The following is a 288,358-nucleotide window of genomic DNA, read 5'->3' on the forward strand; positions in this document are numbered from 1 at the left end:
GGGATTACAGGCATGAGCCACCATGCCCAGCCTCAGCTTTCTCAAAGAGCAGTTTATACATACGATTTTAAAGTCTTGAAACTGTAGTTAGCCTTTAACCTAGCAATTACATTTCAAGCAATTAGCATTAAAGAATTCATCACAAAAAATTGTCTCCAATGAATTAGGAGCTTATCCAACAATGGAGAGGCAATTAAGTTGTACATACACATGTATATAGCAATTTATAATATAGAATAATAATTTTTAAAAGCATGTCATTCCAACAGGGGAGACCTCAAAAAGGAAAGGTAGATCAAGTATTTGAGAGATCCAGTCTCACTTCATCCTTGTTTTAATTACAGTACCTTCACATTTTTGTTTGTACATTGGAAGAAAAGTATAAGGTTTTATTTGAAAAATAGGTTTTACTACTTAAAAAAATGTTAACTCTTGCAATAAAAGAATATTTGATGTCATGAATGGTTCTTTAAGACCATTGGTGTAAAAATTAAGACTATATAACCTGGGTATAATCCTGTTTTTGCATATAACTAACAGGATTAAAACATCAGGATATCACTACAGATACTGCAGACATTAAAATGATGAAAGATTATGGACAACCTTAGGCCAATATATTTGAAAACTATATAAAATGAACGAATCACTAGAAAAGACAACTTACTAAAACGGAAAAGAAATTTGAATAGTTCTATATCAGCTAAAATGAATTTTATAATTAGAAACCTTTTTCCAAAGAAAACTCTGAGCTTAGATAACATCTCGATGGGTTCTATCCAACATTTAAGAACAAATAGTTTTACCAAACATTTAAGAAATAAAAAATAAATCCTGATAAATCAAGAATGCAAGGTTCTTATCAATAAAATAAAGGGGAATTAATCACATGATCATCTCAATTGATGCAGAAAATTGTTAAACTTCAACATCTATTCATGATTTAAAGAACAACTCTTAGCAACATGAAAAAAAGGGAAATTTATGAAAAAAGAATATTTAAACATTTATCAGCAAACCTGACACTTAATGCTGAAATATTGACACCTTTCTCTTTGAGACCTGGAACAAGACAAATATGTCCATTATCACCACTTCTATTCAGTATTGTACTGAAGGACATATGCAGGGAAAATTATAAGAATTTGAGAAAATAAATAAAACAGCTGTTATCCACAGATAATATGATTGTGTATGTAGAAAGCTGAAACAAATCTACAGGTAAAAGGTTGTTAGAAATAAGGTTAACATACAAAAATCAATTTTTGTATATAACAATTTGAATATGAAATTTTGATAGCATCAAAAAAATTGATGATCAGAAATACATTTAAAATAGTATGTGCAAAACCTCTGCTATAAAATATTAAGAATAAAGTCAAAATAGAGGAATAAAAAGGAGTACATGATGTGCATGGGTGGGGTAACTCAATGCTGTGAAGATATCAGTTTTCCCCAAAGTTGATCTTTAAGTTCAATGCAATCTCATTCAAAATCCCAGGTTTTTGTTTTTGTTTTGTTTTTGTTTTAAATGAACGTGAGAAGCTGATTCTTAAGTGTCTATGGAAGTGCAAAAGACCAAGAATAGCCAAAATATTCTTGAAAAATAACAATGTGGAAGAAGTACTCTACAAGATTTACAAGTTATTATAAAGATGTAGCAAGTAATATTGGTACCAGGATGAAAAAGTATGCCAAAGGAACTCAAAAGAGAACACAGAAACAGAACCACGTATATATGGACACTGATTTATGACATAGTAGCTGCAGAGCAGTGGAAAACAATGTGGACCACATGGATATCCATATAAATAAAAGAAGAAAATTGACCTGTGACTCACATTATAAGCAAGTATCAATTCCTAGTGAACTGTAGATATAATTGTGAAGGGCAAAACAATAACAAAGCTTATACAGGATAATTTTATCATGATTCAAAAAAAAAGAAGGTTTCTTAAAGAGGACCAGAAAGGAATTAACCAAAAAATAAAAGATTGACAAATTGGATTATATCAAAGTTAAGAACATCTACTCACCAACAGATACTGTTACAATAACCAAAAGCAAAACACACAGTGGGAAAATTAACAAAGGATTCATAAACTGATTATATTTAGAACTCCTATAGATCAGTAAGAAAAATGCAGTAACTCAAAAAGGGGCGGGAGACAAGAGAATGCAAACAAAACCCACGTTATACTACTGCACATTCATTCAAATGATTAAAAAGACTGCCAATACCAAGCATGGCCAAGAATGTGTAAGTTAATCTCATGCAGTGCTAGTAGGGGTCAAATTAATACAACCACTTTGAAAGACTGTCATTATTTACAAAATTTACAAAATATTTACAAAGTTAAGACATATGAATACCTTATGGCCTAAACATCATACTACCGAGTTAGACCCGACTGAAATGCATGCACATGTGTAAAGACTGTCATTATTTACAAAATTTACAAAATATTTACAAAATTAAGACATATGAATACCTTATGGCCTAAACATCATACTACCGAGTTAGACCCGACTGAAATGCATGCACATGTGTAAAGACTGTCATTATTTACAAAATTTACAAAATATTTACAAAGTTAAGACATGAATACCTTATGGCCTAAAAATCATACTACCGAGTTAGACCCGACTGAAATGCATGCACATGTGTAGCAAGAGACAGACATAAGAATGTTCATGGGAGTATTATTTACAAAAACAAAATGAGCAAAATAACCCAAATGCCCATCAACAGTAGAAAGGATAAGTGAATTATGTTTTATTTCAATAATTCAGATATTTAAATGAATAAACTACAGCCACTCATAAGCATATAGATGAATTTCTCAAACACAAGATTGACTAAAAGAAGCTAGATACAAAACAACACTTAACATATGATTTTACGCACATAAAGTGCAAAAACAGTGCAAAAACCAAACCATGGTGTTTAATGCATGCTTAGGTGGCAAAACTATAAAGGAAGTAAGGAGTTAATTTCCTAAAATCGAGGATAGTAATTACACTGGATGGGAAGGACAGGTAAAAAGTTGGAAGGGGTGCGTGTGGTTTTTGGAGTGCTGGCAATGTTCTATGTATTCACTTGGGTGGTGGTTGCCTAGGTATGTTCACTTTGTAATAATTCATCATGCTGCATATTTTTGTTTTGTGAACTCTGTGTGTGTTTTATTTCATAACGAAAAGATTAAAAATAAACTATTGCCAAAAATGTTTGACCTGAATCTAACATCCAGAAGACAGAGGGACAATTTAATTGACACCACCAGGAAACAATCAGACAAAATATAGAACATTCCATGTAAGACAACTTGCCCGGTCTCTACAAAAAGATGAAGTCATTTTTTTTTTAAGTGAGGGAATGCTCCAGAACAAAAGAGACAAAAGCATAGCAACCACAATACTTCATGGGGGAAGAAAGTGATTTAAGACATTTTAGGCACAAATAGCACATTTAAAATATGAACAAGATAATAAATGGTATTAAAGAATTACTCATAGTTTTTCTGGTGTAATAATATGACAATGTAGTTGAATGTCCTTCATTATATAGATGGCTGCTGAATTATTTAGGGTTAAAACATCTGAAAATAATACGGAAAAAAATGCACACACATATACATATATGTACAGAGATAAACAGACCAAAATAATTGGCATGTGCCTGCAGTCCCATCTACTTGGGAGGCTGAGATGGAAGGATTGCTTGAGCTCAGAAGTTTGAGACCAGCCTGGGCAACAAAGTGAGACTCTGTCTCTTAAAAAAATAAGATATAAGTTAAAATCAAAATATTAATAATTATTCCATCAAGGTGGTAAATGTTTATTGTACTATTCTTTCAAATTTTCTATTGAAGAGTTTTATAGTAGAAAGTTGAAAAGTAGTTGAACAATTCAATTATCTTTCTTATACCTGGAAAAAATGAGAGGAAGAGAAAAAAAAGGAAGGGAGGAAGGCAGGCAAGAAGCCAGGCATTCAGCAAGGAAGAAAGGAAGGAAAGAATACACATATAATACATGGGAAAATCCTTGGATTCATTAGAAGAATAAGCAAACAAAATAAGCCATTAGTATGAATTGGCAATGATTTTAAAAAATTGATTTGAATAATATCTCTATATGTTGCATATGTTCTCCACATCCCTTTTCTCAATTTCACATGTTAATCTAAATAACATCACAGAATAATTTAATAAGGTATTATTTCTTTCTATACAATGTTTTTTAATAAATAATACAATCATAGGGTTCAAAACATAAAAAGCATAAAATAGTTTACAGAAAGAAGTCCCCCTCTCTCCTATGCCCATGTTATATGTCCTTCCAGAGATATGCTGTACACTTATAAGCAAACTCATATATACTAGTTCATATGTATTAAGGGACTTTTAAATTTAGGTTCTCCTTGACCTTACTTTGGTTTTTTCTCCTAAGATTATACATGCACATTGCCAGCAGTGATGAACAAGTTGTTATTTGGTGGACAGCACCCTCTTGTGCATGAACTGAATTTTCAAGGGAACTCTGACAAAAAAGTAGAATAAATTACATGAATATTCTCTCATGGAATTACAATTGTAAAAGCTCCTTGAAGCCATATGGTGTGCCCCCTTGCCTTCAATGAGTCAGTTATGACCAGCCCTAAAGTATTAGTCATTTTCTTTTAAATCTTCAGAAGAAGGTGTCCCCACACTTGCCTTACCAATTTCACATATATTTTGTGCTTTTTGGTCTCCAAAACATTCTCACATCCATAATATTTTGTTTGATTGCAACCTGAGTTATCGTCCTCCTTTTCCACTGAAATATATTAATAATTCACATACCACATAACTCACCCAATTAAACTATACAGCTGATTTTTAGTGTATCTGCAGCCTTGTACCACCATCACCACAATTAATTTAGAGCATTTTCATCAGCCCGAAAAGAAATTCCATACCCATTGGCAATCACTACCAATTACCCCAATCCTGCCTCAGCCCTAGGCTATCATGAACCTATTTTCTGGTTCTATAGATTTCCCTTTTCTAGACATTTAATAAAAATAGAACCCATACAATATGTGGCATGGCCGTTTACGACTAGCTTCTTTCCTTTAGCATACTGTACACAAGGTTCATGTATACTGTAGCATGTATCAGTACTGCTTTCCTTTTTATTGCTGAATAATATTCCATTTTATGGCTATGCTACATTTTAATTATCCATTCATCAGTTGATGGACATTTGGATTGTTTCCACTTTCAAGGTAGTATGAATAAATGCTGCTATAGACATTTGGCCTCCTTTTTATTTTCTTTTATTTTTTAAAGATATTTTAGGCAGAAATAGCACATTTAAAATATGAACTCCATCTCACTCTGTCACCCAGGCTGGAGTACAATGGCACGATCTCGGCTCACTGCAACCTCCACCTCCCAAGTTCAAGCCATTCTCCTGCATCAGCCTCCCGAGTAGCTGGGATTACAGGCATGCGCCACCACGCTCGGCTAATTTTGTATTTTTAGTTAAGAGATGGGGTTTCACCATGTTGGTCAGGCTGGTCGTGAACTCCTGACCTCAGATGATCCACCCGCCTTGGCCTCCCAAAGTACTGGGATTACAGGCATGAGCCACCATGCCCGGCCTCTTTTTTTTTTTTTTTTTTTTTGAGACGGAGTCTTGCTCTGTCGCCCAGGCTGGGGTACAGTGGCACAATCTCGGCTCACTGCAGCCTCCACTTCCAGGTTCAAGTAATTCTCCTGCCCCAGCCTCTCAAGTAGCTGGGACTACAGGCAAGAGCCACCACGCCTAGCTAATTTTTGTATTTGTAGCAGAGACAGGGTTTCGCCATGTTGGCTAAGCTAGTCTCGAACTCCTGGCCTCAGGTGATCCACCCACCCCAACCTCCCAAAGTGTTGGAATTACAAGCATGAGCCACCACACCCGGCTGCCCTCCTTTTTCAATTGCAAAGATGGAAGTCTCCTGAGCTAAGATGATCAGAGGCTCATAAAAGGAGGATTTGACTTTGCCCATAGCCACCACCATTACCAAAAGCACTCCAACTACAGTGGCATCCCCCACAACTCCAATTCACCTAAGTCCTGTCATCTATCATCTCTAATTCTTCACCCCGACAGCCTCCCACGTCTTCCTAACCCTTAAGCCTTTCCTCTGGTTCTCTAAAGGAAGAGCTTTATCTCAATTTTATTCCCAAACTGACTTCACTAAACATGAGCTCTCCTGAGGATACCACTTCCCATCTCTTTCAAGTGAAAGTATTTTCCTGTCATTCCCTAGACCCTAAGAGCAGGACATGAGTTCCCTTCTTCCAACACTACTTCAAACAAGTTCTCAATTCTCATCCCAAAACTGTAACTAAAGGAGCTTAAGACACCACCATCCTCGTCGCTATTTTCTAGTGACTTCTGTTCACTCCCTCTCATTCAGAGGTCACTCTCTCTCATCCCCCATGCCTCAATGCATTCCCTTCTTCTATATCTCTTCCAATTTTCTGGGTAACTTTAATATCCTTCAGGGCAATGCATACAGCACGCCAGCCTCTCCATCTTCCTTGAACTCCAATGACCTTTTCCTCCTCCTACTTTCTACCCTAGAACTTGTGGAATCAGGCCAATTCACTAAATGAACAATTGGCAGAATATACTTTAATATTTGTTACTATTAATAAAGTTTACAACTGTACTCCACATTGAACGGAATAGATTTAACAGCTTTTGATAATTTCCTGTGACATTTTAGTTGAATAGTGTTACTTCATCTTCACAACAGCTTTTAAGGAATGTGCAATTCGTTTTTGATCTGCCTCTGTTCTTGTACCTGAAAAACGCTGGACCAGAGAAAAGATGGAGAAAAGTTGGAAAGGAGGCCAGGCAGCACACAGCAAGCCTGGCGCCTGATCCCAGAGGGAAGTAAGACCGATGGGCAGGGAGGTGGTGAAGATGGAAATGTATTCAAGAATAGAACTATATTAATGGCACATTCATACTTATCAGTGCATGTTTTCTTATTAATAAATTTTTATGACCCTCAGTCTTTGCTTTCTGATCAGATAATGAATATTCTCATTCTCTTCTCTCTTTTCTTCTGCCACTGCCTTAGTTTGCTCCTACCTCTTTTCTCACATAGATCACTGCTGGTAACTCCTGGCTGCCATAATCTCTGATTAGTTCCACACCCAGTGTCTCCTGTGCCTTCTGAATCCACCATCTCTATTCGCCATCATGATTGCCAAATGAATCTTTTTCCATCACAAATCTGATCTTGTAACTCACTTGCCTAGTATCCTTCAGATGCTCCCACAGCCTTCAAAATAAAATCCAATTCATTCATTACCTTTTTCCTCACACCCTACACTTAGAGCTGCTACCACCCATTGGCACCTCTGGGTAACAATAAATTTTAAGTCAATATGTTATTTAGTTCTCAACAATAACAATGATAAAACATGTCATATGTAAAGTCAATATAGCATCTGAATAAATTACATATATCAGATGCAAACATGAAATTGTAGAAAGTTTAAAATTATCAAAATCATTGAGGACTCAAAGTTATCATAAACTAATAAAAACAAATTATAATGAGCAAGAACTCAAAGTCACTATGAAGGAATCAATTTTAAAAATAAAACTTTGTTAAAATTATAAAACTAAGTTCTTTAGGATCATTTCAGTGCTTATTCTAATATCTTGTTTTCTTCAGAAATAATCACCAGATTTGCCAGTCTTTCTTGTGATACTGTAGACTTTAAGTGGTTCTAAAAAATTTTTAATTTTGAGAGGCTACCTTTTCACTGGCAAAATGATACTAGAAAAGAAAAAATATCTTTGAGAATTTCAAAGTATTTTGGAATGTGTTCAGTAAATTATCTCCATAAATATATTGTAATAATTAAATAGAATTAATACTAGACTTTGGAAAATAAGGCTTCCAGATACTCATACATGAACAAACCATAGCTATCACATATATAGAATCAGAACCTACTTCCTATTATAATATGACCCCCCCGATGACTCATGTGTACATTGACGTTTGAGAAGCACTGACACAGAAAAGTCATGATACCTCAGTGCAGTTTTTTCTTATTTTGAAAAAATAAAACAGCTTTATTGAGATATAATTCATGAATATAAAACTGCATGTATTTAAAGCTTATAAATTGTGAGTTTCAATGTATGTACACATCTAGGAAATCACCATCACAATCTTCTTTTTAAAGATAATACTGTTTCAGCTAATGTAGAAACAAAGAAAAGAGCAGTTATTTGATGCTGGATCAAAGAGGGCTTGATTTTGACATGTGCAGCCAAACTGAGACTTCTTAGTCTTCTAGATTGTCTTTGCTGTATCACTATCAAGGGACTTTGTTTAGAATTTGTAACATAAGTTTTTTAAAGTGGTAAGAGACATATAAAATTAACCATCTTAACCATTTTAAAATGTGTAGTTCAATATTAAGTATATTCCCATTGTTGTGAAACAGATCTCCAGAACTTTTTCATCTTGCGACTGTATACACATTAAACAACATCTCTGTCATTCCTATTTTAGTATATGTGCTGCCAAAGCAAGCACAATAACATATGCTTTTGTAAGTATTATCACTTTATTTATCTTTATAGAATTTCTTAGTTTCTTTGATGCTTTCAAGGCCATTATTTACATTGAACTTAGTCCTGCATCATGTTCATTATACCTGTATTTTGACTTAAAATATGCCAAGTTAGTCCTAAGAAAGTAAGTTTAAAGTGGATATTTTCAATTTATGCCTATATCTTGAGTTCTAGACTCTACATCTTTATTAATATTATCAATAATTTCCACAAAAGGATTTTAGACTATGTACAATTCAGTTCTTAGTGGCCTGATGGCATCATCTCAATTTTCCCGTAGATATTGACAATAGTTTCAATAAATGATTTCTCTGACACATTTCAACATGTTGAAACCAAAATGTATTGTTTATTACAATAATTGCATAGTTATTGGGTAAAATAAAGAAATCTAGTGTGTCAAAACAGATTCTTCTGCTGCTTCATCCATTACCAAGTTTAAAGAGTGAATAGAACAAAGAATATAGAATCTCTAGAGTGTTTTTTGGAGGATCCTGCTTTGAACTCTGTTGTGTTTGATAGGGAGGAAGAGCAAGATGGCAGAATAGAAAGCTCCACAGATCACTCCCCCAACAAGGACTCCAAACTAACAATCATCTACACAGAAAAAAACTCCTTCATGAGAACCAAAAATCAGGTGAGCACTGATAGCACCTGGTTTTAATTTCCTATCACCGAAAGAGGCACCAAAGAGACAGAAAAAACAATCCTAAGTTGCCAACACCACCCTTCCGCCACCCCCGAGCAGCAGCAAATCTGGATGCCGGAGGAGGGACAACACAGCAATTGTGAGGCATTAAATTCAGTGCTATCCTGTTAGAACAGAAAGGAAAACCAGACCAAACTCAGCTGACAGGGAGTGAGCATTTAAACCAGGCCCTAGCCAGAGGGAAATCACCAATCCCATCCCAGTGGTCTGAACTTGAGTTCCTGCAAACCACACCGCCATGGGCTACAGCACTCTGTGTCTCCAAGTAAATTTGAAAGGCAGTCTAGGCCATAAGGACTGCAACCCTGAGCAAGTCCTAGTGCTGAACTAGGCCCAGAAACAGTGGACTGTGAGGGGAGCACATGACATACTGAGACACCAGCTACGGCAGCCAAGGGAGTGCTGGCTTCACCCATCCCCTAAGTCCAGGCTGCACAGCTCATGACTTCAAAAGAGACCCCTTCCTTTCACTTGAGGAGAGGAGTGGGAAAAGTGGAGAGCACTTTGTCTTGCATCTTGGATACCAGCTCAGTCAACCACAGCAGGAAAGGGCACCAGACAAAGTCTTGAGGCCACTGTTCCAGGCCCTAGCTCTCAGACAACGTTTCTAGACACACCCTGGGCCACAAGGGAATCTGCTGCCTTGAAGAAAAGGATCCAGTCCTGGTGGCATTCATCACCCACTAACTGAAGAGACCTCGGGCCCTGAATAATCAGTAGCAATAAACAGATACTACACTGAGGGCCTTGGGTGATCCTCTGAGACATCCTGGTTTCAGGTGAGATTCAGAACACTCCCAGCCTTTGTGGCTATGGGACAGAACTTCTGCCTCAAAAAGCAGAGGGAAATGTAGGGGACTTTGTCTTGCACTTTAGGTACCAGCTTGGCCACAGGTGGGTAGAGCACCAAGCAGACTCTTGGGGTCCCCATTTCTAGGACACAACTCTTGGACAGCATTTCTGAACCTGCCCTGGGCTACAGGGGAGCTCGCTGCCCTGAAGAGTGCATCTCAGGCCAGGCAGCATTCACAACAAGCTGACTTAAGAGCCCTTGGGCCTTAAGGGAACCTGGGTGGTAGTCTGGCAGTACTCCTCATGGCCAGGGTAGCAGTGGCTATGAGGTGAGGCTCCTCTGTCTTTGGAAAGGGGAAAAAAGAGTGGGAAGAACTTCATCTTGTGGTTTGAGTGCCTGTTCAGTTGTAATACAATAGAACACCTGGTAGACTTCTGAGGTTTTTTAATCTAGTCCCTGACTCCTGGACAGCAGTTCTGGACCCACCCAGCACTTGAGAGACCTTGCTGTCCTGGAGAAAAGAACATAGGCCTGGTTGGCTTTGCCATCTGCTGATTGTAAAGCCCCAGGGCCTTAAGCAAACATAGGCCATGTCCAGGAGCAGGTCTTGGGCAAGATCCAGTGCTATGCTGCCTTCAGGTCTGACCCAACACAGTCATAGTGGTTGGTCACAGGGGTGCTTGTGTCACTCCACCCCCAGCTTCATGTGGCTCAGAACAGAGAGAGATTGACTCTGTATGCTTGGGAGAAAGTAATAGAAGAGAACAAGAGTCACTGCCTGATAATCCAGAAAATTCTGCTGGATCTTATCCAAAACCATCAAGGCGGTACCATTGTAAGTCTGCAAGAACCACAGAGTTACTGGGCTTGGGATGACCCAAAGAGCAGATACAGCTTAGATCACAACAACCAAGTCTTTTCAATATCTGGAAAGACTTCCCAAGAAAGATGGCTACAAATAAGCCCAGACAGTGAAGACTACAATATATACCTAACTCTTTAATGCCAACACACCAAAGAACATCTACTAACATCAGTGCCATCCAGGAAAACATTACCTCACCAAATGAACTAAATAAATCACCAGGAACCAATTCTGGAGAAACAGAGCTATGTGACCTTTCAGACAGTGAATTCAAAATAGCTGTGTTGAGGAAACTCAAAGAAATTCAAGATAATGCAGAGAGAGAATTCAGAATTGTATCAGATAAATTTAACAAAGAGATTGAAATAAAAGAGTCAAATCAAAATTTTGGAGGTGAAAAATGCAATTGGCATGCAGATAAATGTATCAGAGTCCTTTAATAGCAAAACTGGTCAAGGAGAAGAAAGAATAAGTGAGCTTGAAGGCAGGGTATTTGAAAATACAGGTCAGAAGAGAGAAAGGAAAAAAGAATAAAAAACAATGAAGCACACCTACAGGATCTAGAAAATAGCCTCTAAAAGGCAAACATAAGAGTTATTGGCTTTAGTCTGGGCATGGTGCCTCACACCTGTAATCCTAGCACTTCGGGAGGCCGATGTGGGTGGATCACAAGGTCAGGAGATCAAGACCATCCCGGCCAACGTGGTGAAACCCCATCTCTACTAAAGATACAAAAATTAGCTGGATGTGATGGCGCATGCCTGTAGTCCCAGCTTCTCAGGAGGCTGAGGCAGGAGAATTGCTTGAGCCCAGGAGGTGAAGGTTGCAGTAAGCTGGCATCATGCTACTGCACTTCAGCTTGGGTGACAGAGCAACACTCTGTCTCAAAAAAAATAAATAAATAAAAAATTATAGGTACACAGTAAAACACAGACTGTTATAACACTGTAACTGTAGTGTGTAAACTACACTTAACCTAAGTAGAAAGACTAAACAACGAACTGATCAAAAATAATAACTGAAACAACTTGTCAAGACATAGTCAATACCATAAGATATAAATAGAAATAAGAAAAAGTTAAAAAGCAGGGGTACAAAGTTAAGGCATAGAGTTTTTATTAGTTTTCTTTTTGCTTGTTTGTTTATGCAAATAGTGTTAAGTTGTTAAGTTGTTATCAGGTTAAAATCACAGGTTGTAAGATAATATTTGCAAGACTCATGGTAACCCCAAACTAAAAAACATACAATGGGTACAAAAAAATAAAAAGCAAGAAACTAAATCATATCACCAGACAAAATTACCTTCACTAGAAGAAAACAGAAAGAAAAGAAAGAAGAGAAGACCACAAAACAACCAGAAAACAAATAACAAAATGGCAGGAAAAGTCCTTAATTATCAATAATAACATTAAATGTAGATGGACTAAACTCTCCAGTGAAAAGACGCAGACTGGCTGAATGAATAAAAAAAACAAGACCCACTGATCTGCCGCCTACAAGAAACATGCTTCGCCTATAAAGACACACACAGACCAAATATAAAGAGATGAAAAAAAGATATGCCATGTAAATGGAAACCAAAAAAGAGCAGGAGTCTCTATATTTATATCAGACAAAATAGGTTTCAAGACAAAAACTATAAGAAGAGACAAAGAAGGTCACCATACAATGATAAAAGGGTCAATTCAGCAAGAAGATATAACAATTATAAATATATATATGCACCCAACACTGGAGAACCCAGATATATAAAGGAAATATTATTAGAGCTAAAGAGAGAGATAGGCCCCAATACAAAAATAGCTGGAGACTTCAACATCCTACTTTCAGCATTGGACAGATATTCCAGACAGAAAATCAACAAAGAAACATCAGACTCAATCTGCACTGTAGACCAAATGGCTGTAATAGATATTTACAGAACATTTCATCCAAGAGCTGTAGAATACACATTCTTTTATTCAGCACTTGGATTAGTCTCAACAATACACCACATGTTAGGTCACACCAAAGCATTCAAAAAAATTGAGATTATATCAGGCATCTTCTCTTACCACAATGGAATAAAACTAGAAATTAATAACAAGAGAAATTTTGGAAACTATGCAAATACATGGAAGTTAAACAATATGTTCCTAAATAAACCAGTGGGTCAATGAAGAAATTTAAGAAGAAAATGGAAACGTTTCTTGAAACAAATGATAATGAAAACACAATGTACCAAAACTGATGGAATACAGCAAAAGCAGTACTAAGAGCCAATTTTATAGCTATAAGAGCCTACATCAAAACAGAGGGAAAACTTCAAATAAACAATCTAACAACGCATCTTAAAGACCTAGAAAGGCAAGAGCAAATCAAACCCCAAATCAGAAGAAAATAAATAATAAAAATCACAGCAGAAATAAATGAAATTGAAATAAAAATCAATACAAAAGATCAATGAAAAAAACAAATTGGTTTTTTGAAAAGTTAAACCACAATTGACAAGCCTTTAGCCAACTAAGAAAAAAAGAGAGAGGATCCAAATAAATAAAATCAGAAATGAAAAAGGAGACATTACAACTAATACCACAGAAATTCAAAATATCATTAGTGGCTACTACGAACAACTATCTGTTAATAAGCTGGAAAATCTAGAAGAAATGACAAATTCCTAGATACATACAATCTACCAAGATCAAAGTAGGAAAAAGTCCAAAACCTGAACAGACCAATAACAAGTAACAAGATCAAGGCTGTAATAAAAAGTCTCCCATTAAAAAAAAGCCCAGGACCTCATGGCTTCACTGCTGACTTTGACCCAACATTTAAAGAAGAACAAATATCAATCCTACTCAAACTATGCTGAAAAATAGAGGAGAGAATACCTCCAAACTCATTCTACAAAGCTAGTATTACCCAATACCAAAACCAGACAAAGGCACATCAAAAAAAGAAAACTACAAGCCAATATATCTGATGAATATTGATGCAAAAATCCTCAACAAAATACTAGCAAAACTAATTCAACAATACATAGAAAAGTCACTCATAATGATCAAGTGGGATTTATCCCTGGAACACCAGGATAGTACAACATACACAAATCAATCAATGTGAAACATCATATCAACAGAATGAGAGATAAAAGCCATAAGATAATTTCAATTGGGCTGAAAAAGCATTTGATGAAATTCAACATCCCTTTATGATTAAAACCCTAAAAAAACTGGGGATAGAAGGAACATGCTTCAACATAATAAAAGCCATGTACAACAGACCCACAGCTAGAAGGCTTAGAGGAAAGAAAATCTTTCCTCCAAAATCTGGAACATGACAAGGATGCCCACTGTCATCACTTTTATTCAACATAGTATAAGAGAACAAGACAAGAGAATGATGTAAATCAGATAAGAGAAAGATATAAAGGGCAACCAAATTGGAAAGAAAGAAGTCAAATTATCCTTGTTTGCAGATGATACGATATTACATTTGGAAAAAGCTAAAGACTCCACAAGAAACAGAACTGATAAATTCAGTAAAGCTGCAGAATACAAAATCAACATATAAAAATTAGTAGCAATTATAGTACTGTTCTATATGCCAACAGTAAACAATGTGAAAAAAGTAATACTATTTACAATATCCACATATAAATACCTAGGAATTAACTTAACCAAAGAAGTGAAAAATCCCTGTAATGAAAACTATAAAACACTGATGAAAGAAATTGAAGAGGACACCAAAAACTGTACAAATATTCCATGTTCATGGATTAGAAGAATAAATGTTGTTAAATGTCCATACTACCCAAAGTAATCTACAGATTCAATGCAATCCCTATCTAAACACCAATGACACTCTTCACAGAAATAAAAAAAAAATTCTGAAATTTATATGGAACCACAAAAGACCCAAAATAGCCCAAGCTGTCCCAGCAAAAATAACAAAACTGGAGGAATCACATTCTCTTACTTCAAATTATACTACAGAGATATAGTAACCAAAACAGCATGGTACTGGCATAAAAACAGACACATAGATCAATGGAACAGCATAGAGAATCCAGAAGCAAATCCACAGACCTACAGTGAACTCATTTTTGACAAAGATGCCAAGAACCTACATTGGGGAAAAGACGGTCTCTTCAATAAAGAGTGCTGGGAAAACTGAATATCCACATGCAGAAGAACAAAATTAGATCCCTAACTCTCACCATATACAAAAATCAAATCAAAATGGAGTAAAGACTTAACTCTAAGACCTCAAACCATTTAACTACTACAAGAAAACATTGGGTAAAATCTTCAGAACATTGGTCTGGGCAAAAAATTCTTGAGCAATACCCCACAAGCACAGACAACCAAATAAAAAATGGACAAATGGGATCACATCAAGTTAAAAATCTTCTTCATAGCAAAGGAAACAATCAACAAAGTGAAAAGACAATGCATAGAATGGGAAAATGAGAAAATACTACTCATCTAAAAAAGGGATTAATAACCAGAATATATAAGGAGCTCAAACAACTTTATAGGAAAAAAATCTAATAATTCTATCAAAAAATGGGCAAAAGATTTGAATAGACATTTCTCAAAAGAAGACATACAAATGGCCAACAGCCATACGAAAAGTGCTCAATATCACTGATCATCAAAGAAATGCAAATTAAAACTACAATGAGACGTCATCTCACCCCAGCTAAAATAACTTATATCCATAAGACAGACAATAACAAATGTTGATGAGGATGTGGAGAAAAGAGAACCCTTCCTTATACACTGTTGATAGGAATGCAAATTAGTACAACTACTATAGAGAAGAGTTGAAGATTCCTAAAAAACTAAACATTGAGCTACCGTATTGATCCTGCCATCTCACTACTGGGTATAGGCCTAAAAGAAAGGAAATCAGTATATTGAAGCGATATCTGCACTCTATGTTGGGTGCAGCACTGTTTACAATAGCTAAGATCTGGAAGCAAGGTAAGAGTCCATCAACAGATGAATGGATAAAGAAAATGTGGTACAAAGATACAATGGACTACCTTTCAGGCATAAAAAAGAATGAGGCTGGGTGCGGCTCAGAAGTATGAACAGGCTCAGGCCTGTAATCCCAGCACTTTGGTAGGCTGAGGTGGGCACACCGTTTAAGCCCAGGAGTTCAAGGGCTGCCTGGGCAACATGGCAAAACCCCATCTCTACAAAAAATGGAAAAATTAGTCATGCAAAGTGGTGCACACCTGTAGTCTGAGCTACTTGGGAGGCTGATGTGGGAGGATCACCTGAGTCCAGGAGGTCGAGGCTGCAGAGAGCCATGATCATGCCACTGTACTCCAGTCTGGGTGACAGAGTGAGACCCTGTCTAAAAAAAAAAAAAAAAGAATGAACAGAAAGATCCAGTCATTTGCAACAACACTGATGGAACTGGAGACTATTATGTTAAGTGAAATAAGCCAGGCACAGAAAGACAAACATCACATGTTCTCACTTATTCGTGGGATCTGAAAATCAAAACAACTGAACTGGTGGACATAGAGAGTAGAAGACTGGTTACCAGAGGCTGGGAAGGGTAGTAGAAGGCTGGGGCAGCGGGGGAGGTTGGGGAAGGTTGGGGGTGGTTAATAGGTACAAAAAAATTTAGAAAGAATGGATATCTACTATTTGACAGCACAACAGGGTGACTATAGTCAATTATAACTTAATTGTACATTTTAAAATTTAAAAAAAGAAATCTATGTTCCCACGAATACACATGGCATTGTCATATCCATGATCTCTCAACCTGTTTGGAACAAGAGTTTATCCTTGTTTGGTCCCCTCACCAATGGGAAGAGTTTATCTACGATAAGTTTCTGAAAAAAAATCCCAGTCTGAGCTATCCTTTGAAAGTTAAAATTTCTTACACTGTAACTGACTCAAGTCTGGCTACTTGCTGCTCAGAGGCTAAAAACAAGAGGTGCAAGTTTTGGTGAAAGAAAAGCAACTTTATTCAAATGCTAGCAGTTGGGGAATGGCCGTGCCTATGTCCTTAAAAGACCATTCCAAACTTTAGGCTGAGGAGAGGGAATTAAAAAGGGGAAGGTGGAATGGGAGGCACGTGTAACTGGTGTGAGATACAAGGTCTGTGTGTCATGTTCCAGGGGCTATCTTGAGTCATGGACCACATGGAGCCTGGGCTGGTGTCATTTCAACAATGGCCAGGGCTGATGCAGTGGCTCATGCCTATAATTCCTGCATTTTGGGAGGCCGAGGCGGACAGATCTCCTGAGGTTGGGAGTTTGAGACCAGCCAACATGGAGAAACCCCACCTCTACTAAAAAATACAAAATTAGTTGGGCATGGTGGTGCATGCCTGTAATCCCAGCTACTCGGGAGGCTGAGGCAGGAGAATTGCTTGAACCTGGGAGGCAGAGGTTGCGGTGAGCCGAGATCATGCCATTGCACTCCAGCCTGGGCAACAAGAACGAAACTCCGTTTCAAAAAAAAAAAAAAAAAGAGTGTACCATTGTTTAACATTCAAATTACTGGCCATGACCTAGAAAGATTGCTAATAGAGTCTCTGAGGCTTTTTTTCTCTTTGGGTTTTTCTTTATATTCTTCAATTATGGTTGATATGAAAGTAGAAAATAAATTCTTAACCTGTTCCATCAATGATATAATACTACTTACTTTTTGATTCATTAATGATGATCTGGTTTTTGTTGCCCAAGCTGGCCTTGAACTTCTAAGCTCAAGAGATCCTCCTGCCTCAGCCTCCTGAGTAACATGATAACATGCTCTGTTTTATATGAAGTACTTATGGATTTAAACTGGGACCCAGCAATAGGATATTGGTATAGTAAAGAAATGGAAGAAAATCTGAGCTACAATATAAAATGTCAAATTTAGCCAGTATACCAGTACCAATGGGAGATTTTTTAAAATTTTCAAGACATTTGATAATCATTACATCAGCCAGAGAAATAGCTCTTTGTTTATAAGCATGGGTTATTTTAGATATTTTAGATATTAAATCAATGAGATTTTTCAGTTATCAAATTTGTACCTCTTTTATAAGCAAAATATCAATCAGGTTAGAAAATGGTCCTTCCATCTTTTAGAAAATTCTGCTGATTTTGTTAGATTAAGATACGTTAGTGCCATCTGTTGGAAAATTATCACTATAATTATACAAATCATCTGAAATAATTAAGATATCTGTATTAGTCATCTATTATTCTTTAACTACCTGACAACTTAGCAAACTCAGACAATAATATGTTTAGTATCTTACACAGATTATCGGGATCAGCACTTGGAAGGCTCTTAAATGGCAAGTTCTTGGCTACAATCTTAAGATTGTAGGCAAGATGTTCAGCCTAGGCTCCAGTTATCTGAAGGCTTGAGTGGAGATGGAGAATCTGCTTCCAGCATGGCTCCCTCACATGGCTGTTGGCAGAAGGCTTCAGTACCTCACCCAATGGGCCTCTACCTAGGTCAACTTAAGTGTCCTAACATCGTGGCATCATGCTGAAAAGCAAGTGGAATATTCCTACAGTGTCTTTCCTATTATTCTATTTAACATGTAAACAATTAATTGAGAGATGAAAATCTAGAGGCTTGAATTATAAAATAAAGTTTTCATAACAGGTCATATCATACTGTTCAGAAAAGGGTGGCTTAGTCCAAACCAAAATACTTAGAAAACCCAGGAAGTTAGGTCCCAGACTTAGAATGTGGCTAGTGAAGTGATAAGAAGCATGCCTTGATCCATATGAGATAGACCATGGGCACAAATCCAGAATTTCATTTAGTTTTATGAAGTTATAGTGGCCTCGGTCAAGATTAAAATAAAACAAAATAAATAAATAAATAAAACAAGTTGTCTTCCTATTCCCCTTGAACTGAAAGCAGAGTTAGGGAAAACATGAAAACTCATAGAAATCTAAGATTTAGTTGCAATTATATCTTTGAGTGTATTTTTTGTTTACAGTTTTAACTATTCTAATAAAAATTGTCTGTAATGTGAAATTAAACCCTATTGATTCAAACCTATAGATTCTTTTCCCAATGAGAGGTGGTTACTAGAACATTGAGTTGCCTAACTTACAAAAAAATCACCTAGTAAGGTATTGGGGCACTAACTCAAGAGGAAAATAATAAAAGAGAATAAGGCTTCTAACAAGAGAGTGGGCAGTGCAATATTCCAGGCAGTAATTAGCTCTGGAAATATGATGTGTGAAATAACACTTGTTTGGGGCAAGTTTTGGACCAAGCCAGGGGCTTTTTCCCTATATTTAAGACCCAGCGTCGGCTGGGCGTGGTGGCTCATGCCTGTAATCCCCACACTTTGGGAGGCCGAGGCGGGCGTATCACTGAAGGTCAAAAGTTCAAGACCAGCCTGGCCAACATGGTGAAACCCTGTCTCCACTAAAAAAACCAAAAAACCAAAAAAACAAAACCCCCAAAATTAGCTGGGTATGGTGGCAGGAGTCTGTAACCTCAGCCACTCCAGAGGTTGAGGTGGGAGAATCGCTTGAACCTGAGAGGTAGGAGGTTGCAGTGAGCCAAGGTCGCGCCACTGTACTCCAGCCTGGGCGACAGGCTCCATCTCAAAAAACAAAAACAAAAAACAACAACAACAACAACAAAACCTAGGGTTGTTTGCAGTCAGAGCAGTACCATTTGGCTGAAGGCATCTGTATTTAGGCAGAAGTGATGGCAAGAAAGAGTTACTTGGCATAAAACATAAATGTAATCAAGAGTATTATTTAAAATGCTATCAACAACATCAACTCATCTGTCACTCTCATACATTGCATGTGATTTGGCCTTACTACTATGGATTTCACTAATGTTTCAGCTGCCTGTTCTTTGTGCTATTATTTTTACAAGGAAATGGAGGTTGAGAGAAGGGAGAAAAAGGCTGCTGCCTTAGTTCCCGAATCAGCAAAGGCTTTTTACATTTTTTACTTTTAATCCAAATTATCCTGGAACCAGATTCATAGCATATTGGTCAAGGTTTTGTTTTCTTTTAGCAAATAAAGACAGTATCCCATACTTTCAAATAGAAAAGATGTGTTTCTCTCCCCACAGAGCACACTGGAGAATTCAAAAACAGAAAATACTTGTCTTAGTCAATTCAGGTTGGTGCTGCTATTAGGTTGGTGCAAAAGGAATTGTGGTTTTAGCCATTAAAAGTAACAAAATACCTTAGACTGGGTAATTTATAAACAACAGAAATTTATTTCTCACAGTTAGGGAAGTTCAATATGAAGGCGCCAAAAGATTGAGTGTCTGAATCTTCATATTCCTCATAGATGGCACCTTCTGTCTATCCTCAGGTGAAGGAAGGGGCAAACAAGATCTCTCTGGCCTCTTTTATAAGGGCACTAATTCCATTCATGAGAGCCCTCACCTCATGACCTAATCACCTTACAGATGCCCTACCTCCCAACACCACTGCACTGGTGATTAAGTTTCAACATATGAATTTTCAGGGGGCACAAACATTCAGACCATAGCAATACTTTAGATAGAAATCCATAAAACTAACCTAAAACAGAAATGAAATAGCCAAAAAGGCAACAAGCCTTTGAAATTTTGCCTTAAGTTCTTATTTAACTCTTTACTTTTATGGACACTGATGTTCTCATTTATCTTTCATTATTAGTGGCATTGTTGTTGAATTCTGAGTTTTTAAAAATGCCTTTATTGAATTCTAAGTTTTTAAAAAGGCCTTTATTTTAAATCCAGATATTTATTATCTTATTACTCTGCTGTGTCAACTGTTAAATGTCAATTAAGGTAGTTAGCATACATAAACAAAACTAATTGAGATCAAGTATTAATTGATATTAAGAGCTATCAAAGACTTTTCAAAAAAATTAAGTAGGACAAATTTGGTGGGTCTATTTTTGGAACACTGCTTAGTTTCCATAAGGACTAACATAAGATACATTAACCATACATACTCATTATGGGATATTTCAGTTGCAATTTAATATTTACCCTACATTTATTTAGGCCCCAATACCCTTACAATTAATTTTCCTTTTCTTCTCTCCTTCTCCTCTTCCCTTCTCTTTCTCTCTCTCTTTCTTTCTTGAGACAGTGTCTTGCTCCGTCACCCAAGCTGGAGTGCACTGGGGATCATAGCTCACTGCAACCTTGAACTCCTGGGCTCAAGCAATCCTCCAGCCTCAGCCTCCCAAAAAGCTGGGATTAAAGGTGCATGCCACCATGCCCAGTTAATTTTTAATTTTTGTTGTTGTTGTAGAGATGGGGATCTCCCTATGTTGTGCAGGCTAGTCTAGAACTCCTGGACTCAAGGGATCCACTCTCCTCGGTCTCTCAAAGTCCTGGGATTACAGGCTTGAGCCACCACACCCAACCTCTTCAGGCCATTTTAATAGTCATTTCACAAAGAGCTTCACATTTCCCAGGGTGCGATCAGGTTCCTGGGTCCCCTCTTCACTCTGCATTGGAACAGAGTTGATAAGCCCTTGTGAATGTGCTTGGTTTTCAGCAATTTCTCTTCTGAGCCTGTATTTTTACCCTTCTCATTCTGGTGCTTGAATTTTTCTCTCACCAAAACCTGGAAACACAGCTTCTACTTCATGTTCTTTCTAATTATGTGGCATGAAGCTGGGCAAGGAACCCTACAGCATGCTTGGAGCTCCAATCCATAGTATGGAGGCACAAGCTTGCTCCAGAGCCTCATTCCTCTTTCAGGTTTCTGGTAGCAGTGCTCCAATCTGTAATAATACCTTGTTAATGAACTGAAAAATGGTTTTTCCTCTCTTTAATACTGGTCATTTAACACCTTTCCATCATTTACTGAAGAAGAGGAAGGGACAGTCTCAAAATTCCACCTGCCCCCTACTCAATCTTTCCCATCTCTAAGTCCACAGAAGCCACAGACACAGGACAAGCTCACAAGCTAATATAAGCCGTTATACTATTTTTTTTCCTCCAAGACTTAAAAAATTGGTGATTTCCAGCCATGTGCTTAGCTTCTCCTACTTATCTCAGCCCAGTAAAGTAATCTTTACTTAAAATTATATATGAAATAGAAAATTAATTAATATTTTCATATAGTGTTAATACAATTTGATTTCAGTATATATAAAAACAGCAGGTCACTTTTGGAATTGATGAACCTTTTAATTATGATACATTAAATATATTTTAAACAAACATTTGCCATTGTGTCTGGACAGGTGACATAGACACATTTATCTATAAACCATTAGTTTTAAAAAGAAAATTGTTGGATGCTTGACAAGTAGGAATTTTATGTGTCAATGATGTCATTTTGTTTTCCATTAAAGGGAACCTGCTGTATGTATAAAAACATTTTTGAGTCTCTGTTTCTAAATAGTTTTTTCTCAGTTAGTTTTGAAAATCACAGTCTCAAAGGCTAGCATTATTCAAAGGAGAAAAATTAAACTTGGTATTATTGAATGTAGTTTAGTGATATGCAGTAGGGGCTCAAAATAACAGTGGCTTACACAGATAGAAGTTCTTTCTTATCTGAGTGAAGCATGAAGAATTGCACTCATCCTTCACTCACATGGTGATATGGTTTGACTCTGTGTCCCCACCCAAATCTCATATTGACTTGTAATCCCCATAATCCACATGTGTCAAGGGAGGAACCCGGTAGGAGGTAATTGGATCATGGGGGTAGCTTTCCCATGCTGTTCTCATGACAGTGAGTGAGTTCTCACAAGATCTGATGGTTTTATAAGGGGCTCTTCCCTCTTCACTACTCACACTTCTCTCTCCTGCCACCATGTGAAGAAGGTCCTTGCTTCCTCTTCGCCTTCCACTATGATTGTAAGTTTCCTGTGGCCTCCCCAGCCATGTGGAACTGTGAGTCAATTAAACTGCTTTCCTTTATAAATTACCCAGTCTCAGATATTTCTTTATAGCAGTGTGAGAACAGACTAATATACATGGCCACCCTTGGCAGCACAGGAGGATGAGAAATGAAGACTTTATTCAGGATGGCCGGATGCCTGGTTAACTGAGAGAGTACTGGAGAATGGTTGTTGAAGGACAGCTTTCAGTTGGTCATAATCACACATTGTAAAACACTTTCTCAGGTAAAATTTAATATAGGAACTAGCAGAGGCACTAACCTTTTGAGTTTTCATGGAACTAGGCTTCTTCACTGTTGTATTTACATACACTACATATACATACACACACACATATATAGTATGTATACATATGTGTGTATATACATTGTATATATAGTACATATATACATATGTACAAATGGTACAGCATACACACATATACATATGTGTATATATAATTTATATATTTAATTGTTTAATACTTTTTATTAAACGTTTTTATTAAAAATTAAACATTAATATGTTAAATTTTATTGGCATTTAAGATAACCTAAATAGCATTTTATTGATATTACTATTAAATAGACGCAGACTATTGTCAGCAGAATTATTAAGATAAGTTGGGTGATTTTCCCCTTGAGGGACTGAATATACAAACTGACTCTATACGACAACAGAATTGTGACACACAATGTCTGTAGCAACTAGTTGGAGAAACTATCTTAGTCCCTTTGGGCTGCTATAACAAAATACCATCAACTGTGTAGACTGAAAAAAAGAAAACTAGAAATTTATTTATCATAGTGTTGAAGACTGGGAAAACCAAGATCCAGGTGCTGGCAGATTTAGTGCCTGGTGACAGCCTGCTTCCTGGTTCGCAAATGGAGCCTTCTCACTGTGTCCTCACATGGTAGAAAAGACAAACGAGCTCCCTTGGGCCTATTTTATCAGAAAACTAATCCCATTCTGTGGAGGTGTTATGACCTAATCACCTCCCAAAAGGCCCTACCTCCTAAAACCATTAACTTGAGAGTTAGAATTTCAATATATGAATTTGGAGGAGACACAGACATTCAAACCACAGCAGGAGCTATACCACAACCTCTGAAGCAACAGCTCAGTATGGTCACAACTCGGTCAATGACTGCTTACTTCCCTATTTTTTGCATCAGGACAACTTTCAACTCAGGATCAACCAGAGAAAGCCAAATATACTTCCCAAACCAGTCATCCTAGATGTCTTATTTGTATTTAGCCTGCCTCCAGTTCCTCTATGCGAATGAGCTCTACTCAGAGCACGATACTATAAAGCTTTTCCACTTCCCACTCTACCACTGTCCTACTTTGCCAAGAGCAAGTGACGATGGCTAAGTCCCTCAATATAACAAGTTCTGAATAAATAGCATCTGTTTGTTCTTGTTTGAGTGATCTTCATTTACTTCCACGATCTCAATAAGCTACCATCCTTGAGCTACAGGTTTCATCTTTTACTTATATGCAATTTAGTCTAATTAACCTGCCATATCACACATTGACTGTATAATACTATGTAAGCCACTCTATCTTCTGTGTCTGTTTCTCTGCAAAATGGGGACAAATATTACCCCCTTCACAAGGGCTAATGTGAGGGCCAATGAGTCAAAACATAAAAAACTTGAAACACTACATGCAACTAATAAACTTTAGTTATCATTATCATTATCATCACTGTCATCATCAAAATACAAATCTTCTTTCATCTAAATTGTATCTGAGTACCTGGGATCTCTCTGAGTCCAAAATCAGGGTTCAATGATAAATATATGTTTTATTTTTCACCCTGAAGATTGTATAGTGTGTGTGTGTGTGTGTGTGTGTATGTGTGTAAAATTAGCTGAAATTTGTTAAATTTAAAAGACGATGAATTTGTTGAAAGTATACTTCTTTGTCTTTCTATAATGTCTATATATTCTTGTGGTGACCATGAAACTATGACACTCAGATTTACTATGGCAGCCCCAGCTGTAGCCCCTCTGGATCCACCCGTCCATCCCTCCATCCTCTCATCCCTACTCCTCACTTACTCCATATTTGTGCTTAGGGCCAACTTTTCTCAGGCTACTCCCAGCAGGCAGTGGTACTAGTGCAGGAACATTCTCATGGAACATACTACTCATCTAATGAGCAACTCTGGCTTAAAGATGCCCCATCAGCCTGGCCAAAACTTTCTCAGAGCTCTGCTACAAACTGAAATTCTTCTTTCACAATCCTCCATCCTTCCCTTGTCTTTACAAATGTTAGCTCTGCCTCTCTGTCTCAAGTCGCTCCCTCCTTACTCATGCTTCCTCCCTTTATTTTTATTCATGTATTTTTTTTTTTTTTTCAGATAGAGTCTCACTCTGTTGCCCAGGCTGGAGTGCAGTGGTGTGATCTCGGCTCATTACAAGCTCTGCCTCCCGGGTTCATGCCATTCTCCTGCCTCAGCCTCCCGAGTAGCTGGGACTACAGTCACCTGCCACCACGCTCAGCTAATTTTTTTTTATTTTTGGTAGAGATGGGGTTTCACCATGTTAGCCAGGATGGTCTTGATCTCCTGACCTCGTGATCCACCCACCTCGGCCTCCCAAAGTTCTGGGATTTCAGGCATGAGCCACCATGCCCGGCCCCTTTATTCTTAACAGTTAGTCCCTCCAGTAAATATCTCGCTGTCTTGGTGTCTGTTTCTGTGGTGACACAAACACAATATGTAAATAAAACACAAAACAGCTAAATTATATTATTGCAATCTCTACCATAGGTTCTGGTTTAGAATCAAAGTGCATAAGATATATTCATTTTATAAAGGTAATTGCAGCTCCGTAAGTAACTTCATTGTGAGTTCAATTATAAATCTAGAATTATAATTCAGTTTACTTCCAAATATCACGATTCACTAATTCATATTACTGAAAGAACTGTAATAAAAGAAAATTCAGTGATAAGGAATTTAGGTTTGAAATGTTCAGCAAGCTGTGACAAAAGTGACAAGCAAGAGCAAGCTGCAAAGGTTACAGTCTTACACAGTTCTTACTGTCAAGGTCTCTGTTCTGTAATTCCTGATTCTCTTACAAAATAATAAGTGGAAAATTCCATTGACTTAACATTCTTCTCTTTTGTGTCTGAAACTGAGACTTACAAAATCTCCACTTCTTTCCACTAATGAAGACCCTGAAGTGGCCTATATTGATAGGGCAAAACCAAAAGTGCACTCTTTTTAAGAACACAACTCAGTGGGTCTTCTGACCAGTAACAGAGTCACAGGGCTTCCTCCTTACATGTGTTCTGGAGCACTTACCATTCAGAGAAGATTAAGTTCAACACCAGGTACTTTGAGATGAATCAGAAACTAAAAAAAAGTTTCTTTGAATTTATAAGATAATAAGTCCATATCATCTTTCATAATGAGTTATTATAGAATAATAATTACATACCTACAAGTGTTAAGAATCAAATTTTCAAAAGGCCAAAATTAATCTCCAGCTCTCACAAAAACATACTTCAAATACATTTTAACTGAATAACTCAATTTCAAGTGCAACTGGGCTTAGAATTGGCAACCTGGATAAAAATTGAACCATGAATGAAAATTAAAAGGATCATAATGCTTGAATGGGAACATTAATAGATTTTTCTATCAAAGACAGTTTACTTTTCTGCAACATAAATAGACCATAAACATATGCTAGAGATGCCAGTCAATGCTTTGCACTAATTTACTCTTCTTTCTAAGAGAGACTCCATTCTCGGTTGCTGCTCAAGAGGTGGCCTAGGTAGCCATGTTTATATCTAGTGGCCTGATCCCTATTCATACCTAATGAATCTGGGATTGGCAGGTGACCTAAACTGAACTAATCTGTCTCCAGACCTTGAGATTTGTAATTGAAACACTGGTTGTTATCTATGAGGTACTATAATGCACAGCCAATTGGAGTTGGAACAGACTAAACACAATGCACTTACTTAGAAGCAGACAAACCAAGAGAAAGCAAAGAAAGCTATTCTGGAGAGATGCAGAATGACAAAAATATACGCTGCAGTGGTTACCAGCTTGCATATGGGTTGAATTTCAGTTCTTTTATTTAGTGTAAAATAAAGACAAATTAACTAGTAGGTTACTTACAGGTCCAAATGAGAATTATTTACAATAAAACTAAAACAATAGCACATAGGGGAAAACATGTGCTTAAATAGAAAATCATGCATGGTCTTGACTCCAGAAGACAAACTTTTGGGTTTTCTGACTCTATGGGAGCTATTTTACAACTCTGTAAATTGTAAATAACTTATACAAGTGCAAAATAATTCTTGTCTGTACATATGCAAGTGTTGTCCTATGCATTAGAAGGTAAACAAACTGACTTCCTTCCCCTAGTGTGGAAGAAGATAATTTTACCTCCACTTCCACATTAATTTCAACTTTTCTTTACCCAATATAAATTTGTTTTTCCTTTTTTAATCTTTAAACTGGTTGTTAACACCTCACTAACTTCTGTATTAGTGAGTTAAATAAAATATTTAACAAGTGTTCTTGTTTATACGTGTATGAGAATCATGCTTTTACCTTTTTGAAAAATTTCTTTTAACAGTTTTGGGAGTTTTCCACAAACATGTCCACTGGATTCACTTAACAAGACCAGGTGTATTAGTCTGTTTTCACACTGCTATAAAGAAATACTGCAATAAACATACGTGTGCATGTGTCTTTATAGCAGCATGATTTATAGTCCTTTGGGTATATACCCAGTAATGGGATGGCTGGGTCAAATGGTGTTTCTAGTTCTAGATCCCTGAGGAATGGTCACACTGACTTCCACAATGGTTGAACTAGTTTACAGTCCCACCAACAGTGTCAAAGTGTTCCTATTTCTCCACATCCTCTCCAGCACCTGTTGTTTCCTGACTTTTTAATGATCGCCATTCTAACTGGTGTGAGATGGTATCTTATTGTGGTTTTGATTTGCATTTCTCTGATGGCCAGTGATGATGAGCATTTTTTCATGTGTTTTTTGGCTGCATAAATGTCTTCTTTTGAGAAGTGTCTGTTCATATCCTTTGCCCACTTGTGGATGGGGTTGTTTGTTTTTTCTTGTAAATTTGTTTGAGTTCATTGTAGATTCTGGATATTAGCCCTTTGTCAGATGAGTAGGTTGCAAAAATTTTCTCCCATTTTGTAGGTTGCCTGTTCACTCTGATGGTAGTTTCTTTTGCTGTGCAGAAGCTCTTTAGTTTAATTAGATCCCATTTGTCAATTTTGGCTTCTGTTGCCATTGCTTTTGGTGTTTTAGACATGAAGTCCTTGGCCATGCCTATGTCCTGAATGGTAATGCCTAGGTTTTCTTCTAGGGTTTTTATGGTTTTAGGTCTAACGTTTAAGTCTTTAATCCATCTTGAATTAATTTTTGTATAAGGTGTAAGGAAGGGATCCAGTTTCAGCTTTCTACATATGGCTAGCCAGTTTTCCCAGCACCATTTATTAAATAGGGAATCCTTTCCCCATTGCTTGTTTTTCTCAGGTTTGTCAAAGATCAGATAGTTGTAGATATGCAGCATTACTTCTGAGGGCTCTGTTCTGTTCCATTGATCTATAACTCTGTTTTGGTACCAGTACCATGCTGTTTTGGTTACTGTAGCCTTGTAGTATAGTTTGAAGTCAGGTAGCGTGATGCCTCCAGCTTTGTTCTTTTGGCTTAGGATTGACTTGGCAATGCAGGCTCTTTTTTGGTTCCATATGAACTTTAAAGTAGTTTTTTCGAATTCTGTGAAGAAAGTCATTGGTAGCTTGATGGGGATGGCATTGAATCTATAAATTACCTTGGGCAGTATGGCCATTTTCACGATATTTATTCTTCCTACCCATGAGCATGGAATGTTCTTCCATTTGTTTGTGTCCTCTTTTATTTCATTGAGCAGTGGTTTATAGTTCTCCTTGAAGAGGTCCTTCACATCCCTTGTAAGTTGGATTCCTAAGTATTTTATTCTCTTTGAAGCAATTGTGAATGGGCGTTCACTCATGATTTGGCTCTCTGTTTGTCTGTTATTGGTGTATAAGAATGCTTGTGATTTTTGTGCATTGATTTTGTATCCTGAGACTTTGCTGAAGTTGCTTATCAGCTTAAGGAGATTTTGGGCTGAGACAATGGGGTTTTCTAGATATACAATCATGTTGTCTGCAAACAGGGACAATTTGATTTCCTCTTTTCCTAATTGAATACCCTTTATTTCCTTCTGCTGCCTGATTGCCCTGGCCAGAACTTCCAACACTATGTCGAATAGAAGTGGTGAGAGAGGGAATCCGTGTCTTGTGCCAGTTTTCAAAGGGAATGCTTCCAGTTTTTGCCCATTCAGTATGATATTGGCTGTGGGTTTGTCATAGATAGCTCTTATTATTTTGAGATACGTCCCATCAATACCTAATTTATTGAGAGTTTTTAGCATGAAGGGTTGTCGAATTTTGTCAAAGGCCTTTTCTGCATCTATTGAGATAATCATGTGGTTTTTGTCTTTGGTTCTGTTTATATGCTGGATTACATTTATTGATTTGCGTATATTGAACCAGCCTTGCATCCCAGGGATGAAGCCCACTTGATCATGGTGGATAAGCTTTTTGATGTGCTGCTGGATTCAGTTTGCCAGTATTTTATTGAGGATTTTTGCATCAATGTTCATCAAGGATATTGGTCTAAAATTCTCTTTTTTGGTTGTGTCTCTGCCAGGCTTTTGTATCAGGATGATGTTGGCCTCATAAAATGAGTTAGGGAGGATTCCCTCTTTTTCTATTGATTGGAATAGTTTCAGAAGGAATGGTACCAGTTCCTCCTTGTACCTCTGGTGGAATTCGGCTGTGAATCCATCTGGTCCTGGACTCTTTTTGGTTGGTAAGCTATAGATTACTGCCACAATTTCAGCTCCTGTTATTGGTCTATTCAGAGATTCAACTTCTTCCTGGTTTAGTCTTGGGAGAGTGTATGTGTCGAGGAATTTATCAATTTCTTCTAGATTTTCTAGTTTATTTGCATAGAGGTGTTTGTAGTATTCTCTGATGGTAGTTTGTATTTCTGTGGGATCGGTGGTGATATCCCCTTTATCATTTTTTTGCAGCACTATTCACAATAGCAAAGACTTGGAACCAACCCAAATGTCCAACAATGGTAGACTGGATTAAGAAAATGTGGCACATATACACCATGGAATACTATGCAGCCATAAAAAATGATGAGTTCATGTCCTTTGTAGGGACATGGATGAAATTGGAAATCATCATTCTCAGTAAACTGTCACAAGGACAAAAAACCAAACACCGCATGTTCTCACTCATAGGTGGGAATTGAACAATGAGAACACATGGACACAGGAAGGGGAACATCACACTCTGGGGACTGTTGTGGGGTGGGGGGAGGGGGGAGGGATAGCATTAGGAGATATACCTAATGCTAAATGGCAAGTTAATGTGTGCAGCGCACCAGCATGGCACATGTATACATATGTAACTAACCTGCACATTGTGCACATGTATCCTAAAACTTAAAGTATAATAAAAAAAACAAAACAAACAAACAGAAAAAACAGGGAAAAGGAATACAGACTGCTCAGCTACAACAGCTGTTAACAATGGCTAAACAGAAAGATGTGGTAGAGCACTGTTCAAATGTGGAGTTAGGGAATGAGAATAAAACCCAAATAAATACAGTTTCTGAGAAAAAAAAAAAAAGAAATACCGGAGACTGGGTAATTTATAAAGGAAAGGTTTAATTGACTCACAGTTCTGAATGGCTGGAGAGGCCTGATGAAACTTACAATCATGGTGGAACAGGAAAAGGCACATCTTACGTGGCAGCAGGTGAGAGAGAGAGAGGAGCGAAGGGGGAAAAGCCCCTTATAAAAACCATCAGGTCTTGTGAGAACTCACTTGCTATCACAAGAACAGCATGGGGGAACTGCCCCCATGTGCCAGTCACCTCCCACAAGGTCTATCCCTAGACATGAGGGGATTATGGGGATTACAATTCAAGAGCAGATTTGGGTGGGGATACAGCCAAACCATATCACCAGGTAAACTGCCACCAGAGAAGTGCATCTCATGGGTAGTTTAAGCCCAGCATGTCTTTGCTTCCAGAAGTAAATCCAAAGCAGCAATATAAATTTGCTGATGATGTTTTTCTATTTTTAGTTTTCTTCTCTACTAATTTTATGGGTTTTTTTGTTCTTTTGCAGCTGTTAAGTTATTTCCTATTAGTGGTAGCAATAACTGGCAATTTGATTTTTATGATCTGACCATTTGATTTCTGTAGAAGAATTTGTGGCTAATAAAGATCTATTCTCTGCTGAGTGAGAGACAACAAAGTGTTGGATTTGTTAGTCTTTTGGTTTGTCAATTTATCTATTTAGGGCTTAAATCAATTAAGAATTTCCTGTCTATCAGGAAGAACAGCTCTTTAGTATCTGAACTGGAAAGTTATTTTGATATTGTATTTACTCTTGACCAATGGCTGAAATTTTAGAATTAAAACTCTAAGTGCTATCTATCTCTGTCTGTATACGTGTCTATAATTCAGAAACAATTTTACTTTCCTTTTGTCAGTGCGTAATGTTTTCCATCTCAGGATGTAATCAATAAGTTCAATTACAAACTCTTAAAGGGGCCTGTTCTGATTGACTAATAAAGATACTTACATGGATTGAATATTCCAAAAATTCCCAGAAAAAATAAACTTCTAATTTAAACGTGCTAAACTCTAAAAGAAAAGTATTCTTACTGAAACTAACAAGTAGAGAAGCCATGTTCACAAAGTTTAGGTGAATCTTTGGCAAACCAGACTAATTTAATATTTTTGTTTTAATAAAATCATCTATGTCTTATCTAATTTATCAATATTAAGTATAATAAAATCCTATAATAATTTTAGTTGGGAATGTTTTTCCTAAATTTATACTGATTTATTGATCAAATAAACTAGCATTACTTCCACTTTATGGTTAAAGATTATGAAAAATACAAATTTGTATTTGGCCAAATTGGTTCATTATTCTGATTTTCAACAGAAGTTTTATTTTATGTCAGTTTGAAGATAATTGCAGTGATCTCTATTTTTCCTTTTCAGAACTGTGTTGAATATGAATGGTATAAGCAGAAAACCTTCCCTGTTTCAGATCTTAGAGGGAGAGGATTCAATCTCACTAAGTATAATGTTTGCTGTAGGTATTTTGCTGATGCTCCTTATTAAGAGGAGGAAGTTCCTCTATTTGTTTTCTCTTTTTTTTTTTCTAAGAGTTTTGTCATAAATGGGTGTTTGAATTTTGTCAAATGGTTTTTCCTCATCAATCAATATAATCATGTGAGTTTTCTTCTCTAGCCTGTTAATATGGCAGACAGCATTGACTAATACTCAAATATTGAATCAGTGTTGAATATCTGGAATAAATCACATTTGGTCAGGGTGCATAATTCTTTTTACACATTGTTTAATTGTCTCTGATAATATTTTGTTAAGGATTTGTCTGTATTCATCAGTGATACTGGTCTGTCATTTTCTTTCTTTTGTAGTGTCTGTCTGATTTCGTATTAGAGATATAGCACCTTCATAAAATGAATTACAAAGTGTATTATCCTCTTCTATTATCTGTAGGAGATAGCATGGAATTGGTATTAATTCATCTTTAAATATTTGGTAGCATTTTTCATTGAAACCATCTGTGCTGAAGATTTCTTCTTTGGGAGTTTTTAATTTATAAATTTAATTTCCTAAATAGTTACAGTGCTATTCATATGATCTTTTTATACTGTTTAAGTGGATTGTATTTTTCAAGGAAGTGGTTTGTCAAATTTATGTGTGTCGTACTCCTTACTACTCTTTTGATGTTTTCAAGGTCTACAATGATAGGTCCTGTTTTATTCCTGGTATTAGTGATTTGAGCTTTCTTTCCTCCTTCCTTCCTTCTTACCCTCTCTTTTTTTCCTTTCTTCCTTTCTTGTCAGACTTCCTAGAGGTTTGCCAATTTTATGTATCTTTTCAAAGAACCAGTTTTTGCTCTTTATTTTCCGTATTTAATTTTATTGACTCCTGCTCTTACCTTTATTATTTCCTTCCTTTTGTTTACTTTGGATTTATCCCTGCTCTGCTTTTTTAAGTTTTTTGAGGTGAAAGCTTACATTTGAGTCTATTCTCTTTTCTGAATGTAAGCATTTATTGTATAATTTCCCTCTAAGCACTGTTTTAGCTGTGTTCCACAAATTTTAACATATTGTATTTTTATTCTGTTCAATGTACTTTTTCATTTCTCTTGAGACCTCTCTTTGACCCATGGATTATTTAGAAGCATGTCATTTAGTTTGAATATATCCCTGGTAACATTTTGTTACTGATTTCTGGTTTGACTCCATTGTGGTTAAAAAACATACTCTGTATGATTTCAAATCTTTTAAATTTGTTAAGGTTTATGGTCTATCTTGCTATATTTTCTGTGGGTTCTTGAAAAGAATGTGTATAGTCCTAATTTTGTAGAAGAAAAAAATGTGTGCAGTGTTGTATAAATGTCAATTAGATCCTATTGGCTGTTGTTAAGTTCTTCTATACCCTTGCTGGTTTTCTGCCTAGTTGTAGTATCAGTTGTTGAGAGATGCTGTAGTCTCCACATATAATTGTGGATTTGTTATTTCTAATTTCAGTTGTCACCTTTTGCTTCACATATTTTGCAGCTCTGTTGTTTGGTATATATACATTGAACATTGCTATGTCTTCTGGGTTGACACTCTCATCATTATATAATGCCCCTCTTTGTCTCATAATTTTCTTTGCTCTGAAGTCTACTTTATCTGATAATGATATAGCCACTCCTGTTTTCTTTTTGCTAATGTTTTAATGATATATATTTTCCATCTTTTTACTTTCAATATTTTGAGCAAAAGACTGCCTAATTTCCTTTGTCTGAAGTTCCTTTTAATAAATGAGATAAAAACTAAATAAAAAATCTCTAATTTCTTAATTGAAGCTTTGTAGTTTATTATTTCAAAAATGTTTCAAAGATGGTGGTTAAAATTTAACTTTGGATCATAATATTTGAGTTCCTAGAAATACTTTACCTAGAACCAGTCCAACAAAAAAGAAATTTTTTCATGCGCAGGAAGAAATGCAGAGAAAACCTGAAAATCTTTGACTACATAAACATATGCATATACACCGAGCAGATAACAAAGTCTCCCACTATTTAGTTGGTGACTAAATATGAGGGGAATGAAGGGAATATATCCTTACCTATTTATTAACAGTACAGTTAATGTTTCTCTTTAACTGAAATGTCTATACATTGACAAATGACCTATGTGGGAGAACTCTAAAAAAGATACATGCAACTTGTAATCATTGGTATCTGGTGTTGGAAATACCCATTCTTAGATACAAACTCAATAGAGTTTTATTGTCTCGCAGTAATCAGACTTTATTTTCTTAAGCTTCGACAAAATGAGTTGCAATGAAGAGAGGTGCTGCATTTCTTCTTTGTCCTTGAGAAAACTTTAACTCCTTTCTGTTACCATTCAAGGACACAATGCTGAGAGAGCCCTGGCTCTTTGGCACATTTTTGTCCTCTGGCAACATCTCTTTGTTCCATTGTATTTCTGTACTGTACATGCTGTTCTAGCACATTAAATCTAACACAGGAAATTTTAGGTGTAAACTGTGTATATACATATTGGAGATAGAACACTAACATTATTTTACACTGTAGCATTCTGTTGCTGGGAATATGACTAAAGCTCTAATCCTTTCTGGTGTTTTCTTGCTACCAAACCCCTTACCCTCCTCCTTCTTTGGTTCCTCTTCTTTCAACTAGACTATGAACCTTAGGCTTATGATTCTCAAGGATAAGACTAACACTTGAACCCAGAACTCACTATATGTCAGGCACTGTATTATGTACCTTATACTGTCTCATTTAATTTTTATGACATCATAATAAGAATATTATCTCAAAATAAAGCTAGGATAATATAATAATAAAAAGATGAGAAAATTGATTTCAAAGAGGTTAGATAACTTGTCTGCATTCACACAGCTACTAAGTTCCAGAGCCTGCACTGGAATCTAGGCTTGCCTGCTCCCCAACCCACTCTTTTACCAACATATGAATTCTGTATTATGTGATCAATTCAACAACTAGCTGCTAGTTTTAGCCTTTTAGCAGGATTTTGTGATTTGGCCACCATATTAGTATTGCTATCTGCCTGAGGAACACAGCCAGTGTGCCTGTAGCTGTTTCTAGGCTTCCTGTCTTTTCTGCAGCTCTTCTCTGCTTTTCCTTTCTGGTTCTAAACTCTGCCAAAAATCTTTTTCTCTGTCACTTATGCTAGATAACTGAGTTCAAGCATTCTGCGTCCTCTTGCTAGTTTCCATCTTTTCTCTACAATTTCCCCCCAAATGATTCTAATACAGCTTTCATATGATCATATGAGAAACTCACATATAAATGCACATGTTAAAAGACAATCACCATTTTGGAGGCAATTTTTATTTATTTATGTGCATTGTTTTCCTTGCTATTTATTGCTTTCCTTAAATAGTTATCAGACTTAAGATCCTTCCATTTATATACCTACGTATAACTTTAGGGTTTCCAGACCAAGACCCAAGATTTCTACCTAAGACTACAAAAAGTGAAGAAACATTTCGAATGCTAAATTAATGTTTTAGTCTAATGTAAATACAAAAATATTATTCATCAAGTATTTATTAAGTATGTGTCAGGTTCCACCCTAGACACCACTTTCTTACCCTTCCACATAATTTTTTTTCGGTGAAAGAACATTTTTTTAAATTAAAAATAAGCTTTCTAAAAATGGGGAGATGTTGGTCAAAGGATACAAAGTTTTGGTTGTACAAGATGAATAATTTCTGGAGATGTAATGCACAGCATGGTAACTATTGTTAATAATACTGTTTGCATACTTGAAATTTGTTGAGAGTAAATCTTAAATATTCTCACCATGCTGGCAGGCAGTAAATATAAGAGGTGATGGATATGCTTATTAGCTTGACTGTGGTAATCGTTTCACAACGTGTTTATATATCAAAACATCACATTGTATGCCTTAAATACATACAACTTTTGTCAATTATACCTCAGTAAAGCTGAAATTTTTTTAAAAAAAGTTTTCTTAATACAATAATAGGCAAATTCGGCAGTCTGGCACAGTGGCTCTCACCTGTAATCCCATCACTTTGAGAGACTGAGGCAGGTAGATGACTTGAGCCCTAATTGTTGTTCAGGACCAGTATGGGCAACATGGCAATCCCTGTCTACACCCAAAAAATACAAAAATTAGCCGGGCGTGGTGGCATGCACCTGTAGTCCCAGCTACTTGGGAGGCTGAGGTGGGAGAATTGCTGGATCCCAGGAGGCTGAGGCTGCAGTGAGTCACGACTGTGACACTGCACTGCAGCCTAGGAGACAGGGCAAGCCACTGTCAAAAAACAAACAAACAAACAAACAAAAAAAACCCCAGCAACAATCACTTTCAATACTTTTGTAAATATGCTTCCAACTTTTATCTACATTTTTGAACTGTTAAACAAAATTTTTCAGTTAACACTTCATAAATTAACATTCTTTGGCTAGGTGTGGTGGCTCATGCCTGTAACCCCAGCACTTTAGGAGGCCTAGGCGAGCAGATCACTTGAGACCAGGAGTTTGAGACTAGCCTGGCCAACACAGCAAAACCCTGTCTCTACTGAAAATACAAAAATTAGCCAGGCGTGGTAGTGCACACCTGTAATTCCAGCTACTCCGGAGGCTAAGTCATGAGAATCCTTTGAACCCAGGAGTTGGAGATTGCAGTGAGCCGAGATCACGCCACTGCACTGCAGTCTGGGCGACAGAGAGAAACTCTGTCTGAAAACAAAACAACACAAAACAACTATTATTCTACATTAATGGTTGTTAAAGGTTAATAGTTCATTTTCTGGGTGTATGACAGTTTTAAAGACATAACTTTTAATACTGGATTCAGCCTACTGTTGTTAGCTTTTTGCAGTTATATATAAGACTATGATGAACATCATTGTAGGTATTTATCTTTGCATATATCCTTAGACATTTCCTTATAGTCTAAGAACTAGCATTTTTAGTGGAGTGGGGACATTTTTCCAGATGTCCATTTAAGAATTATCATTCATTAGTTAAAAAATTTGCAGACTATATATTCAAAGGGGATCCCTTCTGTTTGGAATTCAGCATAACCAGTTAGCTCAAACCTCAACTCTCGAAAAATGTGTCTCCTTTACTCAACAAACATTTAGAGAATACTAAATATGAGGAATAAAAAAAGATAAATCAGACCCTGTACTGGGCAGGTAATCTACTGTAGTATGCAGATGCGTTATCAAACAGACTACAATGTATTTAAATTTTGTAAGAGATGAATGCACAAGGCCCTTAAGCTGCACTGAAGGCTGCCTAAGACAGTATACAAAATCAGTGCTGAATATTTGTTAACACTTAAGGAGAATGTACGTTTTAATTTTCATGTTTCATGCTTGAGGAAAAGATTACATCGCACCACCTATCTTCCCCATATATTGATTATTCGTGTTTCTCACTTCCATGGTAGTGTGCACGTTATTTGCTTACCTCTGGCATATAAATTCAGAAGAAATATCATTTAACTCTGTGCCTAAGGAGGGTATTTAGAAATAACTGACGCAGCTAACATAAGAAGGCAAAAATAAAAAAAAGAAAAAATCACACTAACGGACCTTTTTTTTTTTTTTCCCTAACAACAAAAAACAGTGAGACGTCACTTGGGGTAACCACAACGTCGTCAAGGCTGTGGCGTCACGCCTCTAAGCGGATACGGCAGAAGTTTTGGGGCCAGACACAAGACTTCCAACTTTGAATGAGCAGCGCAAAACCCAGGCAAGTTTTCCGGTAGTGCCGCCGACCCCTGTCAGGCCCAGAAGACACAGCGAGAACCGTGAGCCGTTACTAAAGCCTAAAACACTGAGCTCGCGTCCTGCCAGGCAGCAGACGCACAAACCTACACCTCCTAGCGCTCCCTGGAGGTCCCGCCCACTCTTCTCTCCCGAGCCGGCTAGAGGTCTGGAAGAGGAGGGGCCAAGGGTGAGGAGGGCAGTATGCGCATGCGCGCTCAGGACCCAGTCGGTGAGCCAATAAGGAATCTCGCGAGTGTTGAAAGTCGGTGGCGTAGGTAGTCGTCCTGGATGCTGGCGAGATAGATGATATCTGCCGGAGGAAGAGGAGGAGGCGGCGAAGCGTTTTCCCAGCCTCAGTCTCTCTTTCGTTTTCTTTTTCCCTTCCCCCAACCCTCCGCCCTTCTCTAAATCAGCCCGCCTTCCTTGACCTCAGTGACCCGTCTGGCCCCGCCCACCCTCGTCGACGTGATTCCCGCCGTGAGGTAAGCGCCGGTGGAACCTAGAGCGCCGCGGAAGAGCAGAACGTTTGGGAGTGTGCAGCTCCTGGGCCCGGCTCAGGCCCGTCGCGGAGGCGCGGCGCGGGGGAGCGCTCGGGTGGGAGTCTCGCTCCTCCACCAGTTTATTGCGACGTAGCATCCAGGCCTAGGCCTCCCTGTCCATCCCCGCCGGACTCGGCCTCTGGCAGCAGGGGGTGACGCAGACGGAACATCATGTCGTCCGCGGCCGAGCCTCCGCCACCCCCGCCTCCCGAGAGCGCGCCTTCCAAGCCCGCAGCCTCGACCGCCAGCGGCGGGAGCAACAGCAGCAACAAAGGCGGCCCCGAAGGCGTCGCGGCGCAGGCGGTTGCGTCTGCGGCCGGCGCGGGTCCCGCAGACGCCGAGATGGAGGTGAGGGCGACTTGCGGCATGGGGAGCGGGTGCAGCAGGGAGGAGGAGCTGGCTCCTTCGCCGGATCGTGGCGGTAGGACCCAGAGCCGGGCTTCTCTCTCTGCACCAGACTCAGCTTCACACCCTGTGGATACGAAATGATGCTATCACTCTTGCTCCCTTGTTCTTAACCTATTCGAGCCAAGAAAAATGGATTTCCGGCTCTTCACATTTAAATTATTTGTCTCTTTCGTGCATCTTGACAAATCTTTGAACGCTCTCAATGAACAGATGTTCTTGGTTACCGTGGCCCAGGGGGACCCATCGTTTTTTTCCCCACTAGAATCCCATAATTCCCTCTCCTACCTCTGAATTTGGTTTTTAGTTTCTACCAAACTTCGGGGAAGGGCGAGGAGATGACCCCTTAGGAGCGGGATGCACGGGCGGGGTGAAGGAGGCATTTAAAAGCAGCGCGTCCGAGGACTTGGGCCTCTTTTTCTTCTTCCCGGTCCTTACAGGGGCGGTATCTGTTCTGAGCAGAAACAATGGCGAGAGCTGGATGGCCGAGTGCGCAGTGGGGATAAGCGGGGCGCAGCTGCTTCTGTGAAGGGAGAGAAGGCCCCTCCCAGGCACTATTCCACTGGAAGGGAAGCAACCAAGGCAGCAGCAGCTGTCTCGGATCCCCCATCTAATTTAGGGGGGATGAATAAGTGTAGGAATGAATTAGAGAACCAGGCGCAGTTAGTTGACCCTCAATCCGGCTCTTTTCTCTTTTGGCCTCTGGCCTTAAGAAAAAAAAAAATTAGTACCACTCGCTGCCGAGACTTAGGGGTTTGGGTTGGCCAGGGGATGCTGACAGTACTGAGGGGGCTGGAAAGATGGGGGAGGCTGCCAGGCGGGTAAATTGGATATGCTTCCAGGCTTTGCATCTGGGAACAAAGTAATTGCTCCTTCCAATTTTTATTCTTGGCCTTTGACCTGTTTTGAGATATTTGGTAAGTCGGAGCCCAAAGATTTCTGGGATTTTCCTATGCTTAGACAGAATGAAAGTAATACTGCTCCGAAGATGAGTCTTGATGCAGAATCATTATACAGTAAGGAAATGGTAGCGTAATTTACCATTGAGGCTTTTGGCACAGTAGTTATATTTGGGTAGCTGAGGTTAAGTAACATTAATGTTAGTAATCATTTAAAGAACTCTTAGTGGTGAGGGTAGGTTTAGTGACATAGGAACTCCTGATAGTTCCTGTAGTTTTGAGTGATTAAGATAAGATTACTTTCAAATTAAAATATATTCAGTGTTGTCTTTTTTTCCTTAAGGAAATGGTTCTTTTGGGTTACTAGGGCTCTTTAACTTGGATTCCTGTTCCAAGGCTTAAGGGGTTTGACACAAAGCAATTATGTGTAAATGTGCAGTTCTCTACAAAAATCTGTTTATAGTTTTCCTCAGCTTCTCAAAGGGGTCTGCCATCCAAACTTTGGAAAAATGAATGTTTCACCAGACGTCTTAATATCTGAATGCAGAGTAATTTTAAGCCTAAAGCTTAAAACATTTTTGACTTGAAGTTGCTATTTTAAATGAAATTTTGATTTCATTTAAATTTAAATGAAGTTGCTATTTTAAATGAAAATTGATTTTAAGTTCAAACGTGAGTATAGATGTTATCACTACCGTATTAAATTAGTGATATTTTCATTTGCCAGATGGGGAAATTGAGTTCTGCTAGGTAGAACCTGTGATAAAACTCGGATCTGCCTTTAAAAGTGAGCCGTTTCCCACCCATCTTGCTCTGCCATGTTCTTACCAAAAAAACATATTTGGCGGTTCAATTTATTGAATAACATAGTTATTTTTACCTTCCTAGTATAGAAATATTAGGAATTTTATTTTTTTATCCATCTTATCACTGACTCATTTCTTTTATTTGGTTGACATTATAGTGTGATTTTTTTTTTTTTGGTCTTTTAAAATGTACCGTCAGTTTCCTGTTTAACAAAATTCAGAATTACTGCAATTCATGATATAAACTAAGTTTGAGCACACATGCTTAATATATATGTCACACCTTAATCTGTTTTGCACTTGGAAAATGAATATTTTATAAATGACTTTTTCTTGTTTGGAAGTATGATCTAAGGTGTTTTTCTAAAATCACAGAATAAACCCAGCATTCATGATTTTTTTGTGTGTGTGTGAGACAAAGCTGATTTTCCCAGAAATAGCCTTCCTATGTATTCCGTTACTTTTTTTTCTTTTTGCTTGATACTAATAGGTCAATGGAGCACTTGCTTTTTAGTTATCCTTTTGGCAGTGTGGAACTCTTCTGTGTTCATCCTTATCTCTATTGACTAGATTGATTAAATATCCACCTATGTGCCAATAATGTGATGTCAAGATGCCTGAAGCACATTTTATTTTTGTAGGTTGCATTTCATGGCATTTTGGAATTTTGTAAACTGGACTGGGTAGGTGGCTTTGTCACTTACATATGGAGACCAGAGATTTATGATGAACATAGGGTCACAGAAGTACCAAGGGTCTTAACAATGAAGTTAGACTTGACTTAAGGTCATTTTACCTTTTATTCCAGTACCATACCAGGTCTCCTCCCCACAACTTTTTGGTCACAGATAGTTTTATTATAGCATGTATTGCCTAACATAGATTTGTGCATCATTAATGAAGATTACTTCTGCCAATTTTTTTTAATGGATGAATAGAACTTTGCAGTGTAGAAGTTGTTGATTTTTGTTGCTTTTGACATATGAATGTCAGGATAAATAAATTTGCAAGAATAATATTTATTATATTATATTATTATTATATTATATTATATTAGAGTATTCAATTTAGGCTGCGAGATAAAGTTTTTGTAATATTCCAGAAGGTGGAAATCAGGGTGACTAATCCTGATTTCTTTGTAGACATTTGTGTAGTAGCACAGTAGATACTGTAGTTTTATGACAAAAAGGGAACTTTTCCCCACATTTTATACTGTTTAATTTGGTTTCATGGTTATTACAGAAAAAGAGAAACAGATTGGCTTGTATTAAATGTAGTTTTCTTTTAGGATGATGAAGATAATCTTGTGTTCTAATCTTGGCAACAACCATACAGTTTACATATATGGGTTAAATAGGTTGTTATCCCCATAGTATCTAATATCATTTTATCAGTTTTTCTGTTAGCTTAGATGACAACCGTTTAAGTTTCTAGGAGTTTGGGGTGAGAATATATTATTTAAGATGTGTTTTGGTCAGAAATTGGTCTATAATGGTATGTTTACTATTTTTGAAGACCAATTCTATTCAATTTTTTCTTTTTACCAGGAAGTATTTGATGATGCGTCACCTGGAAAGCAAAAGGAAATCCAAGAACCAGATCCTACCTATGAAGAAAAAATGGTATGTTCTAGGCTTATGAATAGAGTCTATAAGGAAAACTTTTTATTAGGTGATTAAATGTACTAAACATTTATCTTAGTCCATTTTGTGTTACAACAACACCACAGACTGGGTAATTTATAAAGAAACAAAATTTATTTCTTAGAGTTCTGGGGGCTGGGAAGTCCAAGGTCAAGGCCAGCATTTGCTGAGGGCCTTCTTGCAGCGTCGTTGTATGGAGGAAGGCCGTCGTTGTATGGAGGAAGGCCAAGAGAAGAGAGCAAGATAGGACTGAACTTTCTTTTATAACAAGCCCAGTGGTGATAACCTCCTCCTGAGATAATGACAGTAATCTTTTCCTAATCACCTCTTATTAGGCCCTACCTCCCAGCACTGTTGCATTGGGGATTAAATTACAACATGGGGGATTTGGAGGGGGACACAGTCAAACCATAGCAATGTCTGTTTAATTTTTATAATTATGGCACAGATATCCATTTGAAATATGTGTAATATGGAATACTATAACTTCCATATCTTATGTGTCTATGTAAACCAAATGGAAGTATTGTATGAATTAACATAATATGATGTCATTATCTAGTTATGTTAACAACACCTTTAAAAATTTAACCTTGGAAGTGAGGTGAAGACCAGAATAATTACTCAGTGTATGTTTATTCTGCACCTGACTAGCATTGTACTCTGCTAGTTACCAAAAAAAGAAATATGCTCCTTGTTCACAGCATTTTTATATTATAGATGAGATCTTTACAAAAAGAACATGACATTATATTGGAGTCATTCAAGTCCCAGTTCACGTTCTGTATCTTCTAAGAAACTTCTCAAAACTATGACTTGACTTAAACAGTACCTACACAGAGCTTTAAATTTAAATTCAGTTTTAATAATAGTAATAGTGGCTGACAGTGAATGTTTACTCTGTATCTGGCCCTGTTATGAATGCTTTATATGGATTAAACTCATTTAATTGTATTGAAATCTCAAAAAGTTAAAATAACAATGTATTAAATAAGAATACCACTACACAGTGTGCTCCTGTAGGGTAAGAACAGTGTCTTAATCTTTTTTTCTGTCTTCAGTACCCAGAACAGTATCTGGCACATAGCAGATCTTACATATTTTTTAAAACTTTTTTTTTTTCTTGTCCTTTGATTTTCTCTTCCAAATCAGTAAATATTTTTGAATCTCTTAAATAGCTTCAAAATCTTAAAATTATGGTATGTATTTTATGTGCATGTATAATATGCACAATACATATAACACTACCTAAATTATAAATGATATATCTTTAGGTTTGATTTGTTACATATTTTACATATGTATATATGTAACTGTCACCTTTTTTGCTATCAAACTTAGAGGAAAAATAGATTTGCCGCTGTTTTTTTAAAGTGAATACTACTTTGAATACAGTCTACATATTTTAATACTGCTTTAACCCTTTATAGTTTAGATTCTGACACACTCTGCCAGTGAATCTAATTGCCAATTCTGAGGCTTAGTTTTAGTTTCTTGATTTGTGCTTGACATTGTTGACCATTCCTCAAAAATCTTGACTTGCCTTGAAAGACATTTTTTCCCTTGATAATATCCTCTTTGCTTTTTTATTCCTTTGTCCTTCCTTATTAAAATTTGAACATTTCTTCCTAGACAGTTTGATTCTTACTGGTTTTTACCTGGTATCTTTAAACTGAATATTTTCAAATACTTAACCTCTAGCCCAGAAGCCTGTAATCAGTATTTTCATTTACTTTAAAATCCTATTCATACCTCTTACTTGAGAATATCCAAAACTGAATTCATAATTTTTACTTAGCATACCTTAGTGTTACCTCAATGAGTGAAAGTTCCTCTTCAGGTACACTCAAGATGTTCATGACAGTACTGCATACTTTTTAACAATAAGTTTACTTACGAGTTTATTCTCTTTTCCATATCACCCTAGTTTAGTATTTTTTTTATTATTGCATGGATTATTTAGTGCTTCTGTATTTGCCTCCTTTCTTATGATCTGGCCCCTTCCAAGTTTCTTAACATTTTTGCAAAGTATTATTTATGACACAAATTTGACTGTGAAATGGAGGTTTTTCAGTGGCTCTCTACAATGCTTTTCATTTTCTTAGTGGCCTTTATTGGAACTCTTTTCGTTTCTTCCAGGTTTTTCAGTCTCCCAGCATTATTTCCTTTTTTGACGTCATGATCTTCACCTGCACAGTTTTCTTCTAAGCAAGAAGCTCCCTTGTCATCTGCTAGTTCCTAACCATAGATAAGTTCACTATCCACTCCTCGTTCTTGAGCCCAGAATGCTGAGTACTACTTCAGAAAACTAAATACTAGTGCTGATTGGTGCCAGTATAAGTTTATGGTTTTTATTTTCTTGGACCTTGAGTATTTATTGCCTATCAGTCTCATTTAGCCATTCTAAAATGTGCCCACTCTGATCAATCTTTCTTCTCCATTTCTACCATGCCCTCATTTTCAGTCTTCCTCTGCAAATAATTGCAGGCCTGTCTTTATTTTCTTTCTCTTTTCAAACATATGTATAGCCTCTATTATCCTACCTCATTCTTCCTGTTTCAGAGAAAGAAGCTAGTCCAAAGCTATTCACTTTAATTTCCATTTGATTTTATAATTGATTTCTTTCAGGTTCCTAATCATACTCTCGTTTCTGCTTTTTAGGTTTAGTTTTTCTCCCTCAAGACATTTCAGTTTTAACCTTTTCATTCTTTCAAGCAGTTTATCTTGATTCCAAACATAATTAGAATAATTATTTTTTCAGTCCAAACATCTTGTAGATGCGTGCTCTTGGCTTTTGTTTCATTATCTATAAATTAAGAAATGTAATTATGTAAAATACGCATTCACATATGTATCTTGTTCAGCACTTTAAAAACAGTCTGTAATCTTGGAAAACATAAATAACGGCGGCTTGTCATCTGTAGGACATTACTGGGTTCTAGCATGTTCACAGTCTTGTTACTGTGCAGATTCATTTGCTGCTATGACTGCCATTTGTGACCCAATGAAACACTGTAACCATGTGCCTTCCTAATAGCAAATTGGGCTTCAGTTTTTACATTGGTGTGACCTTAAAAAATGATTGTGTTCCTTTTAAAAATACGTAGTTCTTACAGCATTATGGCATTTGGATACTTCTTGTGTTTGCTAGGTAAAATGTGTTTTTATAATTCATTCCCAAACTGACATTTTAAACATTTATAGACAGAGATGTTGAGTAGTTGGTTTCCCTGTTTATTGAGCTTTTGCTTCTCCTTTGTTTCATCAAACTATTATTGTTTCTGTATAAAGGCTGTCCAATGGCTCCCAATTTCATTATTTTTATGAAAATTTGTCTTCAAGGCTCTTAAGGTTTTTTTGCCCAAGTAAATTTCTTCCATTCTCTCGGTATTATAATAGGGAACATTCAAAGGGGCAGATGGCAGATACGAAAGGAAGGAATAGTATCAGTCCCAATACCGTTTTAAAATTTGTCACAGCCTAACTAATGAATGACCAATGCATTTTTTCCAGCTTCTGAGTAAATTCACTTGTATTGCACTGTGTTTAATATTTTAAAAATTGTTCTGATCAACTATATTGAAGTATAATTGACATAAAATAATTTTAAGTTTGTAATTCAATGAGTTTTAGCAAATATTTATTTAAATACCGTCAACAATCATGCTGCAGAGCAGTTCCATCATCCCCAAAAAGTTTGCTCCTGCTCTTTTCTAATCAGTTCTTGCTCCCACCTCCTTGCCACTTCTGATCTGCTTTCTATCACTAGTTAGCATTTCATTTAAGTGGAATCATACAGCATGTAGTCTTTTGTGTTTGGCTTCTTTCACTTTGCATAGTGCTTTTGAAACTCATCCATGTTGTTGCATTTATCTGTAGTTCTCTTTTTTTTTTTTGCTGAGTTCATTGTATGGAGGCATGCTGAAACTTTGATTTCTGAAGTTTTAATTGATACTCTGATAAAATGTATCTTAAATTTTTTTTTTCAGCAAACTGACCGGGCAAATAGATTCGAGTATTTATTAAAGCAGACAGAACTTTTTGCACATTTCATTCAACCTGCTGCTCAGAAGACTCCAACTTCACCTTTGAAGATGAAACCAGGGCGCCCACGAATAAAAAAAGATGAGAAGCAGAACTTACTGTCTGTTGGCGAGTGAGTAATAGTTTAAACTTCATAGTTCAACCAAACTTATTTTTGTTAGTCTTCAGTAGAAGCATAAAATCACTATGATAAATAACTTAAAAAATTATTTTAGTGCCATTATTTATTTGGCCCTGTTTGGCTTGGCATGATTTAGCCATAAATGTGTAAGTATATAAAAATATGCATAATGGTTAGAGCACAGTGGCTCTTGCCTGTAATCCCAGCATTTTGGGACGCGAAGGTGGGAGGATTGCTTGAGTCCGGGAGTTATGAGAGCAGCCTGGGCAACGTAGGGAGATCCCATCTCTGCAAAAAAAAAAAAAAAGAAAAAACCAAGAAAACTGTATAATGCCTTATTTTTTGTAGCATTATATAGTTTATGAATTGTAACAATCATGTTGAGTATGGAATTTAGCTGTCATGTCATTCCTCAGAGAGGAAACAAATGCAGAGATTAAGTGGCTTGTTTAACATCACATTGAAGAATGATCCAGACTTGAATTTGAATCTGACTTGGGTGTGCTCTGGGCTCCTCCATCACATACAGATGTTGACAGTATTTTATCTAAAGTGTGGTGTGTGGGCTATTGTGATGACTTACATCACAGCAGCTTGTTTAAAATTTTTATTGCATACTTAGTTGTTTTTGTATAAATTGAAGTCACAGCCTAACTGTGACTTCCTTTGTATGCTGTCCTTTGGTGGTGGTTGAAAATAATTCTTACATGTTGAATTTGGAAATTCTCTAGAATTTTCATTCTGGTTGGATAAAATTAGTAATAGTAGATTAGGGCAGTCTTGGCTCCCTGAAATGGCTTTGTGTAATTCCCAAAGTGAAAACTGTGATTAGTAATTAAAATACAAAAGATTGTTTAAAAGAAGAAGTATCAACAAGGTTAAATTCACTACACAGTTTGTTGAAAGAGGGAAGTATGATCTTCGTCTTGAAGGGGTTATCGTTGTAAGCATAATACCTTTTATTTGGGGTATTCCACTCATTCAGTATATCTTATTTCTCATCCATGGTGACCAAAGCACTATTTTAATACTTAACGAAACTTTGAAAGAGACAATTTTGCCCTTCAGCTGTGTTTAAAATATTTCAGACTTCAGAAGTTTGCATTAGTGTCATGGCATGAAACTGGAAACTACTGTACTGAATATTGTTATGGGATAGTCAGTATGATGTCTCGAAAAGAAACACTTCTGTTATTCTTTTTTATTATTATCCTAATTTATCTTTTTTATAAGATAAAAAAGATTCTATTGGAAATAGTAATAATAAATTGTTAGGCTTGATGTATTAAATAGTGTTATTAGGGAAAAGAGTCCTAGTTAACAGATTTCTTTACTCCTCAAACCATCTTAAATGGGAAGCTAATTTACCTAAAGTAATGAGGGTCATAGTATTGTCTTTGAGTATCAGGAATACATTTTTTAAAATCTTTTTTTGTTTGTTTGTTTTTATTGAGACAGAGTCTTGCTCTGTGGCCCAGGCTGGAGTGCAGTGGTGTGATCTCGGTTCACTGCAAGTTCTGCCTCTGGGGTTCAAGCGATTCTTGTACCTCAGCTGGGATTACAGGCTCACGCCACCACACCCAGCTCATTTTTGTATTTTTAGTAGAGATGGGGTTTCACCATGTTGGCCAGGCTAGTTTCGAACTTCTGACCTCAAGTGATCCACCCACCTCGGCCTCTTAAAGTGTTGGGATTACAGGTGTGAGCCACCGTGCCTGGCCAGGAATACGTTTTTTTTTTTTTTTTTTAAGTCATTCATGATTATATTCAATTTTTAACAATAAATGACATCTCAGCTTTTAAGTTTTACAACTGTAATAATCAAACATTTTGAGAGTAACTATAAAGGATATTTTATAAAAATAATTTAAAATTATCTCCCAGTTCATGGAGAATAAATAGGGGATGGAAGTAGATCTTTGTACTCAATTTCATAGGCTCAGAATGCAGAGAAGTACAAGGAATAACAGACTAGGATGTACTGATTATGATTAGAAGCATATATAACAAACAAGAAGGCCCTTGAATTTCTGAGGAATGCTTCTATCTTGGAAGGCCACTTATCCTTTTACCAAGCATGTGGTTTTGGTAGAAATGAAGTTACAAATTAGATTCAGCAGTCTCAACAGAGGGCATAACGTACCTTTTTCTAAATAAGATGAAAATATTTGTTGAAAGTGTCAGAATTGGGGAGTAAGTATTAATAGTTTTACTGAACCGAGCCTTTTAGAGATTAATTGGCAGTATTAAAACTTGAGAAAATCAGTTTTTAAGGGGGTATATCTGATTCTCTTAGGATGTAGAATTTAGATGTGTATTTAAAAATTTTTTCGATGAATCCGTGGTCACTGCTTAAATTTCTGAGTCCTTATGCTGCAGCTTTTGCTCAAAGTTACAATTTTAAACATGTGGTTTCTGGAACTTTGTTTTCCTTGGCAAAAAGATTTTTAAAAAGGTACACTTTAAAATTCAAATAATGAGATTTTCTGACTACATAGTTCTTGAAATTTGACTGTCGTATTTGAGTTTATTGGGTTCTGGTTAATGTATAGTACTGCTGTATTTTAATAACTAATGTATATTTTAAATAATTATTTAAAACATTGCAGATTTAAATTTACTCATATTTTCTACTGTCCACTGGTTGATGCCTGTTAAAAATTTAATTTTGTGGAATCTTGGTCAGCCACTTGACTATGATGTTTAAACAAAAAGTAGCTGATAATTAAAGCCAAAACTCAAATCAGGTTATTTTATTTTCATCTTAACAGTTACCGACACCGTAGAACAGAGCAAGAGGAAGATGAAGAGCTATTAACAGAAAGCTCCAAAGCAACCAATGTTTGCACTCGATTTGAAGACTCTCCATCATGTATGTTAAACACACTTGATTTTTTAAAAACGTTGCCCTTTGTGACCTCCTTTGGTTAATGTTTTGGATTTGTGTTGGCTACTATTTGTGAAGCAAATTTTTAGTAATCTGAGATGTTTATTGGTTGTGAAATAAACTTCAGATTTTGATGAAGATGAGAGCATATTATAGGATAGTAGTGCTGTATTTCAAAGTTATATAAAATGTCATTGTGTTTGTTATTGCCCTGAAGTATATGTAAAACTAGGGATCGTTTTGCTTTATATTTGTCCCACATAAGAAAACTAATTTATTTAAAAAAAGGTACTTCATGAACACATTTGCTTACTTTTGATGTTTTTATATTAATTTGTTTTAATTTTTTGTGAAATGTATTTGTTTATTGGTTAGCTTTTTATCCTCAAGTGTTTTTCAAAAGGAGATGGGGGCTACACTGTGTACATATTAAAAAAGAAAAATCAGGTGACTGTTATGTATATTTGGTAATTATTCTGGGGAGCAAAATAAGTAGTATACCCTGAAAGAGAGTGCATTGGAATGTATAAGATATATTGGATAAGGAACTTAGGAATTTCCTATTTCTTTTTTTTTACTAGAAAGAAAATAAAATCCCCAGATAACCTGTATCTGGTCTTTGTGAAAGCTGAAAATACTCGGTTAGGAACACTTGGTTTTTCATTAAAAAGACAAGAGGTCAAAGAGTCTCTCAGACCAGTATATGGGTAATATAAGAACTGAGTTGTTGGAGTGGGTACTCTGATGCCCGCAGTCATGTTTCCCGCACTTGGTTATCTTCCATGTCCAGCTTTTCCACTTCAGACCATGGCAGCTACCTCTAGTATTTTGGAACTTGCAGAGTTCCTATTCTTCAAGAATCCATTAGTAATGAAAATAAAGTCAGTAGATATGTGTAGGCCCAGATGAAGAGATTGCCTTGTATTTCTTGTCTTAAAAATACGTATTGTGCTTTTCTTTTGTTCTTAGATGTAAAATGGGGTAAACTGAGAGATTATCAGGTCCGAGGATTAAACTGGCTCATTTCTTTGTATGAGAATGGCATCAATGGTATCCTTGCAGATGAAATGGTATGTGTTGGTAGTTTTTTTGAAGGGTATGTTTTGTATTTAAAATATCTTATGCATTGATAAAAGTTTCTTACAGTCTACAACTGTTAGCAAGTGGATCCTCTCAGAAACTAGTATAAGCAGCTTGCCTTAGTTGCATAAGTGTGATCTGTATTTTAATTGTGAGAAATTTCCATCTATGAAAATATAATAAATTTAAAAAGAATACATTTGAGAAACATGTTTTTGGATGACTTTTATAGTACAATGATTTATTTGCTTCCAGTTTTGTAAAACAAAAGTGAGGTCATTAGTTTATAACCGATAAATATTTTTTCCAGGTGGTAGCTTGTACAATTCTTAGAAAACATGTATCTTTTGTTAACTACTAGTTATGTAATGAATGTTTAAAAAAGTTTCCTTATTGCTATAGTGCTAAAACGTTTAATTGGTTGGAGAAAGTATGAAGTCAAAAGAAATGTGTTTCAATGCTAGCTCTGCTAGATGGCTTTGGGAATGTCACTTAAACGGGGCCTTATGCGGGTGATAATAATACCTCCTTTAGAGACTTGTGAAAATTATATGACATAACACTTACAAACTTTGATATATGTGAAGTTTTTGCCATTTATTAACTGTTATAAATATGTAGCATTTCTTTTGAACATTTCTATATGTTAGGAGGTATAATTGTGAAATAATATTTTTGTTTTTCACTGCTTCATGGTTATTTTGAAATCTTTCAGGGCCTAGGAAAGACTCTTCAAACAATTTCTCTTCTTGGGTACATGAAACATTATAGAAACATTCCTGGTCCTCATATGGTTTTGGTCCCTAAGTCTACATTACACAACTGGATGAGTGAATTCAAGAGATGGGTACCAACACTTAGATCTGTTTGTTTGATAGGAGATAAAGAACAAAGAGTAAGTTTCTAGTATTTCATTACATTTTTGATGCTAAAATAATTTGAATTCAGGCTTGGGTATGGGTATAGCTGGAAGAAGGATAAAAGAGACGGGATCTTCGCAAATATTAGTATTTACAAATGTAGCATTGTCTTGGTGGATAAGAAACAGCACTTTGGGAGGCCGAGGCGGGTGGATCATGAGGTCAGGAGATCGAGACCATCCTGGCTAACACAGTGAAACCCTGTTTCTACTAAAAACTCAAAAAATTAGCTGGGTGTGGTGGCACGCGTGGCCTGTAGTCCCAGCTACTTGGTAGGCTGAGGCAGGAGAATCGCTGGAATCTGGGAGGTGGAGGTTGCAGTGAGCCGAGATGGCACCACTGCACTCCAGCCTGGGCAACAAAGGAAGACCATCTCAAAAAAAAAAAAAAAAAAAAATCATACTGGGAAGAAGACATTAGAAATGGTAGAAAGCTGTAAGACTATAGTTTGTTTCTCTCCCTTTTGGGAGTGGTTGTATAAAATCATTGGTTGTGCTCTCATTAGAAGTTATTTTCTCGTTTTTAAAAGATATGTTGAAATGTGAGTTGGTTGGAAATTTAAGGAGCCACATTTTTAGATGAATGTGTGTAGTGGTAATAGTCACAAAATTAAGAGTTTTTAAAGACGGATTGAGTCATATATAGTAATTTGGTGATTTATTATGATATCTAACAAAATAAGTTAAAATTTCAATCAGTTGACAACATCCTTGTGGGAAGAAGAGATGGAAATAATGACATTAGTATATAAAGCTCAGATTTGGAAATTTATTCAGACTCTACTGAATAGCTGTGTACTTGTTTTTTATTTCCTCTTCATTTACCTGTGAGTGATAAGTCTATATTTTTTTCTCTGCCTTTCTAGTTATGTTGGATATTTTAAGTTATCAGTTTTTGTTTGTTTGTTTGGGAGCCCAAAGAGTGGTAATTACTTAACCACTCTTTGCTTCAGTTTCCTTACCTTTAAAATAATACTATTAGGAATGTGTTAATACATTTATAAATCTGAAAGGAATGCAGATGCCTACTACTGCTAACTATCTTTCCACCCTCTTCCTTTCTTTATGTTAAAACCTCCCTCTTTTTTGTCTAAACCCGCCTCCTAAGAATTTCCCGATCTAGTGGAATTGCAGAAAGACATTTTAAGTGTCTATTGAATTTTTCACTGGTTAACTTTGACAGTTTTTTAAAACTTAATGGTTCTGACATTTAAATGATTAATGACGTTACTTTAGTGTTAGGAAAGCTGGTTCTAAACGTTTGCATAATATAGCTAGCTACTCTACTCCTTTTTAGTATTCCCACCTCCTTTTATATACTAGATTACTTGTCATCAGTAAATGTAATGCGTAGTTTATTTCTACATGATGTAATTATTTTCTCTTGTTACACAGGCTGCTTTTGTCAGAGATGTTTTATTACCAGGAGAATGGGATGTATGTGTAACATCTTATGAAATGCTTATTAAAGAGAAGTCTGTGTTCAAAAAATTTAATTGGAGATACTTAGTAATAGATGAAGCTCACAGGATCAAAAATGAAAAATCTAAGGTAATTTGATACTTAGATGTGAAAAGCCTTCATGTAAGAATTTGATTAAAGTACAGATTTTTTTTCTTTTAGCTTTAAGTTATGAGATACATGTGCAGAACATGCAGGTTTGTTAACATAGGTATGCATGTGCCATGGTGGTTTGCTGCACCTAGCAACCCATCATCTAGGTTTTAAGCCCCACATGCATTAGGTATTTGTCCTAATGCTCTCCCTCTGCTTTCTCCCCACCCCTCCGACAGGTCCTGGCATGTGATGTTCCCCTCCCTGTGTCCATGTGTTCTCATTGTTCAACTCCCACTTATGAGTGAGAACATGTAGTGTTTGGTTTTTTGTTCCTGTGTTAGTTTACTGAGAATGATGGCTTCCAGCTTCATCCATGTCCTTGCAGAGGATATAAACTCATTCTCTTTTATGGCTGCATACTATTCCCTGACGTATACGTGCCATATTTTCTTTATCCAGTCTATCATTGTTGGGCATTTGGGTTGGTTCCAGGTCTTTGCTGTTGTAAATAATGCAATATGCAGAATATTCTAATGGTGTATTTGGTTCTTTTCTTTCAGTTGTCAGAAATAGTGAGGGAATTCAAGACTACAAATAGACTATTATTAACTGGAACACCTCTTCAGAACAACTTGCATGAGCTGTGGTCACTTCTTAACTTTCTGTTGCCAGATGTGTTTAATTCAGCAGATGTAAGTATTTCCTGGTGCTTTCTGGTTAATAATAATATTTTGCTTAATGCTATCTATTTTTGTAATAAAAGTGGCCTGCCTTTTGGCATGGCTTGAGATTATTATTAATTTTTTATGCTTTTATTTACATAGTTAGCCTGGTGTTATCTCCTAGGTTGTCTCTGTATAATGGGAATTAACTTTTGTGCCTTCGGTTTCAATCTTACTTCATTATTATCATTATTATTATTTTTTTTTTTTGAGACATAGTCTCTCACTCTGTCACCTATGCTGAAGTGCAGTGGTGTGATCTTGGCTCACTGCAGCCTCCACCTCCGGAATTCAGGTGATTCTTGTGCCTCAGCCTTCCGAATAGCTGAGATCACAGGTGTGTGCCACCATGCCCGGCTAGTTTCTGTGTTTTTTGTAGAGATGAGGTTTTGCCGTGTTGTCCAGGCTGGTGTCAAGCTCCTGGCCTCAAGCGATCTGCCTGCCTCAGCCTCCCAAAGTGCTGGGATTACAGGCATGAGCCACCACGCCAGGCCTCAGTCTACTTTAAATCATTGTTTTCTCTATCTGAAATGGCATAAATTGTCACTCCTATTTGGTAAGTCAGGTTGGCCTGACTTTGTTTCAGTGGCTCTAGGTTGACTGGTTACGTTTTTAAGGTGCTGCTCAAGGTATTCCTGAAGTGATTTGTGTACCTCACATTGCTTATGTTTTAAGTCCCAAGGATGACTGTCAAATTTAGTGAAATCTGTCTGGCTTTTCTTATGTTATAGTCTAACAAACAAATAGAACCTAATCTTTATGGATTATTTATAGTCATAGAAATGATAATAATGGTTAATTAGCTATTTGAACTGTTAATAGTAATATAATAACTATGTCAAGAGTTTGTGCTATTAGAAATTGCAGTTTTTTCTTCCTGGACCAGCATTTATTTTTGAAGCTTTGTTTGCATAGCTGGCGTCTTGTGTGTATTGGAGGGATTTGAAGAGTTCCACGTTAGTATATTTTTGTACAATTAAGTTATAAAAAGGTATTAATTAATTTTGTTTTTTTCTGTTGAAGATTATTTTGAAAGAATAGAGATTTTGTGTTGTAAAAAGATATTTAATAAGACTCCAAAAGCAATTTTAGCTTTGATTTTATGTATTTTGATGTTTTTGAGATAATTCCTTTTTCTCACTACGTTGACACTTTCATTTACTTTAAAGCAGTGAATTCTAAGATTATGTTTACTCAAAAACAAAGCACATATGTAATACATATGTTCAAGAGATGAGGTTAGGGAAACTGCCCTTGTTGAAATCCTAACCAAATATTAATGAAATGGTGGTAATTTCAATTTCATTTAGTAAGTTTGATTAAAATTGACATTGTTCGTAAACTTGTATTGGAGTAGTGGGAATGGTCTTAGAGAACAAACTATAAAATGTTTTAATTTTCAAGCTTTTATGAAACTTGAAAGATATTTTTCAAGAATATTAACTTTCTAATTCTATAGAACTTGTTTTCCAACTTTTTACTGTGAAACTTGTTATTTTGATGTTTTTGAGAAGAATGTTTAGAAGGTAGTGTGATTTCTGAACTACTTGTTATAAAATTAGTAACAATGACACAAGAAAACCAGGATTGGACTAAGTGATTTTTTTTTTGTGGGTTACAATTCAAATTACTAATTCTAGAAATCATTTTTATATCTGGTATTATAGGATATTTGTTAATGTTATCTCTGATCTCAGTATATTTTTTGTTTGTTTATCTAGGACTTTGATTCCTGGTTTGATACAAACAACTGCCTTGGGGATCAAAAACTAGTTGAGAGGCTTCATATGGTAAGTATTTTGGAGTAGTGGTAAAGCATATTTATGATGGGAAAAAGGATAAAGGTTTAAATCAGTAGATTATTTTCCTGTTAATAAAAAGCACAATGGCTTAAGAATCAGATCTGCTTGAATTCTGACACTTAACTCTTACATCTTACAATCAATGTAGGGGGTGATGTGTGGTTGTTTCAGTGTTAGAACCTAGAATGGAATCCTGACTTAAGGGAGAAAGTATTCTCTTACAGTTATATAAAATACAGTGGGGGAAAGAAGAATTGCATAATAATTAATATTGACAAGTTTTTGTTGTTGTTTTTGAGACAGTCTCACTCTGTTGTCCAGGCTGGAGTGCAGTGGCATGATCTTGGCTCACTGAAACCTCTACCTCCCAGGCTCAAGCAGTCTCTCCCCATTCAGCATCTAGAGTAGCTGGGGCTACAGGCACTGGCCACCATGCCCAGCTAATTTTTGTATGTTTTGTAGAGACAGTGTTTCACCATGTTGCCCAGGCTAATCTTGAACTTCTGAACTCAAGTTATCAACCTGCCTGCCTTGGCCTCCCAGAGTGTTGGGATTACAGGCCTGAGCCACCACGCCCAGCCTTAATAGACAAGTTTTTAAAGCTTAGTTCAATTTATATTCCATGGAAGAATCTAATAGGTTTACTTTTGAAAGAGCTAAAGATCCATCTATTTTTTCTTAAATCTAGTGACATTGTGTATAAGCAACTGCTAATATTGCATTATGAGCAGAGTTGGTATGTTTTTGCTTGCTGTATAGCTCTGTTTCTACATACAGCTTCCTGTGACCGTTCACAAGTAAAAGTTGGTAGGTAGAAAAACTTCTCTAACAGACCCCAGATTAAAATACCCTGCTCAGCAGGTTAAAGCAGGAGCTTGTAAGAATGTTATAGAAAGCCCTTAATGACCTAACTCAAGAATTCTCAGCCTCTTTTGACATTTTGGTCTAGGTATATCTTTGAGAGGGGTAAGGAGAGGGGAGAACGTGATTGTCGTGTGTATTGTAGTATGTTTAATAGCATCCCTGATACTTCTACTCAATAGATGACAGTAGTAACATTCCTCCAGTTGTGACAACCAAAAGTTTCTCTAGACATTGCAGATGTCCCCTGGGAAACAAAATTGTGCCCCTCCGTGACCTAACTTTTTAACATTCTTTGGCATCTGTTTTACTTCTTCATATATTGAGCTTTAATTTGATAGATTGCTGACCCCACTGTCAGTTTTCTGTAAACATTGTGGTAATTCTAATCTGTTTTTGCTTAACGTTTTTGCTACATCTAGAATCCTTTTTCCTGGTCTCTTTACTAATACCTAGTCCAAGACTCAGCGACATCACCTCCACTGAACCAGCCAGGCTGAGGCTGGCCTAGGTGCCCTTCTGTGTATTTCATCTTTAACAATCTGAGCATCCTAATATTATAGGACTTTGCAGAGGATATTGAGATGATTCACAAGTGTTTTCCACACTGGATTATAAGCACAAAGGCAGGAAGCACATATTTATTTGTCTTTGTGTACCTGGCACAATGCCTAGTTAGAGTGGATATTTGAACAGGGAAAAAAATTTAAGTTCATGATTGTTCAAATATGTCATTATAAAGTACTGTAAAATTCTTAAATATTGAGAGTTTTGTTAAATATTTGAAGGTAGTAATTTCCTAGCTACCTTTATTTCAATTCAGATGGCATTCATGCATCTAAGCAGTCTCTTCGTATTTACTTAGACTAAGGATTGTGGAGTGTATATGTAATCTTGGGGGTCGAAAAGGAGGCAGAAGAACACAGTTTTTTTTCATGCATTTTTTCCCCTTATTCCTCTGCTCTTGGCTTTCCTTTAGTAAATACGTAGGTACATCTAGGTAAAGCAAATGAACAACCCATTCAGCAGTATCAACCAGATTTGGAAACTCTGTTTTGTTCATAGGGTATTTTGAAAATGCTTATGAAGTCAGGGAGAAGAGGTCTTGTAGCCACCTCTCTACTTTCTCCTGCTCTTTACTTTGAAGTTTCTACAGTAGCACCTGTGGTCTCATAATGAAAGGAGGGTTTAGAAGTCAGTATGGATATGCTTAGGAATGAGATAACTCTTATTTGATGTATTAGTTATCTAATGCTGCAAAAGAACCCCTTATTCCCTCCACCCCGGAAGAACACCTTAACCCCCCTTTAGGGGTTAATAAGACCCCCTTATTTCCCCCACCTCCAAAACACTTAATAGTTTATATTTTATTAACAACCCCAGAATTTATGGGTTGACTGGATGGTTTCTTTGGGTTACACCTGGGTTTATCCAGTTACATTTATTTAGCTGGACAATGCCAGAAGAGAACCAGTGGGGCTAAAGGTCTTCACTTACATATCTGGCAATTGCTGCTGCCTGTTGACTAGGGCTGAGCTAGCTTTTCTACGTGGTGATATTAGAGAGGTGTTGCTGATATTTTTCCCACTAATGTCTAATTTGTTTTGTGATATAGTCACTGTTTTTAAAAACCAGTGTAAATAGAACAGAGGTACAAAAAAGGGTATCTTTAGTTGTGTAGTTAATTTTAAAACTTACTGTTTTATGAAAATGAGTGAACTACTACTACATATAACATGGAAATGTCTCATTGTTTAATAAAAGAAACCAGATAGAAATGGGTGCATATTGAGTGAGTCCATGTATATAAGGTTAAAAATGATAGGCAAAATTCATTTATGGTGTCTAAAAATGAGAATATTGCTTACCCTTGGGAAGGAAAAGAGGGGATAGTGATTGGAAGGGACACAAAAATGATTTCTAGAGTGTTCTGTTTGGGTAATAACATGGGTACTTTTACAGTACTTGAATAAAATTTCTAGAACTGTATACTCATGATTTATTGAAGTGTGTACTTTTATATTCTTTCCGTAAGTTAGGACAGTAAGTTTAAAGACTAACCATAAGGAGGTCTTAATGAGACCCTTGTCCATTCTTTTTTTTTTTTTTTTTGAGACGGAGTCTTGCTCTGTCGCCCAGGATGGAGTGCAGTGGCGCCATCTTGGCTCACTGCAAGCTCCGCCTCCCAGGTTCACGCCATTCTCCTGTCTCAGCCTCCCAAGTAGCTGGAACTACAGGCACATGCCACCTCGCCTGGCTAATTTTTTGTGTTTTTAATAGAGACGGGGTTTCACCATATTAGCCAGGATGGTCTCGATCTCCTGACCTCGTGATCCGCCTGCCTTGGCCTCCCAACCATTGCCCATTCTTAAGCAATGTTAGACAGTCTGCATGCAAGTAACTAGTTTTAGACCTGAAAGGCAGCAAATTGTTGAAAACATCATTTTAAAAATTTACTATTGTTTTTAGTATTTTATAGTAGTATAACAAGTATATACTCACATATACAGGCACATCTCATTACGCTTTGCAGTGCTTCACAGATACTGCATTTTTAAGAAAAATTTATTTTGCAAAACAAATAGATGGTTTGTGGCAACCCTGTGTCAAGGAAGTCTATCGATAAACACCATTTTCCCAACAGCATGTGTTTACTGTTTTTAAAGCAATAATGTATTGCTTTAAATAATGTATCACATTTTTAAAGCAATAATGTATTGCTTTAAATAATGTATCACATTTTTAAAGCAGTAATGTGTTTTTAAATTAAGATATGTACGTTGTTTTTTTAAGACATAATGCTGTTGCACACTTAATAGTGTAAATGTAACTCTTAGATGCACTGGGAAATGTGACTTGCTTTATTGAGGTAGTCTGGAACTGAGCCTACAATATCTCTGAGGTATGCCTTTATTGAATAAGTAATGGTCTTGTATTACTACCCTTCAGGAACCCAGTAGTAATAAATTATATACAGTTAGCCCTTCATATCCATAGGTTCCACATCCATAGATTCAATCAACTATGGATTGGAAATATTTGCCCCCAAAAAAGACGAAAATAAAATAGATGGTTCCATCTATGTTAAATATACCGACCTTTTCCTTGTCATTATTCCCTAAACGGTATAGTGTAACAACTATTAACATACCATTTACATTCCATTAACTATTATTATAAGTAATCTAGAGATGATTTAAAGTATATGGGAGGATGTTTGTAGGTTATATGCAAATACTACATTTTATATAATGGACTCGAGCATTTGTGGATTTTGGTATTCAAAGGGAAGGAGACAGGAACTAGTCTCCCACAGATACTGAGATATGACTGTATTTGCAGGGAGAAGTCCTAAGAAATCACTTGATAACTCACGCAGAGAAATTTCTTTTTCATGTATTTTATATACAATTCTAAGATGCTGAAATAGGACCTTATGTGTAATATTGGTATTACCTATTTATTTTTGTCCTTTTTAAGGTTTTGCGTCCATTCCTCCTTCGTCGAATTAAGGCTGATGTTGAGAAGAGTTTACCTCCAAAGAAGGAAGTAAAAATCTATGTGGGCCTCAGCAAAATGCAAAGGGAATGGTATGTGTTCTCAGATGTACTTGATAGCACTATTGATTCTTCCCTAAATTTCATTTGTATTTTGTTTTCCTAATTTGTGTCTTCATGGAATTCCAGTTTGCTGGACTGAACTGAACCTGAAAAGAGTTTTCTTGTCACATAGTATAGGGCTTGCTCATTAAGTTCGTTATAGAAAGTTTTGAACCTGTTAGATGACAGAATCAGGATGGAAGGCTTACGAATCCAAAATTAAAATTGGGATTTAATTAAACGGGGTTCGTATGAAACCATCTACTTGTGATTTTTAAAAAGGAAACTGTGATAGCACAGTGTGGGAGATACACTGTTCACTTAGTAGTTCATAAATACTGGGTCAGTGTAAAGTAGCTGCAGAAAAAGATACTGTTAGCCTTAATGTAAGTGTAGTGTTCAAAGGAGAGGAAATAAATATAGCTACCCTTTCCTTTACTGGTCTCATCATATTTCATGTATATTTAACTGCATACTTAAATTTTGATAAGTATTTGCAAGAGGCCAGAGTTGTTTGGTTAAAGGACTTAATATCATGTAGAGAACTGGGCATGTTATCTGGGTAAGAGGTTATCTGTAGAAGGTGGTTGGTGCTAAATGTCCTCAAGAACTTTTGAAAGGGTACCAGATATTAGGCTTACCTTGGATGGCTCTAAAACAGAACTAAGATGAGTCAATGCTAAGGGAAGACAAATCTTTCTTAGTTAAGCATTTGAGTGAACTTTATATCAGAATTGAGATGGAAAGGTCTGCCTTGTTGTTTAAGCATAGATTGCCTAGGCTACTTACGTTGTGCAAAGGATCCAAGGCTCTAAAACTTTGATGCTTAGACAAATTACTCATTCTTTCATGACAATGTCTACATTCTTAGTATATGTTCAAGGCTTTTTATAATCTGGCCTTAGCTTATGGCTGTAGCTTCACAGACCTGCCTCACAGACATACCTCCCTCCCCCTATGTATTTATACGTATGTTTAAGTCACGTTGTATTCATATTATTCTCATCATCATGCCTTACCATTTCAATATTCTTCCTGTCTTCTCAGATGTTAGGGTTCTTACCTAAATGCTACACTAGCTATGGGGTATATAGTAATCGAATAGTGGCACTTTCTGTTGCAAAAAACTGCAAACTAAAATTATGTTTAAAACTTACATTTTTTCAAGTTTTGCTTTATTACTTAAAAATATTATGTCTTACTGCTTTAATTCTACCTGAGGGAACTGTTTTCGTACTTTTAAAATAATATCCTCAAGGCCCAAGGCGTAAGTATGAACATTATAATGCTATGGACAGTAAAGAAAAATGGAAGCAAAAAGAGGTTACAGATGTTAAATTCCTAACCATACCTAGAAGTTGATGAGTAGTTTCTTATAGATATTTGGGGGTTCATGTGGGGAAGGGGATTAAGTATGTAAAGTGGCAGGGATTGATCAAGGAACATTTGAGCTCTAAAAATATTTTTCTTCTTTGAATAGGTATACTCGGATATTAATGAAGGATATAGATATACTCAACTCAGCAGGCAAGATGGACAAAATGAGGTTATTGAACATCCTAATGCAGTTGAGAAAGTGTTGTAATCATCCATATCTCTTTGATGGAGCAGAACCTGGTCCACCTTATACAACAGATATGCATCTAGTAACCAACAGTGGCAAAATGGTGGTTTTAGACAAACTGCTCCCTAAGTTAAAAGAACAAGGTATCTGTTACCCGTATCAAATTATCAAAACTGTTTTAAAATACTCATGTTAAAACAAAGGAGCACTGTACTTTGAAATGACTGCTCTGATGCTTTCCAAAGTTGAAGTGTAGAACATTAAAAAAACCTATTCATTATCTGAGTTCTAATCCCCACTCCTGATTTTAGGCCTTAAGTCTCTTAGAAGGTAAGCAATAGTTAGAGTAACCATACTCCCTTGATTTTGGGAAGAGTTCATACTTTATATATACTTTCCTAGAAATTATAGCTTTCTGTCATAAAATGTGAAGAATGCACCTCCCTCCCACACATGGTTACCAGATCCATTGTTAGACAGTGGTGGTGTGTTCATGATACTGTTTTTTAATTATTTATGTGGAGTTTTAATTTAAAAGGTACCATGTACATGGACCTGAAACATTTTTATTTGTAGTATGCTGACTTTTTATATGAAAATGAGTGTGTCTGTGGTGTGTGTTTGGGTATATTTAAATTACACGAATGCAGAAAGAATGTAGAAGCCAGCTTCCAATTTTAACTAATAAAAACGTTTTTAGTCTGCTGTACCCTTCCTCCTCCCAGATTATTCGAAGAAAACACCCGACACTATAGCCTTTGATAAATTATTATATATCTCTTAAAGATATGAAATATCACTGCTATAGTATTAAGTGTACAGATTCAAGTTTGTGTTTCTCTATATATTTTAATAAGAATGACAGTTGGACCAGTAGATGAATCTCCTCTATGATACTATCAAAAGCATGTTGTAAGAGTTGTCAGTGAATGGGTTTACTTTTTCCTTTTTATACCTTTTTGTAGAGATAGATTTTTAAAAAATGCTTTCCTTGAAAGCAAAGTAATTAAAGGAATTAAATTGGTGGGGAGGAGTGGCAGGAACTTGGTGGGAATACTCAGATATTAATGAAAGGTATATTAAACTCTGCAGGGAAAATGGAGACTATTAAATAGTCTCATGTCCCAGCACTTTTTGGAAGGCTGAGGTGGGCAGATCACCTAAGGTCAGGAGTTTGAGACCAGCCTGGCCAACATGGTGAAACCCTGTCTCTACCAAAAATACAAAAAAAGTTAGCCGGGCGTGGTGGCATGCACCTGTAGTCCCAGTTATTTGGAAGGCTGAGGCAGAAGAATCACTTGAACCTGGGAGGCAGAGGTTGCAGTGAACTGAGATGGCGCCGCTGCACTCCAGCCTGGGTGTCAGAGCAAGACCCCGTCTCAAAAAAAAAAAAAAAAATTCTTATGCATTTGAGGTGCAGAAACGTGTGACAACAGCAGATTGTCATCCTCTGCTTCTAGGACAGGATCATTTCATAATCATTACTTTTCAAACTGATCCTTTGTCTTGATATATTCTACTGAAGGTATTATGTAGCTGCCTAAAGAAGTGGAAGGTAGTCAGATAATTTGAATCATGTCAGGTAAGTGATAAGTGAAGGATAGTCATTGTAGATATATGAGGCACATATTATGGTCCTTTGATCTGGAATGGGTCTTCAGAACCAGGCTGAGACCAGGATTATTAGGTGTGTGTTGGAGGTTTGGGGAGTCATATGCATTGAAGAGTTGTTATGAAGTGGTGGAAGGTTATTTTTAAACATATATGGGGTAACAAGATAATGATTATCTTACCCTTTGGGATGGCAAAGCCTTCCAGACCAGAGGCAGATATGCTTTTCTGTACAAATGTTACCCTTTTTTATTTGTAACATGGTGAGAAAAAAGTGGGAAATGATTGACTTGGATAATAATGTGTAGATTTTTTCCCCCTTGTAACCAAGTAGGTAACTTTGGAATTAAGGATAATTGATTAGTCTTAGTTTTGGTTACCCTTAAATTTTTCTACTTTTGAAGCCACTGATAATAGATTGTTCTATTCCCCAACAGGTTCACGAGTACTAATCTTCAGTCAAATGACAAGGGTATTGGACATTTTGGAAGATTATTGCATGTGGAGAAATTATGAGTACTGCAGGTTGGATGGTCAGACGCCCCATGATGAGAGACAAGTGAGTAAAATTTGGGGAGGGAGATAAAAAAGAATCAGATAAATTTTTTGACAATCATTTTGTTTTATCCATAGGACTCCATCAATGCATACAATGAACCAAACAGCACAAAGTTTGTTTTCATGTTAAGCACGCGTGCTGGTGGTCTTGGCATCAATCTTGCGACTGCTGATGTAGTAATTTTGTATGATTCTGATTGGAATCCCCAAGTAGATCTTCAGGCTATGGTAAGAGATAACAAATAAATATATTCTGTGCTTAGTAGATGCGTTAGTTAGGACAAGCTAATTCTATAAATATCAGTGACTTAACCCAATAGAATTTTATTTTTCTCCAATCTAATGGTTCAGTGAGAGTATATTGAGGTGATCTTCCGTCTAAATAAGGGTATTTCCATCTCGGGGATCTGCCATATCTTAGGACCTTGGAGTCCTCTGCTATACTGCATCCTGTTGGCAGAAGGGGGAAAGGATAGAGTTGGGGATTTCCCAGGAAATTTTTTATGGGTCAGACCTTGAAAGAGCCTCCTTGTCTCTCCACCCCCTTGATCAAACAATTAGAGTGAACTCAAATCATGTAGCATAACTGACTGCAAGGGAATTGGTAAATTATAGTATAGTTATATCACAGGACCAAAGAGAATTGTGTTTGATGAGCAACTAGCCTGTCTTCCACTTTAGTTATTTAAAAGAACACCTGTGTGAGAGTACCTGGTCAGATCAGGAAGATTGTTTTTAGATTGAGAGAATTGATACTGCAGATTGGCTTGACCCATGATATTGGTGACCATAAACCCAACTTTAATCTCTGTCGTTAGTCACTTTCTTTTTTTTCTTTTTTTTTTTTTTTTTTTTGAGATGGAGTTTTGCTCTTACTGCTCAGGCTGGAGTGCAATGGTGCAGTCTTGGCTCACCGTGACCTTTGCCTCCCAGGTTCAAGTGATTCTCCTGCCTCAGCCTCCCGAGTAGCTGGGATTACAGGTGTGCGCCACCATGCCTGGCTAATTTTGTATTTTTAGTGGAGATGGGGTTTCACCATGTTGGTCAGGCTGGTCTCAAACTCTTCACCTTCAGGCGATCCACCCACCTCGGCCTCTGAAAGTGCTGGGATTACAGGAGTGAGCTACTGCACCCAGCCCATTAGTCACTTTCATCTTGTACTCTTACTAAGGGTGACTGGGGAAAATTGACCAATTATTAGAAATAAGGGCGTTTTTTAGGAATGTAGTTAGCAAAAGTGAAACAAATTCATATTCAAATTAGTTTGACTACTTGTATGTAGTTAATTGGGTAATATTTAAAGATTAGAATTTTTGTGTTGTTTGCTAAGTTGTTTCATGTCACTTCTTTGCCTGATAGCAGTGACAATTTGGGTTTGATTTAGATAGAAAAACATTTTGAATTTAAACCTAGGAAAAAAGACTTAAAATCTTTCCTCATCAGACTTAAAAATTATAATGTTGTATATTGTTTGGAGACATTATGTGTTTTATCTTAGTGTAACCTAGCAGAATTCATCTGATTACTTACAGATTCAGTGTTATTACAAATTTTTAAAAGTTTTATATTTCAGAATATTTTAATTTTTTTCTCAGTGTACCCATTTCCGTGTTATTTATGTGACTTAAACTAAATTCAAAATAACATGGTAATTTATTTAGGACCGAGCACATAGAATTGGGCAGACCAAGACAGTCAGAGTGTTCCGCTTTATAACTGATAACACTGTAGAAGAAAGAATAGTAGAACGTGCTGAGATGAAACTCAGACTGGATTCAATAGTCATTCAACAAGGTAAGCCATGGAACTTTAAAACTTTACCAAGTGGGATTGACACAACCTGTTTTTATTTGAAAATCGTCTTAGAAGATTCTTGTTACTAAGCATCCGTTGAGTCAAGCTTGCAGCCAGTAGAGATGACTTGTGTTGCAAATACAGTAAACTTTAGTTTTGTCATTAAAAAGATGGATTTGGGCTCAGGACAGTTGAGGTTTGAATAATGACTCTGCCAGTTAGCAGTTCTCTCTCGCTACATGAACCCATTTCCTCATCTGTTAAGTGGGGATAAAAATAACTACACTTAAGGATTTTAAAGGATTGAAGGGGATAATGTGTATAAAATATCTGACATTCAGTGTGGTGGTTAATGATTTATATGTACTAGCTACTCTTGATTACTGTGGGGGAGACTGAAGAAATAAAAATCAAAGAGCCTGATTTTATTTTTTCTTGTCTGCAACTTACTGAGTACCCACCAGATGCTAGGCACTGTTTTTGGTGCTGAGAATTCAGTGGTAAATGGAACATACAAGTATTCTTACTTTCAAAGAATTTACAATTTAGTTGAGAGGGAGAGATGAAGTAAACAAGGGTATAAGTAGGAGTAGGGGGTGAGAGTGGGATTTTATTTTGGATCAATTGAAGGAAACTTAAGTTCTCATTCCAGATCAGCTTTTAAGGATGACATAATTTATGTTTTCATGAAGCCTACTATAAAGTTGATGATGGGAAATATAAAATTCAAGAAAAGGGGTGGGAAACTTAATAACTTCAAGTGTGCATTGGTTTCCTTTGTAACTGCATTGTGAGCATATATTTACTATCTGTCTGTAAAGCTGAAAGGCATACTGTTACATTGTTTACTGATTATGTAGGTATCTTGATTTTGTCAGTCTCTGATGTCCATGTAAGAGAGTATTTTACAAGTCTTTGGTATCTCTAATGCTATTCATAGTGTTAGCCATATGTCTGCATACCTGAAGACAATAAATTATTGCTTATTTTTACAAATCGTTTCCGTAATAAAGTGTTTACTTTGTGCCAGGCAGTGTGCTATATACTTAACATTTCATTTTCTCCTTTAGTCTTCATGCCAACTTGAGATGTTAGCATCAGAGGCAAAGGCTTTTGAGAGGTTAAATTACTTGTTCATTGTACATACAGCTGGGAAGTGACTCAAGGGGGATCAAGAACTTTGTTAACTCTTAAGGGTTTAATTAGAAAAGTCTCTGGGGACTTCTCGAGGCTGCCAACCCGTGATGTTATCTCATGGGTGATATAATGGCTAATGTTTTATTTTTCTTCACACATCCATGTGTTTTGAAATACACCTGCCATGTGTTCCTTGTTCTCAGTTATTTTCATCCATGAAACACTTTTTTTTTTTTTTGAAATGGAGTTTTGCTCTTGTTACTCAGGCTGGAGTGCAATGGCACGATCTCTGCTCACTGCAACCTCTGCTTCCTGGGTTCAAGCAATTTCCTGCTTCAGCCTCCTGAGTAGCTGGGTTTACAGATGCCCGCCACCACACCTGGCTAATTTTTTTGTATTTTTAGTAGAGACAAGGTTTCACTTTGTTGGCCAGGCTGGTCTCGAACTCCTGACCTCAGGTGATCCACCCACCTCAGCCTCCCAAAGTGCTGGATTACAGGTGTGAGCCACTGCGCCTGTCCGAAACACTTTTTTTAAAGATTAAAAAAACCTTAATTGATTCATAATTAATTTAGAAATGTTGAGGTTTTTTTACTTCATATTTACTGTGGCAATTTTTGGAGCAAACCTTCAGGCCAATAGCTTTCTTGTGCCATTTGTAGACATGTTAGTCAAACAGCGAGCCTTAAGTGCATACTTTTGTGTTACTGTTTTTTATTTGAGGGACATAATTAAAAACGAGAGTACACAAGCACTTTACATCTGAAGGTTCCCTTCCTGCCCAACTTGGAAGTAGTTTGTATAAGCATAAAGAACATTTTGGTAGCAATGGTAGCATCCAATCCAAAGAAACATACTTTGTGGATATCTCCTCGCTTACAAAGTCATGGATGTTTGGTTGTATATTCTATTATGGGTCCCAAACCATGATACAAGTATTTAAAGAAGTTGTTGAAAACTTACATCTTTTTCCACTTACTTACAAGTTGGTTGGCATATAAAAATCAAAGCTTTGTTTAGGTGTATGTGAGTGACCCTTGAGGAGGGTGAAAACAAGTCTTTCTGGGTTTTTGTTTGTTTTTTTATACCTGTATTTTTGAAAACACATATTACAAGGTTGTCCAAGTTCCTGCCAACTGAAAATCTTTATTAATTTATTAATAGTGAGTTTCTTCGATGATCCAGATACATTTTCTCACCAGGTGTGGTAGTGCATGCCTTTAGTCCTAGCTACTTTGGGAAGCTGAGACAGGAGAATGGCCTGAGCAGGGAGTTGAAGGCTGCAGTGACTGGTCCTGTCATTGCACTCCAGCCTAAGCAACAGAGCAACACTCCGTCTCAAAAAAATAAACGAATAAAATAAGTTTTTAGGAGTTTCAGTTCTTCTGGAAGTTTTCTTTAAAAAGAAACTGATGTTACATATTTCAGTTCTGTGTAAAGTTTGGCCTAGGTGAAGGATTTTTTACTTTTCTAAGGAGAAAAGCTGATTTGGGGAGTATTAGTAATAACACCTTTCTGCTCATCAGAAACTTGTGTATATAATGCTTCCATCTGTTGAAACTTGTAGGTTTTTGAAAACTTTTCATATGCAGCTTTCACAAAAGATTATATTTCATTGACACAGTATACAGCAGGGTTCATTATATAATACCTAAGCTTTAGAAATATTTTGTAGCTTACCAACTGAAAATTTGGCATTAAATTTAGTGCAAAAATCAAAATTATCAGATGTGAATAAACAGTAAACAGAAATGATGACATTTGAGATAAAATTATAAAGCATTAAACCTTACATTTAAAGTTTCAAGTTTCCAGTAAAATAAAGTCTGTTCAGTTAACATTATACATCACAATCTTTTTTCAGGGAGGCTTGTGGATCAGAATCTGAACAAAATTGGGAAAGATGAAATGCTTCAAATGATTAGACATGGAGCAACACATGTGTTTGCTTCAAAGGAAAGTGAGATCACTGATGAAGATATCGATGGTATTTTGGAAAGAGGTGCAAAGAAGGTGAGATGTAGATTAAATAATGTTTTTAATATAGAATGTTTTAGACCAGAAACAGGAAATATTTGTTACATTGATGATAAATAATTTTATTTCCTTAAAAAGAAGCTTTTGTGTACGTGAAGTTAATTTATTTTGACTGCAGTTTTCATGCTTTCTTTGTTGTGAATCTGAGAAGTTGATTGTTTTGTTCTCTAGACTGCAGAGATGAATGAAAAGCTCTCCAAGATGGGCGAAAGCTCACTTAGAAACTTTACAATGGATACAGAGTCAAGTGTTTATAACTTCGAAGGAGAAGACTATAGAGAAAAACAAAAGGTAATTTAGAAATAGGTTTGGGTTACATGAAAGCTTTGTTTTACTGGAAACTTGGAATTTTAAGTGTTACTGTAATGTCTTATAATTTTGCTTAAAACTAGTCATTTTTGCTTATTCACATCTGAATATTTTCATCATTATGTAAAATTTAATGCCAGTTTTTCAGTTGGTAAGCTCTGAAATATTTTTAAAGTTTTTGTTATGAAGTTTGTGGTATATGTTTACAGTGAAATATATTCTTGTATGGGATGAATAGTAATTTGGGTTGGTAACCTGATTCATCTTATTTTAAACAGCAGAATTGGCTGGTAATAAAGGGAAAAATTTCTTAACTTCATAAGTAATACTTGGTAATATAGAGATAAATTGAAAAATACTCATAGATGAGAAGAAAAAAATAATTCTACTCAGTGTTTTTCTGTTAATATTTAGGTCTGTATCTTCGGAATTTTTTGTAGGCTAATTATGTGTCTACACGTTTCTCCTAGTTTAGATTTATACCAAACATTCTGTAGCGTTTCTCCCTCATTTAATAGTTGTTCCTTTAAGCAAGAAATACTGAATGCTTACTCTGTTGACGAGACACTGTCTCGTGTTAATTATATACATAATATTGAGCAAAGTATCATAGTCTCCACCCTCATAGAGCTTATAGCCCAGGATTTTGTGAATATATTTACATTTACAAACATCCTTCTTGATGATGATTTGTTACTGTGTGTAATAAAAGTCGGTGATTTGAGTTGTTTCCCATGTGCTAGATTGCATTCACAGAGTGGATTGAACCACCTAAACGAGAAAGAAAAGCCAACTATGCCGTTGATGCATATTTCAGGGAAGCCCTTCGTGTTAGTGAACCCAAAGCACCCAAGGTGAGTTGACTGACACAGCATAAAAATATCTAAAAATTTTGAAAATGTAATTTTTTTCTTATATTCTTGCAAAAAGATTGATAATTACATTTTGTGTTTCTTCTTTTTTTTTTTGGAGACAGAGTCTCGCTCTGTTACCAGGAGTTCAGTGGTGCGATCTCAGCTCACTGCAACCTCCGCCTCCCGGGTTCAAGCAATTCTCCTGCCTCAGCCTCCCGAGTAGCTGGGACTACAGGCACCCACCACCACCCCTGGCTAATTTTTGTAATTTTAGTAATGATGGAGTTTCACCATGTTGGCCAGGATGATCTTGATCTCTCGACCTCATGATCCGCCCGCCTTGGCCTCCCAAAGTGTTGGGATTACAGGCGTGAGCCACTGCCTCTGGCCTACATTTTGCATTTCTTTAGAGTGTACTCCCTTCTGTTTTTAGTTAACATTTTTTAAAAATTAATTTTGAATCTGTGCATTTAAAATTAAGATATAAATTCAGTTTTATTGAAAGATGCATTCAGTTGCTTGCAGAATTGGCTGTTGTGGTTTATGAAGTGAGGACTAAGGATACATTTAAAATGAAATTCCTTTTTTATGGATAACACTTATTTTTGTTTTTCTTTAGGCTCCTCGACCTCCAAAACAACCCAATGTTCAGGATTTCCAGTTCTTTCCTCCACGTTTATTTGAATTACTGGAAAAAGAAATTCTGTTTTACAGAAAAACTATTGGGTACAAGGTAATTGAAATTATCCGCCTTTCTGTTCATTCCTATCCAGAAGTTATGGAAGGTATAAACATTAGTTATAAATATTTATCTAATTTGGACCTAGTGTGAAAGAATACTGCTTTAGCCTAGTCTAGACTGTTGTATGTATGAAATACATAAACTTGGGTCTGTTTTTCTTTAACAAGAAAAAATAAGACTTCATGACCAATCTGGTTTGTTTTTAACGTAATACATGCAATATATCAGTATATTTTCTTTCCTGGTTGAATTGAAACTTGTGAAATGTCAGTTGGTTCATTACATGCTCTTTAAAATTTACTGATTTGATGGCACAGAAAAATATCTTCTAGGTACCTCGAAATCCTGAGCTGCCTAATGCAGCACAGGCACAAAAAGAAGAACAGCTTAAAATTGATGAAGCTGAATCCCTTAATGATGAAGAGTTAGAGGAAAAAGAGAAGCTTCTAACACAGGTATAGCCTTTAATCAGTACAAACTTTAGTAACAGTTTGTTGTAAAGGACTGTGTTAGGTTATGTTGGGGCATAAAAATAAATACAAGTTTCTGCTTTTAAAGATGGAATAATTGGAGACAATAAAGCATGGGCATGTGGATAAATGCTCCATCTGATTGTCACTAGTTGAGGTAGTTGAGAAGAATACAGATTTTATTACTCTGGCTCGGTAGAGTGGGTATCCTTTTTATCACCTTACTTTGAATGTTCCTGTCTTTCCTATGAATTTTCCACATTGCTACCCAGTCACCATTTTCAACTATAAATCTTGGCTTGGTATTTTTTAAACATCCTTTGGTGTTCATCAGGGTCTTTCAGAATTTGGCCTTTGACTTACCTTTAAAGCTTTATTTTCCTTCCATTTTTCTGCTTGCTCATATTTTTGCCCTTTATGTTATTCACTCTTTCTGGCCAACTGCTAGTAATCCTTCAAGGCTCAGTGAAACTGTCACCTTTTCATACAGTGTTCCTTACTCTCACTCACTCATATTTAATTGCTTGGGTATTTGAGCAATATATAATGTGTTGTCAAAAGTGTACATTTACATACACGAAAAGTTACCATCTAAAAGAACTTAATAAACCAGCAGCAACTGAAAATTTGTTTTTGTAATATTTAGAAGGTTTGCTAATAGCATGTTTTCCAAGTTTAATGTGCTGTGATTAAATATTTTGTTTCTGTTCCTGTGAAGGGATTTACCAATTGGAATAAGAGAGATTTTAACCAGTTTATCAAAGCTAATGAGAAGTGGGGTCGTGATGATATTGAAAATATAGCAAGAGAAGTAGAAGGCAAAACTCCAGAAGAAGTCATTGAATATTCAGGTAATTCTTTTAACCAGGCTGTTGGAGTTTAGTAAGAGCTGTTGGAAGGTTCTTGTTTTCTTATTCTGAATTATGTTGTGATTAGCTAATTTCGTCACAGTGTACTTAGTACCTTCTTCACTATTTTTTACAAATTAGAAAATGTCCCGTTTCCAGAAATGGCATAATGGTTTCCTTTTTAAAAATTTTTTAACCCTAGCTAACTCTAGCTACAGCAAAGAAAATCAGAATAAGTCACTGGATAATTGCCCTTGCATTTTTATCTTAATTTCTCTCCGTAACTTCAAGTATTATGTGTTGTGTTTCCTGAAGTCAGTTGTATTATTAGGTTAATATGTGAGGGTATGCTGTGGTGAGTCTGCTTAGAATAGCAGAAATTTAAGAATTAGAAGATAAATAATCCAGTTGATCCCATTTTTTTACATTAAACAAATAAAAATATAAATGATTTGTTTACTTTGTCCAACTTTTACAGCTGTGTTCTGGGAAAGGTGCAACGAGCTCCAGGACATAGAGAAGATTATGGCTCAGATTGAAAGGGGAGAGGCGAGAATTCAAAGAAGAATAAGCATTAAGAAAGCACTTGACACGAAGGTAATTTGCTTGTTAACAAGTTAGGTAGTTAATAAACTAACTCCTAGCTGTGAGTATGAGGGAGTGACTTTTTATAAAGGAAAAGAAGTAAGGGTTTACAATTTAAAATTTCTTCAGAGTAGCATTCAAACCTGGTATTGTCAGCAGAATTTACCTATACACTAGACTGATAGATCTGAGTCAAAGACACTAAGATTAGCTTTTTCTAAGTAAAATCAGAAAGTCTTAGTCTGTATTTCTCTTTATAATAATAAAGACTATAAAGGTCTTTCAGGACAAAGATTATATAAAGCAACTGAAGTGCTCTAGATAGAAAATTCTGATTTGAAATGCAACATTTTAGCTAATTATTCTAAAGCTGAGTTTGAAATACAGATTATATAGGATATGTATTTTATATAATATAAAATCTGACTTTCATAGATTGGACGGTACAAAGCACCTTTTCATCAGCTGAGAATATCATATGGTACTAACAAAGGAAAAAACTATACTGAAGAAGAAGATCGTTTTCTGATTTGTATGCTTCACAAACTTGGATTTGACAAAGAAAATGTTTATGATGAATTGCGACAGTGTATTCGCAACTCTCCTCAGTTCAGATTTGACTGGTTTCTTAAGTCCAGAACTGCAATGGTGAGTGCTCAGGGCTTTTTTGTGTAATGTAGCAGAGTTCAGAGTAAGTGTCATCTTTGGTATTCTTTAAGGTGACCTTAAAAAAATCTATGAAGTAGACTTTTGTTACAATATTGTTGGTATCCTAAAACCTAATACCAGGGATAACTTACAAGTTTATTGGTCCTATCCTTTAGTATCTTACGTCTTTAAATATCACTATATGATAAGACTAGCTTTTCAAGTTCTAAGTGGGAGGAAGTATCAGTTTCAACTTCTGAGTGTTACGACTTTTTGGTTTTTCAAATGAACATATTTCTATAAAGAAAAATGGTCCTTGCATTCGGGTATCTGCACATCAGAATCAGCATTCTGATTTATTTAATATAAATCATCCAGAATCTGGATTATTTTAAGATGGCTTATTGTAGTGAAACACTATTTTTGTACTGATTTAGTGCTAGGTTTTGTTTTTATTCCCAATATCTGACTAACCGTTTCTGACCAAATAGCCCCATTTCTAATAACCTAAAATTTGAATTCAGAAAAGTTTAACTTTGATGGATTGCTCCTTTTCTTCCTTATTTCACCACCATTGAACTTTGAGTTTCAACTTGTTTTCTGCCAGATGAGGATAATGCTAATAAGTTCTGTAGTCTTAAGTTTGGGATATTCTGGGATAAGCAAAGTTTAAACATCTTTGTGTTTGTTTATAGTAAGATTTCTCTGTATATTTAAAGTAAAATGTCACTTTGTAAGACAGTGGATAGTAAGCAGTATTTTCATGTTTGACCACTGAAAATTTCTTTTCACTAGACATCACTGTTTTGTGATACCTAAGTTTGGGAAATGTACTAAACTTAAATACATGAAGCTACTTTGAAGATAAAACACTGTATAAATATATAATTAGAGAAAAGATCCAGTTGCTGGAAGCTTATTTCTTAAGTGGAAACAATTTATAGAGTTAGTAAAGAATAATTTTATAGTGATTGTAGCAAGACAGTGCCATGTTAATTTAACTAGTACAGTATCATAATTTAAAACTGTGTTACTTCTTAACATGTTCCATGTTAAGATGCACAAAAAATGATAATGTATTCTTCTATCTCTATATACTATTTCTAAGCCTTGTGTGGTGTATTCTATAGAGTAGTATTTTAAAATTATTTTACTGTAGTTGTGTGTGTAGTAGTATCACTTACTGTAAGAAAAAAAAATTTTGCTCTATAATAAAGGGAGCTGCTAACCAGCAGCCATGCAAATGGACTTCTCTTTCTTTCAGGGTTATCTGCCACTTCTACGTTATACTTTAAATCTTTTCTGGAGGCTGTATGTCCAGTTTGCCAGAGAGAGAGATGAGGTAGAACTCATCGTAGACTTCCATGGCTGGTTTTCCAAAATTGGGAAAGGTGCCATGTGATTGATTGACTACCATAATTCTAGTGATACTTTGAAGGGAAAGATTATACACACCTGTTGAAGTTCTTGTTGTTTTTGACCCTCACATATGTGCATTATTAATCTTTTTAAGTTTTGGATATAAGTAGCACAGTAGTTCTCAGACATACACACTAAGTAGCAGTATTGCATATGTTCATTTTTATTGCTTTAATTCCTAAGTGAAGGAAGAAGTTTTGAAGAATACACAGTAGTTTGACTTTAAAGATTGGAGTAAAAACATTATTTACAAATATCTTGCTTTTAATCTTCATAGCATGAATTGTATATGAAAATCAGTTTTTTTTTTTAAATCGGGGTGTATTAGTGGTTTTATATATTATCCTATTAAAACATACCTTGTTTTAAAATTGAAATCATTAAACTTGTAGATGGAAAGTGCATGTACCGTGTTTGTTTATAATTTAGGAGCTCCAGAGGAGATGTAATACCTTAATTACTTTGATTGAAAGAGAAAACATGGAACTAGAAGAAAAGGAGAAGGCAGAGAAAAAGAAACGAGGACCAAAGCCTTCAGTAAGTATTCATGAATATGTAAATATGTGGATTATGTAAATTTCCCCTTTCTAAGTATTTAACACTGCTTGGCTGTCATTGATGTGTTAGTCCCTGTTGTGCACCCCCCCATTGCCTTTACTTTTTTTTTTTTTTTTTCCCTTAAGGGCGAACCCAAGCTCATAATTTGAGATTCTTCACTTTCATATTTAGGTAGTGGTATAAATTTTTTATTTTTAGTTGTTATGAGTAAGTATATGTATTTATAGGTTACGTGAGATATTTTGATACAGGCATGCAATAAGTAATAAAGACATCAGGGTAAATGGGGTATTTATCACCTCCAGCATTTATCCCTGTTACAAACAATTTAACTCTTAGTTATTTTAAAGTGTATAATTAAATTACTTATTGTGGTAGTCACTGTGTTGTGCTTATCAAATACTAGGTCTTAGTCACTCTTTGTATTTATTTGTATCCATTAGCCAGCCCCACTTTCCCCCACCCCCACTACCTTTCTCAGTCTCTGGTATCCATCCTTCTCTCTGTCTCCATGAGTTTAATTGTAGTTTTTAGCTCCCACAAATAAGTGAGAACATGCCAAGTTTGTCTTTCTGTGCCTGGCTTATTTCACTTAATAAACTCCAGTTCCATCCATGTTGTTGCAAATTACAGGGTCTCATTGCTTATGGTTGAATAGTATTCTATTGTGTATACATACCATGTTTTCTTTATCCATTTATCTGTTGATGGACACTTAGGTTGCTTCCAAATCATGGCTACTGTGAATAGTGCTGCAGTAAACATGGGAGTGCACATATCTCTTTGATATACTGACTTTCTTTTGGGTGTAAACCTAGGAGTAGGGTAACTCTTATCTGTAGTTTTTTGAGGAACCTTCAAACTGTTTCCACAGTGATTGTACTAATTTGCATTCCCACCAAAAGTGTATGAGGGTTTCCTTTTCTCCACATTCTTGTCAGCATTTGTTATTGCCTGACTTTTGGATAAAAGCCATTTTAGCTGGGATGAGATGTTATCTCATTGTAGTTTTGATTTGCATTTCTCTGATGATCAGTGATATTGAACAGCTTTTAATATGCTTGTTTGCCATTTGTATGTCTTCCTTTGAGAAACATCTGTTCAGATCTTTTGCCCATTTTTAAATCTGACTGTTAGGATTTTTTTCAGTAGAGTTGTTTGAGCTCTTACATATTCTGGTTATTAATCCTTTGACAAATGGGTAGTTTGCAGATATTTTCTCCCATTCTGTGGGATGTCTCTTCACTTTGTTGTTTCCTCTGCTGTGCAGAAGTTTTTTAACTTAATGTGATCCCATTTGTCCATTTTTGCTTTGGTTGCCTGTGGGGTATTATTCAAGAAATCTTTGCCCAGTCCAGTGTTCTGGAGAGTTTTCCCGTAGTTTCACAGTTTGAGGACTTAGAGTTAAGTCTTTAATACATTTTGATTTGATTTTTTTTATATGGTTAGGGGCACGGGTCAAGTTTCATTCTTCTGTGTATGGATATCCAATTTTCCCATTACCATTTATTGAAGAGACTGTCCTTTCTCCAGTGTATGTTCTTGGTACCTTTGTCAAAAATGAGTTCCCTGTAGATATATGGACTTATCTCTGGGTTCTCTGTTCTTTTCCACTGTTGCACTGATCTGTGTATCTGTTTCTATACCAGCACCATGCTGTTTTGGTTACTATAGCTCTGTACTATAAGTTAAGTCAGGTAATGTGATTCTTCCAGTTTTATTCTTTTTGCTTAGGGTGGCTTTGGCTATTTCTGGGTGTTCTGTGGGTCCATATAAATTTTAGTATTTCTTTTTCTATTTCAGTGAAGAATGGCATGGGTATTTTGATAAAGATTGCATTGAATCTTTGGATTGCTTTGGGTAGTATGGACATTTTAACAATATTGAATTTTCTAATCCATGAACATGTAATATCTATTTTTTGTGTCTTCAGTTTCTTACATCAGTGTTTTATAGTTTATCGTAGAGATCTTTCCCTTCTTTGATTAATTCCTGGGTATTTTATTTCACGTGTAATTACTGTAAATTGGATTTTTATTTTTCACATTCTTCACTGTTGGCATAGAAATGCTACTGTTTGTTGTATGTTGATTTTGTATCCTGCAGTGTCACTGAATTTGTTTATGAGTTCTAATAGTGTTTTGATGGAGTCTTTAGGTTTTTCCAAATGTAAGATTATATCATTTACAAATAGGGCAATTTGACTTCTTTCCAATTTAGATGTCCTTTCTTTCTTTCTCTCGTCTGATTGCTGTAGCTAGGACTTCCTTGAAATACTTAAAAAGTACAAATTTAGCTTGACTAGGTTGTGTGGGAAAAATCACGTCTTGATGATGTGGTAGTCCTTAATATGGGGCTTCGTGAAAATCAGGAAAGTATGTCTCGTAAATGCCAAGTGTGTACACATCTCATTGAGAATACAAGTTATAATTTTAGAATAATTTAAGAAACATTGGAAAAGCAGTGGTATCATGACTTTTACTGTTAGTCTCTAAGCTTTGATTGGTTATTTCAGTGATGTTTTCGCAACGTGAAGGCAAACAGTTTAAGGGAAAAAATGTTATTTAATAATAGTTAATTTAAAAAAATGGTTAATTTATAAAGTCATGAATAAATGAGTATCTCTGGATAATATTTGGTACTTACGTAACTGCCTTTTAAAAACTCAAGTATTTCTTACTATTTTGGGAAGCTTGCATTTATTTGATATTGATCTACTACTGTTAATTGTGCATTAGTTTTATAACGTCATTATTAACATTAACATTTTTTATTCTGTAAGTGAAATAAGTAGGTAAGATTATTTGGAGGCTTTATAGTTTGCTTTGAAAGATTTATATAGCCTGGGGGAAAAATCTCATATACCTATTACTTTGTAGTAGTTGTTATTACTAAAGTGTTATAATGTGTCTGCAACTATATTTCATGTTTATATTAGTCTTGTGAAAAGTAATCCTTCTGTCTGTTTGTAGACACAGAAACGTAAAATGGATGGAGCACCTGATGGTCGAGGAAGAAAAAAGAAGCTGAAACTATGAATATGTTTTTGTTTCATAATCACTAACTTTAAACCAGTAGTTCTTTAATTTACGGGTCTTCATAAGATGTACTGTACAATGCTCAATTGTTATGTCATTTAAAGACATCAGGTTCATCTGTTTACTGAGCTAGAAACATAGTATGTAGTTTCACTTTTTTAAATGCAACAGCTGTGCTGAAATTTTTTTATCATTAACACTTGAAGTAATAAAATAGGCTTCATTTATTACTAAGTGTTTCATTTGATTTATTTTTCTATTGTAGTTCGATTTGTGAAGATTGTGACTTTTTGTTTATTAGCTATAATTTCTACACTTGTAAGGCTTAAAAACAAGTTAAAAAGAAAATTGCAAATAACATTTGTCCCTTTCAGTCTTCACCTAGTTGTGTAATTATTTTAATTCACTTTGCCTTTGCAGAAATTTGGGTATTTTCTTTGTAGTGCTATTGAGTCTCATCTGGAAAGATTATATAAATTGCATTCTCCTTGCTTATGTGGGTAGAATGGGAAAAGAAGGCAAGACAAAGTATACTTAAATTCTATGCATATTTCTGTTATGCTTTCTGTTTTTTTTTAGTTGATTCTGAAATGAATATGCCCTATTCTTTTGAAAGAATGGCCTTTTAGTTGTATAGCCAAAGACATTTAGTATTTTCCGGTTCCTTAAGGTATTACTGTACCATTTTGTAAAAGGAATATTATTATTATTATTTTTAATTATTTGGTAAATATTTTGTCATATGACCTTCTGAAGCAGCCACAACTTAGATAATGTCAGAACTAAGGTGATTTTTTTAATTTTGAAAGTCCAGCCAGAATGAGGTGCGAATTTGTCATACTGTTACATTGAAATTGGTAACAAATATATCCCCTCCCATTTTGAGTTTTAGGGTAAATGAAAATTTTATTGTATTTTAAAGTAATTTCTAAGTGTTAGCAAGACTGACTGTAATTCCAGTTTCTGTTTTCTATGGACAGACTTGATAAACTGGAGACCCTAAAGTGGGAATACCCAAATTATAGTGTCAGGATTTTAGCTGTACCAGAGGCCTTTATGTGCTACACATAATTTGTATAAAATTTTATATGTGCAGATTGGGTACATAAACAGTTCTCCATTTTTCTAAGGGAATGCAATAAATGTAGCATCGTGAATAAATATAACTTTTATAATCCGTAAAGTGGTCTTTTCTTTCCATTTCTTTAATTTTTTTCTCAATTTTTATTCACTTTTTCCTTTAGGACACATTTCCCTTAATTGGATATCTTTCCCTTAAATTTCTATTAGTAGTTGTTTTCATCTGCCCACATGTAATTGAAGATTTAAAAAAAAAATTCTGATACCTGCAGTATTACTAATACTGCTTAATTTCTTGAAATGTGGAATTGTTGCTGTTAATGTCAAGCAAAACGCAGTATTTATGGCAAATTGTAAAGTAATTTGAATTTATTTAGTGCTCCCTCAAAATTAACTTTTTAAATACTATGTTAGATCCTTAACAGTTAAAGGTCTAATACATGCATGAGGAATGGTTACTTTTCTCATGAAAGGAAGAAGAATTTGTAAGAGTTATGACCTCAGTTTGGAAGAAATTGAAAAAATGTAAGGCTGAAGAAAACTTACGGAGGTCACAAAAGTGATGTTTTCAAGAGGGAGAGAAACTGGGAGGGAGATACACAGTGGAAATGCAAAATGAATCAAGTATAGTGCTAGCCCTGAGAGCTTAGGGACTCAAATGGAAACTGTGTGAAGGGAAACTCACTTGAAAAAAAGCATGAACCAGCTAGGCCCTGCCACCACTGTGTTTGGCCGAGTTCACAAATCTGTTTTAACCTGTCACTTCCCTGTCACTTCTCTGGCTTTCCTCTCCTGCTAAGTTTTTGTTTCCTGGCAGTAATTAAAACCTTCTGTCAGTGCCACAGCTACTACTGCTACTGGAATTGCCATAGCCACCTTGGTATCGTGGTTTGGCAAAGTATTGGCCTGTACCACCATAGGGGCCAGAGCTTCTGCCTCCAAAGTTTCCTCCCTTCGTGAGTCCAAAATTTGAAGACTGATTGTTGTCATTGCCAAAATCATTGTAGCTTCTACCACCTCCAAAATTGCTTCAATCATTACCAAATCTATTGCAGCAATCCCCACTGACCATATCCACCACCACCACCATGGCTGCCACCAAAGCACCACGATCACAGAACTTGATGACTGTATTTGTGACTAATTGTATAATAGCTTAGTTTCTGTTCTGTGGAAAGTAAAGCATTCCAACACAGGGTTTCGATGTAGATTTTTTTGTTTTGTTTTGACCATGCTGTTGATTGCTAAATGTTTTAATAGTCTGGTCATGATACTGAATAAATGTCTTTTTTTTTTTTTTTTTTTTTAACAAAGCATGAAAGATTGCTTAATTGTACATCTGACAAAGTGCTGGAGGCTATTATAAAGTGTAATTATTACTACTTTTTAAGAGACAGGGTCTTGCTCTGTCACCCAGGCTGGAGTGCAGTGGTGTGATCACAGCTCACTGCAACCTCAAACTTCAGGGCTCAAGTGATCCTCCCACCTCAGCTTCCCAAGTAGCTAGGACTACAGATGTGCACCACTATGCCCGGTTAAGTTTTTTTAGTTTTTGTAGAGATAGGGCCTTGCTATGTTGCCCAGTCAGGTCTCAAACGCCAACTTCAGGCGATCCTCTTGCTTCAGCCTCTCAAAGTGCTGGGATTACATGTGTAAGCCTGCATTCCAAAGTGCTGGGATCATAAGTGTGAGCCTACACCACACCTGGCCTACATTTTAAGTTTTTCATAAAGTTGAGAGAAGCAAATCCTAAGCATAGAGTACAGGTTGAGCATCCCTAATCAAAAAATCTAAAGTCAGAAATGCTCCAAAATTTGAATGCTCATTGGGGCATTTCTGATTTGGATTAGGGATGCTGAACTGATAAGTATAATGCAAGTATTCTAAAGTCTGGAAAATGCTAAAAACACTTCTGGTTCCAAGCATTTCAGATAAGGATTGCTCCATATGCCCTTTGAGTATTTAGTATATGTCGATTGTTTGAACTAATTTGGATTTGATTATATAAATGATTATATAAATGATCTTTGGTTTAGTACCTTTCTTAATCTCGATTTTAAAAAGCATAAAACACCCCTGTGGTTTTTCAGAAAAATTCTGAGTAAAGAAATTTCATCTTGTTCTATCCCTTTGAATCTAAAAAACAAATCTTTTTGAAAGGATGTGCTACTATATTTCAAACCAGTTGTTTTGGAGTAGAACATTGCTAAAAAAAAATACTAAGGAGGGTAATTTAAACAAAGTAGATTAATGACACAAGGTGGATTGATGAACTCATAAATCCAAATGAATGGAATGCTAGAAGACATGTATTAACAGAGTAGCTGTTACCAAAATATATACATATTTTGTATAAGTACATAGCTGTTACCAAAATGTATCTTTGCCTGTTGGAATCTGATGTCAAGATCAAAGGTGATGGCATCCCTCAGATGACAGATAATGGGCAAAATATATTGTTGGTGTGGAGCAGTGCTGCAGAATTAACTTCCCTGTGTACATCCCAGAATCGTTTTGGATCTGTTAAGGTTTTTATTAGAATGATTAAATAGGCTTTTGCAGCATTAACTTTACAGTAGTTACCAGAAAAGACTATGCTACAAGAACCAAAATTGAAGTAAGAAGAAAAAGACTGAAATGATATGATTCTAAATGAAAAAAATAAAGAAGTGGAATAGTTTCTCCATAGGCATAAGAGGCAAAGCATTGTTTCAGAAGTGGACTGGTACCTCACCTGAGATACTCAAGACTGGCAACATGGGTCTTCATTCTTTGTTATCACTGAGATTCCCTTGTGTTCTGAGAGATTCCCTAGCTCTAATGACAGATTTTTTGGGGGGTAATAAGGCTATGAGAAGATTGAGGATCTATACACCATGGAATACTATGCAGCCATAAAAAATGATGAGTTCATGTCCTTTGTAGGGACATCGATGAAATTGGAAGTCATCATTCTCAGTAAACTATCGCAAGAACAAAAAACCAAGCACCGCATATTCTCACTCATAGGTGGGAATTGAACAATGAGAACACATGGACACAGGAAGGGGAACATCACACTTCGGGGACTGTTGTGGGGTGGGGGGAGGGGGGAGGGATAGCATTGGGAGATATACCTAATGCTAGATGACGAGTTAGTGAGTGTAGCGCACCAGCATGGCACATGTATACATATGTAACTTACCTGCACATTGTGCACATGTACCATAAAACTTAAAGTATAATAATAATAATAATAAAAAAGAAAAAAAAAGATTGAGGATCTAGGTGCTTGCCTCTAATTCTACAGCATACAAGGTGTGTGGCTCTTATCTCTAGGACACCAATATTTAATGTTGCAATTCGTGTATCTCCAGTACAAGAAGAAAGTTTATCAGAATTTAATGTTGGAAACTTTGTAATATAAACAATGTAAACACTACATTGACAAAAATATTTTATTAATACAAAGAATATGCATATAGTTTGCTTACTACAGAAATTCTTGTTTTTGATGTAGACAACCCAAAGGAGTTTTTATGTATATAGATGGTGAATAAATTGGGAAAAGAAATAGAGATAAGTAGAGATTATTTCATTTCATTAAACTTTTGAAGTCCTAATTTAGTTCATGTGATTATTTGTAAACTTTATTAGTCTTCTTCAATCATTGAAGAACCCAGGATTCAAATACAATACTTAATGGAAACACTTTTTCATCCCAAACTAAATCCTGCCCTGAAAGCCGAATTCACTGTGAAATCTGAGATGAAACTCCAGGGCTATTATGCTGGCCAGTGGAAGGTTGGTTCACCCCTCTTGAGGTGACATTAGGGTGATCTGCAGACATCACTGGAGTGGACAAAGAGATGCCTGGGTGGTTGGGGAAAGGATAGATCATAGACAATAGTAGCCTCTTTCTAGAGCTCAGTTGCAATAAATATCACAGTTACTCATCAGACACACTGGCAGTTCTACTTATTCCCATGTTTCAAAACTAGAGAATTCTAGCAAGGACTAAGCACTGCTTCTGTAGACCATCGTTATTTCTCCATGGCTGTTTGAATTTTTGTCAAAGCTCCTGCGTCTCATGCAGACTAGTGACTTTTGAGACAGAGTCTTGCTCTGTCACCCAGGTTGGAGTGCAGTGGTGCGATCTAGGCTCACCGCAACCTCCTCCACCCAGGTTCAAGCAATTCTCCTGGCTCAGCCTTCTGGATAGCTGGGACTACAGGCATGCACCACACCTGGCTAATTACTGTATTTTTAGTAGAGACAGGGTTTCACCATGTTGGCCAGGCTGGTCTCGAACTCCTGGCCTCAAATGATCTGCCTGCCTCCGCCTCCCAAATGTTGAGATTACAGGTGTGAGCCATTGCATCTGGCCTGATGCAGATTGATAATTTCTTGAGTGAGGCAGTGCTGTTGCCTAGTAGCAAGGCTTAGCTGGGTGAGACATTACTAGCTGCCTTCAGAAGCGGATCTCTGCCCTGAAGTTTACCATCAGCCTGCTTTCCTTGATGCCCATGCTGGCTAGGTGTAGGGATCCTGAGTGGAGGGAAAAAGAAGAATATAGATGATACAGATTTGCTGTGCAAAGGCGGCGTTCTTACTGGCTCTTCCTCACAAACAGGCTGGTGATTAGCTGACTTTCAGATTCCTTTTTAGGAGGTGGCAAGGGGCCATCTGGTCATCCTAGCTTTGCAAGGAGTAACTTTTTTTTTTTTTTCATTTTGTATTCCCTTTAATCCCAGTAGATGGATAGGTTTGCTTTCTTAGTATGCTTTCCAGTTGTAGAAAGGTCTTTTCTCTGGGTACTGGCTTTCCCCCAGCCCCCTATTTTTTGCGCTCCCCCTCCTCCCCAGCCACCTCTTTCCCTGGGACCCAACTTGATAAAATTAATGGCACAGGTCTTGCAGAATACTCCTACCAATCTAAATGCTGCAGATGCCACAGTGCTTTCTTCTCACCCTTAATAGTCATAAGATAAGTTAGAGGGAGCTCCTTCAAGAGTACGCTGAATTTAGTTTCTTCATAGCAGGAAGTAATCTTTAAAAAAAATTATCATTGGGCTCCTTATTGTAACTGGACAGTACTGGGACTGGGTGCTTGATAAGAGAATGAATAGTTTAGGTAGTTACAATGAAACCACAGTCACCTGTAGAGGTCTCCCCAGGCTCACCTTGACGCTCTGATTGGCGGCTGCAGACTCCATCCGCAGGATGGCAGTGTTAGGAACAAAGGTGAACTGCCCACGGCAGGTCAAACGCTGCCAGCTACCAGCTGCAGCTGGGAGTGAAAGACTAGAATACAGAAAGGCGCAGGCAGTCACGTAGGACTGGGCCCGGTTTAACACCCGAACAGTGGTGCTAGAAGGTCAGAGTCTTCTAGGTGCATGTTGGAAACATCCTTGATTGTCTAGCACCAAGACTTTTAAACACGGGGACAAATCATCCCTTTGGGTATTTGTAATTGTTCCTCAGTTCAAATCTCTTGGTTTTAAAAAAATACTTTCCCTCTGCGCGACTGGCGCGTCACGTCGCGCGCGACCAGTCCGCAGGGCTCCTCCCGCACTGCTCTTAGCCCCGCAGACGGCGGCCCAGCAGAGGAGCGGAAAGCGTGGTCCGGGGGGCGGCGGATGCCTGGTAGGCGCTCGGGCCGCTGTTGGGCTGCGCGCTGGCGCTGCAGGGCGGGATGCTGTACCCAAGAGAGAGGCCGTCGCGGGAGCGGAAGAAGCTGGACGGCCTCTAGAGCTTCCGCGCCAACTTCTTCGACAAACGGTGCCGTGGCTTCTAGGAGCAGTGGTATCGGCGTCTGCTGCGAGGGTCGGGCCCCACCCTGGACATACCGGTTCCCTCCAGCTTCAACGACGTTGGCCAGGACTGGCGGCTGCGGCGTTTTGTAGGCCAGATGTGGTACGAACGAGAGGTGACCCTCCCAGAGCAATGGACCCAGGACCTGCACACAAGAGTGGTGCTGAGGACTGGCAGTGCCCACTCCTGTGCCATCGTGTGGGTGAATGGGGTCGACGCACTAGAGCATGAGGGGTCTACCTCCCCTTTGACACCGACATCAGCAGCCTGTTCCAGGTGGGGCCCCTGCCCTCCCGCCTCCGCATCACTATCACCATCAACAACATGCTCATCCCCTCCACCCTGCCACCAGGCACCATCCTCAACATGGCCGACACCTCCACGTGGGTACCATCCTGCCTCCACCGCATACACCCACCTTCCTGTGCCACCTCGTGGGGCATTACATTAGGGTAATTACATTAGGTAAGTCACATGTCAGTGACTTACAAATTTTGTAAGTAATTAAGAAATTTTCAATGAGAAGTGTGGAGCTGAATAGTTACGTGAGCCCTTCAAAAACTGATAGTTAATGGAATAAATGAAAATAACAGGAGAGACTTTGTTGAAAGAAGACAAAATAGTCAAGGAAGTGATAGAGGATACAAAAGAAAGATGAAAACTTACATTCATTTAATGTCTACCATGTGCCAAAGACAATATTATTATTTAGTTTTCATAACCACGACATTTGGTGGATATGATTACTTCCATTATATAGGTTAGGAAAGTAAAGCTTAGAGGTTTGTGAACCCACTAGTTTAAAGTTGTGTAGCCAATAGGTGGTTGAGTGAGAATTCAAAACTGGAACAGATTTGCTTGATCCAGAATGGTATGACTTTGTTGTCCATGCATTTTCTTCTACATTGTACTGCCTATAAAGTGGGAGTCAGTTATGGGAGGAGACCCAGAATGTCACAGGTTTTGAAAGCTGTTGTGGAAAATTTGGAAGGAGGCATTGGATTTAATGACTGCCACAGGTCAGTGAAGATTGACCTTGGAGAGAACAGTTTTCTTCAGTGGCATGGTAATGTTCAAAACAGGATCTGATGGTAAAGAAAATGTAGAACCAGTGTGTGTAGACTCCTTGATGGAAAAGTTTATTTGTAAAATATCAGAGGAAAATTGTAATATAGATTTGTCCATTCAAACCCCAAAGTCCAGATTCTTACTGCAATATTTTATGTAGCCAATATACAGCAGTTGAGTTCAATTTTGGCCCCTATTTATGTGTATGCTAAAGAAAAATAACAATCCTAAGCGTATGCCACTTAAACAAGAAGATGTGATTATACTATGAAACACTTGTGACCATAGGAATATAGCAGTGCTAAGGCAAGATAGGTCTTAACTTGACTTTTCCTGTCATTTGCTGCCATTGTTTGCCAAAGTTCTAGCACCTATCTTCAGAGGAAAGTCAAGAAATTAGTGCTCAGATGGTGGGATGAATTCCTGAATTACTGTTGGCTCTAGTAGTTTCTTCAGATCAATTTTATAGTTTCTTTAGAACTAGAAAATTAGTTCTCAGAATAGCAGTTGGCCACCCAATGTGTATAATACAATTACTCAACCAGCTGCTTGAAAGCAAGGGGTAACAGAGAAGTCAGCTACTGGCTGACCTCAGGCAACAGGAAATTTGATGATACTCCTTGGTCAAATCCTTCATTTAACATACATTTATATAGAACCTTTCTGTATCAGGCACCATTCTAGGTAGCACAGATACAACAAGAAAGAGAACTGACAAAACCTCAGCCTTCATGGAGTTTATATGCTAACACATATGCATAAACAAACACATATAAAAATCCAGAAAGTCATTACTGCTGTGAAGACAAACCACACAGAGTAAGCATATACTGATGTTGGGTTGTTGCCTTAGGGTGGTCAGCAAAGTTGTTTCCAGGGAAATGACATTTGGATGAAAAACTGAATAATGTAAGAGAGTTAACCATCAAACATCTGTGTGAAGGTCTTTAGGAGGAGTGGGGGAACAGCAAGTGCAAAAGCCCTGTGATGGGAAAGTGCTTGTTATGTTTGAAGAACAGCAGTAAGACACCATGGCTGGAGTGTAGTGGGGGAGGGAGAGAGAGGTGGGAAATAATAATGGAGACTTAGTTAGGGCCACATCATGTAAATAGAGCTTTTGCAGTCCTGTAGACAAGAAATATGTTTTGATTTTTCCCTAAGTCCATAAAATAGTTTGTGATAGAAAGCCATCGAAAGATTGAAAACAGGGGAGTATTATTTGTAACCTCAGTTGCTGTTCCATGCAGGCATAGGAAAGAATAATGCTTCCTTGCTCCATATCTATTGCTGAAACAGTTCTCCATGATCTTTTTAGTCTGAGGACAAATGACATTTTTCTGGTTACAAGACAGAGGGGATATGCCATCCTAGGCATTGAGATTGGGAAATATCAAGCATGCATGTGGCTGCCAAGTATTAAATCTCATTTTCTGATGACCACTAGGGTTCCAGGTATCAGCCCATAAAGTGAACTTTTTCTGAGAAGAAGGAAAGATGGCAGGCAGAAATGATTGAGCTGGTAAGGAGGACTGAAGCTTATTGTTAAGGTCTGGGGCCTAAAAATATCAGGGTTCAAAGTGATCAATTTGGAAAATAAAGATATTTGGACCCTCCTCTGAAATCAGGGAGTAGTGAATATGTCGAGTCAGAAAGTAACTGCAAATTCTGGAGAAACTGTGGAAGCAGCATTTTGTAGGAGGGTGGGGGAAACAACACCCTCAACTAGTATTTCTACCTTCTGGTAAATCTATTACTTTAACTTTACCTCTGCCAGTCAATAAAACTTTTTCATGTTTTGGTACATTTAAAAAATACTTTTCCTCTTTCTATTACTTAAATTTCACATTAGAGGTTGATGTTGGCACCCAATGACAGCATGTACGGTCACATTTTTCTACTGTGTGGTTAACTCTGCTTGGTATCTGACTTGTTACAGATCTTCTTGCTGGATACATATCTCTAGGAACAGAATTAATCTTTTTTCCATTTTAGAGGCCAGAAAACCCATGAAGAAAGGTAATAAGAAATTTGATTCCTGGTTATATTATAAATTATTGAAGGTAATTCTTCAAGGCAGCCTCTCCCTTCACAAGCCCAGAGGTCTAGGAGGAAAGAATGATTTTGGTAACCAAGCCTGGGGCCCCCCATTACCCTATACAGAGTCAGGACACTGTTCCCCAAATACTAGCTGCTTTGCCTCCAGCCTCAGCTCAGAGGGCCCCAGATACTGCTTGGGCAACTGCTCTGGAGGGCACAAGCCATAAGCCTTGTAGGCTTCCACATGGTGTTAGTTCTGCAGGCGGGCAGAAGGCAAGAGTGGTGGAGCCTTGGCAACTTTCCTCTAGATTGCAGAGGATATAGTGGAAAGACTGGGTGCCCAGGAAAAAGGCTGCTGCAGGAGTGGAGGCCCTGTAGAAAGTCTCGATAGGGCAGTGCAGAGGTGAAATATGAGATTGAAGCCCCCCACGGAGAGTCCTCACCGAGGAGGCACTGCCTAGTGGAGCTGTAGGAACAGGCCACTGCCTTCCAGATCCCAGAATGGAAGAGCCAGCTTATACCTTCAGCCTTGAAAAGCCGCAGGCATTCGACTCCAACCCATGAGGGCAGCCATGTGAGCTGCACCCAGCAGAGTCATAGGGGTCTGGCTGCCCAAGACCTTGGGAGCACACCCCTCGCACCAGTGTGGCCTGGATGTGGGACATGGAGTCAAGGGAGATTATTTTGGAGCTTTAAGATTTAATGTCTGCCCTACTGGGTTGCAGATTTCTGTGGGGCCTGTTGCCCCTTATTTTTGGCCTATTTCTCCATTTTGAAATGGAAATATTTATCAGTCTTTATTTCATCATCGTATCTTGGAAGAACATAGCTTGTTTTCTTTTTTTTTTTTTGATTTTTCAAGGTAATATTCTCAATACTATTTATTATTTATTGATAGCACATGACTTCAAGAGAGTTAACACATTTAAGTTTAAAAATTGATCTGCTCGTAAGTAAAAAATAGAAGGTAACATACAGAATAGAAATCTATATAGAGAAAATCACATATGTAAAGATAATTGAATTAGTTTAAAAAGGCACATAATGAATAACAAGTACTGCTTTTTAAAAGAATGTTTATGCTTTTGGTTAAATATAGTGAATGTATTTTTATTACTTTTCCAGAATTATGAATAAATAATTATACCCCATCATATTTATCATTTTCTAAAATTATGTTTTATATTCTAAAATAATTTTTATGTCAGGCAATTCTGTCTTTCTATACCTTTCTATACAATTCTGTCTTTCTATAAATATTCTTCCAGGCTGTATTTCACTTTGTCCCTTGTGTTTTCACCTAAATGTTGAGGGGAGAAAATTACTTTTTGGCAAATAACCATTTTCCTCCAGGGTTTTAATCTAAAGGTGGTTATATGCTAAAGACAATTTGATATTAAGAAAGCAGAATGTGTCATGTTCTTACTCAAATGCTATGCCTTTTCTTAATGGAAAGAAAATATGTAAACTAAATATGTTGTTTCTGAGACCTGAAGATTATAACTTTCTAAATGTATTTCAGTCTAAAAGGTTAGAATCCCATGTATAAACATGGCAGTGCATAAGACACAACTGAGAGGCGAACTGCTATACTATACAGAATTGTTAGCATTTCTTGTGGCTGATGTATGCTTCAGAAAAAGATCAGTAAGTTACCACACTTTTCTTACAAAATTGTATATAAATTAACCTGATATCCCTTTATACCAAATCATGGTTACTAAATATTGCTATTCTGTAAAAGTGCCTAAGAATCATTATTTTCAACACTATCACCCCAGAAACAGTAAGAGAAACCTGAAAGTGGTAGGAGAGAATGAAAGTCCTTATTAGTCATCTAAATTATAAGTTTTCTTGTATGTTGTTAATATGGATATGGTAATTATAACTCAGTATGTTCTTGGGGTCCCTGACTCATTGTTCTTCACTCACTCTTACTAGGACCTCTGGAAGATATACTTTATCCTATTTAAGTGAGCAGGATTTTCCCCTCTAGACATACTTTATAAGCATTTTCTCATTAGAAAACCAGATGTGCTATAACAGTAGTTTGATTTGCTCTTTACAATATCAACAGATACTACTTGTTTTTGTTTGTTTGTTTTTTGTTTTTGTAGAGACAGGGTTTCATCATGATAATGAGGCTGGTATCGAACTCCTGACCTCGTGATCCACCCACCTTGGCTTCCCACAGTGCTGGGATTACAGGTGTGAGCCACCATGCTCAGCCTGTTTTTGTTTTTTTTATTTCAACAGTTTTGGAGGAACAGGTGCTGGTTGGTTGGATGAAAAAGTTCTTTAGTGATGATTTCTGAAATTTTTGTGCACCTGTCACCCAAGCAGTGTACACTGTACCCAATGTGTACTCTTTTATCCCTCACCACCCCCCCAACCCTTCCCCCAAGTCCCCAGAGTCCGTTATGTCACTCTTATATATGCCTTTGCATCCTCATAGCTTAGCTCTCATTTATAACATACGAACATATGATGTTTGTTTTTCCATTCCTGAGTTACTTCACTTCACTTAGAATTATGGTCTCTATCCAGGTTGCTGTGAATGCCATTATTTCATTCCTTTTTATGGCTCAGTAGTATTCCATGGTATCTATATACCACATTTTCTTTATCCACTCGTTGGCTGATGGGCATTTAGGCTAGTTCCATATTTTTGCAATTGTGAATTGTGCTGCTATAAACATGCATGTGCAAGTGTCTTTTTCATATAATGATTTCTTTTCCTCTAAGTAGATACCCAATACTGGGATTGCTGATCAAACAGTAGTTCTACTTTTCACCACATCCACACCAACATCTGTTATTTTCTGATTTTTTAATTATGGCCATTCTTGTGGGAGTAAGGTGGTATCGCATTGTGGTTTTGATTTGCATTTGCCTGATCATTAGTGATGTTGAACATTTTTTCCCATGTTGGCCATTTGCATATCTTCTTTTGAGAATTGTCTATTCATATCCTTAGTCCACTATTTGATAGGAGTATTTGTTTTTCTTTCCTTGGGGCTGTCTGTTTACTCTGCTATTTCTTTTGCTGTGCAGAAGCTTTTTAGTTTAATTAGGTCCTGCCTATTTATCTTTCTATTTGTTGCATTTGCTTTTGGGTTCTTGGCTTAAGCCAATGTCTAGAAGAGTTTTTCGATGTAATTTTCTAGAATTTTTATGATTTCAGGTCTTAGATTTAAGTTCTTTTTTTTTTTTTTCTTGAGATGGAGTCTCACTCTGTTACCCAGGCTGGAGTGCAGTGGTGCGATCTCGGCTTGCTGCAAGCTCCACCTCCCAGATTCATGCCATTCTCCTGCCTCAGCCTCCCTAGGAGCTGGGACGACAGGCACCTGCCACCACGCCCAGCTAATTTTTTGGATTTTTTAGTAGAGACGGGGTTTCACTGTGTTACCCAGGATGGTCTCGATCTCCTGACCTCGTGATCTGCCCGCCTTGGCCTCCCAAAGTGCTGGGATTACAGGCGTGAGACACCACACCTGGCCAGATTTAAGTTCTTGATCAATCTTGAGTTAATTTTTGCATAAGGTGAGAGATAAGGATCCAGTTTCATTCTCCTACTTGTGGCTTGCCAATTATCCTAGCACCATTTGTTGAATAGGGCGTCCTTTCCCCACTTTATGTTTTTGTTTGCTTTGTCGAAGATCAGTTGGCTGTAAGTATTTGGCTTTATTTCTGGGTTCTCTATTCCGTTCCACTGGTCTACGAGCCTATTTTTATACCACTACCATGCTGTTTTGGTAACTATAGCCTTGTACTATAGTTTGAAATCAGGTAATGTCATACTTTCAGATCTGTTCTTTTTGCTTAGTCTTGCTTTGGCTGTGTGGGCTCTTTTTTGGTTCCATATGAATTTTAGGATTGTTTTTTCTAGTTCTGTGAAGAATGATGATGGTATTTCTATGGGAATTGTATTGAATTTGTAAATTGCTTTTGGCAGTATGGTTATTTTCACAATATTGATTCTTCAAATCCATGAGCATGGAATGTGTTTCCATTTGTTTGTATCATCTACAATTTCTTTTAGCAGTGTTTTATAGTTTGCCTTGTAGAGATCTTTCATCTCCTTGGTAGGTACATTCCTAAGTATTTTATTTTATTTTTTTTGTGGCTGTTGTAAAGGGGGTTGAGTTCTTGATTTGATTCTCAGCTTGGTCATTGTTGGTGTATAGCAGTGGCACTGATTTGTGTATATTGATTTTCTGTCCTGAAACTTTACTGAATTCATTGATCAGATCTAGGAGGTTTTTGCATGAGTCTTTAGGGTTTTTTAGGTGTATGATCATATCATTGGTGAACAGTCACAGCTTGACTTCCTCTTTACCGATTTGGATGCCCTTTATTTATTTCTCTTGTCTGATTCCTCTGACTAGACTTACAGTACTATGTTGAATAGAAATGGTGAAAGTAGGCATTTTTGTCTTGTTCCAGTTCTCAGGGGGAATGATTTCAACTCTTCCTCTTTCAGTGTAATGTTGGCTGTGGGTTTATAATAGATGGCTTTTATTACCTTGAGGTATGTCCCTTTCATGCCGATTTTGCTGAGGGTTTTGATCATAAAGGGATGCTGGGTTTTGTCAAATGCTTTTTCTGCATCTATTGAGATGATCACATGATTTTTGTTTTTAATTCTCATAACTTGTTTTTGATCTTATAGGCTTATAGATGGAAGGAACTTTCCTTGAGTCTCAGATTGGATCTTTTGGACCTTTTTTTTTTTTTGAGTTAAGGTTCTCACTTGGTCACCCAGGCTGGAGTGCAGTGGCATGATCTCAGCTCATTGAAGCCTCTGCCTCCCAAGTTCAAGTGATTCTCTTGCCTCAGCCTCTCAAGTAGCCGGAATTACAGGTGTGTGCTACCACACCTCACTAATTTTTATATTTTTAGTAGAGACAGATTTCACCATGTTGCCCAGGCTGGTCTCGAACTCCTGACCTCGAGTGATCTGCCCATCTTGGCTTCTCAAAGTGCTGGAATTACAGGTGTGAGCCACCATGCTCAGTCTCAGATTGGACTTTTGAGCTGATGCTTGGAATGAGTTAAAATTTTGGGGGACTATTGGGAAGGGATGATTCTTTTTTGCAGTGTGAGAAGATCATTAGATTTGGGAGGGAAGGGGTAGAATGATGTAGTTTGGATATTTGTTCCCTCCAAATCTCATGTTTAAATTTGGTCCCCAGTGCTGAAGGCAGGGCTTGGTTGGAGGTGTCTGGGTTATGAGGTGGATACCTCAAGAATGGCTTGGTGCATTTCTTACAGAATGAATGAATTCTTGTTCTGTTTGTTCACAGGAGAGCTGGTTGTTTAAAAGAGTGTGGCACCTCCATCCCCCTTTTTCCTTTCTTGCCATGTGACACACCAGCTCCCCTTCACCTTCTGCCATGATTGAAAGCTTCCTGAGGCCTCACCAGAAACAGATGCTGGTGCCATGCTTCCTGTACAGCCTGCAGAATTGTGAGCCAAATAAACTTTTCTTTATAAATTACCCAGCTTCAGGTGTTCCTTTGTAGCAACACAAATGGACTAAGACAGCAATTTTCAAAGCTTTATACATTTGGCTATATGTCTTTTTTCTCTTCTACAGCTGTCTAACCTGCTTCTTATTTGTCCCAAAGGAGGATATAGGGAAACTTTGGGTTCATGTTAATGCTCATAGGTAGATGTCAGCAGTGATACTTCTGGATTAGGTGAGGCTATCCATTTGACTTTTACACTTGAGCCCATCAGAAAGCTTTACTACAATATTAGTCCATTCTCATGCTACTAATGAAGACATACCTGAGACCGGGTAATTTATGAAGGAAGGGGTTTAATGGACTCACGATTCCATATGTCTGGGAAGGCCTGGCAATCATGGCAGAAGGCGAATGAGGAGCAAATTCATGTCTTACATGGCAACAGGCAAGAGAAATTGTGCAAGGGAACTCCCGTTTATAAAACCACCAGATCTTGTAAGACTTATTCACTGCCATGAGAATAGTTGGGGGAAACTGCCCCCATGATTTAATTATCTCCACCTGGCCCCATCCTTGACACATGAGGATTATTACAATTCATGGTGAGATGTGGGTGGGGACACAGGCAAACTGTATCATTCCACCCGTGGCCCCTCCCAAATCTCATGTCCTCACCTTTCAAAACCAATCATGCCTTACCAACAGTCCCCCAAAGTCTTAACTCACTTCAGCATTAACTCAAAAGTCCACAGTCCAAAGTAATCACCCTTGACACATGGGATTACTACAATCCAAGGTGAGATTTGAGTGGGAACACAGCCAATCCATATCAACTACCAACATTAAATCACTTTAAAAAAGGTGCCAAGAAATCTGATACTTTGCTTTACATTTAAAAGAAGAGGATAAGAAGTCTAAAAAGGCTTTAGGAAAAGTCTTTCAAATCACCCTCCATTAGGTGGAGTAAGCACTGGGCTAGCTAGCAGTCAGGAGAATAGAGTCATAGTCTCAGCCATATCACAGCCAATGTGATGCTGGGAAAAATAATTTGCTGAAATGGAACAGGAGCTCATCTTTTTATTTTTATTTATTTATTTTTTTTTGAGAGAGGGTCTCATCCAGGCTGGCTGGAGTGCAATGGCACAATCATAGCTCACTGCAGTCTTGAACTCCCAGGCTCAAGAGATACTCTTGCCTTAGCCTCCCAAGTAGCCAGGACTACAGGTGTGCACCATCACACTCAGCTAATTTTTAAGTTTTTTTGTAGAGAAAGGGTCTTGCTTTGTAGCCCTGGCTGTTATTGAACTCCTGGCTTCAAGCCATCCTTCTCCCTTGGCCTCCCAAGGTGCTGGGATTACAAGTGTGATTCACAACACTCAGCTAGGAGCTCATCATTTTAAAGCACTTTTGCTTGTACATTTCAGTTGAATCAACTCAAGCCTCAGTTTCCTCAGGTTCCATGATTCTTTGTATAACTCTATACTTATCAGCTATGAGTATAAGCACATCAACAAATCACACGTACTTCAATTCATGCTTTTATGGCAAGATGTGGAAGAATGTAAAATTAGGAGTCAGGTGATGTGGGCTCAAATCTTAGCTCCACCCCTTGATACCTGAACAACTTAGGAGTATTTTTGTTTCTATTATGGGATATTAATAAGCACCTCACATTGGACTAACGACGATTGAATGGGAAAAGGATATGAAAGCATCTTGTAAATTCCAAGTAAGGAAACTGTTGAAAGTGAATATGATGGTATCTAAAGCTCCATTGAAATTTCAGATGTGGAGCTGCCTCTTCAATTAGTTGATTTATCTGGAGTTCATTCACATTTACACTCACATTTAGGATTGCTCTAAGCCTTTAATGGATTATTCTGTCCCCAGTTAATGAGTATGGATTGCTGCTCTGCTCCAGCTGTCCCCCATCATCCATCCCCATCAGTACTCCTGTCAGAAGCATACCTGGCCATCAGTGCCAAAGAAGCCACTGGAGCACACTCAGTCAGCAGTTTGGGCATGTCATAATATCTGCTGAATTCACAGGGGCAGGCCTCCAGGTGAGGTTCTAGTGAAAGCAAAGGGTGCCAGCAGGTCTTAGGGAGGCACTGCACTGTTTGTGGGGGGCGGGGGGATGGCTCTGCCTGGGCACTTCCAGGTGCTCGGCGTGCTTTGTGGTGAAGCCATCCTTGGTGTGGAGCTTGCTGTCACCAGAAGATTGGAGCACTGCGTTTGCCCACATGGGAGGAATTTCAAATATACTTAGTGTCTGCCCAAGAGAAGGAAGTTCAGGTATACTTAGTGTCTACCATGGCCTGCCATCAGGGCTGAGAGGGAGCTCAAAATTGGCAAGAGGCCATGTGGACATGACAGGCAGCATTCCTGGAACCCAGGGAGACAGCGTGCATAGGGCAGAGCTTGGGGATGGGGTGACTGGGTCCTACTTGTATCTTCAGTTCTTCCAGTGGCCTGAGGCATGGCCCTGAGGTTCCCCTTCTCCTTGCAGAGAATGCATGCTTGTGCCTTTTGTCTTGTGGTAACACCTATCATTCATGTGCGGTATTATCACAATGATTTTGATTAAATTGAGGTAAACAGCGTCATCAGGCCCCATATATTGAATCTTGGCTGAGAAAGGCTCAGCTCCCACTGTGTCAGACAGATGAGGCTGACAGAAACCTGGGAGAACAGATGCTAATGAAAACAGGGACTGGCCATTCCAGGAAAATAAGAATAAAACAAGGAATAGTAATTACAGTTTGCTGAGTGCCTAGTGAACGCTAGTGTATATATATCATCATATTGATTCTCAATAATCCTATGAAGGAGATAGTCTCACTTTGCAGGTGAAAAACTGAGTCATTGACACAATTATCTCTGTAAATTATTGACTTCTATATTATAAGGGAAAAAGGCTTGGAATAAATTGATTAATGATAATCAATTACTGATTTTTGAGATATCAATGTACTTCTCTCAAATAATTCCTTGTTCAAATGTGGCCTAATTTCTTTTGCTTCAACAAGATGAAAACATATGGAGCTGTTCCTTCAATGGTTGTGCTTAGGAGACTCTGATGAGATTTCTTTTAGTCCTTGGAAGATGTAATTGTGGACATAAAAAAATCATAAACACACACACATGCACACATGCATACAACACATATTTAGTGAAATTATTTCATACTTGTTAACTATTACGTTAAAAAAATACAATACATTTTTAATTATTCAGAATGGCCTAAGAAAAGAAAGAAGTGGAAGCTCAAGTATACTTAGTGTCTACCATGGCCAGAGAGCTGGGGAGAGCTGAGGCAGGGTCTGGACCCAGTGAAAAACATTCATTAGGGCTAAAAGTCATTACACAGAGTTTGCACTGATCTGGTCCTAGCACAGGCTTCCTCCTCACTGGGAGCCCCACCTCACTCAGCTCTGAACTGGGCCCTTTAAGCATGCTCTCTCACCAGTGGGGTGTTCTATCTTAGAAAAGGTTGCTGTCGACCTCACTCAGTGACACTAGGAGCGCATTCTGTGGGGGGATGTGCCTATACCTTTGCTTTAACATTCTTTGAATAAGTGTAAGAGTTGCTTAATTTCAAAGTTCTTCCTCAGTTAATATATTTCTTGTAGCATTATGTCTATTTAAGTTAAGCACTTCTGTTCAAAACAGATACATTTACAATTCAAGATACCTCTTAATATGCATATTATATATTATGTAATATATTAAAATATACATGAGATATATATTGATTCTGATATTGTAAGAGCAATAAAAATTATTGTCCATAAGAAGGTACTTATGGATCTTACAGTACTTAGGGGACATCATATTTGGTTTTTATAAGGCACAATACAATATTGAGGACCAGAGTGACCTGGAAAGAACTGGAACTTTAGAATGAGACAAATCCAATGTGATAAAATGGTCATGCTTAATCCAGGGAAGTATATCTATATGATTTTTATTATATTTTATTACATTTAAAATATTTAAAATGTACGAAATTAATGGGGGTGTGGTAGAGAAGGTAAGCTCTTGTGATGATTCACAACTCCTATCATATTTTTTTCTTGTGATGCTCCATTGTAGAATTAAAGAACATGGCTTTGTGAAAAGTCCGACATATTTGTGCTTGCTCTGAATTAAAATTCATTTGATCTATTGTAGTATCAAGATATGCCATAATACCGAGAATGGAGGAGTCTGAGGCCCTGGTCCATCAACTGACAGTATGAACTTCATGTCAAGAAGTGAGATTGGTGAATAAGTGAAGACAAAAGGAAAATTGGAGATACAGCTGGATGTATGAACCCTGCTCTGAAAACACTCTTTAACGGTATAAGGATTCTTATTAACAAATTTTATTTGTTCTTTATCTGATCATTATTTTATTTTGATTTATAGAGGAATATATAGAGGGGGATATCTACCTATAGAGACACACACATTTTTGTGTGTATATATAAATATATATGTATGTGTATGTGTGTGTGTATATATATGTGTGTGTGTGTGTGTGTGTGTGTGTATTCTCTAGTCATGCTCCAAATTTGGAGTCTTTTTCTATAGTCTTGAGATTACTAGTGTGATACTGTGATATAATAAGAAATATCATTTAAGGTCTTTGTCCCTGATTCCTGTCATAGAGCTAGTAAAACCTTTGGAATTCTGAGTGATAGAAGAAAGCGGAGAGTCTTTTGCTATTCCTAATAGGCCCCTGTTAACCATATATGAGTTTATGCTAATGAGGTGGCTCTTAAAGGATGGGCTGCTTGCCAGAGGAACCAACCATGTGATTACAGGGTTGGAAATTTCAGTCCCACTTCCCAACCTCGAGGGAGGCAAGAAGAGCTGGAGATTAAGTCAATCACTAATGACCGATGATTTAATAAATCATGCCTATAAAATGGAGTCGCCATAAAAACCCTAAATGACAGGGTTTGGAGAGGTTCCAAGTCAGTGAATGCATCCACATGGTAGGAGGGTGGTGCATCCCAAACTCCAGGGGACAGAAGCACCTGTGCTCAGGACCCTTTGGGACCTTGCCCTATGTCTCTCTTCATCTGGCTGTTCATTTCTTTTCTTCTTTTTTTCTTTTTTTGAGATGGACTCTTGCTCTGTCACACAGGCTGGAGTGCAATGGCACAATGTTGGCTCACTGCAACCTCTGCCTCCTGGGTTCAAATGATTCTCTTGCCTCAGCATCCCGCAGAGCTGGGATTACAGGCACGTGCCACCACACCCGGCTAATTTTTGTATTTTTACTAGAGACGGAGTTTCACCGTGTTGGCCAGGCTGGTCTCAAATTCCTGACCTCAAGTGGTCTACCCACCTTTGCCTCCCAAAGTTCTGGGATTACAGGTGTAAGACATTGAGTCTGGCCCATCTGGCTGTTCATTTCTATCTATTATAATATCCTTTATAATAAACCAGTAATAGTAAAAGTGTTTCCCTGAGTTCTGTGCTGTTATTGCAAATTATCAAACCTGAGAGGTGGTTATGGGCACTTCCAATTTGTAGCCAAGTTGTTCAGAAGTATGGTGTCTGAAGTGGGAGCAGTCTTAAGGGACTGAGCCCTTCACCTGTGGGGTCTGATGCTAACTCCAGGTAGGAATGGTAGGGTACCCAGTTGGTATCCCAAGGGTGGGAGAATTGGTTCTTGGTGTGGGAAGAACCCACACATTTCATGTAAGAAATGTTGTGAGTAGAGGAATAGAATCATAGTTTTGTCTTTGTTTTGTTGTTGTTTTTGTTTTGCTTTGTTTGTTTTGTTTTGTTTTGTTTGAGACAGGGTCTTGCTCTGCTGCCCAGGCTGGAGTGCAGTGGCTCACTGCAGCCTCAAACTTCTGGGTTCAAGTAATCCTCTCACCTCAGCCTCCCAAGTAGCTGGGACTACAGGCTTGGGCCATCACACCTGGCTAATTTTTTGTTTTCTGTAGGGACAGGGTCTCACCATGTTGCCCTGGCTTGTCTCAAACTCCTGGGCTCACACAGTCTTCTCGCATTGGCCTCCCAATGTGCCGAGATTACACCAGCGATGTTGAGCCACCATGCCCAGCCGAGGAACAGTTTTTATTTCATTAGATTTCTTAATACTTACATTATTGGTAGATTAGGCTAATGCTGGACTGCCTACAGCTTCTTTCCAAACATAAGTCTACTAAAGCCTCAGGTTGGAATTCCCACTGCTTTCAGGACATTGTGTATCTGCTCATGCTGCTTCCAAGTATTACCTCTGTCAGATGGACTGCGTTATGTCTTCAGGACAGGGCCTTGAATCTCTACAGAAAGATCCCCTCACAGCAGACACTGAGTGTCAGCCTCTGTCTGTATTCCCTGAGCGTGCTTTCTAGTGTTCTTCATTTTAGTTCGTTGCCAATACCAGCAAACTCTCCCGATCTCTCCGTGCCTGTGGCACTAGCTTCCTGTGGCTGCTGTGACAAATTACTATAAACCTGATGGCTTAAAAAACAGAAATTTACTTTCTCCTAGTTCTTGAGTTTAGAAGTCCAAAATCAGTATTACTGGGACAAAGCCTAGTTGTTGGCAGGGCTGTGCTGCCTCCAGCAGGAGAATCTACTTCTTGCCTGCCAGCTTCCAATGGCTGCTGGCCTTCCGTGGCTTGTAGCCCCATTACTCCAATCTCTGCCTTTCATAGTCACATTGCATCCTTCTCTTCTGTATGTAACCTCTATCTCACGTCCTTTTATGAGGACTCTTGTGATTATATTTAGGGCCCATTCAGGATAATCTTCCTATCTTAAGATCCTTAATTACATGTGCAAAGATGCCTTTTCTATATAAGGTAAAATCCATAGGTTCCAGAGATTAGGACAAGTCAGTGCTAAATATTCCTGCAGGGACCCTATGAGACTTCATCACAAATTGTGATAACAATAACAGAATGAGGTCATTATAATCTGTTTAACTTCCTCAATTTCATAAATAGCAACAACTTGCTAATGAGCACATATATTTACCGACATAACTTTAGAGTACGTTTACAAAATAAATGACTGATAATCTCATTACCCTAATAGAAAGTTATTACCATTTCCAGGCATTTTTTTTAGTCTTTTCTATATGTTTAAGGATTGGAATAGCCATATGGTCATGGATACTCTAGAAAGTTATTACCATTTCCAGGCATTTTTTTTAGTCTTTTCTATATGTTTAAGGATTGGAATAGCCATATGGTCATGGATACTCTAGAATTCATACTATTCTATCAAGTAGATATCCTATAATTCAGTTAACCATTTCCTGAGTATTGGGCATTTAGGCTGCTTATAATTATTTATTATTATAAATAAGGTTAGGAGCAGCAACATTCTGCTGCCTTAGTGACAAACAAATTTTTGAATGCTTAGCTGGCAGAAAGCCAGCTGTGGAATCATCAGTGTTGGGTTGCTCCCCATAGTTCACTGTCTCCTGGGCTGAGCCCTGGTGGGTACGGCAGTTCACCAAGGACCTATGGCTGGTGTCTCTGCTCCAGTAAATGATGGCCCTTAGCTGCCTTTTTCATTCACCCTGTCAGTGGAGCCCTTAAATTGGGCCCTGGGTACTGAAATAAAATATACAACAACTTTCCATTTAAAGTTTACACAAGAACAGCAACATCTAGTGTATCTCCATTACACTTTCCAGCTCTGAGAAAACGAAAGTATTAAGTGAGAAAAAAATACTTAATATTTTTTTCTATAAAAATGTTAGCATAGGGAAGAGTATATAAGGGATGACAAATAAGCCCAATTTTCCATAGTGTGCAATTCTATTCCTGGTAGGAAATCAGGCATTTTTTCACTCTTTCAGGGCACTAGATTACTTTCATTAATGAACTGTAGAATATGCTATAAGTCATAACTAGAATACACCAGGTTTTATCCTAAAAAATATAATTTTGCTTCTCTGGCACATCTTAATGGGTAGAAACTGGGAATGAAACAGACTTTATAAAAAGCACTGTTTGTGAGATCCTCCCCTCAAAAATATGAATGCCTAAACACTGCATTCATCTGAATGTACCTAAGTAACAAAAAAAATACAATGAGAGAGAATAAGAGTGATTTTCTGAAAAACACTGAAAGACTGGAATTAATTTCGAGTTCAAAACAGATTCCTCCATAATGCTGACAATGTGTATTTCCTCTGGGCACACAGGTACTCAGCAGGGAATTCAGTTGTTGCTTCATTTGGGGCCCAAACCAGGGGATCTGTGGGGTCTCTTAGGTATATCTGAGAGTTATCTTGGTCCATGTATAGTTTTTCTATTACTTTTCTTCTAACATGTGTGAAGGGGACATATCTCTTTGACTTGAAGAAGAAGCCCAATAACTATTGGTTGAATTTGAGTTTAAAAGAATTTTGCCCCTGGTGATTGGGCAAATTGCAAGGTGAGGGAGGGTGATTTTCTGTTGCTAGATATGCACTTAGACAGGAATCAAACAGAACTGGAAGAGATCTTAACAGAAATTGAGTCCAAATTTCTCATTTTACAGAGGGAGAAGTGAGGTCAAGAGTTATTAGGTAGTTTAGAAAAATATTTCCTCTGGTTGGGAAAATGAAAGTCTAGCAAAGAAGCAAAACCTGGGCTAACAGTAGACAAGGGCTTCTTGGCCTATATATGCAGACTATATCACAGTCAAGAGCCTTTTTATCCCTATTCAATATTTGGAAAAAATGCATCTGGGAATGGTTTCTATTATACACTATGTTGGCTTGAGAATAAGTTAATGTCTGAAACACAAATTTTAAAAAAAGATTTGCATAAGAAATACCTAAAAAGTAATGATGGGGCACAAACATGTGGTTTCAAAATAATTTGGAAACTTTGATTTATGTGGTATTAGCCACGGCTATATATACTGTCAATTTAACATTAGTTAAGAACTAACTGGGCAGCTTGTGAACTATGCAAATCTTCAACTCTTCTTTCTTCTCCTTTCCACTACTTGCATGTTCATCATTTTACTGTTTATTATCCTTTTTTTTTTTTTTAACAAAAGAGTGCAAAGGAATAAAGAGTTGAAAAATTTCCCTACCAAGTAGTTCTGATAAAGACTTGTGAAGAAAAATTGAAGAATTCGCTAAAGGAACTTTACATATGGAGAGAGAGAGTTGAAAAGTGTTTCATATGCAGCATCAATCAGTAAAGAGAGGTTAATCCTTTGATCTTAACTTTTGATTTAATTGATCACAGTGGATTTCTTACTTGCTTCAGAAACAAAGTAAAACAAAATAGAAAAAGAACATGAACACAGTCTAATTATTTGTGGGCTCAGTGTTTTCTAGGTATATATATTTCTATCTCCATGCAGTCATATAAATTACATTTCCACATATCACCAGAATATAACACCAGTGACAGTACAATATCACTGATATCCCAGAATTGCTAAGATCTATAAACAGTAGAGTTTCGTTCTGTTGTTAGGAGACATATCTTGGCTGTTTTTTTCCCTCTTAAAGTCTTTCAATCAAAGGAGCTACAAGCACTCTGCTTACAGTCAGTGATGGTGTCCTCGATGAAAACAGTAGTTTTATTTGGTTCTCCGAGCACTGCACCCATAGGCATCTGAAGAAGTAATTCAAACTTTTCTGGGCCTTCCAAGGTAGGCTGTCCCAGGTCATCAAGGATGGTCACTCTGAATGTCTGCATGCACACGCCTGGAGCAAAGTCCAGATTTCGGCTGATACCAACATAATCTGTTCCAGCTAGTGAAAAAGGAAACGGCACTAGTGAGACAGCAGGATTTGTCATAAGTTTTCCTTCAGAGAAAAATGAGAGCTCTCACCAACTCTGCGGCATTCTCCTTTGTACCCAACACTCTCAGGATCATATATTTTGGGTTTGATCCCCAGAAGGGGGAACTTCCATATTCTACCAAATGCCTTGTAGTCCCTTGTGCCATACCCACGTGCCATCCTCACCAGGGCTTTACACATCTAGACCAGGCACATCACCTTCCAACTACTTCCACCAAGATTCTGCCAATTTATTGAAGTATCTCTGAAGGTAGCTTCAATTTGAAATGAAAGGATTTGCCTTTTTAATTTTTTAACCTTGAAGATAAATGTAATACATTTTATTTTGATTAGGTTTCACTCATTCACTTTTGCCAGACATCTGTTTTAATCTCACAACATTCTGCTCAATTTTATGAAGCCATGAAGTTCTGCCATTCTCTTGGTTGTTATTAATCATTTTTTCAAGCTGGTCCACCTCACCATACAGCTTCTTTGCGACTTATTTGGAAAGTCATCAAATGTAATGATCATAACATGATAATCAATGGAATTAAATAGAAACCCCTGAGTGATATAAATATAAAAATAAATCGAGGAACAGAATATTTATATTGTCTCAAGGTACTCCTCCATAAAATATTAATTGCAAAGGAAAAAGGGAATATAATGAGGAACCCTGGCAGATACTACCTTACCCAACTGATCAAAGTTAACACCACCAGTAATGGGATAAATGGAAACTGTGTGCCATTTGACAGAATACAATGAGAGAATAGTATCATCTTTGTGATAGTCCTGCTAAAGATGTATTACCTGAATCTAATTATGAAAAACCATCAGACAAACCCAAATTTGGAAGACATTCTATATAGTATAATAACTGGGTTGTAATCTTCAAAAGCATCAAGGTGTTGAGAGGACTGTTGTAGATTGAAGAAAACAAAAGCAGACATGACAGCTAAATATAATGCATGATTTAGAACTGGATTCTTTTGCTGTAAAGAATGATTTGAGGCAACTGGTGAAATTTGAATGAGGTCTGAGTAGATTATGGAAGTGTATCAAGTTAATTTCTCAGTTTATGCGTCTTTTGTGGTTATACAAGAGAATGTCTTTGAAGGAATTACATTGTAAGTTTTTGGAGACATGGTTCCAAACTTACTCTCAATAGTTGACAAAAAAAAAAAGCATCTCACTCTACTTGTTACTCTTCTGTAACTTTGAGATTACTCCGAAAAATTTTCTAAAAGGCACCAAATAGTGACATTAAGAAAACAAAACAAAGCCGGGCCCGGTGGATCATGCCTGTAATCCCAGCACTTTGGGAGGCCGACGCGAGCAGATCACTTGAGGCCAGGAGTTTGAGACCAGCCTGGCCAACATGGTGAAACCCATTTCTACTGAAAGTACAAAAATTAGCAGGGTATGGTGGTGAGTGCCTGTAGTCACAGCTACTTGGGAGGCTGAGGCTCAAGAATCAATTGAACCTGGGAAGCAGAGGTTTCAGTAAGCTGAGATCATGCCACTGTACTCCAGCCTGGGTGACAGAGCGAGAGCCTGTCTCAAAACCAAAAACAAAAACAAGGTTATAGTGAAAATTACTAAGGCAGGAGAGTAATGGATAAGGTTTTGTATCTCATGGACTTTGACTCAAATCTTGGTTTATTGCTTACTTGTACTAATTCTTTAACTTCTTTGAGTCTCAGTTTCTTTTCTTCAACTGCAGAATGGGGATAATGATAGCTATCTTATAAGGTTTATTGTGAAGATTATAGATAGTAGAGCAAGGATGCTAACACAGTATCTGGCAAATAGTAGGCATTAAGAACACAGAAGTTATAATAATTATTAATGTAACAAGTAATACCTTATACATATATACATAAGATTAATATAGTTAACTAACCTGAGCAGATGTCAAATATTTACTAGGTTCAATAGATTAGCAAGTATAAACCTTACTTCTACAACTCTACTTGTTAAACCCATGAATCACAACCCCAAGCATGAACATTACTTTTATTATTTCATCCCTACCAGACAGCTAGCAGAGGCGTCATTACTTTTATGCAAAGAGGTTTATCTAAAGGAATCTAAATTTCTCTTTCAAACCTCAAGCAAAGAAGTCCACCTAACCAAATGGATTTATTCACTCTTGGTTTCATGGATACATACAGAGTGAGAAATGACCCTGTCTGAAAACTTAAAAAAGAATGAAAAAACGGGGAGGGGAGTGCCAAGATGGCTAACTAGAAGCAGCTAGTATGTGCTGCTCTCAGAGAGGACAGAGAGTGGTGAATAAACACACAAGCTCTTCAGCTGGATTTTCTAGGTGGACAGGTTGAGATTCATCAAGGAAGCAACATGACCCACAGAGAACATAGAAGAGTGAGACAGGACGGCTGCCCACCTAGGACTGGGGCAAAGCCAGGGGAGGATCCCCACCATGGGCAAATGGTGAGTGCGACCCTCCTGGGACCCACAGTTCTTCCATGAACCTTTGCAACCCTGGGCTCTGGAAATCCCCCGTGACCACCCCTACCACTGGCGCCTCCAGACAGACACAGGGAACTGTGTGGAGACTGGGCAGAGCTAAGGCTTAGGCATGCATGGGGTCCCAGAGGCTTTGGACCACTGGGAACCCTGGTACCAGCATCTGGAGCTCCTGCTGCCTCACATGCCCCCAGGATAGGGGCTGAATTCACAGAGCTGAAGAGCAGATGGACTGCACAACTTGTCTCCACTGAACTTGGTAAACAAAGCCCACTGGCCTGGGACCCCAGCATGGCCACCTGAGCTTGCAGGCTAGTAGCAGCCCTGCACTTCTCTGGGATGGAGATCCCAGTGGTAGCAGGCAGGCCTGTCAGTTTTGCTGGTCTGCAGCTCTGGCCCCTGCAGTCTTCAGGCTCTGGAGGGAGCAAAAAGATGGAGAACTAATATAACCCCCAGCACAGCACAGCTGCCTTATGGAGAAATAGACTGTTTTCCCCATGAGTCCTGCCTCTGCTACCTCTTACTGGGCAGGGCCTCCCGACCTGGGACACCAGTCACCCCAGCCCCACCTAGGCTCTTGGCTGGTAGCAGCTCTGCACTTCCTTGGGATAGAGCTCCCAGAAGTAGCAGTGCCACCATTTTTGGGCTCCACAACCCCTGCTCCTGCTGAGCTCAGGCTTGGGAGGGAGCAAAGAGATTCAGGACTAACTCAGGCCTCCAGCCCAGTGCAGCAGCCTTGTAGAAAACTGCCAAGACTGTTCTCCATGCGGAGTCCCTGCCGCTGTTATCCTTACTGGGTATGGCCTCTTGATCTGGGAACCCAGCACAGCCATCTTGTCCCCATCTGAACCCTTTAGTCATTGGTGGCTCTGCATTTCTCTGGGGAGGAAATCCCAGAGACAATGCAAAACCTGTCTGCCATTGCAGCTGCAGTGGTACTGCCCTTACTGCCCTCAGGCTGGGGAAGGAACAAAGGGCTGGTCAAGTCACTGACACCTCCAGCATGCCACAAACACCATACGAAGAGGAGCTCAGTTTCTGTTTCCTGTGAGCCTCTACTGTTCACCAGGCAGGGCCCCCAGCTCAGGACTGCAGAGCAGTTGCCCTGCCCCTGGCTGAGTATTCCCACTGGTAGTGGCTCTGTGTCTTCCTGGGCTGGAGCTCCCAGAGGCAACTGACAGCCTCTCTGCCACTGCCACTGCAGTGGTTCTGCCAGTGCTGCCCTCAGACTGGGAAAGGAACAAAGAGTCTGAGGTCTTTACTCTCACCTCTACTGTGCCAGTTGCCATATGGAGAAGAGCCAAGTCTCTCTTCCCTCTGAGCCCCCAACCCCCTGCTCTTCACCAAACAGGGCTCCTGGCTCAAGACCACAGCACAGCTGCACCACCTCCTGGCTGAACATTTCCATTGGCAGTGGCTCTGCATTTCTCTGGGGTGGAGCTCCCAGAGTTCCTCTGTTACTGCCACTGTAGTGGTACTGCCCTTGCTGCCTCCAGAGAAGAAAAGGAACAAAGATTCTGAGTGCTTTACTCACACCTCCAGCTCTTAGCTGCCCTAAGGAGAAGAGGCCAGTCTGTCCTCCCTGTGAGCATCCTGCCCCCACTGCCTATCACTAGGCAGGCCCTCCCCAGTCCCCCAAGCTTGGGCTCACAATGCAGCTACTCTGATTGGTAGTGGCTCTGTGTTTCTCTGGGGTGGAACTCCAAGAGACAAGTCGAAAGCCCTTTGCCATTAACACTGCTAAGGTCCCTGTCCTCGTTGCCCCCAAGCTGGAGAGGGAGTGTAAAGCCTGAGCTTGCCTCAGGGCTGTGGTGTATAGCTTAGGAGTGCAAAGCCAAGATCTGCAGCCAGCACTCAGGTAATAGAGGAGCCCACACTGTTAGAGTGCTGAGAGGGAAGATGGCTGCAAATGCACAGAGGAGCCATGTGGCTGAGTAAGAGCCTGCCTACCAGCCATTACACTTACACGCCATCTACTAGATCACAGCCCAAACTTCAAAACCAAAAATACTTTGCATATAACACCCTGTGAAATCAAGGACAAGAATTCAGCTACATGTGAAGACCCTGAACAAAGGCTTGGCCCTCTGAAAACGTCCAGAAACAAAGTCAATTGACTATATTAAAATTACATCACAGTTAAAGGAATATCAGCCCACACAGATGAGAAAGAACTAGCATAAGAACTCTGGCAATTCAAAAAGCCATAGTGTCTTCCTTCCTCCAAATGACTGCACTAGTTCCTCAGCAGTGGTTCTTAACCAGGCTGAAATGACTGAAATAACAGACATAGAATTCAAAATATGGATAGGAATAAAGATCATCGAGATTCAGGTGAAAGTCAAAACCAATCCAAGGAATCTAGGGATAACAATAAAATGATATAATAACTGAAAGATGAAATGAAGAAAGAACCAACAGATCTGATAGAGCTGAAAACACTACAAGAATTTCATAATATGATTGAAAATATTTATTATTTTTAAATTAATTAATTTACTTTTTTTTTTTTTTTCTGAGATGGTGTTGAGCTCTGTCACCCAGGCTGGAATGTATGGCTCACTGCAGCCTCAACCTCCTGGGCTCAGGTGCTCTTCCCACCTCAGTCTTACAGGTAGCTTGGACTACAGGTGCACACCACCATGCCTGGCTAATTTTTTTGTATTTTTTGAAGAGATGGGGTTTTGCCATGTTGCCCACGTTGGACTCAAGCAATCCACCTGCCTAGGCCTCCAAAAGTGCTAGGATTACAGATGAGAGCCACTGTGCCGGGCTAATTGCAAGTATTAGCAACAGAATTGACCAAGCTGAGGAAAGAATCTCATAGCTAAAAGGTTCTCTGAACGAACACAATCAAAAATAAAGAGAAAAGAATAAAAAAGAATGTGCAAAACTTCTTAGAAATATGGGATTATGTAAAGAGACCAAATCTATGACTCATTGGCATCCCTGAAAGACAGGGAGAGAAACCAAACAACTTGGAAAATAGATTTGAAGATACTGTCCGTGCATATTTCCCCAACTTCACTAGAGAGGCCAAAATTCAAATTCAGGAAATGCAGGGAACCCTTCAAGATACTGTATAAGACAACTATCCCTAAGACACATAGTCATCAGACTCTCCAAGGTTGACATGAAAGAAAAAAATATTAAAGGCAGCTAAAGAGAAGAGAAAGGCAGCAAAGAGAACCTCATCAGGCTAACAGCATATCTTTCAGCAGAAACTCTACAGGCCAGAAGAGATTAGGGGCCTTTATTAAGCATTATTAAAAAAAAAAATCTCAACCAAGAATTTTATATCCAGCCAAACTAAGCTTCATCAAAAAAGGAGAAATAAGATCTTTATCAGACAAGCAAATGTTAAGGGCATTACCACCAGATCTGCCTTACAAGATGTTTTTAAAGGAGCACTAAATATGGAAATGAAAGACCATTATGGCCACCACAAAAACACACTTAAGTACGTAGACCATTGACACTATAAAGCAACTACACAATTGAGTCTGCATAATAAACTGCTAACGACAAGATGACAGCATTAAATCTTCACATATCAAATATTAACCTTTAATGAAAACAGGCTAAATGACCCAATTAAAAGGCCACAGAGTTGCAAGTTAGATAAAGAAGAAAGATCCAACCATATGCTGTCTTCAAAAGACCCATCTCACATGCAATGACAGTCATAGGTTCAAAGTAAAGGGATGGAGAAAAATCTACCAAACAAATGGAAAACAAAAAAAGCAGGGGTTGCTATTCTAATTTCAGACAAAACAGACTTTAAGCCAACAATGATAAAAAAGACAAAGACAGGCATTATATAATCATAAAGGGTTTAATTCAACAAGAAGACTTAACTATCCTGAATATTTATGTGCCCAACAGAGGAGTATCCTCATTCATAAAACAAGTCCTTAAAGACCTATGAAGAGACTTAGATAACCATACAATAATAATGGGAGACTTCAACACCCTATTGACAGTATTAGACAGACCATCAAGGCAGAAAAGTAATGAAGATATTTGGGACCCAAATTTGACACTTAACCAAATGGGGACCTAATAGACATTTATAGAACTCTCCACCCAAAACCAACAGAATATACATTCTTCTCTTCTGCACATACACATACTCTAAAATTGACTACACCATTGGCCATAAAAATTATTAGCAAATTCAAAAAATTCAGAAGTATACCAACCACACTCTCAGATTATATAACAATAAAAATAGAAACCAATACCATGAAGATCACTCAAAACCATACAATTACATGGAAATTAAACAGCCTGCTCCTGAATGACTTCTGGGTAAACAATGTAATTAAGGCAGAAATCAAGAAATTTTTTGAAACTAATGAGAACAAAGATACAACATACCAGAACTTCTGGGACACAGCTAAAGCAGTATTAAGAGGAAAGTTTATAGTGCTAAATGCTCACATTGAAAAGTTAGAAAGATATAAAATTAACAACCTACCACCACACCAAAAGGTCACAACTGCAAATAAGAAAATGTGGGCATCAATGTACTTGGAAATGTCCTTTTCTTTTCCTATTGGGTCCTGTTCTTTTTCTGATACAGCACCTGACAGGTACTCTAGAGGAGATGGTATCTAGAATTGTGCCATGCTGTCAGCTAGGCCTTGGTCATCCATGTCAGGAAATGCAAAGGTGAGAGCAGGACATGAAGACATGCTGTTTGAAGCTAAGGCAAATGTCTGAGTCTGAAGTGAAAACCTCCTACACTTCAAAGGTCTGATATGTGATGAGATTCTTCCACGAGTTGGGACTTGCTTGGCCATTATGGGGGTAATTTCATCTGAAATATTGTTTATGAGCAGCTTTAGGTATCTATAAATATTCTGAACTTTGGAAAAATTAATTTGAGCCCATGACAAGCAAGTGGGTAATAAATGAATCATAAAGGCTGCTGTTTGAATAATGTACTTATTTTGTAACCAGCAGAAGTCATTACGTATACAAACCATCTACATGCTGAAGCCAGAGAAACTTTCATTCAGAGTCCATCAACAAAGACTAAGCACGCTTACACTTAACAGACTAGACCCCACCATAAACATGTATCATGATAATGATATATTCTTTTTTTTTTTTTTTTCTTTTATTATTATTATTATTATTATCATTATTATACTTTAGGTTTTATGGTACATGTGCGCAATGTGCAGGTAAGTTACATATGTATACATGTGCCATGCTGGTGCGCTGCACCCACCAACTCGTCATCTAGCATTAGGTATATCTCCCAATGCTATCCCTCCCCCCTCCCCCCACCCCACAACAGTCCCCAAAGTGTGATGTTCCCCTTCCTGTGTCCATGTGTTCTCATTGTTCAATTCCCACCTATGAGTGAGAATATGCGGTGTTTGGTTTTTTGTTCTTGCGATAGTTTACTGAGAATGATGATTTCCAGTTTCATCCATGTCCCTACAAAGGACGTGAACTCATCATTTTTTATGGCTGCATAGTATTCCATGGTGTATATGTGCCACATTTTCTTAATCCAGTCTATCATTGTTGGACATTTGGGTTGGTTCCAAGTCTTTGCTATTGTGAATAATGCGGCAATAAACATACGTGTGCATGTGTCTTTATAGCAGCATGATTTATAGTCCTTTGGGTATATACCCAGTAATGGGATGGCTGGGTCGAATGGAATTTCTAGTTCTAGATCCCTGAGGAATCGCCACACTGACTTCCACAAGGGTTGAACTAGTTTACAGTCCCACCAACAGTGTAAAAGTGTTCCTATTTCTCCACATCCTCTCCAGCACCTGTTGTTTCCTGACTTTTTAATGATTGCCATTCTAACTGGTGTGAGATGGTATCTCATTGTGGTTTTGATTTGCATTTCTCTGATGGCCAGTGATGGTGAGCATTTTTTCATGTGTTTTTTGGCTGCATAAATGTCTTCTTTTGAGAAGTGTCTGTTCATGTCCTTCGCCCACTTGTTGAAGGGGTTGTTTGTTTTTTTCTTGTAAATTTGTTGGAGTTCATTGTAGATTCTGGATATTAGCCCTTTGTCAGATGAGTAGGTTGTGAAAATTTTCTCCCATTTTGTAGGTTGCCTGTTCACTCTGATGGTAGTTTCCTTTGCTGTGCAAAAGCTCTTTAGTTTAATTAGATCCCATTTGTCAATTTTGGCTTTTGTTGCCATTGCTTTTGGTGTTTTAGACATGAAGTCCTTGCCCATGCCTATGTCCTGAATGGTAATGCCTAGGTTTTCTTCTAGGGTTTTTATGGTTTTAGGTCTAACATTTAAGTCTTTAATCCATCTTGAATTGATTTTTGTATAAGGTGTAAGGAAGGGATCCAGTTTCAGCTTTCTACATATGGCTAGCCAGTTTTCCCAGCACCATTTATTAAATAGGGAATCCTTTCCCCATTTCTTGTTTTTGTCAGGTTTGTCAAAGATCAGATACTTGTAGATATGTGGCGTTATTTCTGACGGCTCTGTTCTGTTCCATTGATCTATATCTCTGTTTTGGTACCAGTACCATGCTGTTTTGGTTACTGTAGCCTTGTAGTATAGTTTGAAGTCAGGTAGTGTGATGCCTCCAGCTTTGTTCTTTTGGCTTAGGATTGACTTGGCGATGCGGGCTCTTTTTTGGTTCCATATGAACTTTAAAGTAGTTTTTTCCAATTCTGTGAAGAAAGTCATTGGTAGCTTGATGGGGATGGCATTGAATCTGTAAATTACCTTGGGAAGGATGGCCATTTTCATGATATTGATTCTTCCTACCCATGAGCATGGAATGTTCTTCCATTTGTTTGTATCCTCTTTTATTTCCTTGAGCAGTGGTTTGTAGTTCTCCTTGAAGAGGTCTTTCACATCCCTTGTAAGTTGGATTCCTAGGTATTTTATTCTCTTTGAAGCAATTGTGAATGGGAGTTCACTCATGATTTGGCTCTCTGTTTGTCTGTTATTGATGTATAAGAATGCTTGTGATTTTTGCACATTGATTTTGTATCCTGAGACTTTGCTGAAGTTGCTTATCAGCTTAAGGAGATTTTGGGCTGAGACAATGGGGTTTTCTAGATATACTATCATGTCATCTGCAAACAAGGACAATTTGACTTCCTCTTTTCCTAATTGAATACCCTTGATTTCCTTCTCCTGCCTAATTGCCCTGGCCAGAACTTCCAACACTATGTTGAATAGAAGTGGCGAGAGAGGGCATCCCTGTCTTGTGCCAGTTTTCAAAGGGAATGCTTCCAGTTTTTGCCCATTCAGTACGATATTGGCTGTGGGTTTGTCATAAATAGCTCTTATTATTTTGAGATACGTCCCATCAATTCCTAATTTATTGAGAGTTTTTAGCATGAAGGGTTGTTGAATTTTGTCAAAGGCCTTTTCTGCATCTATTGAGATAATCATGTGGTTTTTGTCTTTGGTTCTGTTTATATGCTGGATTACATTTATTGATTTGCGTATATTGAACCAGCCTTGCATCCCAGGGATGAAGCCCGCTTGATCATGGTGGATAAGCTTTTTGATGTGCTGCTGGATTCTGTTTGCCAGTATCTTATTGAGGATTTTTGCATCAATGTTCATCAAGGATATTGGTCTAAAATTCTCTTTTTTTGTTGTGTCTCTGCCAGGCTTTGGTATCAGGATGATGCTGGCCTCATAAAATGAGTTAGGGAGGATTCCCTCTTTTTCTATTGATTGGAATAGTTTCAGAAGGAATGGTACCAGCTCCTCCTTGTACCTCTGGTAGAATTCGGCTGTGAACCCATCTGGTCCTGGACTTTTTTTGGTTGGTAAGCTATTGATTATTGCCACAATTTCAGCTCCTGTTATTGGTCTATTCAGAGATTCAACTTCTTCCTGGTTTAGTCTTGGGAGGGTGTATGTGTTGAGGAATTTATCCATTTCTTCTAGATTTTCTAGTTTATTTGCATAGAGGTGTTTGTAATATTCTCTGATGGTAGTTTGTATTTCTGTGGGATCAGTGGTGATATCCCCTTTATCATTTTTTATTGCATCTATTTGATTCTTCTCTCTTTTTTTCTTTATTAATCTTGCTAGCGGTCTATCAATTTTGTTGATCCTTTCAAAAAACCAGCTCCTGGATTCATTTATTTTTTGAAGGGTTTTTTGTGTCTCTATTTCCTTCAGTTCTGCTCTGATTTTAGTTATTTCTTGCCTTCTGCTAGCTTTTGAATGTGTTTGCTCTTGCTTTTCTAGTTCTTTTAATTGTGATGTTAGGGTGTCAATTTTGGATCTTTCCTGCTTTCTCTTGTGGGCATTTAGTGCTATAAATTTCCCTCTACACACTGCTTTGAATGCATCCCAGAGATTCTGATATGTTGTGTCTTTGTTCTCGTTGGTTTCAAAGAACATCTTTATTTCTGCCTTCATTTCGTTATGTACCCAGTAGTCATTCAGGAGCAGGTTGTTCAGTTTCCACGTAGTTGAGCGGTTTTGAGTGAGATTCTTAATCCTGAGTTCTAGCTTGATTGCACTGTGATCTGAGAGACAGTTTGTTACAATTTCTGTTCTTTTACATTTATTGAGGAGATCTTTACTTCCAAGTATATGGTCAATTTTGGAATAGGTGTGGTGTGGTGCTGAAAAAAATGTATATTCTGTTGATTTGGGGTGGAGAGTTCTGTAGATGTCTATTAGGTCTGCTTGGTGCAGAGCTGAGTTCAATTCCTGGGTATCCTTGTTGACTTTCTGTCTCGTTGATCTGTCTAATGTTGACAGTGGGGTGTTAAAGTCTCCCATTATTAATGTGTGGGAGTCTAAGTCTCTTTGTAGGTCACTCAGGACTTGCTTTATGAATCTGGGTGCTCCTGTATTGGGTGCATATATATTTAGGATAGTTAGCTCTTCTTGTTGAATTAATCCCTTTACCATTATGTAATGGCCTTCTTTGTCTCTTTTGATCTTTGTTAGTTTAAAGTCTGTTTTATCAGAGACTAGGATTGCAACCCCTGCCTTTTTTTGTTTTCCATTTGCTTGGTAGATCTTCCTCCATCCTTTTATTTTGAGCCTATGTGTGTCTCTGCACGTGAGATGGGTTTCCTGAATACAGCACACTGATGGATCTTGAGTCTTTATCCAATTTGCCAGTCTGTGTCTTTTAATTGGAGCATTTAGTCCATTTACATTTAAAGTTAATATTGTTATGTGTGAATCTGATCCTGTCATTATGATGTTAGCTGGATATTTTTCTCGTTAGTTGATGCAGTCTCTTCCTAGTCTCGATGGTCTTTACATTTCGGTATGATTTTGCAGTGGCTGGTACCGGTTGTGCCTTTCCATGTTTAGCGCTTCCTTCAGGAGCTCTTTTAGGGCAGGCCTGGTGGTGACAAAATCTCTCAGCATTTGCTTCTCTGTAAAGTATTTTATTTCTCCTTCACTTATGAAGCTTAGTTTGGCAGGATATGAAATTCTGGGTTGAAAATTCTTTTCTTTAAGAATGTTGAATATTGGCCCCCACTCTCTTCTGGCTTGTAGGGTTTCTGCCGAGAGATCCGCTGTTAGTCTGATGGGCTTCCCTTTGATGGTAACCCGACCTTTCTCTCTGGCTGCCCTTAACATTTTTTCCTTCATTTCAACTTTGGTGAATCTGACAATTATGTGTCTTGGAGTTGCTCTTCTCGAGGAGTATCTTTGTGGCATTCTCTGTATTTCCTGAATCTGAATGTTGGCCTGCCTTGCTAGATTGGGGAAGTTCTCCTGGATAATATCCTGCAGAGTGTTTTCCAACTTGTTTCCATTCTCCCCGTCACTTTCAGGTACACCAATCAGACGTAGATTTGGTCTTTTCACATAGTCCCACATTTCTTGGAGGCTTTGCTCGTTTCTTTTTATTCTTTTTTCTCTAAACTTCTCTTCTCGCTTCATTTCATTCATTTCATCTTCCAGGGCTGATACCCTTTCTTCCATTTGGTCGCATCGGCTCCTGAGGCTTCTGCATTCTTCACGTAGTTCTCGAGCCTTGGTTTTCAGCTCCATCAGCTCCTTTAAGCACTTCTCTGTATTGGTTATTCTAGTTATACATTCTTCTAAATTTTTTTCAAAGTTTTCAACTTCTTTGCCTTTGGTTTGAATATCCTCCCGTAGCTCGGAGTAATTTGATCGTCTGAAGCCTTCTTCTCTCAGCTCGTCAAAGTCATTCTCCGTCCAGCTTTGTTCCGTTGCTGGTGAGGAACTGCGTTCCTTTGGAGGAGGAGAGGTACTCTGGTTTTTAGAGTTTCCAGTTTTTCTGCTCTGTTTTTTCCCCATCTTTGTGGTTTTATCTACTTTTGGTCTTTGATGATGGTGATGTACGATGGGTTTTTGGTGTGGATGTCCTTTCTGTTAGTTTTCCTTCTAACAGACAGAACCCTCAGCTGCAGGTCTGTTGGAGTACCTGGCCGGCCGTGTGAGGTGTCAGTCTGCCCCTGCTGGGGGATGCCTCCCAGTTAGGCTGCTCGGGGGTCAGGGGTCAGGAACCCACTTGAGGAGGCAGTCAGCAGGTTCTCAGATCTCCAGCTGCGTGCTGGGAGAACCACTGCTCTCCTCACAGCTGTCAGACAGGGACATTTAAGTCTGCAGAGGTTACTGCTGTCTTTTTGTTTGTCTGTGCCCTGCCCTCAGAGGTGGAGCCTACAGAGGCAGGCAGGCCTCCTTGAGCTGTGGTGGGCTCCACCCAGTTCAAGCTTCCAGGCTGCTTTGTTTACCTAAGCGAGCCTGGGCAATGGCGGGCGCCCCTCCCCCAGCCTCGCTGCCGACTTGCTGTTTGATCTCAGACTGCTGTGCTAGCAATCAGCGAGACTCCGTGGGCGTAGGACCCTCTGAGCCAGGTGCGGGCTATACTCTCCTGGGGCACCGTTTCCTAAGCCCGTCGGAAAAGCACAGTATTCGGGTGGGAGTGGCCCGATTTTCCAGGTGCCGTCTGTCACCCCTGGAAGGGGAACTCCCTGACCCCTTGCGCTTCCCGAGTGAGGCAATGCCTCGCCCCTGCTTCGGCTGGCGCACAGTGCGCTCACCCACTGACCTGCGCCCACTGTCTGGCACTCCCTAGTGAGGTGAACACGGTACCTCAGATGGAAATGCAGAAATCACCCATCTTCTGCGTCGCTCGCGCTGGGAGCTGTAGACCGGAGCTGTTCCTATTCCGATATATTCTTTAAGTGGCTCTCTCACCTTCTGCTGACTCCTGCTCTGACTTTCTGGAGTGCACAGCGATGGATGATGGTTGGGAAAGATCAGTGCCTCTTCTCCAAACACAAACCTCCACATAGCCAGCACTTTCACTGACGTGATATTCAGCATCCCCAAAGTGCAGGACAGGTTCTAGAGAGGCAAAAAAAGATAAACTAAGAATGCTTCAGCCTGCCTGGTATACTATCTCCTTTGGCCCTGTGTGAGCCTGGGCATTTGTCATAATTGTCAGACATGACAGATCCCATAGGTCTTGTTTTTTTATATAGCTCAGGGAGAACAAAAACAAAAACACACAAAAAGCTACATCAGAGTCACATACCATGACTTTGACTCCAGGAAATGCCATGAGATGAAGTCAGTTGAGATGCTATTCATTTTTTTGTTTTAAGAACTTTCCATTACATGGAAGAGATTTTCCTACTAGGGAAAATTGGCCAATCAGCTGTAACTCACGCAAGTCCGCTATTGTTTGGGAAAAGATGGTGGAGAAGTTAGAGAGGCTTTTTTTGGCAGGGAGAAAATTGCTCTTCCTGTGGAGGGACAGTTGAGCCAGAATTCTGCGTTTGATCACTATGGCTGTGTCTTTTCTTAGGGCATTTGCTGATTACAGGGACAGATGGAAATCCTGGGGCAGTGAATGAGGGGGAGGAGAGATCCTGTTAGCTGAGATGCCAGAAGAACTTCTGCAAGAGGCCAAGAAGTGACTCCATAGAAAAAGAAGGCTTGAAGGAGAACAACCAGCACAGACACCAGGCTTCAGCGGTGGGTGGAAGGGAATTGTACATCTTCTAAAAGGAGGAAGAGGTTGACAATGCGAATGTTACTTTGGCCAAGCAAATACACCTATCCATACCCTGTTCGCTCTGTTCTAAAAGGTAGCTATGAACTTAGGTGATTATTTAAAGCATATACAAGGCTTAGCTGTAACAATACCTACTATATGTACTGTCATGAAAAAGGTTTTGAGATGAATACTTTTGTTGGCTGTGACATCTGGAGGCAAAAAACGTAAATATTAGGAAGCAGATTCACCATGGAGGAACAACCCCTTGAGGTTGTCTAACGGAAAATTAGTTATGGAGATGACACCTTTGCAAATATATTGCAATGCACCAGGAGCATATCTGAAGTTAAATTCAAATTTTTGGAGGCTAGGAATCAGATTTAGTAAATACTATTTGCTTCAAGATGTATTTTAGTTGATCTTTTAACTGCTGAGGGAGTAGTAGTAGTAGTAAAACTGCAAGACCTCTCCCAATCTGATCTGAGTTGATTTTTTCTGGAATCATCTGGTGCCATACCCCACTCTGTGGCTTGTGTCCCGGTTATGCCAAACAGCTCCCAATACACTGAACACAGCATGCATTTGTGAGCCTCCATCTTTGTTGGTGATGTTCTCTGAGTTGGAATGTGCCAATTTGGCAAATGCCTACTCATTTTTTTAAGACTTTGATAAAGAGTTGCCTTCTCTGGGAAGCCATATTTATTTCCTCAATAAATAATCATTCTTCACTCTGTGCTTCCCTAACATTTCAAATAGTTCTATAACTGTAGTGATGGAACACACTTGCAATTTGCTCACCTCAGGCATACAGCAGGCAGGTGGCCTGCACTCAGAAAAGGGTGGTGGGGTCATTCTTTCTTTTCTTTTTAATAAACATGTAGTAATTCTACGTATTTATGGGGTACATAGTGGTGTTTTGATATATTTATGGCATAGTGATCAGGTCAGGGTAATGCACATATCCCATTCTTTCTTCTCTTACCAAGAACTTTCTCCTCATTATTGTTAATGGGTGTTTCTGATGCCTCCACGGTTGGGACAGGAAAGAAGGAGGATAGGCAGGAGTAGCAGGAAAGTTCTTTCTTGAACACTTTCATGGATGTCAGTACTCTTTGGTTTTGGAAGATGGAAGAAAAGCTGATTCTGTTTATCATGGGAACTTTTGCAGGTTCTTTGGAGATCTCTCACTCCCAGAGTTGGGTATCTCTTATCTGCAGTTCTCTTGATGAGGATGAAACAGCTATATTCTGGCTGATCACTTAATCATTCCTCAACCTATTTAGCATTTGGAAGTACCTCTATTCAGCCCTCTAGATGGCACCTTTGGACAAGACCTAAGACAAGATCATTCTGGCTCACTCTTGTATGCATGGCTCACATGTGGTCCATGGCAACCTTCCTGCATCCTCTGCCTTGATAAACTCTAGGAATACTGCTTAACCCCAAGGCAGTCCCTCTCTTTTGTTTATCCACCAAAGCAGCCAACCAGTTTATCTCCCACATTCAGATTTTCCAGGCAGAGCCAGATCCCAGTTCATTGTGTTCTCCACATTGCAGGTGGCACACATCGTACTGCCCAAATGGTCTCCTTCGAGCCCCCTCTCTTGATTTAGCACCTCTTTAAAATGCAAAAATGTTAAAGTTACCATTCTAACATGCTGTCCTGTGTATTTTATTATGATGATGATGATTATTATACTTTAAGTTTTAGCGTACATGTGCACAACGTGCAGGTTTGTTACATATGTATACATGTGCCATGTTGGTGTGCTGTACCCATTAACTCGTCATTTAGCATTAGGTATATCTCCTAATGCTATCCCTCCCCCATCCCCCCACCACACAACAGGCCCTGATGTGTGATGTTCCCCTTCCTGTGTCCATGTATTCTCATTGTTCAATTCCCACCTATGAGTGAGAACATGCGGTGTTTGATTTTCTGTCCTTGCGATAGTTTGCTGAGAATGATGGTTTCCAGCTTCATCCATGTCCCTACAATGGACATGAACTCATCATTTTTTATGGCTGCATAGTATTCCATGGTGTATATGTGCCACATTTTCTTAATCCAGTCTATCATTGTCTATCATTTGGGTTGGTTCCAAGTCTTTGCTATTGTGAATAGTGCCGCAATAAACATACGTGTGCATATGTCTTTATAGCAGCATGATTTATAATCCTTTGGGTATATACCCAGTAATGGGATGGCTAGGTCAAATGGTATTTCTAGTTCTAGATCCCTGAGGAATTGCCACACTGACTTCCACAATGGTTGAACTAGTTTACAGTCCCACCAACAGTGTAAAAGTGTTCCCATTTCTCCACATCCTCTCTAGCACCTGTTGTTTCCTGACTTTTTAATGATCGCCATACTAACTGGTGTGAGATGGTATCTCATTGTGGTTTTGATTTGCATTTCTCTGATGGCCAGTGATGATGAGCATTTTTTCATGTGTTTTTTGGCTGCATAAATGTCTTCTTTTGAGAAGTGACTGTTCATATCCTTTGCCCACTTGTGGATGGGGTTGTTTGTTTTTTTCTTGTAAATTTGTTTGAGTTCATTGTAGATTCTGGATATTAGCCCTTTGTCAGATGAGTAGGTTGCAAAAATTTTCTCCCATTCTGTAGGTTGCCTGTTCACTCTGATGGTGGTTTATTTTTCTGTGCAGAAGCTCTTTAGTTTAATTAGATCCCATTTGTCAATTTTGGCTTTTGTTGCCATTGCTTTTGGTGTTTTAGACACGAAGTCCTTGCCTATGCCTATGTCCTGAATGGTATTGCCTAGGTTTTCTTCTAGGATTTTTATGGTTTTAGGTCTAATATGTAAGTCTTTGATCCATCTTGAATTAATTTTTGTATAAGGTGCAAGGAAGGGATCCAGTTTCAGCTTTCTACATATGGCTAGCCAGTTTTCCCAGCACCATTTATTAAATAGGGAATCCTTTCCCCATTGCTTGTTTTTCTCAGGTTTGTCAAAGATCAGATAGTTGTAGATATGTGGCTTTGTTTCTGAGGGCTCTGTTCTGTTCCATGGGTCTATATCTCTGTTTTGGTACCAGTACCATGCTGTTTTGGTTACTGTAGCCTTGTAGTATAGTTTGAAGTCAGGTAGCGTGATGCCTCCAGCTTTGTTCTTTTGGCTTAGGATTGACTTGGCGATGCAGGCTCTTTTTTGGTTCCATATGAACTTTAAAGTAGTTTTTTCGAATTCTGTGAAGAAAGTCATTGGTAGCTTGATGGGGATGGCATTGAATCTATAAATTACCTTGGGCAGTATGGCCATTTTCACGATATTGATTCTTCCTACCCATGAGCATGGAATGTTCTTCCATTTGTTTGTGTCCTCTTTTATTTCATTGAGCAGTGGTTTGTAGTTCTCCTTGAAGAGGTCCTTCACATCCCTTGTAAGTTGGATTCCTAGGTATTTTATTCTCTTTGGAGCAATTGTGAATGGGAGTTCACTCATGATTTGGCTCTCTGTTTGTCTGTTATAGGTGTATAAGAATGCTTGTGATTTTTGTACATTGATTTTGTATCCTGAGACTTTGCTGAAGTTGCTTATCAGCTTAAGGAGATTTTGGGCTGAGACAATGGGGTTTTCTAGATATACAATCCTGTCATCTGCAAACAAGGATAATTTGACTTCCTCTTTTCCTAATTGAATGCCCTTTATTTCCTTCTCCTGCCTGATTGCCCTGGCGAGAACTTCCAACACTATGTTGAATAGGAGTGGTGAGAGAGGGCATCCCTGTCTTGTGCCAGTTTTCAAAGGGAATGCTTCCAGTTTTTGTCCATTCAGTATGATATTGGCTGTGGGTTTGTCATAGATAGCTCTTATTATTTTGAGATACATCCCATCAATAACTAATTTATTGAGAGTTTTTAGCATGAAGTGTTGTTGAATTTTGTCAAAAGGCCTTTTCTGCATCTATTGAGATAATCATGTGGTTTTTGTCTTTGGTTCTGTTTATATGCTGGATTACATTTATTGATTTTCGTGTGTTGAACCAGCCTTGCATCCCAGGGATGAAGCCCACTTGATCATGGTGGATAAGCTTTTTGATGTGCTGCTGGATTCAGTTTGCCAGTATTTTACTGAGGATTTTTGCATCAATGTTCATCAAGGATATTGGTCTAAAATTCTCTTTTTTTGTTGTGTCTCTGCTAGGCTTTGGTATCAGGATGATGCTGGCCTCATAAAATGAGTTAGGGAGGATTCCCTCTTCTTCTATTGATTGGAATAGTTTCAGAAGGAATGGTACCAGCTCCTCCTTGTACCTCTGGTAGAATTCGGCTGTGAATCCATCTGATCCTGGTCTTTTTTTTGGTTGGTAAGCTATTAATTATTGCCTAATTTCAGATCCTGTTATTGGTCCATTCAGAGATTCAACTTCTTCCTGGTTTAGTCTTGGGAGAGTGTATGTGTCGAGGAATTTATCCATTTCTTCTAGATTTTCTAGTTTATTTGCATAGAGGTGTTTATAGTATTCTCTGATGGTAGCTTGTATTTCTGTGGGATCAGTGGTGATATCCCCTTTGTCATTTTTTATTGCGTCTATTTGATTCTTCTCTCTTTTTTTCTTTATTAGTCTTGCTAGGGGTCTATCAATTTTGTTGATCTTTTCAAAAAACCAGCTCCTGGATTCATTGATTTTTTGAAGGGTTTTTTTGTGTCTCTATCTCCTTCAGTTCTGCTCTGATCTTAGTTATTTCTCACCTTCTGCTAGCTTTTGAATGTGTTTGCTCTTGCTTCTCTAGTTCTTTGAATTGTGATGTTAGGGTGTCAGTTTTAGATCTTTCCTGCTTTCTCTTGTGGGCATTTAGTGCTATAAATTTCCCTCTACACACTGCTTTGAATGTGTCCCAGAGATTCTGGTATGTTGTGTCTTTGTTCTCATTGGTTTCAAAGAACATCTTTATTTCTGCTTTCATTTCGTTATGTACCCAGTAGTCTTTCAGGAGCAGGTTGTTCAGTTCCCATGTAGTTGAGCAGTTTTGAGTGAGTTTCTTAATCCTGAGTTCTAGTTTGACTGCAGTGTGGTCTGAGAGACAGTTTGTTATAATTTCTGTTCTTTTATATTTGCTGAGGAGTGCTTTACTTCCAACTATGTGGTCAGTTTTGGAATAGGTGTGGTGTGGTGCTGAGAAGAATGTATATTCTGTTGATTTGGGGTGGAGAGTTCTGTAGATGTCTGTTAGGTCCACTTGGTGCAGAGCTGAATTCAATTCCTGGATATCCTTGTTAACTTTCTGTCTCACTGATCTGTCTAATGTTGACAGTGGGGTGTTAAAGTCTCCCATTATTATTGTGTGGGAGTCTAAGTCACTTTGTAGGTCACTAAGGACCTACAAAGCACCAGATTATGAATCTTGGTGCTCCTGTATTGGGTGCATATATATTTAGGATAGTTAGTTCTTCTTGTTCAATTGATCCCTTTACCATTATGTAATGGCCTTCTTTGTCTCTTTTGATCTTTGTTGGTTTAAAGTCTGTTTTATCAGAGACTAGGATTGCAACCCCTGCCTTTTTTTGTTTTCCATTTGCTTGGTAGATCTTCCTCCACCCCTTTATTTTGAGCCTATGTGTTTCTCTGCACGTGAGATGGGTTTCCTGAATACAGCACACTGATGGGTCTTGACTCTTTATCCAATTTTCCAGTCTGTGCCTTTTAATTGGAGCATTTAGCGCATTTACATTTAAGGTTAGTATTGTTATGTGTGAATTTGATCCTGTCATGATGTTAGCTGGTTATTCTGCTCGTTAGTTGATGCAGTTTCTTCCTAGCCTTGATGGTCTTTTCAATTTGGCATGTTTTTGCAGCGGCTGGTACCGGTTGTTCCTTTCCATGTTTAGTGCTTCCTTCAGGAGGTCTTTTAGGGCAGGCCTGGTGGTGACAAAATCTCTCAGCATTTGCTTGTCTGTGAAGTATTTTATTTCTCCTTCACTTATGAAGCTTAGTTTGTCTGGATATGAAATTCTGGGTTGAAAATTCTTTTCTTTAAGATTGTTGAATATTGGCCCCCTCTCTCTTCTGGCTTGTAGAGTTGCTGCCGAGAGATCAGCAGTGAGTCTGATGGGCTTCCCTTTGTGGGTAACCCGACCTTTCTCTCTGGCTGCCCTTAACATTTTTTCCTTCATTTCAACTTTGGTGAATCTGACAATTATGTGTCTTGGAGTTGCTCTTCTCGAGGAGTATCTTTGTGGCATTCTCTGTATTTCCTGAATTTGAATGTTGGCCTGCCTTGCTAGATTGGGGAAGTTCTCCTGGATGATATCCTGCAGAGTGTTTTCCAACTTGGTTCCATTCTCCCCATCACTTTCACATACACTAATCAGACGTAGATTTGGTCTTTTCACATAGTCCCATATATCTTGGAGGCTTTGTTTGTTTCTTTTTATTCTTTTTTCTCTAAACTTCTCTTCTCGCTTCATTTCATTCATTTTGTCTTCCATCGCTGATACCCTTTCTTCCAGTTGATCGCATCGGTTACTGAGGCTTGTGCATTCATCACGTTCTTGTGCTGTGGTTTTCAGCTCCATCAGGTCCTTTAAGGACTTCTCTGCATTGGTTATTCTAGTTATCCATTTGTCTAATTTTTTTCAAGGTTTTTAACTTCTTTGCCATTGGTTCGAACTTCCTCCTCTAGCTTGGAGTAGTTTGATCTTCTGAAGCCTTCCTCTCTCAACTGGTCAAAGTCATTCTCCGTCCAGCTTTGTTTCGTTGCTGGTGAGGAGCTGCGTTCCTTTGGTGGAGGAGAGGTGCTCTGATTTTTAGAGTTTCCGGTTTTTCTGTTCTGTTTTTTCCCCATCTGTGTGGTTTTATCTACCTTTGGTCTTTGATGATGGCGATGTACAGATGGGATTTTGGTGTGGATGTCCTTTCTGTTTGTTAGTTTTCCTTCTAACAGTCAGGACCCTCAGCTGCAGGTCTGTTGGAGTTTACTGGAGGTCCACTCCAGACCCTGTTTGCCTGAGTATTAGCAGTGGTGGCTGCAGAACAGCGGATATTGGTGAACTGCAAATGCTGCTGCCTGATCGTTCCTCTGGAAGTTTTGTCTCAGAGGAGTACCTGGCTGTGTGAGGTGTCAGTCCGCCCCTACTGGGAGGTGCCTCCCAGTTAGGCTACTCGGGGGTCAGGGACCCACTTGAGGCGGCAGTCTGCCCATTCTGAGATCTCAAGCTGCGTGTTGGGAGAACCACTACTCTCTTCAAAGCTATCAGACAGGGACATTTAAGTCTGCAGAGGTTATTGCTGTCTTTTGTTTGTCTGTGCCCTGCCCCCAAAGGTGGAGCCTACAGAGGCAGGCAGGCCTCCTTGAGCTGTGGTGGGCTCTACCCGGTTCCAGCTTCCCGGCGGCTTTGTTTACCTACTCAAGCCTCGGCAATGGCGGGTGCCCCTCCTCCAGCCTTGCTGCTGCCTTGCAGTTTGATCTCAGACTGCTGTGCTAGCAATGAGTGAGGCTCTGTGGGTGTAGGACCCTCAGAGCCAGGTGCAGGATATAATCTCCTGGTGTGCCATTTGATAAGCCCATTGGAAAAGCGCCGTATTAGGGTGGGAGTGACACGAGTTTCCAGGTGCCATCTGTCACCCCTTTCTTTGACTAGGAAAGGGAATTCCCTGACACCTTGTGCTTCCTGGGTGAGGCAATGCCTGGCCCTGCTTCGGCTTACACATGGTGCACTGCACCCACTGCCCTGCACCCACTGTCCGGCACTCCCCAGTTAGATGAATCCGGTACCTCAGTTGGAAATGCAGAAATCACCAGTCTTCTGCATTGCTCACACTGGGAGGTGTAGACTGGAGCTGTTCCTATTTGGCCATCTTGGCTCCACCCTCTGTCCTGTGTTTTTATCAGAGCCTTATGAACTGTTCTCAAGATCAGGGACCATGTTCTATATGCCCTTGTATTTTTAGTGACGCAGTGGCTAGCATATTGACAAAGTCTCAAGAATTTGTCAAATGGACATTTTTTAACTCTCTTCTGATGTATTTTGAACTTATTACAAAGTTTGTTGAAAAAAGTTTGGACAAAGTTACCTGCATTTTTAGCAGAGGAATTATATTGTGTGGCATTGGGGAAGAGCAAGAAGTTAGAAAGGTAAAAAAATTTGGATCATTTATACTGTTGTTTAGAGAAAAAAATGTCAGAACTCAAGCCTCTGAATACACTAAGATATAAGACATGAGAGGAGGATAGTGTCACTTGGAAAAAATACCATGAAATTATTTCTAGATGCTCTAGGTATTGAGCACCAGGAGATCTGTCAGAATAGAGAAAACAGCTTCTCCATGTAGCACAGAAGAGTTTCCAAGTACTCTTTACCTTAGCTCTGTCTGAGAAACTGAGATGCTAGCAGTGATTCTAAAGGATGGGCAATTAGAAGAGTATGATGCTTTGGCCACATCATATTTGTGTTAAATAGATTCCACAGCCATAGATGTGTTTTAATCTCCTTTAAGAGAGAATGTCCTTTAAATGAAAATAGGAAAAATAAATATGACAATGTCAGAAATTAAGCTCTCAAAGAGATAAGATTATCATTTAAAATGAGTTCAGTGTTCATATTCAGAGACATTTAATGCCAAGTTTTGCAGGTGAGGTAACAGAAACACTGTCAGTAAACTGAGAAACCGTACAGAACAGAATGGATGCCAAAAAATGGAAGATAGGAAAATATTTTTCCACTTGCCTCAGGATAGAAAACAGATTCTAGAAACAGACTGGTAGGCTTAATCTTTAGAACAATTCTAGAACTGCTTATTTAAACAGGTTTTGAATTCTGAGAAAAGAAAGATAATGCCCATTGGTCAGTATTGGTTCTTTAATATCAGATTTGGCAAAGCCAATTCAATGTTTTTTTAAAAAATATTTTTTAGTTCAGTTCAACGAACATCTATTGAGCATCCCCTATGTGCTGTAAGCATGGTGCTAGTTACTGGGAATTTAAAGAGATATACAGTCTCATTTTTGAGATATTTTTGGTATGACAGGGCCTCCACACCAGTTCCTTCTTTTGCTATAGCACTTAGGATTTCATTCAGCTAAATCCTAGGTGCTATAGCAAAAGAAGGGAGCCGGGCACCGTGGCTCATGCTTGTAATCCTAGCACTTTGGGAGGCCAAGGCGGGTGGATCACGAGGTCAGGAGATCGAGACCATCCTGGCTAACATGGTGAAACCCCGTCTCTACTAAAAATACAAAAAAATTAGCCGGGTGTGATGGTGGGCTCCTGTAGTCCTAGCTACTTGGGTGGCTGAGGCAGAAGAATGGCGTGAACCTGGGAGGTGGAGCTTGCAGTGAGCTGAGATCACGCCACTGCACTCCAGCCTGGGCAACAGAGTGAGACTCCATCTCAGAAAAAAAAAAAAAAAAAAAAAAGGAAGGAACTGCCTTTGAGGCTCAGAAGGAGTCCTGGAGAAAATAAGGTGCTATGTCTTTAAAAATGAGTGAGAATTGACCAATGAGAGAGGTGGGAAAAATGTTCCAGGTAGAGTGGCTAGTAGGAACAAAGACACATAAGCATGCAAAAAGCCTACTGTTTAGGAAGGGATGCAAGAACTTGTTTATTGGTAGTGTGTAAGGTGAGAACAGAGGAATGTTTGGAATGAATTTAGAGAGAAACATAATCATTTTAAGTAGATGGAACTTGACATTTTAGATTTTATAGAATGTGGAAACCAATTTTAGGTGTGAAAAGGTGTTTGGTTTTTGTTTTCTGTACATCTTCCCAGTGTCAGTGTGGGCCATGAATTTAGGAGGAATTAGTGCAACCCATTAGAAAGGTATTGCAATTATTCATGTGAGACATGATGATGATTGATGATACTACTAGTAGGCAGTAGTATTAGTGATGGAGTGGAAGAGGTGAATGTAGGAAGTGCCCTGAACAGCACCCAGTGACTAATGTAGCACTTCTAGGATGCCCTGCAAGTTTCTAGTGTTTGTGGGTGGGAGTGGGAGGCACTAATTCAGTTGGGAATAAAGCAGGTGGAACAGCATTGACTGAGGGTAAGAGAAAGAAAGATGATGAGTTTGGTTATAGGTAAGTTGAATTTGAATGGCCTGTGGTGCATTTAAGTAGATATTTCAGAAAAACCCTTTCATACATGAATCTAGAGTTCAAAATCAAGCCTCACAGTGGCTCATGCCTGTAATTCCAGCACTTTGGGAGGCCAAGGAGAGGGGATCACTTGAGACCAGGAGTTCGAGACCAGCCTGGAAAACATAGCGAGATCCCATCTCTACAAAAAATAAAGAAATAATTAGCTGGGTGTGGTGCATATGCCTATTGTCCCAGCTTTGTGGGAGGCTGAGGTGGGAGGATCACTTGAGCCCAGGAGATTGTGGCTGCAGTGAGCCATGATTGTACCATTGCACAGCAGTCTGAGGAAAAGAGTGAGACTTTGTCTCAAAAAATAAAAAATCAAGCTAGTGCTGGAGATAAGATTTGGAAGTCTTAAGCATACAGATTGGGGTTAATCCTATATTAGATGGTATGATCATCTACTATGGATGAATAAAAAGAGGATCATAGTGGGGAGCATCAACCCTTGGGGAGAAAGAACGAGTGACAGGAGCCCCAAAAAGAGACCAAAACCAAACAGACAGAAAAATAAGCAAACAAGCAAAAAATAGTTGGCAAGAGGGAGAGAGAGGAGTTTGAAACAGGAAAATCAAGAGAGTAAAGAATCTTGAGAAGAATGAGTGGTGACAGTGTCAAACGCAGCGAGCACATCCAGAAAGATACATGTAAGCCAACAGTGGACGTCAATGGCAAAAACCCAAAACACATCATATGAAACTTTAAGCTGAATAAAGTAAATTAACTATAGTGCCCAAATGAAAGGAGATAGAAAATCTACTCAGGAAGACCTGCTTAGATAAACACAGTTTTTATGCCAGTATCTTACTATTTTGACTACTGTTGCTTTGTAAATATTTTGAAATCAGGAAATGTGATGCTTCCAGCTCTGCTCTTCTTTCTCAGAACTGTTTTGGCTTTTAAAACCAATAAATACATTCAGTACAGTTGCAAAATACAAATCAACATACAAAAATCACTAGCATTTCTTTATACTAATAACAAACTATCTGAAAAGAAAATTAGGAAAACAACCCCATTTACATTCAAATACTATCAGAATAAAACACTAAGGCATAAACTTAACTAAGGCAGGGAAAGACTTGTACACTGCACTGAAAACTACAAAACATTGATAAAAAAATTAAAGAAGACATACAAATGGAAAGACATCCTGTGCTCATTAAAACATCCATTCTACTGAAGGCAATCTACAGATTCAAATACCACATAAACTGAGTAACTTATAAACAACAGAAATTTATCACAGTTCTGGAGACTTGGAAGTCTAAGATCAAAGCGTCGGCAGATTCAGCATCTGGTAATGGTCTACTTTTAGTTCATAGATGTTGCCTTCTTGCTATACACTTACATGACAGAAGAGGTGAGGGGTCTCTTTCAGGTCTCATGTTTACATAAGGGAACTAGTACTGTTCATGAGGGCTCTGCCCTCATGACCTAATCACCTTCCAAAGTCCCCACCTCCTAATGCTATCACCTTGGAGGTTAGAATTTCAGCATATAAATTTGGGGGAGACACAAACATTCAGTCCACTGCAGTGGCCCTCAGCATCTAGAGTATGGTGGGTTGCATCAGTGGTCTCAGGCAGGTAGACAGAAGCCAGTGACTTGGGCAGGCCCCAGTAAAAATCAGAACATTTATGTGTGGTCACATCCTTTTCTTCCCTGCCCAGGTACAAGCTGTAATATCAGCTTGGAGCTGTTTTCTTTTCCCCTGTCCACTCACTTTGCACTGAGCTGAAGGTTGCAGCTGTGGCATATGCTAGCTTGCTATTATGAACTCTAGTTTTGTTCTCAGTAATAGCTTCTGGACATCTATAGTATGTGAGATTGTTAGTGCTCAGTGACAGGTGACACAGAAGCCAGTGTTTTGTGCATGCCCCAGAAAAGTCAAGGCATTAGATATATGGTGCTTTTCTTCTCCTCCTTCCTCAAAGAAAAGCTTGGAGCTCCCAGTTGTATGGCACTGTGCTAGGGGCTTTGGGCAAGAGGGTGTCTTGAACTCTCCTACCAGTTTTTATGTATAAGCATAATGATGTTTTGCTCAATGGTTGACCATATATATAAAATGGTTGTCCCATATGATCATAATACTGTATTTTTATTATACCTTTTCTATGTTTAGATACACAAATACTTACCATTGTGTCCCAGTTGCCTACAGTATTCAGTACAGTAACATGCTGTACAGATGTGTAACTTAGGAGTAATAGGTTATACCATATAGCCTATGTGCATAGTAGGCTATATCATCCAGGTTTGTGTAAGCATACTCTATGATATTTGTACAACATTGAAATTTCCTTAAAAGGTGCATTTCTTAGAACATATTGCTCTCATTAAGTGACACATGACTGTAGCTGGTTTTGTACTCAGCCTGGATATGGGAGCCTTACAGCTGGTTTTTGGATTTCTCATAAAGAGAATTTGTTAGAATTTTGCTGTTGAGTCAGTATGTCTGTAGAGGGAAGAAAAGTGTAGGAGGGTCTTCTGCCATCTTGCTCAGAAAGCTGATTTTTAAAAAAGAATTTTGGATCAGAATAAGAAAGGGCATTCTGTTAATTAAAGTTATTTAACCATAAATTTGGCTTTATTTTAAGTAGCAAACTCTAGGTCAATAGGATTTTTCAGAACAAAGAAAAATAACTAGCTGTCAGAGAGGCTAAGGGACATGATATTAGGATATTAGAGAAAGAGCACTGAATCCAGAATCCAGAAATAATAGGCTTCTCAGATTGTTCTTGCCTTGACTCAATATGGACACTTGAGAAAGTCACTTTAACTCTCTGGGCCTTGCTTTCCTCATTGGAAAATGAAGAGGTTGAACTAGATGACCTTTGAGGTTCCTTCTGGTCTTAATGATTCTGTGATGCAGAAGACATTTCTGCATTGGGATGTCATCCTTATAATTTATTGAGGTGGAGATTAGAGGATTATGGTAGGAGGTGTGGAGGTAGAAACAGATCTGACTTGAATCATGTCAGACCTACTAGTGGAGATTCAGCCACTTGGCAAGGCATGGTGTCCAAAGAATGTAGTAATTTAAAGTGTCACCTCTGGCAAAGGAACACTGGGCTAGAACAAAAGAATGGGGAAATCTAGAGCAGAAAAATAGAGGATGAGGGAAAGGGTCTATTCTTGGGCAGCAGGGCTAGAATTCAGGGGTACATACATTCTAGCCTCCAGGGAAAGTGTCAAGTCCTAAGAGTGGAGACCAGGGTCTTGTTGATAACTAGCGCAGGATGCGGAAAAAGAATTCCTGGCATAAGACCAGCTATCCACACATGAAATGTAGGATGGAAGACTTTGGCCCTGGACTATGGGCTCAGAAGCACCTCATCTGAAGAGAGAAATATAACTTAGGGAGCTACTTAAAAATCTAGTGGTTGGTCTTCACATTTTCTGAGTCATGCTGGCATCCAGCATGAGCTGGAGAGTAGTCTGTGCCCTGGAGCAGAGGCATAGGAATTTTTAAAGAAGCCCTTAAATCTTTCCAACTGGTTGTAGTGGTCTTATTACATCTGACAGTGGCTAGCATAAAAAGGAACAAAATAATGGCATTTGCAGCAACCTGGATGGAATTGGAGACCATTATTCTAAGTGAAGTAACTCAGGAATGGAAAACTAAACATCATTTTGTTCTCACTTATAAGTGGGAGCTAAACCATGAGGACTTTGAGGATACAATGGACTTTGGGGACTCAGGAAAAAGGGTGGGAGGTAGGTGAGGGATAAAAGACTACACATTAGGTACAATGTACACTGTTCGGGTGACGGGTGCACCAAAATCTCAAAAATCACCTCTAAAGAACTTATTTATGTAACCAAACACCACCTTTTCCCCAAAACCCTATTGAAATAAAAAAAAAGAAATGACAAATGCATTAATTTAGACCTTAACCTTGTGTGCTTTCTATATAAAAAATAAAAAAGTTGTTTTGAACTTTGCAGTTGCCATTTAAACTATAATATGCCGTCAGCATAATGTGTCTAACAGTAAAATAATCCTAGGTCTACTTCTCCCAAGGTTACCTTCAAATATAAAAGTTGTGAAACTTCATAAAAAGATCTTATAATGGCTAGGAGAATGTAATCCATTTTCTTTAAGATTCAGCATAAAACCTAAAATAAATGTAACATAACTAACAAATATGGCTGTACGTGATTAAATATCTTGTTTACTAAATGCAGAAGAACTTAAGATATCATGGAGGCTGAAAAGACCATGCACAGCCAACATCTCTGCCTGAGAACTTCTTTTTATCAGTGCTATCATTTCTATTGCAAGCAAGGGTGGTCACTGGTCACTTCATTCTGGGAATGCTCTTTTCTCCTTTCTGTTTCTAGTCTTTTTTTTTTTTTTTTTTTTGAGATGTTGGGTAATGGCCTCTAAAATATTTCCTTTCATTAACTTTAAACTAAAAAATAAGATCCAAAATTAAAATTATGATACTTTTAAAGCCTATAGCACTTGTTTTATAATATGACTAGCCCTAGAAAGCATAATGATACTATTTCTTCTGAACAGTTTCCTGGGTTTTTACACCATAGCAATATATGTCTTTCACATTTTAAAAACTTTTATGTGTTGAAGTTTATCTTGGTCCATAACCACATTTTCAAAAAGTTGAATGTGCTGATTTCACCAAAATGACACTTTGTTTATACACAATTTTTCCTTACAATGTTTTCTTAAATCTGTCAACATTCTGTTAGATGCCCATTTAATGACAAAGATACTAAACTAGCTGGTAATATTTATAGGGAAATTTTATGCAAGTTTTCCAAATCCTACTGCCTCAGGACAAAATATATAACCCTCTGTGAAACTGGACATTCTTTTTGTGGCAGGTTACTAGAGTTTTCAAATCACATACTAAAAACTGAAAGAAAATCTTTACTAGTTGAGTGGAGATAGTATAAAGTGCTTATATATAGAACAGACACATTTTCCAGATTAACAAGTGTTCTCAATTTTATCTTGCCCTTGATACAGGGCCAGTGGAAGTTAGGTTCTAAAGCCAGGTGAATAAATGTGAAGTTGCCATTCATTCACTCAGCAAACATTTATTAGGCAGATACCGTGGCCTCCGCTCTCATGGAGCTGATGTTTTTGTAATGGCTGTCTTGGCAGTGTGGGCCAGGGAGTCTGTGGTCCCTGGCCTGGGGTAATCTTAGTTTGTGGCTGCTCCTCTACTTTTTCTTTTCTTTGTCTTACTCCATGATAGTTGTCCTTATAAAAGTATTTCTTCAGGTGATCCATTTGACAGGGGGATATTCAATCTCTGCTTAAGGAAGCAAACATTTCCTGGAGTCCAGCAAAATAGAATAAAATTCCTCAGCTCCATCTGGAAAAAAAAAATCTTGCCCTTGAGCAACTTGGGTATATCTTTAGGTTGCTAGATATTGTGTCATCACTTGGCCTAAATGAAAACATGCTTTCGTTACAAGATGATGTATCTGACTCTCCTAAAAAGGAAGTATTATTGATATCTAACATGGGCCTAAACTGGTAAACTATATGTAAAATCCTAATCCTGGGAAATGAATGTGTGCTTTTCCCAATATTTTCTCAAATAGTCAATTTTGAAGGACACATGTTTTATTTCTGACTGAAATGACGACTAAACTACTGCTGGAGACACACCACACACAGGAATTTGACAGGTGGCTAATGCTTAGAAACTCAAATTAACAGAATTATCATTTCATGTCATTATTCTAAAAAAGATATAATTACGTGGGAAGTGCACTAATAATCCTTGTGGTTGTTTCCTCAAGGCCAAAATAAAATGATACCATTCAAAGGGATCATTAGAGTCACGAGTGGCAAAATGTGAATATCTGTAGGGTAGGGACTAAAGCAGAAGTATCTCCCATAAAAGTCACACTACAGCTGCCAAATGAGTGCCCCACGGGGGACTTGACGATGGGAGGAAGTCACACCTCAGAATTTTACAAACCAATACCTGCTCTGAAATATCATTAACTCTGACGGGAGATTCTGTCGGAGTTAAACACCATTAACTCTGGAGATTGAGCTGTTTTAGGGCACTCAGTAGAGTCAAGCTTGGGCTTAAAGGAACGTGAACAAATGTAACTTCAGTAGAGTCAGGCTAGGTTAGCATGGTTACATCTGCAGCATGGCCAACTGTTTTGTCCTGTATTTAAAGGAAAATGGCGTTAGCTGAAGTTAGCTCTTCATGAAACCTAGAAAAGAGCAAGCAGCCAAAAGAAGGAAAAATGGGTTGCCTGTTTCTAGCCATCTTAAGACAAAAGGTATTCTGACCTTGGATGCTGAGTCTTTAGGACCCTCAGCAGTTATTTTGCCCAGATGGAGATGGCTGTTATTGGCTTGATGGGATTTCTCAGATCCCATTATCATCAGTTTCCTGCTTATGAAGTGGTTGCCCAGTAGAGCCTCCTTTAAGGAGAGAATCTATTAACCAGAGGACTCTGATTTTCAGTTTTCTTTGACTTTGGTTTTCACTGTAATTTATAATTTGTTATTTTGGCACATATATCATGTCTCTTGTGGGTCTGCATCCTGTCTCTGTGCCCACAGACAAAACTGAGCTTCTAGACCTCTGACTCTGACAGGCCATGGACTGCAGTGATGAGCCAAGGAACTGCTTCTACATGACTGGAAGACATCTAGGTGGTTTTAGAAATCTAAAAAGAGTGTTGCATCACTTGGCTTTGTAAAGAGATTGTGAAATGTACATCATCTTATGAATATCTAACGTTAAAATGATTTTGATACATTTTCTCAGATTTCTGGGATAAAAACCAGTGGCAATCAACTGTTATTGTTTGTCTCATTTCTTTTCTCCCAGTTGTCTCTGACTGTGATGACCTTACGTGTGAAATGCCAAATGCGGTTTGCTCTTTAGACATAGTTGATCAATTTAATACATTCTGTAGCCTCAGTAGAATGACATATTTCTGCGATGAGGAGTGCCAGATAAAGGAACAACTTAATGTAAATATGTTGATTTGGAAATAATTTGTGTATTATCTATATGAGAAAGAAAAAAAAACCTTTTTATCTGAGAAATGCAAGTCCCTTTAAATTATCCAGCCCAGAGAGGCATTTAAAATGTAACACCTGTCACATCCCACTCCCTCTTGACCTAAATAATATACTTCTTGAAGTGACTTGCTATGGGGACTCTAGACTAACTCATGCCAAGCAGCCATAAAATGTCATACCTCCTATAATTCAACAGTGTATGGCCAACCACTAACCAATGTTATTTCTGTAAACTAATGTGAATTCCTGACAAGCAACTTTTTGTAATTGCCTTCTGATACAGTTTGGATATTGTTCCTTCCAAATCTCTTATCGAAATATGATCCCCAGTGTTGGAGGTGAGGCCAGGTGGAAAGTGTTTGGGTTAGGGGGTTGGATCTCTCATGAACATTTTGGTGCCATCCTCAAAGTAATGAGTGAGTTCTTGCTGTATGAGTACCCACATGATCTGATTGTTTAAAGAGCCTGGCACTTCCTCCCCTCTCTGTTGCTTCTCTCTTGCCATGTGATCTGCACATACCAGCTCCCCTTCCCCTTCTGCCAGGAGTGGACCTTCTTGAGGCCCTCACCAGAAGCAGATGCTGGCACCATATTTCCTGTACAGCCCACAGAACCATGGCCCAAATAAACCTTTTTTCTTTATAAATTACCTAGCCTCAGGACTCTTTTATAGCAATGCAAATGGACTAAGACACTCCATCTCCTGATTTGTTCCTTTTTCTCTAAAAACTTAAACTTCTTCTTCACTCTCTGGAGCACTCTCCAAGGCAACCTGGACGTTGTCCCAGGCTGCAGTCCTCAACCTTGGCTCAGATAAACTCTCTATTAATTTTGCCTCAGCTTCTTCCTTTTAGGTGAACATATTCAGGATACTAATAAAATACTTAAAAGTTATATTTTTTTCATTAATTATTAATATCTTAAGTGATAAAAATAAGGGCAGATCTCAAATCTCAGGGGTGCTGAGAACTCAAGAGCACAACCAAAATCACTTAGGAAGCTCCTGAAAGGTAACTAGAAGCCAAAACTTGGGAACTTGCCTCCTTTTTAAATTAAATAATATTTTAGTGTGACTTCATGAACAAATCACACAGATGACCATATATGTGGATTATAGCATTACATTTTAAGCTTAGCAATGTGCTTGATCCTCAATAAATGTTACAGAATCTGAATGCAATTTCCCACAATCCAGTAATTATAAATAATGACTTGCTCAGATAAGTATGTGGCAATTCAGATTGTTTACACTGAACTATGAATCTTCCATCATTATTTCTGTGCATAATTTTTTTTCTCCATTAAAAAGGCTTAATTCATTCAAGGATAATCTAATTAAAGATCAAATTGGGTAGGATAGAAGGCAGGGATAGACTTTGTTGTCCTGTACTAAGCAAGTGGCAGGTCACTGTGAATGTCTCTTGAATGAATTATCTACCTTTTAAGAGTCTACTAAGACCATTTCAAACAACACTGTAAATTAACAATTGGATCATGTACTGGATTTTGTGTAATTTTTTTCCTTTGTATTTTTCCTTCCTTTTTATATTTAATATTGGAAATTTTCTCAAGTTCTCTTCTGAACATTAGAGGATTTAAAACTACCAAGTTTTAAGTAAAAATTAAGTAGGAATATGGCAGGGCTCAAGGGTATAATATTTCTTCAAGAAATAGATATTAAGACTTTTACTTGTTTTTACATATTCCTATATAAATAACTACTCTTACAGTTAAGTACAATTTAGCTCATCTTACTAAGTTTGTTGTTCACCTGATGGCTTTGTTATTCATACAATGCTGTGGCACTAACAAAATTCAAGTGTTTTGGTTTCATTTTTGGAATTTAATTAGTGTTATTCTATTGTTTCAGTGGCCACTATGATTCCCAGATGTAACTTTATTATTTGAAATATAAACAACTGAGTCAAAGAGAGAGAAAAATGCAGCCAAAGTGGTTTGCCAGGATATGCACTGGATTAATTAAGAAAGTGGTGATTATAAAGAAAGCCATTTACATTCTTTATTCTCTTCCTCCCTCTGACTTTCATGTGCAGCCAATAAAGACACTATCAATTCAGTTTCCTACCACTTAACTCCAAATACTGAGAGGCAAACAATTTACTACTTTATAAGTGAGCAAAAGGTCTCCTTTTATTATCTTATAATTTTTATTTACTTACTACTTCATAAACAAAGTGGTAATTTAATGCCATTTCTATTTTTCCAAAAAGTCAAGCATACCTAAATGTTTTCTTGGGTAGGTTACTTATATTGGCTCATGGTTCTTTTTTCCCTTGTGGCCATTTTTCATTTCTACACAGACATTTGCTCAGCCTATGAGATGACTGGCAAAATGTGCCAGCCCCTTTTATTTCAGTTTTTTGTTCACTTATTAAGTAGCACGCTGTTTGCATCTCTTTCTTCAAAATTTTTACTGATGAACAATTGGATTCTTTGTTCAGTTGTATGCACACAGTCAGCAGGTCTACACATAAAATGAGACAATGCTACAGAGCCCACAGTATCTAAACAGGATCAAGGTGCATTACAAAATCCTGTTGTTCACCTGTGTAGAGAGCCAACATCAAAGGGCTGGCATCTGCTCCAAACTATCTACTTTTTGGCTATGTGTATATGAAAACATGTTCTTCAAGGGGTTTGCTTGCTAAATGGTACCTGTGAGATTACTATATTATGGAATATAGTAACTTTTTTTTTTACAAACACTTGAAGAAAGCTGCAACCCTTTTAAACTAACAATGGGGTTAAACTTTGGTGACTGGTGATTTCCTGTGGGTTTTGAACATGAAGGTAGCTTTTCGTTATCAGAAACACTAGATGGCCACCAGTATCACTGCAATTAGTAACTTTAAAAGGAAGAAAATATTTATCTATGGAAGATTTGGCTATTTCTTAGGGGTAAATGCATCCTAGAACCATATCACTGAAGGATCGTAGTAGAGTACGAAAGAGTTACGGACTCAGAGGCAGAAATCTGGGCTTTAACTGACTGGGAAAACTGGAAAAACCACTTAGTACATTTAGCTTCAACAATGAGGAGGCTGAACCACATGATCTCTAGGTCCCATTTTATTTCTAAGATTTCATGCTTCTATGAATCTAGAAGGATTTTTTTAAATCTATTTCTTGTCCTTAGCAAGACTTACATATAAACAACTTAGGTAATACTATATTGCATATTCTCTTCTTAAAAGTATTCCAAAAAATATCTCTCTGCAGTATATTTTGATAGCTAGAACTTTACCAGAAAAATTTTCTTAAGTTTGAACCTGAGTTGCAATGGCTGAAAGTTATTATTAATATCCTTTATTTAGTCTCTAGGAAAACTCCAGAATAGTGTTCCCCACTTGATTATATAATGGTTGTATTCTTCACTGCTGTATCCTCTATGCTTAGCAGGGTTCCTGACACATGGTAGGGGCTCAACAAATGCTTTTGGAACTAATACATTAATAAATGAGTAGTTCTTCATAAATGTAAAGCATGAGGCTAATTCGCAATCCCATTGAATAAAAGAATTGGCCTATGGCATTCCTGCACAGTCTTGAATCACATTCTTGATATCTCCTCATTTATGACTTTGCTCAAGCTGTTTCCTCCACCTGAAATGCTATTGTCCTTCCTTTCTCTATCCTCAAGTTCCACCTACCCATCCAGACACAGCACAAATGGTACTTTTTTAATAGTACTTTTTTTCTTGAGCTCCTCCAGCTAGAAGGAATCTCTGCCTTTCCTTTTTTTTTTTTGGTGGTGATGTGTTATTTTTTATTTATTTATTTATTTAAGAAATGCAAATCAAAACCACAATGAGATACCATCTCACACCAGTTAGAATGGCAATCATTAAAAAGTCAGGAAACAACAGGTGCTGGAGAGGATGTGGAGAAATAGGAACACTTTTACACTGTTGGTGGGACTGTAAACTAGTTCAACCATTGTGGAAGTCAGCGTGGCGATTCCTCAGGGATCCAGAACTAGAAATTCCATTTGACCCAGCCATCCCATTACTGGGTATATACCCAAAGGACTATAAATCATGCTGCTATAAAGACACATGCACACGTATGTTTATTGCGGCATTATTCACAATAGCAAAGACTTGGAACCAACCCAAATGTCCAACAATGATAGACTGGATTAAGAAAATGTGGCACATATACACCATGGAATACTATGCAGCCATAAAAAATGATGAGTTCATGTCCTTTGTAGGGACATGGATGAAATTGGAAATCATCATTCTCAGTAAACTATCGCAAGAACAAAAAACCAAAAACCGCATATTCTCACTCACAGGTGGGAATTGAACAATGAGAACACATGGACACAGGAAGGGGAACATCACACTCTCTGCCTTTTCTTGATTCCCTTCGTCCTTCATCTGAGCCTTTCTTGCCTTAATCACTTTTTACCTTGCTCTGTAGTTGGTTCACAGTGTTACTAGAAGAGGAATTGAAGATTTAGGAAAAGGGCATGCAGTCAGAAGGGGGAACTCAATGATTAAGAGTTAGGTTGAGAATCCTTGGCTTACACTCAAATGTTCAATACTCTTGTAGGATTATGAGTGTAGCAGAGAAGGCTGTATTTGCTTAAAGACAAGAAGAGATCATCTTTTTATTTCATTTCCACATCAGTCACTAAATTTTCTAATTATAAATTGGTTTCTTATATAGACGTTTCCTCCAGAAACTATACTGATGGTATTAATTTCCTTTTGTTGCTGTAATGAATTACCACAAATTTAGTGGCTTGAAACAACATAAATTTATTCTATTACAGTTCTGCAAGTCAGAAGTCTAACTAAAATAAAGGGTGTTGCCAGGACTGTGTTCTAACTGGAGGCTTCAGGAGGAAATCCATCCCCTTGCCTTTTCTAGCTTCTAGAGGCTGCCTGCATTCCTCAGCTTGTGGCCCTTTCCTCCAGTTTCAAAGTGCATCACTCCAACCTCTGGTTTCAGTCATCAGCTCCCCTTTTTCTCTGTGATCCTCTTGCCTCTCTCTTATAAGGACCCCGCTGATTACTCTGGGCCCTCTTAGGTAACTCAGGATAATTGCTCCATCTCAACAGCCTTAACTTAATCAGACCTGAAAAGTCCCTTTTGCCATGTAAAGTAACACATTCACAATTTTGGTGGTTAGAATGTGGATGTCTTTGGGGTCCATTATTCAGCCTACATTAATGACCAAAGGACTTGAATGTCTGCTTTTTTGACAGCCATTCGCTTGTTATGATACATACAAACACTAATATTTTGGTTAAGGAGCTCTCTCATTCTTTTGTAAGGTGGTCCCCAGAGTCACCTCAGTTCTGAGCATACCAACAAAGTCATATAATGGCACCTGAATCCCATTAAATTGCTTGTTTAGATCTAATATCTGTTGGGTGCTTTATGCCTGTCTCTAGCTTTTGTAGTTTTCAGGTAAGCTCTGGTGTTTGAGCCTATTCTAATTGTTAGGTAAAGAGCTTGCAGAAAACATACTTCTTATTGAGGAAGGAGAGATAGAATAATTGAAGGTCAGGCAACTTCATTCTTCATGTTTGCTTAAAAATTTCAGGATAGTTTTAAAAGAAATTTCCTTCTAATTATCTGGGTAAAATTATATAATGCACTTGCTTATCAAAATGTAACTCAGTATGTGCTTGAAAAATGTTAGAGCATGTCCAGGTTATAGACATATCACTTCAGTTATATGTCTTCTGGCACTTATGTTGGAAAGAATAGCATGAGTCAAACAGGGGTAGGCCTTGGAAAAATAAAAGACAAAATGGATAACTTAAAACACAAGACCATTCAAGTTCTTGCTTCACTAATTAACTCTCTTTTTTACCTGGCTTGTTTAGAGCAAAACTTTGACATATATTTTTCTAAGTTCATGACAAAATTTTAATGGAAAAACTCAGCCTACAGGATGTGTCATTTTTGTGTATGGGTGGTGTTTATTAACTAACGCCTTCTTCTTAGAATGACTTAAGAATCATAGAATTACGGAGGGAAAGGGTTCCTAGAGACAACCCAATCAATCCCCTTATTTCATGATTGGGAAACAGAGCCCCAGATAGCTTGACCTAGCCAAGGTTATGCAGAAAGAGTGTGTCTCAGGCTTAGAATCCAAGTGTCCAGGCCCCCAGCACAAGCTTTTCTGACTCTGTTGTTCCACTTTTGATTCTCTTCCTTTTCTCTCCCATTTCTTTCGTTATGTACCTTGACCTATTACTAGCTTCAGTAGAGAAGAATAACGAAGACTGTTCTGACGCCAAATCTTTCTGGCTATAAGAAAAGGTGTGGTAGTGAAGGGAAAAGGAATTTGAAGTTATGTGTTGACAAATTTCAACTTTTCATGTTAATTCTTCATTATCATGGAAAAGTAAGCATTGACTATAAAAAGAAGGATATACCGTGAAGTGGACTATGAAGAAAATGTAAAAAAGTCTCCACTTCCATAACTTTCCATTTCTCCCTTCTCACTCTGCCTGGTTAACACCTTCTTGGTCTGTAGCACTCGGTGTGGGTAAATCTTTCCTAACCTCTTGGTAAGAGATAGTTGCTTCAGCAATATCCTAATCATAGCCCTGTAATTAAAAAAAAATTCTAATATTTCAAGCAGGCTTCAAAAACCACATAATGCCATGTCATCATTTTTTGTCTTTCAGAGTGTACTCATTTCTCAACTTGCTCTCCATATTAATCAACTAGACTTGACCATGTAGGGATTTTTCAGGTGTCTCAACCAGACAAATTTACTCAGATTCTACTTCTCTTCTGTTGGGAAAACAGCAGATACTTTTTATAAGATAATGTGAGTAGTGTTTCTCTTTCCAAAACAACTTCTTTCAAATGAAACTGGAGAATCAAGGCTAATTTTCCTGTTGGACACTTCCTCCTATCTCTTTGGTTTAACAGAAAACATATACAATTATACATTTCCATAAAGGAATATATTGAAAATTTATTCAAATTATTTTAAGAAAAACAATCTTTGTTTTAATTCCAATGAAGAAATTTTTGAAAAGAAAAGTACATGATGAAGAAAGCATGGATCTCAGGGCCTGTCCTTATTCTTAGCTCTTAATACTTGTAAAGATGTGTTTTGGAACTGAAATTAGTCCTAGAAAATTCTTTTTTATTTTTAATGGAGCAAAACTAGTCTACTGAAAATTTCAGAGATCTGGTCCACAGGGTGAAATATTCCCAAGTAAAGCCATTTAGGAGATTAAACAACAAACAGAAGACTGCCTTTAATCTCACTCATATTTTCTCTTGTTCTATGATTGTTATGAAGACATAATTTTAAACAGAACATGATAGTACACGATAAATTTACCATACCTACCTGGAGAGTATAAACTGTTCAGACTTTACAAATCTGTGTTTATCTCTTGGCACAGCTTTCAGTTTAATGGAAGCTTTGTGGTGCATCCATAAAGCAGTCACATTAATTTTGGGTCTATAATAACAGCCCAGTCTAACCCTTCTTAGGTCTGAGCTTAGCAACTCACAGACACTCAAATCCTGACAGAAGCATGGTTGAGAGATGAAGCAGTCACACTAATCTGAGAGTACTAATAAAACAGTCTGACCCTGGCCCTGTCTTTATTACCATTTTCTGTTAAAAGTGCTCCTTATAGAAGGGCAGGTGAGACCTAGGAAAATCATACTGGGCTTGATACTTTGTGTCATGTCTGGGAGGGGAGTTGGTGTTTAGGAATGAGGCGCCCCTCTCTTCTCTGGCTAAGTTTCAGCTGGGATCCCCAGGGACTGGAGGCAAATGCCCTGCTAGGTAACCATAAAAAGAGGTCCAGATGCTGACACACTGGGCTCCATCTTATCCTTGTGCCACTTGACAACTCACACACTAGCTGTGAGGGATGATCCTTGTGCTGCTAAGATGAAGATCCTCTTGGGGGTAGTCCTGGTTGGGTAATTAGATACTTGACTTAGGTCCTCTCCCTGGCTTCCTTCTAAGTCTTAAGTCACCTCCTTGGGCTGTGCTTTTTCTTGTGTCAAGTAAAGTCATACCCAAATATTTAATCTTCTTGCATGGCTGTTTTGTCATTGGTGTTGGTGATGTCTATGTATTTGAAGAGCTACTCACGGTTTTTGGAGATAAAAGAACATCAAATATTCTTTTAAAAGATAATTTAAGCTACATTTGCCTTTCAACTGTTGGAGGAAAGTGTGAGAAGGCAGCTATTGCCAAAGGTTGGGAAGCAACAAATGGACTTACCATCATAATGATCAGCCAGAATAGTCACCTTAGTGGTGGGGAATCTGGCTCCCAGCTGTCCTCCCACTGGCAGCCTAAGTGAAACACTGAAAGATTCCTCCTCTTCATAAAGGGAGTCATCAATGATCAGGACTCAGCAGGTCTTCTGTGTCTCGTTCTTGTCAAAGTGGAGGATGCTGGTGTGGTCTTCTGGACGTGAGATGTAATCAGAGAATAACACTGTGGAAGAAATTGTGCCTGTGGCAGAACCTACAGAAATATGAGAAGGAACAGGGAAGTTGAGAAGAAATGGAATTCCAAACAAGAAGCCTGTCTGTTTTCTTTAACGTATTTTTAGATAATAGCTATCTGAATGATACAACACACTTACTCTTATGCTCACAAATATTAATACTGTAAAAAGAAGGCTTTTGGAATAGACTCTGGTATTTTGACATGATCTAGATTTAGTGATTTTTAAATAGAGTATATTGAATAAGGTTTGTTTATATTAGGGGCTAAATAAACAAGATCACAGGATGCTAGGGCTGGCTTAGCTCAATTATTTCATATTACAGATGAGAAAACTGAGGTGTAGTGAAATTAGGACTAGAGAATCCACAGCATGAAAATAGTATAGATTTTTTTCCTGCTGCTACTCTACCCATAGTGGCATAGCTGTGAGCAGCACCTATGTAATCTGATCATCACACACCCCAACTAGAGTTCTTTGTATGACACCATAATATAGCCAGAAAATTGTATCTTATTTTACAAGGAGTGCAGGATTGATTAGAGGATTTCAGTTTAGATTCAGTGTGTTTTAAATGTTATTTTAATAATTTACTTACATTAAGATTCACCAGTGTAAATGCACAGTTTGAAGAGTTTTGACAAATGCATATAATCATGTGACCACCACCACAATCATAAAACGTTTTTATCCATCCACAAAAGTTGACTTGTGTCTCTTGCAATCCATCTCCTTCCCTGTCTCCCAGGCCTTGGAAATCACAAATCTGCTTTGCATCATTATAGATTTATTTGCCTTTATGAGAAATTTCATACAAATGAAGCACATGTTTTGATTCTTTCATTTAGCACAATGCTTTTGAGATTCATCCGTGTACCATGATATGTTTTCCCTTTTATTGCTGGCTATTGTTTCCCATTGTGTGGCTATACCACAGTTCGTTTATCTATTTACTGGTTGATAATTTGGGTTATTTCTAGTTCTTGGCAATTGTGAGTAATGCTTCTGTGAATATTCAAGTATGAGTCTTTGAGTGGGTATGTATAGGTTGGTGCAAAAGCAATTGCGGTTTTCCCACTACTTTTAATAGCAATAACCACAATTACTTTTGCACCAACTGAATAATTTTTTTTTCTAGAGTAAATACTTAAGAGTAGGATTCCTAGGTTTTGATGCATTTTTTCAGTTTTAAAACAGCAATACATAGGTTTAGGGCTAAAAGACTGAACAGTATTCATTGTAATTTAAATGATTTAGGCAGACCAGATTTAGGCAGAACAAAGACTATGAAATAATAACCTATTATACCAGACAAGAAGTTTTTGAAAAGTATAAATATTTCCCACCATACCTCACTTTAATAGGAAGCAATGAGGACATGACAGTGAGATTCTGGACTGGATGCTCCAGTCTTGTAAGAGTCTTTCTTGCTTATAGATATGGTACATACACATATGCAAGATGACACCAATGCCCACTGTCATCTAAACATCCGTACAAGTTGGTGTCCATCACTGCATGTTGCTTGTATAGATCTAAGTTGCTAAAAAATGATAGTGATCTCCAACTGACTTCAGATGCTTTACTCGGAAGGGCACTGACTCACAAACTGTTTCAGAATGGTTTTTTTGAAAGAACAAAAATTTTAGAATTATTCAGAAGTAACAAATTGACTGTTTTGTTATTCTGGAATCATAAAAATTGTTAGAGCTTGAGAGTTCATGAGAATAAAATGTGTTTGCTAGGGCAGAGGGCAGAAACTGATCAAAATGGACAGGCACAAGGGGAACTATCACTTGGTGGGGAAGCTAGCTGAGTTTCAGTGGTGGTCTATGCTTTGAAACCTTATTATCTCATGAGATTCCTTCTATGGGGAAACCTATGCATGAAAGAGGTCTCCACACTCAAGTCAACCAGGATAGGCTGGCTCTTGGGATGTGAGACATAGTGCTATCACTGAATGCCTAAGACAGGCACTCTCCAGTTAAATGGGGAAAGAGGTAAGTGGCTAGCAATATAGAAAGGCTCTCAAGATGAGATGAAACACTGTCAGGGAGACTTTCTGTGTTCCCGGCACACAGACAAAGGAAAAAAGGTCTTAAGCTCTTACAACAATCTGATTAAATAGCAAACAACTTTTGGAATGTCTTTTTAAAGAGCTAGATGTTTAAACAGAACTATACCTTGGAGAACACAGTTCTCAATTTTGCCTAGCCATCAAGTGTGCGTTATGTTGGTATGACAGGAGATATGACAAAGAACCTTGTCAGAAACTGCATGTTAATTCCTCAGGATGAATGCCAAAAGCAGATACTGTATGCAGTAGGCTCGCATAGTAACTAACACTATCTTCACTAAATATAACTATCTGTATTAAACCTCTTTCTCAATATATATCACCTAATGAATATTCAAATAATGATTTATTTGTAGTTCATGAAACAAAAGCAATTGAGATTTTTTCTTTTTCTGTTTAATTTTTTTTTTTTATATTTGACCAATCCACTTGTTGACATAGATATGACATTCAAATAGGTTGGTTTCTGGGTTAAATGAAAGACTGAAATATAATACTTCTTGAAAATCATTTGGCGATTGAACTCTTCTAAAGCAGAAATCAAGACAATATGTTTTAGCAAGATTTTTAAACAAGAGTTGGTGAAAAAAGTAGTCTAAGTAAATTGTATTTAATAAAAAAATTCAGTTGATCTAAATGGAACATTCCTTTTAGGATTCTAGAAAATTTACTTTGGGCATCAATACCTAATTTATTGAGAGTTTTTAGCATGAAGTGTTGTTGAATTTTGTCAAAGGCCTTTTCTGCATCTATTGAGATAATCATGTGTTTTTTGTCTTTGGTTCTGTTTATATACTGGATTACATTTATTGATTTGCGTATATTGAATCAGCCTTGCATCCCAGGGATGAAGCCCACTTGATCATGGTGGATAAGCTTTTTGATGTGCTGCTGGATTCAGTTTGCCAGTATTTTACTGAGGATTTTTGCATCAATGTTCATCAAGGATATTGGTCTAAAATTCTCTTTTTTTGTTGTGTCTCTGCCTGGCTTTGGTATCAGGATGATGCTGGCCTCATAAAATGAGTTAGGGAGGATTCCCTCTTTTTCTATTGATTGGAATAGTTTCAGAAGGAATGGTACCAGTTCCTCCTTGTACCTCTGGTAGAATTCGGCTGTGAATCCATCTGGTCCTGGACTCTTTTTGGTTGGTAAGCTATTGATTATTGCCACAATTTCAGCTCCTGTTATTGGTCTATTCAGAGATTCAACTTCTTCCTGGTTTAGTCTTGGGAGAGTGTATGTGTCGAGGAATTTATCAATTTCTTCTAGATTTTCTAGTTTATTTGTGTAGAGGTGTTTGTAGTATTCTCTGATGGTAGTTTGTATTTCTGTGGGATCGGTGGTGATATCCCCTTTATCATTTTTTATTGCATCTATTTGATTCTTCTCTCTTTTTTCTTTTATTAGTCTTGCTAGCAGTCTATCAATTTTGTTGATCCTTTCAAAAAACCAGCTCCTGGATTCATTTATTTTTTTAAGGGTTTTTTGTGTCTCTATTTCCTTCAGTTCTGCTCTGATTTTAGTTATTTCTTGCCTTCTGCTAGCTTTTGAATGTGTTTGCTCTTGCTTTTCTAGTTCTTTTAATTGTGATGTTAGGGTGTCAATTTTGGATCTTTCCTGCTTTGTCTTGTGGGCATTTAGTGCTATAAATTTCCCTCTACACACTGCTTTGAATGTGTCCCAGAGATTCTGGTATGTTGTGTCTTGGTTCTCGTTGGTTTCAAAGAACATCTTTATTTGTGCCTTCATTTCGTTATGTACCCAGTAGTCATTCAGGAGCAGGTTGTTCAGTTTCCATGTAGTTGAGCGGTTTTGAGTGAGATTCTTAATGCTGAGTTCTAGTTTGATTGCACTGTGGTCTGAGAGATAGTTTGTTATAATTTCTGTTCTTTTACATTTATTGAGGAGAGCTTTACTTCCAAGTATGTGGTCAATTTTGGAATAGGTGTGGTGTGGTGCTGAAAAAAAATGTATATTCTGTTGATTTGGGGTGGAGAGTTCTGTAGATGTCTATTACGTCCGCTTGGTGCAGAGCTGAGTTCAATTCCTGGGTATCCTTGTTAACTTTCTGTCTCACTGATCTGTCTAATGTTGACAGTGGGGTGTTAAAGTCTCCCATTATTAATGTGTGGGAGTCTAAGTCTCTTTGTAGGTCACTCAGGACTTGCTTTATGAATCTGGGTGCTCCTGTATTGGGTGCATATATATTTAGGATAGTTAGCTCTTCTTGATGAATTAATCCCTTTACCATTATGTAATGGCCTTCTTTGTCTCTTTTGATCTTTGTTGGTTTAAAGTCTGTTTTATCAGAGACTAGGATTGCAACCCCTGCCTTTTTTTGTTTTCCATTTGCTTGGTAGATCTTCCTCCATCCTTTTATTTTGAGCCTGTGTGTTTCTCTGCATGTGAGATGGGTTTCCTGAATACAGCACACTGATGGGTCTTGACTCTTTATCCAATTTGCCAGTCTGTGTCTTTTAATTGGAGCATTTAGTCCACTTTCATTTAAAGTTAATATTGTTATGTGTGAATTTGATCCTGTCATTATGACGTTAGCTGGTTATTTTGCTCATTAGTTGATGCAGTTCCTTCCTAGTCTCGATGGTCTTTACATTAAACCCACAGCCAATATCATACTGAATGGGCAAAAACTGGAAGCATTCCCTTTGAAAACTGGCACAAGACAGGGATGCCCTCTCTCACCACTCCTATTCAACATAGTGTTGGAAGTTCTGGCCACGGCAATTAGGCAGGAGAAGGAAATAAGGGTATTCAATTAGGAAAAGAGGAAGTCAAATTGTCCCTGTTTGCAGATGACATGATTGTATATCTAGAAAACCCCATTGTCTCAGCCCAAAATCTCCTTAAGCTGATAAGCAACTTCAGCAAAGTCTCAGGATACAAAATCAATGTACAAAAATCACAAGCATTCTTATACACCAACAACAGACAAACAGAGAGCCAAATCATGAGTGAATTCCCATTCACAATTGCTTCAAAGAGAATAAAATACCTAGGAATCCAATTTACAAGGGATGTGAAGGACCTCTTCAAGGAGAACTACAAACTACTGCTCAATGAAATAAAAGAGGATACAAACAAATGGAAGAACATTCCATGCTCATGGGTAGGAAGAATCAATATTGTGAAAATGGCCATACTGCCCAAGGTAATTTATAGATTCCATGCCATCCCCATCAAGCTACCAATGACTTTCTTCAGAGAATTGGAAAAAACTACTTTAAAGTTCATATGGAACGAAAAAAGAGCCCCCATTGCCAAGTCAATCCTAAGCCAGAAGAACAAAGCTGGAGGCATCACGCTACCTGACTTCAAACTATACTACAAGGCTACAGTAACCAAAACAGCATGGTACTGGTACCAAAACAGAGATATAGATCAATGGAACAGAACAGAGCCCTCAGAAATAACACCGCATATCTACAACTATCTGATCTTTGACAAACCTGAGAAAAACAAGCAATTGGGAAAGGATTCCCTATTCAATAAATGGTTCTGGGAAAACTGGCTGGCCATATGTAGAAAGCTGAAACTGGATCCCTTCCTTACACCTTATACAAAAATTAATTCAAGATGGATTAAAGACTTAAACGTTAGACCTAAAATCATAAAAACGCTAGAAGAAAACCTAGGCATTACCATTCAGAACATAGGCATGGGCAAGGACTTCATGTCTAAAACACCAAAAGCAATGGCAACAGAAGCCAAGATTGACAAATGGGATCTAATTAAACTAAAGAGCTTCTGCACACCAAAAGAAACTACCATCAGAGTGAACAGGCAACCTACAAAATAGGAGAAAATTTTCACAACCTTCTCATCTGACAATGGGCTAATATCCAAAATGTACAATGAACTCAAACAACTTTACAAGAAAAAAATAAACAACCCCATCAAAAAGTGGGCAAAGGATATGAACAGACACTTCTCAAAAGAAGACATTTATGCAGCCAAAAAACACATGAAAAAATGCTCACCATCACTGGCCATCAGAGAAATGCACATGAAAACCACAATGAGATACCATCTCACACCAGTTAGATTGGCAATCATTAAAAAGTCAGGAAACAACAGGTGCTGGAGAGGATGTGGAGAAATAGGAACACTTTTACACTGTTGGTGGAACTGTAAACTAGTTCAACCATTGTGGAAGTCAGTGTGGCGATTCCTCAGGGATCTAGAACTAGAAATACCATCTGACCCAGCCATCCCATTACTGGGTATATACCCAAAGGACTATAAATCATGGTGCTATAAAGACACATGCACACGTATGTTTATTGCGGCACTATTCACAATAGCAAAGACTTGGGACCAACCCAGATGTCCAACAATGATAGACTGGATTAAGAAAATGTGGCACCTATACACCATGGAATACTATGCAGCCATAAAAAATGATGAGTTCATGTCCTTTGTAGGGACATGGATGAAATTGGAAATCATTATTCTCAGTAAACTATCGCAAGGACACAAAACCAAACACCACATATTCTCACGCATAGGTGGGAATTGAACAATGAGAACACACGGACACAGGAAGGGGAACATCACACTCTGGGGACTGTTGTGGGGTGGGGGGATGGGGTAGGGATAGCATTGGGAGATATACCTAATGCTAGATGATGAGTTAGTGGGTGCAGCGCAGCAGCATGGCACATGTATACATATGTAACTAACCTGCACATTGTGCGCATGTACCCTAAAACATAAAGTATAATAATAATAATAAAAAAAGAAAATTTACTTTGGGAAACCCTTTGAGCAGTTATATTCAATAGTTAAGAATGTGAATACTGACATTCATTAGAGTAAAAAACAAACAATATTTTACCTGCAGCAAGTTAAGAATCCTCAGGACTTGGAAAAATTCTGTTGTGAAAACATCAAATATATTCTGAGATAAAAGATAAGGTCCCTGGTGATTGTCTGTACCTATCCCGCATTTTACAGTGAAGAGGCTTCAAGGAGTATAAATGTATGATTTCCAGGCTGGTATCAAAGACACTTATTGGGTCTCAAGCCTTGTTTGGGTGGCTTCACTAGTGGTAGAGCATAGCATCTTTGTGAGAAATATTAAAGATTCATTGTTTGCAGAGATAGATTATGAGGCATGATGAATGACAGTTTTAATAGGTATGGGTTTAGTTCTGCAAAATTAAGGGTTAGAACCAAAGATTCATTTTATGTTAACCTAGGAGTTCCCTCCCTTAGCATGGTGATGTGCTCTCCAAACAAGGCACACGAAAGCTGATTTGCAAACTTTGCTGATTTTTGTTGTATTAATATTCCCACCATAGCCAGCTTCAACTATCAATGTGAAGTCACTGAGCATAGAGTAGGGAAGAGGTGCACAGAATCAGCTTGCAGGAACAGTTACTAGCTGGATCCGGCATACCACTCTATCCGTGATGATGATGGCATTGATTGCCCCTGTCCAGGCCTCCCTCACCTCACTGGCAGCCTGAGAATTTGTGAAGTTACTTTAAAAATTAATTACTTATTTACAAAAGAGTATTTATGGCTCAGTCTCTGTGGCTACGTATTATACTTGCTTTACAAAAATCATAAATGTTAAAATCAGAGAGAAAGTCCTATTAAGGAACTACACTAAAGGGTAATTAAATCATTATATTATGTTGATTGGTTACTTTATGAGGTGGCCGGGGCATTTTATCAATGAGAATATTGAGGCAGAGAATGCCCCATGATATCCAAGGAGTCAAAGACCCATCTCCTGATAGTCAGCCTGGGGCACTTTTTACTTTCTCATATTGTCTTTAGTTGTTTGTTTAGTTGATTATAAATTCTTTTAAACACACGATTTTCTTTTAATATGTACATTTTAATAGGACAGCAAGACAAGCAATCACCCTCCTTAAAGTGCAGCAGCTAACACCTCATTGGAGCAGGAGGCTTTTGGACCCCAGGCACAAGTCACTTCATGCCCCAGGAAGGCTGATGATTGAAGGGAGGTGGGAGAATCAGAGGAGAGAGGAGGAGAGTAGCAAAGGCTCAGCTGGAGCAGCATGGGAGCGTCTATCTAGAGGGGACTTTGGGACTTTTGTTTCCAGCAGACTGGCCAGTCAGGTACTCTGGGATGCCCGTACAGTAAAAAACAACTAGAAAAAATAATGATTCTGGCTTTTCTGTTCTCATAGGGAATATCGTCAAGTGTAGGGAATATCGTCAAGTGTCAAAAAAACAAAACAAAACAAAACAAAACACCCCAAAACCCACAAAACAAAATTGAAATTAAAAACACCTAAAACAAACCATAAAAGCCCTCCCCCAACCTGAAATCCCATAACCCACAGAAGGGATTCCCATTCAGAAGGTGGTATCCCCCCAAGAGCAGGTGCACTATCACCATTGCAGGTGGAGACAGGCCTTGGGCAATGGCACCTCACAGAGCTGACTCGGAAGCTATGTTTATTCCTGAGGATACAGGGTGGCAGGAGTGTGTCTGGATCAGTAGTACCCTCTGAATCCTGGAATAAGCAAAGCAAAACTTTCTTGGAGGAAAACATTTTCAAGTGAAGCCCTCAGATCTTTCACAGATTCAGATCAAATATATGTAAGATTTTAGATGCATAGAGAAAACATCTCTACAAAAGCGACTTTTAGATGAAAAACAAACTTCTTAACAATGGAAGCCAGAATACGTTGGAATAATAACTTTAAAATGCTAGGAGAGAATTACTGCCAACCTAGAATTTCAAGACTGGACTTCAAATAAAGACATGTTCTGATAAACAGAAAATGGTGAGAGTTTACCCCCAGAAAACCTTCTTAACAATGGAAGCCAGAATACATTGGAATAATAACTTTAAAATGCTGGGAGAGAATTACTGCCAACCTAGAATTTCAAGACTGGAGTTCAAATAAAGACATGTTCTGATAAACAGAAAATGGTGAGAGTTTACCCCCAGAAAACCTTCAGTAAGGGGACTTTTAAACCATATGATTTGTACTTCAGGAACAGAAAACGATAATCCCCCCAAACCGTCTGAGATGCAAAGTATAACTTCTATAACCTACGAACATATCTACAACTAAATAAATCAACACAGAGAGTCTTTTTTAAAAGGAAAGAAAGAAGAAAGTCTTTCACCTGGACATGCTTGGAACCTTTAAGAATTATCCACTTTTGGCCGGGTGCGGTGGCTCACACCTGTAATCCTAGCACTTTGGGAGGCTGAGGCGGATGGATCACGAGGTCAGGAGATCGAGACCATCCTCGCTAACACTATGAAACCCCGTCTCTACTAAAAAAAAATACAAAAAAAAAAAAAAATTAGCCAGGCGTGGTGGCGGGCACCTGTAGTCCCAGCTACACGGGAGGCTGAGGCCGGAGAATGGCGTGAACCCAGGAGGCAGAGCTTGCAGTGAGCCGAGATGGCGCCACTGCACTCCAGCCTGGGCGACAGAGCGAGACTCCGTCTCAAAAAAAAAAAAAAAAAGAATTATCTGTTTTCTACCTCCATCTTAGGGGATGACCCAGAGAAAAAATCCAATCAGAGAAGTGGGGCGGGGTCCAAGGCTTGTGGTTTACTACGCAGTTCTTTTTAACTGGATAGAGTAGATCGTTAAAAACCGCAACATATTTGACTTGGGCCTGACCAAAAACCACAGGATGATTCAATGCTGTACCTACTCATTTGGTTTTAGGTTCTGTGGTTTGCTATTCATTGGCTGTTCCTTCCAATAAGGCAGTTTTTTAACAAGAGAGTGACTAATGAGAAGAAAAAGATGGATGAGATTTTTCTTAAGAATGAAATAAGGCCAAGAAATTTACAAGTCTTTACTTAAAGAATCCTTGCGCTTAAAACATTTCATTATAGAGCAAGAGTTTTCAGTTGGGCTGATTTTACCTGCTAGGGGACACTTGGCAATGTCTGGTGACATTTTTGGGGGTCACAGATGGAGGTGGCAGATGCGTCTAGACGCTAGATACTTGCATCTAGTATATAGAGACCAGGGATGCTGCTTAACATTTTACAAAGCACAGGACAGCCCCCACAATAAACAGTTATTCAAAACATTAATGGTGCCAAGGTTGAGAAGAGGAACAAGAATAAATTCTCCTCTGCCCTGGAAGACAGAGGATTTGGCAGTAAACAGATAATTTATTTTAAGATATTTAAAACCAACTACAAGGACAAACCTTTGTAATGCATCTTCAAGATCTTCATGTTTGTTGCATTTGGCTATGTATCCAGAGATAGGCTTATTGCCTGTTCTTTAACTAAGATTTCCTCTTGAAAGCACCAGATATAGCCAGCTCCATATAATGTTAGCAACTCTTGGGTTTAAGCTAGTTTTACGTTTGGGAAGGAAAAAGTGAAGAGGAGAAAAAATAAGCTAGGTGAGGTACTCCTTGAGGCCTTTCTCCTTAGCTAGCTGATCACTGAAAGGATGTGCCTAATTCTTTCTTCCATTGGTGCATTGGGGCTCTAGTTTGGGTCTTGCAATAATGGGCAGTATGTGGGAGCTAGGGGGTGTGGTTGAGGCTGGACAGACCAGCTATTGTAGAAAGTGTACTCATGCTTTGCTCTGGGCTTCAAGCTGGGCTTCTTCTGGTATTAGTGACACATTCTCTGTCTACAGTCAAAGTGTCCAGCAGACAATGGTGCTAAAGTCTCTTAGATGTGAATGAAAGAGATGAGATGGTAAACAGCCAAGTTGAATAGATCATATGTAATTGCTAAGCTGGAAAAATTCACCGAGGGTCTGTCTGTTCATCCCTTGGAAAGAGCTATGATGCGGAAGGACCATCCAAATGAATAGCGAGGCTCAGAGTGCCTGGCACGGAGTCAGCTAGGATGGAGGAGTGCCGCTTCCCCAAGTGGGAGGGCTACACCTAACTTTAGCTTCTCATAAGATTCCCTTATGTAATCCAACTTCCCACATGATTTCCAGATGTGAAAGCTGGCATGCCTGGAAAACTCCCTGCATAGCTGCTGCACAACTCAGACTGCTTGACACCTGAGCCTTGACCCCGAGATCCCCACATAAGAAGGTATTTTCATGTTTGTGGTTAAAAAAAGAAAAGAAAAAGAAAAAATAGGATATAACAGGGTCGGGGCCCTTCCTGGAACACTTAGCCACTGTATGCAAGGTAGCATCTTGACTCTTGCATATCTCTTGGTGGAACTGAAACTGAGGGCTAAGCTGATTAAGTTTGCCAAACTTAACCTGCCTTGCTTGCTTTTAACAGCTTACTTATGGCTTATCGTAAAACTCCCATTAGCAGCCAAGTACGGTGGCACACACCTGTAGTCCCAGCACCTTGGGAAGCCAAGTCAGGAGAATCACTTGAGGCCAGGAGTTCGAGACCAGCCTGGGCAACATAGTGAGAACTTCGTCTCTACAAAAAATTTTAAAAATTAGCCATGCGTAGTGGTTGGTGCCTGTAGTCCCAGCTTCTCCAGAGGCTGAGGTGGAAAGATGGCTTGAGCCCAGGAGTTTGATCCTGCAGTGAGCTGTGATGGAGTCACTGCACTCCAGCCTGGGTGATAGAGTGAGACCCTGTCTCAAAATCTTCCTGCAACCTACCAAGAAACCAACAAAAAACTCCCACTAGCAAATCACTTAGCCAAACAATACATAACTAAACTCCCACTAGCTTCCTTATAGATAACATTTCTGACTGTGGGGCACTATAGTAACGTTGCTTAAAGTTGTTTTTCAGGAACTAGGGGGCAGCTCTTGTCCAGTTCAAGCTGTTGAGACCACTGACCTTTAACTGGGCCTGCTTGAGTGCCCAAAGAGTGATCTTTGGATGTCAGAGGGCCAAAAGCTCCAACCTCAGATTATGCTAACACTGCCATTTTGTGCATACGTGTCCTAGGAATTACCATGTAGCTTGATTAGTTTTGCACAGAAACCCCAATTACCTCACCTTTCCTACTTGCCAATCACCTTTCCCCATGCTTTAGAAGACCCTGCTTTCTATTTCGTAAGTACTCCCAAACCCTCTTTACAAAGAGATGAATTTTGATTCATTCTCATGTATCTTTGTATGGCAGCCTTGTGAAGGAAATTTTTTCTCTTTTGCAAAACCTGTCACCACAGTGATAGTCTTGCTGTGCACAAGCAGAATGAACCTGGCCAGTAACAGAATTACAAGTGTGAACGTTGTAAATCTTCTTATACTCATATCATGTGCCATTGTGATATTTGTCCTCACCTACTTCCCATGTATAGGATGAAAGTTCAATTCGGTTATTTAAACATCTCTGGAAGTCATGTTAAGGTAAATGTTTAACAATTACTTATTTTCATAAATAAAATGAACATGAGCTACATACACAGTGCAATGGAAAGCAGACTCATGCTTTGTATGTTACTAATAATTCACAAATACTAAACATGACTACAGGTAAGTGAAGGAGGCAACTAGTTTTATGCTGTATTTTGCTGGCAATCTCAAGGCCCTACCATTAAAGTTTCCATCTGCCAAGGTACTGCCTGCCCCTGCTAAATGATTAGTGCACCATCAGTGTTTACAAACAATGTTGTGGGGGTATTATTTTAAAAAAAAAAACCAAAACATTGTTTTGGAGAGGAAGAAAAGCTGGAGGAATAAATTCTCCCTTGCTGACATATCCACAAGTAGGAGCACTGATTTTGAGAGACTGAATATACAGATGGACAATGGCCATACCATACATAAAAAGAGAACTCTGACCCACAAGCTGCAGCAATTAGTCTAGGAAGCCAAGCCACCACCTCTGTAGCAATCAGCAATTAAATTGTCAAGACTTACTAAATAACTGCCAGCTTCCCTAATTTCTGCTCCCACTTCTAATGTAAGACCAACCAGAGAGAGCCAAATATGCCCTCATAACCAATCATATAGGATGCCTGCTTCTACTGAGCCAGTCTCCAGATTCCCAGGCCAACAGCTTCCAATCAGGACATACCTGATACCTTTCCTTTTTCCACTATAAAGCTTTCTCATGCTTCTGCCTGCCAGCGAGTCTCTGTCACATGCAAGTGATGGTGGCTGACATACTACAGCGAGCTCTAAATAGCCTTTTCTTGTTGTCATTTGGGTGGTCTTCATTTATTTCCGTAATTTTCGTTTTCTACATAGTTACTAACAAGATGTTAGAGAATATGATCCTGAGGGGATGAGACATGAGTCAGCTAAATCTGGCTGCATAGAAGTGGTCAAAAAGAATGGAACCTTGTTTTGGGTGCAAAGATGCCCGAACTTATGGTTAGGGGGCATCTGTGGTTGTGAGATGGGGAGAGAGGAGGAGAAGAGAAACTGAGTAGTATATACAGACTATTTTACAATATTGCCCAGAGGCAATGCTGACTATTAAAAATAAGAATCTTTAATTTACAAATTTTTGACCAGCATATACAAACTCTTTTGACACAAGATGTCTCATTTGACTTTCACAAATGTCTCATTTGACTAGCCCCTTCGTGGGGTAGTTAAAATAGATATTTTAATCCCAATTTTGAATAAAGCGTTATCCCTGGTTGAGGAGACCAGCTCAGAGGAGTAGGACACCTGCACAGAGTCAGCAAAGGGGGTTTGCAGCAGGGCATGGACGATGAGGCGCCCAGGCATCCAGCGTCTTAACTCTGCTTTGCTCACCCTCTGTGCTACTCCCAGCATTACCACAGTCCTGTTCTCATCATCTTATTCCTGCGAACAGGACCCCACAGAGCCTCATACCTTGACGTGTGGAGCAAATGACGATTAGTTCCTGGCTTGCATCTCCAGATCGTCTTACTGGAATCAAAAGTTCCCCAATGTCCTCTTCTATTTTGTATTCCGCCTCTGGTATATAAACTGTTGATTCTAGAAAAGATGGCAGAAGACTTTTCACCAAGATTTAGATTTGATCGGTGATATTTGAACACACCTGAGCAGAAATGTACAAAGTCTTTGACTCTTATATTTTCCAACATGATTAACTGTATTAAATATAGTGAGAATGGGAAACATTATTTATTATTGAGTGGAGCTGGAGAGGCAGTGGAATTGGGTTTAGGAGACCTCTTTTGAAAGGTTAAAAAGGATAGCCAGCATTAAAAAGGAACACAAAAATCTTGCAGCAATTTCATGTCTTTTTTTTCTTCTGAGATCAAATTTTAAGTCTTCTAAATGGAGATCACATATTTATGTCCTTGCTTTACTTTTACTGTTTATTTTTTAATATTTTAACAATCAAGTAATCTAATTCATTAATGAAGAAAACTGTTTTCATGCTTCATTCAACAAACTGCTTATTTAACATTTATTGAGCAGACACTGTGCTGGTCATTTAATATGCTGAGAAAAATAAGCTACAGGTCCTTCCCACAATTTTAAAGATCATATTACTGCTGAAATTTACTGAGTTGTGTATATGTGCACACATGTTTGTGTGTGCGTGTATGTGTGTGTGTGCATACACCTAGACAATCAAAACATTCATTGAAATATCAATATGAATATCGGTCATGTCTTGTTGATGGGATTATGTGTACTACTTTGGCGGGGAGAGATTTTAGATGTTTTCTAAGGCTTTTTATTAAGCATGCATTGTGCAATTAAAATATAGGTGTTTGTTTACAAAGTTTTAGAGAGATTGTTCCAACTCATAGTGTGGAGAACTGCAGTAACTATCTATGAAACCACATTTAATTTTCTCATTTCTTTTCTTTATGTTACATATACACCTAGATTCTTCCTTTTAGTGACGCAAGCAAAAAGGGAAAAGATTGTAGGCAATCATCTCTTTTTTTTTGAGACAGGGTCTTGCTCTGTCACCCAGGCTGGAGGAGTGCAATTTCGTGTTCTCAGCTCACTGAAACCTTTGTCTCCCGGGTTCAAGCAATTCTCGTGCCTCAGCCTCCTGAGTAGCTGGGATTACAGGTGTGCGCTACCAGGCCTGGTTAAATTTTGTGTTTTTAGTTGAGATGGGGTTTCGCCACGTTGGCCAGGCTGGTCTTGAACTCCTGGACTCAAGTGATCTGCCTGCCTTGGCCTCCTAAAGTGCTGGGATTACAGGAATGAGCCACTGCACCTGGCTGGCAATCATCTTTTTTATTTATTTATTTTTTTCCATTTTGGAACTATTACTAAATGATAATTCAGAATTCAATGTTAGATTATCTAGCTATTATATATTAATTTCTTTCTTCTTTACTTTCCTGCCTACATTAGCTTCAACAGATATAAGTATCAACCTCCAGGAAGACACTGGCCCTGAGTCACAGGGAGAAAAGACCAGTGATAGTTTTCTTTCCTCCATTTTACCTGTATGGTAGTCTACTATCTTGACATCTTTCAATTCAAAACATTGGCATCATGGAAGAAGCTAAAAGTAAATTAAAATTATCAATGTCGTATGAAAAAATTGATACAATAGGACTAAGTTATTCAGTCATGCCCTCTATTTTTTCCAATCTGGAAAGCCTGTTTCTATCTGCTCTTCTAATCAAAATCCCATTTATTTTTCAAGATTCAGCTCAAACCCTGCCTCTTCCATTAGCCTTAATTACTTGGGACCATGATGATCTATGTTCTTCTCCTTGAACTCTTAGTGTTTCTCCCATGTGTCTTACATTTACTTCATAACTGATTCATGTATCAAAGTGTTGTTCTCAACAAAACTGGTCTGATACCTTGTTCATTAGGTGGTGGGGGCAGTGTTTTCTACTTCTTTTGTATCTGCCAAAGTGCAGAGCATATGAACACTACTTCTCAAATTATGTTTTAAGAAAACTGGAACTTAAAGATTTTAAAAGATATTCCTTGGAGATGATGAAAAGAAAATCCACAGTCCAGTTTGGAAAAATTAAACAAAATTAAATGGGTTTCTTTATAGGAGAGTTTCTCAGAATCTTTAATATGCTAACATGAATTATGATGCCTCAAAAGAGGGATGAAGTTTGAAATAGTTCCTAGACTTGTTTGACCATGGAAAGCTTTCCATCCCCTATAGATGTCTATTACACTAACATTCTCTTACGTAGTTCAGAGCACACTAATGCATGGGATTCTTCATCAAGTCTTGTGGAACTTAAGGCCTGCTCCCTGGTTGTAAGCTATGCACTTCCAGGTGCTACATGACCTCTTTTAACTACTGTGTGTAATCAATGTACTTAATGGAAATTCAAAGATGAATACTAATCCCCCCCCACCATTTAGGGAATATTCTTCTACTTCCAAAAAAAGGGGCAGCAAGCAGCATGATTACTGCTTAGATTTTTTTTTCCTTTTAATTTATCTGGGGAGATACTTGCTGAAAGAATGAATGCATAGAACGAACCAATGAATTCAAGGATATTATGTATAATAATAACAGAACTTCAGGGAACACATGTTAAAACAAATGAGCTGGCTGATATCCAGGAGCCACATCTAGGACAATGGATATCTAAGTCCCCATTTGATCTGGCTGTGAAAAGATGGTGGCCCTGAAATGAGCCCTGAGGATTAGCCATCTGGGAGCAGAGCTGCTTCGTACCTATGGCGTGCAGAAAGCCTGCAGTAAGGACTTGTATATATATTACAGGAATGCTGATACAGATCCTCTCTATTTTAATCCTCCTGTATTGTCTTTCAAAAATCCTGAGAGCAAATGAAAAATTATTGTCTATAAAGTAATTTACTTCACTTTAAATCCTAAATGGATATGAACGCATTTAGTGGCTTACAGAGCCTGAGGGAAGTATGAATGCTGGAAATGGAGCCAAGAACCTGTACTGGTTAATAAAGCAAATCAATCAGTGTCACATACCATCTCCAGGGTCTACAATTTCAACAATTGCCATTTCTGGAAACTCCAGTACAGCCATGAGGGGTTCCGACAGAATGATCTGGAAGGTCTCTGAAGTCTCATATTCATTGTCAGGTATAATTCTCACACTCCATGTGGCTGTAGTCTGTCCAGGATTGAACTGGATCTGTTTATTGGTCTTCCATTTGAAATCTTTGTCTTTTTTTGCAGTTTCATCTTTGGTAACAATGCCTGAATAAAAATCAGAAAACTATAAATATAAAGCCAAGTGACTGAAGGCATAGTCTCCTTTCAAAGTGGTTTCTATTGTTAACAAAAGTAGATAACATAGAAATTGTTTCTTTTAATGCTCCCAAAAGACACTTGTAAATGATCTTTCTTGGCTAAGAGAGTGTAAGTAAGCAGAATTGAATAGAATTGAGAAGAAAACATGGAAGGGGGATTGACAGAAAGAAGAGAACAGAGAACAGTCTTATTTAACTTATTTATTCTAGCACATGTTTATTGAGATCCTTTGATGTGCCAAACTCTGCCAGATGCTGGGGATTCAGAGATGAATAAGAAATTGTCCCAGCCCCCAGAAAGTTCATAGTCTCAAGAGAAAGATACTAGAATATGAGCTCCATGGCAGTAGAGATCTTTGACCGTTGTGTTCACTGATGAATTCCTGGGAATTAGGACAGTGCATGGCATGTAGTAGGTATTCAATACAAATTTTTGAGTGAACATTTTGTATCTGATAATTTCAATTTCTGCAGCCTTTGGAAGAATGACCCTGAAGGTTGTTTCCTCTTGCCGATTCTTACTCACAGTGGCTTGTTTCCTCATATGTTTAGTGATTTTTTGATTGTAAGAGAACTCTTAGTAATTTTTCAGGCAATTAATGCAATGTTGGTGAAAATGGAGAGAGGCAAGAGATTTGAGCTCTGTTAGGCAATAGTGATTAGTAGCTTACTGAAGATACAAAACAACAACAACAGCAACAACAAAATAGTGTTAAAATACCCAATGTGAGATACAATGGTGAAAAGTGCTACCCCATCAAGACTAAATAGACCTTCCTCTCAACCCAAAGTGTTCAAGCAGCATTCTAATATTGTTTGGTCTTGATTTTAACATACCAAGAAAACAATACCCATACCTCACCACTTTAGGTCCCATTATAAGGGTTAGTTACATTCTGTAGTTGTGTGGATGTGTGAACTCAAATATGGTAACCTGACACCAGCTATGGTGAAAACTTGATATAAAATAAGATTAATAGCCCCCCCATGCAATTCCTTGGCCTCATTCTCAAATAATCTGAAACTTGTAAAAGATACCTGAAGCTGTAGAGCCTGAAAATAATTTCAAAGGTAGGATAGCTAGTGTTGCCTTTGCAAATCTGCTGAAGAAAGCCTGCATTAATATCAATTTGGTGACTGAGATTGAATGTCCAGTATTTAGGAAGAGCCTCCTTTGGCCACATGTTGGAAGTGGAGAACATAAAGAAGAGTGAATGGTGTCCTCAGCCAAAGCTTAAGTAGAGCTAACAGGCGCTGCTATAGGAATGAAGCAGGCACATGGTGATTTACTTAATGTTCGATGAACATTGTCTCTGTGTGACGTGCTGAAGATGTCACACAGGATTAGGCACAACCACCACTACCCTCAAGAGGTTTTCAATTTTGGGAGAGACAAACAGATAAACAGGTGATTTTAATTGTGCTTGATGAGTGCCACAGAATGGTATTCATCACTTATTGAGCATCGGTGGTATGCCAAGAACTGTGCTAGACTGATTTATAATCGTCATTACGAATTCCCCTCAAACACATCGTGAGGTGGATAATTTACTTACACATAAGGAAACTGAACTCTTTTGAAAGTCACAAAAAAGAGTAAGTGACAGAGCAGGAAGTCGAACTCCACCATTTTGTTTCTTTTTTCTTCTGGATCCTGTGGTTCGACTATTAGCCTGGGGTGGAGTTGGGGCATCAGGAGGACTTTCTGGAGTGTCTGAGTGAGATTCTTTAGAGGTTCCTGTCTGTGATGTTGAGTAGTATTGTGATTTTAAAGAGTATTTATGGAACAGAAGGGCTGGCTGTAGTTTACTTAACAACAAATATTGGTGACTACCATATGCCCCATGCGGTTCTTGAGGTTGGACATAACCCAAGATGTAGTTCCTGACCTTATAAAGCTGAAATCTACTTGGGAAGACAAATAGACACATGATCCATGCCGATTATGGTAAGTGCTGTGAAGAACCATACAGCAGTGCATGGAGATAGAGTATGGCAGGGGTGCTGGTTTGGACAGGGTGGCCAGAAGGATTTCCAAAGGGTTCAGTTAGGGCAAACATTCAAATGGTTCTGAGCAGAAGAACTTTTTTCTTGGGTCAGGATACAAAAATGCTTCTTGACATTTTAACCCAAACTCACAAGAAAGCCTTGAGATAAAGAATTGTGGAAGTAGGGCCTGACAAGAGGAGGGAGGCATATTTCAGCTGACATTCCTGGCAGCGAGTTCCACCATGTGTTGATGTAGTAACCTGGAATGTAGGCTGAGGCTGAGGGCCACCCAGAAATCAGGGTGCTCTTTGGCTGACCCCTTCTCCTAGGAGAACAGTCCTATTTTAGGAGCTCTGGGCCTGGAGCGGAGACTAGGGAAAGCTTGCCTTTTCTTGATCGCTTGTTTTCTCTCCAGCTCATTTCTTCCCTGGCTTCTCTCCAACAGTTTTGATATACTGCCTCGGCTCTGAGTGGGGTCCTGCATGTTGAGGAAACTCAATGCTTATTTGTAAAATGAAGACAATATAACCCTATCTGTCTTCTTAATAGATTATGTAAATAAAGGCAAAATGATTTCTGAAAGTTCTGGCAGCTAAAGATGTTATGAAAATGAAATGCAATAGTTGTTCTAATAACTATTAGAACAACTATTGTTAATTGTTAATGATGATAATCAGATATATTATGCAGGCATTATGTGTGTGTTTACTCCAAGAAAACATATTTCTGTACTAGGTCCTTGTAGAACATAAAGAAATTCGACACCGTACATGTCCTCAAGGAATTTATAACCTACTAGCAAGGTTAAAACAATGATACATAATCAAAAGAAATATATAGAACTAAACACAGTGATGGATCATATACTCATAAATAATTTTTCAAAAGAAATAGCTAGAACTAAGGCTAAAAATATATACTTAAAACAACTTTGAAGGAAATTGAGTGACTTGAAGATTGTGGGATGGCTATGAAGTGTCTTAATTTTCCTGGAGACTGGTGAGTTATAAAAGAGAGAAAGATGTAACTTGCTAGAAAGAGGAAAACAGGGGAAGGATGATAAAAATTGATACATATCTAAGCCCCATAACTCACATGGAGCAAAAACCACGGCACATTTTCACAGACACTTTTTTAGAGATTTCTCCAAACCAGTTATTTATTCTCTTTCAGTGTACTTTCTTATAATTATTTTTGGTCCTAGATTTCATGTTTCCATGACCTTTTACCAACAACCAATCCAAAGTTACTTACTGATAAATGATGTTTCTCCAAGGTATCCTCTGCGTGTAAGGGTCACTTCTAAGAATGTGGAATCTTCATCCACAATGTAGTACTCTTTCTCCAAACAAATCCAAGCCCAGTTTAGATGGAAAGGCTGATTTGTTAGTTTATTTCCTCCTGCAATTGATAGGGGCAAAGGAAAAGTCAGCTGGAGTATTTGATGGCAAAACTCAATGATCAAGGTGTGCATTTTACTTCTGAAACCAGGGGTTTCAAAACATACTCTTGTTTTATTTTATTTTATTTTTTTGGTAGAGAGAGGAAATGTTCTTTGCTTTTCTAGAGGATGTCATGAGTGTCATCTTAAGCCCTATTCCTCCTGCTTAATCTGGAGGGAGCCAGGTGCCTCCTATTCCCAAAGGGTCTTGTGCATCAGGGTTCCAAAGAGCCAGAGCTTGGTAGTTTTAAATTCAGGTCATACTCAACACCTCTATCCTTTCCTCCCTGCCTGTCTTGTTCGCTTCCACTCTCTCTGCCTCCTCCATTTTTGCTCTGCCCTTAACTTACTCCTTTGTATTATTTGAGCATCCATTTGATCTCATATTAGTCTGGAAGTTCCTTGAAGGCAATACCATTATATTTACTTATTTTATCACTTTCAGGACATAGTATGATGTATTGAACTTATACACTCTAATGTTTAAAAACTACCCATGAAGAGGACAATAGACAAGGGATATAAGGGCTCTATCTTATTTCCTCTTGTCCACACCGAGTCACTGGCCTCTTTCTGAAAGATCAACCCAGCCCCTTATTGTGGCTGTGTAAGGTTTGTGTATTGGTAGCAAGAGAAGGTCTCCCTAATCTAGGGAGTGGTTGCTGCAAATAATCTGGGGAGTGGTTGCTGAAAAGATGTTGAAGTAGAAATCTTTATGACTGAGTTTCAACTGATGGGCCAATATGATAGATATCAGATACCAAAGTGACTGTGTATGAACTTTACCAAATACAGCTTTACTAACCAGTTCCACAGTTACTGGACCCCTTAATGAGATCAAGCATACCAAAATGCGGCAGTGTGTGGACAAGAAAGAAGAATTTGTGAAGAGAGTACTTTAGAAAAAGCTGATGCTGTGGTGGAAATCCCTATTATCACCAAAAAGGGTATGGGTATGAGATGGGGCAACAGCCTTGACCTCCAGCCTACAGGGCTTCAGTGAACCTCCTGGAGAGCTTGACATCTTCTTCTATAGTTGGAGTCCATGTGACTTACTCATTTCCAAAAAAGATTGGCAGGGTAAAGGAGTGAGTGGAGAGCGCTGCATTTGGGAAGCAGTTGAGTAGCTTTGAAGAGCAGGACAAAGAAAGCAGGTATATGGACTAGAGGTGGGTCATCTGTCCAGTAGGGCCAGTTAAGGAGGCAACAGGATTTCCCCAGAAAGGAAGCTGGGAGCTGACCACCAGATTCCCATGGGTTGCACAGGCAGTAAGAGACAAAGAGGCTCCAAAGATAGGAATCTTCAAGGAACCCATGAAAACACCAAGTAAAGAAGGGGTCCCCTTTAAAGAGCTGCCACCCAGGACCTCCAACAGCAGATGGCAATGATACTTTCTATACTAGACTGTGCTCTGCCTACCTTATCTCCTCTCTCTCTAGAGTCAACCTTGGAAGAGCAATGCCTTGCTAGTAAGTGAAGGGAACCATGAGCATGGAAAGAGGGAAGCTGGCCTCAGCCCTCCTTCGCACTGCAGGTTCTGTTCTATAGGTGTAAAGAAGGATCAGTAGAAAACAAGCACTGAGATTTAATCCTACTTGGGCTTAAAGGAACTCACTGATGTGTAACTGCAAGATAAATGCATATGTTGATTTTCATGTTTACTCTTCATAATTTTCTGTCTTTAAAAAATAACATTATTGATACTATTGTGGATATTCTGATAAATACAGAAAAATATAAGATAAATAAATGTGCCCAAAATCCTACTACTATTTTTTAAAAACCATATTGTTTACAGTTTGAAAAAACTTTAATTATTCATGTATATAGTCCTTTAGATTTTGAAATCCCATGTCATGACAATAGTTTACTTTTTTTGTGTCTTTTTCAAAGTTCTTTTATATACTGTCACGTGTTTTATTCTACAAACCCATTACAGAGTATGGCAAATATTAATCTCAATTTATAACTGCACAGTTTCAGGAGGATGAGGCAATTTGACCAGGTCCCCACAGGTGAGTGGTGAGGCCAGTTTTGCAGTCTGCTAGTCCAGTGCTCTGTCTTTCACTCTGAGCTGCCATTCCTGTGGGTTAGGGATCAATGCAACACAAACACTTCAAAAGCAAAGTAGGAAAAATTTATTGCAGATCAGACCCTCTGAATAAAAACATGCACAGTGAGAAGGGTTTAACAATTAGAGACAGATACATTTCCAGATTCCAAACAGCTCATTTGTAGTCTTGGAATGAAGGGCATAGACTCCTGAGTCACATGGACCCAGGTTCTGGACCTGCCACTTATGAGCCATTTGATCATGAACAAATCATGGTTCTTCAGTTTCTTCATCTGTAAATGTGATAATAGCATTATGTGCTCAATAGGATTGTTGTGAGAATCAAAGAAAATAAATGCTACCAAATGACCGGCACAAATTAGGTGCTCAATAAATGTGGGTTCTTATCATCATGGTTTTAAAACAGCATAGGATTAATTTACGCTAGGCTATATTGCTGCTTTTGACTTTGCTTTCACTACTGACTGGTTAATACATCTTTTAAAAGTGTCTAGTTTCATAGGAACAGCCTGTGTTAGAACTTTTTAAAGCACTTTCTTGTCACATTTCGTATTCCTTTGCAATCTGCCTATATTTTGCCTGCCCCCATACCAAACAACACTATTGTTACTATTTTGTTGAAATTTTAGTATGCCTTGAGCAAGATAAGAAAATATGAAAGCATCATCCTCTTCAAGCATGAGCTCCTTAGTCACTGTAACCTGACATCACCGGCTAATCAATGCTTTCTGTGACCACATGCTTGCTGTTAGGCACCATATCAATTCACTTTCTAGAGAAATGAGAAAGACAAACATGGTCTGGGATAAATAAGAAATATTCTGTGTTTCAAAACATTTAAAGGAACCTACTTTAAACCAAGTATGTTAGGAGAAAGATGCTGGTAGGTATTGTTTCTAGTTCTAGATGAATCCAAGTAGGTGAAGTCCATCTACAGATGTTTTAAAGCTCTATTTATTAATATTCCTTAATAAAATTAACCTTAGAAATAGAGAAGTAAATAGCTAAGGAACAACTCAGTGGGGTTTTGGCCTAAAGATACCAGTGGCTAAAATGCAGTAAGTACATGTATTGGCCAGAAAAAAGACTGTCTATCAGATGTCAAAATAATTAATGGTGATGATAGAGCAGAAGAGAGTTTTCATTAAAGTATTTTCTCTTTCCCCTTCTCTATGAAGCAACACAAATCAGAGATAAATGGCTCCCTGGTGTATTGGTCATATCCTACAAATTGATCCCAAATACCGACTTCTTGTTATCTGCTAAAAAGGTTATTTTATTCCAATTAAATGTGAATTTGTGCCAAAGACAATATTATTTGATTCTGGGGCTGGCTTAGTTCCTAATGCTTACATCTTGAAGGAGCTACCATTGCAATTTCTGGTTTATTACAGAAATAAACATCCAGAAAAGTTGTGTTATTATAATGCTGTATTTATTTATTTATTTGTTTAGACAGAGTCTTGCTCTGTCACCCAGGCTGGAGTGCGGTAGCGCCGTCTCAGCTCCCTGTAACCTCCACCTCCCAGGTTCAAGTGATTCTCCTGCCTCAGCCTCCTGAGTAACTGAGATTACAGGCAAACATTACCATGCCCGGCTAATTCTAAATAGTAGAGATAGTATCTATACATTTTTATTTCCCTAGTGTGGGCATTGACCTTCAGGATTCTCGAATCCAACTAGAAAATAAGACGTGTGTATGAAACTGTTAAATTACAACACAAGGGCAATATGATTGTGGATAGAAATGAATGGAGCAAAATAAGTAGAAAGGAAGACTTCCTGGGACGACTGGGCTAGGAGAGATGGGTAGAATTCTCTTTGCAGAGAAGGAGGGGCCATTTTAATATGGAAGGAGAAGAAGGTAGACTTAGGGGAAGCAGACTGAAGGAAACTTACAAGGGCATGGTACATTCTTAAAAATTTGTAATGGTATTCTTTAGTAAAATGTACTGTTTCTAAGGCATGACCAGACTACTTCAGAATGGCTTCAGGAAGATTTCTGATTGTCAAAATACTTACGTGCATTTACCACAAAAAGAGTAATTCTGATAACCTAAAAACATTTCAGGCACCCTTTCAGTTTCTTTGGCTTGACAATTATGATAAAAAATGTGTTAATGCACTCCAGAATTCTCTTGTAGATGTAAGTTATAGTCTAGGTTTCTGAAGGATGATTGATGAAAAGTTACAATTAATTAATTAAGCCATCCATTCAGTTATTCCACCAATATTTATTGAATACCCGTTATATGCTATTGACTCTTCTAAGTGTTGAGGATAGAACAGTGAAATCAAAAAAATCCTTGTTCTTGTGTAGTTTACTTTCCAGTGGGCCAATAAGCAAATAATGTATAATATAGTTGATGGTGAAAGTGCTATGCAGAAATCAGGATAGTTGGATAAAGCATAACTGGGAAAATCAGAAGGTAATATTTTATATAGAGTGGTTAGAAAAGGCTTTCCTAAAGGGGTGTTATTTGATTAGAGATTGGGGGAAAGAATATTTCAGGCAGAGGGAAAACAAGCACAAAAATAAATATGTCCATATTTTAAAACTAATCAATATTCTGTCATGATCAAAGGCTACTTGGTCTCCATTCCCTTTGGGTGCCCTTTTTATTCCTATCAATCAGTACCTATCAATCAGTACTTAAGAAGGTGGATTGGCTTTTTCAGGCCAGTAGTATTCATTAGGGCCATTTAGTTAACATGATTTTGTTTTGTAACTATTCTGCAGCTTTTGAACTCCCTGTCCATATTTGGAGGATTTGGGATTTGATGAGTCCCTCACCTATAGCAGGAATGTCCAATCTTTTGGCTTCCCTGGGCCACATTGGAGGAAGAAGAATTATCTTAGGTCACACATAAAATACACTACATAACAATAGTTGATGAGCTAAAAAAAATCCAAAAAGCTCATAATGTTTTAAGAAAGTTTGCGAATTTGTGTTGAACCACATTCAAAGCCATCCTGGGCTGCATGTAGCCTGCAGGCCATGGGTTGGACAAGCTTGACCTACAGGAAGGAATTAGAAAATATCATTTTGCAGCCTCTTTTACAGCTAGGGCATAAGCTTGTCACTTAGGCTTTGCCAATGTAGCTTGAGACTTTGATTTAAAAGTGTACAATGTGAGGAGGCTGCAGGTCAACTGCATAGAGTCCATATTTTGGTGAGGGTTGCAGTGGAGGCACTTGGTTTTCATGGGCATTGGTAGCAGAGATCTAGTGTCCAGTGACAACTGTACCTAGTGGCAATGGTCATCCACAGAGTGCTGCTGGCATTCTTTCTGACTGCATGTCCTGTCATTCTGTCTCTCTGGCCTCCTAGAGATACTACTAAAGCTTATTACTGTGCCATAAAAAATTTCTTTATTTAAATAGCAATGATATTTAATAGGACTTAAATAGCAATGGTAGATTTGCAACTAGGAAAATTCTCTTGTAGATCTAATTATATTCTAGGTTTCTGAAGGATGATTTATGAAATATTACAATTAACTAAGCCATCCATTCAATTATTGCATAAATATTTATTGATCACCTGGTATATGCTGTTCCCTCTTCTAAGTGTTGACGATAGAACAATGAAAACAACAAAATCCCACAGCAATGAACTTGTTTTTGTCTTATTGGGTTTGTAAAGGAATAAGAAGACATTGAATAGTGAAGGTGAAAATGATTAGCATAACGCCTGGCATGCAGTAGGCACTCAAGACACTGGGTACATGAAGGCTATATTAATATCAATGCAATGCACACATTTTAATGGACATGTAGGAGAAAATAAGTACAAATTGGTGTTTTGGAATGCATAAATCAATTACATACAGAGAACTGATTATTTGCTCATTTACACAATATATAATTACTTTGAAGTCAAACCATACATCAGGCACAATCCTAAGGGTTGTAGATAAAAAGACATGTCAGGTATGGGCTCTTCAGAGAGGATGTTGACAGGCTTCATGAAATAATAAGAGCTTAAGCATTAAACAGTGACAGTGGAAAGGGAAAAGATGGATTAAAGAAAAATGAAGGAAGAACCATCAGTCTGTAGGAGATGACTAGCTCTGAGAGTTATGGGGACTGTAAAAAAATGACTCACGGAGCCCAAACAGGGCAGCTGGAGGAGTTGTGTAGGTATAGTAGTATAGCAGTATAGATATAGCAATAGCCGATTTAGAGAAGCCAAGAAGGAAGATAGCTTGGGAGTTTGGTTTTAATTTGGCTTTGATGTGATGATAAGAAGCCCCAGTACAAAAAGCTCATCAGATATTTGGATATATGGGACAAAGGTTTGGGGATAGCCAAAGGCAAGACATGTAAATTCAGGAGTAATTATTATGCAGGAAGTTTCTGAGAGAGAGGTTTAAAGTCGGGTTTCTGTAAGTTTAACAATAGAGAGCTAAATATATATTGTACAATCTTTGTATTTTGTTAGGCATTACTCTCAAAGGATCTAGGCAATTGTGGAGTTGGATAAGAAGATTTATAGCTAGTGGGACCCCAGCGGCTTATCTGACATAAGATACCCCGGGGGCTCTAAGTTAGCTGATTCAGCCATCACCCTTTTCCACCCTCTCTCAGACCTGCTACTGGGGTATTGATGGACAGCTGGCCACCCCTGGGCTTTGAAGCTGCAAGCCAGAAGCAAGGTGGAGGAAAGGGCTTTGTCTTCATGACACATCCTGCCTCCTCATGTGTGGCTCCGACTGAGAGTCCCCTTCTGGCTGTGCATAATCACTTGCTGGAGAAAGGGTGTGAGGGGAAGGAAATGAAATATCAGAAAGGGAGAAGCTGGGCTGGGCCAGGGAAACTCTGCTAAGACGGAGGCTTCTTGTGTGAGGGTCAGTTACAGGCTCCCTGACTTCTGAAGTCAGGGAATTGTGAGGGGGTGTGGGATGGGGGGATGTCACTGTGGTCCTTCCAAATGGAGGCCAGAGAGATCATTGCCTAGACGTTAGCTATGCCCCCACAGGCTTCAGTTGGGAGAACTCAACTTCCTTCCTCAGACTTAGCAGCAGGAAGTCAGCCAGATGATGCATTAACAATTGTATTCTGTGTGTGAGAGGTGGTTTAATGTGTAATAAATAAGACCACAGATTCTGGAGTGTATGAAAACCCAATTTATGTAAGTCAGGGACTTTGTGTAGCTGACACTATGTACTTCAATGAGGGAGACACTGTAGAAAAAGAGAACCAAGAACTAAACTTTGGGGACAGTTGCATTTGGAAACCAGTGAAGAAAAAGAAATCAGTTACAGAATAGAGAATAAGAAATATTTGAATTAGTTTTATCACAATGTGGAAGTCTGGTATAAAATGATCACCTAGAAGTAAAAAAGAATAGCTTGAAGCGTAAGTATAATTTTCACATCAAAGCATGACGCTTTGTTATTTGCTATATTAAGCTGTTGTAGCTACGTATCTAGTTATACTCTAGTGCATGATTTTCCATCTCAGTACTACTGACATTATGGGCTGGATAATTCCTTTGTGACAGTAGCCCTGTGCATTGCAGAATGCTCAGCAACCTCCCTGGCCTTTACCTCCTAGATACCAACAGCATTCCCTCCCTGCTCCTTCTCATCCTCAATTGTGACAATCAAAACTATCTTCAGACATTGCCAAATGTCCCCTGGGGGGAAAATCACCACTGATTGAGAACTACTGGTGTAGGTGAAATAATTTTACTGAATCTGATACAAATCTTCATGTATCTCACATGACTGTGTTTTAGAAGAATGATAAAACATTTTAGATTTGAATTTGGCGTAGATAATCAAACACTCTCTATTGAATTCAGAAGGTAGTCTTAGCATTGCCTAAATTAATCCAAGGAAAATCATAATATAAAACTATTTTCCATATGAGAAAATTAGAGTTTACAAGTCATGAAGAAGAGCTATTTAGTGGGGTTTGATTTACCATCACACTTTTTTCAGACAGTATTTTGAAGTGGAAGCATCAGGTTGTCAGGTTCAGTTGGCAAGACCTGACACTGTGTTCACTCACACAGTAGCTCTCTGGCCTTAGGCAACTTCTCATCTGCTCCCTCATCTATAAAGTGGGAGTAAAGAGTTGCAAAGAAGAATTGTGTGTGAGAGACCTCAGAGGTAGGGGAGTGCAGGACAAATATCATCTTTATAACTTAAGCTTTTACTATTAAATTCCTTTCTTCACATCATGAAACAGTAGAAAACATTGTTTTTTTTTTTTAAAAAAAAACTACATAGAATAAAATTGATGTCCTAATGTTCTAAAGAAAAAAAAAGAAAGGAAGACATATAACCTCATACTGGGAAATGAGAGTAAAGAGGGACCAACATGCACCAAATGCCCATTATGAGGCAAATATTGGGCTGGGCACTGTGCAGCCTGTCCAAAAAAAAAAAAAAAAAGACCTGGAGAGATGGTCAAGCTGAAGGTGATAGGAGTCAGTAGAAAGGCTCTGATAGGACCAGCCAGGACAAGAAAATGATTTGAGTGCACAGTAAAGTGAAGAAAAATAGAAATTTGAGGAATAGGAATGGCTTAGAAAGTGACTATTAAAGTAATAATAGAGAAAAACATCCAAATGGAGAATTTTTAACTTATCAAAATGTGAAGAGCATAATGGCATTTATGTTTTCACAATTATTTCCCATTAGGTTAAAAAATATGGGAAAAAGACATCAAGTATTTTACCTAAATACTATATTTAGGAAGATTTAATTTCGATATAACTTAATTACTAATTCTAATTTCTAATATAATCTCCTCTTTTAAAAATGCAATAATTTAAAAAATAAACACAAAAATAAAAACAAAATAAAAAAGATTATATACCACTAAAGAAATTTTGAAAATACATTTAATAAATGCTGACTCTCAAATAGGTAAAGTCATTTACCAAATGATAAAGTGGCAGCCATTGTCAAATGTTAAATGTTTATGACGTGAACTTGGAAAAAATTTTAATTGACTAGGATATTCTATCTTAAGTGCTTAATAATTTAAAGAAAAATTAATATTATATATACTTGTGTTTTCTAATACTTCATAACATTTTCAAATAGCTTCATTGTCATAAGCATTTAGCTTCTACAGCTCCCACCATAATATAGTTTTAAAGTGTATTTGAATTCCATAAGCACCCATTCATCATGAATTTGGAAACAATACCTTTACTTAGCAATTGTCACATAGTGTCAGTTAGTATCATTGTCATTTGGAAAATGCTTCACAGTGAGAAATGTGTTACTCTGACTTGTGACTTCACATGCACAGCTCCAGTTACATGTCTAGAGATGATAAATATAATGGTCTTTTTTTCCAATAGAGCTATAAATTTAAGGAAAAGAAAGTAACTTGGAATAGAAGAATTGGCAGATTAGGTAACAGAAAAAGCCAAACTGCATGTCAGCTAGGTCTCCATTTTCTTCCTCTGGCTATCTCCCATGTTCCTGGAGCTGTTGGTAGCAATTTCAAAAATGTGTCTTGTTGGTTGAAATTTGCCATATTCCCTTCCCGAATAAAGGTATTATTCTACTTGCTTGTCCAGTTCCATTTCTCAGGCTTTTGCTTAATTCACTTCTATTTATTCAACTGTTCCCCGGGTCTCCCTGATTGTGCCCTCTTAGTGCTTCATGGTGCCACCACCCACATCCTGGAGCTTGGAGGGACAGGTGGCCCTCTTTTTGGAGACTCCAACATTACAGGCTCATATCCATTCTCTTCTTGAGGAACAATAGGCTATTTTGTGCAACCATACAAAATAACCCATAGGTTTTTCAGAAAAGAGGGAAAACATCAAAAGAACAGCAAAGAGATGAGATTTATGTGGTCCTTTTCCTAGTTGTATTCTCCTAAGCTGCAGAGATGCCACTCACAGACAATGCTCTTAAATCCACCTCTTCAATCTTTGGACATGTGGGGCAGGTGGTGGAGGGAGAGGTCTTTGTGCTCATGTGGTTAGTGGGTGGGGAGAGCAGAAGGTGGCAGGTGTCAAGGCTGCTAGCTCTAATTCTGTTCACTGAGAGGTGTTTGGTATATTCTTTTTGGAGATGTCCCCAAACTGTCTTGATGATATATTTGGCTCTCCGTTTTGGAGAATAAAAACCCAACATGTCATGCTATGTATAACAACACAAGTTTTCGTGCCCTTTTTCTCTTTCTTAAAATAGTGTTCTTCAATATAAGAACAGTGGAAACAGTGTGAAATAATAAAGAACACAAGCTTTTCTTAGATTCTTTTGCATGCCTCAATAGGGACACCACATTCTTCTTTTGACACAAAATAAAATTACCCAAAGAAGTCTCAAAGCAAGACATTAGAGAGTTTTTAAAAATGGTTGTATTAGCAGAAGCTTTCAATTAGTAGCAAAGTGGAAATACACTGCATGCCCACATGGGCCATCTCTTTTTGGGAGCTGAGGCTCCACATGGCTTAACTGGAAGGCAGAAAACATTGTAACTTCTCAGAAGCATACAAGATTTAAGGAAGAGGTTGAAACAAACTCTTTATTCCAGAGAAAACAATATAATATAATATAATGTAATATGATATAGTTAATATAGCAACTTATTTAGAGATAAAAAGAATCATGCTCATTTTTGGATACAATCTTGAGTCCAGAGCAAGTGACTGTGAACTTTCATGTACTGAACTAGAGGGTCCTCTTCTCCTTTTGAATCTCACTCTATTTTCTTGTCCTTCCCCACTGGCGGTAAAGACTATGTTTGATCCCTATGCTCTAGGGCCAGGGACACCAGAGTTTGCTGTGTCCTTACCAATCTAGCAATTAAACATACTGTCCAGAACATAGTCTTGATTTATCATTATTGAGAAGACACAGATACAGAGTATTGCGACTCTGCGTAGTAGACTAAATAGGGCTCTAAGGCAGCAAAAGGAAATGTGGCCATCAGCATCACAGAGAGCTCATGACTGCCCAGGTGAGTGCCACACCCAAGTACATCATCTGCCCTTAGTATCACTTATTTCATAGTCGATCTTGTGATTGCTGTGTGAAATAATTTATATTTGCTTCCAAAATATTAATTTGGTGGTATCTTAAATTTTTTCTTCTGGTGATTCTTGCTTTTTGTGCTATGTAAGGATCCTTCTGTGTTGTTATAAGGATCAAATATGAAGATAGATGTGGAAGTTTTAGAAAACAGAATTTTCCTAAACCTAAGTTTGCAGAGTTTTCAGTAAGAAGAGAACAGTTCTTCACCCACAGAAATCATAGAAGGAGATAGTATTTGGGAGGGAATCAGCAGGGTGAGTCCTTCTATTAGATTGATCCAGAGGAAATTGTTATTTTCTTCAGGTCAAAAATGGGTGAATGTTCAGCAATTTCAAATAGTTCAACTTGACATACGAGTGGTGTCAGCATGTCGTGGGAACAGAACTGGACTGAGTGAGGAGATCTGGGCTGGAGTCTTGGCAACACCACTAACTAAAGGTGTGGTCCTGGGTGAATCGCTTACTTTGCAGGGCATCGTTTCCCCATCTCTCAGATGAGGGAGTGGAATTAGAACCTTTCTGAGTTCCTTTTCAGGTTTAACATTCTGTGATTCTTTCTGCCCCCTTAGCATGTGGCACCATTACAGCAATCCAGAAAACAGATTAACTTATTATGTCCCATTTTGGACAAACAATAATATCACTCAGCAAAAGTTGTTATAACCTGATATATTAAGTGAGCTTTAAGCTCCCTGGAGGTCTAAGCTGTGTGAGGAGGGTGAATTCCCCAGAAGGCATACAAACTGTCTGGGAACAGAAGTGCACTGGCAAATCTAGAGGTGTAATCTTAACATTGACTGCATATTATCACCAAGTCTTTTCATATCCATTATCTCATGTGCAAATCCAATCCTTACAACAACTTTCAAGAGTGGGAACAGTCATGCTTGACATTTGACAAATGGAGTACCTGCAGTTTAGTAACTGTGCCTTTTCTTGAGGTCACAGTGCTAGTAAAAAAAATGTAAAAATAGGCAAAGCTCTCTACAGTCTGGATCCTTTCTACCTCTCCATCGTCTCCTACCTCTCTTACTGACTTTGGAGCACACAGGTCAGCGATACCAAGTTCTCATGCTGTTTCACAGCTCTGAAAACTCTTATTCATCCTTGAAGGTCTTGTTTGAATGTTTCTTCTCAATGAAGCTTCCGTGGGTAATGGTTTATCTCTGCTACCCTTGCACATACTTTCTTTTTGCACCTCTCAGGGTACTGCAGTTAATTGTCTACATGTCAGTCTCTTTCCAGATTTGGAGCTGATTGCTCCAAATTACTCCAAGTGTCTTTTCACTTTGGAGTCCCTAGCACACAAGCACAGTTCCTGGCAATTAACAGGGGCTTAATCAATACCTGTTGAATGACAATGCTTTCTGGAGAAAAAAATGACCTAAATGTGGACTCAAAGAAGAATAGAATGAGCACTGCTAATAATTCAACCTATGTATAGTTTGTAAATGTATTACTTTTATTATCTTGTTACATAACTATGTAGATAATGGGTTAAAAATTTCTGGTAACTAGCCTGACCAACATGGAGAAACCCCATCTCTACTAAAAATACAAAATTAGCTGGGTGTGGTGGCACATGCCTGTAATCACAGCTACTCGGGAGGCTGAGACAGGAGAATCACTTGAACCCAGGAGGTGGAGGTTGTGGTGAGCTGAGATCGTGCCATTGCACTCCAGCCTGGGCAAGAAGAGTAAAACTTCATCTCAAAAAAAAAATTCTAGTAATGTAGTATAAAGCCATTTTTTTTTTCTAGTTAGCAACAGAGCCAGTACCTATAGTCAGGCTTTTAGATTCTTAGCTTAGAGCTTCTACAAAATACTGTATGTACAGCCAGGCTGTGAACCAATCTTTAAGTATGAGGGTCTTATTCTAGAGCAATCTTTAAAAAAATGGTAAAAGTGACTTACATGTCCATAGTATATATTATTTAACTTTTTATTCAAAATCTAGCATTCTCATGTTCTATAAATTGATCATGTTACATTGGTCATATAGAGTTGTACTTGATTGGCATTAAAATTAGATAGTATAATAAGTAAAAATAAATATTTCCTGAAAGCCATAATGCACTGTACATCTTAGAAACACCTGGTCCCAATCAAACCAAGCCCCTTTTCTTCCTTATACACATAGGAGACAGCCCAAGTGTGTCTGTGCTAATGTCAGTGAAATAGGAGGTGTAAAAGCCAGAAACACTTATTTTTCTAAGAATACAAAGATAAATGTCATATCCCTACACAGCTTATGTACACAGTGTACTCAAAGGAGAAATAAGATGACTCCAACAGCAATTAGATTCATAGATGTGAGGAAAAGGGAAACCACCTGAAGGTCTATATGAAAAAAAGGAGATAACAAAGAAGCCTTGTAGAGGCATAAAAATAAAGTTCTACTGACCACAGCCCAGGTTTTAGAACCAAGTGTATTCACTAACAATTGTGAGTTTGGCTGAACCTTGGATCTATCTAACAAATCCTTAAGTGAATGGGGGATGGATGACCTCTGGTTGAGACTTCTTTTTGAGGTTTAATAAAACAATAATTAGGGAGGAAAGGTTGGAAGTTAAGTAAACCACAGCACAGCTCTGTAATCATAATATCCATTGTTAGTCCACACATTGCAAAAATAGCCAAACCAGAGATGTAACAGATGTCATTAGCCAAGTTCTTGGCCAACACTTATCAGGCTAAGAATACAAGCTGAGCTTTTCTTTTCAGGGGAAGCATTCCATTTGCCAGAAATTCCTTCCTGTCAGACCACAAATCAATAATTGTTAGATAAATAAAAAGCTTCCACTTAACTTACACACTTTTGGGTAAAATATTACTTTTTTTAGAAATAAAAATGCCCTTTATATAGCATAAGCTATAAATGATCCCAAAGGTTTCCACTAAAGCAATAAACTGTCAAATTCGTAAATCTTATATACCCTTAAGGAAAATAGAACTGGTTCTGTTAGGCATCATTTTGAATGATGCTGTATAGAGAGGAAAAATTTTAAAGATGGCAGAATAATCATAGATGAATCATGTTCAGTGGCAGACTAAACTTGGATACTGCCTGCAGTCATGTTAAACAGAAATTCAGTTCAAAAACCATTTATAATACCTAGAAAGAAGCTTACCCCAAAAGCTGAAAGACCTCTACACTGAAAACTATAAAACATTGTTGAAGAAATTGAAGAAGACACAAATAAATGGAAAGATATCCTGTGTTTCTGTATTCTAAGTATTAGTATTGTTAAAATGGCCATACTACACAAAGCAATATACAGATTTAATACAATCCCTGTCAAAATACCAATGACATTCTTCACAGACGAGATAAAAATAATAGAATTTATATAGCAAGTAGCCAAATAATCCTGAGCTTAAATAACAAATTTGGAGGCACCGCACTACCTGACCTCAAAATACACTACAAAGATATAGTAACAAAAACAGCATAGTACTGGCATAGAAACAGACACACAGATCAATTAAACAGAATAGAGATCCAAGAAGTAAATTCGTGCACCTGCAGCCAACCTATTTTTAGTAAAGGCAACAAGAACACACCTCGAGGGAAAGAGTCTCTTCCATAAATGGTGCTGGGAAAATTGGATAGCCAAATGCAGAAGAATGAGGCTAGACCTCTATTTCTCATCATGTACAAAAATCAACTCAAAATGGATTAAAGAATTAAGTGTAAAACTCAAAACTATGCAACTACTGGGAGAAAACATAGGGGATAGACTTCATAACATTGGGCTGGGAAAGGGTTTTTTAAATAAGACTTTAAAAGCACAGGCAATGAAAGCAAAAATAGACAAATGGAATAACATCAAACTCACATGCTTTTGCACAGCAAAGGAAACAATCTACACAATGGTAGGAAGTGTTTGCAAACTACACATCTGACAAGGAGTTAATATATGAATATATAAGGAACCTAACAGCAAAAAAACACAAACAAACAAAATAATCCAGAAAACAATGGGCAAAAGACCTTAATAAACATTTCTCAAAAGAAGATATACAAATGGCCAACAGGTATATGAAAAAGTGTTTAATATCACTAATTATCAGGGAAATGCAAATCAAAATCACAATGGGATACCACCTCACTCCAGTTAGGATGGCTATTATCAAAAAGACAAAAGTCAACAAGTGTTGGTGAGGATACAGAGAAAAAGGAACACTTACTGCTGGTAGGAATATAAAGTAGCACAGCAACGATGGGAAACAGTATTTTGGAAGTTCCTCAGAAAATTAAAAATAGAACTACCAAAGCACCCAGTAATCCCACTGCTGGGTATATATCCAAAGGAAATAAAATCAATATGCTGAAGAGGTATCTGCACTCCAGTGTTTATTGCAACACTATTTACAATAGCCAAGACATTGGATCAGTGTAAGTGTCCAACAACAGGTGAATGGATAAAGAAAATGTGGTATAGAAACACAATGTTTATATTATATAATATATAAAGTATATAAATATAAACAGAACCATAGAAAAGAGGAAAAATCTTGTCATTTACAACAACATGAATGAACCTGGGAGACATCATGTTAAGTGAAATAAGTCAGACACAGAAATGCAAATACTGCACAGTCTCACTTGTGGGATTTTTTTTTTTAAAAGTTGGTGTCGTAGAAACAGAGAGCAGAACAGTGGTTATCAGAGACTGGGGAGGGCAGTTGGGAGGGGAGGATGAGGAGAGGCTGGTCAACAGGCAGAAAGTTACAATAAGGTAGGAGAAATAAGTTCTGGTGTTCTGTTGCACAGTAGGATGACTATGGTAAATGGTAAGGTATTGCATGCTACAAAATAACTAGAAGAGAGGCTTTTGAATGTTCTCACCACAAAGAAATGAGAAATGCATGAGGTGATGGATATGGTAATTACCTTGATTCGATCAGTATTTAACACATACATTATGGAATTATCAAATTGTACCCTATAAATATGTACAAGTACAGCATATCAATTACAAATTATTTAAAATATGTTTTATTAAAATGAAAATAGTTTTGGGGACTTTGGATTGTACATACTGTTTTATGAATTATGCTGCTGCATAATTTAACATAGGATACTGTTATATGATGATCAGGAGCTTCCAAACACAGACAGAAATTGACAAGAGAACAATCCAGGCTCTTGGTCTCTGTAACTTTCTGTTAATCTTATTCCCCTCTTGCTCTGCATATGTGTGTGTGTGTTTGTGTGTGTGTCTGTGTGTGCATGCATTTGCATACGTGTTTCTTTTCCCAGGGCCCCTTTCTGTTTCTTTTATCTTGCCCTTCTCCGTGTATCTGCATCATCTTCCTATTTCTACTTCTTTGTCTTTATGCATACGTGAGCTCTTTCCATTTTCCATAAGGTAATTTAGTTTTGTATACACTATCTTTAAAAAATCTAAAATATAAAGAATGAGTATCTAATAATCAGCATCCACAAAGAGATTTCTCAATGTATTTGTTTCCTTTACCATGTCTCTGGAGTCAAACCTTGTAGATCCCTGGAAATTTGTGATAAAATCTCAAGGTAATTCTTCACTTCCACATCTTTAATTGAACACAGACACAAAAATGGGCATGATCTCTGAGGTTGTTTCCAGTCTTTAGATCTATAACTTTGAGTATAGTAATAATTATAATAATAGCTTCTATAATTTTACCTTTTTGAAAAATAACAAAAGGCAAGTTCAATCTACAAAGCATATAATTTTTAAAAAAGCATTTCTTGGAGTTTATAAGGAAAATAAACATTTTCTCACAAAGTACATATAAACTGTATAGTACAAGCCATACAACAAAACTATGACTGCCCCGGCAAGCCAAGGTCCTCTGCCCAGCCATAGAAGTTCCATAGTTATATTAGGGTAGGTGGCCTTTTGGTTTCCCTAGGGAAGCCCAGGCAGAAGTTATAGATTGAGGATTAAAATGCACCATTTCCCCTCAAATCTATCCTTTCCAAAATTATTATTATCATAATTTCTGATTCTGGCCTTCTTTCTATGTATTAATAATGGGTGATAAAGCAAACTGGGGATAAGCATCACTAGTGAAAAGATAACTATTTCTTAAGTGAAGACACATGAATCTGCTTTTCTCATGCAGCTTGTACACAAGAGAGTCCAGCAGGTCTGTGGCCCACCTCAACAGAAGAGGAACTGTGTGCTCTGTGAGGACGGTAAGATGATCATTGAAAGCCTAGGGGTTTTGCTAGTGCGGGGCGAAGACATTCATGGTCTGTGGAACTGTTTCATAGCTCTTGCAAACTCTCTACTTAAACCTGAGAAAAAGAGGCACCAATTTACTCTGATTGAATTTTCATTCAGGGTACCTCTACTTAATTCAAGAATGGTGACAACTTTTTGATGGAATAGTCACTGGGATAGTTAATTTCATGTGTCAATGCAGCTAGGCTATGGTGCTCAGTCTAGATGTTGCTGTGACGGTATTTGTGTATGCGATTAACATTTATAATTATTTGACTTTAAGTAAAGTAGATTACCCTCCATAATGTTGGTGGGCCTCATTCAATCAGTTAAGAGCCTTATGAGCAAAGACTAAGGTTTCCCCAGTAAGCAATCCTACCTCATGACTGAAACATAGAAACCCTGCCTTACTTTCCTGCCTGCTTGCTTGTCCTGCAGATTTCAGACTCAAGACTGTAACATCAACTCTTAACTGAATTTCCAGCCTTTCCTACAGATTTTGTATCTGCTAACCCCCACAACTGTGTCAGCCAGTAAATATCTATGTTTTATCTGTCTATCTATCTACTTATCTATCAATATATTGGTTCTTTTTCTGATTCTCTGGAGAATCCCAACTAGTATAGCTACTATGATATTCACCCCTTGCCTTTTTTTCTTCATCTGTGAAACTTTGCTAGATACAGGCATCTTACAAAATCTCATATCTTAATTACTTTTAATTATTATTTACATGTTTGGACCCTGTCTTCATGTTTTGTTTGCTTGTTTTAATTCAGTAAGGAGCATTTTGTATGTAGCCTTTGCAACAAGAACCCTTTGTAGGGGGAGATTTGCCCCTTCCCCAGTGAGAGAGATGAAGTATTTTAATGTTACCTAATTTGCCTAACGCGCTTTCATGAAGATTTAAACTCAGATCCTTCACTGGAGAATACATAATAATAACAAAAAAAAGAAATCCTCTGTTTATAAAAGTTGCCCAACATTTAAAATTGTTGGAAAATATGAGGAAGAATAAGACATACAACATGAAAGCTTAAGAATGTTTTACATAAAATACACTGAATATTCATTCAAAGATCCTTCAGAGGAAGACTTGAGTTGCAAAACTGATGCATTAGCGAACGTTACTTAAGGTATTAGGACATGCTGTATTTTCATGTACTAACGATTAGTTGGTTTTCTTTTTTTTTGGAGACAGAGTCTGATATGATTTGGTTCTGTGTCCCCACCCAATCTCATCTTGAAATGTAATAATCCCCACATGTCAAGGGCAGGACAAGGGGGAGATAATTGAATCATGGGGGCAGTTTCAGCTGTGCTGGTCTTGTGATAATGAATGAGTTCTCACAAGATCTGATGGTTTTACAAGGGGCTGCCTCCTTCTCTCAGCACTCACTTCTTCCTGCCACCAAGTGAAGAAGGACATGTTTGCTTCCCCTTTCACCATAATTGTGAATTTCTTGAGGCCTCCCCAGCCCTGCAGAACTGTGAATCAATTAAACCTCTATCCTTTATAAATTACCCAGTCTCAGGCAGTTCTTCATAGAAGCATGAGAACAGACTAATACAGTAAATTTGATACTTCAGAGAGTGGGGTGCTTCTATAAAGATACCCAAAAATGTGGAAGTGACTTTGGAACTGGACAACTGGCAGAGGTTGGAAGTTTGTAGGGCTCAGAAGAAGATAGGAAAATGTGGACAAGTTTAGAACTTCCTAGAGACTTGGAGGGCTCAGAAGAAGACAAGAAGGTGTGGGGAAAGTTTGGAACTTCCTAGAGACTTGAATGGCTTTGACTAAAATGTTGATAGTGATATGGACAATTAAGTCCAGGTTGAGGTGGTCTCAGATGGAGATGAGGAACTTGTTGGGAATTGAAATAAAGGTGATTCTTGCTATGCTTTAGCAAAGAGACTGGTGGCACTTTGCCTCTGCCCTAGAGATCTGTGGAACTTTGAACTTCAGAGATATGATTTAGGATGTCTGGCAGAAGAAATTTCTATGTGACAAAGCATTCAAGAGGAAGCAGACCAGAAAAGTTTGGAAAATTTGCAGTCTGACAATGTGATAGAAAAGAAAAATCCGTTTTCTGGGGAGAAATTCAAGCCTGCTGCACAAATTTGCATAAGTAATGAGGAGCCAAATGTTAATCACCAAGACAATGGGGAAAAATGTCTCCAGGTCATATCAGAGAACTTTGTGGCAGCCCCTCCCATCGCAGGTCCAGAGGCCTAGGGGGCAAAAATTGTTTTGTGGGATGGGCCCAGGGCCTTGCTGCTTTGTGTTGTCTTGGGACTTGGTGCCCTGTGTCCCAGCTGCTTCAGCTCCAGCCATGGCTAAAAGGGGCCAACGTACAGCTCAAGCCATTGCTTCAGAGGGTGCAAGCCCTAAGCCTTGGTGGCTTACATATAGTGTTGGGCTTGTGGGTGCACTGAAGTCAAGAATTGATGTTTGGGAACCTCTGCCTAGATTTCAGAGGATGTATGGAAGTGCCTGGATGTCCAGGCAGAAGTTTGCTGTGGATGTGGAGCCCTATGGAGAACCCCTTTTAGGGCAGTGCAGAAGGGAAATGTGGGGTTGGAGCCCTCACACAGAGTCCCCACTGGGGCACTGCCTGGTGAAGTGGTGAGAAGAAGGCCACCATCCTCCAGTCCCCAGAATGGTAGATCCACCAACAGCTTACACCGTGTGCCTGGAAAAGCTGTAGACACTCAATGCCAACCCATGAAAGCAGCTGGAAAGGGGGCTGTGTCCTGCAAAGCCACAGGAAGAGCTGTCCAAGGCCATGGGAGCCCACCTCTTGCATCAGCATGACCTGGATGTGAGACATAGAGTCAAAGGAGATCATTTCGGAGCTTTAAGATTCGACTGCCCTGCTGGATTCTGGAATTGCATGGGGCCTGTAGCGCCTTTGTTTTGACCAGTCTCTCTCATTTGGAACAGGGGTATTTACCTAATGCCTGGACTCCCATTGTATCTAGGAAGTAGCTAACTTGCTTTTGATTTTACAGGCTCTTAGGCAGAAGGGATTTGCCTTGTCTCAGATGAGACTTTGGACTTGGACTTTTGGGTTAATTCTGGAATGAGTTAAAACTTTAGGGAACTGTTGGAAAGGCATGATTTTGTTTTGAAATGTGAGGACACGAGATTTGGGAGGGGCCAGGGATGGAGTGAAATGGTTTGGCTCTGTGTACCTACACCTTGAACTGTAATAATCCCCACATGTCAAGGGCAGGACCAGGTGGAGATAAGTGAATCATGGGAGCAGTTCCTGCCATGCTGTTCTCATGATAGTGAGTGAGTTCTCATGAGATCTGATGGCTTTATAAGGGACTTTCCCCTTTGCTTGACACTCACTTCTCCTTCCTGCCACTAAGTGAAGAAGGACATGTTTGCTTCCCATTCTGCTGTGATTTGTTTTCTGAGGCCTCCCCAGCCCTGTGGAACTGTGAGTCAATTAAACCTCTATCTTTTATAAATTACCCAGTCTTGGGCAGTTCTTCATAGCTGTGTGAGAATGGACTAATACAGAGTCCTATTCTCTTGTGCAGGCTGGAGTGCAATGGCGTGATCATAGCTCAATGAGCCTCAAACTCCTGGGCTCAAGCTGTCTCCCACCTCAGCCTCCTGAGGATCTGAGACTACATGTGTGCACCACCACACCCAGCTAATTAAAGCATTAAAAAAAATAGAGATAGGGTCTTGCTATGTTGCCTAGGCTGGTCTCAAACTCCTGGCCTCATGTGATCCTCTGTCTTGGCTTCCAAAAGCACTGGGATCACAGGTATAAACTACCAAACCTGGCCGCTTTTTTTCTTTAACTGAAATTCCATGGCTTAAAAATCTTAGTTGTAGAAAATAGAGCCAATTTAATTTTAATAAGGATAGTAGAACAGAGAATATCATTTACCAAAAATGTTTATATGAATAAGATTCCATATCTGTTAAATTTCATTGTAAAGTTTTAAATGGATTCTATTGCAGTCATAGATTCTGCCTTACCAGTATGGAAATCCTGAAAACACCATCAACTCTTCATCATCACTAAATTCTCCTTTGTCACACATGCTCCATACCTTATGTTCTTCTCACCTTGTGCATCAGACAATATTTGGATCAGTGCTTCAGCTTTCTGGAAACCTCTGCATTCCTCCTGATCCCATTACAGACTGCACAGACTCTTGTTTGTTTTTCCTTTGTGAAAATTAAATGTACTCATACCAACCCAGGGACAGAAAAATGCTAACCTGGGAGTGTTAATAATAAGATCCTTCACAAGGTTTAAATTTCCCATTCTCTTCAGGCATTAGTAATACCTATTGACTACAGTTTTGATGATAGGTAGACCTTCCTGGAAGAGTTGAAGATATTCATGGCTTTCAATGGGACTTTCTTCCTTGGCTTGGACTACTTGCCTTAGAATCCTGTATATAAAATTTTTTCTCACCTTGTCTGTCATTGCAAATGAAACTATATTTGCATTACAGGCTTGGGAAATGAGGCTCCATGTACTTGCTACAGTGGCACTAGATAACAGAATTGCAGATTATTTATGAAAAATTAAGGTCTCTTTACACACTGGTTAACACCTTCTGTTTCCTCTGAATGAATGTTTCAGCACCAGTTGAGGACTCTTTGCATAAAATTTAAGAACAAATCAATTGGTTGTTCAAATTGAACAAACCAGTCCATGACATCTACTCTCACAGTATGGGTTTGGCAAAACAGGAATTTAGCTGGGGAGCATTCTATAAATATTAGTTATGCTGTTTCTATCTTTGTTCCCATTCATTGCTTTTGTCATGTCAATTGTTAACAAAATCATAAATGCTATCGCACAGTCAGCATTCCACCAGTTCATACATCTGATGATTCTATAACAAAAGAAGTCTGAAACAACACTGAAAAGACACTAATAGTGTGTGAAATTCTCTCTCCGAACAAAGGTAGTAGTGTGGACCTAAAAATCTGATAATTTGCCTATCTTATTGTAGGCATGTTGTTTTGCCTGAAAGATGAAAACCAATGGAAGGCACTGTAAAAGCAGTTTTTACTCACAAAGCTCTTGTTCAGGAGATATTAAAAGCCGGATGCTGTACTTGACCTTCCCCACGGTTGGTTCTAACCAGCCATATCTTATAAATGACAATGAACTATCAGCCAAAGATGATCAATGACTGTGGTATCTAAACCCTCACCAGGCCCAGTTGACGAGTCTTCTGTGAATGGTGAACATGCAACTGGTACTTATTTACTTACTTATTTATTATAGAGACCTTGCTCTGTCACTCAGGCTGGAGTGCAGTGGCACACTCATAGCTCGCTGCAGCCTTGAACTCCTGGGTCCAAGCTGTCCTCCCACCTCAGCTTCCTGAGTAACTGGGACTGTAGACACATGCCAACATGCCCAGCCAATTTTAAAAAGTTTCTGTAGAAACAACATCTTTCCATATTGCCCAGGATGATCTTGAACTGCTGGCCTTAAGCTATCCTCCTCACTTGGCCTCTCAAAGTGCTAGGATTACAGGTATGAGCCACTACAGCCAGCATGGGATTTGTTTTAATCATTTATATCAGTACTGTGGATTCATCCCACCCTCTCCAGTGTACAGGCTTCAGTCCTTAATTAGCATAATCACAATCGACTTTTCTTTCCTCGGGATGTATCAGTCCCTGACTTCTCATCTTCAGTGAACTACTCTGAATTTTTTCAATGATGGAATTATCTTCCTGGCAAGTAAACAAACTCAGTGCTCATTTATTTGATCACTGTAGTGGTCTAGGTATTCCTTTTAATAATATTCATATGTTTCTATTTTACTTACTATTTAAATAGCGGATAGTAATTTGATTTGTTTTTAGTCAGACAAGTAATATATTTCCAGAGTGTTAACCAGGACTTAAGAAACAATGGGATTCCTGAGTGGTTTTAAAAACACATATCTCCCTGCTTTTTTAAATGGTTGCTCATTTCACCATAATTTTCACAGAATCTATAAACAAATAGTTAATGCTGGTCTATTAGATGATTTCTCTAATTACCGTTTGCTAAATCTTTTCAGTGTTTGGCTTGCTCTACAAGAATCAAGCAAGATAGAGACTTTTGATTTCCTATGAATTCAATAGGAACTCAGAGGATGGGTAGAAAGACATTATAAAAGACCGAAATCCCAATTCTTAAATATTCAAAGTTTCGGATAAGATGGTTCAGAGTTTCACTGGAGAGCACTCCAGTGCCCTTGATGGGGACATGGAAATGCACACATGGAACAAAATGCTGGAGTCTGGAGGGCCTTAGAATTCATTTGCACTATCTGCTCCTTCCTCAACAGATGGTAACTGTGCTCTAATTTCAGTGGGTGCTGATTAGTAAAGTGGTCAACTGAAATGCTATAAGTTGGTTTCTTTTATTAATGAGTTAATGCGACCCTCAAAAAGACTTGGTCAACACACTCCCATATTAGTTGAAATTGTGCAAATCCATATTAGTGCAAATCAGTTGCAAATTAGTTGAAATTGTGCAAATCTCAGGAAATGGTTTAACCTGTGAGAAAATAGTAAAGCCCACCCTTAAGTCATTTATACTTCTTAACAGATGGAAGGAGAGAAGGAAGTAAAGATGACATAGGTCACTTTCATATAAAATAATCAGTTATGTGCTGAATGGAATAGTGTACTTTAATTCAGCATTACTATTATTTTCTTTTCAATGGACTCATTCTTGGGGCTGCATTTTTTATAATATCTGAAGAGCTAATAGTTCAAAAGATTTTTCTGTGTGTTGTATTTCTGCACAAGTCCCTAGCTGTGTATAACATCTTACCATTTTGTGCTTAATGTTACATGCTGCCAGTTTCCTCCTTGTTCATTTGGTTTTCCTGGTGTGCCCTAAAGATATAAATTTAAAAATAACTCAACTATTCATTCAAATGGTCTTTTTCCTTTCTTAAAAAAAGAATAATACATAAAGAGTTTTAAAAGCCTTAATGAGCAATAGAAATGAAAGTGGCAAATGAAATGGAATATAGAAAAAAAATCCCATTCAGTCCCTTTGGGTCTTGTAAGTCAGGTAAATTGAAGTGAAGACTGCATTTCCTCTTTCTGTTTTCTTCAGACAGAGTCTGGCTCTGTTGCCCAGGCTGGAGTACAGTGCGATCTCAGCTCACTGCCACCTCCACCTCCTGGGCTTAAACCATTCTCCTGCCTCAACCTCTGAGTAGCTGGGATTACAGTTGCATGCCTCCATGCCCAGCTAATTTTTGTATTTTTTATAGAGATGGGGTTTTGCCATGTTGGCCAGGCTAGTCTTGAACTCCTGAGGTCAAGTGATCCGCCTGCCTCGGCCTCCCTAAGTGCTAGGACTATAGGCATGAGCCACCACACCTGGGCCTTTTCTGCCTTCTCTTAACGGTGACATGCAGAACTTGGAGAAAAAGGCTGTACAAGTTTTTGATACTAGAATGCAGCAAATAATAGGGCTTGACTCTATTTCTTTATGTTTTTGGCAAACTCTAAAAGGCATAAAGGAGCAACACAAACACAAATGGCTCTGATATAATTATTAGAGAGTGGTTCCTATTTTGTATTGCCATGTAAAAATTGCCATGACTTCAGCAGCTGAAAAAACACGTATCTCACAGCTTCAATGAGTCAGAAGTCCAAGCCCAGCTTAGCTAGAGCCCCTGCTGGGGGTCTCAAAAGACTGAAGTCAAGGTATTAGCTGGACTGCATTCTCATCTGGAGCCTCAAATAGGGAAGAATCTACTTTCAAGCTCATTTAGATTTTTGGCAGAATTCATTTACTTGTGGTCGTTCAACAGCTTCTTACTGGTTTTGACTGGAGGCTGCCCTTAGCTTTTAGAGGCTTCCTGCAGTTCCGTGTCATGTGGATCTTTTAATAGGCAGTTCACATCATGGCTGTTTCCTTCTTTAAGGTCAATGGAGACTCTCTCTAGTGTGTACCAGCAAGACAGAGAAGCACACACACACATACACACAGGTATGCACATGTGTAAACCTAAACATAGAAGTGGCATCCATATCCATCACCTTGGACATATTCTGTTGATTAGAAGCAAGTCACAGGTCCCACATACACTCAAGGACGAGAGGTTATACAAGAAGTGTACATGGGGCTTATCTTAACATTTTGCCAACCATTGTTTCCAACTTGGCTGCATATTAGAATTGCTGGGGAAGTTATTCAAAATACTGATGCCCAGTATTTACTCCAGACAAATTAAATCAGAGCGTTTAGATGGTTGGGCCCAGATTTGTATTTTCAAAAAACTTCCCAGGTAATGTAATTATACAACAAATATTTCCACAAGGACCATGTGTGCCTATTCAGTAATTCTGGAATTAGGGGACTCTTCTTTTGATTACCAGAATAAAACATGAGAAAAAAAAATTTTAAATTAAGCTCTTTTCAGTAGGAGGTTCATAAAGTGAGAATTCTTGAACAAGCAAAACAATATTAGGTAGTTGAACTAATACCTTTAGGAGGACTACTGGTCTAAATCCAGTACAACAAACCAAGGGATCTTTCTATTTTTTTAATTTAAACTTTTTTTTTTATTTTTGAGATGGAGTCTCGCTCTGTCACCTAGGCTGGAATGCAGTGGTGCAACCTGGGCCCACTGCAACCTGCGCCTGCTGGGTTCAAGTGATTCTCCTGCCTCAGCCTACCGAGTAGCTGGGATTACAGGTCTGTGCCACCATGGCCCGCTAATTTTTGTATTTTTAATAGGGACAGGGTTTCACCATGTTGGCCAGGCTGGTCTTGGAACTCCTGGCCTCAAGTGATCTGCCCGCCTTGGCCTCCCAAAGTGCTAGCATTACAGGCGTGAACCAGCATGCCAGGCCCAAACTAAGGAATCTTTCTGTCTAAAAATTAATATCAATAACTTGGAGTGTAATAAAAGAAGTTATTGAAATGAGTGAGATATATCTGCTAGGAAAGAATTTTCATGTAAAGTGCACTTAAGAAACAAGACTCAGTAAAAAAGATTCACCAGATTATCTGGGGAAAATGATTGTTGGTAAGAATAAAAAGAAGCACTAAACTAGGATGAATCCAATTCTTCTAGCTGCACTTCCCATCTTCTAGCTGCACTTGTTTTCCACTAAATGTGTTATATATATTTTGCTGTATTGTGCAAGTTCTTCCTAAGCAACTCTGAATAAGGCAATGACATCTACTAATCTGGAGGGGCCCCATTTTTTTTTGACATTTGGAATTCTTGCCCAAGGAAAGGGAAGACTCATCTTTCCTGAACTTGTCATGCAATGACTCTTAAACTGTATTTGCAAACTTGTGTTCATTCTATTATGTCATACTACTTTGTGGTGAACTATAAAGTAAGAGCATGTTGGGCCTAGTAAGGAAACAAGTTAGAGTTGAAGACAGTGAGCACATGAAGGAATCAGAGTAAGCATGGAGGAGCACATAGCTGGCAGGAACAGTTGAAGTGCAGCTGTTCCCTCCATCCTCCGTTTCCACACCAGGAGGCCCAGGCAGGTAAGTGAGGACAAAGGCGTGGGGGTCAGGGGGGGGTGCAAGGCAGCAGAAAGGATCTGTGATTTGTGTAGAAATCTGTCAGAAATCCCTTCCAGATATCTTCATTATACTGTGCACCAGTCTACTCCTCCTTAGGACTTTTTTCCCTAACAAATAAATTCAGGGGAGAGAAAAATTGAAGCTGTAAAGGCAAAAATAAACTTAAAGCACGAAAGGTGAAATTATGTAGAAAAATATCACCCTTTTATGCCTAATTAATCACAGAAAATGTGTCTGCCAGCCTGAAGCCGTTTTATCGGAAAGTAGCCCAGGTGAAACAGGGAAATAGAATTACCAAGCTCAACTTGGCTACACACGACAAAATGAGGGAAGAAAAACATTGCAGGTGAACAAAACTGTATTTAGTGGTCAATAAAATTAGAATGTTTTACACCTAGAGAGTACCCTCTCATGAATCTCTTCTCAGTACTCTGAAGTTAACATTGGAGATGATTTCTAATTGATGGTTTTGGTCAATTTACAATTAAACTTGTGAAACAAAAGGCAGCATCTTTTAATGCAGCATCTCTTCTAGATCCATATGGCTCCGTTGAGGAAATACCATTTAAATTATTTTGAATTCATATCAAAAACCATGTAAAAAATTAAATTCATTTCATCAGTGCTTCTCAAATCTTACAGCCAATACCCTAAGAGCAAATCGGAGTGAACCTGTCCCTACAAGGGGCAAGGACCAGGGGCCCGGGGCATAGCTAGAGGCTATGAGCTTTGAAGTCAGAGCAATAGCTTAAAAATTCACTGTGAATTTTGTATTCAGTTTTGTCAGTGCTTGTATTAATATAAAAGTAAAACTCTTCAGAGGATGTGTAATAAATTTATCAAGTTTTCCCACACTCCCTAGCTCATAGGCATAACCCCTGTATTAAATGACCAATATTACCTACAACAAATGTTATTGAAGTTGTGAAGTCTCTTAAGAAAACAGATATCAGGCATAGGTTATTGAATCTGTCTAATGTATTGCAGTAAAAATTTCTTACCCCACAGTAATTATAAATTTGAAAACAAGTAATTCATGCATAGTTAGATAAACACCCAAGCCTAAACATTTTTTCAAAAGAAATCCATTGTTTTTCTATCAGTTACCACTCATTACTCCTCTTTCTACTGAAATAAAGAGTTCCCCAAGCAGTGATGACAGTAGGTATCAAGTCCTGAGTTCTAAAAACTATCTTTCATTCCTAGGTGCACACTCAAGAGAAATTCCTCCATGCAAAATTTATATGCACACAGAAACTTGTTTATATGAATGTTCAAATAGCACTATTCACAATAGCCCCAAAATGGAAACATCCAAATGTCTATCAATTGATAAATGGGTAAATAAAAAGCAGTACCATATATACATACAATATAATATTATTTAGCCATAAAAAGGCATGAAGTACTGATATATGCTATAACATAAACCTTGAAAACATTAGGCTAAGTGACAGAAACCAGAAAAAAGACTACATATGGCAAGATTCTATTTATGTGAAAGACCAAATAGACAAATCTATATGGAGAGAAAGTAGATTAGTGGTTGCTAAGGCCTAGAGTAGGGAGAGGGGTGGCAGAAATGGAGGTGACTGTATGAACTTTATTTTTGGAGGGAATAAACTGTTCTACAATTAGATTATGGTGATGGTTGCATGATCCTGTGAATATACTAAAAACCATTCAATTGCATACTTTAAATGGGTAAATTGTATAAGATGTGAGTTTTCTTCAATAAAACTGTTAAAAATATGATATAGTATGTATTTTCATGTAAATAAATAGATTTTATTAAAAAAAAAACAAAAAAGTAAAAACTAAGGGGAAGGCAAAGCCCCAGGAGTGTCTGATTGTTTATATTCAACAACATAGAACATAAAATAATGAAGGAAATTGTTTAGGGTTTTGTATACTTTCTGCTCTTTGCATCAATGGCATGAGAAAAAAATCCCAAGCATTGTTTATGCATTCACATTCACAAAATGAAATTCAATAAGAAATGCCAGAATTATTTCATATTTTTCCTGACTGTTCATTGCAGCAAATAAATCACATTTTACCATTTCCTAGTCATACTCTATCAAACTGTTTCTGTAACACACTCATATTTATCAAGTAACCTACTAATCACATATGTACTTGTTTGTATAATAGTTTCTCAGAAAGCCTAAGCTTTCTTTTCTCCATAAAGTAGGTTAGTGGTGACTGAAAAGTTTTCTTAAAATGCTTTCCATAAGGATAATCCACCTAGACCTACTGGGATCATGCTGAATATTCAGTAGAACAGTAATAGCATTCTCAGAATTTTAGGACTGGAAAGGTCTTTGGAGATGAGCTGTTCAACCTCTTCGTTTTGCAAGTCAGGACCTTAGATCCCAGAGCCAGCAAGCAGCAGAGCTGGGACTGACCCTTAAGTCTCCTGATTCCTAGGTCTGTACTTACTTACCCAAATGATAATTCATGATAGTAATGATGATATTGCAGAAGGTTTTAATCAGTTACTGGAACAGTGATCTGAATTATAGCACTTTTCAGTTGTACAGTGGTTAACAGTTTATAAAAGACTTCCACGTACATAATTTTATTAGTGCTTCATCACACCATATGAGCCAGGCAGGAATTAGCATCTCTATTTTAGAATTAGCTAATTTTTAGAGATGCTAATTTTAGGTTAAAAAAGGTTATAGGATTTGCCCAAAGCCATAGGCATAGTAAGTACTAGATATGGAATAAGAACTTCATACCCAACACTTCCCAAGCTAAACTCATTATTCTCTGCCACCATGTTGCCCAGTGCCCATGCCAGAAATCTAGGTGCCCCTCCTGACTTCCTCTCTTTACCTCCTCGAGTTCAATAACTGTCACTTCCAACTCCTACGCCACATTTATTTAATAAAAAAATCAACCCACTTCTCTCCACCCTTATTGCCACCACCTAAGTTTCTACTAACATCAGTCTCACCTTATTTTACTGCCATCTCCTCTTTTCTAGTTTTGTCTCTACCTGCACAATCTAGTCTTCATAGTGCAAACAAAGTTATGTGTGCAAAGCACATTGTGAGTACTGTGGTCTGAACATTTGTGTCCCCTTCAAATTCAGATGTTAATATTCCAACCCCAAACGTGATGGTATTAGGAGACATGGCCTTTGGGAGGTGACTTGATCATGAAGGTTCTGCCCTCACAAATGGGATTAGTCCCCTTATAAAAGAGACTCTTCAACCCTTCCACAGCATGAGGACACAGTAAGAATTTGGAATCTGTGAACCACGAAACAGATCCTCACCAGATACAAAATCTGTTGGCACCATGATCTTGGACTTTCCAGTCTCCAGAATGGTGAGAAATACATTCCTGCTGTTTAAAAGCCATCTAATTTATGGTATTTTGTTACAGCAGCCTGAATGGACTGAGAGAGTCAGCATGTCACCCACCACCTTGTCTAAACCTTTCCTGTTTCCTCAGTGTCCTCAGGATGAAGTCTATCAACATCAGTTAGAACAAGCTTGTCCAACCTGTGGCCCCTGGGCTGCATGCGGCCCAGGATGGCTTTGAATGCGGCCCAATACAAATTTGTAAACTTTCTTAAAACATTATGAGAATTTCTTTTAAGCTCATCAGCTATCATTATCATTAGTGTATTTTATGTGTGGCCCAAGACAGTTCTTCTTCTTCTAAAGTGGCCCAGAAAAGCCAAAAGATTGTCACCCTTGATTTAGAATATCCTTCATGGTCTGGAGCATGCTCACCACTTCAACTCTGGCCGTAGCCTCTGCAGTCAGGTTTACAAAGTCACGCTGAATTCAAGCAGTGCCCCAAATCTCCTTTGCTCTTGCTGTTTCTCCCTTTATACATCTCCACTGATCTTTTCTTTCTCCTTCACTTGGCTAACATCTATTCATTCAGGTCTCAGATTATAGGTCATTTTCTTGGGACGTTTTCCTTGAGTCATCAAAGACGAATAAGGTGCCTTACCCACTTATTCTCATAGTAATTGAAGCTTACTCTTACCATAACATTTACCCTGCCTTGTTAACTTATCCCCCATTAGACTGTAAGTTCTTGAGAGCAAGGATTATGTCTTTTTCTGTGTCATATCCCAGTTGCCTAGCATATAGGAGGTACTTAGTAAGTATTTGTTAATTATAAAATAACGCTACAGTAAAGTCAGAATACTATTAGGCCATTTCTGAAATTCAGCCCAAGTTCTAGCTAGGTGTTTCTTTACATATTGAGGAAAATCCTATTCTGAATCCTAAACACTTTAGTTCGGCAAGTGGTTAAGGTATTTTCTCATTATAAAACACAAGATTTAAGTGAAATTCTATATAAAAGACACAGTAGTGCTAATCATAATGAATTTTGAGATGTTTAAATTGAATACAGTTCTATGCAAGAGATGCAAATTTTTTCCCCTCTCCCTTTTCAGAACTCCAATAGAAGTTGATTGATTAAATCAACCATGTTTCAAGAACTATCTGGATTTCAAAGTGTACTCATCTAACTAGCCCTTGTGTTCTAGGATATCAAAGGCCTGATTTATCATAATTACCCACTGAAATGCATATTATGTTTTCTCAACATGTTTATTGTTAAAGATATTTCTTACATTATCAATCCAGCACATTTTGTTCTGAAAGCATTTTTCATTTTAGTAATCAGTCTAGCTTATCTGTACTAACCTTCTAAGATTATGCAAAGTCACTATTTTTATAATGATTGCTCTTTTTAGTTTCAAGCTTTAAATACCTGCCAGGGTTTTACAAACTTAAATTATTTTGTCTTAGATAAAACAGAAGATAGGTGCAGAGGTTCTTGAACATTTTTGTGCCATGGAGCGTGCTGGCAGTCTGGGAAAGCCTACGATCCCCTTCATAGAACAATGTTTCTACATGCATAAAAGAAAATGCATAGGATATGCAAAAACCAATTATATTACAACACAATTATTAGGATATTAAAAAAATTCTGCAACTGCTATGGAAAACAGTTAGGTAGTTTCTAAAAAAGCTAAACATACAATTACTGAATGAGATACAGAAATTCTACACTTAGGTATATATCCAAGGGAACTGAAATCAGGGACTCAAAGATACTTGTACGCCAGTGTTCACCGCAGCATTTTTCACAATAGCCAAAAGGTGGAAACAACCCAAATGTCCATCAATAGATGAGTGGATAGACAAAATATGATATGTACATACAACGGAATATTATTCAGCATAAAACGAAGTGATGATACATGTTAAAACATGGCTGAACCTTTAAGACAATATGCTAAGTGAAATAAGCGAGACACAAATGGAAAAATATTGTATGATTCCACTTATATGAAATATCTAGAAAGGTAAATTCATAGAGACATAAAGTGGATTAGAGGTTACCAGAGGCTGGAGAAAGGGGGAGTATTACTGTTTAATAGATAAAGGGTTTCTGTTTGGAGTGATGGAAGGTTTTGAAAACAGTAATGATAGTTGCACAACATTGTAAATATAATTGATGCCACTGAATTGTATACCTAAGAATGGTTAAAATTACAAAATTTATGTTATATATATTTTACCACAATGTAAAAAAATGTATAATATACTAAAAACCATCGCATTATCGACTTTAAATGGGCAAATTGTATGGTATATGAATTATATCTCAAGAAAACTGTTAAAAAATTTCTAATAAAATTATTACCAAAATTTAAAGTAATAATGGCTGTGAAGAATATTTTGACATCTCTGCAATACCTGTAATTTGATATTAAAGTATCTGTAATTTGATATTTCTAATAGTTGCGAAGTCACAAGTAATGCTAGTAGTATTTTTGTTACCAACATATATTTTATTGGAGGAATACTGTATTTTATGTGGAAGTTACTAAAAATTAACAGAAAATTTAAATTCAATTTCACCACTATATGCTATATACAGATCTCTTAGATTAAGATCTATAGATTTATTCTACTGAAAATAAACTACTTACAGAAAAAATTGATTTGTCTTTCCTCTCTTTAATTTATCTGCATAAATAATTTTGCCAACTGAGAATCTAATGCTGGGCAGTGTTTATTAAATTAACATTGCATATTAAATCAAACTACTTTAAAAAAAAGGAACTGGGAAATCTATTACAAGTCTTCCCTCAAATAATCATTTAACTCCAACATTATATCAGTCGCTTAAAAAGACTAGAAAGTCATTGTCTCAGGAAACTCATTTTTTTCTCCCAGTTGCTTGCCAACTGGCACACATTCCACTTTGTTTTAATCAGAGGAAGTAGAGACCACATTGCCATTTTCAATCTATCATAACTTTTTCAGTTGAGTAACTCAACTGGCTCTCCTAAGCAAGAATGCTTCCAGCTGTAATCCTGCCAGCGCTACAAAATGTCTGCCCCGAGTAGGGCTTAGTGCCTTCCCCAATAATTAAAGAGGATGTCTAGCTCCTTGAAACTCATTGTGTGAATGAAACATTTTACCTAGCTAGTCTCATAGGGAATTCAATTTTCCTCTCTTCAGTAGGATTTTCTTAGCAGAGTTTTCTGATGTTCTTAGCTTTTTTTGAGTAAACTTCATAACAAGGCATTCTATTTCAGAGAATTTGTACTTATAAAAATAACAAATTCCACACCTTCTTCAGTGCATTTATTAGATATGACTATAGTCAGATATAATAAAAGTTGCTTATTATAACTTACAGAAATTACTTTAAAAATAAAATTGTTATCTTATGCAAACACTTTTTAGTAAATAGATGAAAGTGTTTTATATTTTCTAAACACTATTTAGCAGAATGAAAGATAAGGCAGTAAATAAAGTCACAGGTGGAGTATTACTACAGGGCTGGAAAGTGACTCAAGAACCAATGAACATGATGAGTATCCAGAGCTCATTCTACAAGCTGGGTCAAAGAAATAAAAAGCAAATGAAGAGAAGGTGGAAGCAGAGGTAAAAAGAAGAAAAAAGTAAAAGCAAAGAACTGGAACCTCAATGGCATCTCTAACAATGATCTGGAGGCCCTAAACCTTCCTCTGCTTTTGCCACACTGCATAACAATACATTCCTGTATTCACTGTCTCAAACAACTGCCAAAAAACAAAAGCAAAAGCAGAAACTTCTGTTTGCATGTCTATATCTAATAACACACCTAACGAATAAAGCACTATGTTCCTTGATCACTTGATTGGGGCATCCCTCACCCTTAATATTGGCTTGTTTGGCTTCAATTCATGAAAGGGCTGAAATTTTATTGCCACTGACTTTCCAGTTTGGTGCTATTGCTAGGGCCTGGGCCTCTGAAAACCTGACAAGGTTAGATACCAGGTGTGCCTTTTGTGTTTTACTATATGGTCTTCTAATGAGGCCAGGGTTTGATATCCACTCCATGCTTCATACATATATTTTGTTTCTCTGCCAATTTCTCATAAACACAGGCTAAAGAAAGTGTGCAAGTGGACATAAGCATAGTCACTCCTACTTTTTTGTAAATTACATTAGAAAAACCTGAATCATTCTCATACATGGAGACAACCCAGTATATCTGTGCCTTGATAGGGAATTGTAAGCAAATTGTTCAGAAGCTCAGCTTAGTTGAAGCTCAATTAGAAAGCAATCTGTAGGTAGTTTTTCTATTAAAAATACTGTCTTCAGTTCAGCAGACACTGAAGAATGTCTGTCTTCTGTGACTCCAGACAATGAAGAGTGTATAGTTAAGTCATTTACGTATTGAAGTGATTTTTGGTTTCTAAAAGTGGCAGTGGTTTCATTCAGTTGTTTATGCTACTTGCTTAGTGAGAGGCAAAAACTCAGAGGAGTGGCTTTATTTTCTCTAAAATAAAAATGAGTCTAAGACTGAGAGGCCCGTGAACCAGAAAAAATAACCACATTAGGAACTAGGGTGCATTATGAATTCTCTCACACAGATCATAACTCTATTCTTAGCTGTGCTTTTAATTCATAACTAATGAATTAATAATTAATTTCTTTAGAGAGAGGGTCTAGCTCTGTCACTCAGGCTGGAGTGCAGTGGCTTGGTCATGGCTGACTGCAGCCTTAGATCCCTGAGTAGTAGCTTGGACTACAGGCGTGAACCGCCACTCCTGGCTATTTTTTAAAACAATTTTTTTTTTTTGGTAGAGACAGGGTCATCCTATGTTGCCCAGGCTGGTCTTGAACTCTTGGCCTCAAGTGATGCTCCCGCTTCAGCCTACTTTGGGATTATAGGCCTGAGCCACTATGCCCGGTCCCTAACTCTTCATTCAATTTTATATGAAGTTTTATGTAACACTAATACATGTATTCAACTGCTTTTTTAGTTCAGAAAAAAAAAAACAAAACACAAGTCACCTAAGGACTTGTCCTTTATGCATGTATTGTATACAAACATCAGCTTCTAGATGTTTGCCTATAGTTTTTGCTTTAAATTAAATGTCTTTTGCATTCTACAGAAACATGTAATATATATATATATATAAATTTTAACTGTTATTTTAGACATAGGGGGTACATGTGCAGATTTGTTACATGGGTATATTGCAGCCAGATAGTGAGCATAGTACCCAATAGGAAGTTTTTCAGCCCACGCCCTGCTCCCTTCCTCTCCTCTCAAGTAGTCCACTCTGTCTATTGTTATAAGAACTATGTAATTTTTAAACTAACAGTAGATCAACACATTTAAAGATAATTTTGATATTGACTTAATTTCAGAGGGATTAGAATTTTGTGATTTTCCTCTCCTTCCCTGTGACTGCCTAGAATGTAACCATTCACTCAATCTCATCAAAATTTAGTTTCTTCATCTAAAAAATAGAGGATAATATCTATCTTCTGAGGAGATTCACTGAGAAATTAGGTACATCTAGCACAATACCTGAGAAAAGATATGTGTTCAGTAAATGCTGAACTTGAATTTGAGAATGAAGAATTAAAAATATTCTGAAAAATGAAGTATTTTACTTTACTACCAATAGGAAAGATACATGCTAACTAGCCATTCTAAATGAGTAAAAATACTTTTCGCTTTTGAAGAGTTGTTGTATATACATGCCTCATATATTAATATACACATATGTATTTATTTATAATTACCTACTTACTAGGCACATGTGTGTGTACATGGAATTTAAGACTTCATCCCGAGGTTGAAGTTATATTTTAAATTTATATGTGAATTGATTATTTAATAACCTGTTAACATAAAGCAAGACAAAAACAGCTTTGACTTTTCAAGCAATAAACTCTTTTCAAGCAAAACGACATTTTTAAAATTGATGTATGTGGTAATCAGGATATTTAGCAACTGAAAAATGAAAGGCAACAAATACATAATAATGTAATCTAAAAGACACAATCCCTGAGTATAGTAGGTATTGATTTACTAGTTGAGAATGTTTCAAAAAATCATTCATAATATTTCTTTTTCTTTCCAAAATAGTTTTTGATTAGCCAGGTTTTCTGAAGTATGATTATTTTCTTATATCAGAGCTTTCTTAGTTTTTTTGCATGATCACACCAATTTTCTATTTTTATACATGGAATCGCATGATTAAAAAAATAAATTATAATAAAAAAATAAGCCTGTGTTTCATTTTTATGGAGAGAAACATGAATGCAAATGTTTTCATGCAAATACTAAAAGATAAAGAGACCAAAGCTATTTTTCTTTAAAGCTATTTGTTCTGGTTCATAAACACCACAATATATTCATTTTTTATTTTCAACAAGTCTCCCTCCAAATCATCCACAATGGTAATCAATATTACTTCAAAAATCACAATTAAATATTCAGCCTCTACAAATCACAAAATGAACTTGAAATTTAATAATTTTTCCATTAGTTTGATTGTTTCTTCTTTTATTCAACGAATATGATTTGATCACCTATTATATGTCAGGCAGGCATTTCAATTCCAACATAGATTATGATTAGGAGTATATGATTTGGTTGACTATATCAATTGAATTAACCAGATTATCTCCCTCTGCTCTTTAACGCATATACACAGCCCAAGATATAATTCTAAACAGCATCCTCTTACAAAAAGATGAATATTTAGGCCATAGATAAATAAAATATAAATTTATCCATCTCTCATATGTCCAGCTCTTTAAAAATTTATGGGAGATGTAATTACAGCTACAGCTGTGTGTACTAGTTACACACACATATACATATTTGCTTATATAAAAGCAATTTTTTTCTCTCTGGAATAGGACTACAGATGGGGGCAGGAAAGAAAACTTTTGTTTTTTAGACTCTTCTGTACTAAAATTCTCATTTTATTTGTGCATATATTATTATTTTTATTTTTTAAGAGTATGGTGAAAACCACAGGAATATTTCAGAATAAAATAGAGAACTGAGATAATCATCTGGAAATCATCCCACTTTTGACTCAATATCTAAAAAAACTTTCACCTCAAAACTCCTTATAATTTTCTATGTGGAAACTAGGTGTGAAGAATTCTAATTGTTAAAAATTAAAATTGATACATGAGAAATGCAGCTACTTTGTAAAAGTATGGGCAAGTCTACATCACACAAAATAAACGTGTGAGCAGGATCTAAAATTAGTAAGATTTAAAGCCATTTATTCCTGCATTCTGAATGAGATTTTATAGTCAAGCACTGGGGATGGATGTACAATATTTTATAAAATGCTGAGACCACACCCAGCTCTGTTATGTGACATAGAGTTGGCAAGGTTCCTCTCTCTCTCCCATTGTCACTGCAGAGTGATTTTTGGCATTCCACTGGCTAGTGAGCTAGAAATGTGTACTCAGAGCAGCAGTGTATCTTCAACCAGTTCACTGTAACTATAGACTTGATTCTAACTTGGTTCTAAATTGCAGACTTAATCCTTACAAGTTCAGCATAAACGACCTCGAAACCCCAAAGGTAGAGAGTCCACCGTAGTTCAACCCCTCTAAAGCCAAAGAAGCATGAATGCCAACAACTCAGTTTACTATTCAAGGAGTTTCTTGGAACATCTACCAGCAAGAAACTTTGTTTGGTTGTTTCTTTGCTCATACTTCTTACTTCTAAGGATTAAAAGCTAATATTGGAATAAACTGCTGTCATACTTTGGACCTCAACCACATGTCTGTCTTGGCATCTTTGTATGAAAAAGCCTATGTTTCAGCTGTTAGTCTGATGGGCTTCCCTTTGTGGGTAACCCAACCTTTCTTTCTGGCTGCCCTTAACATTTTTTCCTTCATTTCAGCTTTGGTGAATCTGACAATTACGCATCTTGGAGTTGCTCTTCTCGAGGAGTATTTTCGTCGCATTCTCTGTATTTCCTGAGTTTGAATGTTGGCCTGTCTGGCTAGGTTGGGGAAGTTCTCCTGGATAATATCCTGCAGAGTGTTTTCCAACTTGGTTCCATTCTCCCCGTCACTTTCAGGTACACCAATCAGACATAAATTTGGTCTTTTCACATAGTCGCATATTTCTTGGAGGCTTTGTGCATTTCTTTTTATTCTTTTTTCTCTAAACTTCTCTTCTTGCTTCATTTCATTCATTTCATCTTCAATCACTGATACCCTTTCTTCCAGTTGATCAAATTGGCTAATGAAACTTGTGCATTCGTCATGTAGTTCTTGTATCGTGATTTTCAGCTCCATCAGGTCCTTTAAGGACTTCTCTGCATTGGTTATTCTAGTTAGCCATTCGTCTAATGTTTTTTCGAGGTTTTTAACTTCTTTGTGATGGGTTCGAACTTCCTCCTTTAGCTCGGAGAATTTTGATCGTCTGAAGCCTTCTTCTCTTAGCTCATCAAAGTCATTCTCCATCCAGGTTTGTTCCGTTGCTGGTGAGGAGCCACATTCCTTTGGAGGAGGAGAGGCTCTCTGATTTTTAGAATTTTCAGTTTTTCTGTTCTGTTTTTTCCCCATCTTTGTGGTTTTATCTGCCTTTGGTCTTTGATGATGGTAACCTACAGATGGGGTTTTGGTGTGGATGTCCTTCCTGTTTGTTAGTTTTCCTTCTAACAGTAAGGACCCTAAGCTGCAGGTCTGTTGGAGTTTGCTGGAGGTCCACTCCAGACCCTGTTTGCCTGGGTATCACCAGCAGAGGCTGCAGAGCAGCGAATATTGGTGAACAGCAAATGTTGCTGTCTGATTGTTCCTCTGGAAGTTTCATCTCAGAGGGGTTCCCGGCCGTGTGAGGTGTCAGTCTGCCCCTACTGGGGGGTGCCTCCCAGATAGGCTATTCGTGGGTCAGGGAGCCACTTGAGGAGGCAGTCTGTCCGTTCTCAGATCTAAAACTCCATGCTAGGAGAACCACTACTCTCTTCAAAGCTGTCAGACAGGGACATTTAAGTCTGCAGAGGTTTCTGCTGCCTTTTGTTCAGCTATGCCCTGCCCCCAGAGGTAGAGTCTACAGAGGCAGGCAGGCCTCCTTGAGCTGCGGTGGGCTCCACCCAGTTCGAGGTTCCTGGCCACTTTGTTTACCTACTCAAGCCTCAGCAATGGCAGGTGCCCCTCCTGCAGCCTCACTGCCGTCTTGCAGTTCTATCTCAGACTGCTGTGCTAGCAATGAGCGAGGCTCCGTGGGCGTGGGACCCTCCGAGCCAGGCGTGGGATATAATCTCCTGGTGTGCCATTTGCTAAGACCATTGGAAAAGCACAGTATTAGGGTAGGAGTGACCTGATTTTCCAGGTGCCCTCTGTCACAGCTTTGCTTGGCTAGGAAAGGGAATTCCCTGACCCCTTGCACTTCCTGGGTGAGGCGATGCCATGCCCTGCTTCAGCTTACGCTCGGTGCACTGCACCCACTGTCCTGTATCCACTGTCCAACAAGTTCCAGTGAGATGAACCCGTTACCTCAGTTGGGAATGCAGAAATCACCCGTCTTCTGCAGAAACTCTACAAGCCAGAAGAGAGTGGGGGCCAATAGTCAACATTCTTAAAGAAAAGAATTTTCAACCCAGAATTTCATATCCAGCCAAACTAAGCTTCTTAAGTGAAGGAGAAATAAAATACTTTACAGACAAGCAACTGTTGGGAAATTTTGTCACCACCAGGTGTGCCCTACAAGAGCTCCTGAAGGAAGCACTAAACATGGAAAGGAACAACCGGTACCAGCCACTGCAAAAACATGCCAAATTGTAAAGACCATTAATGCTAGAAAGAAACTGCATCAACTAACGAGCAAAATAACCAGCTGACATCATAATGATAGGATCAAATTCACACATAACAATATTAAAGTTAAATGTAAATGGGCTAAATGCTCCAATTAAAAGACACAGACTGGCAAATTGGATAAAGAGTCAAGACCCATCAGTGTGCTGTATTCAGGAAACCCATCTCGCATGCAGAGACACAAATAGGCTCAAAATAAAGGGATGGAGGAAGATCTACCAAGCAAATGGAAAACAAAAACAGGCAGGGGTTTCAATCCTAGTCTCTGATAAAACAGACTTTAAACCAACAGACATCAAAAGAGACAAAAAAGGCCATTACATAATGGTAAAGGGATCAATTGAACAAGAAGAGCTAACTGTCCTAAATATATGTGCACCTAATACAGGAGTACCCAGATTCATAAAGCAAGTCCTTAGAGACCTACAAAGAGACTTAGACTCCCACACAATAATAATGGGAGACTTTAACACCCCACTGTCAACATTAGACAGATCAATGAGACAGAAAGTTAACAAGGATATCCAGGAATTGAATTCAGCTCTGCACCAAGTGGACCTAACAGACATCTACAGAACTCTCCACCCCAAATCAACAGAATATACATTCTTCTCAGCACCACACCACACCTATTCCAAAACTGACCACATAGTTGGAAGTAAAGCACTCCTCAGCAAATATAAAAGAACAGAGATTATAACAAACTGTCTCTCAGACCACAGTGCAGTCAAACTAGAACTCAGGATTAAGAAACTCACTCAAAACTGCTCAACTACATGGGAACTGAATAACCTGCTCCTGAAAGACTACTGGGTACATAACGAAATGAAAGCAGAAATAAAGATGTTCTTTGAAACCAACGAGAACAAAGACACAACATACCAGAATCTCTGGGACACATTTAAAGCAGTGTGTAGAGGGAAATTTATAGTACTAAATGCCCACAAGAGAAAGCAGGAAAGATCTAAAATTGACACCCTAGCATCACAATTAAAAGAACTAGAGAAGCAAGAGCAAACACATTCAAAAGCTAGCAGAAGGCAAGAAATACTAAGATCAGAGCAGAACTGAAGGAGACAGAGACATAAAAAACCGTTCAAAAAATCAATGAATCCAGAATCTGGTTTTTTGAAACGATCAACAAAATTGATAGACTGCTAGCAAGCTAATAAAGAACAAAAGAGAGAAGAATCAAACAGATGCAATAAAAAATGTTAAAGGGGATATCACCATTGATCCCACAGAAATACAAACTACCATCAGAGAATACTATAAACACCTCTACGCAAATAAACTAGAAAATCTAGAAGAAATGGATAAATTCTTCCACACATACACCCTCCCAAGACTAAACCAGGAGGAAGTTGAATCTCTGAATAGACCAAGAACAGACTCTGAAATTGAGGCAATAATTAATAGCTTACCAACCAAAAAAAGTCCCGGACCAGATGGATTCACAGCCGAATTCTAACAGAGGTACAAGGAGGAGCTGGTACCATTACTTCTGAAACTATTCCAATCAATAAAAAAAGAGTGAATCCTCCCTAACTCATTTTATGAGGCCAGCATCATCCTGATACCAAAGCCTGGCAGAGACACAACAAAAAAAGAGAATTTTAGACCAATATCCCTGATGAACATCAATGCAAAAATCCTCAATAAAATACTGGCAAACTGAATCCAGCAGCACATCAAAAAGCTTTTCCACCATGATCAAGTGGGTTTCATCCCTGGGATGCAAGGCTGGTTCAACATATGCAAATCAATGAATGTAATCCAGCATATAAACAGAATCAAAGACAAAAACCACATGATTATCTCAATAGGTGCAGAAAAGGCCTTTGACAAAATTCAACAACCTTCATGCTAAAAACTCTCAATAAATTAGGTATTGATAGGACGTATCTCAAAACAATAAGAGCTATTTATGACAAACCCACAGCCAATATCATACTGAATGGGCAAAAACTGGAAGCATTCCCTTTGAAAACTGGCACAAGACAGGGATGCCGTCTCTCACCACTCCTATTCAACATAGTGTTGGAAGTTCTGGCCAGGGCAACAGGCAGGAGAAGGAAATAAAGGGTATTCAATTAGGAAAAGAGGAAGTCAAATTGTCCCTGTTTGCAGATGACATGATTGTATATTTAGAAAACCCCATCATCTCAGCCCAAAATCTCCTTAAGCTGATAAGCAACTTCAGCAAAGTCTCAGGATACAAAATCAATGTGCAAAAATCACAAGCATTCTTATACACCAATAACAGACAAACACAGAGCCAAATCATGAGTGAACTCTCATTCACAATTGCTTCAAAGAGAATAAAATACCTAGGAATCCAACTTACAAGGGACGTGAAGGACCTCTTCAAGGAGAACTACAAACCACTGCTCAATGAAATAAAAGAGGACACAAACAAATGGAAGAACATTCCATGCTCATGGATAGGAAGAATCAATATCATGAAAATGGCCATACTGCCCAAGGTAATTTATAGATTCAATGCCATCCCCATCAAGCTCCCAATGACTTTCTTCAGAAAATTGGAAAAAACTACTTTAAAGTTCATATGGAACCAAAAAAGAGCCCGCATTGCCAAGTCAATCCTAAGCCAGAAGAACAAAGCTGGAGGCATCACACTACTTGACTTCAAACTGTACTACAAGGCTACAGTAGCCAAAATAGCATGGTACTGGTACCAAAACAGAGATATAGACCAATGGAACAGAACAGAGCCCTCAGAAATAATACCACACATCTACAACTATCTGATCTTTGACAAACCTGACAAAAACAAGAAATGGGGAGAGGATACCCTATTTAACAAATGGTGCTGGGAAAACTAGCTAGCCATGTGTAGAAAGCTGAAACTGGATCCCTTCCTTACACCTTATACAAAAATTAATTCAAGATGGATTAAAGACTTACATGTTAGACCTAAAGACATAAAAACCCTAGAAGAAAACCTAGGCAATACCATTCAGGGCATAGGCATGGGCAAGGACTTCATGTCTAAAACACCAAAAGCAATGGCAACAGAAGCCAAAATTGACAAATGGGATCTAATTAAACTAAAGAGCTTCTGCACAGCAAAAGAAACTACCATCAGAGTGAACAGGCAACCTACCAATTGGGAGAAAATTTTCACAATCTACTCATTTGACAAAGAGCTAATATCCAGAATCTACAAAGAACTCAAACAAATTTACAAGAAAAAAACAAACAACCCCATCAAAAAGTGGGCAAAGGACATGAACAGACACTTCTCAAAAGAAGACATTTATGCAGCCAAAAAACACATGAAAAAATGCTCACCATCACTGGCCATCAGAGAAATGCAAATCAAAACCACAATGAGATATGATCTCACACCAGTTAGAATGGTGATCATTAAAAAGTCAGGAAACAACAGGTGCTGGAGAGGATGTGGAGAAATAGGAACACTTTTACACTGCTGGTGGGACTGTAAACTAGTTCAACCATTGTGGAAGTCAGTGTGGGATTCCTCAGGGATCTAGAACTAGAAATACCATTTGACCCAGCCATCCCATTACTGGGTATATATCCAAAGGAATATAAATCATGCTGCTATAAAGACACATGCACACGTATGTTTATTGTGGCACTATTCACAATAGCAAAGACTTGGAACCAATCCAAATGTCCAACAGTGATAGACTGCATTAAGAAAATGTGGCACATATACACCATGGAATACTATGCAGCCATAAAAAATGATGAGTTCATGTCCTTTGTAGAGACATGGATAAAGGTGGAAACCATCATTCTCAGCAAACTATTGCAAGGACAAAAAACCAAACACCGCATGTTCTCACTCATAGGTGGGAATTGAACAATGAGAACACTTGGACACAGGAAGGGGAACATCACACACCGGGGCATGTTGCGGGGTGGGGGGATGGGAGAGGGATAGCATTAGGAGATATACCTAATGTAAATTATGAGTTAATGGGTGCAGCACATCAACATGGCACATGTATACACATGTAACAAACCTGCACGTTGTGCACAGGTACCCTAGAACTTAAAGTATAATAAAAAAATATATATATATAAAAAGAAGAAAAATCCTGTGTTTGAAGCAACTATGGAATTTAGGAAAATGCTAGAATGTTTTAGAGATTCAAATATGCAGGTTAAATCAATATTTCTGGTGCTAAGAAAAAGTATGCAAGTATGTACCACAGTCAGCCAAGATTAAAAGTTCAAAACAACATTGAAAATGAAACAGAAAAATGCCTTTTATTAGATAACCACTTAATTAAACTTCAATATAGTCATAAAATGAAGTATATACTGTTTAAAAAGAATAAGGCAGCTTAGGTAAATCCGTTTGTGCTAGTTTATTATATATATGATGAACTATATTTCAAGTAATATATTAAGAACATATTTTAAGTAGATGCAAATGAGGTTTAGACGCAAGCATAAAAAAACTCTTACATGTATAAAAAGGATGCACATATACATATTCTGCTCTGTGAATAATTTTCTTTTTGTAAGGAAACATAAGAAATAATTTCTCTTTTGGAAAAGGAATTAGGTGCCAATGCACAGTTTAATTGTTGTTATTCTTTAACCATGTATATGCATTTATTTTACTTTCTAAAAATGTTGATAGCAGTCTTCTGGTCTCCATCAGAAATTATAGGTCATTTAAAATTTCTTGGACTATTTAAAAAATACCACTAAATTCAGGTATTTATGTGCAGGATTTTAGACTTAACACTTTCACTTGGAGGTACAATTAACAATGCTAAAAACAAGCTTACGAGTGTGCCCATTAATTTTCAAAATACTGTTCCTTACCATTCTCTCATTCATTGAATTCTCTTCTAAGACTGACTCAATCTTGCATGGTGTGAAAAAGTGTTGCCTTTTAGAAAGGAGCAATTTGTAGTAATAAATTGCCTACAGCAACAGTTGAACTCCAGGCCTGGCTGGACTGCTGGATAACTTATAAGATGATCAAAAGTAAATAGAAAATATTTTTCTCATCTTTATATAATCAGCGGTTTCAGCATAAAAGAAAAACAGAATAAAATTAAATCACACAAAGGGAAGATTATCTGGCATATCTCATATGGGAGAGTGGATGATGTCACTTTGCTCAGCACAGGATCTGCACATCCAGCCCTCTGCAGCAATTTCCTATATTTCACAACTCTGAGCTAATTCTTCCACAGATTGGCTTTACAGAACCTGGGAATGCTGTTGGTGAGCCTTGTCTGCTCCATTGCCTCTCATTGCCTCTGGAACTGTCTTGCTTATAGCTTGTCCAGGGCAAATAATTCATTTTTGTTCACCATGTATACAGGAATAAAAGAACCAAACAAGAAGGACTCATGAGGAAACAAGTTAGCAACAAATCCAATTGCTGATTCCTTCCTGCCTGAGACAAATTGCCCTGATTCTCTCTTGTTTGGATTTTTGAACCCATTACATTATTATAATGGGGACATTTTTGATGTATGTATAAGCTAGAATAATGTGGTTAGTCATATTAATCAATATTATTGAACCAAGTTGGTTGTGATGCATTCAAGCATTCTTTTTTTCTTAAATGGAAATTGCCTTCTTCTAATAATAATAAAATGGTCATTGTAAAGCATTTACACAAGAAGATGTAAAGAAAAGCAAAAGGAAATATTAATAAAAACAATTTGTAATCCATCATTGCCATTATAAACCAATCTTAACATCTTGCTGTATATATTTTAGACCTTCCCCTATATATATATATATGGAATAGGGAATAATGCGTATATATATATGGAATATATATGCATATCTATCTATATATATCACAATGTAATCTCCTTTGCATCTTTACATACTGTTTTCCACTTGTTTTTCTTCATTTAACAGTACATTCTGAACCTTTTCCAATATAAACAAATATGGATTTATTATTATATCATCTTCTAAGGCCCATAGACTTGTTTTATAGACTTACCACACTTATGAATTCCTCTATATTATAAGGAGCTATAGAAATATATTGGGCATTTTGTCTCATCACTACATTTACATTGCTTCTTGAATTCTTTATCTGCTAATTTTTACCTCGTCTGTATTTTGTAACTGTCTTTGCCTTTAACACTTATACTTTTCTTACCACTGTTTTTATTTAAAATATAATTAGAGTTGTTTGAAAAATAAGAGCAAACAGACTTCAAGCATTTTTGAATCAGGTGTGAAAATTTTGGGCCATGGATCTCATAATTTGACTACCCAGAGACATTTCTAACTTGCTTTTGAATTATCGTATGTATTCTAAAGAGTTTAATGTTCTAAGTAAGTGTGATATTACTTTAACTGCATGGAGAGATTAATTGAACTCTTTGTTGGTTCTATCACTGTCACTGTCCTGATAAATATTTTTTAAATCTCTTATTAATTTGTTTTCATAATTTGCTTGAAAAGGACAGCCACCTAAACAGAAAATTGGAATTCATATGGACCATGAGGCAAGTCAAATTCCATCAGGTCAAATTTAAATATCGAAATGCATAATATTAATCACATGAGCTTTAAACACCAAATTATTTGAGAGAAAATTGAACAATCTGTTTCTAGTCTTAATAGGATAGTTAAATATCTATAGTACATCACAAAATTAAAATAGTCTCTCTTGCATATAGCTAGCTATTCAGTATGGCTTATTAGAAGGAATTGACTTGGTTCCTCTAAATTGTTCTTTGTATAGATGATTTTTATTCCTTAAGCCCATTTTGTCATCTTAAAATTTGTGGTAAGAAGCAAATGAAATAACTCCTATAAAACACTTTATTGATATATTAAGTGCTATACTAGTTTAGAGTAATATTATTATATGGTAAGTGGAAGAGAACCGTTTAGTGTTATATATAGTAGAGATGTGAAAAATTTCAGTACAAATCTATGATTCTATGAGTATAATGACTTAGGGAAGGAAGATTAATAACTTGACAGTATGCTTAATTGGCACAGTTCAGAGCTTTAGAAATCGGAACTGTATCCCCTATTCTGCCAGTGGCTTTCATAGTAACCTTGAATATAAAGAAATTTATCATTAATGTTAAAAAGTAGACTGATCTCTTATGGTGAAATAGCCTTAGTCTGGATTACTCAAAAACTGCAGAAATTGATTAAATGCATAAATCCACCACACTGTCAAAAATTTCCATTTAAATTGCCAGTTAAACTCTATACACCAGTATGGTTATGTCCATAACTATGTGAGAGAAGAGAAGAAAACTCGTATTTATTGGGAAATTGATATATGCTAGGCATCATATTACATTTTTGGTATATGTTAGTTCATTTAACTATAGCAGAACAAAAAGAAAAAGGCAAAATTGATAGAGACAACAAGATGTGGTTAGGTAAGATATTCACTGTGCATCAGCTCACTAAGTAGCATCAAAGACTAAAACAGTGGATTGACTTACTTCCTCTCCTTCTTTTGTCTACTTGCTGGAGGTCGAATAATTATAAAATCAGTTTATAAGTAGGCAGAGAAAAAGAGGTGAGAAACCAAGGGTTTAAGGCAGTATCCCAATAAAATAATTCACCAAAATAGTCTAAAAGTTGACCTCATATAAAGAGGAATAAATTAATAAACTTCTTTTCAGCTAGAAGAAGAAAAATACAAAATTTGGTATCCTAGTGAGGCAAGAGAATAGGGTCTGGAGGCAGGGGACCTAAGGCTGTTTCACGCCAACTTCCTAGAACTAAATTGAAAGGAAAATCCTAATTTTCCAGGCCTAAGTAACAAAAGGACCAGAGGCTACTCCCTTTGACCTTTTCTGCCTGGCGGACAGGAGATTGGCTGTCCGCAACAAATCATAATAAGTGCGGTTGAGTCCTGGTTTGCAACTTTGTAACTTCACTCCCCCGACTGAATGGCTGCTGTCTGCAACCAATCAGACTGATTGCGGGCTACCACTTCCGTTACATGAGGAGCATGAAGTGGCCAATGAGAAACTTCTAGCGGGTATTGGGACCCAAGAAGATTCTGTATCCGGGCCCTTGAGCCACTGCTTGGGTCTGCTCCCACACCGTGGAGTGTACTTTTATTTTCAATAAATCCCTGCTTTTGTTCTTTTGTTGCTTCATTCCTTCTTTGCTTTGCTGGGGGTTTTGTCCAATTCTTAGTTCAAAATGCAAAGAACCTGGACAACTTGTAGTCACTACCCTTTACCATTAACATTAGCTGATAATTGTAAAGATAGTGTTTATTGAGTGTTTACTATGTGTCAGGCACTCATTCTAAGTGCCTTATGTGTGTTGATTCCTTTAATACTTGTGGTAGAGAACAATGGTTCAACGTATCCCAAAAGACATCCACATCTTCATTCCTGGAATCTATGAATATTGCATGGCAAAAGGGACTTTTCAGATGTGATTAAATGAAGGCTTTTGAGACAGGGAGATTATGCTGGATTATCTGGGTAGGCCCAATGTATCACAAGGGTCCTTACAAGTGAAAGAGGGAGGCAGGGGAGTGTCAGAGTGATGCAGCAAGAGAAAGATTCACCCATTTCTGGCTTTGAAGACGGAGGAATGGGCAGTCTCTAGAAGCTGGAAAAGGCCAGGAAATGGATTCTACCCTAAAGTCGCACAAGAACATGCGGTCTTGAGGTTTTAAAAACTGGGCTGGAGAGAGGCGGGAGATCATGGCAGACAGGATGCAGGATTAGATTGCAGCTCCGGACAGAGCAAGCAGGGGCTCGCATTGTGAAGTTTAGCTCCAGATCGACTGCAAGAACAAACCAGCAATCCCAAGAGGACTCACAGACCTTCTGAAGGAAGGGGACTGTTCCTGTAGGACCTGGGAGAGTCCCCCCCAAACTATGAGTGCCCCAACTATGGAAGTGGTAAAGGGAGACCCTCCTCTCCTAAACACACATCCCCATTGGAGAAGCTGAAGGTCTGTTCGCAGAAGTTTCCAACTTTACCTGCAGCTGAGTCAATTTGGAGAGCTGAGCAAAATTCAGGGGTAGAGGAAGCAGCAGAAAGGCCCTGGGAGCTCGCTGGTTCCCCTAGCAGGCCATTCCTGCCTGGCATCACAGGGATCCAAAGGGAGAAGAGCAGGGGGAAAACTACATGGGGACAAGGAAATCTCTAGCTGAACTTTGTAACAATTTGAATGGGGTGAGAAGCCTCCTGGCCAGAACTCAGGGAGGGAGCAAATCCAGTGTGCAGAACTCCACAGGCAGGGAAAGAACCAAGCCCCTTTCTTTCGCAGCTGGGAGGCGGATAGCCTGGGGCAGGTTTTCAAGCTTGTGTGGTTCTCCACCTGGAAATGGTCTGGGGGCTGTTGTTGGGGGCACGGTGAAAGTGAGAACTGCTCTTCAGTTTGCATGGGAGCTGGCTGAGGCCTGTGACTGCCGGCTTTCCCCCACTTCCCTGACAACCTGTATGACTCAGCAGAGGCAGCCATAATCTTCCTAGGTCCACAACTCCAGTGATCTGAGAACCTCACTCCCATCCCTCACAGCAGCTGCTGCAAGACCCACCCAAGGAAAGTCTGAGCTTTGACACACCTAGCCCCTCCCTCACATGATGGTCCTTCCCTACCTACCCTGGTAGTGGAAGACAAAGGGCATATAATCTTGGGAGTTCTAGGACCCTGCCCACTGCCGTTTCCTCCCCATACTACCCCAGCTGATGCTGTCTGGAAAGTGTGACCTCCTAGTAGGAGGTCAACTGCACAAAAACAGAGCATTAAATCACCAAAGCTAAGGACCCTCATGGAGTCCATTGCACCCCCTACCACTTCCACCAGAACAGGAACTGCTATCCATGGCTGAGAGACTCATAGATGGTTCACATCGCAGGACTCTGTGCAGAAAACCCCCAGTACCAGCCCAGATCCTGGTAGACTTGCTGGGTGGCTAGACCCAGAAGAGAGAACACAATCACTGCAGTTCGGCTCAAAGAAGCCACATCCATAGTAAAAGGCAGAGAGTACTACATCAAGGGAACACCCTGTGGGACAAAAGAATCTGAACAGCAGCCTTCCACCCTAGACCTTCCTTCTGACAGAGGCTACCCAAATGAGAAGGAACCAGAAAACCAACCCTGGTAACATGACAAAACAAAGCTCTTCAACACCCCCCCAAAAATCACACTAGTTCATCAGCAATGGGTCCAAACCAAGAAGAAATCCCTAATTTACCTGAAAATGAATTCAGGAGGTTAGTTATTAAGCTAATCAGGGAGGGACCAGAGGAAGGCAAAGCCCAATGCAAGGAAATCCAAAAAATGATACAAGAAGTGAAGGGAGAAATATTCAGGGAAATAGATAGCTTAAAGAAAAAACCATCAAAAATTCGTGAAACTTTGTATACACTTTTAGAAATGCAAAATACTCTGGAAAGTCTCAGCAACAGAATCGAACAAGTAGAAGAAAGAAATTCTGATCTCAAAGACAACGTCTTCAAATTTTAACCCAATCCAACAAAGACAAAGATAAAAGAATAAGAAAATATGAACAAAGCCTCCAAGAAGTCTGGGATTACATTAAATGAACAAACCTAAGAATAATTGGTGTTCCTTAGGAAGAAGAGAAATCTAAAAATTTAAAAAACATTTTTGGGGGAATAATCAAGGAAAACTTCCCCAGCCTTGCTAGAAACCTAGACATCCAAATACCAGAAGCACAAAGAACACCTGGGAAAATCACTGCAAAAAGATCTTCACCTAGGCACGTTGTCATCAGGTTATCCAAAGATGAAGGAAAGAATCTTAAGAGCTGTGAGACAGAAGCACCAGGTAACCTATAAAGAAAAACCTATCAGATTAACAGCAGATTTCTCAGCAGAAATCATACAAGCTAGAAGGGATTGGGGGCCTATCTTCAGCCTCCTCAAACAAAATAATTATCAGCCAAGAATTTTGTATCCAGCAAAAGTAAGCATCATATATGAAGGAAAGATACAGTCTTTTCCAGATGAACAAGTGCTGAGGGAATTCATCATTACCAAGCCACCACTATAGGAACTGCTAAAAGGACCTCTAAATCTTGAAACAAATCCTGGAAACACATCAAAACAGAACCTCTTTAAAGCGTAAATCACACAGGGCCTATAAAACAAAAATACAAGTTAAAAAGCAAAAAACAAAAAAATCAAAGTACATAGGCAACAAAGTGCATGATGACTGCAATAGTACCTCACATTTCAATACTTACATTGAATGTCAATGATCTAAATGCTCCACTTAAAAGATACAGAACCAGCTTCATCCATGTCCAAACTAACACAAGAACAGAAACCAAACACAGCATGTTCTCACTCATAAGTGGGAGTTGAACTATGAGAACACATGGACACAGCTGTGGGGGACACATCACACACCAGGGCCTGTCGGGGGGTGGGGGACTGGGGGAGGGATGGCATTAGGAGAAATACCTAATGTAGATGATGGGTTGATGGGTGCACCAAACCATGGCATGTGTATACCTATGTAACAAATCTGCATGTTCTACACGTGTACCCCAGAACTTAAATTTTATATATATATATAAGATACAGAACTGCAGAATGGATAAGAACTCACCAACCAACTATCTGCTGCATTCAGGAGACTCAGCTAGCACATAAGGACTCACATAACTTAGAGTAAAGGGGTGGAAAAAGACATTTCATGCAAACAGACACCAAAAGCAAGCAGGGGTAGCTAATTCTTATATCAGACAAAACAAATTTTAAAGCAACAGCCATTAGAAGAGACAAAGAGAGACATTTTATAATGGTAAAAGGCCTTGTCCACAGGAAAATATCACAATCTTAAACATACATGTACCTAACACTGGAGCCCCCAAATTTATAAAGCAATTACTAATAGACCTAAGGAATGAGGTAGACAGCAACACGATAATAGTGAAGGACTTCAATACTCCACTGACGACAATAGACCGGTCATGAAGACAGAAAGTCAACAAAGAAACAATGGATTTAAACTATACCTTGGAACAAATGGACTTAACAGATATATACAGAACATTGTATCCAGCAATAGCAGAATACACATTCTATTCAACAGCACATGAAACTTTCTCCAAGACAGATCATATGATAGGCCATAAAATGAGCCTGAATAAATTTAAGGAAATTGAAATTATATCAAGCACTCTTTCAGACCATAGTGGAATAAAACTGGAAATCAACTCCCAAAGGAACTTTCAAAACCATGCAAATACATGGAAATTAAATAACCTGCTCCTGAATGAGCATTGGGTCAAAAACAAAATCAAGATGGAAATTAAAAAATTCTTTGAACCGAATGACAATAATGACACAACCTATCAAAACGTCTGGGATACAGCAAAGGTGGTGCTAAGAGAAAAGTTCATAGCCCTAAACACCTACATCAAAAAGACTGAAAGCACAAACAGACAATCTAAGGTCACACCTTATGGAACTAGAGAAACAAGAACAAACCGAAACCAAACCCAGCAAAAGAAAGGAAATAATCAAGATCAGAGCAGAACTAAATGAAATTGAAACAAACAAACAAAAAATACAAAAGTTACGTAAAACAAAAAAGCTGATTCTTTGAGAAGATAAATAAAATTGATAGACCATTGGCAAGACTAACCAAGAAAAGTAGAGAAAAAATCCAAATAACCTCACTAAGAAACAAAACAGGAGATATTACAACTGACACCATTGAAATACAAAAGAGCATTCAAGGCTGCTATGAACACCTTTACTCACATAACTAGAAAACCTAGAAGAGATGGATAAATTCCTGGAAAAATACAACCCTCCTAGTTTAAATCAGGAAGAATTAGATGCCCCGAACAGACCAATAACAAGCAGTGAGATTGAAATGGTAATTAAAAAATTACCACCACCACCACCACCAACAACAAAAAATCCAGGACCAGATGGATTCACAACCAAATTCTACCAGACATTCAAAGAAGAATTGGTACCAATTATTTTGACACTACTCCACAAGATAGAGGAAAATGGAACCCTTCCTAATTCATTCTATGAAGCCAGCATCACCCTAATACCAAAACCAGGAAAGGATATAACCAAAAATGAAAACTACAGACCAATATCCTTGATGGACATAGATGCTAAAATCCTTAATCAAATACTAGCTAACTGAATCCAACAGTATATCAAAAAGATAATCTACCATGATCAAGTGGGTTTCATGTCAGGGATGCAGGGATGGTTTAACATCCACAAGTCAATAAATGTGATACACCACATAAACAGAATTAAAACCAAAAATCACATGATCATTTCAATAGATGCAGAAAGAGCATTTGACAAAACCCAGCATCCCTTCATTATTAAAACTCTCAGCAAAATTGGCACTCAAGGGACATAACTTAATGTAATAAAAGCCATCTATGACAAACCCACAGCCAATATAATACTGAATGGGCAAAAGTTTAAATCATTCCCTTCGAGAAGTGGAACAAGACAAGGATGCCCACTCTCACCACTCCTCTTCAACGTAGTACTGGAAGTCCTAGCCAGAGCAATCAGACAAGAGAAAGAAATAAAGAGCATCCAAATCGGTAAAGATGAAGTCAAACTGTCACTGTTTGCTGACGATATGATCATTTACCGTGAAAACCCTAAGGACTCCTCCAGAAAGCTCCTAGAACTGATAAAAGAATTCAATAGAGTTTACGGATACAAGATTAAAGTACACAAATCAGTAGCTCTTCTATACACCGACAGCTACCAAGTAGAGAATCAAATCAAGAACTCAACCCCTTTTAAAAGAGCTGCAAAAAATAAATAAATTAAATAAAATACTTAGGAATATACCTAACCAAGGAGTCAAAAGACCTCTACAAGGAAAAGTGCAAAACACTACTGAAAGAAATCATAGACAACACAAACAAATGGAAACACATCCCGTGCTCATGGATGGGTAGAATCAATATTGTGAACATGACCATACTGCCAAAAGCAATCTACAAATTCAATGCAATTCCCATCAAAATACCACCATAATTATTCACAGAATTAGGAAAAACAATTCTAAAACGCATATAGAACCAAAAAAGAGCCCATATAGCCAAAGCAAGACTAAGCAAAGAGAACAAACCTGGAGGCATCACACTCTCTGATTTCAAACTGTACTATAAGGCCATAGTCACTAATACAGTGTGGTACTGGTACAAAAATAGGCACATAGACCAATGGAACAGAACAGAGAACCCATAAATAAAGCCAACTACTTCCAGTCAACTGATCTTCGACAAAGCAAACAAGAAACATACAGTGGGGAAAGGACACCCTTTTCAACAAATGGTGCTGGGGTAATTTGCTAGCCACATGTAGGCAAGTGAAACTGGATCCTCATCTCTCATCTTATACAAAAACCAACTCAAGATGGATTAAGGACTTAATCCTAAGACCTGAAACTATAAAAATTCTAGAAGATAACATTGGAAAAACCCTTCTAGACATTGGCTTAGCCAAGGATTTCATGACCAAGATCCCAAAAGGAAATGCAATAAAAGCAAAGATAAATAGTCGGGACCTAATTAAATGAAAGAGCTTTTGCATGGCAAAAGGAACGGTTAGCAGAGAAAACAGACAACCCACAGAGTGGGATAAAATCTTCACAATGTATATATCTGACAAAGGACTAATATCCAGAATTTACAACGAACTCAAACAAATCAGTAAGAAAAAAACAATCCCATCAAAAAGTCGGCTAAGGACATGAATAGACAATTCTCAAAAGAAGATATACAAATGACCAACAAACATGAAAAAATGCCCAACATCACTAATAATCAGGGAAATGTAAATCAAGACCACAATGAGATACCACCTCACTCCTGCAAGAATGGCAATAATTGAACAAATAATTTTAAAAAAGCAGTAGATTTTGGCATGGATGTGTTTATTAATCAGGGATCACTTCTACACTGCCGGTGGGAATGTAAACTAGTACAGCCACTACAGAAAATAGTGTGGAGATTCCTTAAAGAGCTAGAAGTAGAACTACCATTTGATCCAGCAATCCCACTACTAGGTATCTACTCAGAGGAAAAGAAGTCATTATTTGAAAAAGGTACTTGCACACGCATGTTTATAGCAGCACAATTCACAATTGCAAAATCATGGAACCAACCCAAATGCCCATCAATAAACGAGTGGATAAAGAAACTGTGGTATGTATATACGATGGAATACTATGCAGCCATAAAAGGAATGAATTAACAGCATTTGCAGTGACCTGGATGAGATTGGAGACTATTATTCTAAATGAATTAACTCAGGAATGGAAAACCAAACATCATACGTTCTCACTGATATGTGAGAGCTAAGACATGATGATGCAAAGGCATAAGAATGACACAATGGACTTTGGGTACTTGGGGGGAAGAGTGGGAGGGGGGCAAAAAATAGTGTATACTGTTCGGATGATGGGTACACAGAAATCTCATAAATCACCACCAAAGAACTTACTCCTGTAACCAAATACCACCTGTACAACCAAAAACTTATGGAAAAATTAAAAAAAAAAAAAGAAAATGCAGCCTTGTCAAAACATTGATTCTATTCCAGTAAGGACCATTTTGGATTTCTGAACTCCAGAACTGTAAGATGACAGATTTGCGTTGGCAGTTAAGAGCCCTAGCTTTGGAATTGGCAAGACCTGGATTTGATTCCAGTTTACTTGCCTATTGCTTGTATGACTTCAGGCAAGTTATTCAACCATGGTGTCTTCATTTTAAAATGGGCATCATAACATTTACTTTTTATTTTGTAGGAGGATCAAAAGTCATAATGTCTTTAGGGACTGGCTAGCTCATAGAAAAAAGTTAAAACATGGTAGCTACATAAAATTCACCTTACAGGGTCATCACAGACTGATTTTTGTTTGTAACGTTGTCCACAAAGCATAGTGTCAGAGTCAGAGGTACATCTTTTTAGAGTGACATTCTTTTCAAAAACAGAAAGGAAAATATTCAATATAAAATATGTCTTATATTTATTTATGAACCTGTTTAAAGGCATAAATTCATCTTTTTAGTAACTTATGGTTCTTGAGAACTTGGGAAAGGGAAAGAAGATTTGATTTTAAACTTTAAGGGAGAAAATGGATAGGAGGGATCAGTAGTTTCAACTGTAGTTAGTCTCATCAGAAGGGGAGAAAGTACCTAGTTAATGGGCACCTATCTTTAAATTAATTTTTTTAAAAAAGAACAAGAATCAGATGAAAGCACCTACTTTTTATGAAGTGCTTTACATTTATGATCTTAGTCAATCCTCTTAGCAACTCTTTGACCTAGGTATGAAGACCACCACTTTATACATGGGGGAATGAATGAAGAGGACAAGGTCACTTACTCAAGGTCACACGGGACAAGTTGGGATTCAAACTCAGTCAGTATACCATATGGCCCCTCATATAGGACTACTTTACAATAAATTCAGTTCCTGACTGATTACACATGATTTAGGCAGAAAATGCAGGTTACTTACTGGGAATGAGTAATGATTTGTACTGAAAGAGGTTACTGAGTGGCAAGCAGCACACAGAGATAATTTCTGCTATTATCCTGTCATACTGCAAAATGATTTTTCTTCTGACCACATAATCATTGAATCCCTAGGTGTGTAAAGAAAGTGGCTTCTGTTAACTAGATGCTGCCCATTATTCTACTTTGAAGTTAATAGTAGACAGACCAAGCTGCAGCATAAACAGGCAGTTTTTAAGTAAGCTTTCCTCTATGCTGGGATATATATATATATATATATATATTTACCCCATCCAGAAAGATTTCAAGTCTAAGGTCAGGGAGCCATAAGATTCAGTTCTGCAAATAAAAATCCCAACAAAATCTGAAGATGTATTTTCTAATTCGTTTTGGAATGATAGAAACCACTAGCTAGATTCACAGAATCTCTTGAAGGTAAGATTCACTTGCCTATATGATGTCACACATGATCCAGATCAGATAAAATACTTCACATTTCACTCATCAAAGTCCTCATTGCTTTTTCTTCCTAAAAAGTTATTTATCAAGAATCTTTTGGCACAGGACCATAAGTGAAACAAAAAGAATTAATTTGCTTGTATTATGACATTATTGATTGTGATTACTTGCTTACATGATGCCTATACTTGCCCAGAAATGATTTAATTTTTTTCCAATTTTATGTTGATTTTAGTTAACCATGAATCCTTTTGAAGGGTTTATTATGACTTACCATTGTCTTCAACAGAGAAATAGAAGATGTCCATTGATGCATTGCTGCCCTCATTCAAAACATAGGATATCTTCATCTCATCAATATCAGCTAAAAAAAAAAGCAACCATTACACAAAGTCATATTGGCACAAATGAAAATGAGTATGTTAACAACTTCAAAGTTTTAATTAGGCATAGAAATACTCCAATTAATAAATTTGAAAATAATGATTGAGTGAACATGAATCTTCTTCTTGAAGCTACAATGTCAAAAATAAAACTTTAGTTTGAAATTTTGTCACAATGAGGTACCATCTCACCCCAGTCAGACTGGTGATTATTAAAAAGCCAAAAAATAACAGATGCTTGGTGAGATTGTAGAGAAAAAGGAACACTATACATTGTTGGTAGGAGTGTAAATTAGTTCAGCCATTGTGGAAAGCAGTGTGGAGATTCCTCAGAGAGCTCAAAACAGAACTATCATTCAACCCAGCAGTCCCATTAGTGGGTATACACCCCCAAAATATAAATCATTCTATCATAAAGACACATGCATGCAAATGTTCATTGCAGCACTACTCACGATAGCAAAGACATTGAATCAACCTAAATGTCCATCAATGACATCTTGGATAAAGCAAATATATTACATATACACCATGGAATACTATGCAGCCATTAAAAACTAGATCATGTCTTTTGTTGTTGTTGTTGTTGTTTTTTCAGGACCATGGATAGAGCTGGAGGCTATTATCCTTCACAAACTAATTCAGGAACAGGAAACAAAATACTGCATATTCTTACTTATAAATGGGAGCTAAATGATAAGAACTCATGAATACAATGAAAGCAACAATCGACAGTGGTGTTTTCTTGAGGGTGGAGGGTAGGAGGAAGGAGCAGAGCAGAAAAGATAACTACTGGGTACTGGGCTTAAATACCGGGGTGATGAAATAATCTGTACAACAGACCAGCTTGACATGAGTTTAAGTATGTAACAAACCTTCACATGTACCTCCAAACCTAAAATAAAAGTTAAGAAACCCTGACTTTGTCACAGTGCTACTATGTGCATATTCTCTGGGTGCTGAAGCCCAGCAAGGAGGGCATTCTAGTTACGTCTGCTTTACAACATCCTGGCCCTCTATGGAGAGCCAGGTCTATCTGGTTTTGAATCTTCTGCACAAGTATAGAGCTTGACATAACTGTGGATACTCATGAACTACTTGTCAAAATGAATTTAAACAAGAATAATTACTGCATCCTAAGAAAAAAGAAAATGAGAATAAAATCATGATTTTTTTTCCTATTGGCTATTCTCTTGGATAATAATTTGTTATGAAGGTCTATAATTATGTTTTTATATTGGTAATAGTATTTTAAAAATAATTTGCTTTCAGGGGTGTTTGTTTATAGAATAATTCTTATAGAACCACATATATTTTATTGTTTAAAGTTTATATAAGTTTAATATTTGAAAATGTTATCACTGTTGTGATTGCATTATTTCTTTTTTTGTTGTTGTTATACTTTAAGTTCTGGGATACATGTGCATAACGTGCAGGTTTGTTACATAGGTATACACGTGCCATGGAGAACCACATATGATTTCATTTGCTTTAGAAGCAATTCTGAAAATGTAACCAAACTGTTTTTTAAACATGTGTAAGTTTTCCTCTGAGTTTGCATCTAGGTTTACATGTATCATGTGTGGGAAATTTCATGCACAGAGCTATCTAAAAAGTTATGACAACATAAACAGCATTTAAAAGCCAGCGGGTATCACATCACTTGGGAAAGTAGAGGGACCTGCCTGTAGCTCATGATTAGTAGTGACACCAAATATAAAAGAAAAAATAATCTCAGGCAAACAGTTCTGTGCTTTTATTAGATGTAGAAATTACATTTGAATAGTATAATAAAAATGAACAATGTAGGAATTTATATCCAAAATCTAGATACCAAACATCTTCAAAAATCTGGACTTAGTAGTAACTATGCAAATGATTTCTGTATGCCATTCTTAAAATTCAAAATCAATCTGATATTATCAGAATTAATATAACGTTATCTTATAATATTTCAGAAGCAGAAGCTGTCCTCCTGTGTTTAGCAGTCTTAAGGTATAACTACAACTTTATGAAATATCTGTGAGTTTCTGTTAAATGGTCGTTCTGATGAAATTGATGAAAAAGGACTTGTTGCCTTTTTTGTTTTTAGAACAGTTTCACGCTTCACTGTATTTTATTAGAACAAGAATCTTACTGCAAATGGCTGATATCAGGACAATTTTACACAAAGCTGAGAGATCTGATCCAATGAAGGAGAGGGACAGAATAGTCAGGGAAGAATGCATACTAACCTTGTGTAAACACTCGAGTGCTCTGGTTTCCAAGGCCAGTGTTGATAATGAATCCATGCTCTGGTCCTCTGGTCACTTTATACTTCAGAAGCCTGTGGGGGCTGTCCTGATCTTCTGCCTTCAGAGACTTGCTGGTAATCAGGAAGCCCATGTGTCCAGTGTGAAAGTGCTTCAAGGCTAGGGCACCCCTGTTGATAGTAATATGAGGAAGCCTATTGTCTAATGATCTTATCTGGACCCTCATTACTTGAGGTTTGTGTGTCACCAGGGCAGTGTCTGGTAGGACATAGAAATCAGTGTGAGTGCCATCTGTCACAGTCAAGGAGAAACTATCTTCAGTGGTCTCACTGCCGTCATGCTTGTAGCTAATCAGGTTCTTGTTCAGGTCTTGCTTGGTGAAAGTGGTCACAGCACGGCTACCATTGTACAAAATCTTGCCATGCATAGGGACCTGCGTGATGGTAAAGAGAATAAGATCATCTGGGGTATCCTTGTCTTCCACCGTCAATTCAAGGAGAGTGATCAGTTGGCTATCCTCTTTCTGTAGTGTTAGTCTATGGATGGTCAGGATAGGTTTCTTATTATCCACATCAGTGATGAAGATCCTGAAGGTTCTGAACACAGGGTAGAGTCCATTGATCACTTGAAACTCAAAGCTGTCCATCTTTTTCTCATCATTTGAAGTATGGACATAGGATATTTTGTTGCTAGCCAATTGAAGCTGAGTGAAAGAGGCAATGGGTTCCCCAGCATGGTCAGAACTTTCTAAGTGACCCAGGCTTGGAGCCCGTGTAATACTAAAGTAATGTTCGTCAGAGCTGTTGATGTCACTGTTGCTAAGCAGATTGTTGGTAAGGGTCACTCTGGCACCTTCTGTCAAGGTGATCCTTTTGCTGATTACCTCAGGGAAGACCCTGTGTAAGTTGCCAATGGTGACGTAGAAGTAGTGGTCTGTCAAAGTGTTAACCCCATCAGTAACATCAAACTTGATAATGTCAACAATCCCTTCTTGGCCTGTGTGGATATAGCAGATGAGGCCTCTGTTAATCTCATCCTGGGTAAAGTTCATTCCCAGAGTAAGATTGTTCCTCACTTCTCCTCTGGGTTTTCTCAGCCTCTGTAGAAGCCCTTGTTGAGGCCCAGAATGGAGGACAAAACTGAGGCTCTTATCATCTGAGTCAAGATCTGTGGCCTTGAGGATCCGATTTGTGATGATCTCAGAGTGTCCTTTCTCTACCTTCAGCCCATTGTTGACAGTCAGCTGAGGAGTTTCATCATCCACTAGGGTCACTACAATGGGTACCTTCCTGTGGGTTGTGTGCTTGCCGTCACTCAGCCAGACCTCAAAACTGTCCTCTTTGGTCTCTGAGTCATCATGCTCATATACAATGGTGGAGGCCTCCTGGATCTCCTTGAGGGTGAAGCTGTGGATGGGCTGGCTGCCTGTAGCCAGCTGCTGTATGATTCGTCCATGCCGAGGGAGGGCTGTGAGTTGAAAGTGGAGCTCATTCGGTGGCAGGTCAGCATCTGTTCCGTTAAGCAGCTGGGTGTCTATGACCAGGCTCATCCCCTCTAGTACCTCAAACTCATGGGCAAAAAGTTTAGGCTGCTCATCATTTGTGGGTAGGATGATTATAGGGAAGAAGACGTTTGGGGAGAAGTTGATGCCATCAGAGCAATAAAACGTGAATTGATCCTCTTGTGGCTCTACTCCCTTGTGAATACTCTGTACATAATTGATATGCCTCACTTGGACATCTCTGAGGGAGAAAGCACTGATGGGGCTACCAGACTGGGACATTTTTGAACCAGGAGCTCGTGCAATCTTTTCCAGGTAGCCAGAGGCTGGCTGACTAGTCACTGTGCAGAGGAGTTCATCTTGAGGAGTGTCCACATCTTCAACATGGAGATGTTGTAAGGTCAAAGAGTTCTTCTCACCTTCATAGACAATGAAGGACTCCCCTACCAAGACCTTGGGTCCCACATTGTCCACAGGCAGCACAGTTACTTGTACCTGTACTCTCTCTATTATGCTATTCCCCACTACCCATTGGTAAGAATCATTGGAGAGGATGAGGCTGAAGGCATCGTGCTGCTTTTGAAAACCAACTTCACCTCCAGTGTGGACATAGGCTACTCTCTCATTGATGAGATCCTCTTGGGTGAATCGTTCTGTGGGCAAACCATTTACCAGAATACTGCCCAATTTGGGGCTATCCTTTACAATGAAAGACAGCATCAAGTCACCTACATCCTTCCTTTTGCCATGGATGACACCCATGGTAATTTCAGTGGCTTTATTCTCTAGTACATCTATAGAAACATCCAATAATGAACTACTTCTGAGAGAGATCCTAGGACTTCTGTTAGCCACATTGGGATGCACAGAAATTGGGACGGTGATGGGTATATGGTGCACCCCATCACTTACTTCCAGATGGAAAGTGTCACTGGTAGTCGTCTGGTCTCTGCCATGCTGGTAAGAGACACTCCCATTAATAATATCAGCTTGCATGAAAGATTCCCCTGGGACCATACATTTTTTAAAGTACTGCAAGTGTCCATGTTGGGGACCCCGGACTAATATGAAGACAATTTGGTCAATGTCTGTGTCTGGGTCTGTAACATGCAGCTCATTACTACTGAGGTTAAAGCTGCCTCCCTCTAAGATAGTAAAGCCTCTGTTGGTGACTTCTGGGGGCTGGTTGTCCACAGGTTGCAGGAATAATGTGAACGTGCCTGGCACGCTATTGCCTGCAGCATCTTCCACCTGGTAAGTAAACTGCACAACCCGTGGTGCAATACCCAACTTCTGTGGAGGCTGGTAGGCAACTTTATGCTGATTTACCTGGGCTTGGGTGAAGTGCATGATGAGTGTGTTTGGTGAACCAGTGAGCACAATTTCTCCAGCCCGGACTTGGTGGTTGCCATCTATGTCAGTCGGGAGTGTCAGTAGGGTGTACCATAGGTTCTGGTCATCAGAGTCCTCGTCAATGTATTGGAGGAAATTCTTCTGGAAGTGAGTGAGTTGGTATTCTTGTACAGTCATTTCCAGTGTAGTTCCTGGATACAGCTGTGGACTCAGTATATCCACTGGATGGACCTTGATGGTGAAAATGTGCTGGTTGGAGAGATTGGGTGGGTCATGGTCATCCTGCACATGGAAAGCCAGCTGGACCATTACAGATTGAGGGCTGTGTGGTCCAAGATAGCGGTAGAAGAGTCTCCCTTCCATTATGTCTCTCTGTAGCCACTCAGTCACCACTTTCTCATAAAGCCCTTCCTTTTCCATGTAGTGCCAGTCTTCATCTTCAGTGGAGAGAGGTAGTTCAGCCTGCCGCAGCAACAGGTCCCCCAGGTAGTGGCCTGAGTGGGAGGAACCAGGGGCCAACTCCCACTGAGGCTCTTCCTCATTTCCTTCTAGGGGCTGGTTCTCCAGCACAAAGTGGATGGTTGAGTCCTCAGAGTCAATATCAGTAGCACTCAGTACAAAGGGAGAGATCTGGACCACCTGCCCTTCAGTCAGTGAGAGTCCTGTGTTAGTATTGACCATTGGTGGTTCATCATCCACAGGTAGGATGGTGAGGGGAAAGAGGAATTCCACTTGGTGGTGCCCGTCCTCCATCCGGAAGATGATGTTATCACTGTAGGTGTTGCTGCCATCATGCTGATACACCACTCGCCCTGCTGCCAGGTCCGCTGGTGTGAAATACTTGCACCCAGCAGGTGCCCCAAACACCACCAGCTGCCCATGTCTCAAGCCCCTGACTGCAGCCATTTTCACCTCTTCCAGGTTATCTTTATCACTGATAGGAACGCTGTGGGTGCTGGACAAGGGCCTTGACTGACCTTCAAAAAGCACAAGTCCCCTGTTATGGCTAGCCACTGGGACCAGAGTATTCATGGATTTCACTGTCACCATGAAGGCAAAGGGGTCTGAGGCAGCGCCGTCTCCGTCCACCACCTCCAGCTCCAGCTGAAAGAGGTGCTCCCCATGGGAGTTCTCTGTAGGGGGCTGATAGGCAATCTTCAGCTCCCTCAGCTCCTGCTGGGTAAAGAAGGAGACTGGAAGCCCTAGAGGGTCGTCGGTGCTGACCACGTAGCCCTGTTGCCCCAGGTGCCCTGGTGGGGGAGTGGGGGCGTTCAGAATGTTGAACACCAGGTCACCAGGGTCTGACTCGACGTCCTCCGCGGCCAGTGCGTCAGGCGTCAGGGCTGTCAGCACCAATGGATCCACCTCCATCATCATCGTGGCCATGCAGCTGGGCCTGGGCGGTGTGTTCTCGGCTCCCCCGCGGATCCTCACCAGCAGCTGGAAGTGCTCGCACACCAGCACACCCGCGGACCCAGCGTCTTGGCCCTCAGGCTCCAGCAGCTCCACCATCATGGGCACGTAGTCCCGATTGGGCGAGGAGGTGGCGGTGTGCTGATAGCGTACTCCAGCACGGAGGAAAGCCTCACAGTCTACGCCCTTGCCCCTGGGGAGAGGGGCCCCCACCGCGTCCACCAAGCTCCCGTACTTGGGCAGGGGGCCATCCTCGTGAGGAAGTGGGGTGAGCCGGCACCTGCGGGTGGCCGTGGCTCCAGACTTCAGGGAGGCGAAGTCCAGCACTCTCCTGTCGATGGCGCGGCTCCAGCCCCGCAGCTTCTCCACTACCAAAGGCCTGTTGCGCGTCACCAGCTCCAGCTGGGAGAAGACCAAGTCCACCGCCAGCGTGAAGGGCAGCACCAGCGTGTGTGTCGGGGCGTCGTAGCGCAGCTGCAGCAGCACCCGGGCGCGTCCGGGGCTGTGGGAGCCAAAGTGAGTGTACTGGACTTGGCGGGGCCGGAAGGTGCAGGGGAAGCGGCGCGGGGAGAGCGCGCCCTTGAGCCGCGGCAGGGCGTCCAGTACCGTGACTTCGCACCGGTCCCCCGGCTGCACTCCAATCACCAGATCCCGGAGCGGGTCGAGCCAAAGGGAACGACCCAGGGGCACCCGGAGTCCAGGGTTGGCAATCAGCACGCTGGGGCCGTTGGGGCGAGTGCCGTCAAGCGCACCCCGGGAGGGCAGGTAAAGCGCCGGGTCGGGCTCGGTCCCAAGCGAGGATGCCGGTCCCTGCAGCGCGGGGCGACTCAAGAGCAGGCAGGCGAGTGCCACAAGGAGCTGCCGGGGCGTCCCAGTCGGGTGCCGAGAAGCCCCCGCCATGGCCGCGGATGGCTCCTGGCGTTGGGATTCCAGGGGTGGGGTGCCCTGTGCAAAGAGGGATCCGCTGAGCCGCAGGTGCAGGCAGTAGAGGCAGTAGCTGCTGTCCAGTCGGTAGCCGACGCGCGGATCCAGCAAGAGCCAGCGGCTGCGCTTCGGCTACTGCAGGTAACGGCAGCGGGGGAAGGGGCTCTGCCCACTTCCTGCTCAGCCCCGGTCCCAAGTCTCTCTCTGCTGGCTTCTGGGAACCCCAGATACGCGCCCAGCGCGGCGAGACTTAGCGAGGGTGCAGCGCTCTCCCCTCCGCTCCTGGGCGCTTCACCCAGCCTACCTTACACACCTTTGTGCCCGGAGCCGTGGCCGCCGCACTGCTGCCCGCGCTGCCAGACTCCGACCAGCTGTCTGGATACTCTCTTCCCCGGGTGCCACAAAGGGATTGTCCCTCAGGGTTGGGAGAGAGACGGTGACTGTACTCGGGTCAGTCCTGCGTCTGTGAGATTGCGCTCTTGTTGTCCATTCATCCAGGGAATGGTGTTTCTGAAAAGGGGGAGAGACACCATTCCTCTTCCTTACCGCTGACAGGAGTGTATTTTCTAGCCAAAAACTGAGTCTCACTTCGGACATAAGAGAAGCTGGTGGGAGCTATTTTGCAAATAGGATTTTCTAGCTGTCTGTCTGATGAAGCAGCTTATTCAGGATCTTGTAATTTGGTGCTTCCAAACAACCCTGACATTTTTCTTCTGCTCAGGTTTTGAAAAAGAAAATCAGCACCCAAACTTGAATAGCTTGTAATCTGTTTTTTTTGTTTTTTTTTTTTTATTGTCACTGGGTCTCACATAACACAATCAGGTGTGCGGCTCGGCTTCCTTCCGTTTTCTTAGAATGTGGTTTCCATATCTGATCAACAGTGACTTGCCTGTTAGTTTATTAGACATGCTGTTTTCTAATTACTTTCTTCGTAGACAGTAGCCAGAGGGTAGGATGTCAAAGGAAACAGTAGCAGAATACTTGGATCAATTTCTGGGGCTCAATCATTTAACACCTGGAATCAGGCTCTTCATGGCTTTCAGATGAAGGTGACTATGGATGTAGTGTTAGGTACTTAACAGAATCCTATTAATTTGTAAGTTTTAAAATAGCCAATTTAGTTACAGTGCAGAGTAATCTTTTTCTATAAATAAAGTAGTAGTAGTAGTAACATGCTTCCTTATAAAATTAATGTGAATGTGAGAGACTTTTTGATGACAGTAAAAATAGATGTCTACAAACTATATTGATAGAAATGGCTTCAAGGGGGAATAGAAATCTTTAAATGTCATCTCCAAGTTATTCTTTTAGTTTTTTACAGTGTTACAAATGCCTGTTTTATTCACAGCAGCAACGACATCAGCTGATTTCCAGAGCAAAAATAATCTGCTAGTGACTTGAAAGATTTAATTTTCTCTCTAAACATTTAATTTAATCATCCAGTGAAATGCTATGGGTCTATACAATTCACTTTAGTTGAATGTTAGTGTGCCCCATTAGCACACAGATTTGTTCATACAACAGAATTTTGAGATAATAAGTTTGAATCAATATGTGTTTAGCCTAATTATACAGTATTAATTCAGTGTATCTGGAAAAATATTATTTAAAAATATATTTTTAATTGAAACACAGGTAAAGTTTCATCGTAAATGAGTCATTATATTACATTTTATAAAGCTGCTGCCTTGTCCAAAGGATGGGTTTTTATGGTAGAACTTTTATTAGTTTGCATATATTAAAGTTACCAAATGAATATTCTTATAGGAGTGCAGTTTTGGTTCTTTTTCAAGCACACTCACTCACTTTGGGACAAGTATCTTTTTTCTATGCTATTTTCACTGGAAGTAGAGATGGATGTGGGCAGCTGAGATAACAGAAAACTAAACTACTATATTTATATTTTTGTCCTCTGACCTTCCCTCTTCAGCATATATTCCCTTCACCTCTTTTTCACCATTAAATGTCTTGAAAGGGTTTTTTTATTTCATTACTGTCTCCATTTCTTCACCTCTCACTCATTGTCTCTTTAGGGCACTCCCAGTCTGGTTTCCACCTTAGACACACCAAAAAAACTTTCACTAAGGTCATTAGTAACTTCCATCTGGCAAACTCCTATAACTATCTCTCATATTGTTAATGTTGCCACACCTTTCTAGTTTCTCTTCTACCTCCCAGTTTAAGTCTCATTTCTTCAGGAAGCATTTTTCAAATGCTCTTCAAACCATGTTGCAAAATCTCTGTAATTATTTATTCATGTACAGGTCGATTAGTGTCTGTCTTCCCTGTTTGGCTTTAAGCTACAGGAGAGCAGGGAGTATGTAATGTTCACCGCTGATACTTAGTGCTTATGCCAAGGACTGGCACATAGCAGGTATGTAATAAGTATTTGTTGATTGATTGATTGATTGAATGAATGAATGAATAGAAAAATGAAAGAGAATCAGAAGTAGTGATCGACATACTATGCCGTCTAGGTGTCAGGCAGGAGAAACCAGTGCAAGTGTAGGATGACTTCTTTCGTCTTTCCTCAGAATATGCCAGTTCATTAGAGGTCAGTGGAAGCTCTGTTTAGAAAATTCAAATTTGATTTCTAGCCAAATATTTATATTACCAAAATTTTCTTTTCACACGTCAATTTCACTATCCATATTGTACTTCATTCTCTCATTAATCCAAATTTATTCTTTAAACCTGAGCTGCATCAAGTCTGTCATTAAGTGGGAAGGATGCCCAAGGTTTTCATAAGCCCTACATTATGTGATCATTGTGAAAAACCCCTGCAAGCTGGTTATGTGTCATATTTCTAATTTATATATAGTAACAGATCCCACTTCATACAGCTATCATAAGAATTAAACAGATTACTACACATAAAAGGCTTTGAATAGTGCCTGGCACACAGTAAGCACTCAATAAATGTAAGTAATTATTATAATTATAGATAAGAAATTGAGACTTACAGGAGTTAAGTAGAAAAATTTTACCTTGTGAGTTAATTCCACTATAACTAAAAGTATGTCCTATAGGGAAGGACTTCTTAAATACCCCTGTCACTTCAGGGCAACTTTCCATCATGCTGCACTTCATAAATAACTGGCTCTGCCCTGAGGTACATAGAATAAATGGCATTAAATAGGTCATAGAAGGGAGACTATGTGTCCAAATATCCTGAGTGTGCTTTGGCAGAGAGAGAGTCCATTTTTAGAAAAGTCACATCCAGCTTTCAGAAGTTACTGGGAACAGGTAGGAAAAGTTCTCACCTCATGAACCAGGAAGCACTAGAACAGCAGTCCCCATTCCCCCAAACTAATGGAGCCAAGACCAGCTATCTAACCTGATCTTTGTGGAAGTTATTTTTTCTCTACCAGCTGGAGAAACAAAAGATCTTAAACCCCACATGTCACACCATGAATGCCTTGAATCAGGTTGCTTGCAAATGTTTAGCAATGATGTACTTCAGTAAAGCCTATTTAGAGGCTTTGCTCTAATTGGGTCACCAGTGGGCTCTTAGAAGAACATGCTCCAGGGAGACTACGAGTAAAACAAAACAAAACAAAACATGGAAAACAAAACATTAAAATGGCATCCAAACCATTTGTAACCTGTGGGGACTGCAGCTTCAGAGAAGTTAACTAAACTAAGTCACACAGCCTGTCAGTGGCCAAGCCACCTTTGCTTCCATTACATATGGACTCAGTGGGGCACCTGCATTTTCTGTGAGTCTCTCCCAACCTGAAGAATGCAGTAGCTGCAGCTCCACCTCAATAACTACATTTCAGGGCCATGTCTTTCTTTGCATAAATCTGGGCTAGGTTCTCCATGCCCTCCGGGATGGGCACCATTATTCTCTGTGCCTCTACACATGATGGGATGTTGGTAAAGGCAGGCTCCATACAATGGAGCAAGGAGAAGATCATCATACCCAATGGGAATAACCACTCAGCATATATCAAAAAAGTGATGCTGCATTCATTAACTTTTAAAACATTCCCAACAAACTACTGGTCATCCTATTTCGCTTGCCTTCAAAAAAGGTGGTTGAAAGTCAAGGTACAGGCTGGGCGCGGTGGCTCATGCCTGTAATCCCAGCACTTTGAGAGGCTGAGGTGGGTGGATCACGAGATCAGGAGATCGAGACCATCCTGGCTAAAACGGTGAAACCCCGTCTCTACTAAAAATACAAAAATTAGCCGGGTGTGGTGGCGGGCGCCTGTAGTCCCAGCTACTTGGGAGGCTGAGGCAGGAGAATGGTGTGAACCCGGGAGGCGGAGTTTGCAGCGAGTTGAGATTGCGCCACTGCACTCCAGCCTGGGCGACAGAGTGAGACTCCGTCTCAAAAAATAAATAAATAAATAAATAAATAAGAAAGTCAAGTCCATTGATAACGTCAGAGCCATTTGAGAACTGAGTGGTGTGGAAAAAGAGGGAAGAGGGAAATGAATGTTTTCCCTGTTCTTCTGAGACATCAACTAGCATCTAGAATAGAGCAGGTGTCTGGAGCTCTCTCATGCTGGAAAGAGCCATCCTTTAGGCTGTTGGCTACATGATCCCTGACTCTCAAAGTTCCTGTTCAGGCTGTCACTACTCAGAGAAAACGATGGACAGGAAGGCATTCATAAGAAGGCAGCCTGTGCGAGGTAGGTGAAGAAGGCTCTATCTTGCTCTGGACCATCACAAAGAGCTGATTCAAACTCTCAATGTTGGCTGAAAATAAGACCTTGGAAGAACAAAAGGGGTTATTCAGCACTAAATTAAAACATGATAATTGATCATCTTCCTTTAAATCATACAACATATAAAAGAAGTAACTTTTATTTCAAAGAAAAGCACTAGGAACAGATGTAAAACAAGAATCAAAGCTAAAAGATTGGGTGTTTTTCTAATGTACTATGTATTCTTTGTTCTATTTATAGTATATACAAGTACAATGCCTATTTAAATAGAGATTTCCTTTTAAATAGTTTCAAATTTTAGAAGAAAAATGATGATGAACGAGTGATAGTACTTAATTGGCGCTGTTTTTTTTTGAGAACTTTTAGTTGAATCTAATCTCAAAATGACTTAAAGATAACATTACTTTGCACATTATTTGGGGTCTCCATTAATTCAATTTGAATGAGTTAATAAAAGTCTGGCTTTTAGGCATAGTCCTATTTATTAGTCTACAGGTTTTGTCTGATGAAGAATTACGTCATTTTACTAGATCAGCTTTTGTCTTTCTTAAAATACGATCCATTCCACATTATAATCATGACTTTAGCACTGAAGTTGAAAGCTCAGATAAATTCTGAAAATGACTTGTTAGTATATTTGTCAGTTAGATAAAATTACAATTACTTCTCAGTTTTTTTTTATTTTGCATGTCCTCTCAGAGCATTCCATTGTGATGTTTCCCCCTTTGATCAATAGCAAAAGTGCAGAATATGGGTAGGAAATACATGACTATTGAAATATGATTCTACCTTCATTAAATATGTTTTCTGAGAATTAATGTCTTCAGCAATATCTTACTATATGATTTTATATCATACAGTATGTTATTATCATACCTACAAAATATGACCAGTAGCTATTGCATAGATGTTCAAATATCATACAAATGTTATCATTTAAACATTAATATGTTTTTGGAAGATGTTGGTCAAAGGGTACAAAGTTTCAGTTATGCAGGTTTAATAAGTTGTAGAGATCTAATGTATAACACGGTGCCTATAGTTAACAATACTGTACTGTATACTTGAAATTTGCTAAGGTCTTAAATATTCTCACCACACATACACACACAAACTATGTGAGGTGATAAATAAGTTAATTAGTTTAATTGTGGCAATTATTTCACAATGACTTTGTATACCAAAACATCATGTTACGCACTTTAAATGTAAAAAACGTTTATTTGTCAATTATATATCAATAAAGCTGGGAAAAACATTAACATGTTTTTATGTTAATTTTAAAAAAAATAATTTCAACTTTTATTATAGATTAAAGGGTACACGAGCAGGTTTGTTACGTGAGTATGTTGTGTGATGCTGAGGCTTGGGATCCCAATGATCCTGTCACTCGGGCATTGAGCATAGTAAAACAAAGTAAAACAACCACTTTGAAGAACCAACAGGTGGTCTTCAGCCTACATCCTTCTCCCTCTCTCCCCATCTAGTAGTCCCCAGTGTCTATTGTTCCCATCTTTACACTCATGTGTATTCAATGTTTACCTTCCACTTGTAAGTGAGACCATGTGATATTTGATTTTCTGTTACTGTGTCAGTTTGCTTAGGATAATGGCCTCCAGCTGCATACATGTTGCTGCAAAGGACACAATTTCATTCTTTTTTATGGCTGTATAGTATTCCATGGTGTATATGTACCACATTGATGGACACCTAGGTTGATTCCAAGTCTTTGCTATTGTGAATAGCACTGCAATGAACACATGAGTGCAGGTGTCTTTCTGATAGGATAAACTATTTTCCTTGGGGTATATACCCAGTAGTGGTATTGCTGGGTTGAATGGTAGTTCTGTTTTAAGTACTTTGAGAAATCTCCAGACTGCTTTCCACAGTAGCTGAATGAGTTTGCATTCCCACTGACAGTGTATAAGTACTCTCTTTCCTCTGCAGTTTTGCCAGCATCTGTTATTTTTTGACTTTTTAATAATTGCCATTCTGACTGGTGTGAGATGGTATCTCATTGTGGTTTTGATCTGCACTTCTTTGATATCTTTGATGATTAGTTATGTGGAGCGTTTTTCCTATGTTTATTGGCTGCGTGCATGTCTTCTTTTGAGAAGTGTCTGTTCATATCCTTTGCCCATTCTTTCATTGAACTTTGATTTTTTTTTTTTTTGCTTGTTGATTTAAGTTCCTTGTAGATTCTATATATTAGAACTGTGTCGGCCAGCCACGGTGGCTCACGCCTGTAATCCAAGCACTTTGGGAGGACAAGGTGGGCGGATTACCTGAGGTCAGGAGTTCGAGACCATCCTGGCCAACATGGTGAAACCCCATCCTACTAAAAATACAAAAATTAGCTGGGTGTGGTGGAACATTCTTGTAATCCCAGCTACTTGGTAGGCTGAGGCAGGAGAATTGCTTGAGCCCAGGAGACAGAGGTTGCAGTGAGCTGAGATTGTGCCACTGCACTCCAGGCTGGCTGATAGAGCGAGACTCTGTCAAAACAAAACAAAACAAAACAAACAAACAAAAAAACCGTATCAGATGCGATGCATAGTTTGCAGATATTTTCTCCCATTCTTTAGGCTTTCTGTTTACTCTATTGGTAAGTTCTTTTGCTGTGCAGAAGCTCTTTAATTAGGTTCTACTTGTCAAGTTTTTTTGTTGTTGTTGTTTCAATTGTTTTTGGGAACTTAGTCATAAATTCTTTGCCAAAGCCTATATTGAGAAGGGTATTTCCTAGGTTTTCTTCTAGGATTTTTGTAGTTGGAAGTGTTACATTTAAATCCCATCTTGAGTTAATTTTTATATGTGGTGAGAGGTAAGGTCCAGTTTCTTCTGCATATGGCTAGCCAACTATCCCAGCACCATTTATTGAATAGGGAGTCATTTCCTCATTGCTTATTTTTGTTGATTTTGTCAAAGATCAGATATTTGTAGGTGTGCAGGTTTAATTCTAGGTTTTCTATTCTGTTCAACTTGTCTATTTTTTGTTGTTGTTGTTGTTTGTTTGTTTGTTTTTTAAACCAGTGCCATGCTGTTTTGGCTGCTGTAGCCTTAGAGTGTAGTTTGAAGTCAGGCAATGTGATAGCTTCAGTTTTGTTATTTTTGTTTAGGATGCTTTGGTTATTTGGACTCTTTTTTGGTTCCAAATGAGTTTTAGAATATATTTTTCTAATTCTGTAAAATACTCTGTGTTAATGTTAAATGGTGTGGCATTAGTTTTCTAGGACTGCTGTAACAAGGCACTACAGGTTTAGGGGTGGCTTAAACCACAAAAATCTATTGTCTCACAGTTCTGGAGGCTGGAAGTCCAGAATGAAGATATTGAGAGGTGGCTCCTCCTGAGGACTGTTAGGGAAAGAATCTCTTCCAGGTCTTTCTTTTTGACTCTTAGCTAGTGGCCTCTTTCTATGTCTGTTCACATTGTCTTTCCTCTATCTGTGTCTCTGTGTCTAAATTTCACCTTTTCCTAAGGACCCCAGTAATACTGGATTAGGGCCCACTTTACTGACCTCATTTGAACTTGATTATCTCTGTAAAGACCCTATCTCTAAATAAGGTCTCATTCTCCAGTACTTGGGGTTAGGACTTCAACATACAAATTTTAGGAGATGTAATTTAACTCATAGAGCTCTCACACTGGCCCTCTAGAAGTCGTGCCCTCTTCACATGAAAAATAGATTCACCTTATCCCAACATCTCTTAAAGTTTTAAACCATTCTGGCATCAACTCTAAGTCCCAAATATCATCCAAATATCATCTTAATCAATCATGGATGAGTTATGGAGAATGACTCACCCAGGAAAAAAATCCTCTGCAGCTGTGAACCTGGGAAACTAGGCAAGTTATCTGCTTCCAAAATACAACAGTGGGACAGGCATAGGGTAGACATTTCCATTCCGAAAGGGTGAAATCAGATGGAAAAATGAGGTTATGGGTCCTAGGCAAGTCTGAAACCCGGCAGAGAAAATTCCACTAGATTTGGAGGTTTGAGAATCCTCTTTGGCTGGATGCTCTGTCTACTCCATTCTCCAGGCCCACCTGAGTGGCAGCTCTGCCCCTCAGCCCTGCTTGGATATGTGGTAATATTCTTAACTAGTTATAGCCATAAAGAATGTTACTATGATAGGAAAATTTTTGCCAGGCAAGTTTTAGGGAGGGAAAAAAACATCTACCTGAATTCTACCTGATTAATAAGGGGCTGATTTGTTCAACTTTAGAGTCAAGGCAGTGCTTAATGCAATAGGTGGTTAGGTAGGAAATGAACTTTGGAAACTTTTATATGTGAGAGCAAATTGTCACTTTATTATTAGATTCTTTCCAGAAATAATGATAATAAAAACTGTCAATGATATGCCATATAGTCACATCTATTTTCATAATAATTTATTTATATAGACCCTAGACCCAAATTATTAAGCGATACCAATCTGACCTATGGAAAATACTGAGGTTATAGCTGTATGTATTTTCCTCAGATAGGATTAAAAACTGTAATTTTCCAATTTAAACTAATCCAGGGATGTGGTGGAAAGGGTGTCATATAAATGTCACTTCAGTAATTGACCTATTATTTTTGAAATGCCATCCAGGGTAACTGCAAGAAGATTTTAATTATTACGTTTAGAATGTTTTAAAAACAGTGTGACAGTCAATTTTAAGTGTCAAGTTGTCTGCACCATGGGGTGCCCAGGTTAAACATTATTGCCGGGTGTGTCTCTGAGGGTGTTTCTGGATGGTATCAGGTTGGCATTTGAATCAGTGGACTCAGTAAAGTAGATTGCCCTACCCAATGCACTGGGTGCTTAATCATCTAATTTGTTAAACGCTTGAATAGAACAAAAAGACAGAGGAAGAAGGAATTAACCCCTTTCCCTTCCTGCCTGATTGCTTGAGCTGGGACAGCAGTCTTTTCCCGCCCTTGGTGCTCTTGGTTTTCAGGCCTTCAGGCTTGGACTGAATTTCAGCATTAGTTTCCCTGGGTCTCCAACTTGCATACAGCAGATCATTGGACTTTTCAGTTCCATAATTGCATGACCCAATTCCTTATAATAAATCTTCATATATATATATATATATATATATATATATGTATCTTATTGGCTCTGTTTCTTCAGAGAACTGATTAATACAACTAGAGAATCTATTTATTTATTTTTGACTTTCAAGGACATTTTAAATACACTCAATAAACTTGCACAAAGTTTATTAAATATTTTCTATTAACAGTTTCAAAGGGCTGGAAGTGGTGGCTCACATCTGTAATCCCAGCACTTTACAGCACATCTGTAATCCCAGTGCTCAAGCGATTCTTGAGCCTAGGAGTTTGAGACCAGCCTGGGCAACATAGCAAGACCCCTTCTTACAAAAAATAAAAAAAAACTAGCCAGGCATGGTGGTGCATGCCATAGTCCCAGCTACTTGGGAGGCTGAAGTGGGAGGATCGCTTAACCCACGAGGTCAAGGCTGCAGTGAGTCATAGCTGTGCCACTGCGCTCCAACCTGGACAACAGAGTGAGACCTTGTCTCAACAAAAAAGAAAAGTTCCAAAGGAAAGGGACTTAATCATTTGTTAAAAACTAATTTATAAATGGCATATTAAAGACATTTTTAAAAGAAAATTCTAACAGTAGCAGGATGGTCACATGAGATTAAATTTGCATCTGCATATGTGTGTGCATTCTCTCTTCTCAGCAACGAAGAGGCTTCTGTTTGGTAAAGGCAGACTAACTTAGAATAGTAATCAGGGCTTCTTGGAGTCACAGCAGGTAGTACAACCTTTCATTCTTTTCCCCCTCCACTAAAAGATAGGTGTGAGCACTTTGGAGTCACTTCCAAAAATTGGCTTAGAAAAGAAATACATTTTTGAGTCATTAAAGCCAAGTTGCATTAGGAATTTCGAGGGTTGGCAAGATTAATGGTTGTAATAAGACTCTGTATGGAAAATTTGAAGGGGCTCTAAATTCAATTACTTACAGGGTTAGACAAGTAACATATATTAATTAAACCACAGGGTGTAAGAAAAAAAAGGAAGGGACTACATCTCTGTCTCTACTAGTAATCAAGAAGTACATACTTTACAGTCAAGCATGGTTTTCATATATGAAAGACATGACATTGTTTCACAAAGTATCTTTTGCCTGCTAAGATATAAGATTTTGGGGGAAGATAGTTCATCTTTTGGCACTAAAGGAACATTTAGACCACCGGGGTATATAGCATGGCATGGGCTAGGAAGAAAGGATCTTTGCACATGTTCAATTTCATTTTAAATATAGATCATAAGAAGTGACTCCATAGTAGGGATGATAAAGAAGCCCTGCAGGCACTCAGTTATTGCCCCTGATGGAGTGTGATGCAGCAGGGATATTGAAGCCATGAGGGGGCCCCAGGGGGTTCACTGTGGATTGATCTTAGTTAGATTTTGTATGCAGGCCATCTGTTTGGATCAACATCCACTTAGTGCCTCATTTTTCTATTTCGGAGGATGTGTGGGGAAAGTTAGGATGTTTTAGGGGAATGAAAAGAGAAGGGAAAGGGAAACAGAGATGGAGAAGACATAAAACGAAAGTGAAGGCTCATAGGGAGAGAAATGCTGAAGGCACTGGGACCAACCACCTGGGGTCAGAGTTGAGTGAAATGACATAAGGGAGTGCCTGGCATCCTGGCCTCCCAGCATCTGCTGTTTCCCTGCTCATTGCTCTCATTTGGGGTTAAGAACTGGCTTTACATTTCTGTGTCTTCCTAGGACCCAACACATGGTAGATGTCCCGTAAGTGGTTTTCTTTTAAGTGAACCATTCCAAAGTTTATGTATAGCTGTCATATCTCACATAATAATTTGGTATTTTGAATAAAGATCTTTCTAGGCTTGGCTTTAGTTTCTATGTAATATGTAGAGGAATACAGTTGTGCTTTGAAGATTGTGTCTATTTTTCACTTCAGGACTGCTTGAAACACAAGTCTTGTAACCAGATGTAAATATGCAGGATATGCAGTTTATGAAGTTTTGGCCCCATCTGTTTCCTATATTTGAACATGTACACCCTTCATAATCTGGAAATTAAAATTCACGTTTTTAAGTTAAAAAACTTGTATCTTTGGGTTATAAGAAATAAATTTAGGCCGGGCGCGGTGGCTCACTTCTGTAATCCCAGCACTTAGGGAGGCCGAGGTGGACGGATCAGGAGGTCAGGAGATCGAGACCATCCTGGCTAACACGGTGAAACCCCATCTCTACTAAAAATACAAAAAATTAGCCGGGCGCGGTGGCAGGCGCCTGTAGTCCCAGCTACTCGGGAGGCTGAGGCAGGAGAATGGCGTGAACCCGGGAGGCAGAGCTTGCAGCGGGCCAAGATCGCGCCACTGCACTCCAGCCTGGGCGACAGAGCGAGACTCCGTCTCAAAAAAAAAAAAAAGAAATAAATAAATTTAAAGTAATCCAAACCCACACTGCATTTTAAGAAGTCTAGATTGCTTTTGTGTCAGTTGCAAAATGGGAAATTTTAATAACAAAACAACTGCAGTGGGAATGGAATGATCACCCCAGTTGCTTTCCTTTTTGGTTATTGTCATTGAATGGGTTTATATTTAGTAATATAATGTGTTTACTATTCATTTACAGTGATTGTAAAAGCAAGTTTTGAATAGATGCTTTAAGCATATGTGTAAATTCTGTGAGTTTTGTTATTGCATACATTATCTTGAGAAATATTTTTATTGGCATATTTGTTATCCAGACATTTATGGTATTCAATACCATTACTTTAACTTGTATCTTGTATGCCTTATAACATCAGACACTCTAAATTAAGATGCAGTTGGTAATTCCATAGTTCTTTGAATTTGTGAACTAAGTTTGCAGACTGTGGTCTTTATGAGAAAGAATTCAATATTTTCAAACTTGGAAGAACTAGAGAATGTCCTTTTCAATACGAAGACCCATGGGAGCATTAATAAAAATGATGAACAATTGAAAGAATAATTCTAACTGAATAATTTGTTTTTGTAATACAAATTTTTTTTTCTGGTCTTAAAATGGCTAAATCCGTGAGTAGTGCTCACTGGGTAACAGTTTAACCACTACTTCTTTGTACTTGTGATACAGTCTAAGGCATGCTGGGTATATCTCATGTTTGGCATAATACAGGTCCTTGAATTCTGAGATTTGTAGTGTTGTTGCCAGGGTGACATCTTATCCCCCTGGTTGTTTAGCATGGCCAGACAGCACTCTTACCTATTGAATCTTTTTGGTGCTGCAGTTTCAGGCAAAGCACAATTTAATAGGTGCGCGCTATATATATATATATATATATATATATATATATATAAAATATATATTCATATATTATATATATATATGAATACACACACAGTATTTATATATAATGCATATATATGCACATATATGTATGTAGACACATAGATGCTATTTAAACTGTGAACAAAAACAACAGACATATTGAGTTGAATTCTGTACCTTAACACATTGGAGATGATCAATGCTATAATTTGTGCTTACAGCTTAATTCATTTTTGCACAGCTATTGGAAAATCCTGCCATCTTTGTTTAGTTGGAATTTTCCTGAAATTACAAGGCAAGCTTATAAAAACCAGTTATTTATAATGTGTACCTGTTTGAATCAGACTTTCTATATACTGTGCAATCAAAGGAGAATAAAGAAACAATCTGGATCCTAAGCTGATGAAATACGGTGAAATGTGTGTGCTAAGTAAGTGAAGTTGTTGTAGTTGCCTGCAGTAAGTAAGGCCTGGTGCCTCTGGTTATGATTTTGGAGTCCAAATAGGAGGTGCTGGGAGGAATCCTGGCCTTGTGGTGTCTCGGAGACCTGGACTGTGCTTATTAGTTACATTTTCCTAGGCAAGAGCCACAACTCGTGTACATGACCCTTCTGAATCTCTGCTCTCCTGCCTGAAATATGTACTTAATAATACCTGCCTCTCCATCATGAGGTGTGAATAAAGCAATGGGTGTGAAAGCCCGTTGCAATATGTGAAATCCTCTATAATGTGAATAACAACCACAAACAGAACAGGTTCTTGGCTGCAGATCTGGTGCCCTATTTTCTGCATTCCTTCCCAGAAGTGTTGTTCTACATCCTTCCCATGTTCCCTATAGCAACTCACTTTTGTCCTCTGGGACTGTCCTCTGTCCCCTGGCTTGACCTGGCTATTGGGAATTTCTTTGTTACTTTTGGTGTTCTTCCCCTGACCCCTACCCCCTTCACCTGCAGGTATCATCTGTGGTGGGTTTTTAATGTCGAGCTGTGGATTTTTGGCATGAGATGTGTTATTTTCCTGAAATGAGTGGTCTGGTAAAGGGCTGTGAATTAGATGTTGCCCTGGCTATGTGCCTTATTTGCCCTGTCATAGAAAACAAAAGATCCAGTTTCTACATTAGCGTTTCAATGTTAAATGCAAGGAGAATTGGTCTCAGGGTCACCAATGTCTGGGACTGAAATTTTACCCAGCTCCAGAAAGTCTGCTGGCAATAGCCCATTCTTTCTGATTTTTAAATGCAGAAACACTTCTTTTTTAGGCACTTCAAACATTTCTGTTTTCATTGAAGCTAAAGGATTTTAGTTCATCCAAGTGTAATGTCACTGATAACAATGGAGAAGATAATGCTGTCTTTGCCTCAGTTTCTATGTTTTAAAAAACAAAAATGAGTTAAAATTTTCACTGTGTGTTGAGAGACTTGTATTTGCTGTTTAAAAGCAATAAAAATTAAGTTTTCTAGAACCTGAAGCAAGTAGGAGAAATTATATTTTGAGTATTTGCTGGAGAAGAAATTTTATCATAATTATCTCCTCAGTGTGCTATTGCAAAAAAAAAAAAAATCTAAATCTTTGGGAATGGATAGAAAGACCATGTTTGATCTTTCTGCCACAGAACATGGAACTATGGAATAGAATTAAGATATCTGTAGTTGGGAGTAGACCCTTTGTATGATATTTGATCATTTGTGTTACATTTGTAATATGATCTCTGATGGATCTGTGAAACACTGTTTGATGTCGATTTATAATAAGAGTAGAACAGGGGTCGGGAGCCAAGATGGCCGAATACGAACAGCTCTGGTCTACAGCTCCCAGTGTGAGCGACACAGAAGATGGGTGATTTCTGCATTTCCATCTGAGGTACCGGGTTCATCTCACTAGGGAGTACCAGACAGTGGGCGCAGGTCAGTGGGTGCACGCACCGTGCGTGAGCCGAAGAAAGGCGAGACATTGCCTCACTCGGGAAGCGCAAGGGGTCAGGGAGTTCCCTTTCCTAGTCAAAGAAAGGGGTGACAGATGGCACCTGGAAAATGGGGTCATTCCTACCCAAATACTGTGCTTTTCCGACGGGCTTAAAAAACGGTGCACAAGGAGATTATATCCCGCACCTAGCTCAGAGGGTCCTACGCCCACGGAGTCTCACTGATTGCTAGCACAGCAGTCAGAGATCAAAAGGCAAGGAGGCAGCGAGGCTGGGGGAGGGGCACCCGCCATTGCCTAGGCTTGCTTAGGTAAACAAAGCAGCTGGGAAGCTCGAACTGGGTGGAGCCCACCACAGCTCAAGGAGGCCTGCCTGCCTCTGTAGGCTCCACCTCTGGGGGCAGGGCACAGACAAACAAAAAGACAGCAGGAATGCAGTTCCTCACCAGCAACGGAACAAAGCTGGATGGAGAATGACTTTGACGAGCTGAGAGAAGAAGGCTTCAGATGATCAAATTACTCTGAGCTACGGGAGGATATTCAAACCAAAGGCAAAGAAGTTGAAAACTTTAAAAAAAATTTAGAAGAATGTATAACTAGAATAACCCATACAGAGAAGTGCTTAAAGGAGCTGATGGAACTGAAAACCAAGGCTCGAGAACTAAGTGAAGAATGCAGAAGCCTCAGGAGCCGATGCGATCAACTGGAAGAAAGTGTATCAGCGATGGAAGACGAAATGAATGAAATGAAGCGAGAAGGGAAGTTTAGAGAAAAAAGAATAAAAAGAAACGAGCAAAGCCTCCAAGATATATGGGACTATGTGAAAAGACCAAATCTACGTCTGATTGGTGTACCTGAAAGTGACGGGGAGAATGGAACCAAGTTGGAAAACACTCTGCAGGATATTATCCAGGAGAACTTCCCCAATCTAGCAAGGCAGGCCAACATTCAGATTCAGGAAATACAGAGAATGCCACAAAGATACTCCTCGAGAAGAGCAACTCCAAGACACATAATTGTCAGATTCACCAAAGTTGAAATGAAGGAAAAAATGTTAAGGGCAGCCAGAGAGAAAGGTCGGGTTACCCTCAAAGGGAAGCCCATCAGACTAACAGCAGATCTCTGGGCAGAAACTCTACAAGCCAGAAGAGAGTGGGGGCGAATATTCAACATTCTTAAAGAAAAGAATTTTCAACCCAGAATTTCATATCCAGACAAACTAAGCTTCGTAAGTGAAGGAGAAATAAAATCCTTTACAGACAAGCAAATGCTGAGAGATTTTGTCACCACCAGGCCTGCCCTACAAGAGCTCCTGAAGGAAGCGCTAAACATGGAAAGGCACAACCGGTACCAACCGCTGCAAAATCATGCCAAAATGTAAAGACCATCGAGACTAGGAAGGAACTGCATCAACTAATGAGCAAAATAACCAGCTAACGTCATAATGACAGGATCAAATTCACACATAACAATATTAACTTTAAATATAAATGGGCTAAATGCTCCAATTAAAAGACACAGACTGGCAAATTGGATAAAGAGTCAAGACCCATCAGTGTGCTGTATTCAGGAAACCCATCTCACGCTCAGAGACACACATAGGCTCAGAATAAAAGGATGGAGGAAGATCTACCAAGCAAATGGAAAGCAAAAAAAGGCAGGGGTTGCAATCCTAGTCTCTGATAAAACACACTTTAAACCAACAAAGATCAAAAGAGACAAAGAAGGCCATTACATAATGGTAAAGGGATCAATTCAACAAGAAGAGCTAACTATCCTAAATATATATGCACCCAATACAGGAGCATCCAGATTCATAAAGCAAGTCCTGAGTGACCTACAAAGAGACTTAGACTCCCACACATTAATAATGGGAGACTTTAACACCCCACTGTCAACATTAGACAGATCAACGAGACAGAAAGTCGACAAGGATACTCAGGAATTGAACTCAGCTCTGCACCAAGCAGACCTAATAGACATCTACAGAACTCTCCACCCCAAATCAACAGAATATACATTTTTTTCAGCACCACACCACACCTATTCCAAAATTGACCACATACTTGGAAGTAAAGCTCTCCTCAGCAAATGTAAAAGAACAGAAATTATAACAAACTATCTCTCAGATCACAGTGCAATCAAGCTAGAACTCAGGATTAAGAATCTCACTCAAAACTGCTCAACTACATGGAAGCTGAACAACCTGCTCCTGAATGACTACTGGGTACATAACGAAATGAAGGCAGAAATAAAGATGTTCTTTGAAACCAACGAGAACCAAGACACAACATACCAGAATCTCTGGGACACATTCAAAGCAGTGTGTAGAGGGAAATTTATAGCACTAAATGCTCACAGGAGAAAGCAGGAAAGATCCAAAATTGACACCCTAACATCACAATTAAAAGAACTAGAAAAGCAAGAGCAAACATATTCAAAAGCTAGCAGAAGGCAAGAAATAACTAAAATCAGAGCAGAATTGAAGGAAATAGAGACACAAAAAACCCTTAAAAAAATAAATGAATCCAGGAGCTGGTTTTTTGAAAGGATAAACAAAATTGATAGACTGCTAGCAAGACTAATAAAGAAAAAAAGAGAGAAGAATCAAATAGACGCAATAAAAAATGATAAAGGGGATATCACCACCGATCCCACAGAAATACAAACTACCATCAGAGAATACTAAAAACACCTCTATGCAAATAAACTAGAAAATCTAGAAGAAATGGATAAATTCCTTGACACATACACTCTCCAAGACTAAACCAGGAAGAAGTTGAATCTCTGAAAAGACCAATAACAGGATCTGAAATTGCGGCAATAATCAATAGCTTACCAACCAAAAGGAGTCCAGGACCAGATGGATTCACAGCCGAATTCCACCAGAGGTACAAGGAGGAACTGGTACCATTCCTTCTGAAACTATTCCAATCAATAGAAAAAGAGGGAATCCTCCCTAATTCATTTTATGAAGCCAGCATCATCCTGATACCAAAGCCGGGCAGAGACACAACCAAAAAAGAGAATTTTAGACCAATATCCTTGATGAACATTGATGCAAAAATCCTCAATAAAATACTGGCAAACAGAATCCAGCAGCACATCAAAAAGCTTATCCACCATGATCAAGTGGGCTTCATCCCTGGGATGCAAGGCTGGTTCAATATACGCAAATCAATAAATGTAATCCAGCATATAAACAGAACCAAAGACAAAAACCACATGATTATCTCAATAGGTGCAAAAAAGGCCTTTGACAAAATTCAACAACACTTCATGCTAAAAACTCTCAATAAATTAGGTATTGATGGGCCGTATCTCAAAATAATAAGAGCTATCTATGACAAACCCACAGCCAATATCATACTGAATGGGCAAAAACTGGAAGCATTCCCTTTGAAAACTGGCACAAGACAGGGATGCTGTCTCTCACCACTCCTATTCAACATAGTGTTGGAAGTTCTGGCCAGGGCAATTAGGCAGGAGAAGGAAATAATGGGTATTCAATTAGGAAAAGAGGAAGTGAAATTGTCCCTGTTTGCAGACGACATGATTGTATATCTAGAAAACCCCATCATCTCATCCCAAAATCTCCTTAAGCTGATAAGCAGCTTCAGCAAAGTCTCAGGATACAAAATCAATGTACAAAAATCACAAGCATTCTTATACACCAACAACAGACAAACAGAGAGCCAAATCATGAGTGAACTCCCATTCACAATTGCTTCAAAGAGAATAAAATACCTAGGAATCCAACTTACAAGGGACGTGAAGGACCTCTTCAAGGAGAACTACAAACCACTGCTCAAGGAAATAAAAGAGGATACAAACAAATGGAAGAACATTCCATGCTCATGGATAGGAAGAATCAATATCGTGAAAATGGCCATACTGCCCAAGGTAATTTACAGATTCAATGCCATCCCCATCAAGCTCCCAATGACTTCCTTCAGAAAATTGGAAAAAACTACTTTAAAGTTCATATGGAACCAAAAAAGAGCCCGCATTGCCAAGTCAATCCTAAGCCAAAAGAACAAAGCTGGAGGCATCACACTACCTGACTTCAAACTATACTACAAGGCTACAGTAACCAAAACAGCATGGTACTGGTACCAAAACAGAGATATAGATCAATGGAACAGAACAGAGCCCTCAGAAATAATGCCACATATCTACAACTATCTGATCTTTGACAAACCTGAGAAAAACAAGCACTGGGGAAAGGATTCCCTGTTTAATAAATGGTGCTGGGAAAACTGGCTAGCCATATGTAGAAAGCTGAAACTGGATCCCTTCCTTACACCTTATACAAAAATTAATTCAAGATGGATTAAAGACTTAAACATTAGACCTAAAACCATAAAAACCCTAGAAGAAAACCTAGGCATTACCATTCAGAACATAGGCATGGGCAAGGACTTCATGTCTAAAACACCAAAAGCAATGGCAACAGAAGCCAAAATTGACAAATGGGATCTAATTAAACTAAAGAGCCTCTGCACAGCAAAAGAAACTACCATCAGAGTGAACAGGCAACCTACAAAATGGGAGAAAATTTTCCCAACCTACTCATCTGACAAAGGGCTAATATCCAGAATCTACAATGAACTCAAACAAATTTACAAGAAAAAAAACAAAGAACCCCATCAAAAAGTGGGCAAAGGACATGAACACACACTTCTCAAAAGAAGACATTTATACAGCCAAAAAACACATGAAAAAATGCTCACCATCACTGGCCATCAGAGAAATGCAAATCAAAACCACAATGAGATACCATCTCACACCAGTTAGAATGGCAATCATTAAAACGTCAGGAAACAACAGGTGCTGGAGAGGATGTGGAGAAATAGGAACACTTTTACACTGTTGGTGGAACTGTAAACTAGTTCAACCATTGTGGAAGTCAGTGTGGCAATTCCTCAGGGATCTAGAACTAGAAATACCATCTGACCCAGCCATTCCATTACTGGGTATATACCCAAAGGACTATAAATCATGCTGCTATAAAGACACATGCACACGTATGTTTATTGTGGCATTATTCACAATAGCAAAGACTTGGAACCAGCCCAAATGTCCAACAGTGATAGACTGGGTTAAGAAAATGTGGCACATATACACCATGGAATACTATGCAGCCATAAATAATGATGAGTTCATGTCCTTTGTAGGGACATGGATGAAATTGGAAATCGTCATTCTCAGTAAACTATCGCAAGAACAAAAAACCAAACACCGCATATTCTCACTCATAGGTGGGAATTGAACAATGAGAACACATGGACACAGGAAGGGGAACATCACACTCTGGGGACTGTTGTGGGGTGGGGGGAGGGGGGAGGGATAGCATTGGGAGATATACCTAATGCTAGATGACGAGTTGGTGGGTGCAGCGCACCAGCATGGCACATGTATACATATGTAACTAACCTGCACATTGTGCACATGTACCCTAAAACTTAAAGTATAATAATAATAATAAAAAAATAAGAGTAGAACAGTTTCACTACGGTTATACCAGTTAATTTGGCAAAATGTCACAAGCCAAATGTGCTGGAGAAAATATCTGCCTTTCAATATTGTGTGCACTTTTGTTTGTGTATTAGTTCAATTTGGCTACTGGAGGAAAGGGGGTTTATGGTATGTATTTTTTACAGCATTTTTTCCTTGTTTTTAATCCCCTTTACTTTACCAAAAACATGCAATTTTATTTTTCTGCTCAACCATGTTCGACTTCCTAGCATTATTCACTTTGGAAATGCCACAGAGATACTATCAGTTCTGTCTTTTACGATTTCAGGAGATTGAGTTTCTTCTTCTCTTCTAAAACACTTTGCAACACTAATAATGATTTAATTAATTATTTGGAGATGTTTCATGATCTATTTTCTGCAGAAGTGTAAGCTTTATGACAGCAGGAAGCTGGTGTGCATTGTGTACACAGGGTTTCTGGTGGATTGTACAGTGTCTGGCACATGGAGAGTGGGCAACAGAATGTTATTCATTGACTGAAATAGGGGATAAAACTCTGGCTTCAACACTTCACTGAGATAACTAATACATAAATCACAGTTTGTGTGAAGAGCTGGCAAGTTGGCTTAAATAAGTTTATTCATCATGAGATAAAAATGATTGAGGTAACAGAATATTCATATTGATGTGTATATTGTTACAAGATAAAGCTATTAAGCACACAGCAAATCAGACAGAACAGTAGTCAATATTTTAGGAATCCTGTTATTTCATGGCCTAAGCTTTTGGAAATCCATATAAGATAATCAAAATGCGATCATAAGTAGAATTTGAATCTCGAAAGTCTCAAAGTCATAGAAAAAGGTAATTTGTGGAAATAAAGACAATTTATCGAATTGATTTAATCTGACCAAAAAACTATGTTTATTAATAGCTATGTAAGCCATTGTCTTCTCTCTATACAGCAAAATATTAATATTAAAATTGAGTTTAGTATAAGGCAATTTTGCTTTGGCCTTCTCCCCAGAGTTTATGGTATTCTGATTATGAGAAATGACTACAGAAAGATTTGGTGTGGCACCTTGGTAATTTGTAGAGTTAATGGCTCATTTTAAAATTAAAATTTTGTGGGGAGGAGACAGAAAGTACTAAATTTTGGAGCAGATATATTGATTATGCTTCATTTCTGTTTGAAGCAAGATTTCAGAGAATTGACTCTCTGAATATGACTCATCATATTTTAAAAGTTACACCTCATAGGGTATGGAAAGTCTTTATTTCCTCTGAATATTAGTGGAGTGATTCCTTTGCAGGTGGTTCACTCTCCAAGGACCCCATGACCTGTAGACAGACTGTGAAATAGTCACTTAGTCTCCCTGTGACACTCTGGGACCATTCCCTCCTGGAGGTTTTTACTTTGAGATTTTCCATTGTTCCTGTATATTGAACAATCACACCTAAATCTAAACCTTTCTTTCTTTTAAAAATATCTCTCACTTACTTTTTATCACGAAAACTTTGAAGCATGAAGAAATGTAGAGAGAACAGTGTAACGAACACTGATATCTGCAACACTTGGATATCACAATTATTAATGTTTTGCCATATTTGCTGAAGTATTCTGAGGAAACCATATAATATCACCTCACTCTATGTTCAAATATCCCAGCCTGCATTTCCCAAAATAAAGACTCCTTCTTTCACAACTACACCACCACCACCACCACCACCACCACTGCACCAAAACCCCCTAACAAACAAAAAAACAATAAACAAAACCAAAAACCCTATAATGCCATTGAATGCAGTCTTTATTTATATTTTTTCCAATTTTTTCAAAATGTCTTTTGTAACTGTTTTGTTTGGAATCCAATCAAGTACTACTCATTGTGTTTGTTATGCCTTTTAAGTCTCTTATAAACTCTGGTCTAGGATCTGAATTTTAGAAAAGGGGAATTGAGGAGGTTGAACTGGGACCTTTGATAAGTCTGCTAAGCCCAAGTCTCCTAAACCCAAGTAGGATCCCGATAAGGAAGTGATGGGACTCTGAGACCTGGGATAAGAGCATCAGGGTAGATGTGGGGGAGAACAGATTCCCCCAAATCCTCTGGGCCTGCAGAAGCCACCTGCATCTTTTGCTAGAGGATAGCAACCAAGTCTCAACTGAGGTAGCTGTCTCATAAGATAATATTTGTCTTTCTCAAGATTCATCCTCCCACTTATCCTCCTGACTTCCAGACCAGTAGCTAGAGTCAAGTATCAGCATGGCTCTCCTAGGAAAGTGCCTGCCATGCCAAGGGAGAAAGGAATGACCCACAGAAGAACTGTGACCTGACTGACATATACTGGAAAACACTGAAGAACATGCCTGAAAATAGATCTTGAGGGTGCTGGACTGGGGCATGGAGACATAACGTAAGGCTGAACAGGGATCAATTTATTAATGCAGGCCACTGTCCAATAATTTAGGATGGAATGCTCTGGCAAGGGCATCTAGAGACATTCATATACTGCTAGGATGGTTCCTAAACTTGGAAGAAATGACAGCCCATGTTAGATGAAGTGGAGCTGCCATAATTCCCTTGGCTAAGAATTGAGAGAGGGCAAAAAAAGGCTTATAGAAATAGAAATGTTAGACTGAATCTTTTCTGTAAGGCCTGAGAATCTATCCGATGACTACATTCTTCAGAGTGGTCCAGAAGACACTCTCTTCACCAAGATGTTAAGAAATTTTCTGGTAATATTTAGATCCCTGGCATCATTTAGAAACTCAGAAATAGTTGTCCTTTGTAGGCTATGGCTGTTAGTAGGATTTTCTGTTATGGAATTTGAATTGTTTTTTAGTGCATCAAAAGTGATAGGATTTCAGAGAAGAAGAGGCCAAATGATAACACTGAATCATCAGAGGCAAAATGGAACTAAGTGTTGGACAGCTTGAGTCAGAATGGCAGCCTGGGAGCTCTGACCTGTAGAAATATATACTAATGGCTAATAGAGCATAACATCCTAGGAGCATTTGAAAAAGGTATTATTTACTATATATAATCAAAGATAACAGAATGGATGAATGTAAGCAAGATGTCAGCCACCCTAGTGGGTTTTAATAAATGAGCCGGTTATCAGACACGAAGTTCATTGAATGAGTGGCTGCATCCCCTGGAAGAAGGATGCTACAATATCACAGCAAATATGTAGAAGAGCAATTCCCCTAGTATTTCCCCAAAGGGATCTATGGTCTCTTTTCCAGCAACTGTGCACCAACTGGGCACTAGATGTTCTGAGGGTTGCTGGATTAGGGTCAGATCAGGGTCTGAGCTCACACTGCTACCAAGGGACCCAAGACACTAATATGACTCCCTTTTCGAATAGAGGAGTGTAGAGTTCAGCTGATCAATTGGACATGGAATGGACAAGTTTGGCAGCTGGAAGAACTCTAATTTGATTCATTGACTCATAAAATAAAAGTTATCATTATAGTAAAAGACTGAGTGAAAGCTGCTAAAACTGACTTCCCTTCGCCCCACAGCCTTGAAACTGCCAAGACAGGAAAACAGTCCACCAAGTCATGGAAGTATGAATCACCTCACCATCATTCACAGTGTCCCCTTTGGAGGAATTTTTGCTTTCTGTTTCAATAGCTTTAGGTTGTACGGATGGAGAGATTTGATTCCCAGAGAGGAGAGTCAATAAGAATCCTAAAGCTCCAGTTATTATTTAGTCATTTTGGTCACTTCATGCTGGCAATTTATTTCACTCATCATGAGAGGTATAACTGCTGTTACAATAATTGCTTGGCATTTTGCAATTTGTGGGATCCACAGGGGCATCTCTTGGTACTCTTATACTTAAATTTAATTGTGAATGGGCAATTAGGCAACCACTACCTGATAAGACTATGATAACCATCAACCCCACAAAGATGAAGGCCAAAGTCACCCCATCAGATGAACAACTGATGACAGCAGAAGTCTACCCAATGATGAGGAAATGTAGAGTTGGTGGTGTCTTAGTCCATTTTGTGCTGCCATAACAAAATACCTAAGACTGAGTAATTTATAAAGAACAGAGATTTATTTCTTACAGTTCTGGAGGCTGACAAGTTCAAGGTCAAAAAGTCCATATCTGGAGAGGGACTTCATGGTGCATCATCCCATGGTGGAAGGTGCAAGGGCAAACAAGTGAGTCAGAGTGCCAGAGACAGAGAGAGAGAGAGAGAAAGAGAGAGAGAGAGAGACAAAGAATGGAAGGGAGATGAACTCATTCTTTTACCAGGAACCTACTCCCATGATAACTAACCCACTCCCGAGATGAGGGCAGAGCCCTCATGACCTCATCATACTTTAAAAGTTACACCTCTCCACACTGTTGCATTGGGAATTATGTTTCCAACACATGAACTTTGAGGGGCCCATTCAAAGCAGGTAGTCTAATTAATTTTTGCCTCAAAGCCAATCATAGCAGTGTGGACTGTAGTTTGTTCTAGTAATCTTTGTCTTCTAATTTTTCTCACAAGAAATTATGTCTTTTTGTGAACAATGCAATTGGGTAAACTGAAATAGAGTGCATTTGAGAAGCTCATGGAGTGGACCATAGCAAATAAAGTCCATTCTCTGTTCAGATGCTTTTGATAGCTGTTTTACCATTTCTGTGCATATTTCAGGTTTAGCATACTCCTGTCTTGCTCCCCAGAAGACTGACTTGAGCTATGTAGTCCACTTTATTTCATATCCTTCAGACAGCCAGAAATGCCTCAAAATGTGTCACCCACCAACCCTTCACTGGCAGTCATTAGTGAATGACTGATGGGTATAGGAGTATGAAGTCTCAGCTCTCTTACCTGAGAGCTCTGAGACACAAGTCAGATTCTAGAGAAAGGTTTTTTGACCTTGGCACTATTGACATTTTGGACTTGATAGTTTCCTCTTGTGAGGGGCTATACATTGTAGCATGGTTAGTAGCATTTTTAACCTCAACCCCCTAGATGCTGATAGCACCCTCACAATTGTGACAATCAAACAATATCTCCAGACATTGCCCAGTGTTCCCTGGGTGTCAAGATCACCCCTGTTGAGAAACACTTCTCTAGAGTTTTCTGACAGATCAGGCTGATACTTTCTGTAGGACTTTGCCTGAGTTTACACCTTTGGTTGGCTTTTTCACTTTTCTTTCTTCCAACTCTCCTACTGGCTTTCTCTGAAAACATGTCCTTAATGAATCACCTGCACAAGAATCCTCATTTTAGGGACTACTTCCAAAGCACTCAACCCAAAACAGCATTTATACTTAAATTGTCCAGATTTAACTACATAAATGAAATGATAAAACCATAAACTGTTTTTGTAAAAAATTATAAAGATGTATAATTGTGACCCTGTTGTAGGCAAGGTTTTCTTAGACAAGATGCAAAAATAATTATCTGCAAAAGAAGTGACTGATAAATTTTAGCAAAGTGATATTAAGAACCTCTGCGAATATAAGAAGCCATTATAGGGCAGGGCACAGTGGCTCCTGTCTGTAGTCCCAGCACTTTGGGAAGCTGAGGCAGGAGAATTGCTTGAGGCCACGAATTGAAGACCAGCCTGGTCAACATAGTGAGACCCCGTTTCTACAGAAAAATTTAAAAATTAGCCAGGCATGGTGGTGTTCTCCTGTAGTCCCAGCTACTTGGTAAGGTGAGATGGAAAGATTGCTTGAGCCCAGGAGTTCCAGGCTGCAGTGAGCTATGAGTGTGCCACTGCACTCCAGTCTGGGAAACTGAGTGAGACTGTCACACACACACACAAAAAAAAGAAAGAAAGAAAGAAAGAAAATAAGCCACTATAAAGAGAGGGAGAAAAGACAAGCCACAGAATGTATGAAGATATATATATACAGAACATATATAGCCAATCTGTGTTGTATGTTCATAAATATATATTGTACATATACTTAGATCATATAAGGAATGTTTATAAATTGACAAGGACAAGACAGATACTCCAATAGAAAAATGGGCAAAGGACTCAAGTAGTCACTTTATGAGAATCTAACTTCAAATAGGCAATGATCATACAAAAAGATGTTCAGTATCACTAATCATAAGGAAATGGCAAATTCGTATGTATTTTGATACATTAAGCACCAACCAGATTAACAATTTAAAGAGTCTGACAACTTTTTAAAAAATAAGTGTTGGTGAAGGTGTGAAGCAATACAAATTCTTAGACACTGCAAGTGGGAGTATAAATTGGTAAAATCACTTGGCATAATCTGCTAAAACACACATATTCTGCCATCTTCCAATTTCTTTATTAGTTATGTGTACTCGAGAAATCCATACACAAATGCACCAGAATACTTAAATGAATATGTTCATTGTAGTATTCTATTAACAACTCAAGCTGGAAATGACCCAATGTCCTCAACAGTACGAATGAATAAGTTAATTACAAAAATGCGCCTATATATAACAAACATAAGGAAAAAACAAAAGAATATCAGTTATAAAAGAATACATATAAAATGGTTTTATTTATATACACACTATAGTTTTAAAATAGACAAAATCAAACTATATTGTTTATGAAAAGTATATTGGTGGTAAAATACTAAAGAAAAATCAAAAAAATTTCATAAAAGTCAGCAGAGTGAAAGAAGAAATATCAAAAGAAGAAAGGAAGAAAAGAAGAAGGGAAGGGGATTTGATCAAGGGTGGGCACATGGGGCTTCTGGGGCTGGACACTTTCTATTTTTGACATAGTGGTTCATTTTATAATTATTTAAAAAATCTTAACTTTCATGTGCATTTTTCTCACAATAAAAGGGTTTAAAAGAAATCTTTTACTTTGTCCACAGTTTTTTACATGACCGACTTTCTCATCTCCTTTTCCTTGTGTCTGATTTCAACTTCACCTCAGTCCTTTGATTCCTTTAGCTTTTTTTTCCAAGCCACCAACCTTGTCCTGACTACTTCCCTCCCCATAAAGACCCCCTGATACATCACATTTGTCATTTGTGTTAGCACTTTGAGCTCCTTTGGTCCTTTGCCTTCTTCTGCATTTGCTCAGCAAGGTGCCAAGCAGGGATTGCTCGGTCACATACCTTCCCACAGGCACTAGACTCTAAGTGATATGGGGGTGAGTACCCATTGAAACAGATTCATAAATGAAATTATTTATGTTATGTAGTCTAAATTAAGCTGTCAGTCTCTTTGGAATCAATTTCATGGGCCCAGTTTGCTTTCTCTTCCAATCTCTCAAGCGACCATGACTTTATCACTTAGCTTAAGTTCCTTGTCAGACTTTTGCTGAGTTTCATATTATTTTTATAAATGTCCCACTGGACATCTTTGACTGAAAATCCCATGAAAACCTCAAATTCAACATATCCATGCTGAAGTCATCATCTCCCTCTGCCTTGGAGAATCTTCTCCCTCCATTATGTTCCCTGGAGTACACACTCCCTAGGAATCTCAGCTAGATGCCCAGGACTCTCTCTAGGAGTCCCTCTTCCTTAATACTACCAATTCTTTATCACGTCTCAGAGTCTACATATTCAGTAGACTATATCCCATATTTCTTCTTCTTCTCTTGCTTCTCTAGCACTGCCTTAATCCAATCCACCATGATGTCTCAATTAGATAATTGAAGAACAGTCTATACAAACTTCCTCTCTCCAGTCTCAGACTGTCCAGCCCAGCCACTGCATGCAAATTACTCATGCAATTATGTGGCTTAATATCCTTTAGGAGCCCCCCAAACTTATAAAGAAAACCTAGCTTGGTAGACTCAGTATATGTTTCCAGAATCAGAACATGGCATCCTGACTATCTCTTCTGCAGTACTGTCTTCCATTTACTGATTGGTTTAGCCAACTGACATTCTTGCTATTATTACATTGTGCCTACACGCCTTCACACATTCTTTCTCTGTTTCATAGTGAGTGTATGTTCATCCTTCAAACCTTAGCTAAAGCCCTTTTCTCATCTATGAATTCTCCTCATCTCACCTTGTCTTATTTAACAGTTCCGTTTTCTACCCTACTGTTGTGGCTTGCACATTAATCTACTGAAGCATTTATCACATCAAGCAGTATGTATATATGCCTATCTCACATCAGGCACAGGCATGGGTTTTAAAGCTTTATATATTTGGAATTACCATAAAACTGGTCACTTTAGCAATGGTTTCATGAACAGTGCTTTACTTTAAAATTTTAAGGGTAAGGAAACTTGCTTTGAGATGAGTGCTGAGTGGGAATACGAAAGGGATTAGGTTTCGGGAATACACAGCAAAATGATCACAACATTTTTATAAAAATGTTAAAAAAATTTTAACACCCCCTAAAATAAAAACAAGCCTCCCCATTGGCTTTTTCATGGCTGTCATTGAAATGAATGGAGGATATAGAGCATTTGTGCTGCAACAGTGAATGAAAGGTCTAGATCCCAAGAGATAGATAAAAATCTACAGCGTTTCAAAAAAGTTCCTTTATTTTTGTGTCCAATTTGTAGAAGAAATTGCTAGGTGATTACTCAACTCATTCTCTTCCCCTGGGCATTTTGGCCATTTTAGCCCACTTCTCTGCAATCAGATATGACCACATGACTCAGTTCCACCAATAGCTTGTGAATGGAAGTGATATGCACTACACCATGGCTAAGTTACAAGATCCTCTCAAAACAATCTTTCATGCTGTCTTCCACTTCTAGATGGTAGGAATACAACTGACTCTTGTGGCAACCTCGGAAACCTGGTATTGAAGAAAAGACCACAAAATGGAAAGAAATCTATGTCCCTGACACTGCATGGAGAAAAGCTACCTGACCAGAAATACACAGATTGGACTCTTTTGTGAGCAATAAATAAACTTTTATTGTGTTAAGCACTGAATGATGGCGTTAGATTGTTAAATCAATTAAATGTCACTCTAATGTACACAGAAAAATATTTCTTTTCTCAAATATTTGTTGGCCAATTTCCTTCCTTTGAATTATTTTGTATATCAGGTAGAATTGGACCACATCTTCCAGCTCTACTGTCTTCACAGGAAAAACAAAAAGAGTTTCATCTACAGTCAAGCTCTTCTGTGGACACAATATTTCACTTTTTTGCTTTGCCATCCAATATAGTTTGTCCTTGTTTGAATGGTTTGGTCAGATGCACCTACTTGTCCACTCTCCTGACCTTGGGAAAGAGAAGAACAGAGTCCAGGGAAAGCCGCTTTTTAGTGAAAGAGATGATGCAGAAGTTGCACACAGCACTGTCTTTCATATTTTATTGACTTGAACCTGGTTACATGGAAAGAGAAGCAGGAAAGGTTGCTAAATGGTAGACCTGTGACTGTCTCCAATTACTACAAGGAAGAAAGAGAAAATGGATACTGGAGGACAAGGATTAACTCTTAGGACTACATAAGTAACTATATGCACACTTATTCTCACTCATAGGATACCTTCACCGTCTCTCCCAGGAGACAATCCAGAGTCTCATTAAGTTTCTGCATCCAGTTTAGAGTCCAGGAACCATAAGTGATGAGCCGTCTTTTCTATCAGCTTCCAGTGTGATTCTTTGTACTCTAGTGATCTAAAAGGTAATACATAAGTCATTTATAACCAAATTCCCATATAATCATCTATTACTGTGTAACAAATTAGTAAGCAGAGAACTGAGACTTGAGACTCATTGAGAAGTGAGCCCTCCTCCCTTGTCTTCATCCCCACATTTAGTGTCATCAACTCCTATTTGACTCAATCCTCTAAATCTCTCTTCATTCTTTAAATTTATCCACTTATTAGGTTGGTGCAAAAGCAATCACAGTTTTTATCATTGCTTTCATGTAAAAAGCAAACTTTCTTTCTTTTTCTTTTTATAAAGAGTAAACTGCAATTGTTTTTGCAGCAACCTAATATTTCCATTCCTGTGGCTACCGCCTTGGCTCTGGCCACCATCACGTCTGAAGTAACCTTTGCATTCACCCTGACTGTCCTCCTCTCTCTTCAAGCTTGCCCTCGTCTAGTCTGTTCTCCACACTATGGCTGTAGTGGCTTTATTACATCAAGCCTGCTTCCTGATGATACTGCTCTGCTTAAATATTTTCAATGGTTATTTTGGCCTTCTTTTTGTCTTCATTCCTTACCACATAATTCAGAGCTCTCTGGGACCTGGATCCAGTGCAGATCTCCAGACTCATCTCTGTCCATTCTCAGGGACACTGGGCCATTAGCCATCTTGAACTTAGTCACTTACTTAAGGAGGCCTTGCTTTTCTTGCCTTTAGGCCTTTCCACACCCTGTGTCCTCCATCTGAAGTATTTCTCCTTCCTCTCTTTTCCTAGCAAACTCTTACCCATGCTTTACATTTCAGCTTAAATATAAATTCTCTGGGAATTTTGCCTGAATCTTGGATTAGGTGTGGTCTCCACTGCTCTATGCTCCCACAATGTCCTATATTAATTTCTTAGAGATGTTATAGGAAAGTACGACAAACTGGGTGGCTTAAAACAACCAAACTTTTTATTATCTCACAGTTCTTAAGGCTAGAAGTGAAAAATCAAGGTGTCAGCATGACCATCCTCCCTGAGACTCAGGTAGAATCCTTCCTTCATAGTTTCTGGTGGTGCCTGCCAACTCTTGATGTTCCTTGACTTGCAGCTGCCATCACTCCAATCTCTGCATCTGTCAGCACATGGCATTCTCTGTGTGTCTCTGTCTTCATATGGCATTTTCCTCTTACAAGATCATCAGTCTTATTAGATTAGGGCCTATGCTAATGACCTTATCTAAACTTTATTATATCTGCAAACACACTATTTTCAAATAAGTTTACATTCACAGTTACCTAGGGTTAGGACTTCAATATATCTTTCTGAGGGATACAATTAACCCAGAATCTTCTCCCCTAATTTCCTTTTCACAATACTCATTCCCTGTATTGTAATTATTCAATGTTCACCTTCTCTGATAGAGCATGCTTTCTTTTTTCACTGGATCCCTGTTGTTTAAGTGAATGGAGCACTTGTTGAAAGACCAGCTATGAGCTGGGAGAAAAAGTAGTGGGCTAAAGACTGGAGAAGCAGGACAACCAAGAAATCAATGCTGTAAAGTTTGAAGCCTAAATAAACAGCAGGCTAGAATCACAGAATTACAGCTAGGGTTAGGCACAGAGTGGGTAGAGAAGTGGGGGAGGTGAAGTAGGTTCAACTCAAGAACACATTTTATAAGAAAAGAATTCCAGTTTGTTCCCTCTCTTCTGCATGAAGTTTTCCAGTCTTCTGGGAAGGAGACAGAGCTATAAAGTTTTGAACTTTTCTCCAGAGTTGCTGAAATGCTTTTTCACATCCTCACTTTTCTCTTAGTCTAAGGGATGTGATTATGTTCCCACAATGTGGGTTCCTCAAAAGAAATTTTATGATCTACAGGAAAGAAAACAGGGCACAGAGAGCATACAAAATATTTATGGACATATTGTTATATTTTTCAAACTTTTCTTTATCCCCTCTTCCTGGATAGAGAATTTTGTATATATGATTCAATGGCTGACTATCCATTCCCTTGGCTCTCTGCTTCCCAGCCCACACACAGTGTAGCCCTCAATTCACTACCACTTTATGCAAATCACAATCAAGGCTTCACAGTATATGATATGAAAACCTTTCAACTTAGTAATTTTAAAAACCCTTATTAAGGTATTGATAAAAGTTGATGTTAGTGACTAAAATCAGTGAAAATATTCTACATGCTTAGTTTATGCGTATTTCCTTTTACTTTCATATTAGGGGTGTGTTAGTTCCTTCTCATGCTACTGAAAAAGACACTTCCAAAACTGTGTAATTTATAAAGAAAAAGAAGTTTAATGGACTCATGGTTCCACATGGGTAGGGAAACCTGACAATCATAACAGAAGGTGAAAAGCATATCTAGCTTGGCGGCAAACAAGAGAGAAAATGAGAGGCAAGCGAAAAGGGAAACCCTTATAAAACCATCAGATCTCGTGAGACTTATTCACTACCACAAGAACAGTATGGGGGAACTGCCCCCATGATTCAATTATCTCCCACCAGGTCCCTCCCACAACATATGGGAATTATGGGCGCTATGCTTCAAGATGAGATTTGGGTGGGAACACAGCCAAACCATATCAAGGGGTAACAAGATTCTTGGTGAAAGTCCAGCTTTTTATTAGTTGTAACAGATTCTTTTTGATTACTTATTTTCAATAAGGATATTTTTAAGTCTAGTTGTGGAATATATGGGAGATGGAAGATGTGATTTGAAGAAAAACTTCGAGATCTACTGGTTTGCTTAATTAAGATCTACTGGTCTAACATTCTGTGAGATAATTCTAATACATGCTTACATACATACATTTATATTTAAATTATTTGTCATTTATTTTAAAGTTCTATAAAAATGATTTTAGAGTGTGGTTCTCAAGCAGGGGTAATGTTTGCTCTAGGGAGACATTTTACAGTGTTCAGAGACATTTTTGGTTGTCATATGGGAGGTGGGGGATAGTGCTACAGACACCTAGTGGGTAAGGGCCAGGGATGTTGTTAAGTATCCTGCAATGCACAGTACAGTTCCTGTGACAAATAATTACCCAGTTCAAAATGTCAGTAGTGCTGAGGTTGGGAAACCCTGGTTTAGAGAAGAAACATTTAGCTGATGGAAAAAAAATTTGATTCATTTTTCTCAATTTCTCCTTTTTTTCCTTTTAATTCTGTCCTATTCCATAATCTCACTACCAAAAGTCTTAAGTACTAATTCACGTCATGGAAAAGTAAAAAGAAAGAGAAGATGAGTTCTCTTCTTAATGCTAAATAATTTTCTAGTAGGAAATTAGGCAGTAATACACCCTTCTCAAAGTAGCTAAGCCAACTATTAGAGAGCCCTGGTATCCTAATTGAATCAATGTCATGAGAACGAGAAATATTCTATCTGTAAGCTTTTGTTGAAGATGAGGCTGTTCACCGGCTGCTATCATTTAAAAAAGAGAGAAGGAGTAAGGACCCTTCTTAGGGGTCCGATGAGCGCCCCCTAAACATAAAATGAAGAAAAATCTTGAGTCTTTTCAAGAAAAGTTTCAGGTACCTAACTAGCCTTAAAAAATAAACAACTTAATAAGCAAGAAGGTAATAATAATTTAAGGCAATGGCCACCCAAATCAGTTAGAGCCACAAGATGTTTAGTTCCCCACAAAAACTAAAGATAACATATTGACCTATGTCCCTGAGTTGTTTTTAAGAAGCCTGGACCCCTACCAGATGAAAAATGCTGACTGCTTTCACATAAACCTTTGATAAGGAAAGCTGAGGACTAAACTCTAATTAGCATTCTGTGTCCTAAATCTCTTCTGGAGGATCCTGGAAAGAGTCATGCCCACAGGTCAAACTTTAACATTCATTTCTGCTGACTCCAAGATGTCAGACAAAGTCTTTCTTGCTTTACCAATTGCAAATCAAAAAATCTCTGAATCCACGTACGATCTGTAAGCCCTTGCTTTAAGATATCTCACCTTTTGGGGCCAAGCCAATGTTTAGCCTCTATATACTGAATGATAACTTTGCCTGTAATCTCTGCCTCCCTGCCTTTAAAAACGCTTTGATGTAAGCTCTCAGGAGTTTGGGTGTTAAGCATTAGCTTCCCAATTCTCCTTGTTTGCCACCCTACAATAAACACCTCACTTTGCTCCTGCTGCAAATTCTGATGTCAGTGTTTGGCTTTGCTGTGCTGGATAGGTGGACTCAAGTTCAGTTTGATAACAAAACAAGTCTATTTCTAATATTTATCCAGAAACAAAAAGAATCTACCTATGGAGAGAAGTCCCATTCCCTGCTCCGCTCCACCTCCACCAACAATCCAGAAGTAAAGGACCTTCTGAGATAAAGTCAGAAGTTTGGATTCCTAACAGCCAGTGTATAATTATGGTAATGTGATGCTTCTGGCATTTACAGAACAGAAGTATATGGCAGCATTTACACCTGACATTTAAAACTATACAAATCTGAGAATAGATATTAGGGTGATTGTTTTAGACTTTTCAAATTATTGTCTATATTTAGATTTTGAATAAAGGCCTTATAATTAATACCTCTGTCAAAATGACAAGTTCTGTTATGCGAAAAATAAATCTGAGAATAAGACTAATAGTGATATTCAAAGAATACATTATTATAAATGTTTAAGGATGATTGTACTTAACTTCCACATGGTTTACTCTCTCACTTTATTCACCCCTCATCTTATCAGAAAGGCCTTTCAGGTCCACTTGCTCTAAAATAGCAATTCTTGGTCCTACTGCATCACTTTCTCCTTTCCTCACTTTATTTTATTACAGAACACTTATAATCACCTGAAAAAGTATGTATTTATTCACTTAGTTTATCTGTTGTCTTTCTTTGCCATTTCATCCTCTCTATGATGTAAACTACATGATAACAGAAATTTTTGATTTTTAAAGCTGAATTCAGCAAGCACCTGTATACTAGCTACTATTTGCCAGGTACAATTCTAAGGACTTGTAGGACTCTGAAAAGATTAACTTATTTAAGCTTCATACAACTCTAAGAAGTAGGTTATGCTGATACTCTCATTTTTCAGATGAAGAAACCAAGGAACAGAAAACTTAAGTAATTTGCCCCAAGTTACCCAGCTAGATAGTGGCAGAGTCAGGATTAGAATCAGACCTCATTTCAGTGTTGTTGCTCTTAATCATTATATTACTGTTGTGTCTGCAGCTCCTAAAACAGTGTCTGTTTCAGACCAGGCTTCATAAGTATTTTTAAAAAATACAAGTATGGGTAGAAGTGTAGGTTCGTTATATAGGTAAATTGTGAGTCATGGGGGTTTGGTGTTCAGATTATTTCATCACCTGGGTAATAAACATAGTACCATAAGTAGTATTTCAGTCTTCACCCTCCTCCCATTCTTCACCCTCAAGTGGGCCCTGGTTTTTGTTTTCTTCTGTGTTCATGTGTACTCAATGTTTAGCTCCCACTTATAAATGAGAACATGTGGTATTTGGTTTTCTGTTCCTGTGTTGGGTTGTTTAGGATAATGGCTTCCAGCCCCATCCATGTTGGTGCAAAGGACATGATCTTGTTTTTTTTTATGGCTGTGTAGTATTCCATGTAGTATATGTACCACATTTTCTTTATCCAGTATACTGTTAATGAGCATTTGGATTGATTTCTTGTCTTTGCTATCGCAAATAGTGCTGTGGTGAACATATGTGTGCACCTATCATTATGGTAGAATGATTTATATTTCTTTGGGTATATAGCCAATAATGAGATTGCTGGGTCAAATGGTAGTTCTTTTCTAAATTATTGGAGACATTGCCAAACTGCTTTCCACAATGGCTGAACTAATTCACATTCCCACTAGTAGTGTATAAGTGTTCTTTTTCTCTCTGCAATCTTACCAGCATCTGTTATTGCATTAGTCTCTTTTTGCACTACTATAAAGAAATACCTGAGACAGGGTAATTCATAAAGAAAAGAGATTTAATTGGCTCATGGTTCTGCAGGCTGTACAGGAAGCATGGATGAGGAGATCTCGGGAAACTTAAAATCATGGCAGAAGGCGAAAGGGACTATGAAGAAAGAAGAAATCTGCCCCCATGATCCAATCACCTTCCACCAGGCCCCACCTCCAAGATTGGGGACTACAATTTGACCTAAGAGTTGGGTGGGGACACAGACCCAAACCATATCATTCTGCCCCTGGCCCCTCCTAAATCTCACGTCCTTCTCATATTTCAAATTACAGTCATGCCTTCCCAACAGTCCCCCAAAGTCTTAACTCATTCCAGCATTAACTCAGAAGTCCATAGCCCAAATTCCAAAGTTTCATCTGAGACAAGGGTAGACTCTTCCACTTCTGAGCCTGTAAAATAAAAAAGTGGTTAGTATAAAGTAAAAGTATAGGCATTGGGTAAACACTCCCTTTCCAAAAGGAAGAAATTGGCCAAAAGACAGAGACTATAGACCCCGTGCAAGTCCAAAACCCAGCAGGGCAGTCATTAAATTTTTTAAAAAAATTTCAATAGGGTTTTGTAGAACAGATGGTGAGTTGTTACATGGATAAGTTCTTCTGTGGTGATTTCTGAGATTTTGATGCACCCATCACCCAAGCAGTGTACACTGCACCCAATGTGTAGTCCTTTATCCCTCTCCCCTCTCCCACCCTTCCCCCAGAGTCCCCAAAGCCCACTGTATCATTCTTATGCCTTTGCATCCTCACAGTTTAGCTCTCACTTATAAGTGAGAATATGCTATGTTAGGTTTTCCATTCCTCAGTTTCTTCCTTTAGAATAATGGTCTCCAACTCCATCCAGATTGCTGCGAATGTCATTATTTTGTTCCTTTTTATGGCTGAGTAGTATTCCATGGTATTTTATATATATAATATTTTCTTTATTCACTCATTGATTGATGGGCATTTGAGTTGGTTCCATATTTTTGCAATTGCGAATTGTGCTGTTATAAACATGCATGTGCAAGTATATTTTTCATATAATGACTTCTTTTCCTTTGAATAGATACCCAGTGGTGAGATCGCTGGATCAAATGGTAGTTCTACTTTAGTTCTTTAAGGAATCTTCAAACTGTTTTCCACCGTGGTTGTACTAGTTTACATTCCCACCATCAGTGTAAAAGTCTTCCTTTTTCACCACATCCATGCCAACATCTATTATATTTTGATTTTTTGATTATGGCCATTCTTGCAGGAGTAAGGTGGTATCACATTGTGGTTTTGGTTTACATTTCCCTGATAATTATTGGTTAAGCATTTTTTCATATGTTTGTTGCCCATTTGTGTATATTCTTTTAAGAATTGTCTATTCATATCCTTAGCTCACTTTTTGATGCAATTTATTTGTTTTTTTCTTGCTAATTTTTTTGAGTTCCTTGTATATTCTGGATATTAGTCCTTTGTTAGAGTCATAGTTTGCAAAATTTTTCTCCCATTCTGTGGGTTGTCCATGTACTCTGCTGACAGTTCCTTTTGCTGTGCAAACGCTCTTTGGTTTAAGTAAGTCCCATCTATTTATGTTTGTTTTTGTTGCATTTCCTTTTGGGTTCTTGGTCCTGAGTCCTTGCCTAAGACAGTGCCTAGAAGGGGTATTTTTTTTTTTGATGTTATCTTCTCAAATTTTTATGGTTTCAAGTCTTAGATTTAAGTCTTTGATACACCTTGAGATGATATTTGTATAAGGTAAAAGATGAGGATCCAGTTTCATTCTTCTACATGTGGCTTGCCAATTATCCCAGCACCATTTGTTGGAATAGGGTGTCATTTCCCCACTTTATGTTTTTGTTTGCTTTGTCAAAGACCAATTGACTATAAGTATTTGGGTTTATTTCTGGTTTCTCTATTCTGTTCCATTGATCTATGTGCCTATTTTTATACCAGTACCATGCAGTTTTGGTAACGATAGCCTTATAGTTTAGTGTGAAGTCGGGTAATGTCATGTCTCCAGATTTGTGTTTTGCTTAGTCTTGCTTTGGCTATGCAGGCTCTTTTTGGTTTCATATAAATTTAGGATTGTTTTTTCTATTTCTGTGAAGAATGATGGTGGTATTTTGATGGGAATTGTATTGAATTTGTCGATTGCTTTTAGCAGTATAGTCATTTTCGCGACATTGACCCTACCAATCCAGGAGCAGGGGATGTGTTTCTATTTGTTTGTGTCATCCATAATTTCTTTCAGCTGCGTTTTGTAGTTTTCCTTGTAGAGCTCTTTCACCTCCTTGGTTAGATGTATTCCTAAGTATTGCAGCTATTGTGGAAGGAGTTGAATTCTTAATTTGATTTTCAGCTTGGTCGTTGTTAGTGTATAGCAGTGCTACTGATTTGTGTACATTGATTTTGTATCCTGAAACTTTACTCAAGTTTCAGTTTCATTTATCATCAGATCTAGGAGCTTTTTGGATGAGTCTTTAGGGTTTTTTAGGTATACAATCATATCATCAGTGAACAGTGACAGTTTTGTATACAACACTGTGAGGGGCAAGGGGAGGGATAGCATTAGGAGAAATACCTCATGTAGATGACGGGCTGATGGGTGCGGCAAACCACCATGGCATGTGTATACCTATGTAACAAACCTGCACGTTCTGCATATGTATCCCAGAACTTAAAGCATAATAATAATAATAATAATAGTAAAATGTTAACCCACTTCCACATCAACATTTGTTAATTTAACAAATATTTATTGAGTGCTGTGTGTCTGAAATACATCCATGAGAAAAGATAAAATCTAAACACCAACTAAAATGAAGATCCCTGTTTGCACAATAGTTCAATTTTAGCAGTAAATGTTTTATCATTCATTCTTCAATGGTAAAGCTAGGGTAGTTTGTTTTTGAATGCTGGTAAGTAGTCATAATCCCTGAACATTATAGACTGCAGAGTTCAGCAGTAACTTTGAGAATAACATAATAATTGAGTCTGGCTCCCCAGTGGAAGGAAAAGTATCATGGAGAGTAAGTTTTTAAAGAATAAATATAATACATGAAAAAATTATAAGTGGGAAATAGCCTTATTAATCTATGTTTATTGCATCCCCATATAAGGGATATGACATGGTTTGGCTTTGTCCCCACCTAAATCTTATCTGGAATTGTAATCTCCATAATCCCCACATGCCAAGGACCTCGGGAGAGGTGATTGGATCTTTTTTTTTTTTTTTTTTTTTTTTCTTTCTAAAATTTTCTTTAAGGCAGATCTGTTTATTACTAACATGGTGCAGTGTAGTTTTAGTAAATTTACTATTTTAGTTTCTCAGTGACAATAACACAGATGGTCAGAAAACAGGCAACAAAATCTCTTTTCTAGTTCCTCTACCTGGCCACCATTTAAAAAACACAAGTTCTTCATATATATAGATATATTTATATATTACTGTATCAAAACACATTTTAACACACTTCACAGCTCATTTAAAGCTTCAGTTTATAGTCATTCATGTGAAAGGTTTCTATAAGGAATGTTCACTTAGAATTCCTCACTGGGACCCAGCGTTGTAACAAAGTGTTGTTTATGAGTTCAGAAGAAAATAAAGACTTCCCTGCTGTGGGATTGAAAACCAAAGAAGGCAGAGATCAACTATACTGGAAAACAATTAAAGCTTTTCAGTATGTTCATGAACATTATTTAGAAGATGCTGATTGGTTTTTGAAAGCAGATGATGACACATATGTCATACTAGACAATTTGAGGTGGCTTCTTTCAAAATATGACCCTGAAGAACCCATTTACTTTGGGAGAAGATTTAAGCCTTATGTAAAGCAGGGCTACATGAGCGGAGGAGCAGGATATGTACTAAGCAAAGAAGCCTTGAAAAGATTTGTTGATGCATTTAAAACAGACAAGTGTACACATAGTTCCTCCATTGAAGACTTAGCACTGGGGAGATGCATGGAAATTATGAATGTAGAAGCAGGAGATTCCAGAGATACCATTGGAAAAGAAACTTTTCATCCCTTTGTGCCAGAACACCATTTAATTAAAGGTTATCTACCTAGAACATTTTGGTACTGGAATTACAACTATTATCCTCCTGTAGAGGGTCCTGGTTGCTGTTCTGATCTTGCAGTTTCTTTTCACTATGTTGATTCTACAACTATGTATGAGTTAGAATACCTCGTTTATCATCTACGTCCATATGGTTATTTATACAGATATCAACCTACCTTACCTGAACATATACTAAAGGAAATTAGTCAAGCAAACAAAAATGAAGATACAAAAGTGAAGTTAGGAAATCCTTGAAAGAAAATCATGAATGAACAAAGGTAAAATGTCTAGCATTGCACTGAAAAAGGACTTCTGCATTTCTGACATAGAACACTGGTGATTGGATCTTGGGGCAGTTTCCCTGATGCTGTTTTGGTGATAATGAGTGAATTCTCATGAGATCTGGTTGTTTGAGAAGTGTGGGGCTCTTCCCCTTTCGTGCACTCTCTTGCTCTTTCTTGTCACCTTGTGAAGAAAGTACTTGCCTTTCCTTCGCCTTCTGTCATGATTGTGAGTTTCCTGAGGCCTCCCCAGCCATGCAGAACTGTGAGTCAATTAAACCTCCTTTGTTTACAAATTACCCAGTCTAGAGTAGTATCTTTATAGCAGTGTGAAAATGGACTAATGCGGGACAGATATAATCAAGAAAGATGAGTGCTATAACTGAGGGATGATCACTATATTGCAGAGACCCATAAGAGAGCTCCAAGTTCTGCCTAGGGGCATGAGAAAAGGTTGTAAAACATTTGCCCATGGAGGAGAAGCAGCTCATTCCAAGAAGAAAGAACAGCTTTTTCAAAGGCACACACAAATTTCAAAAATTAGTCAATTCAATGCAAACGTTTAATGATGATATAAATTAATATTTTTTCTACCATCAATAAGTGACCAAATGCTTGCTGTGCTTATAAATGTATAACAGATATTTGTGAGTGTGTTTTGATTTTTTCCCCATTGTATCAAGTTGAAGACTCTGCATACACACTGAGGGCTCAATCAATAAAAACTGAGAGCTGCTGGCTGCTCAGGGTGCCTGTGGCTGCAATCCCTGGAGAACATGCATTTTCTCTGAGCTTCTCTAGGAAAATTTTCTCCACAAAATGGACCAATTAGTAACAATCTTGTCTACCCCACAATGCATTTCTGAAGATCCAATATGACAATTTGATGTATATCTGTATTTGTTAAGATGGTACCTTTTGAGATATTTATAGTAGATATAAAGTTGGTTTATAGTAATAACTCAAGGAAATATAATAATAAACTATAACTACAAAATTGGGGCAAATAAAAAGAAAATAAGAATTTGAATCATGAGAGACAATATTGTTGTTGAGTCGGACCTGAAATTTGATGAGACATATTAAGGCAGCCAAAAGAAAGAGTGACACAAAATTGATGATTCTTACGTTAAAAGAATCATGCACCACAGTTCCTCAGGGAAAGCAGGGCTTTTCCTAAAAGGAAAAAAATCAAAGGACATGTCCTTCTTTTGAAATTTTGGGGAAGATTTTGGGGATACAGTGATAGATGTAGTGAGCGATCTCCTCAACAATTATTTTTGATAATGATATCAACATTAATATGGACTCTGTTAGGGCTAAGCTACTGCTCCAAGTATGTAATATGACTCTGATGATTCTATTTGATCCCAGGTAGAATTCAGAGTATGGGTAGGAGTGACTAGATTATGTTGTCTTTAAATGATCTTCAATAATGTCATTTTCTCTTGGCCAGTGATTTGATACATTTTCCACAGCAGTGAGGTAGTATTTTCTGATCAGGCTCAGTAGCTTTAAAAAATTATAAACTATCTCAAGTACAAAAATATATATGTAGAGATTAGCATGCACCTATGTACCTACCACGTAGAATTAACAATGATAACATTTGCTTTAGAGGAAAAAAATTATAGATAAATTAGAAGGCCCTTTTGGTTTGGCGCCCAGCCCTTTTTCTGCTTCCTCTTTTCAGGAAATTGGTTTGTATCCCTTATGTACACATTTTTGAAACATTTAACGTATCTGTATGTATTCATGAACAATGGTATAATTTTGTTTTCTCAGCAATCATGTAAGTGACAGAACTCTGTATACATAATTTCAAAATTTGGTTTATTTCCACTAAGCATTTTTTCTTATCTTTTAAAAATGAATTTTATATATTATTTTAAGTAGGTGCTATATGCATATGATACCAAGAATAGAAAAGGATATTTCATGAAATGTGTGTCTTTTAAGAATACCAATCCTCAAGCTACACATTCCACTTTCCCAGAGGCAAAACCATTATTTCTTGTGAACTCTCCAGATATATACTATATATGTACTTTGATGTAGTTTAAATTGCAAGTTTTCTTTCTTGTCTTTTCAGATTGGGGTCTTGCTGTGTCGCTCAGGCTGGAGTGCAGTGGCGTGATCACGGGTCACTGCAGCCTTGAACTCCTGGGCTTCAGGGATCTTCTCATCTCAGTCTCCTAAATAGCCGGGACTACAGGCTCAGGCCACCATGCCTGGTAAGTTAAAAAAATTTTTTTTTAGAGACAGGGTCTCGCTATGTTGCTGAAGCTGGTCCCCAATTCCTGGCCTCAAGCCATTCTCCTGCCTCATTTTCCTCAGTTGCTAGGATTATAGGCATGAGCCACTGCACCTGGCTCTAATTTTTCTTATTATGAGTGAAATTAAACATCTTTTCATATGTTTAATAGTCATTTGTAATTCTCTTTCTATGAACTGTGTTTTTAATATATTTTGACCACTTATCCGATGGATTTTCCCCTTTGGTTTTTAAGAGCTCTTAGAAGGCCTATATAAAAATTTGTTTTCTAAGCTTATTTTCCTGGTTTGTTATTTCTGTTTGTCTTTTTTTTCCTATGTAGAAATTATTAATTTTTATTCCACTGGAATGAGGGATCCTTTTCTTTTATAGCCTATGGCTTTTTAGTGGCATACTTGGAAAGGACTTCCTTGCGCTGAGGTTAAAAAATTTTTTTCGTTGTTTCTCATGTTTTTATAGTTCTGTATTTCATTCATGTAAATCTTTCAGCAGTCTGGCATTTATGTTGGTGATGAAGTAGAAATCTAAGTTTATATATATATATATATTTTTAGATTACCACTCAGTTGTCTGAACATCTGTTGAATGTTTTAGAAGGCACTGATTTTGAAGGCATTTTTATCATATCCTAAATTCCCTATACTGATGGATCTATTCTAGACCATTCATTTTATTTCATTGTTCTGTCTATGCCTGCATTCCATCTTATTTCACTGTATTGCTTTAATTATGGCACCTTAATAACCTATTTTAATATTTGGAAGTGTTATAATACATTTCAAGATTTGGTTTTTCTTACTTGTTTATTTTTTAGATGAGCATTGTAATCACCTTGTCCACTTTCTGAAAGAATCATGTTGGTATTTCTTATTGAGATCATGTTAAATGTTTTAAGTAATGTGATTAATTAATTATTAGAATAATTTCAACATTTATTTTAGATTCAAGGTGTACACATGCCAGTTTGTTACACGGGTATATTGCATGATGCTGAGATTTGGAATACGAACGAGCCCGTCACCCAGACAGTGGGCACAGTACCCAACAGTTAGTGTCTCAACCGTTGCCCAGCTCTCTCCCTGCCCACTCTAGTCGTCCCCAGTGTCTATTGTTCCCATCTTTGTGTCCATGAATACCCAGTGTTTAGCTCCCAATTATAAGTGAGAACAAGATCATGCTAAATTTATAGGTAAATTTAGGGAGTCTTGATATCATTATATGATGTTAGGCCTTCATATAGAAGAACTTCATTTGGCTGTACACTAGTTCTTATTTCTATTTGTTCCCTTTTCTTCTTTTTTGTCACATTATAAAGTTTCCTTCATGTATATTTTGTATTTTTTATGATCAGTGTTTTTACTTTTTTGTTGTTGTTGTGCTGTTGTTACTGAATACAGGGTATTTTAATCTATCATGTTTTAACTGGTGATTGCTTATGTACACACAGGCAATTGATTTCTGTACAGTAATTTCTCCTCCACTGCTCTGTCACATTGTCTTAATATTTAGAATAGTTTCCTTAGGTGAATCTCTTGGATTTTCTAGGTGGCCAATCATATTATCTATAAAAATAATAATTTTATCTGTTTTTTCCCCAGTTTTTATGCTGATTATATATTTCCCTGGTTTATTGCATTTTTTTTTACTATTTGTGATAGTGGTATTTTTGTCTTATTCTCAATTTTAATTGTATATTTTAAAATGTTTTTTCATTGAGCAAGATGCTGGCCAATATAATTATGTTTAGGAAGTATTTGTTCTTATTTAAAAATCTGTATTTTTGTTTTTAAACATGAATGAATGAATGTTGAATTTAAGGAGTCCCTTTTCAGCATCTGTTGAGATTAATAATACGTTTTTAAATGATACTATGATGAATTATAAGATTTTCTTATAAGTGAATCATTCTCGAATTCCTGATGAACTATACTTACTAATATTTTATTCATAATCTTGTTTCAGTAGTCATGCGAATGTAGTTTATAATTTTATTATATGGTTATGTTGGTTTTTAGTATCAATATTATTCTAGTTTTATAAGAATAAGAAGTATCTTTTTCTATGCTCTGAAACAGTTAAAGAACATTGGGATTTTTATTTTTTAAACATTTGGTAAAACTCCACAGTAAAACTATCTAATTATGTTGCTTTATTTGGAGAGTGGTTGTTATTTGACAATTTTCTCTATTTTTAATGGTAATTCATCTGTTTAGGTTTTTATCTTTCTGGATTTAGTCTTGGCAATTTATATTGTCCCAGAAAATGAGTTATGCATGCAGGTTTTCAGATTTATTTTTTTTTAATTTAGAAAATTATCCTCCATTGGTTTTGCAATTTTCTTTATATCTGTGGTTTTTCATGTCTTTGTCATTTTAACTTTGTGTCTTTATGTGCTCCCTTTTCTTGCTTAGATTATCTAAGAGTTTATGTATTTTATTAACTCCCTCCTTCCCCAGAACTCAGTTCTTATATACATTCATTAGCTCTATCTTCATCTCTGCTTTCTCATTCACTAATTTTTCCTTTGATTTTTTAAATTTGTTTTGTCTTATGTTCATTTTATTCTTTTTCTAATGTTTTAAGTTTAATATTTAATCCATTTATTTTTATTCTTTGTTTATTAATATATGTATTTAAGTTTACAAATTTTTCTAGCTTCCTCTGTGGCAGGGATAATAATAACTAACCTTTATTAGGTGCTCATCACGTCTTAGGGAATGCTCTAAAAGTTTTCAACAGCACTACGAGGTGGCTGTGATTATTATTACTGTGGTAACAATAACAATCTGTAAAAAAACTTAAGCCTTGAGGTTGCAAACAATAACAACAATGACAACAACAACAACAACAACAAAACAAAAAACTTTCTTTCCTAAGGCCAGGAAGTCAATAAAGGTCTCTAGGAAGACAGAAAGCAGAAAGTGTACCAGGATTTTGTTAGATTTTCTGATCTCTGACTCTGATTTGGCAGTAGCCAAGCTTAGTTTTTATATACCAAGCAAAAAACCAATAGTATCTCTCTCTGCTGGCTTGTGAAGAGCAGAATTTGCCTTTGTTTAATACCAGGAGTTGTTTAATAGGCAAGGATAAGTACGCAAGAAAAGTTTGGAGACAGTAAGATGGCAAATAGAAGGAGAGATTGTTTATAAGTTCTGTGTGTGTCTCACCATTGATAGTTGTGTCACTAGCGTAGAGAGGAAAGTAAGGACAACCAAGATGAACGTCACACCAATGTTCCTTATTGCACTCTGTACAACTGTACTTTCCTGTATCATCTTATATCTGTCGTACACCATTGGGATTTCTTCTGAGGATTCTTCAATAGCCTCTAAAAAGTCAAGAATCAGTACTTGGACAAGTAGTCAAGAAGGATCAATGTGCTGGTTTCAGTAACACTAATCACAGAAAGAACACATATTTCTGTAGATTTATATCTGTATTACTAGTATATCCTCTTTTTAAATCCACATAATAACACATTTGTAGATGATCTACACACATCTCCTTCTTTGTAGGACATCTGAGTTCACCACACTGGCCACAGCTGACTGGAACAGGTATAGACATCTAACTCAAAGTAGGACAATAAATTTTTCTCTCCTAGAAATTGGAGCACAGGGACTTCCATGAATTTTTGTTGGATTTGCAACTAGAGAGGCTATTTAAAGTGGCCTGGGGATAATCATGTGCATACTAAAATAGAGAAAATTAGGTTTGGGAAATAGAGACAGACAGACAAGGGGAGGGAGAGAAATTTAGCATATATGGAGGGTCAGTAGAAATGGAAGGTTCTGTAACTCCAAAAAAGATAAAGTGAATGACGTCATTTATTGACTGATCCTACTTCTTTGTGAGACCTAGTTGTATCTCCTACCACTGAGTTCCAGGAGACATTCTTGTATTCTATCTTTTGCTTAAACTCAGTCCAAAGAATTCTGTTTCTGGCAACCAAACAATCCCTGACTGAGAAAATAATGTTAACATCAAACAATTTGAAAGTAGAAAAATACACTGTAATGCCGAGGTTATATACAAATACAAACATATATATATGGAAGGACCAAAACAACAAATTAAAATCTTTCCTACATTTCATGGTATTCCCTGAAATATGTTTATTCATGACCAGAATGGAAAAAGATGATAATGTATGCTAATTTAAATGGTGAATTTTATATAATCCTAAAACTATAGTGCTTAAAAGGAGAGCAGATGATTATCAGTTTATCTTAATTTCCCTACCTATTCCTTGGAGGGCTATGCCACTATTATACACCATAACACTTACATGGGAAATATTATTAGAGATGAAAAATTTTAAATTTGATATAGATTTGGCATTTTATTTTCTTATCTTTTTAAGATTTTCTAGCAGCAGTTATTTCTCAAGTATTAGAATCTCCACGTAGATGAGAAGTTGAAACTTTTAAGATAATTTTGTGAATAGGCTGCATTCAACAAATATTTATTGAATGTCTATTTTCAGCCAAGTACATAGTCCTAAACCGGTCTGGTGTTTAATAGGTTAGGCCACAGGAAGTTGTTTCTAGGTGAATGGAAAGCTCAGGAGGAAGCGAAGCCTGGAAAAACAAGTATGAATTGCTCATCTATTAGGAGCAAATTCAGGTCAGACACTATCTGGGTTGAGACAATCTTTTCACGTCTTGTTCAGCTATTGAGGTAAATCTCTGACATTGAACTCCATGGGACCCAGGAAAACTAAGACTTTCATGAGCCCTGGAGATGAACTGCAATTTGCAGGAAGAGGAAATGGAAGCATTGGTTCAGAGAAACCCAAAAGCCAACTATGGCTTCTCTTATTGAGAAGTCAGCTGGAAATGTACCTCGCTTAAATAGAGCCAAAATGCAGGTTACAAAATACAGCATCATGACCAGTAAAATCATGGGATTCAGGTATGGTTAAGATGTATGTAAATGGGCTATTTAAAGTCCAAAAAAAATTGTGGAGTGCAATTTATTGAGATCTTTAATGCAGGATATCTTATCTCCTATAGGATATAATTCTTGCTCTGTTTTGGTTGTAATCATGTGAGTGAGAATTGGGAATAGGTATCAGAAGGCCACTTTGTTTTCTTCTTTTTTTTTTAGACAGAGTCTTGCTCTGTCACCCAGACTGGAGAGCAGTGGCGTGATTTCGGCTCACTGCAACCTCTGCCTCCAGGGTTCAAGTGATTCTCCTGCCTCAGCCTCCCGAGTAGCTGGGATTGCAGGTGTGTGCCACCATGCCTGGCTAAAGTGGCCAGTTCTTCTTCTTCTTCTTCTTCTTCTTCTCCTTCTCCTTCTTCTTATTCTTTTAAATTTCAATAGGTTTTTGGGGAACAAGTGGTATTTGGTTACCTGAATAAATTCTTAAGAGGTAATTTCTGAGATTTTGGTGCATTCATCACCAGAGTAGTGTACACTGTACCCAATACCTACTTTTTTATCCCTTACTCCACTCCCACCCTTTCCCCTGAGTCCCCAGAGTCCATGGTATTATTCTTTTTTTTTTTAGAGTCTTGCTCTGTTGCCAGGCTGGAGTGCAATGGCATGATCTCAGCTCACTGCAACCTCCCCCTCCCATGTTCAAGTGATTCTCCTGTCTCAGCCTCTTGAGTAGCTGGGACTACAGGTGTGTGTCACCACGCCCAGGTAATTTTTGTATTTTTAGTAGAGCCGGGGTTTTGCCATGTTGGTCAGGATGGTCTCGATGTCTTGACCTTGTGATCCGCCCGCCTTGGCCTCCCAAAGTGCTGGGATTGCAGGCGTGAGCCACTGAGCCTGGCCCATCATATCATTCTTATGAGAAGGCCACTTCTTGGTTTGTACTTTCAAAACTCCAGAGGAAAATACTTTATCATAAATATTGTTCAAGATCATAAATATTCTTGAGAGTTAGCATCTGATTCAGTTTCTGCATAAGCAATTATAGTCTAGATCCATCTATTTCGTATCCATTAATTTTCCTTACTTGCTCATTTTATTTTAAAATTCAAGGCTAATTAACAATGTGTGACCATTCATATATGAATAATTGATCATATGTGAATATGATGTGAATTTCAATATAATAGCCACTTAATAATATGGCTCAATATACTGGAACAGAGAAAAATTAACCAGCTCATACAGTGGATCTTGGTCACCTTCAGTGGTCTAATAATAATTTCTGTATATTCAGCTTTAGACTTTTAAAAACAATTATATATTTTATAGAATAACAGGGATAAATGAAATTAAATACTCTTCATTGTTCAGATTACATTCAATGAACATGGATAGATTTAACATAAGGTCAAAATGGTGAAAAGAGCAGAGGCAAGTTGGTAGCAAAAAAGAGAAAGTTTTTTAAACAGTATCTTAAAAGGATAGTTGGGAAAATTAAATTAAAGAAAATTAAGTGTTGGCAGTGGCAGTACTTTTATTTGTAACTGGTTCTGATTCATTAACCCTTGTTACCAGTCTGTAATAGAATAAGTACAGAAATTGAGGTTATGCAGTTAGAAATGTTTAAAACAATTTGACATTATCTTGGTGCTTTTATTGTATTTATTAAGAGCATCTCTTCCAAACGTATTGGGGGAGAAAACTGGTTCTTCACTACAGGTAGTTTGAGATGTGTGTACTGAACTAGGTAATCTTCAATATTCTTCCAACACTGAGTGGTAAGAGAACATAATTAGGAACCATATTCGTGTATACCTTTCACCTAGAATAGAACTGAAAAAGATGTGTAATTTATCTTTTCTCATTTTCCTTCTTAAAAGTGTGTCTTTAAATGTACATACTCTGATAGCCCAGCTTTGCCATTCAGGCACAGACTATTCAATCTAATAATAAGATAAAATTGATATTTCTATGCAGATACTGGATATTTTTGCTGACTTTTGCAAATTAGCTTTTTTTCTTTTGCCCTGCTAACTTCATGTATTACTTCTAGTAGTTGTTTTTTATATTTTCTATAATTATTATGTAAGCAATCATATAATCTGAAAATAGAGACAGTTTTACTTCTTCCTTTCTTATTTTTATGAACTTACATATTTTTCTTGCCTTCTTGAAAAGATTAGGACAAATAGTACAATGATAAATGGCAAAAGAGTGAACATTCTTGCCCTGTTTCTATCTTAGAGAAAAATTATTCAATAGTTAATCATTAAGTATGATTTGATGTTAGCTGTGGGTTTTCTGTAGATGATCTTTTTCAGATTAAGGAAGACTTTCCATTCCTAATCTTCTGAAATTAAAAAAAAAAACATGAATGGATATTGAATTATGAATTTTGTGAAATTCATATTTTTTAATCTATTGAAATGATCATTCATTTTTCAAGTCTGTTAATGGTAAATTACCTTGATTTTTTTCCCAGTTAAGATACAAATTTATTGTTACAATCAGTTTTTATTTATTTAATATAAATCTCATAAAAGATATATTCCTTCATTTAATTAATGCTAAAAGGCCTACTTAACAAAAATAAAGTATATCTTTCATATATGTGTGTGTATGTGTATATATATATTTTTAATTAATTAATTATTATTATTATTATTTGAGACAGAGTCTCACTCTGTCACCCAGGCTGGAGTGCAATGGCATGATACTAGCTCACTGCATCCTCAGACTGCTTGAGCAATCCTCCCGCCTCAGCCTCCGGAGTAGCTGGGACTACACACACAAACCACTGCACCTAGCCGATTTTTTTTTCATTTTTTGTACAGATGGGACCTTGCTATGTTGCCCAGGCTGGACTTCAAGCAATTCTCCTACCTCAGCCTCTCAAAGTATTGGGATTACAGGCATAAGCCACCATGCCAAGCTTCATAATTTATATTTAATACAAATAGCTTTATTAGAAATTTAGGAGCATATAGCAAAAATACACATTTAATTAAGCAGTTACAGGAATGAGGCTGTTTTTAATTGTTTTTACTGGCAACTTTATTTTATCCACAGGACACATTTTACTTAAGTTAATATTAAAACATTTAAAAATTAAATTTTAGACATGAAAATATGCAACAAAAACAGGAAGTATTTTCATTATAAAGCAGGTTATTAGTAAATTCTCAGAGTTTCTGAGACATATCAGAACTCTTGTATCAAAAGTTGCATTCATTCAGGAGGTATTAATACATTTTCAGTGCTGAGAGTATTTACAGTACTTACAATATACTGAAAACAGCATTGTACTACTAGGGTTCACATCTGATAAACCTGAGTTTAAACTTCATGCCACAAGTTTCCAATTCAAGGTACAGCTAATGCAATAACATTTTCTCATGTCATTTTTTCTTCTGAAGCTGAATAAAGAAATAATCATTTAAGCACATGGAATAATGCCGTGTTCTCCCTACCTCCCATATAGTGATAATATATTTTAAACCTCAAATACTTCATATTATGGAAATTGACCAAGATGTACAAAGGTGCCTAAATACAGCAGAACCAAAAAGTTTTCTTTTTGTAGATTCCATTAATTTATAATTATTTTAGTATAGATACATACAGGAAACTACTTCAGATTGTTGGACAATAGAAATCTCACTGTGTCATTACCTACATTTAAATAGCAGCACATCACAACCCAAACAATGGCAAGTATATATTCTTGCCTCCTCCCACTTCTTGGAGGGTCTTTTCCAGGTTACAGAAGCTAGCTTATAAGGCTCCAATAATGTTTCAGCCTATCAGTGAAAGTTTCTGTATTAGGAGTTTTGAAATATTACTAACAGAACATTTATAAATCAGTCAGTTTTTTTCTTACTCTTTACTGAGTAGTTCAAATGCAATAGATAAGTGTTTTAAATTGTTTGATAGACTTCATTCTTTTTAAGAGCAGTTTTAGATTGATAGCAAAATTGAGAAAAAGGTACAGAGATTTCCCATGTACCTCCCAGGAAGTACATGGTCTCTGCCATTATCAATATCCCCCACCAGAACGGTACATTTTTTTACAACTGATGAACCAACACTGATGCGTGATTATTACCCAAAGACCATAGTTTACATTATTTTTTATTTTTTTACTTTTTTATTTTTTGAGATGGAGTCTTGCTCTGTTGCCAGGCTTGAGTGCAGTGGCTCGATCTCAGCTCACTGCAACCTCCTGCCTCCTGGGTTCAAGCGATTCCCTCGCCTCAGCCCCCCGAGTAGCTGGGACTACAGGCGCATGCCACCATGCCGGGCTAACTTTTTGTATTTTAGTAGAGATGAGGTTTCACCATGTTGGCCAGGATGGTCTTGATCTGCTGACCTCATGATCTGCCCGCCTTGGCCTCCCAAAGTGCTGGGATTACAGGTGTGAGCCACTGCGCCAGGCCTATTTCTTAATTTTTAAAGCATCTTATCAGTGTTTTATTAAGGTGACTAATGGTATTCATAGTACCGTTAATGGTAAGATGTAAACAAGAAATGCCTACATTTAGGGGTTAAAAGAATATTTTAGAGAGCATTTTTCCCCATAACTAGAAAAGCTATAGAATTCACACTAAACACAGATATACTGAGATTGTATGTTCGTGTAGTTAATTACAATAATATTTTATAACATCAGTAATATAGTAAGTGCATTGAGTATAGGAATGAAGAGACAGAAGATTTCAGACAGAAGCCTATCATTGACTTGAATTTTGGATATCTCAAACACAAAAGGATATTTTCTACAAGCAGTATCATTATATTTTCCCATCCAAATAGCTCAAATCTCTAACGTCTTTCAAAGTATTATCCAGGAAGAAAAGTTTCCAGTGTAAAAAAATCTGTTCAGAAAAATTTAATTCATTCTGTCATATATGTATGTAAAACTTCAAGTAATTTAAACCTAAGTAATTTCTTTCATAGCAACACATTTACAGACTGAGCTTCAAAGACAGGGAAAAATTTATTTTAAATAATGTTGAAATAATGGACATACTTTTCTGTCCAAAGACATCAAACCCAAGACATAACACTGTAATCACAGAAGTGGTATGTAACAGAAAAAAAAGAAAAGAAAAGAAAAAGGTGGTTCAACATAAGTAATGTCTTCTTTCAAAAAAAACAAAAACAAGACAGATTGCCTTAACATGTCCCCAGTCAAAAGATATGCTGAGATCTAACGGATGAAAGAAGAACCAGAGAAACTCCATTTTGAAGTAAAGGTAGAGCTGTGTTAAATTTGCTTAACCACATACTTATCATTCTTTTTGCTCTGTGCATAATAATTACTAGTGCTTGCCTTCTTTTCTGTAAAGTAACGCAAGTGGATACCAATAACAAAACTTTCCTCTCAGCGTAAAACATTGGTAACTTTCTCTATCAATTTAATGACTGATTAATATTAAAAGCTTTAGCCTAAATCACTTTGAAATGCAGTATAAAATGCAGTATATAATAGCAATTTATGGCAAAAAATCAAGTTACCACATGCATTCTTATTTATATTACAAAGTAAGGAATTCATGAAATGGTACAGAAGGCTTGTATGTAGTCTAAAAAGGAAATGTTTTTATAATTTTAAAGGTGGATGTTTTAAACTTTTAATTGGGCATGTTTAAGGAAATTTTCCTTTAAACCTGGAAGATTTATTTACATATTTTTATGAAGTTAAAATGGAGTTAAGATAAATATTTTAGTTCAGTAAAAATGGAACTAGCTGTAATTAAAAGATTACTTATATCTTTTCTACCCTTTACAATCCCATAATTAACAACTTTATTTAGAGAAGCCAACTGAAATATGCTTTAGTTGAACTAAAAGGTATTATTTATCATATTTGATATGGTTTAGATCTGTGTCCTCATCCAAATCTTATGTCGAATTGTAATCCACAATGTTGGAGGTGGGGCCTGGTTGAAGGTGATTGAATAATTGAGGGCGGTTTCTCATGTATGGTTTAGCACTATCCCCTTGGGGCTGTTCTTGTGATGGTTAGTGAGTTCTCATGAGATCTGGTTGTTTTAAGTAGCACCTTCCCTCTCTCTATCTTTCCTGCTGAGGCCTGCTTCCCCTTTGCCTTCCTCCATGATTGTAAATTTCCTGAGGTCTCCCCAGGAGCAGAAGCTGCCATGCCTCCTGTATAGCCTGCAGAACTGTGAGCCAATTAAACCTTTTTTTTTTTAATAAATTACCCAGTGTCTATTTCTTTTTTTAATATATATATATATATTTTATTATACTTTAAGTTCCAGGGTACACGTGCACAACCTGCAGGTTTGTTACATATGTATACATGTGCCATGTTCATGTGCTGCACCCATTAACTCGTCATTTACATTAGGTATATCTCCCCAGTCTCTATTTCTTTACAGCAATGTGATGGACTAATACAATATCTCTTGTATATATGGGGTTTAGAGTCACATTGAGATGTATAAATTTCTAAGTTATTTTTGTAGAAAAAGGCTCATGGCTCTGAAAATAGGAAAGGGTCATGCTTCAATTTGCAATTATTAAATTATATTTCTTACTTTGCTTTAGCTAAGGATTATTACTCAAAGAATGGAGTTCTATTAATACAACATTGTACTTACTTGCAAAAATTTAGCCTCGCAAAAACTTATGGCCAATGAAATTAGTAAAGGAAAACTGTATTAGAAAATGAGAGCTTAAATATTAAATAAGTGCTGATATTAACATGAAAACTGAAAAACCTTATTTCCAGTTCCTCTGTCATTCCACTGTGCAGCCAGAACTGTTTGCTATCTCCAGTTCAAATCCAAAGCGCTAGATTATTTCCTAATAGACAAATTTCTACAACAGGAGAGAATGCAAAACAATACACAAGATCGTATGCAAGATACAATTTGCGCTAATTTACAAAATTTTATTTACGCAGTTTTATATACATTCCAGAAAGATCTAGTTGATGAGTTTTGTGCTCATATTGATCTCAGATGATCATATGAACAGTTTGATTCACTGTAACATCTCTTTGACTTCTGGAAAATGGTAGTAGCATGGTATTAGGAGGGAAAAATTAATGAAATATCACTGGCCAGGAAAGACTGTACAAATAAGTAAGAAAAAAAGAAAAAAATGTGTTAAATTTTGCTTGTTGACGCTTCCAGGCCACTATGATCTATTGACTAACATATTGACTGACATTGAATACACATGAATACCATTTTTAATTTTTTTTAGTTTTTTGAGGCAGGGTCTCACTCTGTTGCCCAGGCTGGAGTGCAATGGTGTGATCATAGCTCACTGCAGCCTAGACTTCCCAGGTGCAAGCAATCCTCCTACCTCAGCCTCCTGAGTAGCTGGGATTACTGATGTATGCTACCATTTGTGGCTGCTTTTTATTTTTTGTAGAGACGAAATCTCACTCTGTTGCCTAGGCTGGTCTCAAACTCCTGGCCTCAAGTGATCCTCCTGCCTTAGCCTCCCAAAGTGTTGAGATTACAATTGTGAGCCACTGTGCCTGGCCGAATACCACTTCTAATAAGCATTTTATATTTATAGATTGGTCTTACTGCAAGTTGAGTTACCAGGTAATGCACTCATGTTTCTTAGCTTAACATAAAAAGACAACAGGCATCTCAACAAGTCACAAGACAGATGTTACAGGGATGGCTTAAAAATACTGTTTGGAGGGTGGGGCCAAGATGGCCAACTAGAAGCAGCAGTGATTGGAGGCTCCCACTGAAAAGAACCATAACAGCATATGAATCCTGCACCAGCAATGGAGGTACCCAGGTTCTGTCATCAGAACTGATTAGGTGGCTGGTGTGACACACGGAGAGGAAGGAGGAGCAGTGTGGTGTGGTGGCCCACCTGAGAGCCACACAGGGCAGGGGAGCCCCCACCCCCTAGCCAAGGAAAGTGGTGAGTGAGTGAGCTACTCAGCCGGGAAAACTGTGCTTTTTCCATGAAACTGTCAACCCACGGATCAAAAGATCCCACTCATGAACCCATGCCACCAGGGCCTAGGGTCCCAACCATGGAACCACACAGATTCTCAACAACCACTAAGCTAGAATCTGCTTAAGCCTGCCAAGCTCCCGGTGGGGAGGGGTGACCAGCATCCCAGCTGTGGCTGCCTAGTGTCCAAGCCATTTGCGTACCTTGTGGGAGGGGCGACAGCCAACACTGTGACTGATAGCTACCTAACACACTAAGCTCCCAGGGTAGGGGAAGGGCAGCAGCCCTCTCTATAGCTCCAGACCATGCTTGCTTTTCACCTGCTGAAGCCAAGGAGGCTGGACGGCTTGGACCCAATAGGTATACCCCATAGCCCAACACACTGCTGTGGCACACTGCATCCAGAGTGTCTCTTCAGGCCTGACCTTGACTTACCCTCCTCTCTGGGCTGGGCCTCCCTGCAGGAACTCCAACCCCATCCAGGGGCTTAGGGACAGAACTCTGATCTCCCTGGGCCTGAGCCCCTAGGGGAAAGGGTGGCCACAGTCTCTGCAGACCAGCAAACTTAGTCTTTCCTCCTGCTAGTTCTGAGGAATCCAGGCAACCCAGATGAGTAAGTTTACCCCCAGTGAAGAACACCCCCTCCACCAAGGGACAGTCAAAGTGCTTCATTAAATGGGTCCTGCTCCTTGTGCCACCCAACTGGGTGAGACCCTCCAACAGGGGTTGTCAGACACCCTGTACAGGAGCATTTCTACTGGCATCATGCTGGTGCCCCTCGAGGTCAGAGATCCCAGAGGAAAGAGAGGGTACCCATATTTGCTATTCTCCAGCTTCCTCAAGTGACATCTCCAGGCACGGGAGTGAACCAGATGAATAGGGCCTGAAGAGAACCCCCAGCAAACAGCAGCAGCCCTATTTCTAGAAGAGGGACCTGACCATTGCAAGAAAAACAAAGAGAAAGAAACAGTAGCATCAACAACAACAAAAAAATCCCCACAAAAACCTCATCCATGGGTGAGCAGCCTCAAAGATTGATACTAGACAATCTCATGAAGATTAGAATCAATGAAAAAATGCTGAAAACCCAAAAAGCCAGAATGCCTCTTCTCCAAATGATCACAATGCCGCTTCAGCAAGGGAACAGAGCTACACAGAGGATGAGATAGACGAATTAACAGAAGTAGGCTTCAGAAGGTGGGTAATAACAAACTCTGCTGAGCTAAAGGAGCATGTTCTAACCCAATGCAAAGCTTGATAAAAGGTTACAGGAGCTGCTAACTAGAATAACCAGTTTAGAGAGGAACATAAATGACCTGATGGAGCTGAAAAACACAGCATGAGAACTTTGTGAAGCATGCAGAAGTATCAATAGCTGGGAATCAGTCAAATGGAAAAAAGGATATCAGAGTTTGAAGGCCATCTTGCTGAAATGAGGCATGCAGACAAGAATAGACAAAAAGGAATAAAAAGGAATTAACAAAACTGCCAAAAAATATGGAACTATGTAAACAGACTGAACCTATGATTGATTGGAGTACCTGAAAGAGACAGGGAGAATGGAACCAAGTTGGAAACACACTTCAGGATATTATCCAGGAGAACTTCCCCAACCTAGCAAGACAGGACAACATTAAAATTCAGGAAATACAGAGAACACCACTGAGATACTCCATGAGAAGATCAACCCTAAGACACATAATCATCAGATTCTCCAAGGTCAAAATGAAGGAAAAAATGCCCAGAGAGAAAGGACAGGTTACCTACAAAGGGAAGCCCATCAGACTAACAGTGGACCTCTCAGCAGAAACCCTACAAGCCAGAAGAGAGTGAGGGCCAATATTCAACATTCTTAAAGAAAAGAATTTTCAACCCAGAATTTCATAACCAGCCAAACTGAGCTTCATAAGTAAAGGAGAAATAGGATCCTTTCCAGACAAGCAAATGCTGAGGGATTGTGTCACCACGAGGCCTGTCTTGTGAGAGCTCCTGAAGGAAGCACTAAGAATGGAAAGGAAAAACCAGTACCAGCCACTGCAAAAACAAACCAAAATATAAAGACCAATGAGACTACAAAGACACTGCATCAACTGGTGTGCAAAATAACCAGCTAGTATCATGATGACAGGATCAAATTTACATGTAACAATATTAACCGTAAATGTAAATGGACTAAATGCCCCAATTAAAAGACACAGACTGGCAAATGGGATAAAGAGTCAAGACACATCAGTGTGCTGTATTATGGAGACCCATCTGACGTGCGAAGACACACATAGGCTCAAAACAAAGGGATGGAGAAAAATTTACCAAGTAAATGGAAAGAAAAAAGAAAAGCAGGGGTCACAATCCTCTTCTCTGATAAAACAGACTTTAAACCAACAAAGATAAAAACAGACAAACAAAGAAGGGCATAACATAATGGTAAAGGGATCAATGCAACAAGAAGACTTAACTATCCTAAATATATATGCACCCAAAAACAGGAGCACCTGGATTCATAAAACAAACTCTTAGAGACCTACAAAGAGATTTAGACTCCCACACAATAATAGCAGGAGACTTTAACACCCCACTGTCAATATTAGACAGATCAAGACAGAAAATTAACAAGGATATTCAGGACTTGAATTCAGCTCTGAATCAGGTGGATCTAATAGACATCTACAGAACTGTGCATCCCAAATCAACAGAATATACATTCTTCTCAGTGCCACATGGTATTTATTCTAAAATCGACCACATAATTGGAAGTAAAACACTCCTCAGCAATGCAAATGAACTGAAATAACAACAAACAGTCTCTCAGACCACAGTGGAAACCAATGAAAACTCAGGATTAAAAACTCACTCAAAACCACACAATTACATGGAATGAACAACCTGCCCCTGAATGACTCCTGGGTAAATAATGAAATTAAGGCAGAAATCAAGAAGTTCTCTGAAACCAGTAAGAACAAAGAGACAATGTACCAGAATCTCTGGAATGCAGCTAAAGCAATGTTAAGAGGGAAATGTATAGCACTAAATGCCCACATCAGAAAGCTACAAAGACCTCACATCCATACCCTAACATCACAATTAAAAGAGCTAGAGAAGCCAGAGTAGCCAGAGCAAACAAATCCAAAAGCTACCAGAAGACAAGAAATAACTAAGATCAGAGCAGAACCGAAGGAGATAGAGACATGAAAAACCCTTCAAAAAATCAATAAATCCAGGAGCTGGTTTTTTGACAAAACTAACAAAATAGATGGCCCGCTAGCTACACTAATAAAGAAGAAAAGAGAGAAGAATCAAATAGATGCAATAAAAAAATGATAAAGGGCATATCACCACTGGCCCTACAGAAATACAAACTCGGAGAATACTATAAACACCTCTACACAAATAAACTAGAAAACCTAGAAGAAATGGATAAATTCCTGGACACATACACCCTCCCAAGACTAAACCAGGAAGAAGTCAAATCCCTGAATAGACCAATAACAAGTTCTGAAATTGAGGCAGTAATTAATAGCCTACCAACCAAAAAAAGTCCAGGACCAGATGGATTCACAGCCAAATTCTACCAGAGGTACAGAGAGGAGTTGGTACCCTTCCTTCTGAAACTATGCCAAGCAACTGAAAAGGAGGGACTGCTTTCTAACTCATTTTATGAGGTCAGGATCATCCTGATAACAAAACCTGGCAGAGACACAACAACAACAAAAAATTTCGGACCAATATCCTTGATGAACATCGATGTGAAAATCCTCAAAAAAAATACTGGCAAATTGAATCCAGCAGCACATCAGAAATCTTATCCACCAAAATCAAGTCAGCTTCATCCCTGGAATGCAAGACTGGTTCAACATATGCAAATCAATAAATGTAATCCATCATATAAAGAGAACCAACGACAAAAACCACATGATCACCTCAATAGATGCAGAAAAGGCCTTCGACAAAATTCAACACCCCTTCATGTTAAAAACTCAATAAACTAGGTATTGATGGAATATATCTCAAAATATTAAGAGCTATTTATGACAAAACCACAGCCAATATCATACTGAAGGGGCAAAAGTTGGAAGCATTCCCTTTGAAAACCAGCACAAGACAAAGATATCCTCTCTCACCACTCCTGTTGAATGTAGTATTGGAAGTTCTAGCCAGGACAATCAGGCAAGAGAAAGAAATAAAGGGTATTCAAATAGGAAGAGAGGAAGTCAATTGTCTCTGTTTGCAGATGACATAATTGTGTATTTAGAAAATCCCATAGTCTCAGCCCAAATCTCCTTAAGCTGATAAGCAACTTCAGCAGTCTCAGGATACAAAATCAATGTGCAAAAATCACAAGCATTCCTATACACCAACAATAGACAAGCAGAGAGCCAAATCATGAATGAACTCCCATTCACAATTGCTTCAAAGAGAATAAAATACCTAGGAATATGGCTAACAGGAGATGTGAAGGGCCTCTTCAAGAAGAACTACAAACCACTGCTCAAGGAAATAGAAGAGAACACAAACAAATGGAAAAACATTCTTTCCTCATGGATAGGAAGAATCAGTATCATGAAAATGGCCACACTGCCTAAAGTAATTTATAGATTCAATGCTATTCCCATCTAACTAACATTGACATTAG

General features: G+C 38.2%; 4 protein-coding genes and 1 long non-coding RNA gene across 6 annotated transcripts; 3 read left to right on the forward strand and 2 right to left on the reverse strand.

Moving 5' to 3' along the window:
• Positions 1-32,130: 32,130 nt before the first annotated feature.
• On the reverse strand, positions 32,131-39,398 carry LOC134739471 (uncharacterized). The gene is made up of 3 exons (XR_010126147.1): positions 39,006-39,398; positions 36,048-38,784; positions 32,131-34,496 (listed from the first exon to the last, which is right to left on the reverse strand). It is a non-coding gene; the product is annotated as an uncharacterized LOC134739471 (long non-coding RNA).
• On the forward strand, positions 37,991-79,012 carry SMARCA5 (SWI/SNF related, matrix associated, actin dependent regulator of chromatin, subfamily a, member 5). 2 transcript variants are annotated; one of them, XM_054484588.2, is made up of 24 exons: positions 37,991-38,660; positions 41,970-42,044; positions 46,055-46,221; positions 49,002-49,102; positions 50,087-50,187; positions 50,913-51,092; positions 52,512-52,667; positions 53,234-53,365; positions 55,117-55,185; positions 59,539-59,648; positions 61,138-61,364; positions 63,270-63,391; positions 63,466-63,618; positions 65,052-65,184; positions 68,186-68,334; positions 68,530-68,649; positions 69,411-69,521; positions 70,141-70,254; positions 70,596-70,718; positions 71,452-71,584; positions 72,060-72,178; positions 72,602-72,814; positions 74,663-74,770; positions 77,764-79,012. In XM_054484588.2, exons 1-24 carry the CDS (start codon positions 38,484-38,486, stop codon positions 77,827-77,829), a joined length of 3,159 nt encoding a protein of 1,052 aa, XP_054340563.1. In that variant the 5' UTR covers positions 37,991-38,483; the 3' UTR covers positions 77,830-79,012. The 2 variants fall into 2 exon arrangements, with proteins under 2 accessions (XP_054340563.1, XP_063520210.1); XM_063664140.1 differs by having other exon boundaries at positions 38,128-38,255.
• A 5,098-nt stretch (positions 79,013-84,110) lies between these two features.
• LOC129034608 (uncharacterized) lies at positions 84,111-181,921 on the forward strand. The gene is made up of 4 exons (XM_063664407.1): positions 84,111-84,220; positions 84,311-85,166; positions 97,451-97,619; positions 180,884-181,921. The coding sequence occupies exons 1-2, from the start codon at positions 84,111-84,113 to the stop codon at positions 84,930-84,932; spliced, it is 732 nt and encodes a 243-aa protein (XP_063520477.1). The 3' UTR covers positions 84,933-85,166; positions 97,451-97,619; positions 180,884-181,921.
• On the reverse strand, positions 102,756-228,424 carry FREM3 (FRAS1 related extracellular matrix 3). The gene is given in 8 exon segments (XM_054486057.1): positions 102,756-102,997; positions 116,691-116,840; positions 142,881-143,129; positions 156,912-157,037; positions 159,967-160,197; positions 163,494-163,640; positions 220,897-220,986; positions 223,240-228,424. Coding segments are annotated over 8 exon segments (6,420 nt in total).
• A 38,865-nt stretch (positions 228,425-267,289) lies between these two features.
• Positions 267,290-268,659, forward strand: LOC129034609 (glycoprotein-N-acetylgalactosamine 3-beta-galactosyltransferase 1-like). Its single transcript, XM_054484078.1, has 2 exons — positions 267,290-267,296; positions 267,812-268,659. Exons 1-2 carry the CDS (start codon positions 267,290-267,292, stop codon positions 268,582-268,584), a joined length of 780 nt encoding a protein of 259 aa, XP_054340053.1. The 3' UTR covers positions 268,585-268,659.
• The last annotated feature ends 19,699 nt before the right edge of the window (positions 268,660-288,358 follow it).

This window comes from Pongo pygmaeus, chromosome 3 (genome assembly GCF_028885625.2).
Source record: "Pongo pygmaeus isolate AG05252 chromosome 3, NHGRI_mPonPyg2-v2.0_pri, whole genome shotgun sequence".
Taxonomy (NCBI): domain Eukaryota; kingdom Metazoa; phylum Chordata; class Mammalia; order Primates; family Hominidae; genus Pongo; species Pongo pygmaeus.

Excerpts from the sequence above, each read along its gene's own strand:
- SMARCA5 (XM_054484588.2), top strand. The coding sequence starts at position 38,484 with ATGTCGTCCGCGGCCGAGCCTCCGCCACCCCCGCCTCCCGAGAGCGCG. Across the intron at positions 52,668-53,233 it reads TCAAAAATGAAAAATCTAAG|TTGTCAGAAATAGTGAGGGA; the intron begins GTAATTTGATAC and ends CTTTTCTTTCAG. Across the intron at positions 70,255-70,595 it reads GAAAAACTATTGGGTACAAG|GTACCTCGAAATCCTGAGCT; the intron begins GTAATTGAAATT and ends AATATCTTCTAG.
- LOC129034608 (XM_063664407.1), top strand. The coding sequence starts at position 84,111 with ATGGCAGTGTTAGGAACAAAGGTGAACTGCCCACGGCAGGTCAAACGC. Across the intron at positions 84,221-84,310 it reads AGAAAGGCGCAGGCAGTCAC|CACCAAGACTTTTAAACACG; the intron begins GTAGGACTGGGC and ends TTGATTGTCTAG.